Source organism: Lepus europaeus, chromosome 4, assembly GCF_033115175.1.
Source record: "Lepus europaeus isolate LE1 chromosome 4, mLepTim1.pri, whole genome shotgun sequence".
NCBI lineage: Eukaryota > Metazoa > Chordata > Mammalia > Lagomorpha > Leporidae > Lepus > Lepus europaeus.
Genome location: NC_084830.1, coordinates 48,237,277 through 48,467,783, shown reverse-complemented (window position 1 = coordinate 48,467,783; position 230,507 = coordinate 48,237,277). Strand labels below are relative to the sequence as shown.

General features: G+C 44.6%; 2 protein-coding genes and 1 non-coding gene across 6 annotated transcripts; 2 read left to right on the top strand and 1 right to left on the bottom strand.

Annotated features, from left to right (window-relative positions):
* Positions 1–23,502: 23,502 nt before the first annotated feature.
* On the bottom strand, positions 23,503–23,605 carry LOC133758939 (U6 spliceosomal RNA). The gene has a single exon (XR_009865843.1). It is a non-coding gene; the product is annotated as a U6 spliceosomal RNA (small nuclear RNA).
* Positions 23,606–77,263: 53,658 nt separating this feature from the next.
* On the top strand, positions 77,264–140,463 carry ESRP1 (epithelial splicing regulatory protein 1). Its single transcript, XM_062189500.1, has 16 exons — positions 77,264–77,395; positions 77,911–78,039; positions 79,085–79,198; positions 82,365–82,479; positions 99,167–99,265; positions 99,399–99,453; positions 100,632–100,742; positions 100,859–100,991; positions 101,093–101,135; positions 106,099–106,400; positions 109,921–110,139; positions 113,237–113,423; positions 116,525–116,693; positions 128,188–128,338; positions 132,508–132,617; positions 140,381–140,463. Exons 1-15 carry the CDS (start codon positions 77,264–77,266, stop codon positions 132,580–132,582), a joined length of 2,034 nt encoding a protein of 677 aa, XP_062045484.1. The 3' UTR covers positions 132,583–132,617; positions 140,381–140,463.
* A 12,843-nt stretch (positions 140,464–153,306) lies between these two features.
* DPY19L4 (dpy-19 like 4) lies at positions 153,307–214,056 on the top strand. 4 transcript variants are annotated; one of them, XM_062188231.1, is made up of 19 exons: positions 153,307–153,409; positions 160,880–160,990; positions 164,507–164,631; positions 172,044–172,134; positions 173,366–173,487; positions 173,596–173,741; positions 185,391–185,514; positions 188,293–188,427; positions 190,180–190,311; positions 190,409–190,507; positions 190,979–191,052; positions 193,877–194,035; positions 198,477–198,596; positions 201,998–202,118; positions 203,741–203,797; positions 204,431–204,513; positions 208,864–208,996; positions 211,293–211,451; positions 213,407–214,056. In XM_062188231.1, exons 1-19 carry the CDS (start codon positions 153,394–153,396, stop codon positions 213,569–213,571), a joined length of 2,172 nt encoding a protein of 723 aa, XP_062044215.1. In that variant the 5' UTR covers positions 153,307–153,393; the 3' UTR covers positions 213,572–214,056. The 4 variants fall into 4 exon arrangements, with proteins under 4 accessions (XP_062044215.1, XP_062044216.1, XP_062044218.1 ...); XM_062188232.1 differs by lacking the exon at positions 185,391–185,514 and having other exon boundaries at positions 188,295–188,427; XM_062188234.1 differs by lacking the exon at positions 188,293–188,427.
* Positions 214,057–230,507: the final 16,451 nt, after the last annotated feature.

Sequence of the window (230,507 nt, the reverse complement as noted above, 5' to 3'; positions counted from 1 at the left end):
GAGATAACCAATGAGTTCCCATCTACTGTTTCATTCCCCTAAATGTCCACAATGGCCAGACCAGGCTGGGACCAAAGCCAGTAGCCAGGATCTCACTCCAGATCTCCTACATACATTGCTGGAAATCAACTACTTGAACCATCACCTGCTACTTCCCAGGCTCTGTTCTGGTGAGAAGCTGGAACTGGGAGCTAAAGCAGAGAATCAAAGAGAAGCACTGAGATATGTGATGCAGGCATTGTAACTCACATCTTACCTGCTAGGCCAAGTGCCCACTTCTGGACATACGTTTTCATCTCACACAGATAAATATGTAGGAAGAGAATTGCTTGATCACATGATAAGATTGTGTTTACTTTGGTAAGGAAATTGCCTTCCAAAGTAGCATTCCTACCAGCAGTGAGTGAGCATTCTGTTCCTCTCCAGCTTCATCAGTATTTGATGTATCAATGTTTTGGATTTTGACCATTCTTTTTTTTTTTTTTTTTTTTTTTTTTTTTTTTTGACAGGCAGAGTGGACAGTGAGAGAGAGACAGAGAGAAAGGTCTTCCTTTTGCCGTTGGTTCACCCTCCAATGGCCGCCGCGGTAGCGTGCTGCGGCCGGCGCACCGCGCTGATCCGATGGCAGGAGCTAGGTGTTTATCCTGGTCTCCCATGGGGTGCAGGGCCCAAGGACTTGGGCCATCCTCCACTGCACTCCTGGGCCACAGCAGAGAGCTGGCCTGGAAGAGGGGCAACCGGGACAGGCTCGGTGCCCCGACCGGGACTAGAACCCGGTGTGCCGGCGCCGCAAGGTGGAGGATTAGCCTAGTGAGCCGCAGCGCCAGCTGACCATTCTTTTTTTAAAATAAAAAAGTTTTATTTATTTATTTGAGAAGTAGAGTTACAGACAGAGAGAAAGAGACAGAGAGAAAGGTCCCTCATCCACTGGTTCACTCCCCAAATGACCACAATTGCCAGAGCTGCACCAATCCAAAGGCAGGAGCCAGGACCTTCCTCCAGGTCTCCAATGCGGGTGCAGAGGTCCAAGCACTTGGGCCATCTTCCACTGCTTTCCCAGACCATGGCAGATAATTGGATCGAAAGATGAGCAGCTGGGACTTGAACTGGCGCCCACATAGGATGCTGTTGCCACAGATAGATGCTTAGCCTACTGCGCAACAGTGTCATCCTCAGATGTTGCGCTTCTAATAGGTGTGAAGTGGTATCTCATTATTGCCTAAATTTGTAATTCCATAATGACATGATGCTAAACAATTTTCATGTATTTATTTGCCATTTTCTTCATCTTTGATGATGGCCTTACTTTTTTTTTTTTTAATCAAACCTGTCAATCTGTGCCCTGATTGGAGTATGTAGGCCTCAGATATTCAATGATATAGTTGAGTGCTTGCTATTACATTCAATGGTATAGAAAACTAACTAGACTCCTAGGAGAGCCCAGAACCCCTGGTAGGCTATCCACCATCTCCTATAGTGTATAGAGCCCCAAATTCACTTCTCCTTGCTCCCTCCTCTTTCTTTACCTTCCTTGATGATTGAGCCATCTCCCAGCTAGTACATGGGTCTTTACCATCTCTGTGCTCTGAATTAAATGGTATCCTCTGCCTTGACTATGACGCCCTCGAAATGGCTTTCAAAAATTTATATAGAGTTAAATAAGCTTAATCAAGGAGTGGGAATTTGACACAGAAGTTATGATGATGCTTAGGATCCCATATGAGAATGGGATCCCATATGAGAATGCCTAATTCAACTCCCATCTCTACTTCTAAGGTCAGCTATCCAATAATGCACTCCCTTGGAGGCATCAAATGATGGCTCAAGTTCTTGGCTCACAAACACCCATATGGACGACCTAGATTGAGTTCTAGGCTCCTGGTTTCAACCAAGCCCAGTCCCAGCTGTTGAGGGTATTTGGGGAATGAACCAGGGAATAGAATCTCTCTCTCTCTCTCTCCCGTCTCTCTCTGCCTTTCAATTAAACAAAATTTAACTAAGGAGGTGAAAGACTAAACCATAAAATATTTCTGAAAAAGAAAACCTAAATAAATGGAAAGACATTACATGTTCATGAGGACATAATATTAAGATGCCAATACTACTCAAAGTGATTTACAGACTCCTTGCAATTCCTACCAAAATTGCATTGACAATTTTTTAAGAGATGGAAAAGCTAATCCTCAAATTAATATGGAATTTCTTTTTTTTTTTTTTTTTGACAGGCAGAGTGGACAGTGAGAGAGAGAGACAGAGAGAAAGGTCTTCCTTTGCCGTTGGTTCACCCTCCAATGGCCGCTGCGGCAGGCACGCTACGGCCAGCGCACCGCGCTGATCCAAAAGCAGGAGCCAGGTGCTTCTCCTGGTCTCCCATGGGGTGCAGGGCCCAAGCACTTGGGCCATCCTCCACTGCACTCCCGGGCCACAGCAGAGAGCTGGCCTGGAAGAGGGGCAACCAGGACAGAATCCAGCGCCCCGACAGGACTAGAACCCAGAGTGCCAGCGCCGCAAGGCGGAGGATTAGCCTATTGAGCCACGGTGCCGGCCAAATTAATATGGAATTTCAAGAGGTCCCTGATTTTTAAAAAAAAATCTTGAAAACAGAGTAATTTGGAGAATTTATACTTCCTGATTTCAAAACTTATTACAAAACTACAGTATTCAAAACAGTGTGTTAATGGCATAAAGGTAGACATACATTATTTACCCTTAACTGAAGACCTCCAGTGAAAACCTGAAACACAGACACTGACAAATCCTATATGTACTATGGATTGTTTTCTAAATAAACATACATACATTTGTGCCTTTCCCATCTTGACTAAGCACTTAGGCATTGTGGCTGGAACGTCTGCAGTTTGAACTGTGACAGCAAAGCCAGCACAAACCTTTTTCCTTCTTCACAATTTTGTGGAAAGATTTGTTCTTACCACAGGTGGTAGTAACCTCAGCATACAATTTTTTGTTCCCTTATTAAGTCAATAATTTCCTTTTCACTTAAAAGAAGCATTGTATGCGTTTTTTTTTTTTTAAGTTTATTTACTTTCACTAATTTGAAAGGCAGAGTGACAGATAGTTTGTCCATCCACTGATTAGTCTCCTAATGCCTGCAACAGCCAGGGCTGAACCAGGCCAAAGCCAGGAGCCAGGAACGCTATCTGGGTGTCCCTGATGGGTAGCAGGGACTCAACCATTTGAGCCATCACCTGCTGCCTCCCAGAATGCATTAGCAGGAAGCAGAGAAGCCAGGGCTGTACCCAAGCACTATAATATGGTATGCAGGTGTCCCAAGTCACAGCTTCAGCAGCCGCAGCACAACACCTGCTCCTGTATGTCTTCTCTTTGGCAGATCTGAATTATCAACATCACTACTCTTACACTTTGGGACCACCGTTAAGTGAAATAAGTGTTATTTGAACACAAGCACTGCAATATTAATATCACAACAGATGATCTGATAACCAAGATGGATGTTAATGGGTAGGTAGTATATACAGTGTTGATACACTGGACAAAAGGATACTTCAAGTCCATGGGCAGATGGAGCAGGATAGAGCAACATTTCATCACGCTATTCAGAATGGTTCAGAAGTTAAAACTTATAGATTGTTTATTTATGGAATTTTCCATTTAATTTTTTAGACAATGGTTAACTATTGGGGAAAAGCACAGAAAGTTAAAACATGGATTAAGACAGACTACTATAGACCAATAGAAAGAATTAAGAGTCTGGAACGAAACCTTCATACCTCTGACAAATTGATCTTCAACAAAGATGCCAGGAGCACTCAATAGGGAAAGAATAATCTCTTCAATAAATGGAATAAATGGTGCTGGAATAACTGTATAACTGCATGCAAAAGAATGAGAATTGGATAATCACAGGCAAACATGCGATCTCATGCCAGACAAAAGTTAACTTGTATCAAGGATGTAAATAAAAAGATAAAACCATAAAACTCTGAGAAGAAAATGTAGAGTTAAGTCTTCATGTCTTGGAATTTGGCAGTGTATTCTTAGAGATAACACTAAAAGCATTAGCAGCAAAAGAAAAAATAAACTGGAATTCATCAACATGAAAAACTTCTATGCAGGGGCGGGTGCTGTGGTGCAACAGATTAAAACTACGGCCTGGGCTGGCGCCGCCTTAGCTCACTAGGCTAATCCTCCGCCTGCGGCGCCAGCACACCGGGTTCTAGTCCCGGTCGGGGCACCAGATTCTGTCCCGGTTGCTCCTCTGCCAGTCCAGCTCTCTGCTATGGCCCGGAAAGGCAGTGGAGGATGGCCCAAGTCCTTGGGCCCTGCACCCGCATGGGAGACCTGGAGAAGCACCTGGCTCCTGCCTTCGGATCAGCGAGGTGCACCGGCCGCAGCAGCCATTGGAAGGTGAACCAACGGCAAAGGAAGACCTTTCTCTCTGTCTCTCTCTCTCACTGTCCACTCTGCCTGTTAAAAAGAAAAAAAAAAAAAAAAAAAAACTATGGCCTGATTCAAGTGCTGCTGCTCCACTTCTGATCCAGCTCCCTGCTGATGTGCCTAGGAAAGCAGCAGAGGATGGTCCAAATGGCTGGACCCTTCACCCATGTGGGACATCCAGAAGAAGCTCCTGGCTCCTGGCTCAGCTCTGGCCATTGCAGCCATTTGGGGAGTGAATAAATCAGTGGATCGCTCGCTCTCTCGCTCTCTCTCTCCTCTCTCTCTCCCTCCCTCTCTCCCTCCTTCCCTCCTTCCCTCTCTGTAACTCTGCTCTTCAAATAAAATAAATAAATCTTAAAAAAATTTAAAACCTTCTATGCATTGAGTAGCAGTGCCAAGAGAGAAAAAGACAACTGATAAGATTTGGATATTTGTCTCCTCCAAAACTCATGTTGAAATTTGGTTGCTACTGGGGCAATGTTAGAAGATAAGACTCATAGTGAAAGGATCAAGAGAGTTCGCTGGCTGGCGCCGCGGCTCAATAGGTTAATCCTCTGCCTTGCGGCGCCGGTACACCAGGTTCTAGTCCCGGTCGGGGTGCCAGATTCTGTCCCGGTTGCCCCTCTTCCAGGCCAGCTCTCTACTGTGGCCCGGGAGTGCAGTGGAGGATGGCCCAAGTCCTTGGGCCCTGCGCCCCATGGGAGACCAGGAGAAGCACCTGGCTCCTGCTTTGGGATCAGTGCGGTGCGCCGGCCACAGCACACCAGCTGCTGCGGCCATTGGAGGGTGAACCAACAGCAAAGGAAGACCTTTCTCTCTGTCTCTCTCTCTCACTGTCCACTCTGCCTGTCAAAGGAAAAAAAAAAAAAAAGAGAGTTCGCTGTCATGGGTGGGATTAATGACATTGTAGAAGGACAAGTTCAGAGCCAGCGCCGTGGCTCACTTGGCTAATCCTGGGCTTGTGGCGCCGGCATCCCGGGTTCCAGTCCCAGTTGGGGCACCGGGTACTAGCCCCGGTTGCTCCTCTTCCAGTCCAGCTCTCTGCTGTGGCCCGGAAGGGCAGTGGAGGATGGCCCAAGTGCTTGGGCCCCTGCACCCTCATGGGAGACCGGGAGGGAGCACCTGGCTCCTGGCTTCGATCGGCACAGCGCCGGCGTAGCGGCCATTTGGGGAGTGAACCAACAGAAGGAAGACCTTTGCTTTCTCTCTGTCTCTCTCACTGTCTATAACTCTCTCTCTCTCTCTCTCTCTCTCTCTCTCTCTCACTGCTCTCACTGTCTAACTCTGCCTGGCAAAATAAATAAATAAATAAATAAATAAATAAATAAATAAACAAGTTCAGCCTCCTTTTGCCTTTTTGCCATTCTGCCTTCTGCTATGATATGACACAGCAAGAAGGTTCTTAGTAGATGCTGACACCTTGATCTTGGACTTTTCATCCTCTAGAACTCTGATCCAATAATTACCCAGTCTCAGATATTCTGTTACAGCAGTACAAAAGGTGTAAGGCAACAACCTATGGTATGGAATGGGGGAAGGTGTTCATGAATTACATATCTAATTAGGGTCTACAAGTCAAAACAAAAAGATAAACTGCCCAATATAAAAACGAGCAAAGAACTTGAATGGGTGTTCTGCAAAGAAGCATAGATGATGCATAAGGGCAAGAAAGGACATTCAATTTCTCTAGATACAAGTGAAAGGCAAATCAAACTGCAGGCAGATACCACTTCATACTCAATAGTGTGCTATAATTTTTTAATTTTTCTTAGAGATTTATTTATTTTATTTGAAAGGCAGAGTTACAGAGAGGCAGAGAGAGAGAGACTGAGACCAAGAGAGGTCTTCCATCTGATGGTTTACTCCCCAGATGGCCGCAACAGCCAGAGCTGCTCCAATCTGAAGCCAAGAGCCAGGAGCTTCTTCTGAGTATTCCATGTGGGTGCAGGAACCCAAGGATTTGGGTCATCTTCTACTGCTTTCCCAGGCCATGGCAGAGAGCTGAATCAGAAGTGGAGCAGCTGGGACTTGAACCAGCATCCTTATGGGATGCAGGCATTGCAGGCAGCAGTTTTACCCACTATGCCACAGTGCCGGCCTCTATACTTTTTTTTTAGTACAACAACAACAACAAAGATATAGAGAAATTGGAGCTGTGGTATATTGCAGGTGGGAATCTAAAATGGTGCAACCACTGTAGAAAGCAGTTTAGTGATTCCTCAATAGTTATATATAGAATTATAATATTATCATATTGTGATCAGTAATTCTACTGATATTAAAAGAGTTGAAAATACATAGTCAAATACTTGTACATGTATGTTCATAGCAACACTGTTCATAATGACCAAAAAGCAAGAACACAAATATCCATCAACAGATAAATGGCTAAAACAAATTTGGTACATACGTACTTGTTTCCCTCCAATGGCTCCTTCTGTTCCTCAGTAGATTTGGCAGTCTCATTTACACTTCATTATACATTTCACAGATTAAATATTAGTGTCCAACTAGTTTGTTGCACTTAGTTCTTTACATGTCATTGTCTAGACTGTGAGCTTCACCCACCATAGTGATTACATCTTAATTGCTAATACATGCCCAACACCTGGCACATGTGAAACCCTCAAAAATGTTCATTAACAAATTGATTTTATGCTATTTTTAATTCCAATTAGAATTAAATATTATTTATATGTTATATATCTTTTTTCTTTTTTAAATATTTACTTATTTATTTGAAAGGCAAAGTTAGAGAGAGGCAGATGCAGAGAGAGAGAGAAGTCTTCCATCTGCTGGTTAACTCCCTAGATGGCTGTTAATGGCAGAGCTGCACCAATAGAAATCCAGGAGCCAGGAGCTTTTTCCTGGTCTCCCATTTGGATGCAGGGGCTCAAGGGCTTGGGCCATCTTCCACTGCTTTCCCAGGCCATAGCAGAGAGCTGGATCGGAAGTGGAGCAACTGGGACTCAAAGCAGCACATATATGGGACACCGGCACTGTAGCCCTGGGCTTTACCTGCTACGCCACAGCACCAGCCCCTATATTTTATATGTCAAATGTCGAATGTTTAATTATACCTTTTTTGTTCTTTCATTTTTATCTGTCTTGCTTATCAGATTATAAATTCTGCCAGAACCATGTTCTGTAACCAGCACGTAGTAGTTACTACTGCTTTTCCTTGTTTGATTCCCACCACTTTGTGAAAAGAGCCATAGGAAGAAAAACAAAAATTATCTCAAATGTAAAAAGCAACTTGGGCAAATCTGAATATTTACTAAATGCAGCCTGTCAAAAAATGCAAAGATAGTGAGAGGTCTAACTATGCCACAACAACTCAGTGTTGTGTTAATTTGCGGACACATGAGTCCCATGCAAGGTGACCAGCACTGACACAGGGACACAGAACAGGAGGAGGGCCTGAGAGAACTGCCAAGCATTTCAACCTCTCCTGAGACTGCGTACATCCGCAGCTCTCCTAGAGGAGAACAATTGATTTAGGAGTCTGGCAAACTGCCAAGTGCAAGGCATCCATCTACCAGAGGAACACAAAGGACCTTCATTTTCCTCCCTCCTTGGGCACACTGATTGAAAGGAACAGCTGTCATCTTTCTCTGTGACACTTGCTTATTATTCCCCACCGCCAAGGGTTTGCTGTGAAACTTCCACATCATTCTTCAGCGTGCAGACTGGAAATTAGCTAAAGACTGCACACACATAGACTGTACAGTATTATATATATAAACTATCTTGAAATAAACGTATCCATTAATGCCAGTTCTGAAAGTTAATGGCCCCAGCTATTTTCCAATTGCTTTTTCAGCCTCAGAAAGACATAAAATACCTCTCTGAGATCATATATTTTAAGGGCGTGGAGTTTATATATATATATATATATATATATATATATATACACACACACACACACACACACACACACACACACATATATATATATATATATATATATATATATATGGCAGAGAAAGAGAAGAGACAGAGAAAGAGAAGGAAAAGAAAGGAGACAGAGAGGGACGTCCCACTGGTTCACTCCCCCGTCATCTGCTGCTTCCAAGGGTGTGTATTAACAGAAAGCAGAGGAGCCAGAAAAGGAACCAGACACTCCCATATGGGATGTGGGTGTCCCAAGCAGCAACTTAACAGCTGCACCAAATGCCTGTCCTCTTGTGTGTTTAAAAGACAGGCAAGCAGCCAGAACTCAGTTCCACTTCAGATGTCAGACCTATACTAGGTAGACCATAGCCTTCCGTGTGACCTTTTCCTTTCTTGTAATTGTCCTACTGTGTGTAGCAGACCTAGACTCTCTCAGAGCATGCTCTTTCAACAGGCCCCAAGGAAAAATTTTCTGTGATCAACAGTCAGTAGTAGGGAAACTCTATAAACCCAGACTCCCTCTTAGAGTCACCATTCATGTTAGCTTGGAGCAGTACACATTAAAAAAAAATAAATAAACACTTCTCTACCTTTTTAGATCTTAATCACTTGCAATTGTGGCTTAATCTAGAATTCCCAACAGCCAGGTCTGAACCAGGCTGACCCTAGTATTCAGGAACTCCATCCAAGTGCCTCATGTAGGTGGCAGGCTGCCAAGTACTTGAGCCATTATCTGCTGCCTCTCTGGCACATTAACAGGAGCTGGAATCAGAAGCGGAGGCAAGACTTGATCCCAAGCACTCTGATATGGAGTGCAGGGGACCCAAGCAGAAGCTGTACTCCAGTGTTCACTCGGCCTACGATTTCTGACTTGTGTGGCCTGTTGAAAAAAACGAGAGACCCAAGTGAAATTACCAACTGGTTGTAGGACAGAGGGATAAGATGTGTGGACTGAAGAAAGTCAAACTAATGACAAAGGACTGAACTAGAATAAGTGTCTGTGATTATTTGTGTATACCTCAGAACTGCCAGAGTCAAGAAACATGTTCAAAGGCCGGCGTTGTGGCACTGTGAGTGAAGCCTCCACTGCGACACCAGTATCCCACGTGGGTCCCGGCTTCTCCACTTTGGATCCAACTTCCCTGCCTGGGAAGGCAGTGGAAGGTGGCCCAGGTCCTTGGGCCCCTGCACCCATGTAGGAGACCCAGAGGAAAAGTCTGTCTCCTGGCTTTGGTCTGGCTCAGCCCTGGCTGTTGCAAGCACTTGGGGAGTGAACCAGCAGGTGAAAGATCTCTCTCTCTCTCTCTCTCTCTCTCTCTCTCTAACTCTGCTTTTCAAATTAATAAAAAAAAAAATCTTAAAAAAAAAAAAGAAGCATGTTCACTGAGGTCAGTCATGTCACTGGGCATTTTTGAGATTAATGTGTCTTGCTGTAATCTCCCTGTACTTAAATAATTTCAATAGTCTCTGTTTCTTGTATTCAAGCAACTACAAATTAAAACAACTACTTAGGGGGCAGATGTTTAGCACAACAGTTAAGTTGCTGCCTGGAATCCCTACAGCCCATATTGGAGTGCCTGGGATTGAGTCCTGCCTCTTCTTCCTATCCAGCTTCCTGCTAATGTACAACATGGGAGGCAGCAGGTACAAAAGTCCCTGCCACCCACATGGGAGACCCAGATAGAATTCTGGACTCCCAGTTTTGACCTGCCCTACCTCAACTGTTGCAGGCATTTAGGGGAGTGAACCAGTGGATAGATCTCTCTCTTCTGTCTCTCTCTCTTCCTCTCTCTCTGCATTTCAAATAAAATGAAGATAAACAAATAAATAAAATTTAAAAATAAAACAGAGGGCCGGCACCATGGCTCAACAGGCTAATCCTCCGCCTTGTGGCGCCGGCACACGGGGTTCTAGTCCTAGTCGGGGCGCTGGATTCTGTCCCGGTTGCCCCTCTTCCAAGGCCAGCTCTCTGCTATGGCCCAGGAGTGCAGTGGAGGATGGCCCAAGTGCTTGGGCTCTGCACTCCATGGGAGACCAGGAGAAGCACCTGGCTCCTGCCTTCGGATCAGTGTGGTGCGCCGGCCACAGCACGCCAGCCGCAGCGGCCATTGGAGGGTGAACCAACGGCAAAGGAAGACCTTTCTGTCTGTCTCTCTCTCTCACTGTCCACTCTGCCTGTCAAAAATAAATAAATAAATAAATAAATAAATAAATAAATAAATAAAAATAAATAAATAAAACAGAGCTGGCGCTGTGGTGCAGCAAGTTAAAGCCCTGGCCTGCAGCACTGGCATCCCATATGGGCACCAGTTCAAGTCCCTGCTGCTCTACTTCCAATCCAGCTTCCTGCTAATGGCCTGAGAAAGCAGCAGAGGATGGCTCAAGTCCTTGAGCCCCTGTACCCACATGGGAGACCGGGAAGAAGCTCCTGGCTCCTGACTTCAGATTGGTTCAGCTCCAGGCTTTGTGGCCATTTGGGGAGGGAACCAGCAGATGGAAGACCTCTCTCTCTCTCTCTCTCTCTCTCTCTCTCTCTAATTCTGTCTTTCAAATAAATAAAATAAATATTAAAAAAATGAAAAAGGTGACTGGTGCTGTGGCATATTGGGCAAAGCTGCTGCCTACAGTGCCGGCATCCTGTATGGGTGCTTGTTCGAGTCCTGGCTGCTCTACTTTCAATCCAGCTCTCTGCTATGGCCTGGGAAAGCAGTAGAGGATGGCCCAGGTCCTTGGGCCCCTGCACCTACATGTGGGACCTGGAAGAGGCTCCTGGCTCCTGGCTCCTGGCTTCAGATCAGTGCAGCTCCAGCCGTTGTGGCCATCTGGGGAGTGTATCAGTAGATGAAAGGCCTCTGTCTCTCTCTCTTTCTCTCTCTCTCTCTCTCTCTCTCTCTGCCTCTGCCTCTCTGTAACTCTGCCTTCAAATAAATAAATAAATCTTTTAAAAGAGAAATAAAAAAATAAAACAACTAACTAGCAAGGTGTTTACTGATATTTGATACTAAAATTCGGCCGGCGCCGTGGCTCAACAGGCTAATCCTCCGCCTTGCGGCGCCGGAACATCAGGTTCTAGTCCCGGTTGGGGCACTGGATTCTGTCCCGGTTGCCCCTTTTCCAGGACAGCTCTCTGCTGTGGCCCAGGAGTGCAGTGGAGGATGGCCCAAGTCCTTGGGCCCTGCACCCCATGGGAGACCAGGAGAAACAACTGGCTCCTGCCTTCGGAACAGCGCAGTATGCTGGCCGCAGCGCACCAGCCACGGCGGCCATTGGAAGGTGAACCAACGGCAAAAGGAAGACCTTTCTCTCTCTCTCTCTCACTGTCCACTCTGCCTGTTAAAAAAAAAAAAAAAAAACAGAAGAAGATACTAAAATTCTGGTCCATACAAATGACAAAAAATAAAAGGGACACAATATAATGAGGTAATAAATCAGTTGTTTTAAATAATGTTTCTTCTTTTCTTCTTCCTCTGAATAAATTAAGTTATCAAAAACCATGCTGAGAATTTTGATTTCAGTCAAATGTTCTACCAGATGAGAAATAAAATCTCCCAGGCCCATTTGTAATATCTACTGCCACCTGCTGGGCAGTCCATTGGAGGACTGGAGAAGTGCACAAGTATAGTCTGAATTACCACACACTTAGTTACAATGTTGTACAGTCATCTGGCTGTCAAGCATTGCACAGTGATCTGAGTTTTTCTTACTCACTTTATACTCTAATTGCAATAGCATTACTAGACCAAAGGGGCCCTATGGACTTGCTACTTATCATTCTTGTCCCACCTTCATTCTACCACTTAATGAGTGGTTTTAGGATTTCCTTGTGCTAACAGTTTTCTCACTTCTAAGATTGAAACAGCTTTTGTATGCATATCATAGGAAAGAATAGAGAAAAAATGTTGAGCAGTGAGTCTATTTTTGTTTGTACCAGGCATCTGGTTTGTTCTACAAAATGATCTCTTAAATTTTGGCTTGGCTGCTAGGTTATAATATGTTTGAAATTCGGGTGATTCTAAGTGAGTATTGATAGTGTTTATATTGTTAATACTGGACCTTAATATTAACCTTAAAATGTCCTACCTTTTGACTTAAAACTTTCCACTTTGGAAATTTATCCTAAGGAAGAAATCAGAAAATAGCCAAACATATTTATTTATTAAACATTTACCACATCATTAGCAATAACAGGAGATTATAAATAATATAGCAAACTGATAAAATAGTAATTATTAAACAATGCTGTATTTAAAAGAAGTACTTTGCAAACATCAACATGATATTTGTGAATAATTTAGAATTACATTGGAAAGTACATTTTGTGTCCAGAAAAATATATATATGGCATGATTGCGAAGCTATAAAACTAAAGAATTTTCACAACCCATGAATATATAAAAATCCTAGAAAGAAATACATCAATTCTCAGGGTGCTTTATCACTTATCAGAGTGGATATTGTTTTATTTATTTTATGTTCTAGTCCACTTGTTCTCTATGGTGAATTACTAAAAGTCAGTATGGTGCCTAACAAATGTTATAATGTCAATGTTTTTATTCCTTCTATCTAACCAATTCTGAGGGCAGAGGGGGATTTTGTGTGTCGCTCTATTTTTTCTTACTGATTTATAGAATAGCTTCATCGTTTGCTTATGTGATGGTCCCAAGACCATGTATTTTGCTATCTCTGTCAGGGTAAGTACATAGGAGAGTCGATGGGGATGGGTGGCTGGCTGGCTGTTTCAGGCAGGGCTCCTGGTGGGAGGTTACATGCAACATCGCAGTCATGGAACAGATCCTGGGTCTAAAACTAGGAACTGGGCTTCAGAATCAGAAGCTGCAGAGAACTGATTTTCTCAGGCATTATCATTCCTGGGAAATCAAGCCATTTAAGTCACACTCACCAATGACTGCTCATGAACCAGATTTTGAAATCCATTTTTAATTAGGCCAGCATACGCATGTTAACTCAGCAGTTTCACACCCTAGGGGATGACAGGTTTGAGTGCAATGAGGGACTCACTTCATGCCCATTAGGGTGAGTACTAGCAAAGGAAAGAAAAGAGATAGTAAATGTTGGTCAGGATGTGGAAATTAGAACCCTTGTGCACTATTGGTAGAAATCTGAGCTGGCCTGGCTGTTATGGAAAAACAGTTCAGTGGATCCTCAAAAACTGGAAACAGAACAACCGTATCATCCAGCAATTTGACTTTGGAGCATAAGCCCAAAATAATTGAACGCAGATACTTGTGCCCCTATGGTCATAGCAACATTATTTACAGTAGCCCGAAGGTGGAAGCAACCTGTGTCCAGTGACAGAAGATGGGGTAAAGAACATGTGGCAGTGGATTATTATTTTTTTTTTTTAGACAGTGAGAGACAGAGAGAAAGGTCTTCCTTCTATTGGTTCACCCCCTAAATGGCCGCTACAGCTGGCACACTGCACCAGTCTGAAGCCAGGAGCCAGGTGCTTCCTCCTGGTTTCCCATGCGGGTGCAGGGCCCAAGCACTTGGACCATCCTCCACTGCCTTCCCAGGCCACAGCAGAGAGCTGGACTGGAAGAGGAGGAACCGGGACAGAATCCGGCGCCTCAACCGGGACCAGAACCCGGAGTGCCGGCACCGCAGGCGGAGGATTAGCCTAGTGAGTCACAGCGCCAGCCTGGCAGTGGCCTATTATACACCTTTTTAAAAGAAGAGAAATTCTGACACAGGCTAAGGAATGACTGAACCTTGAGGACATTATGCCAAGTGAAATAACCAATCACAAACGACAACTGCTTTATGATTTCACTTACCCCACATTTGAGGTACTTAGAATAGTCAGATTCTCAGAGCCAAGGTAGAATGGTGTTTGTCGGGGACCAGAGTCCAGGGAGTTATTATTTAATGGGTACAGTTTCAGTTTTGCAAGGTGAGAAGCATCCAGGGATGAATGGTGATAGTTGCACAAAATATGGATGCACTTGAAGTCACTAAACTACATGTTAAACAGGATTAAGATGGCAAATTTCCAGTTGCACGTATTTTAATACAGGTTTAAAAATAAAGAGAGGGGTAGGCATTTAGCCTAGCAGTTAAGACACTAGATAAATTGTCTGTGTTCCATATCAGAGTATCTGGATTCAATTCGCAGACCTAGTTTCTGACTCCGGCTTCCTGCTAATGAGCACCCAGGGAGACAGCAGGTGATGGCTCAAGTAGTGGGGTCCCTGCCACCCATGTGGGAGACCCAAACTGAGTTCTAAGCTCCTAGCTCCAGCCTGGCCCAGCCCTGATTGTTGCTGGCATTTGGGGAGCGAATAGAAAGCATCTCTCTCTCTCTCTCTCTCTCAAATTTTTTAGGTCTTCAAACTCTGTCTTTGGTGCCTGAAACTAGTTTGTAGTTACTTGCCAAGTCAACAACCACAGAGCTGGGAGTGATTTAGCAATCATAAGATTGAATGACATTTTACGACTTTTTAGAAATATGAGATGATGATTTCATAATTTCACTAGCATTTTGTCTGCCAAAGATTGCTACACCAAATCTTGTAGCTCCTTAATGATATTGGGACTAGGGAAAAACTGAATCAGCACCAAATAGTTACGTGTGGGAAAGGCAAGCTATGAAGAGTGCTGTCACAGTGCACATTTTAGGCTCTACAATCACAAGAATCTTACAGGAGAAGGAAATCCCTTTCTGACATTCCCAGAAAATGTTCTCTCTTAAATATTGTCCTTGCTCCACCTCCATCACTATTAAAAACAAAAAACAAAAAACAAAACAAAACAAAAAAACAAAAACCATGAGGAGGTCTCATGTTTGTTTTTGCAAACACCCCATATAAATTACCCTTCTTACACTGCTTAATGGGCCGTTGCCATTTGTAAACTTGCTCCAAAAATATCTAATTGATTTAGAGAGCACTGGAGGAAAAAAACTAGTCCAAGCGAATCACAGGTGTGAAACCTGTGATTCTCCATCCAAAAGCAGGGAAATGTAGGCACAGATGGAAGACCCTTTGAATCTGTGGTGAAGGGCTTGAATGATGTCAGAATCCCAGCAAGGTATGGCTAATAATCCACCCAGTCATTGGCCCTCATCTTTTTTCTTTATCATCTTCCTGCTTTCACCTCCGGTTTTCTCTCTTTTTTTAAAAAAAAAAAATTATTATTTGACAGGTAGAGTTATAGACAGTGAGAGAGAGAGAGAGACAGAGAGACAGAGAGAAAGGTCTTCCCTCTGTCAGTTCACTCCCCAAATGGCCGCTATGGCCGGCACGCTGCGCTGATCTGAAGCCAGGAGCCAGGTGCTTCCTCCTGGTCTCCCATGCGGGTGCAGGGCCCAAGCACTTGGGCCATCCTCCACTGCCTTCCCGGGCCACAGCAGAGAGCTGGACTGGAAGAGGAGCAACCGGGACTAGAACCCAGTGCCCATATGGGATGCCGGCGCCACAGGCAGAGGATTAACCAAGTGAGCCACGGTGCCGGCCCCCCCAGTTTTCTTTTCTTTTCTTTTTTTTTTTTTTTTTTTTTTTTTTTTTGACAGAGTGGACAGTGAGAGAGAGAGACAGAGAGAAAGGTCTTCCTTTGCCGTTGGTTCACCCTCCAATGGCCACCGCGGCTGGTATGCTGCAGCCGGCACACCGTGCTGATCCGAAGGCAGGAGCCAGGTGCTTCTCCTGGTCTCCCATGGGGTGCAGGGCCCAAGCACTTGGGCCATCCTCCACTGCACTCCCAGTCCATAGCAGAGAGCTGGCCTGGAAAAGGGGCAACCGGGACAGAATCCGGTGCCCCAACGGGGACTAGAACCCCGTGTGCCGGCGCCGCAAGGCGGAGGATTATTGAGCCTCGGTGCCGGCCCAGTCTTAGCTCTTATATTCTTAAAAAAAAAAAATGCTGCAATTTCACAGTCTACTCTGACTTCAGAGACCTTTCAGAACACAGGACAACGGGTTAACCGATAAATATTTGTTGTGGGCCACCGTGTGCCGAGTGAGGCAGGCAGTGTTTCGCAGGCAGTGGCGGCTTTAGTGCTCATTTCCTGTGCTGGGCATTGGGGAGCTGATAGGCCTTCTGGCTTTAGCATCTTTATCACAAGGATGCTTGAAACAACCCCTTAAAATCCGTATTCTGACCCATAGCTCTGTGGTCCAGAGGAAGCCACTGTGTGGACAGGATCAATAAAGGTTTTTGGAATAATTGTGATCATGTTTGGCAGACTTCCCAGGTTTTTGTTTTTTGTTTTTTGTTTTTTTTTTTTTTTTAATGCTTTTTGAGTACTTTTTCCCTTTTTTTCTGGTTTGGTTATTTAGTGGCACATACGCTGTCACTGCATTGTGTATGAGGTATTCTTGGAAATGCTGTCTAGAATTCCAGTATGTGTTACAATGGTCACTAACAATATAGTTCTTTTTTTTTTTTTTTTTTTTTTTTTTTTTTTGACAGGCAGAGTGGATAGTGAGAGAGAGAGACAGAGAGAAAGGTCTTCCTTTGCCGTTGGTTCACCCTCCAATGGCCACCGCGGCCAGCGCATCGCACTGATCCGAAGCCAGGAGCCAGGTGCTTCTCCTGGTCTCCAATGTGGGTGCAGGGCCCAAGGACTTGGGCCATCCTCCACTGCCTTCCCGGGCCATAGCAGAGAGCTGGCCTGGAAGAGGGGCAACCAGGATAGAATCCGGCACCCCAACCGGGACTAGAACCCGGTGTGCCAGCGCCGCAAGGCGGAGGATTAGCCTGTTAAGCCACGGCGCCGGCCCTTTTTTTTTTTTTTTTTTTTTTTTAGATTTATTTATTAGCCAGTGCCGTGGCTCAACAGGCTAATCCTCCGCCTTGTGGCGCCGGCACACCGGGTTCTAGTCCCAGTTGGGGCGCCGGATTCTGTCCTGGTTGCCCCTCTTCCAGGCCAGCTCTCTGCTGTGGCCCGGGAGTGCAGTGAAGGATGGCCCAAGTGCTTGGGCCCTGCACCCGCATGGGAGACCAGGAGAAGCACCTGGCTCCTGCCTTCGGATCAGCGTGGTGCGCCGGCCGCAGAGCGCCAGCCGCGGCAGCCATTGGAGGGTGAACCAACGGCAAAGGAAGACCTTTCTCTCTGTCTCTCTCTCACTGTCCACTCTGCCTGTCAGAAAAAAAAAAAAAAGATTTATTTATTTATTTTAAAGTCAGAGTTACACAGAGAGAAAGAGAAAGGTCTTCCATCTGATGATTCACTCCCCAACTGGCCACAAGGGCCGGAGCTGTGCCAATCTGAAGCCAGGAGCCAGGCGTTTCTTCCGGGTCTCTTGTGGGTGCAGGGGTCCGAGGACTTGGGCCATCTTCTACTGCTTTCCCAGGCTACAGCAGAGAGCTGGATTGGAAGTGGAGCAGCCGGGTCTCAAACCAGTGCCCATATGGGATGCTGGTGCTTTAGGCCAGGACGTTAACCCACTGCACCACAGCGCCGGCCCCACAATGTAGTTCTAAAGCCAAAAGATGGAGATTTAACTAGAGTATGGATGAGGAAAACAGCTGAGCTCAGTTGGCAAACATGATTTGAGTTCATTCCCTGTACTAGAGATTATATCAGGCACTAGAACGCAACAATCAATAGGAATTATCCCTTAGTTTCATCAAGTTCAATAGCTAGTTGCACTAGCTGTTACCGGAGAATGGCAGGGTTCTTGTCTTTGCTCAAGAAAGAATTCAGGCGTGAGACAGAGTAGTGGAAAGTAAAGTAACAAAGTTTATTAGGGAAGGGACATCCTAAGAACGGATGGACACCTCTCCAAACAGAACCTGAGAGAGAGTGCCCAGTCACTCAGACTTGGGGGAGGAGCGAGGTTACAAGGTTGAGTGGAGAGATTACACCTGGGCAGGCAGGCAGGCGACTCAGCATAGAGGCAGAGGGCTGAGCGCGCAGTCTGGTTGAGGCCGGGGTTTTTGAGGAGATGGGTCTTTGTCTTTACACATCTCCTCCTGAAACAAAGGATTTTACGGACGTAAATATTAAGAAGCTCCCATCTGAGTTTTCCCCTGAAGGTATCAGAAAGGAGGAAGCCTAGCTGGAGCCGTCCTGAGTTCAGAGGAAAGGTGAGCAAGACCCCCTGGAGCGTTAGGATCCAGAGAAGGGTATTTGAAATGCAGATACTGGGCTGCAGCTGGGAGATTGTGGAAGACTGTCAGGCAGAAGGGGTGGGGACCCCCACCTGGCAGGTTATTGGGTAGAAGGGGACAGGGCAGGATGCGAATACTGGGCTGTCCCTGAAACGTTATCGGGATGACTTTGAGATGCAGATGCATATGCTGGACATAGATGTCTTTTCTTTAGGCCTGTCACACACACATAAGCTCGTATCTGACTTCCTACCTAACATAGCCACTTAACTAGACTCCCTCTCCCCAATCTTGCTCCTCTCCCCCTCCCCCGCTTTTGATGGTCCCTCTTTGTTAAAAAGTTATTTTTTAACATTTATTTGAAAGGCAAAGAGACAGAGACAGAGAGCAATCATCCATTTGCTACTCCACTTACTCCCCAGTTGTCCACAACAGCCAGGGCTGGGCCAGGCCAACGTCAAGGCCGGAACTCAATCCAGGTCTCTCACATGTGGGACAGGGAACCACACAGTTTTGCAATCACTGCTGCTTCCTGGTGTGTGCATTAACAGGAAGCTGGAATTGAAAATGGAGTCAGTGGCCGGCCATTGCCATAACAGCCATCTGGGGAATGAACCAGCAGAGGGAAGATCTCTCTCTGTTGCTCTGACTTTCAAATACATAAATAAGTCCTTTTAAAAACCAAAAAAAGTTAGAGAACAAATCACAAGATACTTTCTTTTATTATCCAAATGTAAAGTTTAAGTATACTTTTTTGTTTGAGAAGCAGAAAACTCTTTATCAATGAAAAATAAATATGTACTAAAAATTAGCATAAAACTGAATTGTGGTAAATTTTAAAGCCTTATATTTAACACATTAATGCTTCAAAATAAAAATATAGAGTGCAATATAATTAATTATATAAATCACAGAAAACTAGAACTTTATTTTTCAAGATTCACTAATTTATTTGAAAGAGTTACAGAGAGAGAGAGAGAGATCTTCCATCCACTGGTTCACTCCCTAAATGGCCACAATGGCCAGAGCTGGACTGATTCGAACCCAGGAGCCAGGACTTCTTCCAGGTCTCTCATGTGGGTTCAGGGGCCCAGGGACTTGGACCACCTTCTGCCGCCTTCCCTGGCACATTAGCCGGGAGCTGGATCAGAAGTGCAGCAGCCCATATGGAATGCCGGCGCTGCAGGCAGAGGCTTTACCCACTGGGCCACATTTATTCTTTTCACACCTAGAACAATAGCGCCTTTTGTGGATCTGCAGAGCCGCCTGATCTCCCTGTGAAAGAACACCGGATACTTAAGCATTGAGCAACACTAGTGCACAGGAAGCCTCAGCAGCTTGACATTTGCTTAAGCTAAAAATGTGGGAGAGAGGAGCTGGAGAAAGTAAAAGGCACATCCCAGCCCTTCAGGTACAAGTGAGCTACTGGATCCTAAGGAAGCTCCCATCTCTCCTAAGAAGATCAAGCTTAGATTTGACAAAGGATGAAGCCTCCAAACAGGGGAAGAGCAGCTGGTTTTCACGGCCCCTCCCCTCACTCATCCAAGTCACTTGCCCCTTGGCCATCTCTGGTGCTGGCCTCTGGGCTAGCTCATTAAACAGTCTGACCCCCACACAGACACACACCCTACCTCCCTGTGTTCCTGGAGAAGCAAGGGTTCTTGTCTTCAAACAAGAAAGAATTCAGGCGTGAGACAGAGAGCAGTGGAAAGCAAAATAGCAAGGTTTATTAGGGAGGGACATCCGTAAGAACGGATCGACACCTCTCCAGACAGAACCTGAGAGAGAGTGCGCAGTTTACATTTAGGCTGGGGTTTTTAAGGGGATGAATCTTGCCTTCCCACCTCTTCTCCTTCTCCTCGTGGAAGAAAGGACTTTTTGGATGTAAATATGAAAAATTCCTTTCTGAGTTTCCCCCCTTGAAGTTATCAGACAGGGGGAAGCCTGGCTGGGTATCCCCGGTTAGAGGAAGGATGGTTAGGGGCAAGATGTTTGAAGTGCAGATGCTGGGCTGCACCTGGAAGGTTCTCAGGATGACTTTGATATGCGGATGCTGGACCTGGATGTCAATGCCTTAGGCCTTTGTCACACACACACAGGCTCATTTCTGACTTCCTACCTAACACTTATACCCTGTACAGACAGCTTGCTTCTGTCCACAGTGGCAGCTAAGTTGCAACCCTTAAGAAATGGCAGGGAGCAGCCTGGTGTTTGACCCAGGAGTTAATATTCAGCCTGGGACACCCACGTACCTATTGGAGTGCTTGAGTTCACTAGGATTCCAGTTTCCTGCTAAGGCACACCCTGGGAGATGGTAGGTGGATGACTCATGTACTTGGGTTCCTGCCACAATGTGGGAGACAGGGATTTAGTTCCTCTGGGCTGCTGGGGGCATTCAGGGAGTGAATCAGCAGAGGGGATTCTCTCTCTCTTTCTTTTTCTCTCTCTCTTTCTTTCTCTCATTCTATTTTAGGAGCTGGATCGGGGCATTAAACCAAGGTACTCCAACATGAGACATGAGATTTTTTAAAAAAAGATTTTTATTATTTGAGGAGCCAGCATCGTGGCATAGCAGGTAAAGCTGCTGCCTGGGACACCGGCATCCCATATGGGCTCTGGTTCAAGTCCCAGCTGCTCCACTTCAGATCCAGCTTCCTGCTAATGCACCTGGGAAAGCAGGGGAGGATGACCCAAGTCTTTAGGCCCTGTACCCATGTGGGAGACCCAGAAGAGGCTCCTTGCTTTGGCCTGGCCCCACCTTGGTTTCTCTCTCGCGCTCTGCCTCTCCCTCTCTGTAATTCTGCCTTTCAAATGAATAAAACAAAGATCTTTTTTAAAAGAGGATTTTAATTATTTGAAAGGCAGAGTGACAGGGACAGGTTGAGCCTATAGTGCAAATACAAACTATTTTAAAAATAGGTATTAAGCTATTTAGAATATATAATTAGTTTGACATGAGTGAAGCCATTTTGAATAAGCCATGTAATTTCAGTAAAGTGTTACATGAGGTGCAGTAAGTGCTTGGAAAGGCATTAACTTGTAACCACCGTGTGTCACAGCCAGACGGTGGGATTGACAAGGAAGAAAAACACAGGTTGTTTTGAACCAAAAGCCTGTTTTGATGAGAGTCTAAAAGGAGCAGGAGTTTTAAGCATCGGCAAGCAGGCTGGTTCCGCGGAGCCTCTCCGTGCGAGTCTCCAGCGGTAACACCGCGCTGCAGGCAGAGACCTTCCACAAGCCAGCCCGCAGGGGCTGCACCGGCACACACCTGCGAAATCAGCCAGGTTTTAGCCTTGCTAAGGCTTTGCGCATCTCTCTCTCTCTCTCTCTCCCCCTCTCCCTCCCTCCCTCTAAATAACTGCTTGAAAATATTATTAGACTGTGTGATGTAGTGTGTGATATCTCGGCGTGAATAAAAGCCTAACAGAAAATCATACTGTCCATTTTGCGTTTTGTGTCACGACCGGGCCCTCCTCTGGGAGGTCTCAGAATTGCGCTTCTATTAGGCAATATACGACTTTTAGGTGAGCCTCGAGAGCTCCCCCTCGTGGAGACTCCAGCCTGGACACCTCTGGAGCGCCTCGCAGGTGTTAGTCCCGCCCGCCAGCGTTTAGGGAGAGACTACACCCGCAGGTCAGTCCGGGGAAGCTAGGGAGAAGCAGAAAGAAAGCTTCCATCTGCTGGTTCACTCCCAAAATGGCTGCAACGGCCTGGGCTAGGCCAGGCTGAAGCCTGGAGCTGGGAACTCCATCTAGTCTCCCACGTGGGTGCGGGGGCTCAGGTACCTGGGCCATCCTCTGCTGCTTTCCCAGGCCCTTAGCAGCGGCCTGGAACCAGCGCCCACAGGGGATGCCAGCCTCATAGGCTCTTGAGTAAATAAAATAATTTAATGAAAGAAATAACGAGAATGTGGTGAACTAGGAGCAAATGACTCTGATGAAGGTGAGATCGTGAGAGATTTTTTTCTCTTTGAGAGGATTATTTTTTATTATCAAGAAATGAAAAGAATCATAATATGAGCAGAAAAGAAATAGACGATGGACAATTTCCTTTACTGAAATATATATATTATACATAATATATATATTATATACGTGCATGCCAGTTTAAAAAATAAATATTATAATACAAAAAGGAGGAAACACAACAGCTTATTCAAGGGCCTTGTATTTACCTTCTAGTTTGAACTTTGACCATTTGGTTACAGGCTGATACAATAATATTTTGTGCAAATAATTGCCTAGTAACTAATAACTGAATCCTAATAAAATCAAAGCACTTTCAGCAGTTAATATAGGTAACTACTAAATTGAACCATCGTGATTTTGTATTTTATTTATTCTTTTCCTAGATTTAAAATACACAATTTTAGCAGAATGGTATATTTCAATTATAACATTATTTATTCAGTTGCTCAAATATTAAATATAAGAACTAAAACTTTATTCACCAAACCAAAATATCACAACTTGCAGTTTATGTTGTATTTCACTATTCTAAACACCAATAGAGAGGGTTCTGGTGATCATGTAGAATGGCAGAAATGAGGTCAGCGCCGCGGCTCACTAGGCTAATCCTCTGCCTTGCGGCACCGGCATACCAGGTTCTAGTCCCTGTCAGGGCGCTGGATCCTGTCCCGGTTGCCCCTCTTCCAGGCCAGCTCTCTGCTATGGCCCGGGAAGGCAGTGGAGGATGGCCCAAGTCCTTGGGCCCTGCACCCGCATGGGAGACCAGGAGAAGCACCTGGCTCCTGCCATCGGATCAGCGAAATGCGCCGGCCGCAGCGGCCGTTGGAGGGTGAACCAACGGCAAAGGAAGACCTTTCTCTCTGTCTCTCTCTCTCTCACTGTCCACTCTGCCTGTCAAAAAAAAAAAAAATGGCAGAAATGAAGAACTTCGAATTCTTTCTCTCTGCCTATACCACTGCTATACTGTCATTATTTGCATCTGTTCAGATGCAAGGATATATAACAACACACTTAGAAATTCTCTTCAATTTAGACCAGCAAAAGATGTTCTTTTTAAAGATGAGAATAAGGTTATTGTTTACAATGGTTAGAATTTCTGGCACATAATGATAAATCAAACCAAATTGACTTATTCAGTTTCATTGCAAGCAGGAAATTTTTTGAATACTTCACAAATTTGCATGTCACCCTTGCAGAGGCCATGCTCATCTTCTGTTTCGTTCCAATTTTAGTATCTGTGCTGCCGAAGCCAGAGCTGCAAACAGAAATATTAATGATAAGATATTAACTTATTTGCTGTGTAGCCTACTGTTAAGCCTACTGCTCACTACAGTTTTCTCTCTCTCTCTTTTTTAAGATTTTATTTATTTATGTGAGAGGCAGAGTCACAGAGAGGGAGAGAGGGAGAGAGAGAGAGAGAGAGAGAGAGATCCTCCATCCACTGAGCTGGGCCAATCTGAACCCAGGAGCCAGGAGCCCCCTGTAGACCTCCCACATGGGCACAGGGGCCCAAGCACCTGGGCCATCCCCTACCACCCTCCCAGGCCATAAGCAGGGAGCTGGATTGGAAGAGGAGCTGGTGGGACACGAACTGGTGCTCCTATGGAATTCCAGTGCCGCAGATGAAGGCTTAGCCCACTACACCGCAGCACCGGCCCCCTCACTACATCTTTACCAAAGACTGAAGAGCAACGGTTAGGAGATGGAGCGTCCACGGCTGGAGAATGTGGTCTATAGACTCTGAGGCTCACAGCACACATTGTCCAGCTCACACTCTGCCCCTTAGGTGAATTCCACATTTACCCCTAATAGAAAAGGTGACTAGAAGCCAGGGGAACTATCCAGGCCCTGGCAAGTGAAGCAAGGGCTTCTGGGATTGGAGATGACCTGTGGCCTAGACGAGAGGAACTCCTTGGGGGAGAGGCAATGCTGAGACTTGAGTCCTGCCCTACGGAGCTAGCAGTGGAATGAGAAGTCCATGCCAAGATGGCCACTGGCAAGTGAGCGGCAGTTACTCAGGAATGGCTTTGAAACTGCCTGGCAACAGAGCCTGCCTGGCAACAGGCTGTGATTGGTTAGGGTACAAACCACTCCTTGACCGGATTGGCTAGTCTTGACTATATAAGCTGTTGTACCAACTGAAATAAACAAGTCTGCGGGCTGCTCGCCTCTGGCCTGCTTTCACCCGACTCCCGGGGTCTGTGTGATGACTCCGCGCCTCTTGCCCCCACCACACTCCTCCTCTCAGAATGCATCAACCAAAAAATAAAATTAATTAATTAATTAATTAATTTTTTAAAAATGCTTATTTTTTTAAAGATTTTATTTATTTATTTGAGAGGTAGCATTATAGACAGTGAGAGGGAGAGACAAAGAGAAAGGTCTTCCTTCCATTGATTCACTCCCCAGATGGCCACAACAGCTGGAGCTGTGCCAATCCAAAGCCAGGAGCCAGGTGCTTCTCCTGGTCCCCCATGCGGGTGCAGGGGCCCAAGCACCTGGGCCTTCCTCCACTGCTTTCCCAGGCCACAGCAGAGAGCTGGACCTTAAGAGGAGCAGCTGGGACTAGAACCAGCACCCATATGGGATGCCAGCACCACAGGTGGAGGATTAACTTACTGTGCCTTGGTGCCGGCCCCAAAAGAAATATTAAGAAATCCCATTCACATTAGCCACAAAAAAGTCAAAAATGTAACTAAAGAAGTGAAAGATCTTTATAATGAAAATTATAAAACAATGATGAATTAAATCAGCAAAGACAAAAAATGGAAAGATAGTCCTTGCTCATGGACTGGAAAAATCAATATCATTAAAATATTAATACTACCTAAAGCAATCTACACATTCAATGCAATCCCTATCAAAATACCAATGACATTATTTATATTTTTTTTAAATCCTAACATTCATACAGAATCACAAAAGACCCAGAATAACCAAAGTGATCCTGAGGAAGAGAGATCAAACAGGAGGCATCATAATACTTGACTTTAAAGCATACTACAAAGCTATAGTAATTAAAACAATGTGGTACAGGCATAAAAACCAACATTTAGATCATGCAACAGAATAGAGAGCTTAGAAACTAATCCATGTATATACAGTCAACTGATTTTTGACAAAAGTGCTCAGACCATACAGTGAAGTAAGGATAGTCTCTTCAACAAATGGTGCTAGGGAAACTGGATGTATATATGTAGAAGAATGAAATCAGATCCATACATCTCACTACATAGAAAAAACCAACTCAAAATGGATCAAAGACCTAAATTTAAGACCTGAAACTATGAAATTCCTGGAAGAAAATGTAGGTGAAACACTACAAGACATTGGCATAGCGGATGATTTCATGGATAAGCACCCAAAGCTCCGGCAACAAAAGCAAAACTAAACACATGGGATTATGTCAAACTCAGAAGCTTTTGCACAGCAGAAGAAATGACCAAGAGAGTGAAGAGACATCCAACAGAACAGGAATATTGGGAACTACCTATTAAACAAAGGACTAATATCCACAATATATCAGCAACTTTAAAAACTCAACAACAACAGCAACAACAACAACAAAAGCAACCAATCCAGTTAAGAAATGGCACAGGATCTAAACAGACAGTTCTTCAAGGAGGAAATATAAATGGCCAACAAATATGTAAAAAAATGTTCAAAATCACTAGCCATCATGGAAATACAAATCAAAACCACACTGAGATATTACCTCCCCCGTCAGAATGGCTAAAATCTGAACACAGAGAGTAACACGTGTTGACAATGTGGACAAAGGGAACACTTCACACTGTTGGTGGGAATGTAAGTTAGTGCATTCACTGGGGAAAACAGTATGGAAATTTCTTTTAAAAACTAGAAATAGACTTGCTATATGATCCAGAAATCTCAGTACTTATATATCCAAAAGCCTTGAACCCAATAAATCAAAGAGATACCTGCACCACCATTTTTATAGCAGCACTGTTCACAATAGCCAAAATATGGAGTTAGCCAAGGTGTCCATCATCAGATGAATGGATGAAAAATGTGGCAGATATACACGATGGAATATTATTCAGCTAGAAAAAGAATGACAGTCTACCTTCTGCAGCAAAATGGATGCAACTGGAGGACATCATGTTGAGAGAAATAAGCCAGACACAGAAAGACAAACACCACATGTGCTCCCTTATATGTGGAAGCTTAAACTAGAAGTGGGAAAAAAAATAAGGAAAGAAATGTCTGTGTGTACCCATATTACTGCAAATATAGTTTTGTCAAGGCAAGACAATGGGTAGGAATGTCATACTACTATAGTTAAAAAAAAAGATTGGGGGCAGAGGGATTGCCTAGGGACATGAGGAAACTGGCATGAGGGAATGGTCTCTATCTGGATTGGGGTGGTGCTTACATGAGTGTATACATTTGCCAAAGTCCATTGAACTGAACTGTTACAATGAGTGAATTTTACTGTGTTACATTATGCCTCAACAAAGTTGAATTTTAAGTTTGGGAAAGAAAAAATAGAGATGTTCTAGGGAAGACTATCCAACAAATTGCAAACACTGGCATCTTCTGAGGAGAGAAACTGGATGGGGAAGAGTTGTGATAGAATGACCAATGTATTCCCTTAGGTGCTTTTTTAGTGTTTAATGTATTTGCTATTAAAAATAAGTTTTGGGGCCGGTGCTGCGGCGTAGTGGGTAAAAGCTGTCACCTGCAGTGCCAGCATCCTATATGGGAGCCGGTTTGAGTTCTGCTCCATTTTTGACCCAGCTCGCTGTTATGGCCTGGGAAAGCAGTAGAAGATGGCCCAAGTCCTTGAGACTCTGCACCCACGTGGGAGACCCAGAAGGTGGGAGACCCAGAAGAAGCTCCTGGCTCCTGGCTTTGGATTGGCTCAGCTCTAGCAGTTTTAGCCATTTGAGGAGTGAATCGGCAGATGGAAGATCTCTCTCTCTCTCTCTCTCTGCCTCTGCCTCTGTCTCTGCCTCTCTCTAACTCTGCCTTTCAAGTAAATAAATAAATCTTGAAAAAAAAAAATTTTCTAGGGGGAAGCATTTGTGGCACTGGTTAAGACAGTTCTTGGGGGTTAGAGTATTGGTTCATGCCCTGGCTGTTCCACTTCCAATCCAGCTCCCTGCTAATGCACCTGGGAAAACAGACAAGGGTGGCCAGGGTGCTTGGGCCCCTGCCAGCCATGTGGGAGACATGGATGAAGCTCCTGGCTCTGGCTTGGCCCAGCCCCAACCATTGCAGCCATTTGGGAAGTGAATCAGAGGATGGAAGATCTGTCTCTCCCCTTCTGTCACATTCTCTTTAACTCTGTCTTCCAAATAAATAAATCTTGGGGGGAAAAAAAAAAGACAGTACTTGGGATGTCCACACCTGTATCAGAGTAGGTGAGACTCAAACCTGCACTCAGATTTGAGATGCAGGTGTGCCAAATGTCAGCTTAACCTGCTGTGCCATGACACCGGCCCCTATATTCCTCCCTCTAAACTAACCAGTGCTAAATGTATTCATTCAACACAAATTTATAAGGCATTTCTGATGAGCTGTGTGTTGTGCTGGACAGATGTTGACAGAAATGCACACAGTGCCCTACAGAGTTCAGAATCTGGTGGAAGAGGAGAGACCCGACCAGGTTAACCAAGGCGATGGGCTGAATGTTTATGTCCCCCCCAGATTCGTATGTATTGCCCTTGTGAAAGAGGCCTCAGAGACCTTGTTCACAGAAGCCGGTCCCCGGTGTCTTTGTGGAGGGAAAAGGCACCGCCGCCCTGCTCATCCCCGACAGTGTGGCTTAGCAGGACTAGGCAGCCCCTTCCGCCACGTGAGGACACAGCAAGAAGTCGCCATTGTGGGAGCCAGAAAGCAGGCCCTCCCACCAAAGAAGGAGGTACCTTGCTCTGAAGGGAGGAAAGAACTTCCACTTTGATTACAGTCTTGTCTAAATAAGGTCAGAGTTTGTGAACTCAGGAGGCTTCCATAGCCTTGGCGGCTCATGACAAGAGCCTCGGGGAATTACTGACACCATAAATAAGAGTGTCAATTGTTAAATCACTGTGCACTTACTCCTCATGTAGGACCTCTGTCCTTAATGTGTTGTACTATGTGAATTAATGGTAAAACTAGTCTTCAAACAGTACTTTATACTTTGTGTGTCTGTGTGGGTGCAAACTGTTGAAATCTTTACTTAGTATAGAGCTGATCTTCTGTATATAGATAATTAAAAATGAATCTTAATGAAAAATGGGATGGGAGAGGGAGTAGGAGGCGGGATAGTTTGCGGGTGGGAGGGTGGTTATGGGGGGAAGAACCACTATAACCCAAAAGTTGTACTTTCAAAATTTATATTTATTAAATAAAAGTTTTCTTAAAAAAGAAAATAAATAAATAAATAAAGCAAGCAAAGCCCTCATCAGACACTGAGTGAACCAGCACCTTGAACTTGGACTGCCAGTCCCCAGAATGGGGAGAAATAAACTCCTGTTACTGAAAAGCTATGCCGTTTATAGTATTTTGCATTCCAGCCCAAATAGACTAAGACACAAACAATAATACGGTAAACAATGAAGACCGGTACAAGGAAGGAAATGAACCCAGATGCAGAAAAGACCAACTGGTCAGGGAAGCCCAGAGGAAGGTGGAAATGCTTAGACTGAGACATGGAGCTAAGAAGCCGCTGTCAGGAAGGCTGGGCAGAGGGGGCCCACGTGGGAAAGCGTGGGGGCTACCCTGAAGGCAGAGGCTTTGGGGCAGAGGCTGCGTCCTACGTCTCTAAAGAAAACAGAACTGGTTTCCACACACAGGACTTGCCACGGGTGAGCCTGTGCTCCCCTCTGGCCGCCTCCTCCTTGTCCCAGCTGGCCACTGCCCAAGCCTCCTCCTCTGATGAGATCTTTCCAGCAGAGAACACTGTTGGGAAAACTACCCTGGCTCTGATTCTGTCCTCTGTAGGCAGAGCTTAGGGCCTCCCAGCATCCGCTTTTATTAGTTCAGAGGGATATAACACATAGATAATTAGGAATTCGTTTCATTTTTAAAAAGAAACTGGTATCTAAGGGTCAGCATCATGGTGTAGCGGGTAAAGCCACAGCTTGTGATGCCAGCATACCATATCAGCACCAGTTTATGTCCCCACTTCCGATCCAGTTTCCTGCTAATGGCCTGGGAAAGCAGTAGAAGATGACCCAAGTGCTTGGGCCCCTGCCACCCAAGTGGGAGACCTGGAAGAAGCTCCTGGCTCCTGGCTTTGGATTGGCTCAGCTCTGGCCATTGCAGCCATCTGGGGAGTGAACCAGCAGATGGGAGATCTCTCTTCTCTCTCTTTCTCTCTCTCCTTAACTCTGACTTCCAAATAAATTAATTACTCTCATTTTTAGGACAAGTTTCTTTCTTTCTTTCTTTCTTTTTTTCTTTTTCTTTTTTTACAGGCAGAGTGGATAGTGAGAGAGAGAGAGAGACAGAGAGAAAGGTCTTCCTTTTTGCCGTTGGTTCACCCTCTAATGGCCGCTGCGGCCAGCGCATCTTGCTGATCCGAAGCCAGGAGCCAGGTGCTTCTCCTGGTCTCCCATGCGGGTGTAGGGCCCAAGGACTTGGGCCATCCTCCACTGCCTTCCTGGGCCATAGCAGAGAGCTGGCCTGGAAGAGGGGCAACCGGGACAGAATCTGGCACCTGAACCGGGACTAGAACCCAGTGTGCCGGCGCCACAAGGTGGAGGATTAGCCTGTTAAGCCACGGCGCCTGCCTAGGACAGGTTTCTTAAACCAAAAACAAAAGTCTTGAAGCCCTATTCTCTGGACCGGCGCTGTGGCGTAGTAGGTAAAGCCACTGCCTGCAATGCCGGCATCCCATATGGGCACTGGTTCGAGTCTCAGCTACTCTACCTCCAATCCAGCTCTGCTATGGCCTGGGAGAGCAGTAGAAGATGCCCCAAATCCTTGGGCCCCTGCACTTGTGTGGGAGACCTGGGAGAAGCTCCTGACTCCTGGCTTCAGATCAGTGCAGCTCTTACCAATTGGGGAGTGAATCAGAGGATGGACGACCTCTCTCTCTGTCTCTCTGCATCTCCTTCTCTCTCTGTGTAACTCTGCCTTTCAAATAAATAAATAAATCTTTAAAAAAAGAGAGAGAGAAGCCGGCGCCATGGCTTAACAGGCTAATCCTCCACCTTGCGGCACCGGCACACCGGGTTCTAGTCCCGGTTGGGGCACTGGATTCTATCCCGGTTGCCCCTCTTCCAGGCCAGCTCTCTGCTATGGCCCGGGAAGGCAGTGGAGGATGGCCCAAGTCCTTGGGCCCTGCACCCGCATGGGAGACCAGGAGAAGCACCTGGCTCCTGGCTTCGGATCGGCGAGATGCGCCGGCCATGGTGGCCATTGGAGGGTGAACCAACGGCAAAAAGGAAGACCTTTCTCTCTGTCTCTCTCTCACTATCCACTCTGCCTGTCAAAAATAAAATTAAAAAAATTAAATTAAATTAAAAATTAAAAAAAGAGAGAGAGAAAAGCTCTGCTCTCTAATGGTATGAGGAACTTCTCAATAGGATGATTAGTTTATTGGGGACTTTAAAAGGCAGCAGTTTTAATATAAAGCAGTTGTGATCTGCATACTGACTCCACGTGGCCACCAGGGGGAGTCTAAACTGTGGGGCTCTCTGCAGAGCTGCTTCGGCAATTTTCTTAGGTGTCCTGTTTACCTTTGACCAGCTCCCAACTCAAATATATATCTAAATGAGGGGATCGAATTGCATAAAGCAGCCAAGCCCTGTTTTCTCATGCAGTGCAATGCCTGGGGCCTCTTCTATTTGCTTGCTGATTCACCAAAGTGGTTAAGAGGCCAGTGTGACAACGCAGCAAAAGCAGCAGTGGGATCCCAGTGAGCCCAGTTATGAGCACTGTGTGGGTAGGAGCCCCAGTGGGGTGTGCAGTGCAGACACGAAGTCCACTCAGGATTTTTACACAGATGGGTGCTTGTGTTGCCATTCAAATAGGTCATATGCAAAGGTGGCTGAAAAAAGAATTTAGGGACCCAGAATATCCAAAACATGACAGTGCCTCAGCTGAGAAACAAGCAACACTCAGGGGCAGGTATTTGACAGAGTGGGCTAGGATGTCACTTGGAAAACCTGTACCCCTTGTTGAGTGCCTGGGCTTGAGTCCCAGCTGTGCTTCTGACTCCAACTTCCTGCTAACATGCACCCTTGGAGGTAACAGGTGATGGCAAAAATATTTGGGTCTCTGCCACCCACGTGGGAGACGCCAATGGAGTTCTCGCCTTCTGGTTTCAGCCTGGCCCAGCCCTGGCTGCTACAGGGATTTGGGAAGTGAATCAGGAGCTGGAAGATCTCTATCATTCTCTGTCTGCCTTCGAAATACATAACAATTTAAAAATACTTATCTAATAAAGTAAAAATGTGAAATAGAAACTCCACTTCTCAAAGCTCCATCAAATATAAGACGTTTTTGCAAGCAGTGATGCCACCAATTTAGTCCATCCCTTGAAGAACTGAAGAACTTAATCGTGTCAACAGGAACTGAAGAAATCAGCGTCCCTTACATATTTTTAGGATCAGGAAGCAAGATGAAGTCAGAAGGAACCAAATCAGGACTGTATGTGGATACACAGTGATTTCTCCTCAAAACTCTTGCAACATTGCCTTTGTCTGGGCCTGACCTCACAGCACAGAGGGCTAAGTTGCTGCTTGGGATGCCTACATCCCACATCAGAGTGCTGGTTCAAGTCCTGGATCCTCCGCTTCCTATCCAGTTTCCTGCCTGTGTACCTGGGAGGCAGCAATTGATAGCCCAAGTACTAGTGTCACCACTACCTCTGTTGGAGATTTGGATGGAGTTCCTGGATCCTGGCTTCAAGCTGGCCCAACTCCAGCTGTTGTGGGTATTTGAGGTGTGAACCCACAGATGGAAGATTGTGTATGTGTCTGTGCGTGCACCTTTCAAATAAATAAATGAATACTTATTTATTTATTTGAAAGGCAGAGTTACAGAGAGGTAGAGACAGAGAGAGAGAGAGAAAGGACCTCTAACCACTGGTTCACTCCCCAAATGGCCACAATGGCCAGAGCTGGGTCAATCTGAAGCCAGGAGCCAGGTGCTTCTTCCAGGTCTCCCATGTAGGTGCAGGGACCCAAGGACTTGGGCCATCTTCTACTGCTTTCCCAGGCCATAGCAGAGAGCTGGGTCAGAAGTGGAGCAGCAGGGACTCGAACTGGTATTCATATGGGATGCTGGGATGCCGGCACTGCAGGCTTTACCCACTACACCACAGAGCCAGCCCCTTCCTTCCTTCCTTCCTTCCTTCTTTCCTTCCTTCCTTCCTTTCTTTCTTTCTTTTTCTTTCTTTCTCTTTCTTTCCCTTGTGTGCAGAGAGGAATGAGCAGGAGCATTGCCACGGTAAACGACTATTTGGTGGCGCTTTCCAGCTAAAGCTTTGGCTAATTTTCTGAAAACACTTTCATATTAAGTAGATGTGATTGTCCTTTAGTCTTCCAGAAGGTCAACAAGCAAAAGGCCTTGAGCATCCCAAAAGCCTATTGACGTGACCTCTGCTCTTGACTGGTCTATTTTGACTTTGACTCTGGGTAGCCAGTGCTTTGACTGTACTTTGTTTTTTTATTTTTTTTATTTTTGACAGGCAGAGTGGACAGTGAGAGAGAGACAGAGAGAAAGGTCTTCCCTTGCCGTTGGTTCACCCTCCAATGGCCGCCGCAGTAGCGCGCTGCGGCCGGCACACGGCGCTGATCCGATGGCAGGAGCCAGGTGCTTATCCTGGTCTCCCATGAGGGGCAGGGCCCAAGGACTTGGGCCATCCTCCACTGCACTCCTGGGCCACAGCAGAGAGCTGGCCTGGAAGAGGGGCAACCGGGACAGAATCTGGTGCCCCGACCGGGACTAGAACCTGGTGTGCCGGCGCCGCTAGGCGGAGGATTAGCCTATTGAGCTGCGGCACCGGCGCTGACTGTACTTTGATTTCAGGATTGTGCTAGTGAAGCCATGTTTCTTTTTTTCTTTTTTTTTTTTTTTTTTTTGACAGGCAGAGTGGACAGTAAGAGAGAGAGAGACAGAGAGAAAGGTCTTCCTTTGCCGTTGGTTCATTCTCCAATGCTGCGGCCAGCGCACTGCGCTGATCCGAAGGCAGGAGCCAGGTGCTCCTGTTCTCCCATGGGGTGCAGGGCCCAAGCACCTGGGCCATCCTCCACTGCACTCCCGGGCCACAGCAGAGAGCTGGCCTTGAAGAGGGGCAACCGGGACAGAATCCGATGCCCTGACCGCGACTAGAACCCGGTGTGCCGGCGCCGCAAGGCGGAGGATTAGCCTATTGAGCCGCGGCGCCGGCCGCATGTTTCTTGATTCATGAAAAAAATGCTTCATATTCTTGATTCCACTTGCTTAAAATTTCCATTGAAAGCCACACTGCTATCTTCTGTTGTCTTCGTCTTTAACATCATCTTGTCCTTTCTTAAAATGAGTTATCCATTAGTAAACTGCTGCTTTCACCATGGCACTGCCCCCAACAACTTTTCATTGGACATCAATAATTTCACCATTTTTCCACCCAAGCTTTGTCAACAATATGTTTGTTCTTTCTTCAATTTTAACAGAGTTCATGTTGCTCTGATAGGGACCTTTTTTTTTTTTTAAAGATTTATTTATTTACTTGAAAGGCAGAGTTACAGAGAGGCAGAGGCAGAGAGAGAAAGAGAGAGAGAAAGAAAGAGAGAGAAAGAGTGAGAGAGTCTTCCATCTGCTGGTTCACTCCCCAGATGGCCAAAAAGGCCGGAGCTGCTCCAATCTGAAGCCAGGAGCCAGGAGCTTCCTCCAGTCTCCCACGCAGGTGCAGGGGCTCAAAGACTTGAGCCTTCTTCAACTGCTTTTCCAGGCTACATCAGAAAGCTGAACCAGAAGTGGAGCAGCCGGGACTCAAACCAGCACCCATATGGGATGCAGGCACTGTAGGCGGTGGCTTTACCCACTATGCCACAGCACCGACCCCAATAGGGGCTCTTTTAAAACCAATGTCTTGGGGCCAGGGCTGTGGCACAGTGGGTTAATCCTCCACCTGCGGCGCCAGCATCCCCTATGGGCACCGGTTCTAGTCCCTGCTACTCCTCTTCCAATCCAGCTCTCTGCTATGGCCTGGGAAAGCAGTAGAAGATGTTCCAAGTCCTTGAGCCCCTGCACCCGCATGGGAGACCAGGAAGAGGCTCCTGGCTCCTGGCTTTGGATCAGCACAGTTCCGGCCGTTGTGGCCATCTGGGGAGTGAACCAACGAAAGGAAGACCTTTCTCTCTGTCTCGCCCTTTCACTGTCTATAACTCTACCTCTCAAATAAATAAATAAATAAAAATCTTTTTTTTTAAAAAAGTCCTATCCTTCCTAGTGCCTCAAACTAGATCCTATGCAGATATGTCATAGCAAGTCAATATGAGTATATTTTTGAAAGCCATGCATAGATTTTTTTATAATATGCATTTTCCGTTAACTTTTTTGAAGCTACTTCATGTAATTTTATGGAGTCAGCTAAAGCGTAGTTGTTTCCTGAGCAAGACTGTCCAAAGGCCCTCCCATTCCTCCCTCCAGTCCCCACCAGGATGAAACCGTGGTTTTCACCATTTCATTCCTGCTCCGCTCCCTCTGCGTGTTTACAGCATGTACCCAATGTGGCCTGATTTTCTTCAAACACTGGTCCGAACTTCATTCATTCACTTATTCACGCAGGAAACATTCCTGATAGCTGGCAACATGTCTGCCATTATTTCACACAAAAGTGACTTCCCGGGGCCTCTCCAGGGACGAAGGCGTGTGTGTGTGTGTCGTGGGCACTGACGTCTGGACCGTGCACTGCCTCCGGAGGGGCTGGGGGACCCCTTGTAACATTTCTGTGTGGATTTCCTGGAAGCCACTGCTCCGGGAGGGTGTTCGGAATGAATTTCAGCAGCTCAGGAGTTGGCGTGATGAATGAACCACCTCTGTTTCTGTGTGAGTTCTTGCTCTTTTTCCAGAATCCGAAGCCAGAATGTGTCACAAGAGCCCCTTTCCTGATGTCAGGGGGGTTGATGTGCATCGCGGGAGAGCGGCAGGTGTATTTTTATGAATGTGGGGGGAGGGGAGGGCTGAGCACTCCCTCTGTGACTTGTGATTCTCAGAACAAGCGCTACCTTACTCTGTAATCGCGATAACTTTGAAAACTGTACATGGCTGGAAATCTGCCAGCCATCGCCACCCCAATTCTGATTTGTACCTCTCTTCCCAGCCTTGAGTCTGTTCTGTGCTTGTCTGGGGGTTGGGGCAGCTGGCTCTGGCCTTCGCAGGGCACACCCTCCGCTTCTCTTCCCCCTGACAAACCACTGCATTCCTCTGTTTCAATTTCTTTTTTTTTTTAATTTTTAATTTAATTTTATTTATTTATTTTTTTGACAGGCAGAGTGGATAGTGAGAGAGAAAGACAGAGAGGAAGGTCTTCCTTTTTGCTTTTGGTTCACCCTCCAATGGCCGCTGCGGCCGGCACATCGCGCTGATCCGAAGCCAGGAGCCAGGTGCTTCTTCTGGTCTCCCATGCGGGTGCAGGGCCCAAGGACTTGGGCCATCCTCCACTGCCTTCCCGGGCCATAGCAGAGAGCTGGCCTGGAAGAGGGGCAACCGGGATAGAATCCGGCACCCCAACCGGGACTAGAACCTGGTGTGCCGGCACTGCAAGGTGGAGGATTAGCCTGTTGAGCCATGGCGCCGGCTTCGCTGTTTCAATTTCAAAATAAAAGGAAACTTATATTCAAAAAAAAAAAGACAAACATACAACAGGGGCCAGCACTGTGGTGCAGCGGTTAAGCCGCTGCCTGTGAGGCCAGCATCCCATATGGGTGCTGCTTTATGCCCTGGCTGCTCCACTTCCCATCCAGCTCCCTAATGGTCTAGGAAAGCAGGGAAAGATGATGCACGTGGTTGGGCCCCTGTCACCCACCTGGGAGACCCGAAAGAAGTACCTGGCTCCTGCCTTCCACCTGGTCCAACTCTGGCCATTGCAGCCATCTGGGGAGTGAATCAGCGGAAGGAAGATTTCTCTCTCTCTCTCTCTCTCTCTCTCTCTCTCTCTCTCTCTGTAAATCTGTTCTTAAAATAAATAAGAGGCTGGCGCTGTGATGTAGAGGGTAAAGCTGCTGCCTGCAGTGCCAACATCCCATATGGGCTCCAGTTCTAGTCCCGGCTGCTCCATTTTTTGACCCAGCTTGCTGCTATGGCCTGGGTAAGCAGTAGAAGATGGCCCAAGTCCTTGGGCCCCTGCACCTAAGTGGGAAGGCCCAGAGGAAGCTCCTGGCTCCTGGCTCCTGGCTTCGGATTGACTCAGCTCTGGCTGTTGCGGCTAACTGGGGAGTGAACCATCGGATGGAAGACCTCTCTCTCTCTCTCTTTCTCTGCCTCTCCTCTCTCTGTGTAACTCTTTCAAATAAATAGATTAATCTTCAAAAAAATAATAAAATAAGGGCCGGCGCCGCGGCTCACTAGGCTAATCCTCCGCCTTGCAGCGCCGGCACACCAGGTTCTAGTCCCGGTAGGGGTGCCGGATTCTGTCCCAGTTGCCCCTCTTCCAGGCCAGCTCTCTGCTGTGGCCAGGGAGTGCAGTGGAGGATGGCCTAAGTGCTTGGGCCCTGCACCCCATGGGAAACCAGGAGAAGCACCTGGCTCCTGCCATCGGATCAGCGCGGTGCGCCGGCTGCAGCGCGCCAACCGCGGCGGCCATTGGAGGGTGAACCAACAAAAAAAGGAAGACCTTTCTCTCTGTCTCTCTCTCTCTCTCACTGTCCACTCTGCCTGTCAAAAAAATAAATAAATAAATAAATAAAATAAACAAATATTTTATCTTAAAAAAAGATGAATATAAATGAGGCTCTTTTTGTGGGTAAACCTGCAAGAATATCAACAGAAACATTCTCAAAATTTAAAATCCAGTATAAAATGTGTCCATGTATATTTCTATGAATGCTTCTCCCAGCATCCTTGTGGTTCTCACTCTTGGCTGCACAGCGGACTCCTGAATAAAACAGTGGTTCAGTCCTGTCTTCTGAAATTCAGATTCAATAGGCAGGGGATTAGGGCTCAGGCATAAGGGATTTGTAAAAGCCATGGAGATGGCTGGTGCCACGGCTCACTAGGCTTAATCCTCCGCCTGCAGCGCTGGTACCCCGAGTTCTAGTCCAGGTTGGGGTGCCAGATTCTGTCCCAGTTGCTCCTCTTCCAGTCCAGCTCTCTGCTGTGGCCCAGGAGGGTAGTGGAGGATGGCCCAGGTCCTTGGGCCCTGCACCTGCATGGGAGAGCAGGAGGAAGCACCTGGCTCCTGGCTTCGGATCAGTGCAGTGCACCGGCAGTAGTAGCCATTTGGGGGGGTGAACCAATGGAAGGAAGACCTTTCTCTCTGTCTCTCTCTCTCTCACTGTCTAACTCTGCCTGTCCAAAAAAAAAAAAAAAATGCCATGGAGATGAGTTTGGTTCACAGGCAGACCTGTGTAGGAGGCACACTGCCTACCTGGAAACCCTGGAAGCCCTCAGCCTTCCTGGCTCCATGTGACCAAGTCCAACCCACCTCTAAGCATGCCCAGCCTCTTCTATCTACAGCCTTTGGCTCTTCTCTGAGTAATGGGCCTGCACTATTGGAGCTCATAGACCAATTGTCTCTCTCTCTCAGTAGACTGAGAACTCTGTGGGTAATGCTTCCACTTACTTATTCTTGCATCCTCTTGTGAAGTATTAGGTGCTCAAAAACAATGCTTGTCTCCTAGGGTGGATGTCGTGGTACAGCAGATTAAGCCGCACCTTGGGACACTCACATCCCATATCTTGTGCTTGTCAGAGTGCCAGGTGCTCTGCTCTAGCTCCCTGCTAGCACACCCTAGAAGGCAGAAGATAATGGATCAAGCACTTGGGCCCCTGCCACCCTTGTGGGAGACTGAGATGGAGTTCCAGGCGCCTGGTTTCAGCCTGGCCCATAACTGACTTGCAAGCTTTTGGGGGAGTGAACTAGCAGATGGAAGATCTCTCTCTCTCTCTCTGGGGCCAGCGCTGTGGCGTGACAGGTAAAGCCGCCGCCTGCAGTTCAGGCATCCCACATGGCTGCCGGTTCAAGACCCAGCTGCTCCACTTCTGATCCAGCTCTCTGCTATGGCCTGGGAAAGCAGTAGAAGATGGCTCAAGTCCTTGGGCCTCTGCACCCATGTAGGAGACCTGGAAGAAGCTCCTGGCTTTGGATTGGTGCAGCTCTGGCTGATGCGGCCATCTGGGAAGTGAACCAGCGGATGGAAGACCTCTCTCTCTCTCTCTCTCTCTCTCTCTCTCTCTTATCTCCTTCTCTTTCTGTGTAACTCTGACTTTCAAGTAAATAAAATAAATTTTTTAAAAAAAACTCTCTCTGTCCCTATCTGTCTTACTCTGTAGCTCTGTCTCTCAGGTAGAGGAAAATAAATAAATAAATAATTTTTAAAAATGATTTACCTTAAAGTAAAATGTGGTATCCTAGATTGGACCCTGAAACAAAAAAAAAAGTGGGGGGTTGTTAAAAAAAAACTAATAAAATTTGCAGATTGGAAATATACCAATGTCACTTTTGTATTTATTTCATTTATTCTTTTTATAAATGTGCCCAAAGTCACACAGCTAGAAAGTAGCAGGACCAGAATTTTTTTTTTTTTTAAACTTCTATGTATTTATTTGAAAGGCATAGTGACAGAGAGAAAAAGGTCTTCCATTCTCTGGTTCACTCCCCCAAATGCTTGCAACATTCAGGGCTAGGCCAGGCAAAAGTCAGGAGCCAGGAATTCTATCCAGGTCCTCATCTGCTGTCTCCCAGGCGCATTAGCAGGGAGCTGGATCAGCAGGAGAGGTGGGACATGGAGCACCATGGTGGAAGCAACTTATGGCTGAATGCATGGACAAAACGTGACGTATACATGACATGGGATATTATTCAACCAGAAAGGGGGACGGGAAGTCAGGGAGTCAGGATCCCATCCGCTTTTCTGGTTGAATAATATCCCATGTCATGTATACGTCACGTTTTGTTCATGCATTCAGCCATAAGTGGACACAAGATAGGCCGGCGCCGTGGCTTAACAGGCTAATCCTCCACCTTGCAGCGCCAGCACACCGGGTTCTAGTCCCGGTTGGGGCGCCGGATTCTATCCCAGTTGTCCCTCTTCCAGGCCAGCTCTCTGCTGTGGCCCGGGAAGGCAGTGGAGGATGGCCCAAGTGCTTGGGCCCTGCACCTGCATGGCAGACCAGGAGAAGCACCTGGCTCCTGGCTTCGGATCAACACGATGCGCCGGCCGCAGCGGCCATTGGAGGGTGAACCAACGGCAAAAAGGAAGACCTTTCTCTCTGTGTCTCTCTCTCACTATCCACTCTGCCTGTCAAAAAAAATAAATAAATAAATAAGTGGACACAAGTTGCTTCCATCATTTGGGTATTGTGAATAACGGTCTCGTGAACATGTTGAAGTATCCATTCTTGTCCTGGCTTTTAATTCTTGAGAGTACATAGCTAGGAGTGGAACTGGGTCATGGGGTAATTCTATATGTATGTATTTCTATACATATGTATTTCTATATATAGGGTAATTTTATATAGGGGTTTCACTTTCCGAGAAACCACCAAACTGTTTTTCATAGTGGCTGCACCATTTTACTTTGCCACCAGCAATGTAAGTGCATTCCCACGCATTCCCAGGCTCCACATCCCTGCCAACACTAGTTACTTTCTGGTTTGCTGTTGTTTTAAATACACTTGATTTTAGCCAAAAGGCCAAGATCTATTGCTGTTGTTTTAAATCACAGTCATCCTAATGGGCGAGAGAATCACGCACATCTTATGTATCCTAACGCCACCAACACACAATTACACTTGTTGGTTAAGATGTGTCACATGAATTAATATTTAACCCAGGGCAGTTAAAATGCAAAGTTTGCTCTGTTTACTGTCCCACCCCAGGACATCTCCTAAACACTTTGCATAGGAAAACAGGCTTAGAACCAGCTGGGCCTGTGATGGACCACAAGCGAGGGAGAGTCTGGGAGTGAGGAGCACAGAGCCCAGAGGAATCCAAGCAGAGCCCAAAAAGGACCAGGACAGAGAGAAAAGGAGAGGGCAAAGAAGGTGAAAGAGTTAAGGGGTGGGCGCAAAAAAGACCAAAGATTCAAAGGAGATTTTACCCAGAGGGACGTATCACCACCTGCCACTCATGCGAACAAAGCCTGCCTCCAGAAAAGCCAGTTTGGCAGCTTGGGAGGTGGAGAAGGGAGAAGTCAAAGCTTCGGATTTGAGCATTAAAAACGTATCTGGACAGGACCCTTTTACATTTGGACCTTGTTGGGTTCCTTTGCTAATCCCCACCCTGCTCTAAGTGATTTCTGGAGTTAGCCTGGGCATTACATAATCACAAAATCATTCAGGCATCTGCAACGCAACTCCTTTCTCTAGCTTTCGAAAAGAGCTGTCTGGGTGTGTGCACACAGGTAATTACCAGCCTTGCATGTTTCCACCTCACGAGGCACTTCATGACCAACAGCATTCTTTACATTTTAAAAGAAAAAGCAACAACGGCCATTTCTGATTTTTTTTTTTTGCTAGAATTATCAGAACTTTGTAGAAACCTTCTATTTTAGCTTGAAAGAATTCTCAGCTCCAAATTAAAACTTATACCTGTTCTATTGTTTTGCTGTTACAATTAACTCTATTTCTGATCATGGTGTCTCCCCTGCCAGGTAAGTATGATTAACTCTATTCTAATGATATATTTCCTCCATTTCACACCTGAGCTGGATGGTCTAAAAAAGAAAATAATTTTTTTTCAAAAAAAGCTTAAAATCAAACACAACACTTGTGAAAAATATCCTTCCTGAAAAATAGTTCTTGAAGAAAAATTTTCTTTTTTATTTAAGATTATTTATTTATCTTGTACATCAGAGTTACAGAAAGAGAGATCTTCCAATGCTGGCTCACTCCCCAGATTTAGCACTGGGCAAGGCCAAAGCCAGGACCTTCTTCTGGGTGACCCATGTGGGTAGCAGGGGCTCAAGCACTTGGGCCATCTTCTGCTGCTTTTCCCAGGTCATTAGTAGGGAGCTGGACCAGAAGTGGAGCAGCAGGGACGTGAACTGGCACCCGCTATGCCACAGCACTGGCCCTGGAAAAAAAAAAAAAAACATATTCCAAATGGAGCCCTGGAAAAAAAAACATATTCCAAATGGAGCCCTGGAAAAAAAAACATATTCCAAATGGAGCCCTGAATAACACTACCCTCTTCAGGTAATTTCATTTCTAGGCATGACTAACCAGGTGTCTAAGAGACCTTCAGGGAAAACTGTGGGCTCTGAGACATGATGCAGGGGATTTAAGAAGACAAAATGTCCTTCTGAGTCAGCACAGTGGCAATGCTGTTTATACTGAAGATGATACACAGAGCATGAGCAGGGATTTCAGGCTGAAGGTTTAAGGTGCCAGCCTGGCATTTTCTCAGCGATGACTGCACACACTTCAAGAACATCGTTTATTTACAACCTATCTTCTCTCTCTGAATCTCTGCTGATGCTCCGTGTTTATACCTGCCAACCACATTGGGTATAGACAAGAGGCAAGCCAACACGATTGATCAAGCCTCTTTGGTGAGCGCCACATTGGGAAGTCTCGGGAGGGATGGAAATGAGGCAAGGTGTAATTGCTTTGGTCTTTTAGAAAAGTGAGTTTTTATTTATTTTATTTATTTTTTAAAAATGTTTATCTTATTTATTTGAAAGTCAGAGTTACAGAGAGAGGTAGAGACAGAGAGAGAGACAGAGAGAGAGAGAAAGAGAGAGAGAGAGAGGTCTTCCATTTGCTGGTTCACTCCCCACATGGCCACAATGGCCAGAGCTGCACCGTTCTGAAGCCAGGAGCCTCCTCCGGGTCTACCACGTGGGTGCAGGGGTCCATGGTATTGGGCCATCTTCCACTGCTTTCCCAGGCCACAGCAGAGAGCTGGATCGAGAAGAGCAGCCGGGTCTAGAACCGGCGCCCATATGGGATGTCGGTGCTTCAGGCCAGGGAATTAACCTGCTGCACCACAGCGCTGGCCCCCAGAAAAGTGACTTTTAAAAAAGATTGATTTATTTGAAAGGCAGAAGGGGGGGGGGGGTGAGGAGAGATCTGCCATGCACTGGTTCACTCCACAAATGGCTTAAACAGCCAGGCCAAAACCAAGAGCCAAGAACTCCATCAGGTCTCCCACACGAGAGGAAGGGGCCCACTTGGACCATCTTCTGCTGCCTCCCCAAGTGTCTTAGCAGGAAACTGGATCAGAAGCAGAGCAGCTGGGCCTCTGATATGGAATACTGGTGTAGCAATGCATAGATGAACCTGCTGCCCCACAACACCGGCCCTGAATGATTTTTTTTTTTTTTTGAGAGTTCATAGTAAACAAGAGGTCTTTTAAAAGCTCATGGAAAATGCATATCATGAAAAAACTATACAGATTTCAAATTTTTTTGCACCAAAATAAGCTTATCTTTAATCCCATTTTCCATAAACATTTTGAAGTACACATGTACTCTTTTTTTTTTTTTGACAGGCAGAGTGGACAGAGAGAGAGAGAGATAGAAAGGTCTTCCTTTTTTGTCGTTGGTTCACCCTCCAATGGCCGCCGCGGTTGGCGCGCTGCGGCCGGCGCACCGCGCTGATCCGATGGCAGGAGCCAGGTGCTTATCCTGGTCTCCCATGCAGGTGCAGGGCCCAAGCACTTGGGCCATCCTCCACTGCCTTCCCTGGCCACAGCAGAGAGCTGGCCTGGAAGAGGGGCAACCGGGACAGGATCGGTGCCCCGACCGGGACTAGAACCCGGTGTGCCGGCGCCGCAAGGCGGAGGATTAGCCTATTGAGCCGCGGCGCAGGCTCTCTCTCTTTTTTTTTTTTTTTAAAGATTTATTTATTTATTTTAAAGTCAGAGTTAGAGAGAGAGAGAAACAGAGAGAGAAGTCTCTCATCTGCTGGTTCACTTGCTTTTATTTTTTATTTTTTATTTTTTATTTTTTGACAGGCAGAGTGGACAGTGAGAGAGAGAGAGAGACAGAGAGAAAGGTCTTCCTTTGCCGTTGGTTCACCCTCCAATGGCCGCCACGGCTGGTGTGCTGTGGCTGGCGCGCTGATCCGAAGCCAGGAGCCAGGTGCTTCTTCTGGTCTCCCATGGGGTGCAGGGCCCAAGCACTTGGGCCATCCTCCACTGCACTCCTGGGCCACAGCAGAGAGCTGGCCTGGAAGAGGGGCAACCGGGACAGATCCAGAGCCCCGACCGGGACTAGAACCTGGTGTGCCGGCGCCACAAGGCAGAGGATTAGCCTATTGAGCCGCGGTGCCGGCCAAGTTCACTTTCCATATGACCACAACAGCCAGGCCTGGGCCGGGCTGAAGCTAGGAGCCAGGAGCTTCTTCTGGGTCTCCCACATGGATACAGGGACCCAAACACTTGGGCCACCTTCTGCTGTTTGACCAGACACATGAGAGAGAGCTGGATCAGAAATGCAGCAGCCAGGACTCGAACTGGTGCCTATAAGGGATGCTGTCACTATGGATGGCAGCTTAACCCGCTGTGCCACAGCGCCAGCCCCAATCCACACTGATTTTTAAAAAAAGGGGTTAAGCTGCCAAACTCACAACACTGGAAGTTGGATCTTTTCTTTTTTTAAAATAGTTATCTTTACAGAGAAGTTATTAGTTGGAGTAGGGTAGGTGATTCCTAACGGGGCTTCTGTGTCTAAAGTGTTGCTCAAACCACTTTGCCGGCCCTTCCCATGTGAAATAATGCAAACACCTGGTGCTGTGCAGAGGCGCTAAATTCAGAGTGACGCATTCTACTGCCAGGAGGGAAAAAGATGTGACAATTGGAAAAGCCTTCAGAGGAAAAAGCGCCTTAGGGCTCCAATTGGAAGTCCAATGGTTTTTCTCCAGGAAACTTGATTTGCCTAAAGGAAAGTCTTTATGTCTCACACATCTCCATCGTAAGAAGTCCATCACCCGCATGGAATTCCCCACTGCCAGTCAATCAACAGCCAGCTGTATCTCTCCATCAAGGCCCTCCCTTTACACATCCAACTACTTCCTGCACATCAGCCGTCTATGTAGAAAGTGTGTTCACCTGGAAACTGCGTTATCATATCCCTGAGGGCTTCCACTGCACTCTGTAAACTTGGCCCCAAGCTCCTTGTTGGTGCACATGGGACTGTTGTTTCCCATACGCCACCTCACAGACTTTTGCTCTTATTCCTGCTGGCTTCCCAGCTGATACTCACCTCCTGAAGCTTGTCGTGGTGCAGGCTGCATCAGGCACCCTCGGCTGCAGCTCTGCCTTCTCCATGCACAAACCATAGTTCTTTTTTTAAAAAAAAAAAAGATTTATTTTTTTGAAGAGAGAGAGAGAGAGGAGAGAGATCTTGCATCCATCAGTTCACCCTCCAAATGGCCACATCAATCAGAACTGGTCCAGGTAGAAGCCAGGGGAAGGGAATTCTATGTGGGTCTCCCACATGGGTGGCAGGGGCCCAGGCAGAATGACTGTCTTCTGATATTTTCCATGGCACATTAGCAGGAAGCTGGATCAGAAGCAGAGACGTCAGGACTTGAACCGGCCCTCGAATGGGATGCCGGTGTCACAGATAGTGGCTTAACCCACTGCGCAACAATACCAGCCCCAAAATCATAGTTCTTAATGATGTCACATTCTAGCACCTTCCCCTACTGCTCTAAGAGTGAGCAGATCTCTGGCTCTTGGCCTCCGGGGGCAGGTTTCTATCGAACAACGTCATCATCTCAACACAGCTGCATGGAAATCAGCAAGGCCTCTTTCTCAGGTGCAGATGCTGACGTGGAATTTGAATCTTTGTCTCCCTTCTAGAATGTGAGGTCAAAGAGAGCAGGAGGCAGGTCTATCTTGCGAGATCAGTAGGAGTGACTTTAAAAGATAATAATTACCTTATTTGGAAGGCAGAGTGACAGAGAGAAGGCGGTGGGGAATCTCCCATCTGTTGGTTAAATCCTGGGGCTGGGCAGGTTGAAGCCAGAAGCCAGAAGCCATGAACTTTATCTTGGTCTCCCACGTGGGTGGTAAGAACCCAAGTACTTGGACTGCCATGTGCTGATTCCCAGGTGCCTTCACAGGAAGCCAAATTGGAAATTCAGAGTAACTGGGACTCAGCCCAAGCACTCCAATATGAGACACAGACATCCCACGTGGCAGCTTCATCCACTGAGCCACAACGGCCACCCAGTAAGGCTACTTTCGCTACAAATCAAAAGAATCAATCCGGGGGAGCCTGCTGTCTAAAGGGAAGTTATCAGTGTACTGCATTCCCTGCCGTATTAAACTGCACAGAGTGTACTACAAGAGCACAGGGTGGAACACGGACACGGATGCTTTCAAAGAGGTCGATCATTTTGGGTGAATCTCAGAGGACAAGCACATTTCCTGGCAGAAAAGACAGAGGACCACCCAATGGAAGTGGCTGCCCACCAAATGGAAGGCTGGTAAATGAGAGGTATCTCAGCCCCTCTGGCCTGCTGTCACAGTTTCTTAGACTGCCCGAGGGATCAACAACAGAAGTTAGAGCTCACAGCTCTGCAGGCTGAGTTCAAGAGCAAGTCTCCAGCGGAGGTGGTGAGGGCCTGTTCCTCCTAGACGGTGCCTCCTTGGCACGTCCACGCATGGCAGAAGGGGTCAACAAGCTCCCCGAGTCCTCTTCTATGAGGGCACCAATCCCATTCAGAAGGGTGGCGCCTTCGGCATCTGCTCATCCACCTGTTAACACTACGACATTAGGGGTTGGGTTTCAGCCTACAAATCCAGGGGGACACAAGCATTCAGACCACAGCAAAAGGCTATTGGAGGCAGCTAGTGAATGCTAAAGGTTAGTAGGGCAGGAAACAAAATTTCCAAGTACTCATTCTGTTCACATACCGAATAGTTGAGTGTTTGTTGTGTGCTGATAGAGTGGGTGTTTATTGTCTTCCTTGCTAGTAGGTTTTGACTTTCCCTTCCCAACAATGCTTAATTTTCCCTTCAAGAAACCTATCACCTCCTTGGCAAGTTATGCTCTCGTGGCTAAGGGTGGGGTTGGACAGCAGTTAGGTATTCCTCTCCTGAACGTTGCCAGCCAAGGAAATGAAAAATGGTAGAAGTTCGACCAGTTTGCTCCAGTTGCAAAATGGTTTTTCTCACTTCTACTTCCTGTCTTTCAAGGACATCCCTAGGGCCAGTGGTGTGGCACAGCAGGTGAAGCCACGGCCTCCAATGCCAGCACCCCATATGGGTGCCCGTGTGAGTCCCAGCTGCTCTACTTAATGCACCTGGGAGAGCAGTGGAAGACGGCCCAGGTACTTGGGCCCCTGCCACCCATGATAGAAGACTCAGATGAAGCGTCTGGCTCCTGGCTTCAATCTGACCCAGCACTGGCCATTACAAGGGTGAACCAGCAAATGGAAGATCTCTCTCTCTCTCTTTCAAATCAAAATAAATAAATAAAATATCTTAACAAAGAAGAAGAGCAGCCCTGGTCCTTTCTTACTCCCAAACCTCTCTCTCTACCCTTCCCATTGATGCTATGATCTCAGCCCCTCCGTTAATTCTGTTTTGTTTAGATTACTCAGAATCAGGCTTCTATTATTAGCAACAGGCTCTAACTGATATTGCCAGTCTCCATCTTAAGCAGTGAGAATATATAGTTTAAAAGATGTGGGGGCTAGTATTAGGGGCCAGCAATTAAGATGCTGGTAAGACCAGGACTGGGAGCCAGGGAGGGCCAGCATTGTCTCATAGCGGGTAAAGCCTCTTCCTGCAATACGTCCCATATGGGTGCTAGTTTGAGTCTCAGCTGCTCCATTTCCTATCTAGCTCTCTGCTATGGCCTGGGAAAGCACTGCCTTCCCGGGCCACAGTAGAGAACTAGACTGGAAGAGGAGCGGCTGGGACTAGAACCGGCGCCCATGTGGGATGCCGGCACCACAGGCAAAGGATTAGCCAAGTGAGCCACGGCGCCGGCCCACAGCTGGCAGTTTTCTGGCATCTGGTGATCACAAGCAATGAAGTTCCCATGGTGAATCGGGCATAGCGTCAGGCTGGTCACTGAGTGTGAGTGGTTTTGTTACTTGTGCTATGGACAGTTTCATAGGTCTCCCAAAATGTGAAATGACACCACCTCTTTGGAAACCTGGTAGTTTCTAATAAACTTGATTATATGCCCCATGACCCAGCAATTCTGCTCCTAAATAATTTCCCAAGACAAACTGAAATATACCTTCATGAAGAGTTGTACAGAAGACATCATAACAGCTTTATTCATAATAGCCTGAAAAAAACCTGAAATAGTTAAATGTCCATCAAAAAGAAATTGGACAAATACACTGTTGTATCTCCACACAGTGGAATATTCAGCAGTGAAAAGAACTGTTACATGAACCACATGAATAAATCTCAAAAATACACTGATCAAAGTAAGTCAGACACACCCACGCAAAAATACATACTGCCCAATTCCATTTCTATGAAGTTCAACAATAGGCAAATCTAATCTATGCTAATGGCTGTCAGATACTGGTTAACTTTAAAAGGAAAAAAAAATATTAAGCTTCCCAGGAAGTTTCCTAGCTGGGAAAATCCTATGTTCCTTAGTTTGGGGCCAGCATAATGGGTAAAGCCACCTCCTACAGTGCCAACATTCCATGTAGGCATCAGTTTGAGACCTGGCTGCTCCACTTCCAGTCCAGCTCTTTACTATGGCCTGGGAAAGCAGTAGAAGATGGCCCAAGTCCTTGGGTTCCTGCACCCATGTGGGAGACCCAGAAGAAGCTCCTGGCTCCTGACACAGGATCAGTGCAGCTCTGGCCATTGCAGACATCTGGGGAGTGAACCAGTGGCTGGAAGACCTTTCTCTCTCTCTCTCTCCCTCTCTCTCTCTCTCTTTCTCTTTCTGCCCCTGCCTCTCTGTAACTCTGTCTTTCAAATACATAAATCTTTAAAAACAATTCCTCGGTTTGAGAAAATTTTATTAATAGAAAGCTAGTTTCTCTCCACTCTCATCAAATAAATGGAGACCAAACATTGACAGAATATGTGTCAATCAGGAGAGTCCAAACTCTCAATCCACTCATGGGAGTAACTGCCATCCCTGTCACCAACACGGGCCTTGGAGAAAAGAAAGGGGAGAGTGTGACCTGAATATGGAAATTCTGTGGCCGTCACCATGCCACAGAACTAGCAGTTCTTCTGAACTCCCTTAAGCTGAGGGATTCTCTGCCACCCAAAGTCCTTCCACGAACAACGCAGGGCTGTCTGCCATCAGAGGTGTGTGTTTCCAGCTTCAGCCACTAGAGGGCAGAGTTGCGGCAGCATAAATGGTGAGATGTTTCCAGAAACGGAGCCGCTGGAGGCTGGCTTAGGCTTCTAGCCAGTTAAGGAAGCTAGACAAGGCACAGGTTGGAGAAGGTACAGGCAACCAGGGCTGGGCTGCTCAGGTAGGCGGAGTAAGAGTGTGGACAGACCAGGCTGAAGAGGCAGCCTGCTGCTGAGAAGTGCTGGGACGCCGGGGGTCCAAGGGCTCAGCAGACCCCGGCATTGCCTGTGAGGAGGCTCACAAGGTGTGGCTACGGCAAACAAGACTCTCCCAGCCTGGACGCTTCCCTGGCTGTCAGCGAGAAGCGAGTGCGTGCAGTTTGGGAAGGACAGGTTTGTGAGGGAACCTCCCAGGAAAGTTGGAGGGGCTCCAGAAGCAAGTACAGGCAGAAAAGCGGGGTGGCCTCTGCAGAGACAGCGATGACTTCTCCTGGGAGTGGTGAAGAATTGCTCCTCAGTAAACTGATGACTGAAGTCTTACCAGCCCGCTTTTCCCAGATCTTAAAGCTTTGCTTCCCACTTGAAGGGTGATGCCCCCAAAAAGAGGAATGCTTGGAGTACCTGTCAGTCATCGGTACACTGGTATGAATGAGCGATTGCTTCAATAAATGTTTACCTAGCAAGTGCTTCATGGAGACAGAGCCTGCCTTCTAGTGAGGTTGGACCAGCACTAAGCCAGTAAGCAAAGAGATGGATTAAAATTTCAGATCGTGCAAGGGCAATGGAGAAAATAAGCCAGGCAATGAGGAAGGCTGGGCAGGTTGGGGGAGTTAGGAACAGTCTCTCTTAGGGATGATGTTTGAGCTGAGACCTAAATGCTGAGACGTCTGTAATGCATAGATCTGTGGGCACAGCCTCACTGGCAGAGGGGACAGCATTGAGAGGGGCCAGGGCTGTATTCTTTAGACTTCATTCGCTCCAAAATAAGGAGTTTTCCTAATTTTTTTAAAGATTCATTTATTTGTTTGAAACTCAGAGTTAAAGGAAGAGAGGGAGACAGATAAAGAGAAGAGGGAGAGAGAGAAAGAGATTTTCCACCTGCTGGTTCATTCCCCAGATGGTAGCAATGCCCAGGGCTAGACCAGGCTGAAGCCAGGAGCCAAGAGCTTCATCCAGGTCGCCCATGTGGGTACAGAAGCCCAAACACCCGGGCCATTCTCCACTGGTTTTCCCAAGCAGGGAGCAGGATTGGAAGTGAAGCAGCCAGGACTCGAACTGGTGCCCGTATGTGATGCCAGCATTGCAGTTGGCAGCTTTACCTGATATGCCACAACATTGGCCTCAGGGGTTGGACTTTCTATACGAAATGGAAGTCATGAGAGGGTTTGCAACAGGACAGGGATCCAAAGCCACATTTTTAATAGTGCTCAATGGAGCATCGACTTGTAGGAGGCAAGAACGGAGGCAGAGACCAATTAAGGACCAATTGTCAGTGAAAAATGGTGGCATGGACAAGAGGAGTAGCAGAGAGGGAGTGAGGAGTGTGAGGATTTGGGCTCTGTTAGGCAGTGGACGAGGGAGGTAAGAGCAAGCACAGACAACTGCTGGATGTTTCCCTTGGATAATGGCACGGTGGTGGTGCTGTTAGTAGAGTGGGGAGGAACGCAGGGCCAGGCTAGTGGTATTTGCGTGGGAGAGCTCTATTGTGGACATGTTGAGTTTGAGATGCCCAGGAATTATCCGAGAGAGACACAAGTAGGCAGCTTGTAGGCACAAGTAGGCACAAGAAGGTAGAAGTAGAGGGGCCAGCATTGTGGTGCAGGGGGTTAAGCTGCCAATTGCAATACCAACATCCCATATGGGAGTGCTGGATTGAGTCCCAGATGCTCTGCTTCTAATTCAGCTCCCTGCTAATGCACCTGGGAAGGCAGCGGAAGTTGACCCAAGTATTTGAGTACCTGTCACCCACATGGGAGGTGGAGCTCCAGGCTCTTGGCTTTGGCCTGACCTAGCTCTGGCTGTTGCACATATCTGGGAAGTGAACCAGGCGATGAAAGATCTCATTCTCATTCTCTCTCTCTCTGCCTTTCAAATAAATAAATAAATCTTTAAAAAAAATAGAGGCAGGCTGTAAAAGGCTATTAGTATCTGGGTAGTGCTTAAAGCCTAGAACCTAAATGGGATCACCTAGAGACACAACACAGAAGACAGAAAAGAGAGCCCAGCCAGAGCTCCTGGGCACAGGACCTGGAGGAGGGAGGCAAGGGTGGAGTCAGCAAAAAAGCTGAGAAAAAAATTAGGAGATAGGAGAGTCTAACATGGGAAAAAAAAAAAGTTGAAAGTGTTGCAAGCCAACAGGGTGTGGTGCTTCACCTCAAATACAGCGGAGCTGCTGGGTAAGATGAGGAGAGAAGCTGATGACCGGGACAAGGCTGCTTCCAGGAGTGTAAGCACATTGAAAACCCTCTGCAGTTGGAAAATCAGGTTTTGAGAGAAAGGAAAACGTCTTTGAGAACAGATGTTACAGCAGAGAGGAACACCCACAAACCCCAAATAGGAGAGGGTCCCAACTTGGCTGTGTGTGTGTGTGTGTGGTCAAGCTTCCTGGTCCCATCCCAGACCTACTGAATTCATAGCTAAAGGAACTGGGCTCTCCACAGGAAGCTTCAGGTCATTGTGATTTGGCTGAGAGTGGAAAGGGAGGTAGACAGGAATATTTCCACCGAAACAGAATCAATACCTTCTCCTGGTTTGAGAGAGAAAAAAGGGGTAATAGATAGAATTCTCAGATTTTTAAGTTTATCTGTCTTAATTTTTTGCTCCGGTCTTTAGAGTTCACGCTAGCTCGTCTTCCAGGGAGCCCTCACGGGACACAGACAGGGGCCCTTGCTCTATTAGACGTGGCTACCAGTGCTAGTGACAGTGATGGTTTACTTCCTATGGAATGAGCTGTATTTTTTCTGCCACGGAAATTGGCCTTTGAGCTTAATAGTGGGGTTGTTTTGAGCAGTTTTGATGGCGCTCTGCAAATTGCATGGATGTGCAGGTACTCTCTCATCAGGTAAGCCATTTCCTCAGGGGAAGCCTGAGAGTCAGATTCCCGTCCCCCTTGAGTTCAGCTGGCTGGACCAGAGTCCCCAGACGGGAGCAACTGGTTGTGTCTGCAAGAAGGAGGAAAAACAGAATTGTAAATAGGAGCTTCCCTCCAAGAAGCCGTCGATAATAACATTCTACATGCGTGCATCTCATTCCAACTCACAACACATTATGTTGATGATCTCATCTGATCTTCAGACCAGTCTGGGGAGAAAGTATGCCTGGGTGGACCGAGAATGCCTAATGTTCCTCCAGCCGTTGCGGCCATTTGGGGAGTGAACCAGTGGTTGGAAGACACCTCTACCTCTCTCTCTCTCCCTCTCTCCCTCCTCTTTGTGACTCTGCCTTTCAAATAAATAATAAATAAATCTTTAAGAAAAAGAAAATAGATGGGTTCCATTCCCTACCTAAAGCCCCTTTGCAATTTGTCTAGGTCTAGGAAAATACACCTGTCTAACCAGCAGAGGTGGGATGCTGAAAAGAGTGTGGCAAATCTAGGTGGACAAGGAGAAGTTTGAGTCACTGCCTTTGGAGCCTTTCCTGGAGGCTGGGTGTCCTCCGTAAGGAGGAGATGCCATGTGAAAATAGTCCAGGAGGTTCGTATCAAAATATGTGTCATCCGCACAAGGCCACACGGGCCTACACTTTCTTACACTTGGGCCAGTGGTGGGCGAGACCTACAAGTGATGCACCAGGGAGGAGGCGGCTGATCAGGCGAGGAGGAGGGATCTGAGCTGACGGGAGAAGAGGAGGGGCTTGGCAGGAAGACTGTCAACCTGGAGAAGGGAGGTGATTCATGCATCTAGGCAGAGATCTGGGTGGAGGTGATCCAAACAGTGGCAGGCAGGAGGAAGAACTGGCTCACCTTAGGGACTGGTTAATAAAATTAACTAGTGGAAAACACTGAAGAACTGAGAAATGCCTGCCCCCAAAGCTGATTCTCACAGCAACAGCAACACCACCTCCTAGGCCCTAACCCGTTGGGGCTTAAGTGGGCGAGGAATCTGTTGTGAGGGAGGTATACAGACATATACCATGTTCTGAGTGTGTGTCACCAGCTTTCGTGGGTATTGTCTCATTTTGATCTGCACAGCAGTTCTATTAAGTAGGCATTGCCGCCTGCATGTTATACCCGAGTGAACTGGGAGCCTAAGTCAAGCTGGGCGTTGGGCAGAGGTGGCAGGAAAGCCAGCTGTGTCGCACTGCACGCCAGGGCTCCTCCACCAGGAGTGCTGAATGCTTTTCAGCAACTGCTTGAGCTGGCATCCACCCTGGGGCCTCACATTACCCCAGTTCTAGCTCATCCCCTAATGATGGCCGTAAGAAAGCTCTATTAATCAGGCAGTGGGCTGTGGCCCAGATTTTGAGTCATAAAATCCTGAATTTGCATCCTTTTTCTACTAACTTGGAGTCTGTGGGCAAGAAGCAAAACCTTGGTAAGCCTCAATATTAGCTTCTGTAAAGTGGGACTAATACCAACACCCTGCAGTTGTGGGAATTCTAAAGTTCACAGGGAAGCTGGGAGTTTGGCTCATTATAAGTGCTTAATAAGTGATAGCTATTAAATTATATTAGCGTGAGGCTGAACAGTGATTGATTCTCGGGCTTGGCTGCACACTAGCAATTCTGGGGAGCTTTAAAATCGTGGAGGCCTGGACTCCACCCCAGCATTTCTGGTCTGATGGGTCTGCAGTGCAGCCCAGGGAAAAGGTTGTGTTTTTTTTGTTTTTGTTTTTTTTTTTTTAAACTCTCCATGTAATTCTAATGTGACTCAAGACTCTCGGGGCTGGTATTGTGGCTAGCAGGTAAAGATGCTGCCTGAGAAGCCGGCATCCCATATGGACACCGGTTCAAGTCCTGGCTGTTCTGCTTCCAACCCAGCTCCCTGCTTATGGCCTGGGAAAAGCAGCAGAAGATGGCCCATGTGTGTGGACCCCTGCACCCACATGGGAGACCTGGATGAAGCTCCTGACTCCCGGTTCCTGGCCCAACCCTGGCTGTTGCAGCCATCTGGGATGTGAACCAATGGATGGCAGATCTCTCTCTCTCTCTCTTTCTCTGTCTGTCTGTCCTACTCTGCTACTTCAACTTTCAAATAAATAAATAAATCATTAAAAAGACTCTGCACCTGCTTCAGAACCAACGGGAGGCCTTCTGAAAAAACAGTTTGTTAGGCCCCAAATCCAGACTGTACATCTGAAATCTGAAATCTTTCAACCTCCAAGCTTTCTAGCTTCCTTCATGAACCTAATATCTTTGTTCAATACCTCTTATATAAGTGCTGGACGTTATGCTAACTGCTTCACAGACACTCTGTGCTGTTTACTTCTCACAACAATCCTAGCATCATTTCCACTTTGTAGCTGAGAAATCTGAAGTGCAGGGAGGCCCTGTGCCTTGTTGCAGCCCCACAGCTGGTTGGTGGACACAGCCACTGGGGCTCCCCAGAGCAGCCGTATCATTATCACTCTGCACAGTCTTGTTCCCTCCTAATTGCAATTGTTCCTCGCTCTTGCTGAGCCCTTCAGTTCTCTCAGCCATCACCTTTCCCTCCTTGCCACTCTGTCCTACAACCAAGCCAAGCATAGGGCCTGAGAATTTGCATTTCTAACAAATTCCCATGGTGATGCTGATGATGTTGATCTGAGGAGCACACCTTGAGAACCACTAGCTTAGAGGAACTGACCAGGGGATTGAAAGATAAAAAGAGCACTTGTTTTAAAATCTTCACGCTCGGGCTGGCACTGCGGTGTAGTGGGCTAAGCCTCTGCCTGCAGCACCCCCATCCCATTTTGGTACCAGTTCATGTCCCTGCTGCTCCTCTTCTTATCCAGCTCTCTGCTAACGGCCTGGAAAGCAGTGGAAGGTGGCCCAAGTGCTTGGACCCCTGCACCTGTGTGGGAGACCTCTCTCTCTGTCTTTCCCTCTCTCTGTCTGAAACTCTACCTCTCAAATAAATAAAGTCTTTTTTAAAAAGAAAAAGAAGGAGCCAACGCTGTGGTGCAGTGGGTTAACACCCTGGCCTGAAGCGTTGGCATCCCATATGGGTGCCGGTTTGAGACTCAGCTGCTTCCGATCCAGCTCTCTGCTGTGGCCTGGGAAAGCAGTAGAAGATGGCCCAAGGCCTTGGGCCCTTGCACCCACGCGGGAGACCCGGAAAAGCTCCTGGCTTCTGATCGGCGCCGTGGCCGTTGCGGCCAATTGGGGAGTGAACCAGCGGATGGAAGACCTCTCTCTCTCTCTCTCTGCCTCTCCTCTCTCTGTGTAACTCTGAATTTCAAATTAATTAATTAAGTAAGTAATTAAATCTTTTTTAAAAAAAAAGAAAAAGAAATTCCCCACACTCAGGGCTGGTGCTGTGGCAGAGTGGTTTAAAGCCATAGCGTTTGGCGTCATTATATGGGTGCTGGTTCTGGTCCCAGCTATTCCACTTCTGATCCAGCTCCCTGCTAATGTGCCTTTGTTTTTTGTTTCTAAATTTACTTAGTTATTTGAAAGGCAGAGTTACACAGAGAGGAGAGAGGGAGAGAGAAGAGAGGTCTTCTTCTTATGGCTCACTCCCCAAATGGCTCCAACAGCCAGGGCTGAGAAAGGCCAAAGTCAGGAGCCAGGAGCTTCATCTGAGACTCCCACATGGGTGCAGGGGCCCAAGGACTTGAGCCATCTTTCACTGTTTTCCCAGGCGCATTAGCAAGGAGTTGGATCAGAAGTGGAACAATCAGGACTCCAACCAGCACCCACATGGGATGCCAGCACTCAGATGGCAGCTTAACCCACTGTGCCATTGTGCTGTCCCCAATAAATAAATCTTTAAAAATAAATAAATAAAATAAATCCCACACTCAGGAATCACGGTTAGGTCTTGAGTTACTCAGAAACGATTTGCTTCTAAGCAATTAGTGATTCCTGTGGTCAGAGATGATGGAAGAATTAGAGACATGGATGAAGTGTTTAGGATAAGTGGCATTGGGTAGGCAGCCAATGCCTGGTTCGTGGCAGAAGGGCCACCTTTGCCTTAAGATCTATTTTGTTTAGAACAGTAGTCCAATCAAGAAATAAAGCAATCTTTCAGATTCTTCACATACTGCTAGGCAAATACCCTTGCCCCAATCAAAGCAATTCCTTGGTGTTCCCATTCTGGGAGTTCTCTACAATGGCATTTTTTTTTTAATTATTTGTTCATTTATTTGAAAGGCAGGGAAACAAAGAGAGAGATTTTCCATCAAGTGGTTCATCCCTAAATATTCATTACAGCCAGGTGTGAGCCAAGCTGAAGCCAGAAACCAGGAACTCCATTTAGATCTCCCACATGGGTGGCAGGAACCCAAGTACTTCGGCAATCACCCTCTGCCTTCCCAGGTGCAGTAGCAGGAAGCTGGATTAGAAGCAGAGTGGCTGGAACTCAAACCTGCAATTTCGTTGTGATGCCAGCTTCACAACAGTGTCTTAACCAGCTGTGCTGTTACATTCGCCCCCTCGATGGCTTTTCTTCATTCAGGGTTTACTCTATTGTGCCTCCTCAGAGTACTGTTGACCCTCTGTGGATTCCATATCTGCAGATTCAACTAACCACACAGCAAAAATATTCAGGAATAAATTTCCAGAAGTTTCTGGAAAGTAAAACTTGAATTTGCTGCACGCAAAAACTACGCTGAATCCACATGAATGGAGTGATGTGGAGGCTCGCGGGGCTGCAGCTTCCCACCACCCTCTTCAGCACTCGATGAGTGCATCTTGTTGGACTCATTTTTTTTTTTTTTTTAAGGATTTCTTTATCCATTTGAGAGAGTTACAAAGGGGCAAAGGCAGAGAGAGAGAGAGGTCTTCCATTCCATGGTTCACTCTCCAAATGGCCACAACAGCAGGACCTAAGTCAATCCGAAGTCAGGAGCCAGGAGCTTCCTCTGGGTCTTCCATGTGGGTGCAGGGGCCCAAGCAGTTGGGTCATCTTACACTACGTTCCCAGGCCATAGCGAAGAGCTGGATCAGAAGTGGAGCAGCCAGGAATCAAACCAGCGCCCAATGGGATGCTGGCACAGCAGGCGGGGGCTCTACTCACTACATCACAGCACTGGACCCAGACTTGCATCTTTTTTTTTTTTTTTTAAGATTTATTTATTTATTTGAAAGGTAAAGTTACAGAGAAGCAGAGGCACAGAGAGAGAAAGATTTTCTATCCACTGGTTCACTCCCCAAATGGCTGCAACGCCAGAGCTGAGCTGATCTGAAGCCAGGAGTCAGGGCCTTCTTCTGGGTCTCCCACATGGATGCAGGGGCCCAAGAACTTGGGCCATCTTGCACTGCTTTCCCAGGCCACAGCAGAGAGCTGGATCAGAAATGGAGAAGCCAGGTCTTCAACCAGCGCCCATATGGGATGCTTTACCCACTATGCCACAGTACCGGCCCCTAAATAAAAGCATCTTGTTTATGTACATTTTCTCTGTCATTTCCCCCTAAACAGTGCAGTATAACAACTATTTGCAAAGCATTTACATTGTATTAGATATTGTAAGTAATCTAGAGATGATTTAAAGTATATGGGAGACCATGTCATAGGTTATATGCAAATACTATGCCATTTTATATAAGGGATTTGAGCACACTCAAATTTTGGTATCTAAGGGAGATCCTTGTACCAATCTACTCTATCAAGGGACAACTGTATTTTAAATTGAAGGAGATTGATAAGAAATGTGAATTTAATTGCAAGGAATTAAATTGCTATTAGGTAGACTATGTCGAACAACTAAAAATGCCTTCAAGGTTCTGGGGATTTGGGGAAAGCAGTGCATTTTTCTATTCTCATTCAACATTCAGATACAGAAGACTTTGTGACTTTTGGTCCGCACAAAATGTGTGGGGATTTCTCCTTATGAGCTACCAATCAACAAATTAATTCCACAGCAGACACCACTTGGGAGTCCTGCAAATCAATTCTGACATCCTCTTTGTCAGGGGAAATATCTCAACACACTCTCCCCCCAGGGCTGCCTTTAAAACTCCTCTCAAGGCAGACAGCCCTCCTCATTCTACCAAAGCTGTTTCTCAGGGCCCTCCCCACCCCAGCTAACAATATCCAACATGGCTGCCGAGTCCCTGCAATGACCCAGTCTACTATCATTATAAAAAAATTAGTCATGACTGACACTCCCGCTCCCATGATGCACCTGACACTAGCACACTTTTGAGACTTCCTAAATAGGCCAGAAAATGGGAAGTCACCAAATTCCTGCAGAACTCCACCCAAAGCACCAACCCTATGCTTCCAGATTACATAAACGGGATGACCCTGAACTTCATGGGTTGCAGCTCACTGTAGAGCAGGTCTGCACTCTCTCTGAGTGTGTACTTGTGCTTCCCAATAAATCTTATGCTTCTGCCAACTTTCCTCTATGTCTCATCCTTGAATTCTTTTTTTTTTTTTTTTATTTTTTAAAATTTTTTATTTTTGACAGGCAGAGTGGATAGTGAGAGAGAGACAGAGAGAAAGGTCTTCCTTTTTGCTGTTGGTTCACTCTCCAATGGCCGCCGCGGCTGGTGCATCGTGCTGACCCGAAGCCAGGAGCCAGGCGCTTCTCCTGGTCTCCCATGCGGGTGCAGGGCCCAAGGACTTGGGCCATCCTCCACTGCACTCCCAGGCCATAGCAGAGAGCTGGCCTGGAAGAGGGGCAACCGGGATAGAATCCGGCGCCCCAACCGGGACTAGATCCCGGTGTGCCAGCGCCTCAAGGCGGAGGATTAGCCTGTTTAGCCAAGGCACCGGCCTCATCCTTGAATTCTTTCATGCATCAGAAACAGGAACCTGGGCCCTCTACACCCACCTCCCAGCAAGACCGCTCTTCACTTTCAATGCCAGTTTCAAGCCTCTGGTAATTTACCTATGCTTTTTTCTAGAATAGCTCAGAGACCATAGGAGATATTTTACTTACATTTACTATTTATTGTAAAGGGTGTTACAAAGGACATGGATGAAGGGATGCATAAGGCAAGGCAGGTGGGAAGGGGTGCAAGGCACACCACTCTCCAAGAAACTTTAGGTGTTCAGCTAAGCTCTCTGAACTGTGTCCTTTGGGTTTTTATGGAGGCTTCATCACATTGCATCAAGTTCTGGGGTGGGGTGGGCATTTGCTACAGCGTTGTTAAGACACTCGCATCCCATATGGGACTGCCTGGGTTCAAGTCCAGACTCTGCCCTTCATTCCAGTTTCCTGCCCGTGCTCATCCCGGGAGGCAGCAAGCAGGTGATGGCTCAAATACCCAAGTCCCTGCCACCCACATAGGAGACCTACGTTTCAGGCTAGAGTTTCAGGCTCTTGGCTTCTGGCTGACCCAGCACTGGCTGCTGCAGGAATTTGGAAAGTGAACCAGCAAATGAGAGATCTCCTCTTTTTTCTCTTTCTGTGCCTTTTAAATAAATCAAATCAAATTAATTTTTTTATTTTTTTATTTTATTTTATTTATTTTTTTGACAGGCAGAGTGGACAGAGAGAGAGAGAGACAGAGAGAAAGGTCTTCCTTTGCCGTTGGTTCACCCTCCAATGGCCGCTGCGGCCGGCGCATCGTGCTGATCCGAAGCCAGGAGCCAGGTGCTTCTCCTGGTCTCCCATGCGGGTGCAGGGCCCAAGACTTGGGCCATCCTCCACTGCACTCCCTGGCCACAGCAGAGAGCTGGCCTGGAAGGGGGGCAACCGGGACAGAATCCGGTGCCCCGACTGGGACTAGAACCCGGTGTGCCGGCGCCACAAGGCAGAGGATTAGCCTAGTGAGCTGCGACGCTGGCCCAAATTAATTTTTTTAATCATTGGCCATCAGTGATCACCTCAAGCTCAGCAACCCTCTAATCCCGCCTTGGTATTTCTTTGAGCAGCCCCCATCCTGAAGCCACCTACAGGCTGCAGTCAGCAGTCACTTCATTAACATACAAAAAGACATTTTTTACTTTGGAGATTCCCAGGATTTTAAAAGCCATTCATCATGAAATTAGGACAAAGACCAAACATATTTCACAATATTCCAAAGATAGAGAAAGAGGGCAGAGCAAGAAGCCACCAAGTTGTGCCACCAGACAGGATCCTTCTCTGGTTTCCTTGTTAACTCGGACACGGTAAGGTTTAGAGGCGTGGCTGACCCAGTCACAGCAGTGTTTTAGCCAGGTCACTGGAGGAGAGTGGAAGACGCAGTGAAGGCAGAGACTCTTGGAATAGTTGAAATGAGCCCTGTGATGGGCCTGCACCAGGCCAGAGGCGGTGCAGGAAGAGATGAAGCATCTCCAGGACCAAGAAGCTGCAGGACTTTGTAATACAGTGAAAGCAATGGGCAAGGGAAAAGGACTGGGCTCATGCAGCACTCTGCCCCATGGGGCTCAGAGGGAGTTTATGAAAATGGGTGGGGTTTTCAGGTGGAGAAAATAATGAGCTTAGGTTGACACATACAAACCCCTTCCACCCACCCACCCCCTCCCCACACACACACACTGGAACTGCAGAGTAGAGGGGTTAAGTAGCTAACACTTATGGGCTGAATATGACAGGAATTGTGATAATGTTCTATACACCTTAGTTCTCAAATCTTTTGTAAAAATTTTATGAGTTTGTATTTATTTATTTATACTTTATTTGAAAGAGAGAGATCTTCCATCTACTGTTTACTTCCCAAATGATCGCAACAGCTGTGGTTGGGCCAAGCCAAAACCAGGAGCCAGAAACACAATTTGGGTGTCTCACATGGATGGCAGGGACCCAAATACTTCAGCCATCACCTGCTGCATCCTATGGTTGAGACTAGACCCTTATAATGTGAAAGCAGGACCCAGCCTTAACCCAAGATGTCTTTACCTGTCCTTTATCAAAAAGAAGCCACTGATTCAAGGGACTGATCCAGCTGGCCTTACAGGGTTCCAATCACCAGACTCAAGGAGCCATTTGCTTCTCCAATAGATAAGAACGTTGATGGCCAGTGTTGTCCCATTGTGATTAGTGTAGGGCAACTCAAGGTCTGTGCAGAATGTAGCTGCCACCTTCACAGAACCCCCAGACCAGCTGGAGCCCACCTGGCCATCATAAACTCCCTAAAGAGCACACTGTCACAGACCCATCAAAGGAAGGTATGAGCTCCACTGACCAACCAGGAAGTTTGACAGGAGCTGATCATGCACCTCTCAGCCCCAACTTCCATCTATGAGAAACCTTTACTCCCTAACTCCTCTGGGAGCCTGGGAATTAAGCAATAGCTGCCAGGCTCCTTGCTCTGCAATAAACACCTACTTTATTCCACCACTCAGATGTCAGCGATTGGCCTTCTGCGCATGGGGTGAGCAGACTCAGTTTGGGGGTTCTACAGCAATGCCTCCAGCCAGTTTGTTGTGTTGTTCAGCAACGGTGTGTACATTAGCAGGAAGGGAGCTGGGATTTGAACCCAAGCACTCTAATGTAAGATATGAACTTCCCAATCAGTATTTATTTTAAATATGTGGCTGTGGTTTTCTGTTTTTTTGTTTTTTTTTTTTTTTTAAGATTTATTTGTTTATTGGTTCACTGCCCAAATGGCCACAATGGCAGGAGCTGAGCTGACCTGAAGCCAGAAGCTTCTTCTGGGTCTCCCCCATGAGTGCAGGGGCCCAAAGACTTGGGCCAACTTCTACTGCTTTCCTAGGCCATAGCAGAGAGTTGGATTGGAAGTGAAGCATCCAGGACTTCAGTGCCCATATGGGATGCCGGTGCTGCAGGTGGTGGCTTTACCCAGTAAGCCACAGCACCAGCACTACCTACCTTCAGTATTTTAACCACTGCACCAAAGGTCAGACCCTCAACTTTTTTTGGAGACGTACACTTACCTTCAGATGAGACAAAGAACATATAACCTAAATAAATTGTCCACAGCCACCTATCTATTTGGTGATTGGATAAGGACAGAAGGTATGCCTCGGAGCCATAGGACATAAGCTGGATGAGAGCTCTTCATTGAAGGCCAGAGACTGTCTCTCTAACTACACCTTTCAAATAAATGAAAGACATCTTAAAAAAAAAAAAATACATGTTTGAGTTATGTTGGGTTTTCTCTGTTCATAATTTTGTTACTTTGAATTTCTCTTTTTATTAACTAAAGCCAATTGTTTCACAATTTTTCCCCAAGCCAAACTATTGATTTTTATATATTTGAAAGGCAGAGCGACAGAAAGAGAGAGAGAGAAAGAGATCTTCCATCTGCTGGTTCACTCCCCAGATGGCCACAAGAGTCAAAGCAGGTCCAGGCTGAAGCCAGGAACTTGGAACTCCATCTGGGTCTCCCACATGGGTGGCAGGGGCTCAAACGCTTGGGTCATCATAGGCTGCCTTCTCAGGCATATTAGCAGGGAGCTGGATCAGAAGTCAAGCAGCCGGGATTTGAACTAGCACCTGCCTATGGGATGACAGCTTTGCAAGCAGTGACTTAACCAGCTGTGCCACAACGCTGGCCCCAATTGCTGATTTGGTATATAAAATGAAATTTAAAAATAGGGCTGGCATTGTGACACGGTGGATTAAGCTGCCGCTTGTGGTGCTGTAATCTCGTATCGGAGTGCCAAGTCCAGTCCCGACTATTGCAATTCTTTCTAATGCACCTGGGAAGGCAGTAGATGATGGTTCACACCTTGGGCCCCTGCCATTCATGTGGGAGACCAGGATGGAGTTCCTGACTTCTGCCTTTGATCTGGCCAGCCCTGGCTATGGTAGATATTTGGGGAGTGAACAAGTGGATGAAAGATCTATAATGCTGTCTTGTGCAGCATTTGTATTCAATAAAAATATTATTTTCACTAATGAAGCTGTAAATCTTGCAAGTTATCTAAAAGACTTAAGCTTTTAGAAGCCAGTGTTGTAGTGCAGCAGATTAAGCTGCTGCTTGGAATGCCTGAATCCCATTTTGGAGTGCCTGACTTGAGAAGGATTCCAATGCATCTTCTGGCTGATGCACCTGACTTTTGGCTTCCGCTTTGGCCAGATCCAGCTGTTGAGGGCATTTGGAGAGCAAACTAGAGGATGGAAGAGAATGTCTTTCCCTCTCTACCTTCCAAATAAATAAAGAAAACTTTAAAAAAAGAAAAAAAAAGAGCTGGTGTTTTGTGATGCAGTGGGTTAAGTTGCCACTTGAGAATGCTAGTATCCAAGTACCTGGGATTAATTCTTGCCTCTGCTTCGGATCCAGCTTCCTGCTAATGCACTTGGGAGGCAGCAATAAATGGCTCAATTTGGGTCCCTGCCACCCACACACGAGACCATTATGGAATTCCTGGCTCCTGATTTGGCCTGGTATAGCTCTGGCCATTGCGCATGCTTTGGAGGAAGATGAATCTCTCTCTCTGCCTTTCAAAAAATAAAATGAATAAACATTTTTAAAACTACAAAAAGACTTCAGATTTTAGATGTAGAACTATTCTTAAGGAGTGTTTACTACACATAATTCTGTCCTAACCTTCTTAGGAAAACTTCTGTGTCTTTATAGTACTTGCCCTTTGTATGATGTGTTCACCACTGTATTTTCATTGTTTACCTGGTATAGACTGAGCTCTGACAGCTGGGATGGGGCCTCATTCTTGTTTATATTCTCAGCGCACCAGGCACTTTGCAGGTCATCAAATTTACGCTCTGGAAGTCATTGGCCAGAAATAGCTAAGGTAAGTGAGAGGGATCTCCAGGAGACAACTCCATCAAGATTCACAAAGCATTCACTGCGACAGACCAGAGCCTAAATACTATTTCTGGGGCCGAGGTTGTAGTGTGATGATGAGTTAGGCTTCCACCTGTGGTGAGTTAAGCAACTCCAGGTGGAAGTGCCAGTTTGCCATATGGGTCTTGGCTGCTCCACTTCTGATCCAGCTCCCTGCTAAGGCACCTGGGAAAGCAGTGCAAGATGGCCCTAGTACTTGGGTTCCTGCCACCCATGTAGGAGACCTGGATAGAGTTCCTGGCTCCCGGCTTGGGCTTGGCCCTGGCCCAGCCGTGGCCATTGGGGAGTGAACCAGTGGATGTGAATGGAAGATCTCTCTCTTAACTACCTTTCAAATAAAGAAAAAAATCTTTAAAAAAAACAAACTTGATTTCTGCTGTCACTACATGTTCACTTCTAAGTCTCACAGAAATACATTTTCACAGCATCCCCATCTGCTATGTTCATTGCTTTGCTTCTGGATGGCTGCCTATTTATGAAATTTACAATAAACACATTGCTGGTTCATTAAAAATTTAGAAAAAGCAAACCTAAGTGTTTTCTGCTGCCATATTGTGTATTCACTGACAGAGGCAGCTGCCCCTAAGCAGCCAGACCTTCCTCTCTCTGCAAGGGGTAATGAAAAAGTAACAAATTAGGAGTCACAGCTATGCTCCCAAGCAGGCTTTGCTTCTTCCCAGCTGTGGGAACTTGCAGGAATCATTTAACCTCTCCAAACCCCATTGATCTCATCTGTAAATGATGAAAATACCTGCCCTCGCCTTCCTTTTTTTTATTTAAGATTTTATTTATTTATTTGAAAGAGTTATAGAGAGGCAGAGGCAGAGAGAGGGGGAGGTCTTCCATCCGCTAGTTCACTCCCCAGATGGCCTCACCTTCTTTTAATAGATTTGAGTAACAGATGGAATACTAAATATAAAATCCTTGAACAATTCTAATTCCACAAATGCAAGGAAGACTAAAAGGAAATTTACTAGAGTTTTTTTTTTTTTTTAAAAGCTTTATTTATTTGTTTGAAAGGCAGAGTTACAGAGAGGCAGAGGCAGTGAGAGAGAGAGAGAGAGGGAGGTAGGTCTTCCATTCACTGGTTCACTCACTAGATGGCCACAAACGGCAGGAGCTGCATGTCTTCAAAGCCAGAAGCCAGAGCCTCTTCCATGTCTCCCTGGCGGGCGCAGGGGCCCAAGGACTTGGGTCACCCACCATTTTCCCAGGCCATAGCAGAGAGCTGGACTAGAAGTGGAGCAGCTGGAATTCCAACCAGGCCCCCACGGGATGCTACCACTGCAAGGCGGCAGCTTTACCTGCTAAGCTACAGAACCAGCCCCCTAGATAGTTTTTTTTTTCCAAACTTTTATTAATAAATATAAATTTCAAAAGTACAGCTTTTGGATTATAGCAGTTCTTCCTCCCATAACCTCCCTCCCACTTGCAACCATCCCATCTCCTACTCCCTCTCCCAACCCATTTCATTTTCAATTATCTTTATATACAGAAGATCAACTTAGTATATACTAAGTAAAGATTTCAACAGTTTGCACCTACACGGATACACAAAGTATAAAGTACTGTTTGAGTACTAGTTTTACCGTTAATTCACATAGTACAACATATTAAGGACAGAGATCCCACACGGAGAATAAGTGCACAGTGACTCCCGTTATTGATTTAACAATTGACACTCTTATTTATGACATCAGTAATCACCCAAGACTCTTGTCATGAGCTGCCAAGGCTATGGAAGCCTCTAGAGTTCACAAACTCCGACCTTATTTAGACAAGGCCATAATCAAAGTGGAAGTTCTCTCCTCCCTTCAGAGAAAGGTACCTCCTTCTCTGATGACCTGTTCTTTCCGCTGGGATCTCACTCGCAGAGATATTTCATTTAGGTTATTATTATTATTTTTTGCTACAGTGTCTTGGCTTTCCATGCCTTGAGAAACTCTCATGGGCTTTTTAGCCAGATCTGAATGCCTTAAGGGCTGATTCTGAGGCCAGAGTGCTGTTTAGGACATCTGCCATTCTATGAGTCTGCTGTGTATCCCGCTTCCCATGTTGGATCATTCTCTCCTTTTTAATTCTATTAAAAAGTTATTATTAGCAGACACTAGTCTTGCTTATGTGATCCCTTTGACACTTAATCCTGTCATTATGATCAATTATGAACTTAAACTGATCATTTTGACTAGTAAGATGGCATTGGTACATGCCACCTTGACGGGATTGACTTGCAATTCCCTTGCATGTTTCTAGCTCTACCATTAGGGGTAAGTCCGAGTGAGCATGTGCCAAACTGTATATTATATAGATTTTTGAAGCTGCTTCTAAAACATTGTTGCTGGTAGTCCAATAGAAATGCTTCAACTCAACATTGGCAACTATGGCATACATTAATAGTGTAGTTTACTTGTTTGCTGCCATGTCCAGTACCTGGCACAATTCCTCCAAGTGCTTGATAAATACTTGTGGAAGGAAGGAAGGGGAGGGAGGGGGAGAGGGAGGAAGGAAGAAAGGGATTAAGGAAGGAATCTGGGTAGGTAGATGCAAACAGCAAGTTTTTGACTTTCAACTTTGTGTGCTTGTGTGAAAGTTGCAGATGGCTGTGTGTATGCAGAGTGAAGGTCACCTCTGGCTTTTCCAGCAGAGGTTCAGAGAGGGCAGAGCTGGCCAGGTCAAAGATGAAACAGTTTTATATTTCTGTTTTGTTCTAATTGGAGCAACCGCTCTGCTCTTTTGACTGAATTAAGGAAGAAGGAAAAGGTGTAGGGGAGACTCAATCAGCATTTTGTTTGAAATAATTTTAGTTAGCAAAACCATCAATTAGCAAACAATATTTAGCAATAATCAAATGTTGAACAAATTTAGTAGGTAGATTTTATTTATTTATTTGAAAGACAGAGTTACAGAGAGATCTTCCACCTACTGGTTCACTCCCTAGATGGCTGTACTCGGTCCATCTTTCCCGGATTTTCCCAGGCCAATTGCAGAGAGCTGGATCAGAAGTAAAGCAGCTGGAACTTCAACCCAGGTCCATACAGAATGCTGGGGCTGCAGATGGCAGCCTAACCTATTGTGCCACAGCACCAGCTCCTGGACTGCTTTCTTTCCTGTTTCTCCTGGCCAAAGGGGAATTACTGGCTGCTTCAGCCCTGTACTTTTCCATCTTGCCTTTGCTCAGCCACTGTCTTTGCATGGAATAATCCTTCCAACTGTCTGTCAACGTCCTAAACAAAGTCTTACAAAGATTAGATCAATGAATTAATCACTGGCTCATCAAGGATTTATTGTGTTCATTGAGTACATACAATATGTAAGGCTGAAGAGAGCTCTTAGTCTGATTCTACTAAGAGGAAGAAATGCATAGGGAGACAACTTAATGCTGTATATGTTCTCTTTTTTATAACAGCTTTATTGGCATATAATCCACACACCATAAAATCCCTCCTTTTATAGCATACAGTTCAGTGGCTTCCTGCATATCAATGGAGTTGTAAAAGCAACGTCACTTCCTAGTTTTAGAACATGTCATCGCCCCAGTAAGAAACCCCAGCCTCATCAGCAGAAGCTCCCTTTTTCCTCCCTCTCAGATCCTAACAACCACAAATCTGTTTGCTATTTCTATGAATTTGTCTATTCTGGACATTTTGTATAAATGGAACCATATAATATGAGGCCTTCGTGACTTTTTTCACTTACAGTTTTCCAGGTAAACCCAACTTGTAGCACATATCAGTACTTCATTACTGTTTTTGGCTGAATAATATTCCACTGTAAGGGTATACCACATTCTGTTTAGCATTCATCAGTTGATGGGCATTTGGGTTGACTGTACATTTCTGCTATTATAAATAATGCTGCTATGAACATTTAATGTGCAAGGTTTTAGACTGACATATGGTTTCATATTGTGTGGGCATGTATCTGGGAGTGGAACTGCTGAGTCATGTGGTAATTCAATGTTTAACCTTTAGAAGAATAGTGAAATTATTCCACAGTGGCTGTACCATTATATAATCCCTCCAACAATGTATGAATGCTTTAATTTCTCCATGTTTTGCCAACAAATGTTACTGTCTGCCTTTTTAAATTTTTGTCAACTTAGTGGTTATAAAACAGTACTTTCGGCCGGTGCCGCGGCTCAATAGGCTAATCCTCCACCTGCAGCACCGGCATACCGGGTTCTAGTCCTGGTCGGGACGCCGGATTCTGTCCCGGTTGCTCCTCTTCCAGGCCAGCTCTCTGCTGTGGACCGGGAGTGCAGTGGAGGATGACCCAAGGGCTTGGGCCCTGCACCCGCATGGGAGACCAGGAGAAGCACCTGGCTCCTGGCTTCAGATCAGCAAGGTGCGCCAGCAGCAGTGCGCTGGCAGCAGCACACCGGCCACAGCGGCCATTGTGGGGGTGAACCAACAGAAAAGGAAGACCTTTCTCTCTGTCTCTCTCTCTCACTGTCCACTCTGCCTGTCAAAAAATAAAAAATAAAATGGTACTTTCATGGGGTTTTAATTTCCCCAGTGACTAAAAACAGTGAGCATTTTCTTCTTAATGTGCTTAGTGACATTTCCTAAATGTTCATTCAAATATTTTGCCCATTTTAAAAATATTTTATTTATTTATTTGGAAGGCAGAGAGACAGAAAGCAAGACACAGAGATCGCCCATCTACTGTTTTACCACTCAAATGCCTCAATAGCCAGGAGCCAGGAACTAAATCTGGGTCTCCCATGTGGGTAGCAGAAATGCAAGTACTTGGGCTGTCATTCACTCTCTTCCCAGGTGCTTTAGCTAGAAGCTGGATCAGAATCAGAGAGTTCAGGATTCAAACCAGCACATCTCCTATGGGATGTGGGTGTCAAAGCAGTGGCTTAACCCACTGTGTCACATCTGTTCCTATTTATTCTTTTTGATGGTGTTATGAATGGGGCTGATTTTTCTTTTTTTAAAAATTTTATTTATTTATTTATTTGACAGATAGAGTTATAGACAGAGAGAGAGACAGAGAGAAAGGTCTTCCTTCCGTTGGTTCACCCCCCAAATGGCCGCGCCGATCCGAAGCCAGGAGCCAGGTGCCTCTCCTGGTCTCCCATGCGGGTGCAGGGCCCAAGCACTTGGGCCATCCTCCACTGCCCTCCCGGGCCACAGCAGAGAGCTGGACTGGAAGAGGAGCAACCAGGATTAGAACCCAGCGCCCATATGGGATGCTGGCGCTGCAAGGCGGAGGATTAAACAAGTGAGCCGCGGCGGTGGCCCGAGATTTATTTATTTATTTATTTATTTATTTATTGGAAAGGCAGAGGCAGAGAGGGGGCAGGGGAGACTTCAATCTGCTGGTTCACTCCCCAAATGTCCATGGCAGCCATCTGGGAGGTGAACCACAGGATGGAAGATGTCTTTGCTCTCTTTTCCCTGTCTTGCTTTAACTCTGACTTTCAAATAAATACATAAATCTTTAAAAAAAATAAAAAATAAAAGGTAGAATTAGAGAGAGAAGAGGGACAGAGAGATTGTTTCACTCCCCAAATGGCCACAGAGGCTAGGGCTATGCCAGACTGAAGCCAGGAGCTTCTTCTGGGTCTCCCACGTGGGGGCAGGGCCATGGACTTGGGTCTTAGGTAATCCCCTGATGCTTTCCCAGGTGCATTAGCAGGGAGTGGATCAGAAGTGGATTTCAACCGGCACCCAAATGGGATGCCAGCACTGCTGGCCAAGGCTTAACCTTCTGCACCATAATGCTGGCCACGGTTTACTCTTCAAATATCTGAAACAGCTAGGGCTGGACCAGGCCAAAGCCAGGAGCCCAGGACTCAGGCCAGCTATCCCTTGTTGGGGGCAGGGGCTCATTTACTGGAGTCATCACCTACTGCCTCGAGGGTGCACATCAGCAGGAAGCTGGAATTGAAAGCTGGGCCTAGGGGCCTAGCAGGTAAAGCCACCACTGCAAAGCCAGCATCCCACAGGGGCACTCTTTGTGGCTGCTCCACTTCCAATCCTGCTAATCCCTGCTAATTTACCTGGGAAAGCAGTGGGGAATGGTCCAAGTGTTCGGGCCCCTGCACCCACATGGGAGACCTGGAAGAAGCTCTTGGTTTCAATCTGACCTAGCCTCAGCCACTGTGGCCATCTGCGGAATGAACCAGTGCATGGAAGATCTCTCTCTCTCTCTCCATCTCCCCTACTTTCTCTGTAATTCTGACTTATAAATAAATAAGTCTTAAAAACAACAACAACAAGCAGCAGAGCAGCCAGGACTTGAAGCCATTGCACCACGACATGGGTTACATCCTACTCTATTCTAAGCATGAGCAATTTCTAGTAGTTGATGAAATACACATAAAGACAAGAATTTAACCGTGGAAATGGAAGTGGCCATAAGGAATGTGACCATCAATTATGTCTATAATTTTAGGAAAAGTATTCACTAATTACTTGACATAAGCAAGGCAGAACAACACTTTAAGGAATGATCCATAATGGTTAATGGCCAAGGACTTGATTCTGTGGGAGGCTTCACAGATGAACTGAGATTTCAGTTAAAGGGTATTTTTTTCTTTTTTAAAGATTTATTTATTTATTTGAATGTCAGAGTTACACACAGAGGGTTGAGAAAGAGAGAGGTCTTCATCTGCTAGTTGACTCCCCAAGTGGCTGCAATGGCTGGAGCTGTGCCGATCCGAAGCCAGGAGCTTCTTCCGGGTCTCCCATGCAGGTGCAGGGGCCCAAGGACTTGGGCCATCTTCCACTGCTTTCCCAGGCCACAGCAGAGAGTTGGATCGTAAGTGGAGCAGCCGGGTCTCAAACTGGCGCCCATATGGGATGCCAGCACTGTAGACTGCAGTTTTGCCTGCTATGCCGCGGCGCCAGCCCCAAGGGTACATATTCTATACCACAGCTGTAACACAAAGGTGTTAATCGTAACTGCAAGTTATTGACAAGTGATAAGGAAAATAGAAGAGGTAGGTTACAGCAGTTTTCTTCAAACCATCTAGAACTTCTGGACTTGTACAAACTTTTATTTAAATATTGAAAAAAAGCGAGTTTTAGGAAAATCAATTCATTGATAATTTTTAGGAAGGATTAAGGCATTGGCTCAAAACCCTGATTTTTTTTTTCCATTGTGAGATTGAATGAGGCAGTTAAGGATGTGATACATTTTTCATTATATTGTTTCCTATCATTAATATAAATATTATCCTGTATACTCAGATTAGTTTTTGATGTTAGAATAACCTGTCATGAAATCAAGAGTACAGTAAACAGTAATTGTTATTTTAAAAGTACATATCCTTCACACAATTCGAACTTGAAGTTCTTTGGGCTAGCACTGTGGCGCAGCAGGTTGTAGCCATGGCCTGTAGTGCTTGCATCCCATATGAGCACCAGTTCAAGTCCCAGCTGCTCCTTGGAGAAGAATTATTTATATGTACTGTGTAGTGCAATCGAGCTGTTCAGGAAAAAGATCCTGTGGTTCTGAGCCAGGAGGGGTTGTATAAAGAACAGAAAGATAGTGAGTGGAGCAAAATGTGGTAATCAACTGGACACAGGGCAAGTGAAGGGTCACTCCTGGGCAGGCATTTGGTGCAGCCGTTGAGACGTCGGTTGGGATATCTACATCCATATAAGAGTGCCTGTTTCAAATCCTGGCTGTGCTTCCAATTCCAGCTTCCTGCTAATGTGCACCCTGGCAGGTGACAGGTGACTTCCTAGGGACCTCCTACCCACGTAGGAGACCTGGATGGAGTTCTGGGCTCCTGGTTTCAGCCTGGCACAGCCCAGCCTCTTAGGGGCATCTGGGGAATGAACCAATAGACAGAAGATCTCTCTCTCTCTCTCTCTGCCTTTCCAACAAAAAGAAAATAAAAATAAGTAATAAACACACACGCCCTGCTGCCCAGAGGTTTTTCTTTTTCCTTAACTGTCCCTACCTTTGGTTATTTCATCTCCTCAAGGACTGCAACTCAAATGATGTCACTGCTCAGTGAACTCTAGTGGAGCTTATGTCCCTGTTCTGTTACGCAGTCTGCACACTGAACCTGCAGAACACTCGTCACTGTTGTAGTGATCCGTTTGTTCCTGTGATTTGTCTCCACACGCAGGGGTAAACTGTTTTATTCACTGTCGTGTTTTCAGTGCCTGGTGCATGCTATGGTGCCAGGGATTATTTGTTAAATAAATGATGGATGGGTCTGACACTTTGCATTGATTTTCAGTCATTTACAGGTGGGAATACACCGACATGCCAAAAGAACGGATATAGGCCTGTCATAAAAATTATCTTCACTTTCTCTAAATGGCAGTTTCTGCCAGGTGGACTATCTCAACCTAACAACACTTTACATTCTTCAAACAGACACAAAGCAGGGTGACAACTGTTTCCTGGTCTTTGAGTTACATTTTGCCAGAAAGACAAAACTGGCTTTTTATCAGCCAAACGGGTGGGTGAGTAAGCAGTCCCCAGGAAAGCCCAGGGACTTAGGAAGTAAGAGAAACAAACTCTCTCATTCTTCTTACACTCACTCCTGTCACCTCCAGCTTGACTTAAAGGATAAGGCTTGCTGCTATGCCTCCCACTCCTTGGAAGAGGCAAGGAGGCACTCCTGAAAAGGGGTGGAGGTGGGGGCAGGGAAGGGCCTAAGGCCAGGGGTATGTAGGGAAGAATTTCCTGGTTGGTGAGTTTTTCCCCTGGATGCCCTGTTCAAGCAGGATGGATGTGCCATCCTCTAGATTCCTGGCACATTTGTATTTGTCGTTTATTTCCCTATGACATGGCCATCGATGGAATCTTGTTTAAACACCTTAATAGTGTCTTTAATCTAAGCCTGAGAATCAATAGCCTTTGTGATTGTTGTTTTGAGACTCCTCCTCAATCGGAAATTCCTTCGGTTTGTTTTAAGGAAGACATTTCTCTACACATTCCTTCTCCCCTTAGACCTATGAAGTGTATATCATCACCGTCCCCATATGAGATGAAGGAAGGTGCACTAGCTTACAATGCCAACATCCCACATTGGAGTGTCGGTTCAAGACCTGGCTGCTCCACTTCTGATCCAGCTTTCTGCTAACGTGCCTGGGAAAGCAGAAGATGGCACAAGCAATGGGCTTTTGCCACCTAAATAGGAGACCCGGATGAAGTTCCAGGCTCCTGGCTTCAGAATTATCCAGCCTCAGCTGTTCAAGGCATTTGGGGAGTGAATCAGCAGATGGAAGGTTCTCCCAGCAAATGGCAGGGCCAACTACTAAACCCATACTTTTTCCACACAGATGGTCTACAATTAAAAGGTTCAGACCAGTAATTTATTAAACGTAATGCACAGAGTAATTAATAGAAAATTATAACTTATTTAGCTATCTTGACCATCGATTCCCCTTACCTCTCCACTTCAGAGGCTGAACTCATCCGAGGAGTAGCAACTGTAGTCTCTTACACTACATCCACTCAAGCACTAAGAAATATCAATGACTGGTGGTAACCTCAGAACACAGATTTTTAATTTGATTTGCTTTATGAAACTGAGATATAATTCACCTCTTTTAAAATGAATAATTCAATGGTTTCTAGTGTATTCACAAATTTGTGCAGCGATTACCACTACATAATTGGAGAACATTTTTTTTAAAGATTTATTTTTATTTATTTGAATGAGTTACAGAGAGGCAGAGATGGGGAGAGAGGTCCTCCACCCTCTGGTCCACTCCCCAGATGGCCGCAATGGCTAGAGCCGCACCAATCCAAAGCCAGGAGCCAGGAGCTTCTTATGGCTCTCCCAGGTGGGTGAAGGGGCCCAAGGACTTGGGCCATCCTCCACTGCCTTCCCAGGCCATAGCAGGGAACTGGATTGGAAGAGGAGCAGCCAGGACTAGAACCGGCGCCCATATGGCCAGGGCTTTAACCTGTCTTCCCCTGGAGAACATTTTCATAGTCTGATTGTTTTGAAGTCTTTTGTACAGATAAGAGAATGACTAGGTGTATGCAAATAGGAACTGCAAGAGAGACCTAGAGACGGTATGACTCGTGTGTGAGGAAGTAAGCTAAGCCTCTACCTGCAGCGCCGGCATCCCATATGGGTGCCAGTTTGTATCCCGGATGCTCCTCTTCCCATCCAGCTCCCTGCTAATGGTTTGGGACAGCAGTGGACATGGGCCCCTGCACCTGCATGGGAGACCCGTAAGAAGCTCCTGGCTCCTGACTTCGGATCAGCTTAGCTCTGGCAGTTGTGGCCATTTGGGGAGTGAACCGATGGTTGGAAGACCTTTCTCTCTGTCTCTTCCTCTCTCTATCTGTAACTCTACTTTTCAAATAAATAAATCTTAAAAAAAAATAATAAAAAGATCTAGAGAGGGCAACCAAGTGGAGCCAAAGTATAGTGCTGCTCCTGGAGTCTTAAGAAAAGGAACTGTGCTGAGTCAAAAGAAATGCCATCTGGTTAGCACTGTGTCCACGGTCAGTCCCACAGACACATTAGTTCCAGAGCAGGTCTCTAACAGCAATGAGGAGAAGGCCCAAACGAGGGCAATGAAGATAATTAGAGAGCAGGAAAATAAGAATCACAAGGAAAACGTTAGAGCTTGAAATTACCTATGAAAGGTATTTAAGCACAATCTTGACCATCATGAAAGGATGGTTAAACAGACAATGGTGACCCTTTCTTTCATCCTCAAAAGAAAACACAAATATTAAGCATTTTATCTATGGTATGAAGGTTTAGGTTAGCACAGAAGGAAGTCTTGTTAGACACCAGAACGGTGATGGTGGCAATAAGTCCCTTGATGCTTAAAATTTTTTAAAAAATGTGAGTTAATTGTAGATTAACAGAAAGGTACAAAGAATCCTATAAAGAATCTCCTCACTCAAAGTCCCCAATGTCAACACCTTACAGTACTTACACTGTGTATCATTCTCTCTCCATATAGTCATAAATTTTTTGGTCTGAAACTTTTGAGAGTCAACTACAGACAAGATTTCTACTCTACTCCTTAATATTTCAGTGGATACCTCCTACAAGCCTTCTCTTGCCAGGTCACAGAAATAAACAGAACCTCATTTGTTTGGGGAGTTTAGGTGTGTTCCTCAAGGAGGGCTTGAATGAATCTCTCGAGGTTCCTACCAGAAGCCTCATGCTGATTATTCTTATTAAAAGTTACGTACTTATAGATGGTGGCGATAGGGAAAACATCTTCGTGTTCAGGACCGGCTTGGATTATAAAGACATGTTTTCCCCTGTACATTCCTGTGTTTAACAAATTTAACCAAAGTGTGATGAGAAGTGACATATCCTCTTTCTAAACATTTGAGATATACTTACCCGTATATTCACGTTTTGAAACCCTCCCCTTCGCAATGATGCACTGTGCTCTAGGCTTGGACAAAGAGCTGCAAAAAAATGGGTGGGTGTTCCTTACTTCAATCACTCAACAAATATTTGGTGAGTGCCTAGTGCATGTCAGGCTCTGTTCCAAGCCCTGAGAATATATTCGAGCAAAAAAAAAATAAAAAATCCCTGCCCTTGTAAACGGAGTTGGACAAATTAAACGTTAAATTAAAAAACAAACAAGAACTCAACCTGCTTAAGCAGGGAGAACCCAAGTCACTGTGTAGTTGGGAGACTCATGATTACCTCGAAGTCCCTGGTAAACGCGCGGATTTAATAAAGTCTGCGTTTGTTTAAACGCACCCCGCAAATGATTAATCCAAACGGGCGGGGCCGGGCTAACCCCTGCCTCCGGACGCGACTGCGCCGCGGCTGCCAAGCACTGGCCCTCGCGCCCCCACGAGGCGCTACCTCCCGTGCCCGCCAGAGCAGAGCACCTGGGAACCACGCACCGAGAAAGCCTCGCGGGGAGGTGGCTCGGGGGAACCGGCTCCTCCGGGCGGCCTCGCCCCATTGCAATGCAATCTGGGTGGTTTCTCCGCGGCCCTCCCGGCCCGGTTCCGCGCCCAGTCTCTGCCCCCGCGAAGTCCCGAGGCCGGGGCGGAGAGAGGCTGCGGCTGCGGGCCAGCACCCACAAGTCCTGGAGACGGAGCACGCGCCCGGGACCCGCGAGGCGCCGACGAGGGTGGCGTCGTGTGCTCCTGCAGGGGCCCCCGGCGCGCCGCGAGTGTGGCCGCCCGGCCTCCGCCCGCTCTCGGGGGACGCGAGCTGCGAGGGCGGCCCCGCCTCCATCCGCACCGACGCCTGCAAGGACCCGCGGCGGCGCCGGGGGGACCGGACTGGCGTCCAGGAAAGTGGCTCGGCTGGTACTGGGATGGGTTGCCCGGGTTAACATCTCCAACACCAAGGGCTGGGCGCTCGGAGCCGAATAACACTTCAGACGGAAATCTGTTCTCTAGGGTAGACGGGTTTGAAACACAAAACTTCGCCACACTTCGCCTTGGGCGCTTCTCTCTGAACTGTCAATGCAACCCACCACACAGCCAACCAGCTGGGTGGCTGGGGCAGACCCAGACCGAAGCCGGGGTGGTGGCTTGGGGGCCTTCGTCAAATCACCCGCCTTCACGTACAAAGCCAAAAGGCAGGAGCAGAGGGCCTGGGGTCAGAGGGAGAACTTTAGGGGAAAACAAAAACAACAAACTTGCATGGCCTGACTCAGGGAAACCTTTATTAGGCACACGGGTAGATGCATTTTATTAAGGGCCCCAGGCAATTCAAAGGAAGTGGGCCCCAGCCCGGGAGGACCCTCAGGTCTCCAACGAGCAGCCACGACTAAACAGGACGTGGCGATTAAAGGCGCCGTGGCGAGAAAAGGGCGTGGGGTCCATCGTGTCTGAGTGTCCTCTCGGGGGTCCCCGCAGCTGCTTGGCGCGCGGTGAGCGCGGGCGTCCTGCTGCGCGGGACCTGGCGGCGGGCTCCTCGGCGACGGTGGGCGCGCGGCGCGGGAGTGCGCCCGGGCTCCGGCCCGGAGGAAGGCAGGGCCTGTTTGCTCGGAAAGGTGTGTTGGGCTCGGGAGCGGCTTTTCCGGGGTTCGGCAATTGCCCCCGCCACCTCCCGGCTGCCGTTGGCCGGTCCCTCCCTCCGCGGGCGCCGCGCCCTGGGCCTCACCTCTGGCCTCCTTTCGCCTCCCCGCGCCGGGCCGGCCCTCCGCGCTGGACCCTTCGGGACCTCGGGCTTCGTGCCCCCACAGCCGGCCTTTCTCCGAGCGGGGACCCTTCCCCGGGCGGCTCGGCGCCGCTCACCCCTCACGCTCTCCCGTCCGGCCTGGTTACCCTCTGGGTGGCAACCGCCTCGTCCCCGCCCTCCGGCCTCCCCCTCCTCCCCGCTCGCCCTCGCCGCTCCATTCATCCAGCCATTGTCTCCCGCCCCCTCCTCCCCTCCCCAGGAGGCCTCCTCCCCCACCGCTGCCACGTCGTGGTTTGAAGGAGCCAATGGGCCGGCGCCGCCAGGTGTCTCTTACCTGCACCACGTGGGGGAGGGGGAAGGGGCGGGCAGGTAGAGCCACATCCCAAAACAGAAAAGCTTTCAGCCATTGCGCGCGCCTCCCGGGGGTGCAGCCCTGCTCCGGGTTCTTTTCCTAGACGCACGGGCAATTGAATACGAAAAGGGCAGGCCTCCTGCGCCCTCCTTCCCACCCGCCTTCCTGGCCTGGGTGTGGAGCCGCGGCCAGGTGTGGGCTCGGGTGGTTGGTTGCCGCCTTTTGCACCGGCGGCCGCGAGGAGGGGGGGGTGGGCGGGCGCTCTTTCTTGTTCTCTCAGAAGCGGGTTTAGCACCGGCTTTCGCGTCCTCGCTTCCACCCCACTCGCCGCCTCCCGACCCCCCTCCTCCCCCTCCCCACCTATCGTCATGACGGCCTCTCCGGATTACTTGGTGGTGCTTTTTGGGATCACTGCTGGGGCCACCGGGGCCAAGCTGGGCTCGGATGAGAAGGAGCTGATCCTGCTGCTGTGGAAAGTCGTGGATCTGGCCAACAAGAAGGTATTTTCTCCACATTTCCCTCCACATGCACGCTGTGGGGGGCAAGAAGTGTGTCGGGGAAGTCGGGGGTGCGGGGTCGGTAAACAAGTGCTCTTCGCCCACTTGTGAGGCCGGACGGACCCAGGGCCTAGGGAATCCAGAGTAAAACCGAACTTGGTGGCCAGCCGCCTTGGAGCCATTTCAGCCTTTCCCGAAACCTGGCTCAGGTGGGGAGGCCCGCCGCTGCGGCGCCGGGTTCATTGCCCGTCGGAGGGCGCCGGGGAAAGACGGGGTGGGGTCCCTGAGGTCCGGGGTCCGCCTCCAGGGCCGTGCCGACCTGCTCCGGGTGGGGGTGGGGGTGGGGCGGGGGCCCGGCCGCCGCCGGCCGCTCGCGGGCTTTGATTTCGCCGCGGACCCCTGGAGAGGCGCGGGCGGGCGGGCGGGCCGGGGAGGAGGGCCCCGAGAGAGGCTGCTGGATTTGAGGGAGGGGGAAACTGAGCCCGGCTTCTCTGCCCCCACCCCCTCGCCCTCCGGAGGTGGGACAGCTGCATGAAGTACTCGTTAGACCAGATCAGTTGGAACTGACGGAAGATTGCAAAGAAGCAACGAAAATAGACGCCGAAAGCCTGGCCTCGGCGCCGCAGCTGGACCAAGCGCTTCGACAGGTGACAGCCCCGGGCTGCGCCGCCCCCGGCGGGGAGCAGCCTCCTCAGCCCTCGCACTCCCGGGGCGGTCCCCGCGTGTCCCCGGGGCGGGGTGGCGCTGCCCGGCTGCGTGGGTGGGCGGGCGCCGAGCCTGGGGGCCGGGGAGGGTCGTTTGGGAGGGGGTCGTTGGTCCTCTAAGCTTTTCGGTCCCAGAGATGCTGGGCCGCAATTCGTTCGTTTTCAGTTGCTTTTTCCGTAGTTCCTGAGGCGGGAGGGTCAGCCGCGTGGTACCTGGCGAGTGACTTGCGGAGTTGGAATCTTGGCGCCCCCACCTCCAGCCTGGGCCCGCGGCTCAGCCCGGGCCAGGGGGCGCTGTGGTGTAGGGCGTGTGGGCCGGGCCGGGCCGGGCGCCGGAGGCGGCCACAGTTCTGGTTGGAACCTGAAGGTTCCTGCCCGGTTTGAGTCTTCTCGACCCCAGAAGAAGGGCTCGGTCTCACTCTCACCTTCGTGGCCCTGGCCCCAGCTCCGGGGAGGATTTGCAGGTGCCAGCATGTAGGGCTGCACGTTGGGTCACCGTGAAACTGGTGTTCCCCCTGACGGGCGACCTAAAAACCCCGTTGCGGATGAGTGCAGGATCAGGGGGAGGGCGCGGCACGCAACACCTGAGCACGGGTGACTGCCCTGCGTTCTCACGGCACGGCCTCTGCCCTGGCGCTCGAGGTTCGAATCGTAGGAGAAAGTGACTTCTGCTGTGTATTCTGGGAAACGTGTTCGCCGACTTTGCAGAGTAACGAACAAGCATAACCCACGTTTGCTCTATCAGAAACTTGGGTTCTGTGTGCAACCTGGCCCAGCCAAGCAGTAGAACAAAGTCACACCAGGGAATGATGTAATCTGAAAGCAACCTCTGATTCAAGTCTGCAACGAATTTAGCGTAAAATCACACGAGGGGACAGGCGGGAGAAGGCACTGGCAAGCTACCCCCGAGCGAAAACTGCCCTCCCGGTTGGGCGGCTCCAGGGGGCCCCATGCTGCCTCCGTCCAGCCCTGTGTTTTGTTCTTTCAGTTCAACCAGTCGGTGAGCAACGAGCTGAACATTGGGGTAGGGACTTCCTTCTGTCTCTGTACCGATGGGCAGCTTCATGTCAGGCAGATCCTGCATCCCGAGGCTTCCAAGAAGGTAAGAGCGCCGCCGCTTCCGGGAAAATCGTTGAACCTTGAGGCAGACCAGAGAGAGGCTTTTCCCTTTAGATGGTTTCTCCTCTAAAAAGATGCGTAGAGGGACTTGATCAATGGCTATAGATGAAAAGGCTATGAAATCTGGAAATGGCTGGTGGTGGTCGTTGCAAAATATAGTAATGGACTTAACGCCAATGAAATGTATGCTTAGAGCTTGTTACAGTGGTAAATCGAATGTGACGTATTTTCCACAATAACAAAAATGCATGGCAGTTTCAAAGACGTTTGGGATTGCAGTAATTTTATAGACACCCTGTATGAGTTAAAAGTCTTCTTACAGCAAGTTCTCAAGATGATTGGCATTCTCTATTTTTCTAAGCCGACATAGTGTGAATTTTTGAAGTTAAAGATGAGTCCTGGTAGGGAGGAAAGGGCCGTCTTAACACTCGGGGATGATCCTGTTTGTGTGGAACATGAAAGGAAAGGAATCTTTTAAATTCTAGTCATTTCGTTTCAAATACTGCTGTAGTAAGACTCAATCCTGTAAGCAGTGAAATACACACTGCACTTGGATTTTAAGGACAGATTCAAAAGGAAATCTCGTATTGAAACGGTAGGTAGGGTCAGCCTGTCTTTTCCCTTTGCTTATTTTTTTTTTTTTTTTTTGTTTTTCCAATATGAAAAGAGAAATAATGCCTGCTAAGTGTAGATAAAATGATTTCTCTCCCTGGGAAAGAACAGACTACCAGCCCGGTGTAGCCAATTGCTGTTAATACAGTTGATGTTAATGACTTCAATTAGTGTGAGCTGTAACTTTTTATTGTGCTAGGCAGCTACTAAGCTCAAAAAATTGGAAGTAAGGGATATTAAGTAAGGTAACTGTGTGAGGCCAGTCTGGGAGTGAAAGATGTAGGTTGACAACTGGTGGCACAGGCAAGTGTAGTCAGTGCAGATTTCTTTTTATTCTCCCAGGTAGGGAAAGGTGGGAGATGAGTTAAAGGGATGATGACAATTTACAACATTTGAAGGGTAACTCAGGTTCCTATATCTTGAGGGTTAAGAAAATCCTTTTTATAGGAGCTTTAGTGATTATTGGATTAAAAAGGGAGAAAACATTTTTAAAAATCAAATGCTAGATCAGTTGCTATAAACTTAAGCCAGAAATAGATATATACTAATATGAGGATTATTTCCCGAGACTTAGCCCTTTTCTTTTAGGGCCAGAGTAAAATGACTGTTTTTGTTATTTTGGATGGACTGCTTTGGATATGGGGAAACCTCAGGAAAAAAACAGACATTTTCCTGAGCCACTTGTATTGGAGCTTTAAGTATAAGAAATTAAAACAATTTAGTATCATAATGAACATAATTTCATATGTTCATTAAAGAAAAATGATAAAGCATGCAATGATCTTACTACTCAGAAAACGATATATTATTTTTCTCTAATGTAAATACATTTGGATATATCCTTCCAAATTTAGATAGAAGACTTTTAATTTTAGAAGGAACATGCATCCTATACAAACCTTTCAGCCTACTTTATGATTTAATGTAACATCAACATTTCCTACAAGCAATGAATAAAATACTGCAATATGTCTTAAATGAATACAGTTATTTAAACCAGTCCTTCATTGATGGGCATATGAATTATTGTGTCATTGCAAACAATTTTAATTAATGTTTTTGTAAGGAATTGTGAGAATTCATGATTCTTTTGGTAATGAACCCTTTGGAAAGCTGTGACCATGATGCATTAATACTCATTTCAAATACAGTGTGAGCAGGTCACGTCTAATACTCATAAAACTCAATGGAAGAAGTTTGGATAGAAGACATTCTTCTATAAATATTTAGTAACCAACGTTGAAGATTTTTTTCCTTGATTTTTTTTTTCTAGTGTACAAATGAGTAGACATTCCCAGTAAATGAGTAATCTATTTTGAAATTTTTTTAAAGTTTTATTTAATGAATATAAATTTCCAAAGTACAGCTTATGGATTACAATGGCTTCCCCCTAATAACTTCCCTCCCACCCGCAACCCTCCCCTTTCCCACTCCTTTTTCCCTTCCATTCACATCAAGATTCATTTTCAATTCTCTTTATATACAGAAGATCAGTTTAGTATATATTAAGTAAAGATTTCAACAGTTTGCCCCCACATAGCAACACAAAGTGAAAAAATACTGTTGGAGTACTAGTTATAGCATTAAATAACAGTGTACAGCACATTAAAGACAGAGATCCTACATGATATTTTTTTAAAATTAATTAATTTTCTATGCAATTTCCAATTTAACACCAGGGTTTTTTTTTTTTTTCATTTTCAATTATCTTTATATACAGAAGATCAATTCAGAGTAATCTATTTTGAAATTTTAAGAAAGATATAAATTCAGGATTTAAAAAAGCCCCAACTTATATTTAAATTATTCAATGAGCAGCTAATTATTCAGGAAAAAGGAAACTGTTGTCTCATATTTGTCCAGACAGTTGAGCTTTGTTTACTAACTGCAAGACTAGTGCCTGTAACAAAAGAACAACAGGTAACCATTTCTTCTTTGCCTTTGGGATTTGGGATTTTTTTTTTTTTTTTTTAAAGTCTAATTTGAATTCGTGGATGTAGTTAGGGTACTCATAGTGGTCAAGAAAACTAATGCTGAAATATAACTTGGCACAAAAATAGTACTATTTAATTAGGAATTTACTGTTTAAATCTATTACTGAAAATATGCATTATAAGAACCCAATTGCAGTTTTCTACATGAAAACTGAGAGGGATGATATTGCTGCCTGAAAACACAGGTGCTTTACAGTGACTACCGTGGAAGAAGTGTAGTATTGTCACCCAGAAAATCTAAAGCACAATAGTCCAAATGTATTGTAGTTTCAGAAATGTTTTGAATGGAATTCTTAATGGAGCAAATGTGATTTGTTGCTTTAAAATAAGATAGTTTTGTTTTTTGCCCATGAGACTTGTATCCAGAATCTAATTCAGTAACAGCAGCTATTAAAAATCTAGTCTTCCATTAAGTTTTTTAAAAATTAAATCTTTTGTTTGAAAAACTTGTAAAATACGTTTGCGTTCAACCCTTAGGTTCCTAGTTATTAAGAAAATGTTGAAATTGATTGAAGTCATAGTATCTACCTTGTCCTTCCCCAGAATGTATTGCTTCCTGAATGCTTCTATTCATTTTTTGATCTTCGAAAAGAATTCAAGAAGTGTTGCCCTGGCTCACCTGATATTGACAAACTGGATGTTGCAGCAATGACAGAATGTATCCTTTAAATGACTATCCAAGAATGATTTGAAAAGCTAGCTTCTTAAAAAAAGGTAATTCAAGACATGTTAAAATGAAACTTAGCTGTCCAAAATTGGTCTACTATGTTAGGAGGAAATAATATGACAATTATCTAAGTTTTCTTTTTTTTTAATTTATTTTTTTTTAATTTTTTTATTTTTTGACAGGCAGAGTGGATAGTGAGACAGAGAGACAGAGAGGAAGGTCTTCCTTTTTGCCGTTGGTTCACCCTCCAGTGGCTGCCGCGGCCAGCGCATCGCGCTGATCCGAAGCCAGGAGCCAGGTGCTTCTCCTGGTCTCCCATGCGGGTGCAGGGCCCAAGCACTTGGGCCATCCTCCACTGCCTTCCTGGGCCATAGCAGAGAGGTGGCCTGGAAGAGGGGCAACCGGGATAGAATCCGGCGCCCCGACCGGGACTAGAACCCCGTGTGTCAGCGCCGCAAAAGGAGGATTAGCCTGTTAAGCCATGGCGCCGGCCCAATTATCTAAGTTTTCAAAGTAGTTAAAATGAACTGAATTTGAACATTGGATGGGTTTAGAGAGGGATTTTTGTGAGATGATCGCTCCTAAAATAGAATTTGGTTTCAGATGACAGGATTTGTTTTGGGTGATGAATTGGAGAAGAATGTAAACACTTTACTCTCTTGGTGTAAGTCCCAGACTCCCTTAGTCTTGATTATTAGTTTTAGAGGTTTTTTGGCTTCTTTAGAATGGGTGAAATTTTGGGGTGAATTTTTTGTTTGCCTTTTTTTTTTTTTTAAATAGTAGATGTATCTCTTCTACAAGGTGCTGTTCATCAGTCCCCTGAGTTTGAGTTTCTGCAACACATACAAGATCAAGGTGATTATAATCCATCTTTGGATGATAAATGGGGTTGGGATTGGTCCCTTAATTCTTAGCAAGATAGTGTTTTAGATATGTTATATATTACAAAAGCAAGTTTTATAATCACAAATCTTGTGATCATGAATGCCCCATCATCTTCCAGCCATTATGTCTTTAAGGTGCTAATAAGCAGTCATGTGTTCATACATCAGATGTGAAATTGACTAATAGACTAATGTTAGCTCTCCCAGGGCCCCTCTGAAAATCATCCTGACATCTGATCTAAGTTACTTTCCGGAATTTGTAGATGCTTATTCTTAATTTCTTTCTTTTTTTCTTTTTCTTTTTCTTTTTTTTTTTTTTTTTTTTTTTTTTTTGACACAGGCAGAGTGGATAGTGAGAGAGAGAGACAGAGAGAAAGGTCTTCCTTTTTGCTGTTGGTTCACCCTCCAATGGCCACTGCGGCCGGCGCATCTCGCTGATCTGAAGCCAGGAGCCAGGCAGTTCTCCTGTTCTCCCATGCGGGTGCAGGGCCCAAGGACTTGGGCCATCCTCCACTGCCTTCCCGGGCCATAGCAGAGAGCTGGCCTGGAAGAGGGGCAACCGGGATAGAATCTGGCGCCCCAACCGGGACTAGAACCCGGTGTGCCAGTGCCGCAAGGCAGAGGATTAGCCTGTTGAGCCACGGCGCCGGCCTATTCTTAATTTCTTACAGTATCAAGAACTAAAACCTTGAAATTTCAAAATGTATTTACCTGATTGAAAAAGGTGGTTTGCATATTTTTCCTAACTTCTTATAAGCAGGCCATTCAAAGCATTTTTATTTGCCTTATTCCTGGAATTCCAAAATTCCAATTGGCTGGAATTTGGATTAGCATCTCCAATAGTGCTGGGAGCAGAGTGGAAAAGCTCATTTTGACTTTGGAAGAATCTTAGATTTATAATTTTATTGCAAATTAAGAAGCGGATTTTCACTTAAGGTGTTTTTTGACGGTTAAACTTGCATCCTTCTTTGCCATTTAACAGGTTAGAAATGCTATTCAGCTTCCTTAGTGATGGCTTTTGTTTTGCATTTGTTTTATGAATCCTACTCAGAGAAATTTTCTTCCCTGAGTAGGCTACCAGACCAATTGCTAAGGTCAAAAGCTATCATACCAAAGCTAAATATCAGCTTGCTGCTTATCTGTGCAAACTATTTCTACAAAAGCCGGACTACAGTCTAGTTCTTCCAGATCACTAAGCATTTTCTTTGCTAATGTGGAAATGATGCTGAATTTGGAAATATAAGGATTGTCATTAAAGAGCCTTGATGGTTTTGCCAACTAGATGGAGAGTCATTGCTCCTAAGGATTACCTGTTCCACCAGGTATACCAGTGGGGGAGGGAAGGGGAAGATGCTCCTGCCTACACCTGCAAAGGAGTAAGTAGGGGAATGTGCAGGTTGGTGTGCTTGTCTGATTTTTCATGCTGTGAAAGAGTTGTAGTCTTGTGTTTTTATGTGAGGGTACAGAAATACTGGTTATTGGGAACCTCTGATTTCATAGTTTGCTAAGAGTATTTATTAATGTTAAGGAATCTTAATAGAAATAAAAGTAATAATGTTAATTAATCTAAGTACTTGTTTTCCAGACTGGTTTTGAGTTAATAAAATTTGTTTTGAAGAGCAGTTTTAGGTTCAGAGCAGAATTGAGCAGGAAATACAAAGAGTTCCCATGTAACTCCTCCCCACATATCCAGCCTACGCTATTGTCAGGATTTGATATAATTAATGAACCTATATGTAAGCAGCATTATCACCAAATGTCCAGAGTTTCCATTAATGTTCACTTTTTTTTTTTTTTAAGATTTATTTATTTGAAAGGCAGAATTAGGTAGGGAGGGAGGGAGAGAGAAAGAGAGAGAGAGGTCTTTCATCTCTGGTTCGCTCCCCCAGTGGCCACAATGGCCAGGGCTGGGCCAGGCTGAAGCCAGGAGGTTCTTCTGTGTCTGCCACATAGTTGCAGGGTCTCCCAAGTAGTTGGGCCATCTGCTGCTGCGTTCCCAGATGCAATAGCAGGGAGCTGGATCGGAAGTGGAGCAGCCAGGCACAGGAACCTCTAATGTTCACTTTTGATGTACACCCTAGGGTTTTGACAGTGTACTATGATGGGTAGGTAGCCAACATTGTAGTATCATTACAATAAGGGCAGTTTCATTGCTTCAAAGATCTTCTGTTTCTTGCTTATTCTTCCCCTCTTCTCCTGCTAATCTTCTCACTGTGTGTGTAGTTTTGCCTTTTCCTGGGTGTCATAAACTTGGAATCATGTAGGTTGACTCTTGAAGTTGACTGCTTTTACCTAACAGTACACATTTAAGGGTCTTGGTCTTCGAGAGGTGATAGTTCATTTCTTTGTAGCACTGAAAACACTCCACTTTCTGGATCTAATAAAGTTTATCCCCTCCCCTACTGAGAGATGACTTGATTGCTTCGAAGTTGTGGCCATTGTGAACACATCTTTACCTGGGTTTTTGTGAGTTTGTAATTCTCTAGTACATTTGGTCAAGTATCAAAGTGATTGCTGGATCGTATGGTAAGAATGTGGTTTTTCTATCTCTCACTACACAGTCTTGTGTTTAAGATACTTTTTTTTTCCTGTTGAGGGAAAGCAGTGAGGTCTTAAATATTTTTAAAAATATATAGAACTTGAGTAATATGCAGTATTTTTTAATGATTTATTTGTTTATTTGAAAGAGTTAGAGAAGGAGATTCAGAGAGAGAGAGAGAGAACGAACGAAAACGCACGCACATGTGAGCTGGTTCACTCCCCAATTGGCCACACCTGCTGGAGATGGGCCAATCCAAAGCCAGGAGCCAGGAGCTTCTTCCTGTTCTCCCATGTGGGTGTAGGGGCCCAAGGACTTGGGCCATCTTCTGCAGCTTTGCCAGGCCATAGCAGAGAGCTGGATTGGAAGTGGAGCAGCTGGGATTTGAACTGGTGCCATATGGGATGCCAGCACTGCAGGCAGCAGCTTTCTCCCTGGCCCCTGTTTTTATTTTCAAATGGAATCCTGAGTCACAGAGTGACAATGTGAGCCCCAGTGGGCTTTGCCTTCCTGGGAGTTACTTCTTTTTCTTTTTCTTTTCTTTTTAGATTTATTTCTTTGCTTGAGAGGCACAGTACAGAGAGAAATAGGGAGGGAGAGATGCAGAGAGTGAGGTCTTCTGCCTGCTGGTTCATTCCCCAAATGGTTGTGACAGCTGGAGCTGGGCTGGCGAGGAGCTTCATTTGGGTCTCCCTCTGCTGCTTTTCCAGACCATTAGCAGGGAGCTGGATCCGAGGAGGAGCAATCAGGACTTCAACCTATGTTCAAATGGTTTGTCTGCTTCACAGAGGGTAACTTTACCCGCTATGCCACAGCACTGGCCCCAAGTTAATTTTCTTTTTCTTTTTAATAGTTAAATATTTTAAAATTTATTTGAAAGGCAGAGTTGGTGGGGAAAAGAAAGGGAGAGAGACATCTAACATCTGCTGAGTCACTCCCCCAAATGGCTGCAACAGCCAAGGCTGTGTGCATGAGAAGAGCTTCTTTATGGTTTCCCACATGGGTACAGGAGTCCCAAGTCCTCAGGCCCTGCTCCGCTGCTTTCCCAGGCACATTTGCAGGGAACTGGATCAGAAGTGGAACAAATGGGACATGAGTTTATGCCCGGAGAGGATGCGGATGCTGCAGGGAGCGGCTTAGCCCACTACACCACAACACCGGCCCTAGGCCTCTTTTTTTTTTTTTTTTTAACATTTATGTATTTGAAAGGCAGAGAGAAAGAGGTCTTCCATCCACTAGTTCACCCCCACCAAGTGGCCACAAAAGCCAGAGCTGGGCCAATCCAAAGGCAGAAGCTTCTTCCTGGGCTCACAAGTGGGTTGCAGGGGCCCAAGGACTTGGGCCATCTTTCCACTGCTTTCCCAGGCCATAGCAGAGAGCTAGATCAGAAGTGGAACAGCCAGGACTCCAACTAGCAACCATATGGGATGCTGGCTCTGCAGGCAGTGGCTTTTCCTGCAGTGCCAGAGTGCCAGCCCCTCGAGGCCTCTCTTAACATCTTTCTTCTTCCCAAAGGAAAGCTTTGTAAACCATGAAATGCTATGAAAATGAATACATATGCCCATTTCGATAAAAGAAAAAGTTTAGTAATTTCTTGAATGCAGTTTTGGTTCTTGTTTTAGTATTTAAAGTATTTGTATTTGTTCCTAAAACCATTTCTGATGTGAATGTTAGGCCTATGTGAGTTCCACTGCAGTTTTTTGCTTGTTTTTGAATCATGCAGGCACAGCTGAGAAGACCTCAGCTGGCAGGTGAACTATAGGTTGCCTTTCATAAGCTTTATTCTTTAGTAAGGTGTGATGATGACAGAGGCTGGTGCTTTTGTGATTTTTTTTTCCTGAGGAAGAAATTATCTCTGATCCCTTAGAGAAATTAATACTAGTTGTCTCCTACTAAAAAGACATGTTCCTTAGAGAGCTATTTGCATAAATGGATTCTTGTATTCATTTTTTTAAAAAAGAACGGCCCTGTATTTTCCCCCTACTCATGTTGAATAGAATTTCTTCCTCCTTATTTGGTTAACTCATTTTTTTTGTTATCCACAAACTGATTTATCCTCTTTAATCAAAGCTTACATCCCATTTGCAGAGTTTTTTTTAATTACTTACTAAATACTAATTTTCTTTTTTTTTTTTTATTTTTTTATTTTTTGACAGGCAGAGTGGACAGTGAGAGAGAGACAGAGAGAAAGGTCTTCCTTTGCCGTTGGTTCACCCTCTAATGGCCGCCGCGGTAGCGCGCTGCGGCCGGCGCACCGCGCTGTTCCGATGGCAGGAGCCAGGTGCTTCTCCTGGTCTCCCATGGGGTGCAGAGCCCAAACACTTGGGCCATCCTCCACTGCACTCCCTGGCCACAGCAGAGAGCTGGCCTGGAAGAGGGGCAACCGGGACAGGATCGGTGCCCCGACCGGGACTAGAACCCGGTGTGCCGGCGCCGCAAGGCGGAGGATTAATTTTCATTTTTATTTGAGAGATCTTCATCTGCTGATTCATTCCTCAAATGCCTGCAACAGCTGCTGCTGTTCCAGGCTAAAGCCAGGAACAGGAAACCCCATCCAGTTTCCCAACACGGGTACCAGGGACCCCACTGCTGCCTCCCAGGAAGCACATTAGCAGGAAGCTAGATTGCAAGTAGAGCCAGAACTTGAACACTTGAACCCAGGCATTCCAAAGTAAGATGCTGGTGTCCCAAGCAGTGTCTTAACTGCTGCTCTTAGTTTTTAAAACATTATTTGAGAGGCTGAGAGTTAGAGAGCTCCCATCTAATTGTTCACTCCCGAAACAGTCAAGGACCAGGAACTCCATTTGGGTTTCCCACATGGGTGGCAGAAACCTAATTGCTTGTACCATCACCACTGTCTCCCAGGGTCTGCATTAGCAAGAAGCTGAATCAAGAGACAAAAACCATGTATTGGAATCCAGGTACTCTGATATGGAATGCAGGCATTTTAACCAGCATCTTTAAATCCTACCCTAGAAACTTGCTATTATTTTTAAAAGAATTAGAGAGAGGCAGAGACAGATCTTCCATCCATTGGTTTACTCCCCAAATGGCTGCAATGGCTGGAACTGGGCTGATCTAAAGCCAGGATCTGGGAGCTTCTTCCTGGTCTCCCAAGCACGTGCAGGGTCCCACTGACTTGGACTAGGATCATCTTCCACTGCTTTCCCAGGCATATTAGCAGGGAGCTGGATCGGTAGTGGAGCCGCTGGGACTCGAATCAGTGCCCTTATGGGATTCTGGCACTGCAGGCAGTGGCTTTACCGACTTCACCACAGTGCCAGTCCTGAAACTGATTTTTAAAACATATCAAAAGGAGTCCTCATGAAAGAAAGGTGATATCAACTTAGTGCTTGCTGTACGTATCTCAGCAATAGCCTTACAACGGCTCCTGTTGGTGTGGTAGCCAACTCCATTTTACAGCCAGGGAAATAGACGTGGGAGGTTTTGCGAAATTCTCCAGCACCTTTCTGATGCAAAAATGCTGCCCATCAGTTAAGGTACAGTACTTTAAAATGTATGAAAATCATTTGAGGGTTGCTTGATTACTTGAATTATCTCCCCGTTAAAGATGATCTCCTTTTGAAATTTATATTGTCCTGTATTTTCTTGGCACTTTTCTATTAAGAAATTGAACAGTAAAGTAAATTTTGTAACATTTCTATTCCACTATAGGATATTACATCCCTATAAGTGCACTTAATGAATTCACAAGTTTATTTTCGTGCAAACTTTGAAATCTAATAATAGTCTTTTCATAATACACCTTTCCCATAAACTTTTTTCCTGTGTGGTGTTTGGCATGATTAGCAACTTTCATTTCACTAGTACAATTTTCCATGATCAGGATAAAAAAAAACAACAGTAAATTGCTTGTCGGACCATCCAGAGGCTCATAGAATGTGTGCAAATGTGTATATGTTTATGTGTGCTTCACCATTTCTCTGTTGGGTATGAAGAATTTGGATGTGTGTGTTCCAGTAGCACGATGGTATTGTCCTGTTCTTCTCACAGATTAAATACGGAGGTGATATAGCCTCAGGAGGACATGAAGTCTGGAGTCACCTTTATTGCATTTCCCAGACTCACTTTTCCTATCATAGTGTGGGAAAGCCTAATGTAAGGAATAATGAAACAGTGTTTTTGACCACTTAGCCAGTGCCTGGCTGTCTTCACTGACTGACTCAGGAATCTCAACAGTTTGTGAGTGTCTTAGAGGAGAAAACAGCTGCCATGATCTTTGAGAAGGACTTACTGATAGAACTTCTTATTTTAATGATTTTACATATAAGATTTTTTAAGATTTATTTATTTGAAAGGCAGAGTTACAGAGAGGCAGAGAGAGTATCTGTCCGCTGGTTCACTCCCCAGATGGCCACAGTGGCCGGAGCAGAGCCAGTCCTAAGCCATGAGCCAGGAGCTTCTTCCAAATCTCCCATGCGGGCACAGGGGTCCAAGGACTTGAGCCATCTTCTACTGCTTTCCCAGGACATTAACAGAGAGCTGGATTGGAAGTAGAGCAGCCAGGGCTTGAACTGGCACCCATATGGGATGCTGGCACAGCAGGCAGTGACTTCACCTGCTATGCCACAGCACCAGCCCCCTCACTTGAGACTAGATAAAACTTTTTTTTAAAAGATTGATCGATTGATTTGAGAAGCAGAATTACAGAGAGAAGGAGAGGAGAGACAGAGTGAGCACGTGCGATAGAGATCCAAATCTCCTATCTGCTAGTTCACTCCCCAAAAAGCTGTAACAGTCAGCTGAGCTGATCCTGAGCCAGGAGCCAGGAGCCTGGAGCCTGGAGCCTCCTCTGGGTCTTCATGTATGTGCGGGGGCCCAAGAACTTGGCCATCTTCTACTGCTTTCCTAGGCTATTAGCAGAGAGCTGCATCCAAAGAGGAGCAGCTGGGGCATGAACCAGCGCCCATATGGGATACCAGTGCCACAGGTGGAGGTTTAACCTGCTATGCCACAGTGCCCTTTTTTATTTTTAACATTTATTTATTTATTTTTGACAGGCAGAGTGGATAGTGAGAGAGAGAGACAGAGAGAAAGGTCTTCCTTTTTGCCACTGGTTCACCCTCCAATGGCCTCTGCGGCTGGCGCATCGCACTGATCCGAAGCCAGGAACCAGGTGCTTCTTCTGGTCTCCCATGCAGGTGCAGGGCCCAAGGACTTGGGCCATCCTCCACTGCCTTCCCGGGCCATAGCAGAGAGGTGGCCTGGAAGAGGGGCAACCGGGATAGAATCGGCACCCCAACCGGTACTAGAACCTGGTGTGCCGGCGCCGCAAGGCGGAGGATTAGCCTGTTAAGCCATGGCGCCGGCCAACATTTATTTATTTATTTGAAGGGCAGAGTTAGGGAGAGACAGAGATCTTCCATCTACTGATTCACTCCCCAAATAGCCAGAATGATTAGGCCTGGGCCAAGCCAAAGCCAGGAGCTTCATTGAGGTCTCACATGTGGGTGGTAGGGGCCCAAGGACATGGGCGATCCTCTGCTGCCTTCTTGGGTGCACCAGGAAGCTGGATATGAAGTAAACCACCTGGCCTTGAGTCGGCGCTTGCTTGGGCTGATGTTGTCGCAGGCGGCAGCTCAACCCACCACGCCACAATTGCAACTCCTGGATAAAGCTTTTCAAGGCATCACCTACATGTTAGTACAGGTACATGTCAGGTTAACTTGGCTTCTGCAGTTATAAAATAGTGCATGAATAATTTGCTGTGATTAATTGACCTGGGCTGTTGTAATTGCACAGACCTTCCTTGCCCTGCTTTAAAGGTGGAGGGAAGCCCAGACTCTCACTTCCTACGTCTCATATAAAAGGGATTTTAGAAATGACCAAGTGCAGTTAAGCTGTGCTAGTAGTTGACCTTGTTAGCAGCAGGGGGAAGGAATTATCTTTGGCATGGCGTCAGCATGATGTGAGCCGAATCAGCAGATATGCTGGCTTGTGGTCTGTAGTAAGTTAAGTGACGAGAAATACTGTCTGTTCTGGCCAGCACTCAGTGTTGTTGTTTTTACGTAGTTTAGTTTAATAATAAAATAACATCTAACTTTTAAAATGTACATTTGGGGATTCCAGGATTATTATTACTAGTTTTTTTTTTTGCTTATTTCAAACAGCTTTAGAAAGTTTGTTTTATCTTGGAGTCTCCGTTTCCTATTTGTGCCTTACAATGTCTTTTTCTACCATGAAACTCTTTCTTATTGTGCAGTAGCTCCTGCCTCCATCTTATTTCTTCTGGGGGTGTAATTGACTTCTTGCTAGGTTTGTTTGAAGTTCTCTCACATGACTTTATGACGATACCTTCTGCAAGTGGTATTTATTAGGTAGGGAGCTAATTTCCCACCCCAACACCCCCCCCCCAACTTCTGAGAAGTGAAGTTAAAGCTAAGGTGTTAGTTTGTTTTCCCAGCGTTTTATTGCTGGTATGAGAAAGTTTTGTTGTCTTGGTTGCTAGTTAAATTCTTTTACAGGGACGTTCTTGTATAGAACTGTATTTTATTTTTATTTTTCAAGATTTGTTTGTTTGAAAGGCAGAGTTACAGAAAGACAGCTCTTCCATTCTCTGTTTCACTCCCGAATAGCTGCAATGGCCAGGGCTGGGCCAGGCTGAAGCTGAGGCCTGGAACTTTAGCTGGGTCTCCCACTTGAATGGCAGGGGCCCAAATACTTGGGCTGTCCTCTGCCTTAGCGGAGAGCTGGATTGGAAGTGGTACAGCCAGGACTTGAACTGCACCCATATGGGATGCAGGCAGTGGCTTAACCACTATACCACAATGCCAGCTCAGAGCAGTGTTTTGATTTGTACACTCGTTTATTTAATATTTTAAAATTTTGTTTTTATTTTAAAGATTTTATTCATTTTAGAGGCAGAGTTACAGAGAGAAAGAGAGAGATCCTCCATCCTCTGGTTCACTCCCCAAATGCCTGCAATGCCCGGAGTTGAGCTGATCCAAAGCCAGGAGTCAGGAGCTTCCTCCTGGTGTCTCCATCCAGTTGGGGGGACCCAAGAACTTGGGCCATCCTGTGCTGCTTTCCTAGGGGCATCAGCAGGGAGCCGGATCAAAAGTGGAGCAGATGGGACTCAAATTGCCACCCATGTGGTATGTGGGTACCACAGGCCAGGGGTTTAACTTGCTGCACAATGCGCCAGCCCCTGTACAATTCATATAAGAGTAATTTTTCACTGGCTTTTCTCCCTTCTTTGTATAATTGTAGGAAGCTCACTTCCTAGCTGGAGTGCTAACCAGCTTTCCTTTTGCTATGGTTTTTGTTTGCTTTTCCTTTACTCAGTATTGTGCATTCCTTATTGTAATATGAGTTTTTGTTATTCTATAAATAAAAGAGTAAGTAGGAAGAAAAGTTACAAACTAGCCTTCTGAAGGGTCAATGGCAGAGAAAAATGACTTTGAGCTGGAATTTTGAATTAGAATGTAATTTTAACAGTCTTAAATGAATTCATTTCTGTTATTTAATACATGTGATTTGCTTAGATAGAAATGAAAACAGTCTGAAAAGCACATTTGTAGGTGAAAATTGGGTATCCTCTTACAGGCAGTTGAGAAAGATAACTTTTTTCAGTGGATAGGCTAATGGAATAAACATCGTCAAATTTCTGTCTGAATTTTACCTTCAGCTATTGTGAGCATGAGTTCAATCTAGAAGTCTGTTTGGCCAAAGGTTTCACCAAGGCAAGCGTACCTCCTGTTCTTGACTGGTCTAACCTCCAACTCTTTGTAGCACTTTGCTCCCTTGTAGCTGGAAATGTGGGTTTTGTTCCCACCAAGTCTGGCTGCACCCTTCCTTGCTTGCAGAGCTGGCCAAGCCTGTTGGTGCTGTTGTGGCTGCCCCAAGGGCAGAATGAGTAAGCTGCGTGACGAACCATAAATCAGGTGGCGAGCACTCATCTTTCCTGCCCTCAAGATCAGACGTGCAGCTAGTAATTCAACTCGCAATCATCGATCGATAGGCGAAAGGATTGGCACTGAAACTTTTTAAAATTGATCTCCTTCGTGTATCATCCCTGTTCAGTTCTTCTGTGGATTATAGGTTGCAGGAAGCTTCCTAAGAGGGCAGATGTGTATGTGTTTGGGGGAGGTGGAGACAAAAAAGAGGAGGTGGCTTGGACTCACAGGAAGTGGGGTGACTTGTGGAATTGTTCGCAGCTCGAGCTGCTGATCTCAGTGTGTGATGGCTTGAAGGGAAACATGTTGGTACGTGTGATGCGAAACCAAGTTAGCCAGTGTCAACAACAGATTCTTAATTTAAAAGGAGAATTCTGTAAAATGACTATTAAGCTGCAAATCCATTTTCAAGCCGATGGAATGCTTAGCATTTTTCTTTTGATCTCTGTCTCCTTTAAGGGGCTTTTACCTGTAAATTTTTAGGTTTCTCACAGAGTATTACTCAAAACAAATTAAGCAAAGCTTATCTTGGTGTAAGGATTGTGTACACATAGTCAAATTAGAGCAATATTATGATTCTGATGCCAAAACCTGCCATCCAGGTGACTGGGTGAGTTATGGAACACCTCTAAATCCTATTTCTTCATCTGCTTTGTCTTACTGTTACCTACCTGGCAAAGTTATTGTGAAAATTTGAAGACATAGATGGTGGTGCATGCATTTAATAATTGCTGTAATTCATGTCAATAGAATCCTAGAAGCTATAGGGGTTATGGTTGGTGCAAAGAGCTCAGGGGAAGGTGGAGGTCTACACTCAGGAAATGTATAATACAGTGGAGAATAATACTGGAATGTTGTGTAATGGACTCTTAAATTGATGGTTGTGAACTAGAGCAGTTAGGGAAGGCTTTGGTGCTAGGAGAGAATTACTCATGATGTAATTTAATTTAGTTGGAGGATTAAGAAGATAAGAATGCTTTGCAGTGAGTTATCGGAGTAAAGGTGAGGAGGCCAAGTATCTCTTGTCGTTAGAAGAGTACTTTGATGCAACATGCTATCATACTCTTACTCCTCCAGACTTTGATTTTCTTCTAATACTCTGTTTTCTGTTTTTTTTTTGTTTGTTTGTTTTGTTTTGTTTTTTTAAAGATTTATTTAGTTGAAAGGCAGAGATGGAGAGAGACAAATCTATTTTCTATCTGCTGATTTACTTCCCAAATGCCCCAATGGTCAGAGCTGGGCCAGGCTGAAGCCAGAAGCTTCTTCCAGGTCTCCCAGCTGGGCACAGGGACCCAAGCACTTGAGTCATCCTCTGCTGCTTTCCCAGGCATGTTAGCAGGACAGGGGATTGGAAGTGGAATAGCTGGGACTCAGACTCAAGCCTGTGCCCTTGTGGGATGCTGGTATTGCCAGCGGAGGCTTAACCTTGTATGCACATCTTGGCCTCTCATACTGTGTGTTGGGATGGAAGGTTCGAATGTAAACATTCTACTGACATTCTCTACTCCTGTACTAGCAACATCATTCTGAAAAAGTTGCTAGTCAATATATCAGATTCTGGGGCCAAGTATGGTTTCTGCTCATATTCTTTTTACAGTCCTTTAAAAATATAAAATCCCATTTTTTGCTCTGAGTGGCACCAAAACAGGTTGAGGGTTGAACACCTTTCTTCCAGGTTCCTTGGGGGAGAGTGTTTGTGAATATCTTAGATAGGGCTTTTATGTATCTCACCATTTTGACCCAGCATTCATCTGGTCCTTATGCATTTGTTTACTTGGACAGCTTTTGGTAAAGCTCTATCCAGTAGAGAGGTTTACTAAATGTAGGAACTTTGAAATCAAGCAAAGTTAAGGGATGAAGTTTGAGTTGTTGGAACTATGTTTAAGCTGGTGTGACTTTTGCCCACTTGAAAAAATTTGGCCATGTCTGGATACATTTTAGTTGTTACAACTGGGCGTAGGGTAGAGACCAACTAAAATTCTTGTAATACACAAGAACTTGTCCCCACCAGCAATAATTGTCTGGCTTGTATTCCAATAATTGCCAAGCTTGAGAAACATGGCTGGAATCAGAGTACTTCAAAATGTTCATAGAAAATGGAGATAAAAGATAACTTTAAATGCTAAAATTTTTTGAAATTCATGTCTACGAGGGGTCTTCAAAAAGTTCATGAAAGATGCATTTATGATAATGATATGAAACTCTGTATACACAGATTTCAAAAAATTGTTTGCAGTATAGTAAATCTTTCAAATTTTCCATGAACTTTTGGTCTCTAGTTCTTTCTTTTCTTTCTTTCTTTCTTTTTTTTTTTTTTTTTTTAAGATTTATTTATTTGAAAGGCAGAGTTATAGAGAGGCAGAGAAAGACGTCTTCCATCCTCTGGTTCACTCCCCAGATGGCCACAACGGCTGGAGCTGCGCTCATCAGAAGCCAGGAGCCAGGGTCTCCCATGTGGGTGCAGGGACCCAAGCACTTGGGCCATGTTCTACTGCTTTCCTAGGCCATAGCAGAGAGCTGGATTGGAAGTGGAGCAGCTGGGATTGAAACCAGTGCTCATACGGGATGCTGGCACTGCAGATGGCAGCCTTACCTGCTATGCCACAGCGCCAGCCCCGGTCTCTATTTCTTGGATACCTTTCTCTTTACTCCACGGTGGACTACAACAAAGCTAAACGTGTTATTGGAATGTCAAGATTTCCAGCCAATTGTTTGTTAGCAGACATTACAAATATACTATAGCTAGTTTTTCTTAGCCTTCTAAGAGTTCTTAAAGTTCCCCCTACCTTCCCAGAAAATTTAGGGCATTTTCCTCTCCAGAGCGTCTTCATCCTTTGGCTATGACTTTTCGAAACTTTTACCATAACTGTTGAAAATGGCACTGGATTGATAAATATTTTATAGTACTGCTTTCTGCAGATAATAATCATTTTAATAACCCCAATTGGTGGTCCCTAGTCTGTTGCTTGAACAAATCCTGGAGTTGATTTTTCTAATCCTTCAATGGGCAGCGCCTTCACTTCATCAGTACATGATGTAAGGGGCTGCGGGAGGCTGCCAAAATCAGTCACCACTTTTGTTTGATGATTAATCCTACGAGAGGATACAAAGAGGCACAGGGAATGTCCCAGCTTTCTGTTGCAAGTATGGCCCTCAGAAATGTCGGATCATCACAGGTTATCAAGGTGGTTACCTAAGGGTTTTGTGAAGGAGGAGGGAGAGGAGGACACCTCTTATTAGAAGCCTGCTTTGTGCTCCAGGCTTGCGTTATCTCAATCTTCACAAAAAGCCCAGGGAAGTGAGGGTTAGCACAGCTGTGGCTTTATAGGTGTGCTGAAGTTGAGTGGGGTAAGTAAGTTTCCAAGGAACATATTGCTGCATTTCTACAGGTTGTGTATTCAACTGCAGAGAAATGGGAATGGTTGAGGGACAACACAAAAGTGAGTTTGCCCACTACTGTGGGAAATGAACAGAGAAACAGCAGGATGAAATGGAAAGAGATTTTAAATTGAAAATGGAACAGGAAATTACTCCTTGAATGAACTTTTCAGATGTTTGATTTAATTCTTGGAAGGAATTCTTGGTGAGTGATCGCTGATTTTTTTTTTTAATGTATCCTCTTAGCTTGCAATAAAATAGTATATTAGGACCTTTTTTTTATCTGCCTTTATTTTTTTAACCATAATTATAAAATGCAGTTTGAAAACCATATAACCACTATCTCTATATAACCAGTCTATAACTATATTACCACTATCTGTTTGTTTTCATTTTATCTGTTTTTTTTTTTTTTTTCTTAAAGAGATATCTTACTTTTTCTTTTCCATATTTGAAAGTGGGACAAAGACAGGAAGGATGTCATCCGCTGGTTTACTCCCCAAGTATCTGCAATAGGCAGGGCTGGGCAAGGCTCAAGCAGCTCAGTGAAGGTCTCCCATGCATTAGCAAGGACTCTCCTCCCAACTATTTGAGCCATCATCTGCTGCTTCCCAGGATGTACATCAGCTGCAAACTGGAAAACAGAGCCAGGCACTCAATCCAGGCACTCCAATGTAGGATGCAGGCTTCATAAGCCATGTCTTAACTCTTCCCCACTCCCAAACACCCACCATGCTTCCATTTTAAATCTGAGAGAAAAGGTACAGCCATAGTATGAACTTTAATATACCACATGACAAAACATAGGCAAATTCATATATAATACAAGTGTACCTATAGTGTTGGAACTTAAAAAAAATGACACGCTCCAATGACTTAGCTTCTTAAGGTAACTATTTTGATGAAGATTCATGTTTATTATGGATTTCTACTTTATATAACTTCATGGAAATCTCTTATGGTTTAATCCTCACACTGAATTTGAATCATGTTTCTTAAAAGCCACATTCCCTGCTTGACTCATACAGTGTGTGTCCTGGCTTGATCAAGAACTACATTGGCAGGGCCAGTGCTGTGGCATAGCTGGAACACTGCCGCCTGCGGTGCCTGCATCCCATATGGGCGCTGGTTCAAGTCCCGGCTGCTTTACTTCCTCCAATCCAGCTCTCCTGTGGCCTGGGAAAGCAGTAGAAGGTGGCCCAAGTCCTTGGGCCCCTGCACCCACATAGGAGAAGCTCCTGCTTCAAATTGACACAGCTCTGGCCGTTGTGGCCATCTAGGGTGCTGAACCAGCAGATGGAAGATTTCTCTCTCTCTCTTTCTCTCTGCGCCTCTGCCTCTCTGTAACTCTGCCTTTCAAACAAATAAAACCTAAAAAAAGAAAAGAACTTCACTGGCCAATGTCAGTTCTGAGAGCTTGAACTGTGTCTAAAATTTACTCTTAGTTAGTGTTCACTGACACTGAAAATGGGATATGTGGTATGGCCCTAAAAGTATTCTAGAAGAAAGTTCTGGGTAAGACTGACCTTGTGGAAATAGTGTCCCTTTCAAACATTAGACAAAGTCATTAATGCCTCACTGTCTAGACATGTAGCATGGTCACTGCCGTGTGTGGGTGTAAGGATAATAGGTTAAGAATTCTCTTTAACATCGTATACTTGACAATTTGAATCAACATGAATGTGCTCAGTATTTGTGTTTGCTGTTGCTTAATAAACAGAAATGTTATTACCGGAAGTGTTGCAGCGTAGGATTGATTTGGCTGTTTTACCCAAGAGGGCATTTGGATACCTGCAGAAACATGGGTGGAATCTTGAGTGATGGCGAGCAATCCTTCTGAGGTTCCTAGAGAATTTTCTAGATGTACTGCCCCTGGTTTCTTGGCTCAGTTTGAATTAAATTTGAGGTTAGAAATAACTTCATTTTACCTCTCCAGACTTTTCCTTGACTTAATGTCTCAGGTCTAAACTTTGAGAAGAACAGCTCAGTCCCCCGATACGGAGCCTCTCAAGTGGAAGATATGGGGAACATAATCTTAGCCATGATTTCAGAGCCTTATAGTAAGTATTGCTGTTGTAACAGCGTGGCCTAGAACTGATCCCGCCATCTTTCCCTCAACTACACCTGGCATTTCCTCCCATTGTTTTGTCTTCCTAGTAGCTAACATGATGACTTGCATGTTCTTACTTTTAGATCACAGATTTTCAGATCCAGAAAGAGTAAATTACAAATTTGAAAGTGGCACTTGGTGAGCACTTTGAGTTTTTTTATTTGTTTTTACTCAAAATGTGACATTTAACTTGCCTTACGTTTTAGTAACTTTACTTAAACCTTTTGTCAATCTTCTATAAAAGATTTTTGTTACTTAATGTAAACTTGGATATTGAAATTAAAATTTAATGAAGTATTAGCATTTTATTCTCCTTTGACCTTAGGTACATCATATGTTCATATATGTGATGCTTATTTGAATCTTTTCAAATCTGTCCATTCTTTTGCATGGAAAACTTCCAAAAGAAAAACCATGGGCTTTAAAGGAGTTCATGATTTTTCCCAAGATAAAATTACATTTTATCAGTTTCTATTTTAAAGCAAAGAACATGAAGTGATGGGATCTCTGTAATCACAGGTAGACCTAGTTGAGTTTGTAAATCACTAGTGATTTGTGAGATCACCTGGTGCATAAACTGAATAAAAACCTTAGGACAGATTTGCCCGTGGAGAGACTTTGAGTCCTGTTTAGTTGTAGAGAAAGTGACTCATTAGGAAAATGTCCTAGGAGTACTGAAAATGAATACAGGAGGGATAGAACATCAAAAGATGTCAAAATGTATGCTAGGTAATTTGCAAATGACTCACTGAGGCGTGGGGACTCCCAAGCATTTCCATAAACGCCCTCTGATGGCTCCCTGGTTTGATAGGGGAGATATTTTATAGTAGACTGTGTGTGTACACATTCCTGAGGTGAGTTAATTGCCAGCCCTAAACTTTGCAGGCAAACTAGATTTCAACTCCCTCCTATACTGGTGAGATCTGAAAATGAGTGTAAACCTATCCTCCTTGGTTGTAGGAATTTTCAAGCTATAAGGATGTTGGGAAAACTTTGCTTCCTATAAATTGATCCTGGGTGCTTCTGAGTTTATGATAAGGAAGCAGCTCTTCAGCTGATGGCTGGTTTGCTGGACAAGCTAGCTGGGTTGCACCTGTTTAGGCAGCCATCTGTGTAGAGAAACACCTAAAGAATACGTTGACCTGAACCCAGATAATTTTGAGGTTATAAAGAAAATCAGGCAATATTGAAAACCTATCCAGATGAATAAGGTTTCTTCGTGTATAAGTAGGCAGATTGCCTCACAGAGGGAAATAGGTGTCGGATTTGCTTTTGCTATGATCAGTGTGCGACCTCGAGTTTTGCTTCATCCACAGCAGCAAGATGGAACTTATTGATGATAACACTGTAGTCAGGGCACGAGGTTTACCATGGCAGTCTTCGGATCAAGATATTGCAAGATTCTTCAAAGGACTCAATATTGCCAAGTTGGTTTCCTTTACTGTCTATTTTACTTAATAATCCCAAAGGGGTCAAGGGTTTCCTGTCATCTTCTCCCTACTATATGTTTTCCCACCTGCCATCTGTTTTGTTATTTTCAAAGGGGAGGTGCCGCACTTTGTCTGAATGCTCAGGGTCGAAGGAATGGAGAAGCTCTGGTTAGGTTTGTAAGTGAGGAGCACAGAGACCTAGCGCTGCAGAGGCACAAACATCACATGGGGACGCGGTACATTGAGGTATGTCCTCCCACAGCCAGAGACCATTGACAGCCTCAGTGAGTGTCAAAACATATGGAAGGCTCGGAAACTCTGTGCTTAATTTTGTTTTCTTTTCTTAGGTTTACAAAGCAACAGGTGAAGATTTTCTTAAAATTGCTGGTGGTAAGTACATTTTCTATAATGTGGCTTTAGCTAATTAGCTTCTCAGCACTGTAATGAAATGCCGGGGCAGGCTAACCTTGTAAAAGAAGGTTACTTTCAACTCAGTTCTGGAGGCTCATACTCCAAGATAGGGTGGTCCTGATTGGTTCTGCCTGGTAATGCTGTTCTTGCTGGCACGGAGTCCACAGGCAGTGCAGAATGCCTTATGGCGAGAGCAGAGCTCTTGGTCTCTGTCTATGCAGCCTTTCTCCCTTTCGTTATAAAGCCACCAAGAGTGAATCATGGGGGCTTCTTAAAGTCTTAATCCAAGCTAATCACTTCCCAAAGTCCTACCCTCAACACCATAATTAGATTTTATATCCGCTTAGTATCATTAACGTGAGACTTTGAAGACTAAATTCCTGAATTAGAGGTCATAAATGATGAAACCATAGCAATTAATAAAAATAAAAATTTTACATAAATACCAAGAATAGATAAATAAAATCATGGTTTTTATTTTCCAGTGAAACATGGAGATTGATTTTTTTTTTTTGGAAAAAAAAAAAAAAAACTTCTAATTTCAGTAAGCTTAATGTAAAAACACTTGGCTTAAGTCTTGAACCAACCTGCTGTATAGGGAAAGCATCCCACACTGGAGTGTGTGGGATCAGGACCTGCCTCTGTTCCAGTCCAGCTTGCTGCTAGCACCTGGGAGGCAGCAGGTGATGCTTCAAGTACTTGGGTCCCTGCCACCCACATGGAAGGTCAGGCCTGGCAAACCAGCAGATGGAAGATAGCTCTTTGTGTTTCTCTCTTGTACTATCTATTGCTCTGCCTTTGAAATAAGTAAATGTTTTTTTAAAAAAGAAAGTAGATACTTGGTGTAGCAGCTAAGTCACTGCTTGGCTGCTTGCACCTCATATCAGAGGGCCTGGATTTGTGTCCCCACTCGGATTCCAAGTTAGCTTCCCTCAAAGATTATCTGGGTTCAGGCCAAAGTGTTTTCTTTTTAAGATTTATTTATTTTTTTGAAAGGTAGTTACAGGGAGGCAGATGCAGAGAGAGAGTCTTCCATCTACTTGTTTACTTTCCAAATGGCCAGAATGGCCAGAGCTGTGCCAATCTTAAGCCAGGAGCCAGGAGCATCTTCCAGGTCTCCCACAAGGGTGCAGGAGTCCAAGCCTTGGGCCATGTTCTACTGCTTTCCCAGGCCATAGCAGAGAGCTGAATCAGAAGTGGAGCACCCAGGACCTGAAGGGCACTTATATGGGATGCCAGTACTGTAGAACGGGGCTTTAACCTGCTGCAACACAGCGCTGGCCCCAAAGCTGTTTTTTTTATGATTTATTTTTTTATTTGAGAAGCAGAATTACAGACAGAGGGAGAGAAAGACAGGTCGCACTGGTTTATTCCCCAGATGGCTGCAGTAGCTGGTGCTGGGCCAATCTGAAGCCAGAATCCAGGAGCTTCTTCAGGTCTCCCACATGGATGCAGGGTCCCAAGTACTTGGGCCACATTCCACTCTTTTCCCAGGCAATTAGCAGGGAGATGGATCAGAAGTAGAGCAATCAGGACTTGAACAGGTGACCATATGGGATGCCGGCGTCACAGGTGGAGGCTTAACCTACTATGCGACAGTGCTAGCTCCAGTCAGAGTATTCTTTAGGTATTTCACTGCATGCTGATGGCAGCAGGTAATGGCTCAAGTAGTTGCGTCCCTGCCACCCATGTGGAAAACCCAAATGCGTTTCTGAGATCCTGTCTTTGGCCTGGCCCAGCCTGAGCATTGTGGTCATGTGGGGACTGATCCAGTAGATGGAAGACTTTGTGTTTGTCTTTGTGTTGTTCTGCCTTTCAAATAAATCAATAAACTTTATTAAAGAAATTGTACTATACAGGGGCAGCAGGTGTTTGTCCTAGTAGTTACAACATGTGCGTCCCTCCTCAGCTCGTTTCCAGTTCTAGTCTGCTGATGATGGACCCTAGGAGGCAGCCATGATGGCTCCGGTAGTTGGTTTCCTGCCACACAGGTGGAAGACTTGGTCTGAGTTCCTGGCCTTTGCAGGCATTGTGAGTTGGAGAGTGTTCCAGTGGATGAGAGCTCTCTTTTTTTCTCTGCCTCTCAAATAACTTTTTTTTTTAAAAAAAGATTTATTTTATTTATTTGAAATACAGAGTTAGAGGGAGGAACGGAGAAATCTTCCATCTGCTGATTCCCTCCCCAAATGGCTGCAATTGCCAGGACTGGTCCTAAGACCAAAGCCAGGAGCTTCTTCCATGTCTCCCATATGAGTGCAGGTGCCCAAGGACTTCAGCCATACTCCTCCTTCTTGATCCAATTCTTAAGTGATTTGCCACTTCAAAACCTAAAAGTAACAAATGCATAAAACATTAACTGGATAAATCGGAAAAGTAGGATATCTGGATTCTATTCCTACCTCCAACTTCATACTCAAGATTTCTGCTAATGTTACCCATGGGAGGCAGTGGTTATGGCTTAAATTTGACTTACTACCGTCCCTGTGGGAGACCCTGATTGAGTTTTCTGTTTCTGGCTGTGGTCTCCAATCAGCCCCAATTATTGTAGGCAAATGGGACAGTGAACCATTGGTTAGGAGCTCTCCTGTACTCTCACTTGCTCTCTCATCTCTGCCTCTCAAAGAAATAAAGCCTCTTTAAAAAAAAAAAAAAAAATGATTAAATCGAAGAATTCTAGATCTTTTAAAAAGAAAATTACACCTATTGCCAAATTATATTAAGGTGACTTTTACTTAAATATGGAGAACTTTGCATCCCCACATTAGGTAGCCCTGGTTAAATTTTTGCAGTAATGGAGTCCTGTTGGCACAATTTGATATATTTCTGTTCTGCCACTTATTTCTTTAGATTGGTGTGGGGAACCTTGGGAAACATTTTTCTGCCAAGGAGCACTAGGATATTTCTAACATTCACAGGCCATAAAAAATTATCAGCTTAAAAATTAGCATTCTATAAATGTGTTGAATTTTGAGTCCTGCCTGTCGTTGCCTTGGAAGGCTAAACCAAAGGATTTCCAGGGTTTTATGTAGCCTTCAGGCTAGACATTCTCCACTTCAGCCTTTAAAACTTAGGACTTTGAGTTTAGAAGAGTTTCCAAAGCTCAAAAGCAATGTCTGATGTTAGCTGAAGATAAAAGTATTTGGAGTTGTTGTGCTCTTACCTGGGTCCATGTTCAGTGCACTGCAAACTGGGATGGCAGAGTGAACTCATCTTCACATTGTTGCCTAGGATTTCATTGTATGTTGGTGGCATGCTAGGAACTTGATATTAAGGGAAAATGTTCATAGTGCATGAGTTTGAAGGATGTGCTTTTGAGTATTTGCTACGTGACCACACTGTATGTAAAGCTTTATATCGGTGATGTTGATAAACACTGAGACTGTGTGCCAAATATTTTCCTTATCCTAATCTCTCTGCTTCAGTGATGGGAACATTTGGCCTGCAGGTCTTTTAAGCCCTTTGAAATCATTTGGTCTGGCCCTGCTAAGGCAACTATAGATGGGACTCAGAATCAGTAAATCTATGGCAGGCTCATTTTTAAGTTGGTAATTTTGTATAGCCTACCAATGTTATAAATGTCCAAATAGTGGCTGGCGCTGTGGTGTAGCAGATAAAGCCACTGCCTACAGTTCCAGCATCTCATATGGGTGATGGTTCTAGTCCTGGCTGCTCCACTTCTGATCCAGCTCTCTGCTTTGGCCTGGGAAAGCAGTAGAAGATGGCCCAAGTCCTTGGGCCCCTGTACCCACATGGGATACCTGGAAGATGCTCCAGGCTCCTGGCTTCAGATTGGCCCAGCTCCAGCCATCATAGCCATCTAGGATGTGAACCTCTCTCTCTCTCTGCCTCTCAAATAATAAATTAATTTTTTTAAAATAAAATAAATGTCCAAATGATCCTTGGAAGAAAAAAAGTTCCCCTCCCATGCTGCTTGAATATATTTAAATATGTTTGAGCTTTTCTTAAAAGTAATCAGAATGGGACCAGCATTATGACGTCAGTGGTCAAGCCGCTACTTGCAACACCAGCATCCCATATGGACTCCCATTTTGGGAGTGAACCAGTGGATGGAAGAGCTGTCTCTTCCTCATGTCTGTAACTCTTTCAAATAAATAAAAGAAATATTAAAAAAAAAAAACACCATAATGAGGGTATAACAACAAAAAGGCATAGAAACGTAGTGATATATATATGTTAAGCTACTTAATTCTCACAACATGTGATGTAGACAATTTTGCAGGTAAGAAAACTAAAGTATGGAGGTTAAGCTTGACTAAGGTCAGACCTCAGCAAACACCAAAACCAAGATTGGACCCAGGCATTCTTGTTCCTGGACCTGGATGACTTAACCACCTCTCCATGAGAAAGTTAGATGGTTGGGCCGGCTCACTTGGTTAATCCTCTGCTTGAGGCGCTGGCATCCCATATGGGTACCAGGTTCTAGTCCTGGTTGCTCCTCTTCCAATCCAGCTCTCTGTGACCCAGGAAGGCAGTGGAGGATGGCCCAAGTGCTTGGGCCCCTGCACCCATGTGGGAGACCAGGAAAAGCACTTAGCTCCTGGCTTCTGTTCGGCACAGCGTGCCCGGCGTAGCAACCATTTGGGAGTGAACCAACAGAAGGAACTTTCTGCCTGTCTCTCTCTTTCACTTTCTAATTCTGCCTGTCTTTAAAAAAAAAAAAAAAGATAGATGGTTGTTCCATGATTTGATTATCTGAGCAGCTTCCTCAATTAAGAGGGGGTGTTTTATGAAAATGATAGGGAAAGAGTTTGATGTTCAGGGAAAAGAGATTCCTAATTCCTAGGCTCTTAATCATTATGAATTCAGTATGAGTGTGGGTCTGAATTATATATTCAAGATAATGCCAGGAATTTTAGAGTTTGAATGAATAAAGATGATGTCTTAACTCTTTGTTCCCCATGCTTCCTTATGTTTTCCCTAGGTACATCCAATGAGGTAGCACAGTTTCTCTCCAAGGAAAATCAAGTCATTGTACGCATGCGAGGGCTGCCTTTCACAGCCACTGCTGAAGAAGTGGTGGCCTTCTTTGGACAGCATTGCCCTATCACAGGGGGGAAGGAAGGCATTCTGTTTGTCACCTACCCAGATGGTAGGCCTACAGGGGATGCTTTTGTCCTCTTTGCTTGTGAAGAATATGCACAGAACGCATTGAGGAAGCATAAGGACTTGTTGGGTAAAAGATACATTGAACTCTTCAGGAGCACTGCAGCGGAAGTTCAGCAGGTGGGTTTTGAAGATGATGTGGCAACAGTATATTTCTTTTCTCCTTTGAAAACAGCCTTATGCTAGTCGTTATGTTAAAATACAATTTGAAGAGTATAGAGAGTCCAAGGACATGAAAATTGTCTGACTCCATCAAAAGAAGCCATACTGTGTCTTGATATAACTAGAGCAGTGCTGTAGAGACATTTATGCATTCTGTTTCAAAACTACTACATGTCTTGAAAGCTTAACCATGTCTAAAATGTATATCATGAAAGTAAATACTTCTTAAAGTTTCTCTATTGTACATTTGAATGCAGACTTTATTTAGAAATTCCTTTATTGTATACTTGGGTTGCTTTTTTCCTGACCATAAGAAATTTCCACATACACATAAGTTTCCTAAGAATTCTCATAATTAGTCAAGTTTTCAGGTTTTTAACATCTTGCCAATTGTATTTTCTTAAAAGGCTTCATCACTTTCTTGCCTACTGGTTACTTTCTATCCTAGCTTTAGCATTCAGAGTTGTTGGATTTGTTTTTAAAGATTGGCATGACAGTGTAGGTGACACACACACATACACAGGGAGTGAGAGCGATATCTTCTACCAACTGGTGTACTTCCCCAGATGCCCACAGCAGCAAGGGTTGGATCAAGCCAAAGCCATGAACGAGGAACTCTGGGTCTCCCACATGGATGACAAGAACCAAGGTACCTCAGCCATCATCTGCTGCCTCCCGGGTAGGGTAGCAGTATGCTGGATTGGAAGCAAGGGAGTACTTGATCCCAGGCACTTTGATATAGGATGTGAGCTTCCCAAGTGTTAGCTTAACCCACTGTCCCACAATGCTTCACCTGACATTGTTGGTTTTGAAAGGTAGAGTTACAGAAGGAAAGATATTCCATCTACTGGTTCACTGCCCAAATGGCTACAATGGCCATGGCTGGGCCAGGCATCAGCCAGGAACCTGGGACTCCAACCAGGTCTCCCACCTGGGTGGCAGGGGCCCAAGTACTGGACCATCTTCTGCTGCGTTTCTGGGTACAATAGCAGGGGGCTGGATTGGAACTGCAGTAACTAGTACCTGAGCCAGAACCCATATGGGATGCCAGCGTTGTAGCCATTTGGCTGCTTAACCTGCTGTGCCACAATGCTGGCTGCACAGAGTTATTTTTAAGGCACAACATGGGGCAGTCACTTCTCCAAAATGTACTAAGATCCAGGCCATGAAGCCATTTGTAGGATCTCATGCCTTTTGACTCTTCATGGCTTATCATCTGCACACGTCTTCAGAGGTCAGTTTGTATTTCCTTTGTGATGACGTCATATATGCTGCTTTACACAGCTCTTCAAACTTATTCTGCTTGTTTCCCACAGTGAAAGAATCCTTTTAATGATTCTTTTGGTCTCTTTTGCAAGCATTTAGGATACTTAACTCTATTATTATTTCTGTGAGTTCATCAAATTATTTTGTCTAGCTTATGCAACCTACTGTATATTATAATCTTAAAATAATGGCTCAAGAATGCTCTTACCTACTAGGATCTCATACAGTGGCTTTGGATATGGGTAAGCTGCTTCTCCATTTCTCCATCCCAGTTGACTTGCCTACCAAGTGTCAATGTGGCTTTGCCACTATCTTCTCTTCATCACTAATAATCATTTCATTCAATAAATACTTGCTTAACTATTGTTTGGCAGGTGTTGTGTTTGGCCATTTCCTGTCCTGAATTTGTCAATTACTACATTGGTTTTTCTGTTCTTGTTCATCACCTTATGCTTTTGTTGCATCTAGATTGCATAGTTTGGTACTTTTTTGTCAAGTTTTTGTGTCTCTGTTATAGCATTTCTTTGGTTGTGCTTTGTTCTTTGTTTTTAATCACCTCTTATTCTGACAGCAACTACACAGGGAATGAGTGAGGAAATTAGTCCACATTTTTGAGAAAGACTCACTGATTATTTTCTTTTCAGTTTATTTAATGTTAAAGGCTGTGGTGGTTAAGTCGCTCAAAATCTGTGGATACCATAAACCAGGACCTAGCTCTTAGTATTGTGAAGTAGCTGACATGCTCTAAGACAAAGATGGATGAAAACCCTGCAGGAAGGGTTTTGCCCAGGACAATTTTTCTCGAAAATGCACCTGACCAACCATAATCCAATCTCAAGATGGTTGAATTCCATGAATCTAAAATAACGCTCAACATCTTGTCTTTGCACCGTCTCAGATTCACATGGAAACTAAATTAATATGGATCTTTCTGGTCACCAAATTTTTTTTTCTGTTTTAAATTATCCAGCCATTATGTCATGTACTATTTTATATATATATATGCACATATATATATAATATTTTAGGTTTATTTATTTGAAAGGCTATGTTACAGTGACTGAGGGGGAAAGGTTGATCTTCTATCCACTGATTGACTCCCCAAATGGCTGCAATGGCCAGGCTGGGCCAGGATGGAGCCTGGAACCAGGAGCTTCCTCTGTATTTCCCATGTGAATACAGAGGCCCAAGCACTTGAACCATCCTCCTTTGCTTTCCCTGGCACATCAGCAAGGAGCTGGATCAGAAGTGGAGCAGCCAGGATTTGTACCAGTGTCCATATGAGATGCCAGCATCACAGGTGGCAGCTTTACACACCATGCCGCAATGCCGCCCCCAGAATTTTAGTATCTAAAGTCATTATTGGGGGACTGGCGCTGTGGCTTAGCAGGTAAAGCCGCCACCTGCAGTGCCAGCATCCATATGAGTGCTGGTTCACTTCTGATCCAGCTCTCTGCTACGGCCTGGGAAAGCAGTAGAAGATAGCCCAAGTGCTTGGGCCCCTGCACCCACGTGGGAAGACCTGGAGGAAGCTCCTGCCTCCTGTCTTCAGATCAGCCCATTTCCAGCCATTGCGGCCAACTGGGGAGCGAACCAGTGGATAGAAGACTCCCCCACACACCCCCCGCCTCTCTTCTCTCTGTTGTAACTCTTGACTTTCAAGTAAAAAATAAATCTTTAAAAAAATAAAAGTAAAGTCAATGTTAGGCCTGTGTTTTCTGTATAGAGTCTTTCTCTTTATTTCTTGGGTTTAGAAGTGGACTATGAAGATAATATTAATGGGACTATTGTGTAATCAGTGAAATGAAATCTAATAAATTGCAACTGCAGGCCACATTTAGCAACATGTCCAGATTTTTATAAAAGTGGCAAACTTTAAGATACTTACCCTAAGGGAAATAGTGATAGGTTTGTCCAGGTAGACACATCCTCAATCTGAGGGCATTGCATTGTGTGTGGTGTATGTCTCGTTGTGTATTTGAAGAAAGAGTGGGTATCATGCTTTGCAAGTTAAAATGCGTGAATGGCTTCCTTCCTTAGTGCTTCTCAAACTTGAATGTACTTATGAATCACCTGGAAGTAAACAGTCTTGTATTTACAAGGTTGGAGTGGAGAGTTTGCATTTCTAGCAGGCTTCTCACTGCTTCCCGTGTAGGTCTGCAGGCTGGCAGTAGAAAGGCTCTAACTCGCTTCTGCTTTGTTTTGAGAACAGGTGCTGAATCGATTCTCCTCGGCCCCTCTCATTCCACTTCCAACCCCTCCCATTATTCCAGTACTACCTCAACAGTTTGTGCCTCCTACAAATGTTAGAGACTGTGTACGCCTTCGAGGTCTTCCCTACGCCGCCACGATAGAGGATATCCTGGACTTCCTGGGGGAGTTCTCTACAGATATTCGTACACACGGGGTTCACATGGTATTGAATCACCAGGTAAGAAAGGTGCTGCCTAGAAAATTTAACTGGCCTCTGCTTTCTGATTTTCAAAGACTCTTCTAATAAAAAGATTGCAGGGTACGGTGCTGTGGCGTAGTAGGCTAAGCCTCCACCTGCATCACCAGCATCCATCCCATATGGGTGCTGATTCATGTCCTGAATGCTCCTCTTGTGACACGGCTCTCTGCTTATGGCCTAGGGAAGCAGCAGAAGATGGCCCAAGTGCTTGGGCCCCTGCACCCACATGGAGACCCAGAAGAAGCTCCTGGCTTTGGCCCAGCCCTGGACCTTGTGGCCATTTGGGATTGAACCAGCAAATGGGAGACCTCTCCCTCTCTGTTTTTTCCCTGTCTGTAACTCTGCCTCTCAAATACATTAAAAAAAATCATAAAAAAGTGCAAATATTCCTCAGGTTTATGCTAAGTATTTAAGGAAAAAGATGACAAATGAAAGTGGGCTTTAGGGTGACTCTGGAAAGAATGCTACCAGTAGTGTGATAATTCAAATTCAGGTCTGATTCCTTCATCAAACTTAACCTTTGTATTATCAGTAGGAGCCATATATAAAATCAACGTAAATGGCTTTTTCCTATTACACCTAAAAATAAACTCCTGTTCTATTAGAATAACCATGGATGACACATAGATACGCATGCCTGTAGTTCAGAGCATTTTGCCTCTGAACTATTCAGTAATGGCTTGATGTAATTCATTTGTATGTAAGGCATCGTATTAGATTCAGGAGAATGCACACTCAGTATTTGTAGCCACACCAGCTAGAAGGATGTGGGTCATAATTGGCATTTGAGTGTGTTAATGAATTAGAAACCTCCATCAAAATCTAACTGAATTCTTTGAGTATGGAAGTGTGAAGTATTATCCAGATTGGTGTTACTTGATTTGCAGTTTAACATAATTAATCATATTAGTTGGACAATTTATAAGTATTTTATGCTGTTGTAAGTCGGAAGAAATTTGAAAATTTATAAGCTAAGTAAGTAGTTGTAATTAAAACTTTAGAACATTTTATTAAAAGCAAAGTTTTATTTTTAATAATGCTTTCTGAGCACTATGGGTTGAATATGGACTTTTATTAAAAATACTATATTTTAAGATTTATTTATGTGTTTATTTGAAAGGCAGAGTTACAGAAAGAGGGGGAGAGTTCAATCTTCAGTCTGCTGGTTCACTCCCCAAATGGACACAACTGCCAGCGCACGGGACTGCTGCTTTCCAAGGCACAATAGTAGGGAGCTAGATTGGAAATGGAGCCGAGGAAATCGAACCAGTATCCTTATGGAATGCTTGAGGTGTAGGTGGCAGATTAACCTTCTATACCACAATGTTGGCCCCTACCGTAATTTTTGTGATACTGCTGATTTCCTACCTTTTCCCTTGGAGATTTGGTCATTTTCCTAATTGTTATTTTATATCACTGGGAAGCACATGCCTCTGGATACACAGAATCAGCAAACATCTAAAGCCCTTGCTTAGTTTCTTTTTCTTTTTTTAAAAGATATTTATTTATTTGAAAAGCAGAAAGAGAGAGAGAGAGAGAGAGAGAGAGCTTCCATCCACTGATGCACTCCCCAAATGGCTACAGCCGCCAGATATGGGATAGGCCAAACCCAGGAGCCTGAAACTCTATGTAGGTCTCCCTGGTGGGAGTCAGGGGCCTCAGTGATTAAGCCATCATCTGCTGTCTTCTCAAGAGCATTAATAGGAATCTGCATTGGAAGTGGGGGAGCCAAGACTCAAACTAGCGCTGCAGCTTGGGGATGCCAGTGTCACAAGTGGTGGCTTCACGTGCTGCGCCCGATGCTGGCCCCCCTGGCTTAGCTTTCTTCACCAACACCTGCCCATTCTAACTCCTAAGTCAGTATTAAGCTATCCAACTTTGGACGTGATAGTCCGCTCTCAGCATACTTCTACGGTAGGAGTCCTTATCAGTAAAATTCCTCACAGTTTAGCATCACCAGGATATAACTTGATTTCTTTTTTGAGTCACCATTTCTAACAACCTAGGGCCATTACTCTTTGACCAATAACAGTAGTCAGACTTGCCTCTTATTAACCCATGTGACTTACTGTGATTGCACTTGGGAAAAATGTTCTTTGTTGATGGACAACTCTTAGCTGTCTTAAAGATGTTAAATTTCCATCTTGGAGTGGGGTTTGTGCTCATTTCCCTGGTGTGGTAACTCTTATGGTAACTTGCATGGTAATGATTTGGACCAAGTAGTTCCTAAGCAACTTTCTGAGAGGACCATAAAAATAAGAAACCACTTGCATAAACTGATTGTATTTTTTCCTCCGCTATGAAATGTTAACACTAAGTAAAACCAAGGTGTTCTAGGTCTGTGGAGCAGAAAGCTACAGGCTTGGTTTTAAATACAAGCTTCTAGTAAGCCATCATGAATGGAAAATGACTATGAATGGTTGGACAAAGTTGAAGGTGGTGGTGCGAAGGAGGAGGTAAGATAAGGGCTCCCAGGCGAGGCTAATGATCCACTTCTCACCAGCCATCAGTTTGCCTTGCCAGTCTCAGTTCGTACCCTCAAGCCCATTTAAACATAGGCTGCAGGGACAAGGGAAGTGTGAAAGGGATGTGGCAAGTCAGAGATGACCTACAACTGAGATCCACAAGAATACTGGTTTGTTCAGTTGGCTGGAGAAAGATATGGAAAGCCCTGATAGTGGCCCTGTTACTGGCTTTTCTCAGTCCAGTGAGATTTAATCAGATTTTTCAGAAGAGGAGGGAAAAATCCAACATACGATCTTATACTCAAACCACAGTCACAAGGAGACCCTTTCAAAACTCTATAAATCTGATAGTAATTAACAGAAACCAAAAAAGGGATCGCTTTCAGCTATGAGCTCTCAAAACTGCTTCTTCAAGGTTTTGTGGGCCATTCTGGTGATTAGGTGATGAAATGCAAATCAGATTTCAGTAGATCAAACTTGTCACCCGGATTTTGCAGCTACAATGTCGGTAGTGTGGGTGATTGCCACTCGCATGTTTTGTAAGCAAGCATTTATTTCCTTGTTGAAGGAGACAGTCTCCTTTTGTTTCTATTCTTCCCCCACACACTCAGGGCCGCCCGTCAGGAGATGCCTTTATCCAGATGAAGTCTGCGGACAGAGCATTTATGGCTGCACAGAAGTGTCATAAAAAAACCATGAAGGACAGATATGTTGAAGTCTTTCAGTGTTCAGCTGAGGAGATGAACTTTGTGTTAATGGGGGGCACTTTAAATCGAAATGGCTTATCCCCACCGCCATGTAAGTTACCATGTAAGTTTTTCTTGGGTCTTGGCGCTATTCTACGCTGTATGCTGGTAGGTGCTTAAGCTGCTTTCATACTTTTCTGTGGCCCTGGTTCTTTCTGAGGCAGGTGAGGTGGTCATGTCAGGCTTTCCCATCTACAATCAGTAGTATCTGGTAATCATTGAAGACCTTGGTTGTGGACACCCATACTTAGAGATGCTATAAAACCTCCTTTCAAATTATATTCCTGCTTTTCCAGTGATAAGCGCTTGACTTCTGAAGCTTAGTGTGCTCCAGATAAGCACTGACTCTGGGAGGCAACCTGGCTATGTAAATATTTCAATGCGCATATAAAGGTAAAATACCCTATGGTAGGATCCCCCCCCCTTTTTTTTTTAACATATTAAGCTTTTAAAAGGGTGTTTTTGATGCCCATTTTGCATTTACCTTTTTGACCATCAAGTATTTTTTGGAAACGATGATCTGAAGAGTTTTCCTATTGCTCCCCCCAGGATCCCTGGAATGAGCGAGTTGGTGAAAAGTATAAATGCGTATGTGAACAAGCCAAAGTTTCCGTTGGATCACAGGATCAGTGCTTAATTTCAAGCCATTCTCTTGCTCCTTGGCAACTGGGTACAAGCCATCTGGAATCCTATTTGAGAGGAATAAGCCCTGTAGTCTAGAGACCAATTCTAGTTAGTGACTAAGAACCATTTGGGGATCGAAGGTTAAATCCTGAATCTTTTTAAATGTGCTTTATACTTATAACTAAGACATACCTTGTTAAGCATGTTGGGTATGTTTAAAGAATACAGTACTTGAAATACGGTGAAAAGATAACTGAGAAAGTAAACTGGATTTATGTACATGATTCCAATAAAGTGGCAAGTTCCAGGCTTCACTCTCTAGGAAAGAGGAAACTGTACCTCTAAACCTGTTTGAGCATTATATGTAGAACATCTGGTGGGGCTTAATCCTTATTACCCCTTGGAATTCCTAAACGCTAATAATCCATGTACCTGCTGCTTGCTGTTGGTGAATATCTGATTGTTGGTCATTAATGAGTATCAACTGTTAAAAATTTATGATTGAGTTTAAGAAGGTATCTTAAAGCAGTCATAGTTGTATGTTTTCTGTCCATAAGCCATGATAATGTCACTAATCTCTATAATGTCCTTTAGAGATAATCTATTAAGCATTGTGAGATAAAGGAATTTCTCCATTCTTTGTAACCCAAATGCCTTTGCTTTGATACCCTTTTGTTTCAGTCTCTTCCTGGTGAAAAATGGACTTTATTTCTTTCCTTTCCCCCCTCACACGCCCTAAAATAGAAAAAATTTAAAACATATTTCACTTAAGAATATATTTTCCTATGTTTTGTTGCATTTAATACTTACCAAAAATGAGGTTAAAGTTTTTAACCCAAATCTGACCATTTGCCTTTATAGTGGAATAGTTTATATTTTTTTAAGAAACCTGAATTTCAGTTTATACATACTAATATTAGATCTGTCCTAATGTATTTTTTCTCCTGGCAACACAGTTTAAGTAATTGCCTAATGACACTCACAGGAATTGCATTTTTAATATCAAGGACTGAAGCAATTAAAATAATAATTTATTTTCTTTCCCCACAAAAGAGTTTCTGAATTTGGCAAGGAAAGGCTGCTTGAGTCTCATTAATGTTTGTTGCTTGACTTCATAGGGAATGAACACTGTAAGTCGAGCTTCATTTTTATAGCTGTATACACATCAAATTCTGTTAGGAAATAAGAATGGTTAACCTTTCATTTGAATAATTCCCAAATCTTAGCAGCCTGATCTCTTTGGTTATCAAAAATGTCTGTCATTGTGCCAAAGCAGAAGAGACAGATACCTAGTATGTGTGTGTCTTACAGGTTTGAGGTACTCTCCCAGACAGAATTGCTTGATAATTTTGAACGCAGAATGGGAACACAAACTGTAAAATTTTTTGTAAAATTTATGTGCCTTAATTTGTGCTGTTGGCCTTTTCTGTGAGCTCTTTAAGGCCAGGGATTATAATTTTGAGGTTTATAGGCACCTAACATGTAGCATGATTTCTGGTGAATGTGAAAGAAGCACCACAATTTGAATGTTGGCCTTCAGTCTACATATCCATATTCAGATGACTATCTTGTTCATCTTCGTGAAAATGTAGAAACTCCTAAGAACCAAAGTCAGTTTGAAGTCATCTTGGGGTTTTTCATGTGAAAAGTTATCCATTGGGCCCCTGTTCTTTGCAAAATAGGGTAGGTTTAGACGAACTTTAAGTCAGGAACCCAAATTACTCAGCTTTTCCTCTACTAGGTGCAGATAACATGGGAAGCTGTGTTCCTCCCGTAGGTTAAAGCTAGTGAGCGGGGAGTGGTCTTGAAGGAAGGGTGTTTCGGAGCCCAAGAGATGTTGAATTACCAGAAGGCAAAGAGTTTGAGCCCGTTTTCTATTTTATCTGAGCCAGCTTTTATCAGCAGACTCTCAGGAGGAATTGCACCTCCACGACTTCAGGGCTGTTTCCCGGATTGGAGTTTTCTGTTGACAGCTCTGTAGATACAGATTAGCTGCAGAGCCCATCTTCTGAGTTGCCTTTGGTGGGAATAGCAGAGACGATCTCCTTGTAGCTCCGTTCTCTCCGCACAATCTGCCCTGGCAGAGTGGTACTGATACAGAGAGTTTCATCATAACCATTCCTGGTGTTCTGAAAGGTAGCTAACAAGATGGAGTGTGACTCAGGAAAAAAACAATCCAGCATTTTAGGTTGAAACACCAAATGCTAGTCCTGTGTCTCCTTCCATTGAGGGTTGGTTGGTGGTAACAGGTTCTTAGTGTAAACAACAAAGATCACATATTGTGGGATTGTTGAAAAGATTGAGACTCCCCGATGCTTTTTTCTAAATTTTAGCCTGAGAATGGTTCTTTGGGTTGACAATGTGGCATTCATGTTTACTTCTGTGTGTTACCTACATAATCAAAAGGATGTTGCCTGGTCTCTTTGTTCTAAATGCACCCAGGGAACAGTGGCTTTATGGCTTTAGTGCTAGGACGTTCATGTCAGCTGTTACAAACGTGTCTCAAAGACTCTCTCTTTGCTTATTTAGGCCTGTCTCCTCCTTCCTACACATTTCCAGCCCCTGCAGCGGTGATTCCTACTGAAGCTGCCATTTATCAGCCCTCTGTGCTTTTGAATCCACGTGCGCTGCAGCCCTCCACGGCCTACTACCCAGCGGGCACTCAGCTCTTCATGAACTACACTGCGTACTATCCCAGGTGAGGCTCGAGGAAAGTGGAGATGCGGAACAGAAACAAAGGACTCCTTTGACAGCCAGTGCCTGAGCTCACAAAAGAGCATTGTCTGCCGCGAGGAAGGTTAGCACGGCAGGCTACAGCTTCCGGTCACATCTCTGAGCAGGAGGAAGGTTAGCACGGCAGGCTACAGCTTCCGGTCACATCTCTGAGCAGGAGGAAGGTTAGCACGGCAGGCTACAGCTTCCGGTCACATCTCTGAGCAGGAGGAAGGTTAGCACGGCAGGCTACAGCTTCCGGTCATATCTCTGAGCAGGAGGGTGGCTTCAAGAAGAACCGAGAGACATTGACTTTTAGCCACATATTGATAGCATGGTATTTTAGGTTACCTGGGTATACAGCTTGACTTTTTCATTCCTCCTATCATGGGGCCATGAGTAGCATTGTAATCCCTGTAATAGGGTGAATATCACACAGAAGAATCACAAAACAGGAAAATCTATAGCAGGAACACTTGCTTTTTTTCCCCAATTTTTAAAACATTTTTTAAGGATTGATTTATTTATTTGAAAGTTAGAGTTACACAGAGAGAGGAGAGACATAGATAGATAGAGGTATTCCATCCGATGGTTCACTCCCCAAATGGCCACAATGGCTGGAGCTGTGCCGATCGGAAGCCAGGAGCCAGGATCTTCTTCCAGGTCTCCCACACAGGTACAGGGGCCCAAGGACTTGGGCCATCTTCTGCTATCCCAGGCCATAGCAGAGAGCTGGATCAGAAGTGGAGCAGCCAGGATTCAAACCGGTGCCCATATGGAATGCTGGCACTGCAGGTGGTGGCTTTACCTGCTACACCACAGTGCCAACCCCAAACACTTATATTTTTAAATAGCATGTATTCATAGGCCAGCCCACAATAAACAAAAACTGTAGCATTAAGTTTTCTTTTCCCCAAACCTTTCCAATAAATAGATTCAGATTTGTTTGTAGACTATTGGTTTATTTTCTTAGTTTCAATATATTTTAAGTCTTGGATTCTTTTTAGTTGTGTTCAATTCCCTGGGTAGTAGCAAAGTATAATGGAGAGAATCTTGTCAGTCCAAGAGCTGAGAGGTCTGAGTTTCAGTTTCATCTCTGAAATGGGGCAACTCACTTAACATTTCTGGACCTTACAAAATGATGGAATTGGCCAAGATTTTGGAGTCTCTTTCAGGTCTATTGCTTGTGGTTTTAATTTGGCTATCTAATGAATGACTTCTTATTCTCAAATTATTTTTCAAAAAAAATCTGAAGAATCATTAGTAACCAGTTCACTCTATTAAAATAAAATTTTATTTGACCAAAGCAGTATTGATCAGAATTTTCAAAACAAAATGATTTATACCAGACAGTCTGTTTTCCTCCCAAACTATATAGTGTAAATGATTTGAGAACATCCGTGGGTATGTAAGCGTGACTTTTAAGTTGCCTGGAACTAGCCTGAGTCCTACACTTGCTGTGTTTCTCACTGTGTTTCCACCCCTCCAATAGATAGTTTTGCAGTAGTTGGCAAGAACTTCAAGGCCTTATAGTAGTTGTGAAGTTTGTGGGTGCTATCAATTAACATTCATTTGTTTTTATTTTTGTTTATTTGAAAAAGAGAGCAAGAAACAGAGATCTCCCATTTAATGGTTCATGCCCCAAATGCTCCCCGTAGCCAGGGCTGGCTAGACTGAAGCAAAGAGCCTGGAATTCATTGTGGGTCTCCCACATGGATGGCAGGAACTGAAGTCCTTGGGCCATCACCTACTGCCCCTCAGGGTGTGCATGAGGAGGAAGCTGAAATCAGAATCAGAGCTGGACGTGAATTCGGGGCACTCTGTTATGGGATGCTGTACCAGATGCCCATCCCTGCATTCGTTTATTTTGTTAGAGGAGTTTTGAAAACATTTATGCTACTGAAAATGTTCTTTATTCTGCTGGGGAAGAAGAATAGAGATAAAGCCACAATAGCTGTCAACTAGCCATCTTCTGTGTTGTTGAAAAGGTTCAGGAGCATGAGTAACCAAGGATTTGTGGTTGAGGATCGTGCCAGGCTCCTAGCCCAAGCCCAATCTGTCACCTTCTCTGGACTCTGTGACAATCTCTTGCTGCTGTTGAGCTCTAGTTATAAGGAAAGCCTTTGTCTGCCTTTCTTATGTCACCAGAATGTCAGGTGTGGAATGCATTGTGCCTCTGAATGAATGCCTAGTGTAGTTCTTGTGCCTACAATACCCTTACAGAGTATCCACTCCTACCTCTGTCTTGCTCTCTGGCACTGTTACAAGAAGAAATCTTAAAGGTTAGACAATGAGACTAGAATTGAAGCCCCAAAAGGTGAGGAAGAACTGACATTTATGGTTTAATAGCTCCTGTAATTTTTGTCTCCTGCCAAATCTACTTGTTTTTTGTTTTGTTTTTGGGATTTTTATTTTGCTTACATTTATTCATTTGTTTTCATCTACTTGAAAGGGAGAGCGATGGGGGCATGGAGAGATTGAATTTCCATCTGCTAGTTAGTTCTCTCCCCAAATGCCCTCAAGGGATCGGGCTGGGCCAGGCTGAAACCAGGAGCCAGCAACTCCATCCAGGTCTCCCATGTGGGTTGCAAAAGTCCAAGCCCTTGAACCATCATCTGCTTTCCCAGTGCATTAACAGGAAGCTGAATCTGAAGCTGAGCTGGAACTGGAACCAGACAGGTACCCCAAAATAGGATGTGCAATCCCCAAGGGGTATCTTAAGCCCCTTTGCCATAAGGCACCCTCCCTTTAACTTCTTAGTAGTTTTAAACTTTTAATGTGCTCATTAGTAAATGTAAGAATACAGAAGTACAGAGTGTAAAAGTAAAAACAACCATTTTTTGTGCTCCCAAGCCCAGAAGTAATCATTTTTATTGGTTTTTACATGTATGTGTGTCCTGCTAAATAAGGGAGCATAGTCAGTACTTGGCATGTCCTCAACATGTACTGTTCACCTGTTCTGTTTTTTAACTTGCCAGTACATCATTGACTTCTTTGTTTATTTGCATCATTTTTGTAACTTTGTTACAATGCTACAAGAGTAAAAATCCATCATAATGTAGCAGTTCCTTTGTGTTTAGACATCACAACTTAGAGTTTTTCTCCATTAAACAATTATTGATCTTTAATCACTTCTTATATTTTTGTAAGTTGATTTTACAGAAATGGAAATTTTAAAAAAGATTTTTTTCTTTGAAAGGCAGAGTGACAGGGAGAGACAGGTCTTGAATCTGCTGATTCACTCTCCAAATGCCCACAACAGCTGGGCCTGGGCCAGGTCAAAGCCAGGAGCCCGGAACTCCATTCAGATCTCCTACATGGGTGGCAGGCACCCTCATACTCAGGCTGAACTGGAACTGGAGCAGCCAGGACCTGCTCTGGAACTCAGAAATGGGAGGCAGACATCACAAGTGGTAGCTTAACATGCTGTGCCCCAATTCCTGCCCCAAAAATAGAAGTTTTAATTGCAGGTCATGAGCATTGTGTTCAGACTAATACTTCTAAATTAACCCCTCATGTGTTAAATTGTTTCAACTTTTTTTTTAATATTTATTGATTTATTTGAAAGGCAGAGTTTACAGAGATCTTCCATCTACTGGTTCACTTCTCAAATGTCTAACTGCTAGGGTTGGGCCAGGCTGAAGCCAGGAACATCATCTTGGTCTCCCACGTGGGTACAGGGTTCCAAGCAATTGGGCCATCTTCCACTGCTTTGCCAAGTGCCTTAGCAGGGAACTGGATCAGAAGTGGAGCAGCTGGGACTAGAACTGGTGCCCAGTCAGTCCCTCCAAGTATCTTTTGACTTAACGTTCTTTTAATTAGGAACATCTAAAATAGCATACTGTAAGTTAAAGAGCAATATTGATGATGGCAAGCATTTGGTGTAGTAGTTAAAATGCTGCTTGGGACCCCTATACACCATATCCATACACTATACAGTGCCGGGTTGGAGTTCCTCTTCTGCTCCTGATTCCATCTTCCTGCTAATGCAGATTCTGGGAGGCAGCAGGTGATAGCTGTTGCTGGTATTTGCAAAGGAAACCAGTGTCTCTTTTTTCTCTTCCTTTCAAATATTTTTTTAAGTATTTATTTATTTGAAAGTCAGAGTTACACAGAGAGAGGAGAAGCAGAGACAGAGAGAGGTCTTCCATCCAATGGTTCATTCCCCAATTGGCCATAACAGCCGGAGTTGTGCCGATTTGAAGCCAGGAGCCAGGAGCTTCTTCCTGGTCTCCCATACGCGTGCAGGGGCCCATGGACTTGGGCCATCTTCTACTGCTTTCCCAGGCCATACCAGAGAGTGGGGTCAGAAGTGGAGCAGCAGGGTCTCGAACCAGCGCCCATATGGCATGCTGGCGCTTCAGGCCAAGGCATTAACCCACTGCGCCACAGCGCCGGCCCCTCAAATAAATTTTTTAAAAAACTTAATTAAAGGGATATTTTTTAAAAGCTGTGCCAGTTTTTTAAAGATATTATTTATTTGAGAGGTAGAGTTATAAATAAAGAGGGGGAGAGACAGAAAAAAAGGTTCACTCCCTAAATGGCCGCAGTGGCTAGAACTAAGCCAATCCAGAGATAGGAGCTTCTTTCAGGTCTCTCATGTGAGTGCAGGAGCCCAATCACTTGGCCTGTCTTCCACTGCTTTTTCATGCCATAAGCGGAGAGCTGGATCTGAAGAGGAGCATCCAGGACACAAACTGGCACCCATATCAGATGCTGGCACTGCAGATGGAGGCTTAGCATACTACGCCACAGTGCTGGCCCCAGTTTTTGTTTATGTTTTTGTGGTTTTTTAAGACTTATTTTTTTATTTGAAAGGCAGAGGCGGGGGGGGGGGGAGTCTTTCATCCCCTGGTTCACTCCCCAAATGGCCACAACAGCTGGAACTGGGAGGATCCAAAGCTAGGAGCTTCTTCCCAGTCTCCCACATGGGTGCAGGGGCCCAAGCACTTGAGCCATCTTCCACTGCTTTCTTTGGCCACCAGCAAAGCTAGATCAGGAGTGGAGCAGTTAAGACTTGAACTGGTGCCCATAAGGGATGCTGGTGTCACAGGGGGAGGCTTAACCTACTCTGCCACAGTGCTAGCCCCGTGAAAAAATTGAGTTCACTCCATTTTTAAAAAAATGAAATATGTCAATTTGGCTTCAATGTGTTCATGTTAATAATATATTCTCTTTTTTAAAAAAAATTATTTGAAGGACAGATTTGGAGAGAAAGAGATCTTCCATGTGCTGGTTCACTCCCCAAATGGCCGCAACATCCAGAGATAGGCCAAATTCAGGAGCCAGGAGCTTCCTCCAGGTCTCCCACATGGGTGCAGGGACCCAAGCATTGGTCCATCCTCTGCTGCTTTCCCAGGCGCATTCGCAGAGAACTGGATCAGAAGTGGAGTGTGCTGGACCTGAACTTGCTCCCATATGCAAAGCTGATTCTGCAGGCAGTGGTTTTACCAAAATGTGCCATATCACTGGCCCCAGTATGTTCAATGTAAAAGTGTTAACTACTTTAAAACATTAAGATGCTAATGAATCTTAAAGATTTCTGAAAGCTTGCCCCTAAAAAAAAGAAGTGCTTATTTTAAATTGCCTTTAGTCAGGGTGAGCACTGTGGCACAGTGGGTTAACACCTTGGCCTGAAGCACCAGCATTCCATATGAGCGATGGTTCTCAACCCGGCTGCTCCACTTCTGGTCCAGCTCTCTGCTATGGCCTGGGAATGCAGTATAAGATGGCCCAAGTTCTTGGGCCCCTGCACCCACGTGGGAGACCCGGAAGAAGCTCCTGGCTTCTGGCTTCAGATCGGTGCAACTCCGGCTGCTGTGGCCAATTAGGGAGTGAACCATCGGATGGAAGACTTCTCTCTGTCTCTGCTTCTCCTCTCTCTGTGTAACTCTGACTTTCAAATAAATAAATCTTTTTTTTTTTTTTTTAAAGCCTTTAGTCATTTCAGCTTTCAGTTTAACTGAGAACAGTATGGTTGAGCACCTTCTCTGGAATATGTGCTGGAAATGTGATTAATAAAATGAGGGCTCTTGGTAGTTCAGGGCAGCTGACAGAATTTGTGCCTGGCAAAGTCAGTGACTTTGAAGACTCCTTCAGCTCGACAGCCTTTGTCTGTTTCCTCTCTAACTTGGTATTACTCTGAGAATATATAGTATCTTTCATCATAAAGATTTGGGTTACTTAAGGAACATTTAAGAAGAAAATGTGAACCAAAGGATTGCTTTTTCACCTGTTGTGAATGAGTTCTTAGTGTGTGTGGCTGTCATTGCAGCCTCTTGGCCGTCAGGTGAAAGCAGGCCTGTGTGCTCAGGTGCTTTTGTTTTCTCCGTTCCCTCACCGCCATCCGAAGGGAGTTTGTTAGCTCCTGACCCAAAGCTTAGCCCAGGATGCAAGATTATGAGGGACTAGTTGTTGGTGTCGCTCTATTACTCTAACCTCAATTAAAATGCGTCTTTTCTCCTGTTAACATCAAGTCCTACCTGTTACTGTGACTTGCATGCTCCTTTGCATCAGAGATGTAGCACATGTGAGAAATTACACTGGTTCTTCAAAGATGGGTTAGTGTACATGTCTGGTGTGCATTGTCTGGCCTCTTGTAGGACCCTGTGAGTAATGAGCTACATCATCCCCGTAGAGGGAAGTTTCCAGTACAAGGGAAGTTTGGCTTTTCCTCATTAATGATGCTTTATTGCAGGCTTATATGATAATGGGAAAGGGAAGGTTTTCTTTCTAGGGATAATCATTTTTTAAAAATCAGATTATTTTTTCTTAAGCAGCAGACATGTATACATAGTAATATGGACAGATTTTGTATTCTTTGGTTTTTTGTATAGTTTTTCTGTGTTCTATTATGAATTCATTGTAATTGAACCAAAGGACTATGAAGCCCCCAGTGAAGACCGCATTTACCTTTTGTGTTTATTTCAATTGGAATGTTTAAATCTTTAATTTATTTACTTCAGAGGCAGAGTTACAGAGAAGTCTTCCATCTGTTGATTCACTCCCCAAATGGTCACAACGGCCAGAGCTGGGCCAAAGTCGGGAGCTAGGAGCTTCTTCCAGGTCTCCCACACAGGTGCAGGAGCCCAAGCACTTGGGCCATCTTCTGCTGTCCTTCCAAGCCATAGCGGAGGGCTGGATTGGAAGAGGAGCAGCCAGGATTTGAACCGGCGCCCATATGGGATGCCAGCACTGCAGGCAGCGTCCTATACCCCATGCCACAATGCAGACCCCTTTATGACACTTTTAGTGATAGAAGCAAAACTGCTGTGGGGAATTCATTCTATCAATACAAATTCATGTTAACTATCATGGAGGAAATAATTTGCCAGTCTAGAAACCTCGGTCATAATGTACAATTTGGTACTAAGAATGCAAATATGCTTAAGCACATGCTGAAAAGAACTTTATTAAAGTAAATGGAAGATTTCTAACATGAAGATTGACTCCAGCTTACACTGGCAAGAATTTGAAGCAGTGTTTCTCCACTCTATATAAACACGGGGTCTTTGTGACCCTACGTATGCTAGTGAATGTTATAAAAAGATTCTGTACATTGATTTTACAGAGCAGTAGAAACCAGATTCCATTCTGCAGGATTTCTCAGAGTGTTGACTCATCTGGAGGGATAATACAATTCTTTTTCTTTTTCTTTTTTTTTTTTTTTAAGATTTATTTATTTATTTGAAAGAGTTTCACAGAGATAGGAGAGGCAGAGAGAGACACACACAGAGGTCTTCCATCCGCTAGTTCACTCCCCAAGTGGCCACAATGGCAGGAGCTGACCCAATCCAAAGCCACTAGCTCTTCCCTGTCGCCCATGCAGGTGCAGGGACCTGAGCAGTAGGGCCATCTTATGCTTTCCCAGGTCATTGCAGAGAGCTGTATTGGAAGTGGAGCAGCCGGGTCTCGAACCGGTACCCATATGGGATGCCGCACTGCAAGTAATGGCTTAACCCACTATGCCACTGTGCCGGCCCCAATAATACAATTCTCTAATCTTCATTTGTCTTAACCCATTTCTGTAACTGAATTGGTCACTCCTTAGTCTTCTTCTCTAGAGAAGTGGGGCAAGTCCTGAAATTATGAATATTGTCATGTATGCTACCTCTAATATGGTAGGTCACTTGGTGACATTAATTAGTGCTACCAGGATTTGTAAGTGAAGGAAGGATGTCATGGGGCTTGTTTTTGATAGAGTATGTAGTATTAATGTGCTAGTGTCGTGGGCATCCTGGCCCCCAGCATGTTCATAAATCTACGAAGAAATTTGTATGACTCATTAGGGTATTATGAAGTTAGACAGTATAAATTGGGTTCTGGAGAAAATACAGATTAGAGATTGTTGGACAGGGGCTAGCACCGTGGTATAGTAGGCTAAACTTCCGCTGCTAGCATCCCGTATGGGTGTTGATTTATGACCCGCCTCCTCCATTTCCAATCCAGCTCCCTGCTATGGCCTGGGAAAGCAATAGAAGATAGCACATGTTCTTGGGTCCCTGCACCCATGTGGGAAAACCAGAAGACGCTCCAGGCTCCTGGCTTCAGATCGGCCCAGCTCTGGCCATTGCAGCCATTTGGGGAGTGAACAGTGAATGGAAGACCTCTCTGTCGGTCTCTCCCTCTCCTGTCTGTAACTTTACATCTCAAATCTTTAAAAAAAAAAAAAAAAAAAAAAAAAACAAGAAAGAAATAGTTGGACAGTCAGGCAACAGAATTTTGGGCAATTACAATGATATTGGCATGATAATAATGGGCTGTGAGAAGGTAGGTTAGCAAAAGGAAGGATGAATTGCAAAACCTAACTTTTTTTGAGAACTGACTTATTTGAAAGGCAGAGCAACAGAGGAAGAAAGATCTTCTAGCCACTGATTCACCCCCCAAATGACCACAACAGCAAGTGTTTCTAAGTGGTCAATGCCATGGCAGTTTTCTGAATGTAAACTTTTGGGAAAACTCTTCTTTTTTTTTTTTAAGATTTCATGTATTTATCTGAGAGGTAGAGTTGCATATAGTGAGAGGGATAGACAGAGAAAGGTCTTCCTTCCGCTGGTTCACTGCCCAAGTGGCCTCAAGGGCTGGAGCTGCACCAATCTGAAGCCAGGAGCCAGGAGCTTCTTCCAGGTCTCCCACACCGGTGCAAGGGCCCAAGGGCTTGGGCCATCTTCCTCTGCTTTCCCAGGCCACAGCAGAGAGCTGGATTGGAAGAAGAGCTGCCTGGACTAGAAGTGGTACCCATATTGGATGCCTACACCGTAGGCAGAGGGTTAACGTATTGCATCACAGCACCGGGCCCCCAGCACCATTTCTTGAAAAAATAATTCTTTCCAAATTGAATTGTGTTGGAACCTTTATCAAAAAATCAACCATGTAAGAATTGATTTCTATTCTCTCTATTCCACTATATGCCTTTCCTTATGCTAGTATGAGAGTATCATGATTACTATAGCTGTGTAATAAGGTTTGTGTTTAGAGGTTTTCCATTTGCTGATTCATTCCCCACATGGCCACAACAGCCAGAGTTGGGCCAGTCTGAACCCAGAAGCTTCACAATGGGTGGCCGAGTCCTACACACTTGAGCCTTTTGCTGCTGCCTTTCCCAGGAGCGTTAGCAGGGAACTAGATCAGAAGGCCCCAAGCATTTGGGTGATCTTCTGTTGCTTTCCCAGGCCATCAGCAGGGAACTGGATTGGAAGTAGAGCCGCTGGGACCTGAACTGGCACCCATATGGGATGCTGGTACTGCAGGTGGAGGCTTAACCTACTACGCCATGGCACTGGCCTCTCTTTTGTTTTTATTCCACAATTTTTTTTTTTTTTTTTTTTTGACAGGCAGAGTGGACAGTGAGAGAGAGAGAGAAAGGTCTTCCTTTTGCCGTTGGTTCACCCTCCAATGGCCGCCACGGTAGCGCGCTGCAGCCAGCGCACCGCGCTGATCCGAAGCCAGGAGCCAAGTGCTTCTCCTGGTCTCTCATGGGGTGCAGGGCCCAAGGACTTGGGCCATCCTCCACTGCACTCACTGGCCACAGCAGAGAGCTGGCCTGGAAGAGGGGCAACCGGGACAGAATCCGGCGCCCCAACCGGGACTAGAACCCTGTGTGCCGGCGCCGCAAGGCGGAGGATTAGCCTAGTGAGCCGCGGCGCCGGCCCACAAATTATTTTTGCTTGTTCTTATTTAATTCACAAAAAGACTGGAGTTTAGAATTAATGTAAAATTCTTCTTACATTACATTCTTCTGTCAGAATTATAGGATAGAATTATCCTTACAAATGCTGTATACAATAGGTAGTCATGGTTCTAAAAAAGGTGCCAATCATTTCCATTTAGCTATTGAAGAAAAATCAAGTGTAGAGAAATGACCTGCTCAAGGCTACAGTGCTAATAAGAGGCACATCTGGTACCATGCCTTCTGTCAACTTTTATTGGAATTATGTAGAATAGTACCAAAGATTTTTAGTGCCCTCCATTATGTTTTGTTTGTCTTTGAAGTGGGACAATTACCTACCTATGAACATGAGTACAAGTCAATCTGGTAATGATTGTTAACTCTTTAATGACTTTTGAAAGAATTTCCATGTATTCAGTTATGTGTATCCAGCTACCAAATGTGATAGGAAACAGACTAGGGGGAGGAAAAGATAAAGCGAACTGGCAATCTAACTGTTGAACTACTTGGAAACTCATGTAGTAATCCCTCAGGTTGTCACATAGTTATTGTTTGATTTGTACTCTTTGGAGATGATTGCTGTAAATATACTAGGAAAGTCCATTCACCGATCTTCCTCTCGTGTTCATGGTGACGGATTTAATTTGTTATGTGTTCTAGCTCTTCGCGTTTCCCGTTTTTTAGAATCGGGTTGGAAGGAATAATTCATGCTATTGTACTTTGCTGCACAGGGTAACTTCAAAAAGTTCCTGGAAAATGGGACTAAAAGCTAGGTTTATTTTTGTGCAAAAAACTCGAGATCCATACATAGCATTTACGTAATACACATTTTCCATGAACTTTCTGAAGGCCCATTGTATTGTGCTGTACGTTTGTTATGTGGGTTGAACAGCTCGTTCCAAAATCTTTGATGCTTTCGGTTACTATGGCAGTGGTTCCTGTTAGTCCTTTGTGTTCGTGCCTTTGCATGTTTTAGTATTCCTGGTAACCAGCAAGTTAATCATCAATGAGATGGGCTTTGGAAGTGGTGCTTTGTGGTTGAGTGACTGAAGGCTTGATTCATTCCTTCTTCTCTAAGAATCTCAGAGGTTTGGGTGAAGCCATGCACTTAACTCTGCATTAGCCTGATGGCCTCTCTTGGCTTTTACAGAAGTGTGAGAATGCTATAGTGTTCTTACATGTCTTAGGAAAGACAACTCTGAAAAGTTTTAAGATTGCCATGAGAAAGTCTGTTTTCTTAAGTAACTAATGTTTTAGTAAATATTCAATATTGCCTGTGCCTGTTGGTTCACTGTGCTTTCTCTCCCTTTAGCCCCCCAGGTTCGCCTAATAGTCTTGGCTACTTCCCTACAGCTGCTAATCTTAGCGGTGTCCCTCCACAGCCTGGCACGGTGGTCAGAATGCAGGGCCTGGCCTACAATACTGGAGTTAAGGAAATTCTTAACTTCTTCCAAGGTTACCAGGTCAGTAGCTTAAAAAAGAAGCATCCTTAGTGCCCTTATTACTTAAGTTGATTTGCATGAAGAATACAGCCAGGGAAGACACAGATTCTCTAAAACTCAGGAGTGTATATGTGCTAATGGATTTGCTTGTGGAAGCAGTTAGGTCCAGAGTCAGTGTAAGGAGACCTGGCTTCAGACTCATCCCCTTGACAGCATTTGCTTTTCCATGCAATCTTTATGTATTTTAAAATACATATTTTAATAGGCAAAGTTACAGAGAGAGAGAAGGAGAGTCAGACCTTCCATCTGCTGGTTCACTCCCCAGCTGGCCACAACAGCCATCGCTGGGCCAGGTCAAAGCCAAAAGCCAAGAGTTCTGTCTGGATCTCCTGAATGAGTGGCAGGGGCCCAAGCACTTGGACCATCCTCTGCTACTTTTTTCCCATGCCGTTAGCAGAGAGCTGGATCAGAAGTGGAGCAGCCAGGACACAAACTGGCACCCATATGGGATGCCAACATCATAAGCAGCAACTTTACCCACTACGCCACAGCACTGGCCCCACGATCTTTAGTCTTTCATTATAATCTTTTGGTGCTTTTTGGAAACCTGCCCTACTTTTGGAGAGCTCCTTTGGGCATGTCATCCAGGCTGGAGTAGGCTGAGGAGTTTTCCCCCAAGTCAGGTTCATATCTGACTTAAAAATACTCAAACACTGAGTTTACATTTGAGTATTTAAAAAAATGATCGGAGGCCTCTGCCGGTCTGGTGGGGGAGCACAGGGACCCAGGTTTGGACTTCCAGCCTGCTGGCCAACAAGGTCCGTGAAATCATGTGATCTGGCCCTGCCGAGGCAACTGCAGGTGGGACTAGAAATTCAGTAAATCTATAGCAGGCTAATTTTTAACTTGACAATTTTGTGTCCCACAAATGATGTTATAAATATCCAAATGGCACTTGGCAGAAGAAAGGTTCCCCACCTCTGGAATACAAGGAGACTTAGTTGTGAGAAGGTAACACCCTAAGATGAGCTCTAGGGTATTTGCTGAGCCTTTCACGAAATTATCTGTTAATTCTGATGATGGTCTTTGCTCGTGTCAGTTTTTTCTACAACTGCCTTTGTCCGTCACCTGCTTTCTGGGTTAAGCTACAGGAAGCCTGTTTCAGTGTGAACTCTTCTCCAGTGGACAAAATCTCTTTTCCCTCTCATCTGAGTAGATGCTTTTTCTTCCTCAAGTCAGATAATTGTCTAAAACCTGAATTCCCTCTTTTCTGCCATATTTAAAACCAACTAACTTTTCTGTTTATTGCACTAATAGGAAAAATTATTCTTCTTCCTCTTTAACCTAAACTTTGCTTGAGTTTTCAGAATAGAGAAGCTGTTCAAGGCATAATAGGCAGATCCTAAAATAGCCCTGGAGCATCAGCAGTACCATCTTACACAGGATGTGTTGGCAGAGCCTATTTCACTACTTGCTTGTATTACAATCTTGATATCCATGACCCATGGAGGAGAGTGGTCCTAGCTAAGATGACTTCATCATTGGTGCTACCTGCCCCAAACCTACGGAGTACCACAGTTGTCTTAAGGGCCTTTACCATGCAAAGGATATTTTATTATGCAAATGAAAATCTGTGACTGGTAGTGAAAAGCCAAATGAGAATGGGCAAAAGTTACTATTTATTACTGCCTGGTTTAGCACATTCTTACCAGAAGCAATTTTTTTTGCTTAGGTCAGTAGATTACTCTTTCCTAAACAGCTGTGCTGCTTTTAGAAGACTTTAAAGTGTGATTTTTAAAATTGCTTTCTAAACATCATGTCTGATTTATTATGTTATAAAAGGAATAGAAAATTTTACTGAAAACTTAATGAAAAGGTTGCCTAATCTCATGGATAAAGCATTTTGACTTTTGCAATATGTTTTCCTTGTTTCTAACTGTAGAACATTGAAGGAAAGTTTTAAGCTTTAGCCATCAGCTGGATTTATTCCTTTTTGGCTCGTTTTCTCTAGTTTACATTTACACCTGTAGAAGTAAGAATCAACACTTAAATTAGTGATCAGAATAAACAAATTGCTCTTACTATTAAGACTCATGGTTGACCCTTGTGGGTATTTTACCACAAACTGTAAGAGGGATCATTTCCAGACTCATGATTCAAAGATTGATGTACTTCTAAACGGAGATGAAATAACTTAGTAACAGTTTTTCTTTTAGGCAGCTTCTAAAGTCATTCATTAGTGGAGTCAGAGCTACCTGGTATAATCAGAAGCACAAAGATTGTGCTAAATTACTGTTTTGATGCATTTGGCCTTAATTTCTAAAGTGTTTAGAACTAATTAGGATTCATAAAAACCTCAATTTTCCAGATCATTCATCAAATGATGTGCATATCTTCCTTTAACATTTTGAGCTTTGAGGCAGTGACAATGCTTATATTCTAAATCCTGAAACCTGGTACAGTGATTTAATGACACCTGCTTCCCATATCAGAGTGCCTGGGTTTAAGTCCCAGTTCTGCTTCTGATTCTTGCTGTTGCACCTCCGGGGAGGCAGTATAAATGGCTCTAGTGCTTGGGCCCCTGGTACCCATGTGGGAGATCCGGGTTGAGTTCTAGGCACCGACTTTGACCCAGCTCAGCCCTGGCTGTTGCAGGCATTTCGGGAATGAACTAGCAGCTGGGAGAGCTCTCTTTACTCTTCAAAACCCTTATAACTAACCCAAATTCATATTAATCTTACATAAAAACTTTTAAAAACTTACTGTCATTAGAATTCTGTGGGTGCTATTTCAGATAACAGCCATTCATTAAGGGTTCCAGATTAAGTTTGGCTTTGCCACAAGATAATAAAATCAATGGATGGCTTTAAGCAGAATGAAACTTCACTAAGTGTTTACCTGCAGTGTATTTATCAATTTTGATTTAGTGGAAAGTTTTATTTATGGCTAAATCTATGTAATTATATAATAATTGTTATATTTAATTAAGCAAATCCCTGTTGAGTAAATGAAGCTTTTGATGATCTCTTACCCGGACATAATGATAGCTTGTCTTCCCTCCCCCCCCACAAAGTGTGATATTGTTTAAATTAAGATGAGGAACACACACACACACACATACACACACAGTCATTGTTCAGGAATGCAGTGGACTGAGAAGGGGAAAGGGTTAAGGAAGAGAGGGTGATTCAGTACCCTCACTCCTCTGAGTCTGCAGAAAGAGCTGGCATGTCATTTTTTATATACAGTTTTTAAATACAGTTTTTCCTCTGCTTTCAGCAAAATTCCTTCCTTAAAACTACTCCTTTGTATTTTCCATACTTCATTTGGGATGGCTTATAAATTCAGAGAGAGCAAGGATTTACAAAAGGGAAGGAATTCTGATGGCTAAAGCAGAATGTAGGGCTTAGATTTTGCTGTCAAACCTATAGTCTTATAGGGTTAAGTTACTTGGGTTAGGTCTGTTTTGATAAATTAGATGAATGGAGTGGAAACTTAATTTATGAAAATATTTGGTAACAAGGATGTCTTTCTGGTTGATAAAATAGAAATGTGTATATTTTAGCTGATCGACCTCTTATTCTGAAATGGATTCCCAGGTACCCTCATACAATTCCTTTAACTTTTTTATCCATTCTTTGTGTTACGTTTTACTATCAGCAGCTTTGCATTTTTAGTAAATGGTGGTTTTGCTTCTCCTCGAAGTACAGACTATAGTCATTGTCTCTTCAGACCTCTTACTCTAAGATTTTCACTTGCTTGCCCTACTGAGTGAATTAGATTGATATTCCCAACACAGCTAATGTTACTGAAAATTCACTGGGTGATTTGGAAATATTGAGCTTCTTGTACATTGGTGTTCATGTATAACTCACATGAGATCTAGTCATATCTATGGTGTTCTGGAAATTGTACTCTTAGCAAGATGTTAAGTGTTGGGTCCCCTGTGGTATGGTGGTCTTTTAATCTACTGTTCAGTCTAACTTCTCTCCTAGAAGAGATTTTTCTGGTGTTTGATTAAGAAAGAAGAATTGATGTTAGCAGTTACATATAAGGTTTGCACCAATGTTGTTCCTTAGAGTTTAAGTGTCCTATTCTATTGTTGGTAGATCTGTTTAGTTAAGATATTAACCATCCATAGTGGCAGTTTGTCCATCTTTTGATCCTGTTTGTTTTAACTTGCATTTTAGTATGCAACCGAGGATGGACTTGTACACACAAATGACCAGGCCAGAGCTCTGCCCAAAGAATGGGTTTGTATTTAAGGGTCCCAGCAGTTAGACCATCCTCAGAAAAGAAGGTAAGGCTCTATGATGTGCAAGCTAAATTAGGGCCAAACAGAAGTGCCTTAAGTTATTCTAGGAGTCAGATGGAGAAGTTCCCTTTATTCTTTAGTGTGGTGCGAGAGTATTAGAAGTCCTGTAAGGATGGGAGTGGGTAATATGGTTTAGCAAGTTAAGCCACTGCTTGGGATGTCCACATTCCATAAGGGAATACTTAGGACTTCCTGCTAATGTGCTTGAGAAACAGATGATGATAGCCCATCTTTTTGCTACCCTTGTGGGAGACCTGGATAGATTTCCAGGCTCCTGGCTTTGGCTTGTCCAATCTGGTTTTTGCTGGCATTTGGGGAGTGAACCAGCAGATGGAGGATGTCTCTCTTCCTCTCTGTCCCCTCTTCTCTCTCTCTCACTTTACCTTTCAAATAAACAAAACAAAATCCTAGGGACTGGCATTGTAACATACCAGCTTAAGCCTCTGCCTGCAAAACCAGCATCCCATATGTGGGCTGATTTGAGCCCCAGCTGCTCCACTTCTGACCCAACTCCCAACTCTGGGAAAGCGGAAGAGTGTGGCACAAATGCTTCAGCCCCTGCCAACCACATGGGCTACATTGAAGCAGCTCTGGGCTCCTGGCTTCAGCCTGGCCCAGCCGTGGCCGTTGTGGCCATTTGGGGAGTGAACCAGCAGAAGGAAGATCTCTCTTTGTTCCTCTCCTAGTAATTCTGCCTTTCAAAAAAACAATACATTGTAAAGAAAATTCTGGAAGGCGTGGAAATTGGGATTAATTTTGTCATCTACATAAATAGTATCTAAGCATTATCTATCTCATTATGAATGAGAATTGTATGTTGCTTTAGAATAAGGGAAAACTTTTCAATTTGGAAATTCTTAACTATATCATATAAAATATAGGCTGTTTGCTTTTTAAAAATTGATATAAAATTTCTGACACGAAATTAAAAATTTTAAACTATATGACTCTGGTATATTCACAACATTGTACAACTACCACCTCTACCTAGTTCTGAAACATTTCTTTTTTTGTTTTTTTTTTCCCCCCACAGCACCTGGAGACTAATATTTTTTCTGTCTCTATAGATTGGCTTATTACAGATACTTGACACAAATGGAATTTTACTATATGTGACCTTTTTGTGTTTGACTTCTTTCTCCTTATGTGGTTGGTTTGTATTTTTGAGAGACAGAGAGAGAGAGAGGATTGCCATTCGCAGCTTCACGCCCCACATGCCTCTGACTAGGCAGGCGCCAGAGCCAAGAGCCAGGAATTTGGTCTCAGTCTCCCTCATGAGTACCAGGAACTCGGTTGCTTGAACCTCCCTGGGTCTATGTTAACAGGAAGCTAGATTAAGGAGTCAGAGCTGGGTGTCAAGCCCAGGTACTCCAATGTGGGATGCTAGTGTCTTAGAGTACTAACCAGTAGGCTAAATATCCATGCCCATGCATGTAGCAGCATGTATCAGTACATCATCCCTTTTTATGGCTGGATAATACTCAATTGTATGGATAGATCACATTTTTTTTTACCCATCGATGGACACTTGTGGTTATTTCCAACTTCAGGCTATTGTGCATAGAGCTGATTTGAATATTCAATTATTTGAGTACCCCTCATTTTCAGTTCTCTTGGATATGTAGGAGTGGAGTCACTGGATGATACATTAATTCTCTTGGGTTCGATACCCTTTTTCTGGTTTCCTTTTAAAGAAATCTTGTGGTAAAGTGATACATAACATAATTGACAGTCCTAACAAATGTTAAGTGTCATTTGCCTTTGGCCTCTTAAAAGCAGTAGACAGCCAGCTTCCTTAACCACCCCACCCCCAAAAAAGTGTATAGGTCAATTGGCATTAAGTGTACCTCCCTGGTTTTGTTCAACCATCACTACCATCCAACTCCAGCACGTTTTCATCTTTCAAACTAAACTCCATGCACATCGAACACTAACTCTGTAGACCCTCTTCTCTCAGCCCCTGGCAACCATCATTCTACTCTGTCTCTATGAATTTGACCTTTCCAGATTGTACCGCAAAAGTGGAATGATTTATCTTTTTGTGACTGACATTTCTCTTAGTGTAATGTTTTTATTTTATTTTACTCTGGATCAGTAATTTACAGTTTTATATGTATGGGATTGAATATTCTTGTCATTGTGTTTTATTCCAAAATGATTGCATGGTTTCCATTGCATGTCTTTTTATCCTCTTCTAAGACTAAATCCATAGAGAAAGAACCCTGAGAAGATTTTGCAAAAATCATATTTTCATAATATCCTTTGGCCCCCATTAATACACAGACTTTTTAAAAGGATCCTGGCATTCTGTGTTAGGTTTCCCTGGAGATGGAGATGCCCCTGCATGTTTGGGAATTGTTGTGGTTTATTTTTTCTTTTTGATGGTTGGATCTCCTGAAATTGGTTTGCTGGTAGTGAGGCTTCAATATGTCTTGGTCCAGTGAGAGAATACAATGGACAGAGAGTAAGTGGTGGAAATGGAGATTGTCTAGGTATAGAGCACACAGTTGTAACTTGTTGATGCCCTCCTTTTTGATCCATATTTGTCTTTCAAAATGTTCACTATTCAACACCTTAATGCTTGATAAATGAATTATCTGTATTTTTAAATAAATAAGAAATGGTTAGGAATAAGATGTTTTGACATGCTAGAATTGTTCTAAATTGACTATAAACCATTACTCAGTATCTCTGATTCTACCATATATTTATATATTTCGGTTCATGATAGAATGATAAGGAGCTTTGTTCAAATCCAAATGTCTAAATTTTCTTATTCTAATAAAGTTAGATTCCTTTCTATTAAAAAGTTATAAAAATTTACACAGAGCATTGTGTATAACACTTGGCATAAGTTATCTCTCAAAGATTTATTTATTGGGGCTGGCGCTGTGGCGTAGCGTGTAAAGCTGCCGTCTGAAGTACCAGCATCCCATATGGCTGCCAGTTTGAGTCCTAGTTGCTCCACTTCCCATCCAGCTGTCTGGTATGGCCTGGGAAAGCAGTGGAAGATGGCCAAGTCCTTGGGCCCCTGTACCCACATTGGAAGACCTGGAGGAAGCTCCTGGCTCTTGGCTTCGGATCAGCACAGCTCCAGCCAATGCGGCCAACTGGGGAGTGAACCAGTGGATAGAAGAACTCTCTCTTTCTGCCTCTCCTTCTCTCTGTGTGTAATTTTGACTTTCAATCTTTTTTTTTTTTTTTTTAAGATTTATTTATCTATTTGAAAAGCAGAGTGACAGAAATCTTCCATCCACAGATTCAAATACCCTCCATACCTGGGGCTGAGCCAGGTCAAATCCATGAGCCAGAAACTCCATCCTGGACTCTCATGGGTAGTGGGGACCCAAGTACTTTAGCTACCACCTGCTACCTTCTTAGAGTGTGAATTAGCAAGAAACTGGATTGGAAGTGGAACTGGAGTTGGGACTCTGGCCAGCACTTTGATACAGGATGTGGGCATCCCAAACAGCAGCTTAACCTGGTGCACTCAACTGCCCGCCCCATTTATATATTTGAATTGTTTCAGCAACACTGAGTAATAGGCTCATAAAAGAGTTCTGTGGTCTTTGTAAAGAACGTGGAGCATACAGACAGGTACACACACCCTCCACCCAAAGTCAGTTAATCTCACCTCCCAGAAATAACCACAATACATCGTTCCTCTCAGCTTCTTGTTTACCCCTGTGCAACTTTGAACCTTTTTTCTTTCTTCTCAAGTTTATATTGTGAGTATACCTATATTTTCTCCTCTTCACCATTGCTAAATTGATCATCACAAATCATCTTGGGTAGGAGGGTGGCGTAAGCACTTGATCTCCCTCGGGCTCACGTAAGTCTCAGCACAGCCCTGTGAAACATCAGGCCATGTGCTTGTGGTGCTGTGTGCAGATGAGCAGGTGAAGTCCAGAGGGGTCAGGGCACTTGCACAGAGGCATGCCGCTAATGACCAAGCTAGATCCCATATGTCTGGTTTTAGGGTGGGAATCTCTTTTCTGTTGACCATAGAATCATGACAGGGTAAGTGCTTATTGTGGGCTGAATGGTAGCCCCAAAGATAGGAGGGTACTTCACATTTCATGAACAATAGAATTAAAAGACAAATTTATCCTGGTTTAAAAATTTAGAATTGATATGTAGCTTTTTGTTAGTACGCATATTCTGCAGGCTTTTGAAGACCCCTTTTATATCCATACCCCATTCCTAGAGCATTGACCTTGTATGGCAAAAGCTATAAGCTAAGGTTCTTGAGCAGAAGAGTATCATGAATTATCTGGGTAGGCCTTAGATGCAATCAAGGGTATCTGTGTTAGAGAAGGCAGAGGAGAATCAGACACTTGGAAGGGGAGCAGCCGCGTGACCAGGGCAGCAGAGATGGGAGTGATGCAGACAGCCATGGAGTGGCAGCAGCTGCCCGGATGCACTATCCGCTAATGCTTTGATTTCTGACTTCTGGCTCCAAGCTTTTGAGAGAATAAATTTCTTTCAGGCCACCAAATCTGGGTAACTTAATATAGCAGCCACAGGGAATGAACATAATTTCCTAAAAAATAAGTTGAGAGAATGAACTCCCTACTGGTTGTGGGGCCAGGTAGAGATAGGTATTTTATCTGCAAATTAACAGCTGCCTTTACTTTCCAAAAGAGCTGGTGATAGTTGGTTTGTGAGGCTGGCTACCAAAAGTGGTCACTGCCAATCTTTTCATTCTTTTCCCCTATTACTTTCTGTATTTCAGTGGATTATTGTGGTCCCGAAGTGACATATATTTTCTGTATTGCGAATGGAAGCAAAGGATTTTGTATATTCTCCAGTCACACTGTTCAATCTTTTTTTTTTTTTTTTTTTTTTTTTTTTTTGATAGGCAGAGTGCACAGTGAGAGAGACAGAGAGAAAGGTCTTCCTTTACCGTTGGTTCGCCCTCCAATGGCCGCCGCGGCCGGCGCACCGCGCTGATCCGAAGCCAGGAGCCAGGTGCTTCTCCTGGTCTCCCATGCGGGTGCAGGGCCCAAGCACTTGGGCCATCCTCCACTGCACTCCCAGGCCACAGCAGAGAGCTGGCCTGGAAGAGGGGCAACCGGGACAGAATCCGGCACCCCGACCAGGACTAGAACCTGGTGTGCCAGTGCCGCAGGCAGAGGATTAGCCTATTGAGCCACAGCGCCGGCCACACTGTTCAATCTTCTTGTACCCTTGCCCATCAACCCAGCCAACATTGTTGTCTTTCACTCACTGTTGAGTTCCAAGTTTCATGTTCTTTAAGTCTCAAAGACGGTATCGGGCCCTAAATTTGAATGTGCTTGGCTTTTGACATACTATGACAACAGTCCTTGACTATTGCATATAAAGATGACAGTCCTTGAGGTGACATTTCCCTAACCGGTAAATGGACATAAAATCACTTTTACATCTGTACCATTTTTTCCTATGAGAACCAGGTAGATGAATGAATATAAACAAGTTTTATGTGAAGTTCTATATTGATACAAATAAGTTTGTTCCTATGCTTACAACATCCATGGGGCAAAAGGATTTTTTTTCCCCCATTATCAAAATTGCAGATGATAATTAGATTTTGTCAGCTTTCCTATTAATACTTTTTTTCTGTTCCAGGACCCAACCCAGCGTTCTATGCATTTAGTTCTATCTTCTTAGTGTCCTTTGGTCTGTGAGTTTGTCTTGTCATGAGCTCGCCTTTTTTTTTTTTTTTTTTTTTTTTTTTTGGACAGGTAGAGTTGCAGACAGAGAGAAAGGTCTTCCTTCCGTTGGTTCACTCCCCAAGTGGCTGCTACAGCCGACACTGCGCTGATCCGAATCCAGGAACCAGGTGCTTCTTCCTGGTTTCCCATGGGGGTACAGGGGCCCAAGCACCTGGGCCATCCTCCACTGCACTCCCAGGCCACAGCAGAGAGCTGGACTGGAAGAGGAGCAACCGGGATTAGAACCGGCACCCATGTGGGATGCCAGGGCCGCAGGTGGAGGATTAACCAAGTGAGCCATGGCCCCATCCTAATAAGTAGGATGTTAATGGTACTTAGTTCAGAGAGCTATTCTGAAAAATAAAATAATCTGCAGTGTGCCAGTATGGTACAATCATGTTATCTGCTTAGTAAGAAAGTGTTTAAAGGGACAGCTTTGTGCAGTGGATAAAGCCATTGCCTCGATGGCAGCATACCATATGAGTGCCAGTTGGTGCCCTGGCTGCTCCATTTCCGATCTAGCTCCCTGCTAATAGCCTGGGAGAATCAGCAGAAGGTGGCCCAAGTGTTTGGAGTCCCGTACCCATGCGGTTGACTTGGATGAAAGTGCTGGCTTTGGCCTGGCCCAGCCCAGGACATTGTGGCCATCTGGGGAGTAAATCAACAGATGGCAGATCTCTGTCTCTCCCTCTCTCCTCTGTAACTCTGACTTTCAAATGAATCTTAAAAACAGATATCTTAAAATGTCTGTCTTAATTTGAGAGGCAGAGAGAAATTGAGCTAACAAGCTCCCATCTGCTGGTGCATTTCCCAAATGCTCTTGAAGACCAGGACTGGCCTGAGGCCTGAGCCAGGAACCTTCAACTCAATCCAGGACTCCCTTGTGGATGGGAAGAACCCACCTACCCGAGCCATTGCTGCTGCCTCCTTGGGTCTGCATGGCAGAAGTCTAAGTCAGGAGCCAGAGACTGAAATTGCATCTAGGCACTCCAGTAGGGGACCCTGGCAGCTCAATTGCTTGGCCAGATGCCTACTTTGAGAGTTTCTTATAGTAGGGGCAGACATTGTGGGGCAGTGGGTTGGGCTGCCATCTGGGGCATTTGCATCTCATATCAGAGTGCTTGTGCTAGTCTTGGCTCCTCTGCTTCCAATCCAGCTTCCTGCTGGTGCATTTTGGGAGACAGCAGATGATGGTTCAAGTGTTTGGATCCCTTCTACCCACATGGGAGCCCAGATGGAGTTCTTGGCACCTGGCTTCAGCCTGGCCCAGCAGCCCCAGCATTGTAGGTTATTTGGGGAAGTGAACCAGTTGATGTATGATCTCTCTGCCTTTCAAATAAATAAAAGCAAACACTTAAATTTCTTATACTAGACACCAGAATCTACTTTTAAAAATTCCATCTTGCTGGTTTTACTTTGATAATGGTGTTGAACTGGCAATATCAGAAGAGTGCTATGATAGACTGGGGTCCCAGGCTCAGGAATGAACGTAATAGTGTCTGCACTAAAGAACTGAGTTGAGGGGCCAGCCCTGTGGCGCAGTAGGTTAATCCTCCACCTGCGGCGCCGGCATACCATATGGGTGCTGGTTCTAGTCCCAGCTGCCCCTCTTCCAATCTAGCTCTCTGCTATGGCCTGGGAAAGCATTAGAAGATGGCCCAAGTGCTTGGGCGCCTGCACCTGCATGGGAGACGGGGAAGAAGCTCCTGGTTTTGGATCAGCGCAGCTCCAGCCGTTGCAGCCATCTGGGGAGTGAACCACCAAAAGGGAGACCTTTCTCTGTCTCTACCTCTCACTGTAACTCTGCCTCTCAAATAAATAAATGAAAAAAAAAAAAAAGAAAAAAAGAACTGGGTTAAGTGAGGGTGTGAAAACACACGTGTCAAACACAAAGGGTATCAAGTTATGGGAAATGCCATCGATGTCTATGTATAATAAAAATGTGGACTATCTTGCAGCTGTGTTGGTTCTTTTGGAACTTGAATTCTGTTTTGTGGCTGTTAAGAATTAAGTTTACAGACTACAATGTTTTCTTTTTATTTTTCCCCTCAGTGTTTGAAAGATATATGGTGATCCTGAAGCCATCAGACACAAGAGAACTTCTGCAACTTCAGGAGAAGTTTGTCTACCCTCAGGCTGCAGTATTTTCAGCAAACATGATTGGACAGTGGGCCTGTACCTTATCTTTTGGTGGAGTGAAAAATTTGAGCCAGTGAAGCCAAATCCTTGTAGCAAGCGGCTTTCAGCCCATCTGGACCCTTGCTGATTGCAAACAGGCATTTAAAATGTGAATCTGAAATCAAACGTCTCCATTACTTCCAGCTAAGATGGAACCATAGGTGTTTCCTAAGTTTTAATTCTTGGATACAAAAATACTCCACTAGTGCCTGCCACCTGCACCATGAACTCTTGTTATAGAAGCTTCCTTTCTGTGCATTCCCACTCTTTGCTCTCCATCTCCTTTTGTCTTGCACAGTGATGCTGTCTTGCTAAGTATTTCAAGCATATGGTCTTGGAATACTTAAATTGCCAACTCAAGAAAGGGAATAAAACTAATATTTGCCCAGTCTCTTGGCCATGATGATATCTTACAGTAAAAAACAAAATGATTTTTTTAAAACCTGTGGACAAATCAGAATAGTGTACCCTTCACGAACGAAACACACGTAGTTAAGTTTGGGTCTTTCTCTCAGCAGGTACCAGTTGTAAATAAGAAAGAAGTAGGGGCCAAAACGAAAACCAAAAGTGAAGCAGCTACATGTCATTAGTAATTTCTAGTTTGAACTGTAACTGAATATTGTGGCTTTGTATGTATTATTTTATATTGTACTTTTTTCATTATTGATCGTTTGGACTTTAATAACAAATTCCATAGATTTTAATGTCACAAGAAATAAGACTATTTGAACAGTGTATTCTAGAAAGCAATATACTAACTGAAGTGAATGCTTGTATATATTAAGATAGCCTTAAACCTCTTTCTCTAATGCCTTAACTGTCAAACAATTACAACTTTTAAAAGTGTAGAGCGATAGGTAGCCTGCCAGACTGAGAGGTAAACACTATGCCGTTAGCGCAGCTGCTGATGTTGTCAGTGTTTAGCACTGTGAGTTTAGCTGTGTTTATGCTACAAAAGTGCAATATTAGACACTAGCTAGCTAGGACTGCTGCCTCATGTACTCCAAAGAGGAAGACAGGATTTGATTAAGTGCACATATTTCTTTAAGTTACTCATATTGTCCTTTGCTTGGATGCAATGCCATGCTATTTTTATTTGCTTAACATTAATTTGATGAACACCTTGAACAGACAGCCAAACATTACCCCTCTACCTGGCCAGCAGTGGACCTTGCTTGCAGTGAGGGTTAAAGAAGATAACCATTTTTTGTATGTGTGAAAATTGGTGATAACTGGCACTTAAGATCAGAAATAAAGTTCTTTATACTTAATGCCTTAAGATGCTCTTTGCCCAAACTCTGACTTTAAGATAGGCAGTAAAAGCACAATACTACTGAGTTTTTGTAGAATTGTTACATTTGATAATAAAACTCACCTGTTTAATCTCAGTGCTTGCGTTACTTTTTTTTTTTTTTTTTAAGATGTATTGACTTATATGAAAGGTGGAACCACAGAGATCTTTCATTCACAGGTTCACTCTCCAAATGGCCACCTCACCAAGGCTGGGCCAGGCAGAAACCTGCAGCCTGGAGTTCCATCCAAGTCTCACACATGTGTGGCAGGAACTCAAGCATTCGGTCCATCATCTGCCTTCCCCGGTGCATTAGCAGAAAGTTAGATCAGAAGTGAAGTAGGCAGGACTGCAGCCTGCACTCCAGTGTGGGATGCAAGTGTCCCAAGGAGTGGCTTAATCACTGCCTCCGGCCCACCTTTGCATTCCTCTTTTGTTATTAGAAGATTTATGGTAATGGGTGAAAAGTTGTGGATTAGCCATCTCTTCCTGGGGTGGTTAGGTTTTCCCTATGCTTACAATAAAAGTGATAAATTACTGGTAATTTACAAAAGGTGTCATTGATGTTTGAACTCAAGTTCTAGTCAAGCATCCTTTGTAAATCATTGAAATTTTGAAATTCTTAGCAGTTATAATAGTTACAGATACTTGTTCTTGCATCTTGTTGCTGAATCTCCATTTACACAAGAATTTTAAAACTTTTTCACATAAAACTAGTAAAATGTAGCACTTTCATGTTTCTAAGCCCCACAGGGTCCTTGTGTGTTCCAGTTACTCTGCTGATGAGAAGTTCTCTAACGGTATCTCCAAATGGACCCATATTTTAGGGCTGGGGTCAAGTCTCACCTAACTTCTAACATTTCATAGCAACACACATGAGTGTTGTTAGAGTTACATACTGATAAGCTCTTGTTAGCTCAAATGTATTAGTTGTGAAGTTACAACCTCAAGGGCAAGAAGTATATATCCCCACTTTAACCTCAATGTCTAATTCATTTGTGTTCACTGTGTTCTTGTTAAATATTCAAGGAAGTTTGGTTCCCCTGGGAGAGTTCTTCAGTCCTAGCCCTTGCCAACCTCATCAGCGAAAATGGAGCATACAGCTGTGTTCCTCAGCTGTCGTCCTTGCTGCTATCACTGCAGGGAAGGGGCAGAGTTCTCCTCGGCAAGATGAGATTCTCAACCGCCGTCCTCCTTGCTTTGGGACCTCGAGCAGATATTTAAAGTTGCACCAGGCTCTTTGCTGCCTTCAATCCAGTGAAAGTTGCCTGGGCTGAGATAATATGCCTGATACCTCCCTGGAATAGCACCTGGTACACCTACTCTGTAGTCCACTCCCCAGTCCATGTGCTAATACGAGGAGACACGGGCCAGGCAAGAGCTGCTCAGCTTTGAGGACCTGATGACCACGGGGAAGAAACTCAAGCATTAGAGATCATTGCATGGGTCTCTTAGAAAACTTGTTTTTCTACAATTCTGCCTCTGTGTTAAGTGAGATCTTGACAAGAATTCAGAGTGTAAACCTGGGAGGAATGGTTTTAGAAGCAAGCTACTTGCCTCTCCTAATGCCCTTTATCATTCCGTTTAATACCTTTATGTAGAAGGTGAAGGGATTTTTGGGCCAAAACCCAAGCTGCTAATCATTTCCCTAAGAGTATAGTATAAGATACAGTCAACCAACCACTGAGAACGTATGTGCCCAATAACAAGTATTCAATTGATTAAATGAATCTTCACAACAAGCCCTTAGGTACATAGGTGGTTGTGGTGGGAGTGGGAGTAGGAGTAGATAGGAAATTAAAGCTTAAGTAAAACCTGCTCAAGGTTGTACGGAGTATAAAAACTTGACTGGTGGGTGTACTCAGTATTCTTGGTTACTACTTTGCTAATATTTTACAAGTATGACTCATGTCTGCCTTTTATAACCTACGTGTCCTTAATTCAGCTGCCTTATATTGTTGCTGTTCTAAAAGTGAGTGTTGACAAATGGGTAAGAAACTACTACTTTTACATCTGTGTTTGAGCTAGTTTAAAAAAAAATAAATAAACTTTTATTTTCATGTATTTGAGAGGCTCTGAGAGAGTGCATGCAGTGGTTCACTCCCCAAATGTGTACAATGGCCAGGGCTGGGCCAGGCCAAAACCAGGATCCTGGAACTCAGGCTGGATCTCCCATGTGAGTGGCAGAGACCTAAGTACCCCTCAGGCATGCATGACCAGCAAGCTGAAATCAAAAGTGGAGCTAGAGGCCGGCGCCGTGGCTCAACAGGCTAATCCTCCGCCTTGCGGCGCCGGCACACCGGGTTCTAGTCCCGGTCGGGGCACCGATCCTGTCCTGGTTGCCCCTCTTCCAGGCCAGCTCTCTGCTGTGGCTAGGGAGTGCAGTGGAGGATGGCCCAAGTCCTTGGGTCCTGCACCCCGTGGGAGACCAGGAGAAGCACCTGGCTCCTGCCATCGGAACAGCGCGGTGCGCCGGCCGCAGCGCGCTACCGCGGCGGCCATTAGAGGGTGAACCAACGGCAAAAGGAAGACCTTTCTCTCTGTCTCTCTCTCTCACTGTCCACTCTGCCTGTCAAAAAAAAAAAAGTGGAGCTAGGGGTCACCGCTGTGGCATAGCAGGTATAGCCTCCACCTGCAGTCCGGCATCCCACATGGGTGCCGGTTCATGTCCTGGCTGTTCCACTTCCGATCCAGCTCCCTGCTACGGCCTGGGAAAGCAATGGAAGATGGCCCAAGTCCTTGAGCCCCTGCACCCATGTGGGAGACCTGGAAGAAGCTCCTGGCTCCTGGTTTCGAATCAGCACAGCTCCAGCCGTTGCCACCATTTGGGGAGTGAACCAGCAATGCAAGACTTTCTCTCTCTCTCTGCCTCTGCTCTCATAACTCTTTCAAGTAAATAAGTAAATCTTTATTAAAAAAAAAAAAAAAAAAGCAGAGCTAGGACTCAAACCCAGGCACTCTGATATAGGATGTGGGTGTCTTAAGTGCTGTGTCAAATGCTCACCCCTGAGCTGGTACTGAATCCCATTTGATAGTAGTAGGGTCAAGTGCTAAAAACCTCTTTAAGGGTTGATGTAAAATACTCACCTTGTTCTAGTACTCAGCCTTCCCTACCTGATTGTGCTCCTCATGGTTCTATCCTCAGCCATCTTCTCTTTCCTTCTCACCGAGTGAATAAATTCCTCTATTTTCACACTCCTTTGTGGAGCTGTAGACTCCTCCACCCAACATCCAGTGAACGTTTCCTCACGGATGTCTCCCAGGCATTTCAAACTCCACATGCTTAAGATGGAACCCTCCCATGTCCAAAACCTGCTGCCCCTTGGGGGCGTTGTACTCCCGAAATTAGCACCATTCACAGCCGGGTGTTGAAGTTAAGGAAGTCATTTTTAATTAGTTCACCATTCTAGTCACCACTGTGTCACCCATTTTTGTCTCGATATTGAGACTCTGCACCAAATTTTGCCACCTTCTATTTCCAGAATGAGTTTTAAATTTCTTATTTTTTAAGAACATTTATTGGGGCCGATGCTGTGGCACAGCGGGTTAGTGCCCTGGCCTAGAGCACTGGCATCTCATGTGGGCGCCGGTTCGAGTCCCAGCTGCTCCACTTCTGGTCCAGCTCTCTGCTATGGCCTGGGAAAGCAGTGGAAGATGGCCCAAGTCCTTGGGCCCCTGCACCCACGTCGGAGACCTGGAGGAAGCTCCTGGCTTCTGGCTTCAGATTGGCGCACAGCTCTGGCTGTTGCAGTCATCTAGGGAGTGAACCATCTGATGGAAGACCTCTCTCTCTCTCAGCCTCTCCTCTCTCTGTGTAACTCCGACTTTCAAATAAATAAATTTTTAATAAAATTAATAAATAATAAAAATTTATTTATTTGAAAGTCAGAGTTACAGAAAGAAAGAGATGGAGTTCTTCTGTCTGCTGGCTCACTCCCCAAATCGCCTCAATGGCCCTGACTGGGCCAGGCTGACGCCAGGAGCCAGGAACTTCTTTTGGAACTCACACATGTATGTTAGGGGCCCAAGCACTTGGACTATCCTCCTCTGGCTTCCCAGGAACATCTGCAGGAAATGGAACAGCTGGGATTTGAACTAGCGCCCTATGGGATGCTGGTATTGCAGGCAGCGGCTATTCCTGCTGTGCCACAATACTGGTCCTTCATATTTAGTTTTGAGACCGAGATCTCCCATCCACTGGTTCACTTCCCATGGAGGCAACAGAAGTGGCACAGTTAATTGAGCTCTTCCTGTCACCAACATGACAGACCTGGATTGAGCTCCTGGCTCACAGCCAGTCTTTGTGAGCCTTTGGGGAGTGAACCAGCAGATAGAAACTCTCTGTTCCTCTAATTAAATAAAAATTTGTAAAAAAAAAAAAATTTTTTTTTGACAGGCAGAGTGGACAGTAGAGAGAGAGAGACAGAGAGAAAGGTCTTCCTTTTTGCCATTGGTTCACCCTCCAATGGCTGCCGTGGCCGGCACACCGCGCTGATCCCAAGCCAGAAGCCAGGTGCTTCTCCTGGTCTCCCATGGGGTGCAGGGCCCAAACACTTGGGCCATCCTCCACTGCACTCCCTGGCCACAGCAGAGAGCTGGCCTGGAAGAGGGGCAACCGGGACAGGATCAGTGCCCCGACCAGGACTAGAACCCGGTGTGCCGGCACCGCAAGGCGGAGGATTAGCCTGTTAAGCCACGGCGCCGGCCAAAATTTGTAAAAATTTATCTTCATTCCTGCAGGTGAAAATGAATATTTCTCTCCCCTTTTTTTAAAGAAAGATTTATTTATTTATTTGAAAGTCAGAGTTACACAGAGAGAGGAGAGGCAGAGAGTGAGAGAGGTGTTCCTATCCAATGGTTTACTCCCCAATTGGCCGCAAATGGCCAGAGCTGCGCTGATCCAAAGCCAAGGGCCAGGAGCTTCTTCCAGGTCTCCCACGTGGGTACAGGGGCCCAAGGACTTGGGCCATCCTCTACTGCTTTCCCAGGCCATAGCAGAGAGCTGGATTGGAAGTGGAGCAGCCGGGTCTCAAACCAGTGCCCATAATGGAAGCTGGCGCTTCAGGCCAGGGCGTTAACCCACTGTGCCACAGTGCCAGCCCCGAATATTTCTCTTTTTTTTAAAAAAAATTTGCTCTTTTACTTGAGAGGCAGAGAGAGAAAGATCTTCCATCTGCTGGTTCACCCCCCAAATGGCCACAACGGCTGGACCTGGGCTGATCCAAAACAAGCAGTCAGGAACTTCTTCCGGATCTTCCACATGGGTGCAGGGGCCCATGCACGTGAGCCATCCTCTACTGCTTTTCCAGGCCATCATCAGGGAGCTGGATCGGAAGTAGAGCAGCCAGGACTTGAACCAATGCCCATAAGGGAATGCCAGTGCCACAGGCAGATGCTTAACTTACTAGCCACAGCGCCTGCTCCATGAATGTTTCGCCTAAGAGTTTTTATAAATTTAAGTGTTGTTTAAAAAGCAACGCTTATTTTTTTAGCACAATTTTGTCAATTTTAAATGTTACTATTATTCTTATTAATGATATGCTTTTCACATTGAAATACAAATTCAAAGGGTCACTTTTTATAAGGCAGTACACATCCAAAGAGAGTCAGATATGCTAGTTACCAAAACATGATTATTTGGCCTGCTCCTGCCATCTACTGGACATGTAGTGCTACTTGTTATTCTCCACTACAGGGTTTACACCTAGGATTCCTTTTTTTTTTTTTTTTTTTTTTTTTTAAGCTGTGTTTATTTGAAAGACAGAGTTACAGAAAGGCAGAGGCAGAGAAAGGGAGAGAGGTCTTCCATCCGCTGGTTCACTCTCCAACTGACCACAATGGCCAGAGCTGTGCTTATCCAAAGCCAGGAGCCAGGAGCTTCTTCTGGGTCTCTCGCACAGGTTCAGGGACCTGAGGACTTAGACCATCTTCCACTGCTTTCCCAGGCCATAGCTGAGGGCTGGATCAGAAGTGGAGCAACCAGGACTTGAACTGGTGCCCTTATGGGATGCCAGCACTGCAGATGGTAGCTTTACCCGCTACACTACAGTGCCAGCTCCTACACCTAGGATTCTTCTAGGATTTAAATTTTTTCTATTCTTAAATCCTACCATAATTCCCCAAACTGATGAGTCATGGCAGTTTTCCTGTTGTACAATAGCTATAATAGTAATAAGTCATTATTGTGGTAGAAAACATTTTCTCTGCAAATCATTGCACTCTATCAGATATCTACACTTTGGAGTGGGAGCACCGTCCGATGTGGCAGGTGTAGACGGAGCCACTATGTGATCCTCAGAGGCCAGTTGGCTGAAGGGTATGTCACTGGCCACCCCAGGCAGCAGACGGCCCACCTGGGTCTGGCCTGAGCCCTTTGTAGGCTGGGAAAACAGCCGAAGTAACTTCCTCTGTCAGGACTTTAGGAATGGAAGATGTTTTTCTGAATTAATGGAATTGAGGTACTCAGAGTCTGCCTTTATCTAAATATCATGTCTAGCAAAAGAAGAAAATGTTTAACCTGTCATTTCCATGTGCTGAGAAGGCCTGTGGGTATTCAGCCTCAGTCTCTACATGTGGTTGTCTGAGTTAGCAAAAACAAAAACATAAATAAAGTGTATGTTGGGCCAGGGGTTTGGCCTAGTGGATAAGATGCTCATGTCCCATACCACAGCAGGTCTCAGCTCTGGGTCAGCTGGGCTTTAACATCAGGTGAGTTCAGCGCTCAGAGCCTTGGCATCAAGTGAGCGCAGGGAGGGCTGGCTGGGAGAACTCTCCTGGGAAGGTCTCAGTGCAGTGGGTCAACCCAGAGCATCCACTCTGCCGCCCTCAGGGGAGTCTTTTCAGAGTCTCACTGGGTCTCTCAGTGTGCAGTTTATATATACAGTTTCTATACAGTCAGCGTACAGTGGATAAGGTCCCGAGGATGACGTGTGCAGGCCATGGGCAGTTCTTATCACGTCCCAGAGCAGTTTAGCTCTTGCTCATTTCTTAATATTATGGTGAAGCTGGCTGATGCCATGGCTCACTTGGCTAATCCTCCGCCTGTGGCACCAGCACCCCGGGTTCTAGACCTGGTTGCTCCTCTTCCAGTCCAGCTCTCTGCTGTGGCCCAGGAAGGCAGTGGAGGATGGCCCAAGTGCTTGGGTCCCTGCACCCGCATGGGAGACCAGGAGGAAGTACCCGGCTCCTGGCTTTGGATCGGCGCAGCGCCAGCCACAGCGGCCATTAGGGGAGTGAACCAACGGAAGGAAGACCTTTCTCTCTGTCTCTCTCTCACTGTCTATAACTCTCTCTTGTGTGTCTCTCTCACTGTCTAACTCTGCCTGGCAATAAAAAACAACAACAAAAAATTATGGTGAAACTGCTTAATTTTTGCTCCCTACACGGCCTCATAAATAAATCTTTAAAAAAATTTAACTCATTTTTAAATTTGAGAGAGAAGATAAGAAAGAGTGAGAAACAGAGTATTCCCATCTGCTAATTCACTCTCCAAATGTCCAGAGTGATCTGGGCTGGACCAGGTCAAAGCCAGGAGCCAGGAACACATCCCATGGGGGTGGTAGGGACCCAAGTACTTGAGCTATCGTTTGCTACCTCCCAGGGTCTGCAAGAGCAGGAAATTGGAGTCAGCAGTAGAGCGGGACTCTGATATGGAAAGAGGGTGTCTTAACTGGTGTCTTAACCACTAGGTTGATTACCCCTCCCAAGACTTCACTTTCCAAAAAAAAAAGTTTATTTGTTCTTAGATATTTGAAAGAATGACAGAGAGAAACCGAGGTGGGGCGGGAGGGGGAGGGGAGAAATCTTTCATCCACTGGTTTATTCCCCCAAATGCTTCCAATAGCCAGGCTGGGCCCCGGCTAAAGGCAGAGCCAGGAACTCCATCAAGGTCTCCCATGTGGGTTTCAGGGACTCAAGGACTTCTGTCATTATCTGTTGCCTCTCAAGGTGTGCATTAGTAGGACGCTGAATGAGAAGCAGAGGCAGAAGTCAATCCCAGGCACTCTGATATGTTGTCCCTATGTCCCTAGGAGCAGCTTACCCCTCCGTGCCACAACGTCTGCCCCAAGACTTCTTAAAATCTAGTCTCAAAGAGCAATATGATTTTCTGGCATGTCTAGAAGTTTGATGACCCCTTCTGTGTACAATGGATATTTTTAGAGAGTAATATGAAATGATCTTTAAGTAAAACACCATTTGAGAAAATGTGGAAAGTTTACAGTTGGTCAAGGGGAGGCAAACAGAATGAAATGACCCCTCAAAATCTGGACCGGAAACTAGCAGGACTAAGTTTGCCAGTCAAGTTGATATGAGGGGAAACAAGTAGGAAGACTAGGTAGCAACAGGTGAGCTGGAAGATTTTGCTCACAATTTCCGCCTCTAGTCCTGCACTGTAACTCTACCCCATCACGTGTCAATCCTGTAAGTCCACTCTTCCATGAGGTGCCTGCTTCCCCTGTGCAGGAAGAAGGAGACACTATGAGGGCCAAGCAGAAGCTGAGCTGCAGGTGCAGGCACCATGAAATGCCCAGAAAGCCTCACGCACACCAAACCCCACCCAGACTTCACTCCACGAGTATATTCAATTAGTGTACCACCCTGAAGAGGACTGTTACACATGGGAAAAGCCCTTTTTGCTTTGTGGCTTCTGGTCCTCTCACATTCTCTCCTTGTAGGCAACTCTCTGATCCACTTATGATGGATCCCTCTCCAGGTGGGGTCCCCACACTCAAGTGTGAATGTATATTCACTCTGTCACTTTTAAATAAATCCTTTTCTCATTTCTGCACTTTTTTAAAAATCATAGCTTGCTTACTTTTTAAAAAAAAATATTAGGGGCTGGCGCCATGGCACACTAGGTTAATCTTCTGCCTACAGCGCCAGCATCCCATATGGGCGCCTGTTCTAGTCCTGGTTGCTCCTCTTCCAGTCCAGCTCTCTGCTGTGGCCTGGGAAAGCAGTGGAGGATGGCCCAAGTGCTAGGCCCCTGCACCCACGTGGGAGACCTGGCTCCTGGCTTCAGATCAGCGTGGCTTTGGCCGTTGCGGCCACTTGGGGAGTGAACGAGCAGAAGGAAGACCTTTCTATCTGTCTCTCTCTCATTGTCTGTAACTCTGCCTGTCAAATAAATAAATAAATAAAATATTTATTTGGAAGTCAGAATTACACAGAGAGGAGAGGCAGGGAGAGAGAGAGGTCTTCCATTGCTGGTTCACTCCTCAGTTGGCCACAGGAGCCAGGAACTTCCTCTGGGTCTTCGCATGTGGGTGCAGGGGCCCAAGGACTTTGGCCATCTTCCACTGCTTTCCCAGGCCACAGCAGAGAGCTGGATCGGAAGTGGAGCAGCCAGGAATCGAACCGGCACCCATATTGGATGCCAGCACTGCAGGTGGAAGTCTCACCTGCTATGCCACAGCGCTGGCTCCTGCATTGTTTTTGTGGCTCTGTTTTGAGTTCTTATTTCTGTAGGGGCAAGAACTTGGAATACAAACTGAGATAGATATTCCTGTAACAAAGTTCTAACTTTTGGAGCATGTGTCCACTAGCCTTGTGCATTACCACCTGGAAGCAGTGGTCTTATGGAACTGACCTACTGGAAACTCAGCTGTAAAGCCTGCTGCAAGGCTACATCTTGAGTAGTTAAGAGTTTTACTTTTTTGGGGGTGCAGCACAAATAGAAGGAATCTTTAAAAAAAGCACATATTTTGCATTACATGTCTTATTTCTTTCACAGCAAGTTAAATTGGGTCTGGGCTCAGACATTCCACTTTTTTTTTTTTTTTTTTTCACTTTCATCTTCTTTAGAAGTGTTAGGATTCCCCCTAGGCAACACAATCAGTGGTCTACTAATTTCTGTGAAATCATTGAATAATTATCTCTAACTTCTTTCATAGTTCCTTTTTTTAAAATTACTTATTTGAAAGGTAGAGTTACAGAGAGAGAGAGAGAGAGATAGTTCTTCCTTGCACTGATTCACTCCCTGAATGGCCACAGATAATCTGGGAGCCAGAAGCTTCTTCTGGGTCTCCCACATGGCTGCAGGCAGCCAAGCACTTGGGCCATATTCGCTGCTTTCCCAGGCCATTATAATGCAGGAAGCTGGACCAGAAGTGGTGCAGCTCAGAATTGAGTGGACACCCATAAGGGATGCCAGCAGGCGGCCTAACCTACTAAGCCACAACCCTGGGTCCTCCAATTCAGATTTGGAAAAGCTTTTTTTTCTTTATTTCACCCACTACTATATAGAGCAGGCAAGTTTACTATTAAATCAATTCACCACCTTCAGGCAATCTGAATGATCTGTATAGGCTATCACGTTAATAAACTTGGGTAACAGTCGCCCTCAAGGGCCACCTTATTGGCCTCCCAAGAGGTACAGCTTGCAGCTAATCTGATAAGCAAGACCCAAGTATCCGCTGCCCACGTTCAGGGGCCCTGCCATATCCTGTGGTTTTCAAGGTCTGCTGATTCTGTTTCCTCTCGGCTTTGCTCTTTTCTGCTCCAGTTTCTACCTCATGGTGTGCTGCTTTTTGAAGGCAAAAGATGCAATCAAATACATAAAATAGAGCTCCTGGAACTGTTTCTGCATAACACTGCAAAAAAAGAAAAAAACCAGGATAGCTTCTCCTCAAATTTGCTAACTTAATAAACGTACTATTTGGAGAAATTTGCTACCTGCTAAGGGACATCCCTAAATACCCCATGACTTCACTGAGTTCTTGGGCTTGTTTCTTACTTTTTAAAACGGGTATTTTATGGGTTCCTAAATTTACCTTATGTATTGTTGGGAAAATTCCAGATAGAATCAAAGTGAAGCCGTAAACAGTGTAACAAGTTGAAAACTACGTTCTATTGCTATGGGATGTGTACGTGCACCCCCTGAGCCACAGACCACAGTGCTATGGTGTCCCCCTCCCCTTCTCCAAGATCATAAAATGCAAATATGCCTATGGAACCAATTCCAAGCGCAAACTTCTTTCTGGTAATGGTCAAGCGGTGTACTAAGCCAAAGCGCCACTGAGCCCTGAAACCCCTGCGAGAACGCAGGCGCCGGCTGCAGGTCGCAGCCCGGGACCCACTTCTGGCCGGGACGAGCCTGGCGACCTGCACTGCGCTGGACCAGTTTCCTCTCGGTCAAACGGGGCGGGGATGGCGGCTGGATGTGGGAGATGTAGCTGAGGATGGCCGGTCTCCGACTCCTAGAGAGTTCGCGGAAAGCACGCTCGGGCCTCGCCTTTCGGCGAAGGGATGGGCGACGGGAGGCGCCGCAGGGAGAACCAGCAGCCTAGCTCTCCCAGGAAGCAGCCGGCGAGGACTAGCAGCCGTGGGCGGCGCCCCCACCGCCGAGCCTCCTTCCTGCCCGCGCAGGCCCAGGCGCCGCAGCGAAACGCTCCGGCCGCCCTCCGCTCCCAGCACTGTGGTTCCCGGGCAGCCCGGGGGACGCGGTTGGCGGCGACACCGGAGGGGGGCGGGTCAGGAAGTGGGGGCGCGGCGGCCGGGAGCGGGCCCGGGGCGGCCGAGGGCTTCGGCGACGCGGAGGGAGGGAGCCGCCGGGCCGCGCGGGAGCCGCAGGAGTCCCTCGGCGTCCGCAGAGACGATGGCGGAGGAAGAAGGTGACGGCCCTGGGGTCCGGCGCGCCAACTGCCGCCGGTGGTCTCGGGGAAGCGGGGCGGGGGCGCGAGGGGCCCGGAGGCCTGGACGGCTGGCGGCCGCGGCGCGCGGAGGGCGGGAAGGCGCCCGGGCTTCGGGTGAATGTGCAGAGACATTGGGAAGGAGCGGGGCGAGTGGCCCGAAGTTTTGTCTGCCGGAGTGGGAAGCAAAGGTGGAGCTTAAAGTTGGGAATCGGTTGGGAGCGAGAAAGCCGTTGGGGGAGTGGTTGAGGGAGAGGGCTGCGAGCAGACCCCTCTGCGGGGCGGCGGGCGCTGTTTGGGTTAGGAGATGGAGGTTTCGGGAGTGTGTAGCCGCTTTGAATGGGACAGCTGTTTAGCCGGCGATTCCCCCCACCCCGTCCTGAGCGCGATCTGTAGAGGTGCGTGGACGCGGACGAAGGCTCAAGTGTGCGAGGGCACGCGCGCCCCGAGTGTACATCGAGACAGGTATTTGGGGTCAACGCCGTAAGTGAATTGGAAGGGCATGGACACGCAGACGGTGAGGAAGGCCACGCTCACTTAGGACGAGTGGGAAATGGCAAACGGCAGAGACGTGCAGGTAGTCTCGGCTGGGGAATGGCGAGGCCCGGAGCGGGGTCCAGTGGATGGGACTGGGCAAGGGTCTGCACGCCGCCTCAGAGCCGGCGCAGGATGTCTGTGCAGAGTGAGAGGTGTGGGAGCAGAATGGGAAGTTGGAAGAAACTTACCAGCTAAGGCTAGATCGAACAAGGAAATATTCATGGCATTACCGACTTCGTGGTCCCTCCCCTTGGTTTCAAGAATAGGAATGTATGCGTCCCTTGACTGAGCAGTTAGGGATTGCATTTCTGGTGGAAGACGTGGCTTTTTACTTCCTTGAATTTTGAGTTATGATAGGAGAGTTGATTTAGGTGTAAACCTTTTCAAACCAAAAATGCAAAGAATTCAATGGAAAGAAAGCTTTTAAAAAAAAATTAAGTATAAGAAGTGTTTACTGCTCTGTGACTTGCTACCCTGCCCCTAGGCTCATGTTTCCTTTTCATTTCCTTCCTCTTCCTGGAGTTTTCAGAGATTTAGCACTGCTCTAAATTTATGACACTCTGCCTAAAAACAGCTTCAAAACCAATGCTATTTGTAGGTGGTAATGAAGAATGTAATTCCATTTGTTTCCCTGGTTCTGTCTGTGGTGGCAGTATATTTCATTTGGAACATTACGTGGTATGGTTTCCTTCTCTGACTGATTGCAAATCAATTGGGGTAGGTTGGTAAACTAGATAGTATGTTCCCATGAGTACATTTGTGCTTAAGTTAAAACATGAAAAAAATTGGCCGGCGTCGCGGCTCAATAGGCTAATCCTCCGCCTAGCGGCGCCGGCACACCGGGTTCTAGTCCCGGTCGGGGCACCGATTCTGTCCCGGTTGCCCCCCTTCCAGGCCAGCTCTCTGCTGTGCCCAGGGAGTGCAGTGGAGGATGGCCCAAGTACTTGGGTCCTGCACCCCATGGGAGACCAGGATAAGCACCTGGCTCCTGCCTACGGATCAGCGCGGTGAACCGGCCGCAGCGCGCCTACCGCGGCGGCCATTGGAGGGTGAACCAACGGCAAAAGGAAGACCTTTCTCTCTGTCTCTCTCTCTCTCTCTCACTGTCCACTCTGCCTGTCAAAAAAAATAAAATAAATAAATTTAAAAAATAGATATGAAACCAATGAAAAACTGTCATTTTATAAAATCTAGTTGTAGTATAGAATGATAAATGATTTTTGGTTATAGAATTATCAGTAATCCAAAAGCAATAAATACATTTTATATAGAATAATTAATGGATTACAGTATTATTGAAACATAGTTTTGGGGGGCCAGCACTGTGATGTACCGAGTAAGGCAGCCGCCTGCAGTGCGGGCATCCCATGTGAGCGCTGGTTCAAGTCCTGGCTGCTCCACTTCCCATCCAGCTCTCTGCTATAGCCTGGGAAAGCAGTAGAAGATGGCTCAAGTCCTTGGGCCCCTGCACCCACGTGGGAGACCCGGGAGAAGTTCCTGGCTCCTGGTTTCAGATCAGCACAGCTCCAGCCATTGGGACCATCTGGGGAATGAACCAGCAGATGGAAGACTCTGTTTCTTTGCCTCTGCCTCTCTGTAACTCTGCCTTTCAAATAAAATGAAAAAAGGAAACATAGTTTCATTCAGCAAATTTTTCTTTAGAGATTTATTTATTTGAAAGAATTACACAGAGACAGGGCTAGACAGAGAGAGAGAGAGGAGTGAGCTTCCATCCCCTGGTATGCTGGCTGTAATGGCTGGGGTTGGGCCAGGCTGAAGCCAGAAGCTTCGTCTGAGTTACACATGTGGGTACAGGGGCTGAAGCACTTGGGCTGTCCTCTGCTGCTTTCCCAGGCACATTAGCAGGGAGCTGGATTGGAAGTGGAACATCCACAGCTCAAACTGGCACACCAATACGGGCTGATGCTGGTGGTGGCACTGCCACAATGTCAGCTCCTCATTCAACAAATTTTTAACTACATAAATATTTGGGTCCCTGCACTGATAGGTGCTGGGATATAAATAGTCAACAATGAGTAATTAAATTCTCATTTTAAAAAAAGATATTATTTGAAAGCGTAGTGATAGAATGAGGAAGAGAGAGAGAGAGAGAGAGATCTTTCACCTGCAGGTTCACTCTCTAAATGGCTGCAACAGCCAGGGCTGGGCTAGATTGAACCCAGACACCAGGAACTTGATCCAAATCTTCCACGATGGTTGCAGAAACCCAAGTACTTGGGCCATCCTCTGCTGCCTCCCAGACCCATTAGTAGCAGGAAGCTGGGTCGTAAGTGCAGGTTACTTGGGATCCAAACCCACACTCTGGTATAAGTTGTGGGCATATAAAGCAGCAGCTTAACCCACTGTGCAATGACACCTGCCCCTAAATTTTATTTATTTATTTATTTTCATCTACTTGAAAGGTGGACTTAGAAGGATAGATAAATAGGCATCTTCCATCTTCTTGTTCACTCCCCAAATGCCTACACTAGCCAAGGCTGGGCTAAGCTGAAGCCAGGAACCTAGAACTCCATTCAGCTTTTCCACATGAAACTATCATCTGCTGCCTCCCAGGATGCATTAGCAAGAAGCTGAATTGGAAGTGGAGGAGCCAGGACATGAACTGGTTACTCCATTGTAGGATGCAGGTATTGCAGGCTGTAGTTTGACTTGCTATACAGTAGTGCCCATCCCTATAATAATGCTATTGATGATAATATTTATAACAAACCTGTCTATGTGTCAGGCATTATTCTAGGTAGTTTCTATTTATTTGGCATCCTGTACATTTTTTAATATAGCTCATGTAGGGGCTGGTGCTGTGGCATAGTGGATATAATTGTTGCCTACAGTGCCAGCATCCCCTGTGGTCGCTGGTTCGAGTCCTTGCTGCTCCACTCCTGATCCAGCTCTCTGCTATGGCCTAAAAAAGCAGTAGAATATGGCCTAAGTCCTTGGGCTTCTGCACTTACATGGGAGACCCCAAGGAAGCTCCTGGCTTCAGATCAGCTCAGCTCTGGCCATTGCGGCCATTTGGGAAGTGGATGGAAGACCTCTCTGTCTCTGCCTCTCTGTAATGCTCTCTTTCAGATAAATAAATAAACAAATCTTTTAAAAAAGAAAAAAAAAGACAGCTCACGTAGGGGCTGGCACTGTGGTGTGTCTGGTAAAGCCTCCACCTGCCGTGCCAGAATCTCATATGGCTGCTGCCTACTCCAGTTTTGATCCAGCTCCCTGCCAATGTGCCTACGAAAGCAGTGAAAGATGGCCCAAGTACTTAGGTCCCTGCCTTCCTTGTGGGAGACCTGGATGAAACTTCTCTGATTCCTGGCTTCAGGCCATTGTGGCCATCTGGGGAGTGGCTAGAAGATCTCTCTCTCACACTCTTTCTTTCTCTCTCTCTCTCTCTCTCTCTCTCTCTCTGTGTGTGTGTGTGTGTCTCTTTGACCCTGGAACTCTGACTTTGAAATAAATCTTCAAAAAATAGCTCATGTTATCTTGTATTTACTATGTCGAAGTTAGACAAAACAGTCCATAGTTTACGTGTAACCACCTATTCTCTATATCCCTTTTTGTTTGTTCACATTCACTTGAATCCAGCTCTTTCTTTGGGTAAATACTCTATGGGAATCTGATCTTTCAAAAAACGTGACTTCCTTGATGTAGTAGTGTTTATACTTATGGTCCTGAAAGGTACATTAGAGCAAAGAAGTGACAACTTGAACAGTGTTAATATTTCACTTGGAAATTGCTGTCTGCATGTATGTTTGTAAGTCCATTGGTAACTCACCTATTTTATATGAAGATCACCATACCAGAGACTGAATTTGCAGGTTTTTCTTTACAGTACTAAGAATAGAAGATGATGCCGGCACCGAGGCTCACTAGGCTAATCCTCCGCCTGCGGCACTGGCACACTGGGTTCTAGTCCCGGTCGGGGCGCTGGACTCTGTCCTGGTCACTCTGCTTCCAGTCCAGCTCTCTGCTGTGGCCCAGGAGTGCAGCAGAGGATGGCCCAAGTACTTGGGCCCTGCACCCGCATGGGAGACCAGGAGAAGCACCTGGCTCCTGGCTTCGGATCGGCGCAACTCAGCCGTTGCAGCCATTTGGGGAGTGAACCAGTGGATGGAAGAACTCTCTCTGCTTCTGCTTCTCTGTGTAACTCTTTCAAGTAAAATAAATAAATGTTAAAAAAAAAAAAAAGTCCAATACTATTGATGTGTTTAGTTATGCGAGTATAACTCTTCTGTAAATTTCTTGTGGTTATGTTTTCCTCTTGTATTTTTTAAGATAAAATTTATTGGGCCGGTGCCGTGCCTCAATAGGCTAATCCTCCGCCTTGCGGCCCCGGCACACCGGGTTCTAGTCCTGGTCGGGGCCCCGGATTCTGTCCCGGTTGCCCCTCTTCCAGGCCAGCTCTCTGCTGTGGCCCGGGAGTGCAGTGGAGGATGGCCCAAGTGCTTGGGCCCTGCACCCGCGTGGGAGACCAGGAGAAGCACCTGGCTCCTGGTTTCGGATCAGCGCGGTGTGCTGGCCACAGCGGCCATTGGAGGGTGAACCAACGGTAAAGAAAGACCTTTCTCTCTGTCTCTCTCTCTCTCTCACTGTCCACTCTGCCTGTCAAAAAACAAAAACAAAACAAAAAGATAAAATTTATTTATTTTTAAAAAGATATATTTATTTATTTGAAAAGCAGTGTTACAGAGAGAGAGAGAGAAGGAGAGACAGAGAGATCTCCCATCCGCTGGTTCACTCCCCAAATGGCTGCAATGGCCAGGACTGGGTGAGCTGAACCCAGGAGCCAGGAGCTTCTTCCAGGTCTCCCACATGGATGCAGGGACCCAAAGACTTGGGCCATCTTCTACTGCTTTCCTAGGCGTGTTATCATGGAGCTGGAACAGAAATGGAGCACTCAGGACTTGAACCTGTGCTTGGTGCTGCAGGAAGCAACTTAACCTGCTGCACCACAGCACCAGCCCCTTAAGATAACATTTAAAATAATGACTTCTGAAGAATTTATTTGACTTTATGTCAATGTTCATTCTTTGTTAACCACATCTCATTTTTGCCTTAACTCAAAGTAGAGGAAGATTAAAAGGGCATGATGGAAAAGGAATATAGTGATATTCGTTGATTCAGAGTTGTATGCAAAAATACTCAAAATCCATGGTGTAGCTTTTCTGATAATGTCATTTTCTAGTTATTCACAGCTTTTACTACTTAACACAAATGCAAAATAAATGGTGATATCGAAATGGGTAAAGCTTAGATTGGATCTGTTAAATGTATTTTTTTTTTTTTACTATGCTTGTGTTTAAAGCTATCTTGGCAAACATTGAAAATTACCATGAAGCTGCTGAAAAAGACACTTTTTACATTTCCACATGGAGCTAGAGAAGCATCCCTCTGATCATCAGCAGCAGCTGATTCTTTTTCCTTTTTTGACTCCTTTATTTAGACTTACTTCACAGCCTAATGTTATTTCTAAGAGAAAAGAAAAAGCTTTCTCTCATTCCTATAAGGAAGTTATATTCATTTTTTTTCCCAAAGATTTATTTCAAAGAGTTAACAGAGAGAGGTAGAGACAGAGAGAGGTCTTCCATCCGCTGTTCACTCCCTAAATGGCCACAACAGCCAGAACTGAGCCGATCTGAAGCCAGGAGCCAGGAGCTTCTTCCAGGTCTCCCATGTGGGTGCAGGGGCCCAAGGACTTGGGTCATCCTTTGCTGCTTTCCCAGGTGCATTAGCAGGGAGTTGGATCAGAAGTCGAGCAGCTAGAACTCAAACTGATGCCCATATGGGATGCCAGAACTGTGGGTCGGGGTTTTAACCCACTGCACCAACCCCAAGAGTTAAATTCTTATACCACCTTATAAACTTGACAGGGACACTCTGTGCTCACATCACAGTCTTCTACCTCACAGGAGGATTCTAAGGAAGAAAAACTGAGCTATATATAGCAGATTCTTGTTTAATTTGGAGTTTATCTTACTGGTTTGGTGTTAACTTATACAATTCATTTTTAGTAGAGATAAAATAGTCTAATATTAGGAAAATTTTCTGAGCCCTTCCCACATATATGAAAGGGATGTTTGTAAGTTAAGCCTCCTACTCTAATGCCTAAATTTGTAATATTGTACAAGTACAATGCTAATGATGCCACAGTAGTATGAGACTGCAGAACTTAGAGAGTTATAAAAAAAGAAAACAATGTGGGGACCATCTTATGGAGCAACAGGTTGAGGTTATGCAACGCCAGCATCCCATATTGGAGTACCAGTTTGAGTCCCCTGATTCAGTTCCCTGCCTATGTGCCTGGGAAAGTAGCAGAAGATGACCCAAGTGCTTGGGCCCCTGCACTTGTGGGGATCTGGAAGAAAATCCTGGCTCCTGGCTTTAGCCTGGCCCAGCCCCAGTCATTGCAGCCATTTGGGAAGTGAACCAGTGGGTGGAAGACCTGTCTGTCTGTCTGTCTCTCTGTCTCTCTCTCTCTCTCTGTCTGTAACTCTGCCTTTCAAATAAATAATTAAATTTTGAAAAATTTTGTTAATCCATGAGTGATGCATTTGATACTATCAGGTAACTGGAGTAGCGAGCTAAATAATATCTGGTTGCTCAGCCATTCTTGAAGAGTTTGCTTATTTTGGGATACTTTGAAAAGAGCCTCATATCAGAAGAGGTTGCTGGTTTATCAGTAGGACTCTCAAAACACAGGTGGTGGGGTAGAGTCTACACTGTCTTTTTTTGTATGCAAGGCAATCATAAGGGATATTAAAATAATTGAAGAAGTCATCTTTGTTACTAGTAAAGTTTTACTGTGACTTTTGTTTTGGTATAATAGAAGTTAATCAGCTCAGAGTATTAGATTAGAACACTTTGCTGCACACATTGCAATAATGTCTCAAATATTTTAAGGACCAACTGTAGAACTGCGCCACAGAAAAAAGCCAAAGTCTTCAGAAAATAAGGATCCTGCCAAAGAAGAGAAAGTCAGTGACACCCCAATTCCTGAAAGAACTCCAAAACGTAAGTTAGATGCGGAATCTTTATGCTACTCTAAAATTGTATTATTTTAATATTTTAAATATATCAGTGTGCTTTAAGATTAAGTACCTGGTCAGCTTCTGTTAGGTTGTGCTATGGATCAGTCCATAAATCTCCTGGATAAACCTCATGGCTGTTGTAACATACTTTTATTTCTGATCAGTATTATATGTTGTGGCCACAGATTGGCTGGGATAGCTTCATGTGTCATGAAAAGATAACTCCTATTTAGGACATGTTTTTCTTGGAACAGAGGAGAAGAACAGGAAAGCAGGCAGACTCATACAATGCCTCTTAAAGTTTCTTCTGAACTGGGACATTGTCACTTATACTTACATGCTGATGGCCCAAGCAGGTGATAATGTATCCAGTGAGATAACAGATATCTACCCTGATTACAGGGAAGTATTGAACATCACATAGGAGTGGAGAGAAATGTATATCTTTTTGTAAGCAAGGAGAAATATTTGGGACTAATAATACATTCTACCACATTCTGCCCTTTTGGCCATCAATATTTACTCCTTCTCTTCAAACAGAATACACTCATTACAGGCATATACCTACATGCCCCAAGGAAGACACTCTATCTTTTTTCTGCTTGACATCAATCCTTTTTTTTTTTTTTTTAAAGATTTATCTATGTATTTGAAAGTCAGAGTTATTGAGAGATCTTCCAACAAGTGTTTCATTCCTCAAATGGCCACAGTGGCTGAGACTGGGCCAAGCCAAAGCTAGGAGCCTGGAACTCCATCTCCATCCAGTTCTTGGGTGCTGGGGCCCAAGTACGTGGGCCATGCTTTGCTGCTTTCCCAGGCACATTAGCAAGGAGCTGGATTGGAAGTGCAGCAGCCATGACTCAAACCAGCACTCACAGGGGATACCGACCGGTCTTGCAGGTGGCAGCTTAACCTACGGTGCTGCAAAACGAATCCCTAACATCAGTCTTGAAACCTGATGTCTTCTCATCTACATCGGGATCCTCCATGACTCATTCTGATCCAGACACCCATGATCAAAAGTTGTCTGCTGTGTGTCAGGGTCCCCAAGACCAACCCCCATGCTTGATAATTAGCTACAACTCACAGTTCTCAGAATGTAGTTGTACTTACAGCCATGATTTATTACAGTGAACAATAAAAAACAAAATTAGTAAAGGAAAAAGGCCTGTGGGGCAAAGTCCACAGCTCCTCTCTCAGTGGAGTCACACAGGATGTGTGTGACTTCAGTTTCAAATTGTAACACTGTAAAATGTTTTCTGCCAGAGAAGCTCATTAATGATCAGTGTTCGGAGTTTCTGTTGGGTGCTGATCCTGTAGCTACTGTCTGCCTAGAATTAAAGAATTCTAGACTCCCAGGAGGAAAGTATAAACCAGGTAGGCACAGTAAACCACCCTTACCAGTGAGATAATGGTGGGAATCTCCCTGAAATCCAAGTGTCCAGGTGCCAACCAAGAGCCTACCTTGCACGTGGGCCTCTCTTAGGAAACACTTGCAGGCCTGAAACTCTCAATACACATTGTTGGACAGGAAAAGGGTAACACACACAAAAAAGCTTCCATTTAGAAAAGGAAGAGTGGGAGACACACACCAGTCCCTGTTCAATAGCAGTTCTCAAGTCCTGTTAGGCAGTTGAGATCTCCTTACCTTTGGATAGGGAATATTTTGTAGTTGTTCTCCACTTTTTTTTTTTTAATTTTTATTTATTTATTTATTTATTTTTTTGACAGGCAGAGTTATACAGTGAGAGAGACAGAGAGAAAAGTCTTCCTTCCGTTGGTTCACCCCCCATATGGCCGTTACTGCTGGCACGCTGTGCCGATCCGAAGCCAGGAGCCAGGTGCTTCCTCCTGGTCTCCCATGCAGGTGCAGGGCCCAAGGACTTGGGCCATCCTCCACTGCCTTCCCGGGCCATAGCAGAGAGCTGGCCTGGAAGAGGGGCAACTGGGATAGAATCCGGCGCCCCAACTGGAACTAGAACCCGGTGTGCCGGCGCCGCAAGGCGGAGGATTAGCCTGTTGAGCCACGGTGCCGGCCGTTCTCCACTTTTGATTATTGGGAGTTGCTTCCCACCTGGTTCGTTGTTCTGCATGGTTTTTGTAAAGGTCCTTCCATTTCTGTTATACTCAGTAACTATATCTGAAGAGGACTTTGGAGAATATAACTCTGCCTTTCAAATAAATCTTTTTTTAAAAAATCAAACAGTTCTGTGGGATCTTTTAAGACATAATCATCAAAATTCATTGAATTGCAGACTTTAAATGGCTGCCACCCAAGTGGGAGACTATGATAGTTTCTGGCACAAGGTTTCAGCCTGATCTAGGCTGAAATGGCTGTTGTGACTATTCAGGAAGTGAACCAGTGGATGGAAGATCTCTCTTTCTTTCTCTCCCTATCTCTGTCACTCTTTCAAATAAAAAAAAATTTACAAATATTATTTAAAGAAGAAATAGTTCTGGGGGTGGCATTGTGGCATAGTGGGGTAAGCTGCCACCTGCTATGCAGGCATCCCATATGAGCACAAGGTATTCAAGTCCCAACTTCTTCACTTCTGATTCAGCTCTCTGCTATTGTGCCTGGAAAAGCAGCAGAAGATGGCACAAGAGCTTGTGTCCCTGAACCTGTGTAGGAGACCTGGAAGAAACCCCTAGCTCCTGGCTTCAACCTGGCCCAGCCCTGGCTGTTGTGGTCATTTGAAGAGTGAACCATCTAGCGGATGGGAGCTTTCTCTCTATCCCTCTCTCTCTCTAACTCTGCCTTCCAAATAAATAAATCTTAAAGAAATAGAAAAAAGTTTCTTGACAAGAAAAATAATTATCAATAGTAATTCTGAATGAACTTACATATATTTTCTTTAGTTTTTTTAAAAGATTTATTTATTTTCTTAAAAGAGTTACAGAGAGGCAGAGGCAGATAGAGAGAGAAAGAGAGAGGTCTTCCATCCGCTGGTTCACTCCCCAGATGGCCACGATGGCTGGAGCTGAGCTGATCTGAAGTCAGGATACAGGACTTCCAGGTCTCCCATGTGGGTGCAGGGGCCCAAGGACTTGGGCCATCTTCTGCTTTTTCATGTCATAGCAGAGAGCTGGATCGAAAGAGGAGCAGCCGGGATTAGAACCAGCGCCTTTATGGGATACCAGTGCTTCAGGCCAGGGCTTCAACCCGCTGTGCCACAGCACCGTGCCCTGACCTATAATATTCTTTTTCTGTTCCAGAATCCCATCTTGGATGCCATATTGCTTTTAGTTGTCATGTCTCCTTGGGCTCCTCTTGGCTATGCTCATTTTTGAGGCCTTCCTTGTTTTAAGTAATCTTGATTAATTTGAAATACTTGTTTTGTAGGATGCTCTCTATTGGAATTTGTCTGATGTTTTTCCTCATGATTTAGACTGAGGTTTAGGTTTTTGGGAGGAAGACCAGAGAATTAGTATGCCATTTTTATAGCATCTTTTTAAGAGTACATATTACCTTTTGATAATCTTTAATATGCTTTTTCAGATGTGTTATTTCAACGCTTTGCAAAGATTTTCATTGGCTGTCTTGCAGCAATTACTAGTGGCATGATGTATGCTCTCTACTTATCAGCATACCATGAAAGGAAATTCTGGTTTTCCAACAGGCAGGTAAGAAAACATTTTTGAGCATATGAAAATTGTTTTAGTATTTAATAATTTGAGTAGTATTTTTCAGGGAAGTCAAAATATATATATGATAAGTATATAACAAGTACTTTCTTATTTATACCTATTAAAAACAATACTGTTTTCTCTTTTGAGAATATAGTGGCATTATTAACTTTGAAATATATAATAGGCTAATTAAAAATTTAAAAAGTAAAATAAGCAGTACATAAAAAATATTTAATACAACATTTCCTAGACTAGAAGCCATGAGGGTACTTTGTTCACATATCAGTCATAGTCTTTTGATGACAGTGAAATGTTATATATAATTTAGTCAGCCTTTTAATAGTCTTGGTAGCTCACATTTCAGAAAATTTTTAAAGTTTCAGCATTGCCGGCGCCGCGGCTCAACAGGATAATCCTTCGCCTTGCGGCGCCGGCACACCGGGTTCTAGTCCCGGTCGGGGCACCGATCCTGTCCCGGTTGCCCCTCTTCCAGGCCAGCTCTCTGCTGTGGCCAGGGAGTGCAGTGGAGGATAGCCCAAGTGCTTGGGCCCTGCACCCCATGGGAGACCAGGAGAAGCACCTGGCTCCTGCCATCGGATCAGCGCGGTGCGCCGGCCGCAGTGTGCCAGCCGCGGCGGCCATTGAAGGGTGAACCAACGGCAAAAAGAAAGACCTTTCTCTCTGTCTCTCTCTCTCTCTCTCACTGTCCCTCTGCCTGTCAAAAAAAAAAAAAAATAAAAAAGTTTCAGCATTAAAATATTTTAGTTTCTTAAAAAAATTTTTTTTTAAATATTTATTTATTTGGGGCCAGTGCTGTGGCACAGTGGGTTAACGCCCTGGCCTGAAGCTCCAGCATCCCGTATGGGCTCCAGTTCTAGTCCCGGCTGCTCCTCTTCTGATCCAGCTCTCTGCTATGGCTGGGAAAGCAGTGGAGGATGGTCCAAAGTGCGTGGGCCCCTGCACCCACTTGGGAGACCCGGAAGAAGCTCCTGGCTCCTGGCTTCGGATCGGTGCAACTCTGGCTGTTGCAGCCAATTGGGGAGCGAATTATATTGGATGGAAGACCTCTTTCTCTCTCTCTGCCTCTCCTCTCTCTGTGTAACTCTGACTTTCAAATAAATAAATAAAGTCTTTTTTTTAAAAAAGATTTATTTATTTTGAAAGAATTACAGAGAGAGAGACTGAGAGATCTTCCAGGCACAGATTCATGCCCCAGATGGCTGTAACAGCCAACACTGAGTCAGTCCAAAGCCAGGAGACTGGAGCTTCATTGGGGGTTTCCCACGGGGGTGGCAGGGGCCCAGTGCCTTGGGCCATCTTCCCCTCTTTTTCCCAGGCCAATGTCAGCTGGATTGGAATAGCCACTTCCAGTGTCCATATGGGATGCTTGCATCACAGGTGGTAGCTTTACTCACTGTGCCACAATACCGGCCCTAATATTGTAGTTTTTTAGATTGTATGACTAGAATAATTTTTTTGGAGCAGCATTTGAAATGATTAACAGATGTAGTAAGTATTTCTTAAAATATCACATTTTTAAAATAACTTTTAAAAAAACTTGCCTATTGGAGAGGCAGAGAGTCAGAGAGAGTTCTCATCCTGCCTGTAACCACGAGCTGGGTCAGAACTAAAGCCAGGAGCTGGGAATTCATTCCATGTCTCCCACAAAGGTAGCAGGAACTCAATAGCTTGAAGAAACACCACTGCCTCCCATGTTCTGCAGTAGTAGCAAGCTGGAGTCAGAGCCAGAGCTAAGAATTTAATGCAGGCGCTCTGATGAGGAGCATAGCTAAGCTGTTCTCTCTTGCTGCCTTTTTTTTTTTTTTTTTTGACAGAGTGGACAGTGAGAGAGAGACAGAGAGAAAGGTCTTCCTTTACCGTTGGTTTAAATGGCTGCCGTGGCCGGCATGCTGCGGCCAGCGCACTGCGCTGATCTGAAGCCGGGAGCCAGGTGCTTATCCTGGTCTCCCATGGGGTGCAGGACCCAAGCACTTGGGCCATCCTCCACTGCACTCCTGGGCCACAGCAGAGAGATGGCCTGGAAGAGGAGCAACCGTGACAGAATCCGGCACCCCAACTGGGACTAGAACCCGGTGTGCCCGTGCTGCAGGCGGAGAATTAGCCTAGTGAGCCACGGCACCGGCCAACTGCCTTTTTTTTTGTTAAGACTTATTTTTTATTTATTTGAAAGGCAGAGTTACAGAGAGGGAGAGGTCTTCTGTCTACTGGTTCACTCTTCAAATGGCCACCATAGCCATCACTGGGCCAGACCAAAGCCAGGAGCTTCTTTCAGATCTCCTGGCTGGGCACAGGAACCCAAGCATTTGGACCATTCTCCACTGCTTTCCCAAGTGCATTATCAGGGAGTTAGATTGGAAGTGAAGCAACCAGGACATGAACCAGCATCCTTATGGAATGCCAGCATTGCAGTCAATGGTTTATCGCTTCTCGGCCTTTTGGCTAAGATTAAGTGCAGGCAATGGTTTTACCCACTAAGCCACAATGCCAGCTCCTCTTTCTGCCTTTCAAATAGATTAATTAAATAAATAAATAAATATTTTTTTTGAAAAAAATATACAGCAACAGATGATGCCTCACGTAACTGAGTACTTGCCACCCACATGGGAAACCTAGAATGAGTCCCAGGCTCCTGGCTTTGGCTTGGCAAGAGCCCCAGCTGTTGTGTGCATTTTGGGAGTGAACCAATAGATGGAAGATTGGTCTCTCTCTCTCTCTCTGCCTGCTTTTGAAATGAATAAATGAATAAGTTAAACTACTGGACTAAATGCCCACTCTTCATATGACTATGTCTCCCCACCCCCAGAAACCTCCATGCATTTCATAAATACAACTTTAGAAACATAGTGATAGTGATTCTTCCCACCATACCCTCCCATTCCTGCTCCCACCCTTCTTCCTCCTCTCTCTCCTATTCCCATTCTTATTTTCTACTAAGATCTATTTTTAATTAACTTCATACACAGAAGTTTAACTCTATGCTAAGTAAAGAGTTCAACAAATAGTATGAAAAAAAAAAAAAAACTGCTCCTCAACAGTGTGTTGATTTCTCTTTTGATTTCTTCTGTGACCCACTGTTCATTTAGGAGCATGCTGTTCAGTCTCTATTGTTTGCATATGTTCTAGAGAGTCTTTTTTTTTTTTTTTAAAGATTTATTTATTTATTCGAAAGGCAGAGGCAGAGAGAGATCTTTGTTTCACTGGTTCACTCCCCAGATGGCCACAATGGCCAGAGCTATACTAATCAAAGCGCCAGGATCCAGGAGCTTCTTCTGGGTCTCCTGTGTGAGTGCAGAGACCAAACACTTGGGCCATTTTCCACTGCTTTCTCAGGCCATAGCAGAGAGCTGGATCAGAAGTGTAGCAGTGGGACTCAAACTGGGGCCCATATGGGATGCTGGTACTGCAGGCGGTGGCTTTACCTGCTACGCCACAGCACCAGCCCTGTCCCAGAGATTCTTGAGTTGTTGATTTCCAGCTTTGTTTCATTGTGGTGAGAGATGATGCATGGTATGATTTTTTTTTTCTTTTTTTAATTTACTGAGACTTGCTTTATGGCTGGCCTGTGGTCTATCCTAGAGAAAGTTCCATGTACTGGTGAGAAGAATGTGTATTCTGCAACGTAGCATGAAAAGTTGTAGCTATCTATTAAGTCTGTTTGTTCTACAGTGTTGATTAGCTGTTGTTTCCTTGCTGATTTTCTGTGTAATTGATCTCTATTGCTGAAAGTAAGATATTAAAGTCCCCTGTTACTATTGTATAGTTACTAGAGGCTGCAAGTCCTAGGTAAGGCACTGGCAATTCAGTGTCTGGTGAGGACTCCTTCTGTCCTCACACAGTGGAAAGAGAGAGAGAGGGATCTATCTGGGTTTTCTCTCTCTTTTAAGATTTATTTATTTGAAAGGCAGAGTGACAGAGAGAGAGAGAGAGAGAGAGAGAGAGAGAGAGACAGATAGACAAAGAGTGCTTCCAGCCCCTGGCTAACTCCCCTAATGGCCACAACAGCCAGGTCTGGGCCAGGCCAAAATCACAAGCCAGAAACTACATCTGGGTCTCCCGTGTGGGTGCAGGGGTCTAAGTAGTTGGGCTACCCTCTGCTGCTTTCCCAGGCACATTAGCGGGGAGCTGCATCAGAAATGGAACATTTGGGACTCCATCCAGCGCCCATATGGGATTCTGGCACTGCAAGCGGCAGCTTAATGCACTACACCACAGTGCCAACCCTGGAAAGTAGGTTTTAACCTGAATTTTGGGAGGACACCAACATTCAGATCATAGCAAGATGTACGTGGGGATAAAGAGTTCATTGGCAGTGCCGGTATTGTGATATAGTGGGTAGATCCACCACCTGCAATGCCGGCATCCCATATGGGTGCTGATTCCTGTCCCAGCCAGTCCACTTCCATTTCAGCTCCTTACTAATAATACTCCTAGGGAAGCAGCAAAAGGTGGCACAAGAGCTTGGGCCCTTACACCCACGTAGGAGACTTGGGTGAAGGTCCTGCCTCCTGGCTTTGGCCTGGCCCAGTGCTGGCTGTTGCAGCCATCTGGGGAGTAAACAAATGGATGGAAGACTCCTCTCTGTCTCTCCCTCTCTCCAACTCTTTCACAATAAATAAGTAGGGGCTGGTGCTGTGGCATAGGGGAGTAGCATCTCACAGGGGTGCCGGTTCGTGTCCTGGCTGCTCCACTTCTGATCCAGCTCCCTGCTAATGCTCCTGGGAAAGCAGCACCCAACCATCTGAGTACTTGGGCCCTAGCACCCATGTGGGAGACCCAGGTGGAGCTCCAGTCTCCTGGCTTCAGCCTTGCACAGCCCTGGCTGTTGTGGCCATTTGAAGGGTGAACCAGTGGATGGAAGATCTCTGTCTGTCTCTTTCTCCCTATCTGTGATTCTGACTTGCAAATAAATAAATAAAAATCTTAAATAAATAAATAGGTAAATCTTAAAAGAGTTCCTTGGCTAAATAGATCTGGGAATAACTTCCTCTTGGAGATTCCCAGTATATAATATGTATTAAAACTCTGTAAAGTGTTAGAATAAAAAAACTCCTTTAACTTTGTTTAATCCAGCCTTTCTCAGAGTTTATTTAGCTACAGAACTCTTTTTTGGTAACTCATTAATACCTTAGGAGTTTAAACTTTGTGTAGGAGTGATGAACCTTTTTCTTGCCAAGGACCATTTGGATATTTGAACTTAATTCATGGGGCCTTACAAAGTTACCAACAATAGGGGCCAGCGCTGTGGCACAGTGGGTTAACGCACTGGCCTGAAGTGCCAGCATCCCATCTGGGTGTCAGTTCGAAACCTGGCTGCTCCACTTCCAATCCAGCTCTCTGCTGTGGCCTGGGAAAGCAGTAGAAGATGGCCCAGGTCTTTGGGCTCCTGCACCCATGTGGGAGACCCAGAAGAGGCTCCTGGCTCCTGGCTTCGGATCAGTGCAACTCCAGCTGTTGTGGCCAATTGGGGAGTGAACCAGTGGATGGAAGACCTCTCTCTCTCTCTGACTCTCTCTGCCTCTCTTCTCCCTGTGTAACTCTGACTTTCAAGTAAATAAATAAATATTTTTTTTAAAAAAAGTTACCAACTATAAAAATGGGTCTGCTAGGCTGGCGCCGTGGCTCCCTAGGCTAATCCTTCACCTGCGGTGCCAGTACTCCGGGTTCTAGTCCCAGTTGGGGCGCCGGTCCTGTCCCGGTTGCTCCTCTTCCAGTCCAGCTCTCTGCTGTGGCCCAGGAGTGCAGTGGAGGATGGCCCAAGTGCTTGGGCCCTGCACCCGCATGGGAGACCAGGAGGAAGCACCTGGCTCCTGGCTTCAGATCCGCACAGCGCACCAGCCATAGCATCCATTTGGGGGGTGAACCAACGGAAGGAAGACCCTTCTCTCTGTCTGTCTCTCACACTGTCTAACTCTGCCTGTCCAAAAAAAAAAAAAAAAAAGTCTATAGCAGAAAGGTCTTCCTTTTTGCCGTTGGTTCACCCTCCAGTGGCCACTGCGGCCAGCGCATCTCGATGATCCGAAGCCAGGAGCCAGGTGCTTCTCCTGGTCTCCCACGCGGGTGCAGGGCCCAAGGACTTGGGCCATCCTCCACTGCCTTCCCGGGCCATAGCAGAGAGTTGGCCTGGAAGAGGGGCAACCGGGATAGAATCCGGCGCCCCGACCGGGACTAGAACCTGGTGTGCCAGCGCCTCAAGGCGGAGGATTAGCCTGTTAAGCCACAGCGCCGGCCTCTGCTATAGACTTACTGAATTTCAAATCCCTCCTGCCTTGGCAGAGCCAAACCAAATGATTTCACAGGCCTTATACAGCCCATGGGCCGGATGTTACCCACTCCTGCACAGAAACTGCTCTGATGTGTTTTATTTTTGTATTAATTAATAAATATGCATAAAAGTAAGCTGTTTGATTTTAAAAGATTATAGATTCATGAGTGTTTTGTTCAGCATAAAAATCACAAGTTTCCTAATGTTTTTCACTACTACATTCCTGGTTTTGTATAGCCTAATTTTAGGAATGTTGAGACTTGTCTGTATTTCTGGAGGTTCATTTGAAGAGCACTAAGCAATTGTCTCTTGCTTTTGAAAAGTAGAGCTTGGAGTTCTGAGCACAGAGAAATAGGATAGTAATAGAAAATACTACTCTCCTTAAATTTACCTTTTTAATGTGGACTTGTGAAACTTCAAAGTACATTTGTTATTACCTACCTTGCCATTCTTGTTATCTTTAGGGCTCTTTTTTTTGTTTTGTTTTCCATCTAGATTTTCCTAGTATGTAAAAAAAAAGTAGTAATTTCTCATTTACTATCTATTTGAAATCATAAGCATTTCATTAAAATGGTTGCCAGATTCTTAAAAAGTTTAACCTCCTGGGGCTGGTACTGTGGTATGGCAGATAAAGCCATGCCTGCAGCACCAGCGTCCCATATGGGAGCCAGTTGGAGTCCCAACTGCTCCACTTCTGATCCAACTCCTTGCCAGTGTGCCTGGGAAAGCAGCAAAGGATGGCCCAAATCCTTAGGCCCCAGCCACACATGGGGGAGACCTGGATGAGGGTCCTGGCTCCTGGCTTTGGCCTGGCTCAGGCCTGATCCAGCCCTGGCTGATGCAGCTATTTGGGGAGTGAACCCTCAGGTGTAAGACTTTCTCTCTCTTTCTCTCTCTCTCTCTGCCTCTCCTCTATAACTCTGACTTTCAAATAAATAAATAAATCTTTTAAAAAAAAAGTTGACTTTGTCATTAATGTGACCACTAGTCATTACAGGAAATTAATACATGTCTTTGAGTGCAAGGATAAATAAATATTAATTTAGAATATGTGGAGGGAAAAGGAACATTGCAGCTGAAATTGAAGATACTGATACTTAAATAATCATTTCATTTCCTTTAGGAACTTGAACGGGAAATCACTTTTCAAGGTGACAGTGCCATTTATTACTCTTACTATAAAGATATGTTAAAGGCGCCTTCATTTGAAAGAGGTATGATATTTGCAGTTTCCTTGTTGTTGTTTTAAATTTTTTTCCTTAATTTGAGAGTCAGAGACAGGTATTTAGAGAGAGCTCCAGTCCTCTGGTTTCCTCCACAAATGCCCACAATATCCTGGACTGGGATGGAACTGAAACCATGAGCTGGGGACACATGTGGGTGTCCTACGTGGGTGGCAGGAACCCAGTTGCTTGAGCCATCAACATTGCCTTGCAGGAAGGTAGGAACCAGAGTCAGGCCTTGAACCCAGGTATTCTGATATGGGACTTGGCCATGTTAGCTGCTAGGCTAAATACTTGTCCTTAAGTTATATTTTTAATAACAATATTTTTCTTTTTTAAAAGATTTATTTATGATTTGAGAGGCAGAGTTACAAACAGAGAGAAGGAGAGACAGAGAGGTCTTCCATCCACTGGTTCACTCCCCAAATGGCCGCAATGGCTGGAGCTGGGCCGATCTGAAGCCAGGAACCAAGAGCTTCTTCCCTGTCTCCCACATGGGTGCAGGGGCTGAAGTATTTTGGCCATCTTCCAGTGCTTTCCCAGGCTAGTAGCAGGGAGCTGGATCAGAAGAGGTGCAGCAGGGATGTGAACCAGTGCCCATATGGGATGTCAGCGCTGCAGGCAGAGGCTAACCTACTACACCACAACACTAGCCCCAACAATATTTTTCTAAAGTAAGACACTGGGGGCTGGCGCCGTGGCACAGTAGGTTAATCTTCCACTTGCGGCGCCGCATCCCATATGGGCGCCGGGATTCTAGTCCCAGTTGCTCCTCTTCCAGTCCAGCTCTCTGCTGTGGCCTGGGATAGCAGTGGAGGATGGCCCACTGCACCCACATGGGAGACCAGGAGGAAACGCCTGGCTTCTGGCTTCGGATTGGTGCAGCTCCAGCCTTTGTGGCCATTTGTAGAGAGAACCAACAGAAGGAAGACCTTTCTTTCCGTCTCTCTCACTGTCTTTAACTCTATCTGTCTAATAAGTAAATAAAAAATCTAAAATAAGACGTTGTTCATCTATACTAGAGCCTTTAAGTATAGAGATCTGTCTCAGAATTAGATATTTCTCTTTATTGTACTTAATAGAAAAGTTGGAAAAATGAGGCACAGAATGTTTAATTTTGAAATTGTTCTTGATAATAATGCTAACTATTTAATAACTAATGAATGACATCTTTACTAATATGGCAATAGAATAATCTGGAGAAAAATCTTTCTATCTTCAGGTGTTTATGAATTGACACACAATAACAAAACTGTGTCTCTGAAAACTATAAATGCAGTGCAACAAATGTCGCTGTATCCAGAACTTATTGCCAGTGTTTTATATCAAGCAACTGGCAGCAATGTATGTATTTTTCTTATGACCTTAAACCTTAATATTTACCTTTTCGCATATTTGTGAATTCTCAAGTTGTTTAATGTCATCCTGTTGTCTCTCTTTTTTTCCATTTAGGAGATTATTGAACCAGTGTATTTCTATATTGGCATTGTCTTTGGATTGCAGGGAATTTATGTTACTGCTTTATTTGTTACAAGTTGGCTTATGAGTGGAACATGGCTGGCAGGAATGCTTACTGTTGCCTGGTTCATTATTAACAGGTAAGAAAGGTATCTTGGGTTTTTTGAATTTTTTATGGCTGTGGCAGTTCTGAAAATGCCCCCTAACCCCATGAATCCCCACCGTAATCCCCACACCGAAGAATATGGTAAGCTGTTATACCTGTGATTATAGCACGTTATATGGCACAGGTGACCTGAAGGTAAGAAAATTATCCTGTGGGTCTGATCTAATCACACGACCCTTAAAAGCACAGAGCCTTCTGCAGCTGCTATAGTCTGAGAGATTCAAAGCCTGAGAAGGATTTGCTGCAATGTTGCTGGCAGCAAGCAGATAGGAAATAATTTTTTTTAAAGATTTTTTTTTCTTTTTTTTTTTTTTTTTGAGAGGTAGAGCCACAGACAGAGAGAGGGAGAGACAGAGAGAAAGGTCTTCCATCCCCTGGTTCACTCTCCAAATGGCCACAATGGCTGAAGCTGAGCTGACTCAAAGCCAGGAGTCAGGAGCTTCTTCTAGGTCTCCCATGTTGGTATAGGGGCCCAAGCACTTGTGCCATCTTCCACTCCTTTTCCACAACTTTCCTAGTGAGCTGGATCAGAAGAGCACCACCCAGGACATGAACTGGCACTGATACAGGATGCTGGTTCTACAGGCAGAGGCTTAGCCCACTAACGCCACAGTGCTAGCCCTGGAAATGAATTCTGTCAACAACTAGTGAGCCTGTAAGAGGATCACAGGGCTGGCACTGTGCCATAGCTGGTAAAGCTGATGCGTGCATTGCTGGCATCCTATGTGGACACCGATTCAAGTCCCTGCTGCTCCACTTCCGATCCAGTTCTCTGCTGTGGCCTGGGAAAGCAGTAGAAGATGACCCAAGTGTTTGGACCCCTGCATCTGTGTGGGAGACCCAGAAGAAGCTCCTGGCTCCTGGCTTCAGATTGGTGCAGCTCCAGCCCTTGAGGCCACTTGGGCAGTGAACCAGCAGATGGAAAACCTGTCTCTCTCTCTCTCTCTCTCTCTGCTTCTCAGTGTATGTAACTATCTCTCAGATAAATATTTATTCAAAAACAAAACAAAACAAAACAAAAAAAAAAAACCATGGCCCAAGTCTTCAGGCCACTGCACCCGCTTGGGAGACCTGAAGGAAGTTCCTGGCTCCTGGCTTCAGATCGGCTCTCTTCTGGCCTTTGAGGCCATTTCAGGAGTGAACCAGCAGATGGAAAACCTCTCTGTCTCTCTGTAACTCTGTTTTTCAGATAATAAATAAATCTTAAAAATAGAGGATCACAAGCCCCCAGTGAGAGCTCTAGTCCTTCCTGACACCTTGATTTTAGCTTAGGGAAACTCCCAGCAGACAAACCAGCCCCACTCACTTTTGTGAAGTAAATACCATATGTTGTTTTAAACCACTCCATTTGTTTTCATTTGTCCTGCAATAGCTGAAAAATAACATCCCAGGCTTGCATCTCTTTTTAAGGTATAGTGACCATTAGTATACATGGATGTTCTGCTTCTTGAATCTTTAATTTAAAACTGATGGTATAAGGACAAGCATTTAGCCTAGTGATTAAGACGCTAGTTGGATGGCTGCATCCTACAGTGGAGTACCTGACATTGATCCCTGGCTCTGGCTCCTGACTACAGCTTCCTGCTAAAGAAGACCTAGGGAGACACTGGTAATGGTTCCAGTGACTAGGTTCCTGCCACCCATCTGGGAGACTGGACTGAGTTCTCAGGTTCCAGTTTTGACGCCACTCAGTTCCAGCCAATGCTGGCTAAAGTTTATGATGTAGTTTTGAAGAGGAGAAATGAGATATGTTACTGCTAACTACCATAGATAAGTACTGTATATCAACTTATAACAATGTGGTTTGACTAAACCTATCCCCCTTAGTGATCAGAGCAGCCTCAAGTTTTTTTTTTAAGATTTATTTATTTATTTATTTGAAAGAGTTACACAGAGAGGAGGAGAGACAGAGAGAGAGGTCTTCCAGGTTCACTCCCCAGGTGACCGCAATGGCCTGAACTGCGCCGATCTGAAGTCAGGAGCCAGGAACTTCTTCCTGGTCTCCCATGTGGGCGCAGGGACTTGCACCGGCACCCATTTGGGATGCCAGAACTGCAGGCTGGGGCTTTACCTGCTACGCCATAGTGCCGGCCCCAAAATAAATAAATATTTTTAAAAAGAAATTGATGTACCCCTAATGAAGCTGAGATTGACTTCTGATCTCTCTGTTGAAGTTTGTTCTTTGTCTAATGACTAGAAAATCACTTTTGTGCTGTTCTTTGGCACCAACTGAATGCTCTTTTTAACCATTAACCAATTACCTAAAGGTTGAAACAATAGGTAATGATCTTTTCCTGGAGTATTAATTTCCTTAGGATTTGTAACATTGTATTTTCTGTTTTTATTATCTGTATTCTTCATTCTTCAAAAGTAAAATTTTTCTTCATTAACTGGAGCACCTTGGATACATTAAATTTAGTTACTATTAGAAAGTCAGGACAGATACTTAATTTCGTGTTAATTACCAATCTCTGAATAAATTATTGTTTTTTAACTATCTCAGATAGTGAAAACACCTTGTTTTCTGGTTTTCTCTCTCTTTTTTAAAAAAGATACATTCGGGCTGGCGCCGTGGCTCAACAGGCTAATCCTCCGCCTAGCGGCGCCGGCACACTAGGTTCTAGTCCCGGTCGGGGCGCCGGATTCTGTCCCAGTTGCCCCTCTTCCAGGCCAGCTCTCTGCTATGGCCTGGGAGTGCAGTGGAGGATGGCCCAAGTGCTTGGGTCCTGCACCCAATGGGAGACCCGGAGAAGCACCTGGCTCCCGCCTTTGGATCAGCCGCAGCGCTCCAGCCGCGGTGGCCACTGGAGGGTGAACCAACGGCAAAAGGAAGACCTTTCTCTCTGTCTCTCTCTCTCACTGTCCACTCTGCCTGTCCAAAAAAAAAAAAAAAAAAGATATATTCGGAGCCTGCAGCACCAGCATCCCATATGGGCACTGGTTCGAGTCTCGGCTGTTCCTCTTGTGATCAAGCTCTCTGCTAATGGCCTGAGAAAGCAGTAGAAGATGGGCCAACACCTTGGGCCCCTGCACCCACGTGGGAGACCTGGAAGAAGCTCCTGGCTCTTGGCTTTGGATCAGCTCAGCTCTGGCTGTTGTCATTTGGGAAGTGAACCAGTGGAATGGAAGACCTCTCTATCTGGTTCTTCCTCTTTCTGTAACTCTGTCTTTCAAATAAAATAATTCTTTTTTTTTTAAAAAAAAGATATTTATTTGAAAAGCAGCATGATAGAGAGGGAGAAACAGAGATCTTTCATCCAATGGTTCACTCCACAAATGGTCACAATGGCCAGGGCTGGGTCAGGTGGAAACCAGCAGCTTTGGTCTCCCACATGGATACAGGGGCCCAAGGAATTGGGCCAGCTTCTGCTTTCCAGGTGCGTTAGCAGGGAGCTAGATTGGAAGCAGAACAGCCAAGACTCAACTGGCATTCTGATATGGGATACAGGCATTCCAGGAAGTGGCTTGACCTGCTGCACCACAACATGGACCCTTGGTTTTCTCTTTTTTTTTTTTTGACAGATAGAGATAGTGAGAGAGATAGACAGAAAGGTCTTCCTTCTGTTGGTTCACCCCCCAAATGGCGGTTACAGCTGGTGCTGCGCCAATCCAAAGCCAGGAGCCAGGTGCTTCTTCCTGGTCTCCCATGTGGGTGCAGGCACCCAAGCACTTGGGCCATCCTCCACTGCCTTCCCGGGCCACAGCAGAGAGCTGGACTGGAAGAGGAGCAACCAGGACTAGAACCCGGCACCCAGATGGGATGCCAGCGCTGCAGGTGGAGGATTAGTCAAGTGATCCATGGCGCTGGCCCCTGGTTTTCGCTTTTTTAAGCATCTTTCTCTACTTACAGATTTTCATTAACTGAATGGGGCTCAATCCATTATCATCATTATTTTGGTTGCTCAGATTGTCACAACGTTGGTTAATGGGAATATTTTCAGGCTGATTCCTGAGTTTTTGACACAGCTTTATTGATGTTGGAAAGCTTTCTTATTTATGGCTCACAAGAGGTGCTGGCTTGCACATTTCCTGCAGAAGATTTGGTGCCGACTATTTCTCTGTGGAGCTTTGGTTCCTTTTAGAAAAGAGTGGTCCTAGAGAACCCAGTCTGAGTGCTAGGGGGATAAGATGGTTTGTTATGTCAGAAAGTGGCTGTTAGGAAATATTTTCAGTTACTGTGTACTTTTCTAAAATTGTGTAAGAATTCATTTTTAGAAATGTAATGGCACCACAGGAGGTTATGATGGTACTCTAAGACTGGGTCTAGAAATTTCTACCTTCTAACATGAAGTGGTATTTAATACTAAACAATATCGTGTGTGTGTTTAAAATATAATTCTTAAAGGGTTTTTTTTCCTTGACTGCTTAAAAGAACAAACATTATATGACATATTTCTGAGGGACAGGAGTCTAGATAGGCTTAGCTTGGTATCTCAGGGTCTCTCTTGAGGTTTTAGTCAAGATGTTAGCTTGGGGGCCAATGCTGGGGCACAGCAGGTTAAGGCTTCTTCCTGCAGTGCTGGTGTCTCATATAGGCTCCAGTTTGACTCCCGGCTGCTCCAACTCCGGTCCAGCTCTCCGCTACTACCTGGGAAAGCAGCAGAGGATGGCCTATGTCCTTGGGCCCCTGCCCCCATGTGGAACACCCAGAAGAGGCTCCTGGCTCCTGGCTTCAGCCTGGCTAGGCCCCAGTTGTTGCGGCCATTTGGGGAGTGAACCAGCAGATGTAACATCTTTGTCTTTCCTCTCTCTCTCTGTACTCTGCCTCTCATATAAATAAATAAATCATTAAAAAAGAAACGTTAGGGTGTACTACAGTTCTCTCAAGGCTTGAGTGGACTGAAGTGTTTGCTTCTGAGCTCCCTTACAAGGCTGTTTATAGGAGACCTCAGTGCCTTGTGGGCTACTGGCCAGGGAGACCTTAGTTTCCTATCACATGGACCTCTCCCTGAATAGCTGACCTCCCTTACAGTGAACACTCTAGAAGAGTGTGAGAGAAGGTGTGCTGTGATGGATGCCAGATGTCTTATATAGCTTTCTCTTGGAAGTAATAAAATGCTCCTTTTCCATGTTCTGTCAGTCACACAAGCTAACTGGGAAAATGTGGGCAGTGACAACACAGGTGTTAATATCAGGAGGCAGGAACCTTTGGGGCTGTCTTGGCTGATTACAGCATTTGATCAACTTTAGTATTCATTTTATCACTAGATATTTATGTGTATATATAAAAGATTTATTTATTCATTTGAAAGTCAGAGTTACACAGAGAGAAGGAGAGGCAGAGAGACAGAGTCTTCCATCTGCTGGTTCACTCCCAATTGGCTGCAACGGCCAAAGCTGCACCGATCTGAAGCCAGGAGCCAGGAGCTTCTTCTGGGTCTCCCACATGGGTGCAGGGTCCCAAGGTGTTGGGCCATCTTCTACTGCTTTCCCAGGCCACAGCAGAGAGCTGAATTTGAAGTGGAGCAGCCGGGACTCAAACTGGCACCCATATGGAATGCTAACACTGCAGGCGCCAGCTTTACCTGCTATGCCACAGCACCGGCCAATAGATATTTATATTTGAAGAAGAAGCCTGGCAACTTTTCTCATGTAAAGTTAATGGCCTTAAAAAATAATAATCCCAGTCAAATAGAATATTCATTTTAATCTACTTCAAGGATAGAACAACAAAGAGAGAGCTGTCATCCATTGATTTACTCTTCAAATGACTGCAACAGCCAGAATGGGCCAGGCTGAAGCCAGGAGCCTGAAACTCCAGGTCTCCCACATGGGTGGCAGGGACTCAAGTACCTGGCCCACCATCTGCTGCCTCCCAGTATGCATTAGCAGGAAACTGGATTGGAAGTGGAGTAGCCAGGATTCCCAGCACTCTGATATGGGATATGGACATTTAAAGTAGCAACCTAACCTGTTGAACTACAATGACTGCCAGTGTATGTTTTTATTTTTTATTATTTTTTAAGAATTATTTTTAATTATTTGAAAGAGTTACAGAGAAAGGTAGAGCCAGAGAGAGAGAGGGAGAGAGAGAGAAATCCTCCATTCCTCTTGTTCACTCCCCAAATGACCACAATGGCCAGAGCTGACTTGATCCAGAGCCAGGAGCTTCTTCTGGGTCTCCCACTTGGGGGTACGGGGGCCTAAGGAGGTGGGTCATCTTTCACTGCTGGATATGAAGAGGAGCAGCTGGGACTCGAACTGGCGCCCATATGGGTTGCAGGCGCTGCAGGCTGAGGCTTTAACCTGCTGTGCCACAGCACTGACCTGTATGCTTTTTTTGTTTTTTATTTTTTGCCAGGCAGAGTTAGACAGAGAGAGAGAGAGTTATAGACAGTGAAAGAGAGACAGAGAGAAAGGTCTTCCCTCCATTGGTTCACTCCCCCAATGGCCGCTACGGCCGGCACTGCGCTGATCCGAAGCCAGGAACCGGGTGCTTCCTCCCGGTCTCCCATGCAGGTGCAGGGACCCAAACACTTGGGCCATTCTCCTCTGCCCTCCTGGGCCACAGCAGAGAGCTGGACTGGAAGAGGAGCAACCGGGACAGAATCCAGCACCCCAACCGGGACTAGAACCTGGGGTGCCGGCACTGCAGGCGGAGGATTAGCCAAGTGAGCCACGGTGCTGGCCTGACCCGTATGTTTTTAAATATTATTAAAATGAAAATGCAAGGGGCCGGCGCTGTGGTGCAGTGAGTTAAAGCCCCGAGCCTCAGTGCTGGCAATTCTGTATGGGTGCCAGTCCAAGTTCTGGCTTCTTTACTTCCAATCCAGGTCTCTGCTGTGGCCTGGGAAAGCAATAGAAGATGGCTCAAGTCCTTGGACCTCTGCACCCACGTGGGAGACTCAGAGGAAGCTCCTGGCTCCTGGCTTTGGATCAGCTCAGCTCAGCTCTGGCCGTTGCAGTCATTTGGGGAGTGAACCAGTGGATGGAAGACCTTTCTCTCTTTCTGGCTCTACCTCTCTCTGTTACTCTGTCTTTCAAATAAGTAAAAATAAATCTTTTTTTAAAAATTAAAATACAAAATTAAACTCAGAACTTGCTGATCTCATGGATGTATCTGCAGGTCTGTGGAGGCTCATCTAGGTTGTCTCCGAGGGTGTAAGGAATGGCTGGCAGAGATCCTACTCAGTGTGTTTTGGAATGATTAGAGGAGGATTCTTTGACAAGTTTTCCAGATCCCCACCTTGTGTTTTTGATTAGAGCTAATCTCTAAGTGTATCGAGTGAACCTTGGGGATGGGAATTACTGGGTTTAGCTTCCCAGGTCTAGGCTGATTGAGTAGCTGATTGAGTCCTTCCTCCCCGCCATCTTCCTTATGCGAATCTCCTTTGTCTTTTAGAAAGTTAACTTTTAAAACAGTATTTCAGTAGTATGTGGTTTTCAGAATATGTGAAATTCATAAATGATGCAGGAGCAACTGAATTGGAAAAAGGAATCCATGTTGCACACATACTAAGATAAATTCCAGATGAAGAGTTTAAAGTAAATAAGGAAGCTAGTCATTAGTATATAAAAATAATGTTTTATTTTTATTTTATTTATTTATTTATTTTTTGACAGGCAGAGTGGACAGTAAGAGAGAGAGAGAGAGAAAGGTCTTCCTTTTGCCGTTGGTTCACCCCTCAATGGCCGCTGTGGTTGGCGCACTGCACTGATCCAATGGCAGGAGCCAGGTGCTTCTCCTGGTCTCCCATGGGGTGCAGGGCCCAAGCACTTGGGCCATCCTCCACTGCACTCCCTGGCCACAGCAGAGAGCTGGCCTGGAAGAGGGGCAACCGGGACAGGATCGGTGCCCCGACCGGGACTAGAACCTGGTGTGCCGGCACCGCAAGGCGGAGGATTAGCCTAGTGAGCCGCGGTGCCGGCTTAAAAATAATGTTTTAAAAAGTTATTATATTCTCTCTCTCTCTCTCACTATCTAACTCTGCCTGTCAAAAAAAAAAAAGTTATTATAGATAAAGTTGGAGACAATGTAAGTATATAACAGTAAGGTATTGGTTAGATTATGGTAGATCCATATGGTGGTTTGCCATGCTCAGTAAATGTTCTTTTCTAAAAATTTTTAAAATTTATTTATTTGTTTGTAAAGAGTTACGGAGAGAGAGAGAGAAAGATCTTCCATCCACTTGTTCACTCCCCAGGTGGCTACAATAGCCAGTGCTGAGCCAGGCTGAAGCCAGAACCTGGGAACTTCCTCTGGGTCTCCCACGTGAGAGGCAGGGGCCCAAGCACTTGGGTCGTCTTCCGCTGCTTTCCCAAGCTCGTTAGGGAGTTGCATCAGAAGTGGAGCAGCCAGAACATGAACCTGCACCCATCTGGGAAACCAGTTTTGCAGGCCGTGGCTTTACCTACTACACCGAAACACTAGCCACCGTTAAGTGTTCTTTAAGGTATTTTTACTGATACATATATTTTGCAAAGATGTTTCTATATTTTAAATCAAAAATAATTCATTGGGCCTGGTGCTGTGGCATGGTAAGTGAGGCCGCCACCTGCAGAGCCAGCATCCCATATGGGTACCAATTCGAGTCCCGGCTGCCTCACTTATCATCCAGCTCCCTGCTAATGTGCCTGGTAAAGCAACAAAAATGGCCCGAGTGCTTGAGGCCTGCACCTACATGGGAGACCCGGAAGAAGCTCCTGGCTCATGACTTCAGCCTGGCCCAGCCCTGACCATTGAGGCAATTTGGGGAGTGAACCAGCAGATGGAAGATCCATCTCTCTGTCTCTCCCTTTCTTTCTCTGTAATTGTGCTTTTCAAATAAATAACTAAATCTTTTAAAAATACATTGAGTTAAAACTTTTTTTAAATTTTTTTAAATTTTTATTTTTTTGACAGGCAGAGTGGACAGTGAGAGAGAGAGAGACAGAGAGAAAGGTCTTCCTTTGCCGTTGGTTCACCCTCCAATGGCCGCTGTGGCCAGCGTGCTGCGGCTGGCGCACAGGCAGGAGCCAGGTGCTTCTCCTGGTCTCCCATGGGGTGCAGGGCCCAAGGACTTGGGCCATCCTCCACTGCACTCCTGGGCCATAGCAGAGAGCTGGCCTTGGAAGAGGGGCAACTGGGACAGAATCCGGTGCCCCGACCGGGACTAGAACCTGGTGTGCCGGCGCCGCAGGTGGAGGATTAGCTATTGAGCCCCGGTGCCGGCCGAGTTAAAACTTTTTTAAAAATATTCATTACAGAGGCCAGCACTGTGTTGCAGCGGGTTAACGCCCTGGCCTGAAGCGCTGGCATCTCATATGGGCACCGGTTCTAGTCCCAGCTGCTCCACTTCCCATCCAGCTCTCTGCTATGGCCTGGGAAAGTAGTAGAAGATGGCCCAAGTCCTTGGACCCCTGCACCCGCATGGGAGACCTTGAAGAAGCTCCTGGCTCCTGGCTCCTGGCTTTGGATCAGCGCAGCTCTGGCCGTTGCAGCCAATTCGGGAGTGAACCAGCGGATGGAAGACCTCTCTTTCTCTCTCTCTTTCTGCCTCTCCTCTCTCCAATTCTGACTTTCAAATAAATAAATAAATATTTTTAAAAAATATTCATTACAGAATAGCAAGAGTTAAGATCTAATACTGAGGGCCGGCGCCGTGGCTCAACAGGCTAATCCTTCGCCTAGCAGCGCCAGCACACCAGGTTCTAGTCCCAGTCGGGGCGCCGGATTCTGTCCCGGTTGCCCCTCTTCCAGGCCAGCTCTCTGCTATGGCCCGGGAGTGCAGTGGAGGATGGCCCAAGTGCTTGGGCCCTGCACCCCATGGGAGACCAGGAGAAGCACCTGGCTCCCGCCTTTGGATCGGCCGCAGCGCTCCAGCCACGGCGGCCATTGGAGGGTGAACCAACGGCAAAAGGAAGACCTTTCTCTCTGTCTCTCTTTCTCACTGTCCACTCTGCCTGTCAAAAATTTAAAAAAAAAAGATCTAATACTGAGTGTTTACTTGGTTTTAGACACTACTAAGTTGTTTACAGGTTTTCTTTCTTTTAAAGATTTATTTGAAAGTCATAGTTACAGAGAGAGAGAGAGCGCGCACTTCCATCTGCTTGAACCACTTGGTTCACTCCCCAGGTCATTACAACAGCCAGGGCTGGGTCAGGCTGAAGCCAGGAACCAGGACCTTCTTCCGGGTCTCCCATGTGGGTGCAGAGGTCCAAGCCCTTGGGCCATCTTCCCCTGCTTTCAGAGGCACATTAGCAGGGAACTGGATCGGAAGTAGAGCAGCCAGAACTGGAACCAGTGCCCATGTTGGATGCCGACATCATAGGCAGTGGCTTTACCTGCTATGCTACAACACTAGTGTCACAGCTTTTATTTCATTTGGTTTTCACATGTGAAACCATTTTTGTATATTTATAAATATAAAAAACACTCCACCTATCGTCTATGAATATATATATGATTGAAAATTCTTATGCTTTTTAACAGCTTTATTGAGGTATAATTGACATAAAATGAACTTCACATATTTGTGTACTATTTGGTTAATTTAGACGTTTGGACACACCCATGAAATCTTAACACGATTGATGTAATAAATATATCCATCACCCCCCCCAAAGTTTCCCCGTGCCCTTTTCTAATTCCTCTTTCCTTCCTCCTCTTACCCATCTCCCTTTTATGCTATTGTCCTCAGAGAACCAATCAATGATCTTCGTTCTGTCACTATAATTTCATTTGCATTTTCTAGAATTTTCTGTAATTGGAGTCATGCAGCATGGTTTTCTGTGGTTCATGATAAGTGTAATTGGAAATAAAATTCACTAACTGATAACAGTATATAGCAGTGTGTCACATAGCTATTGACAACATAGTCATTCACAAGCATGTCCATCTCTATTACAGTTACAGAACAATTTTCAAAGAAATAACATTGTTTTTGTATGGAAAATAGTCATCTGGTGTAAGAGAGCCAAATTAATGAGTTTGGGGGAAGTTAGTCCTCTTGTGGTTTCAGGATTTGCGTGGGAGACAACAAGCTCCCCATGAGAAGTAACTAAGCAGAGACTTAGAGCCTACCAGAGATATTTCTGCATTTGTGATTCTAGGAATATTCAAGTTCTCTCAATATATCACATGAAAGTCTACTGTCAAGTTAATTCTGGGTAACCTACTCACTGACAAGATTAGTAAACTCTAGATATTAGAAGAAATACATCATAATCCCAGTTATACTACCTACTAGCCATATGACCTTGATTAGGTTACAGCATATCTCTGAGCTTTGTATTCCTTTTGTAAAGGGGAATAAGAACTTGGATCCTTAGTGCAGATGGTGCTCCAGAGAGGGATACCCTCTGTTTAAGAAAAGAGAGGGTGGGGCCTGATATCCAGACTACTTTACGTAACAAACTGTAGCACAGGGCTGTCAGCAGACATGACTTTTTCAAGTTGTCACTGAGGTACAGCTGTTCACCAGGTATCGCACAGCAACACTGTATCTTCTTGTGTGGAGAGTAGGGGTGGGACATTATTAATTTGCTTTATGATGCTTGCTGATAGATAGTAGTAGTTCTGCCTGTGCCTACTTCACAGGATTGTTATGGAGAACAATGGACTGTGTATGAAAGTGCTTTGGTAGGTATAGTGTTACACAAATATAACGCCTTGCTTTTGCTGTTCATCTGTGGTTTATTTTAGGGTAGATACAACAAGAATTGAATACTCCATTCCTTTAAGAGAAAACTGGGCACTACCATATTTTGCATGCCAAGTTGCTGCACTTACAGGCTATTTAAAAAGCAACTTAAATACTTATGCAGAGGTAAGATACCAATTTGTTTATCTATCTCAGTTAATTCTGAGTTCCTACAAAAATGGTGCGTAATTTTAAAGCTAAGCATATTAAAAGTTAAGTTCCATTCATTGGATCCTGGTTATTACATAGTAATAGAGAATACAGTTAGATAGTGTTCTTATCAAATGATTATACTATAATCTGATAGACATTAAGTTATTTTTAGGAGAAAAAAGATATCTTTTTGATGCAGTTACTTGACAAACATATGAAGAATATCTTATTTTAAAAATTAATCTGTCCTACCATTACTTTATCAGATCTGGAACATTGAGGGCCTTTAGTCATCATAATGTAAAGAAACATTAATGAAAGTATGAAGACTGACCACAAATAACCACAATGGCAACTTTGATGGTGACACAGTATGTTCTTTGCTTACACCTGTGCTTTCCTGATGTAGCTTAGTGAGAACCTTAGGAGACTTGCCCAGCCCAGATAATTCATGTTCCTACTTTATTGTTCGCACAAACCCCTTTGGCAATTAAATGAAGCCTATTGACTGTCTTAGAATAATCTTCTTAAATGCATAAAATAAAATGAGTGTGATTAAAAGGTAAATTTTATTGAAATTTGCTGAAATGAACAGTTCTTTGACAGTCTACTTATCTTCAATTTGGAATTACTGGCTTGTATGAGACCAGTGAGACCAAGGAAGGAAAAGCTTCTATGAAACCTGGTTGTCTGGGAAACAGGATACATTTACAGTTCCTCTTTGAAATCTGAAAAAGCATACTATTCTCTCCTCCTTTCGGTAGTGACAAATGTCCTGAGAATAGCAAAATTCATTCCATTTTTATAACCCGAGATACTTCCTTTTTATGTAAAGTAACAAACATTTCAGATTTGTAATTTTCCTTTTTTAAAATTTAAATTTACTCACATCTTTTGGAGGTTTTTCTGTGCCAGTCAGTGTGTTCGGTTTTTTTTTCGACAAACAGAGCTTCCTATCCATTGGTTTCACTCATCAAATATCTGTGGCAGCTGGGGACTCAGTTGAGGTCTTCCTTGTGTGCGGGAGGGAACCCAGTCACTTGGACTATCACCACTCCCAGAGCCTGCAGTAGCTGGAAGCTGGAGTCAGGAGCCAGAGCTGGAACTCAGAGCCAGCTAATCTCTAAGAGGCAGTGGTGTCCTTAGAGTAGTGTGAAAATAAATCCTTGGAATTAGCAGGTTGTTCTTTTATGTTTTAGCTTTTCCCCAGGATCTATAAAACCAAGTATGCAAATTAGGCTGGATCTAGATTTGACCATTAATTTCTGAAACTGCTTTCTCTGGGGTGATGGTTTCAAGCCTAGTTAATATAGTTCTGGTTGCTCCACATTAGAAGGTTTCCAGGACACTTTTTCTTTTATGATTTATCTTATTTATTTGAAAGGAAAGTTACAGAAAGAGGGAGGAAAGAACAGAGAGAGAGAGATCAAGAGAAAGATCTTCCATTTGCTGGTTCACTCCCCAAATGGCCACAACAGCCAGGGCTGGGCCAGGCTGAAACCAGGAGCTAGGAGCTTCTTCCTGGTTTCGTTTGTGAGACCCAAGCTCTTGGGCCATCTTCCGCTGCTTTCCTAGGCGCATTTGCAGGGAGTTGGATCTGAGAGTAGAGCAGCTGAAACTCAGACTGGCGCCCATATGGGATGCTGACATCGCAGGCAGTGGCTTTACCCACTACATGCTGGCCCCTACTTTTATAATATGTAGTTAATGGCAGCAGGGAGGGCAGAAGGTTGTGTTCTATTGACAAGGAGTTTTTAAGCTTTGCAGTTGGTGTTATTGGCCAGCTGGTGGAATTTCACCATCTCTCACATTATTTTCTCTGGTCTTAATCTGATTCAGAATCCTGAAAAATTATTTTATCTCTTTTTGGCTGAAGTATTTCTGACTCTGGAATTTGTCATTGAGTGTAGTCAGCTGAGTGTGACTACATAGTTCTTATCTTGGGTTTCTTGACCTGACCTTTACCGTCCTTCTCTGTCATTCTTAACAGAGTGAGATCTTTTTGATATTATAGTCAGTGGGGGAATTGGGCATAAAAAAGTAGATCCATAGAGGAAGGAGAAACTGTTGTTGAAAATATGCTGTATGGGACAGTGGATTTATCACAGACTTGGGTACTCACTAAGGGAACACCTGGGAGATGACATTTGGAAGGACAAAATGGATTTCATGCATGGCCAATGAAATCCTTGTGCTTAGTACTGAATAGAGGAAAACAACTAGGCATTTTCTATGGTTGACTGTACAAGCGCTCAGGAAAAATAAGGGCATATTTGTGCTGAAAGGAAATGAAAACAGCAGCGGCCTGGACTGGGGAGAGGCTGAGACATTAGCACCCTGTTTAAATGGAAGATCCTAGGAAAATGGGGAACATCATGGGAGTAAAAATATTATTTTCAGTACAAAAGGAGTTATGTCCACGATAGTAGAAGTTCACCAACCAAATCCTCACAAAAACACCTTTTTTTTTTTTTTGTATTTATTGCTTTGCCTCTTGGGAGATAAAACAAAATTGTACTAACATTTTTTCCCCTTTATTTTCCTAAAGTTCTCAATGTGGTATCGAACACTGAAGCACAGTGGTTGCTTTCTCTCTAAAGTGCCTATTTAAGTTCTTACTGTTTTAAATAAGGATTATTAAAAACAGCATAAACTTGAACCATTAACAGACCTGCAACTCTGAGGTAACAGCAACCTTCCAGATTTTTCTGGTGCAAACTCTACTGATACTTAGTGTCTTGTTTTCCCTAGAGGTTTTGCTATTTGTTGATGAGTGCCTCAACTTACACATTTGTGATGATGTGGGAATACAGCCACTATCTCCTGTTTCTTCAAGCAGTGTCTCTTTTCCTGCTTGATGTCTTTTCACTGGAACAGAGTGACAAGGTATTATGAAATGACAAGTTGAAATCCAGAGAGTGCATGTTTTTATAGTGTTGTATCCTAAAATCTCCCTTCCTTTTCTTTTTTAAAGTTTTAAAAATCTTTTAAAATATTTTTTCATTTGTTTTTATTTTATTTGAAGGGCAGAGAGTCAGAGAGAGATCTTCAGTAGACTGGCTTAATTTCCCAAATGCCTGCAACATTCAGGACTGGACCAAACAAAGCCAGGAGACAAGAACTAAATCCCAGTCTACCATATGGGTGGCAGGGACCCAAGTGCAATAGCCATCACCTGATGATTTCTAGGATGCTCATTAAGAGGAAGCTATAATTGGGAGCAGAGCTGGATCTCAAACTTCACTATGGGATGTCAGCAGCCCAAGTGGTGTTTTAACCACTGCATCCAATGCCCACCCCTTTACTGTTAAATTTTTAATATTTAAAACTTTTATTTATTAGAGAGAGAGACAACAAGATAAAGCAAGCTTCCAAGGGGGCCCGGTGTTGTGGCATACATTGCAGGTTAAACTGCCACCTGTGGTGCTGACATCCCATGCAGATGCTGGTTCAAGTCCCAGCTACTCTACTTCTGATACAGCTCCCTGCTAATGTGCCTGGGAAAGCAGCAGAGGATGGCCCAAATGCTTGGGCCTCTATACCCCTGTGGGAGACTCAGAAGAAGCTCCTGGCTCTTTGCTTCAGCCTGGCCCAGCCCTGGCCATTTGGCTATTTGGGAAGTGAACCAGCAGATAAAAGACATCTCCCCCAACACACACACACACACACACACATCTCTCCCTCTCTCTGTAACTCTGCCTTTCAAATAAATGAAATAAGTTAAAAAAAAAAAAAAAAAAAAAAAAGCAAGCAAGTTTCCATCTACTGGTTCAATCTCCAGTATGCTTACAATGGCCAGGGAGGCTGAAGCTCTACACCAGGAACTCAATCCAGGTCTCCCATAGAGATGGCAGGAACTCAACTACTTGAGCAATTACCACTGTTTTCTAGGGTTTGTATTAGCAGGAAGCTAGAGTTTAGAGCCAGAGGTGTATATGGAGCTCAGATACTTTGATATGAGATGCAGGCATCCTAACTGGCATCTTAACCACCTGGCTAAATATCTGCCTAAGATTATGATTTTTGATTTATGTAACCTGATATTATGTAGATGAATTTTAGTAACATGTCAAACCAAGTGAAATTAAGTCAGAGCCTGGGGCTAAAGAAGTTTCTTAAAGTCTGATTTAGACACCCATGGTTTAAAAGCCTTTACCTAGTTTTCAGAGATTTCTAAGTAGAAGTGATAACATTCATTACATACCATAACATTAAAAATATGGATTGGGTTGGGCGTTTGACACTGGTTAAGATGCTGTTTGGGATACCTACATCCCATATCAGTGTGCCTAGCTCCAATTCTGACTCTTTGACTTCTAGTCTACTTTTTTGCTAGAGCACATTGTGGGAGGCAGCAGATGATGGTTCAGTACTTTGGTCCCTGGCACCCACATGGGAGATTAAATTCTGGGCTCCTGGTTGCAGCCTGGCCAAGCCCTGGCTCTATCTCTCACTGTCTCTCTAGCTTGCAAATAAAATTAAAATAAAAATATGAATTGAACATTTTTACAATATTGTCCTAATTATAATAGTGCATTTACTGTGTAATTAATGATCAAATCAATTCTAAAGAAAACTAATGAAAAGATATACAACAAAATTGATTTTGTTCCTATTGATTGTATTTTGTCCCAACAGGTTCATGAAGTTTATAAAATCTACATATTTTCTCTCTTTCTGGGATATTTACTACAATTTGAGAATCCAGCTTTATTGGTGTCTCCTTTATTAAGTTTAGTAACAGCCTTAATGCTCACTAAGTGCCTTCAGGTAATTAGAATTGTCTTTTTATCGCTTTTGTGGTTAATTTAAAATTGTTAAATTTTTTAGGTTTCACTTTTTTGTTCATGTGATTTTTCCCCTACAGTTGAATATGAAGAAAGGAACTTTCATAGCCAAAATAATGAAAGTGATTAATTTTTACTTGGTGTGTGCTCTGACTGTGACATTGAATGTTTTAATGAAGGTAAGTAACTTTGCCTGATCTTCAAGTAGTAAAGCAAATAGAATAATGAGATAGTAAGATAACTATATGGTATAACTTTGAGTTGAACAATTATCATAACCAACATACTGAGTGAGAAAATAGGATTTTGATTCTTTGTCTATATACTTAAAAAGAGAAAAGAAACACTTTACATTTAATTTAAAACATTATTATCCAGTTAACATAAAGCTATATATGGAATAAACTGAGACAAATACAAGGTATTCAGAAAAGTGTAGAGTGGGTAAGAATTTGAGGTGAGATGAGGTTAATACCTTCCTGCTAACCATTGTAGTTTTATGCTTAAGCATAAAGTGATGTGATTGACTTATGATAAGTTTCTATGCTTTATGGTCCTACCATATATTATTTAATTCATGTTTTTGTAGTCTTGGAAAAAGCATGTTACTGTATACATAGTTAATATTTCTTTCTTTATTTTTGTTTTAGATGTTTGTCCCACACAAAGAAAATGGGCATATGCTGAAATTCCTTGAAGTAAAATTTGGACTAAATATGACTAAGTAAGTTTCAGGTTGTAGACTTGCTAAATTTATACCAATTAGAAAGTAAGAGGAAAAATTTGAGTTATTAAAAAATCAGATATATTGAAACCTCAATAACATTACAGTATTAGGCTGTTTTCTTCCTTGGGGAGAAACAGTGATACAACCTAAGGTCAGAGCCAAATTAATTTTAACCAGTACATCAACACTGTGCTCACATTACATAAGGGCATAAGATATTTATTTCATATCAGAGAATCTCATCTTGAGATCATAATAATTAGACCATAAGCTGACTTTTAAAATTCAGAATAATGTGCCTTTATTTTTTGTTTTGATTATTATTTTATTACTATTATTATTTTACTTTGATTTGCTTATTTATTTATTTAAAAGATTTATTTATGGGGTCAGCACTGTGGTGTAGCAGGTTAAGCTGCTGCCTATGGTGCTAGCGAACCATTTGGACGCCGAGTCAAGTCTCAACTGCTCTACTTCCCAACCAGCTCTCCACTAATGCTCCTGGGAAAGCAGCAGAGGGTACCCCAAGAGCTTGGGGCCCTTCACCTGCGTGAGAGATCTGGTAGAAGCTTCTGGCTCCTGGCTTTGGACCAGCCCAGCTCCGGCCATTGTGTCCATTGGAGTGAAGAATCAGAGGATGGAAATCTCTTTGTTTCTCCCTCTCACTCTCTCTGTAACTCTGCCTTTCAAATAAATAAATAAATAAATCTTTTTAAAAAGTTAGTTATTTATTTGAAAGTCAGTTACACAGAGAAAGGTAGAGACAGAGAGCGATATATTCCATCCATGGTATATTCCCCAGGAGGCTGCAATGGCCAAGGCTGAGCCAGGCCAAAGCCAGGAGTCAGGAGCTTCTTCTAGGTCTCCTATGTGGGTAGCAGGGATCCAGTTAACTTTGCTTTATTTAAAGTTAGAGTTACAGGGAGAGAGAGAGAGAGAGAGAGAGAGAGATATTGATTGATCGATCGATCAATCTTAAATCTGCTAGTTCACTCCCTAAATGGCTGCAGAGGCCAGGCTGGACTGGGCTGAATCCAGCAGCCTGGAACTCCATCTAGTCTCCCATATGGATACAGGAGTCTGTGTGTCTGAGTCATCCTCTGCTGCTTTCTCAGGTGCAGTGGCAGGGAGCTGAATCAGAAGTGGAACAGCTGGGACTCGAACCAGTGCTTACATGGTGTCCCAGGTGGTGACTTAGCCCACTGTGCCACAATGCTAGTCCTTTTATTGTTTTTAAATGTTTTATTTATGTATTAATCTAAAATGAAAAATGGTTTTATGTAATAATAGATTCTACTTGCATAACATAAGAAATATATTTATCCACACACTTCTCTAGTTCTAACATGCATTAGTAGCTTACCAGAGATTATATGAGAACATAGACAATATACAACGAATTTCATGTTGTGATATATCACAGTTAATGAAGTGTTTGACATGGTTTAAACAGTGGAGAATTCCTCTGATGTGTAAACCATGTATGTATGGCCATCAAGATAAAAGAATTCTTTAAGAAGCCATGTGCTCCATAAAGGTAGGGACCATGTCTTTTCCAGGCTTATATATGGGCCTGACAGTAGGAGGCAGTCAATATAAATTGGCTGGGGCAGGTGTTTGGCCTAGTGGTTAAGATGTGTGTGTCTTACATCAAAGTACCTGTGTTTGAGTCCTGGCTCCACTCCTGATTCCAGCTTCCTGCAGACACTGGGAGCAGTGGTGATGACTCAACTAATTGGGTCCCTACCACCCACATGGGAGACCTAAATTGAATTGAGTTCCTAGCAGCTCCTGTGATCGGAGCAAACCAGTGGATGGAAGATCTCTGCTGTGTGTGTGAATCTCTCTTGCTCTGCCTTTCAAGCAGATAAAAATAAATAAAAATTTTTAAAAGTAAAAAATAAAATTAGTTTTAATCATTAGTCATTATCTTTAATCAAATATATCAAAAATTTTTTGGAAGATTTATTTATATGCTTGAAATACAGAATGAGAGTGAGTGGGGGGGCGGGGTGGGTGTGGGTTTGTGTAGAGAGAGAGAGCGAGAGAAAGAAAAGAGAGATCTTCCAGCTGCTGGCATCCATTCCCCAAAATGGCCATCACAGCTGGGTCTAGGTTAGACCAGAGACAGGAGGCAGGAACTTCACCCTGGTCTCCTGCGTGGGTGGCTGGAGCCCAGGCACATTTTCTGCTGCCTTTCCAGGTGCATTTCAGGGAGCTGAATGAGAAGCAGGGCAGTCACTCCAGTAATGGATGCTAGCCTTGCAAGTGGTGATTTAACCCATGGTGTCACAAATGCCCACTCCTCAATATATTATTGTAAACAATGCAGGAATTGTTAATGAGATATTCTTTCTTTCCATTCTTTTATTCTTTGAAATCCCAGCTCTATTTTACAATTAAAGTATCTCTTCATTTGAATTAACCAATTTGAAGTGTTCAGTATCTACATGTGGCTAGTAGCTACCATATTGGACAGTACAGATATAGAGGTTGGCTAGTTGAATTTTTTGTTGTCTTCTAGATAAAAATAGAAATCAAAACTCCTTAAAGCCTATATTGGGCTTTAGAAACAGTCAAATTAGTTGAGATCAAAAAACATTTTTACATTTATCTTAATTGTTTAACATCACTTTTGATGACAGTATATATGCTTTATTCATGAAGGTTACTGATACTATTATCTTCATTTATAGAGGATAGGACCTTGCTGTTATAAGGAAATGGATTTGTCTTAGGTTTCACTGAGATTAAAGAACATATTTTCATGTTCGGTAGTCGAAAACACTATAACTTTAATATGCTTTTTTGTCTTCTATAGGAATTTTACAATGAATTGGCTTCTCTGTCAAGAATCCCTGCAGACACCATCTCAAGATTTTTTTTTGCGACTAACACAGTCTTCTTTATTACCTTTCTATATTTTAGTGTTAACTATTTGTCTTCTTTCTATGATGCAAGTTATTTTTAGGAGAATTAAGTAAGTTATTACAACAGTCAATCACACTACTTCCAATATGTTTTTCTAAAGCTAAAATGTAATTATAAATTGATCAGAAAAATTCAAATTTAGCTTTATACATGTAAATATGTACTGTCCAAACGTAACAAAAGAGTATCATTTAAATAATCAGCTAAACTTTTATGGGCTCATTCACAATTTATTCAAATGTTTCCTTATTATAAGAATAATTTCTTCTGTTTAATTGTTTTTTTTTGTTTTGTTTTGTTTTGTTTTTTTTTTTTTTGACAGGCAGAGTGGACAGTGAGAGAGAGACACAGAGAGAAAGGTCTTCCTTTGCCGTTGGTTCACCCTCCAATGGCCGCCGCGACTAGTGCGCTGCGGCCGCCGCACCACGCTGATCCTATGGTAGGAGCCAGGTGCTTCTCCTAGTCTCCCATGGGGTGCAGGGCCCAAGCACCTGGGCCATCCTCCACTGCACTCCTGGGCCACAGCAGAGAGCTGGCCTGGAAGAGGGGCAACCGGGATAGAATCCGGCGCCCCGACCAGGACTAGAACCCGGTGTGCCGGCGCTGCAAGGCGGAGGATTAGCCTGTTGAGCCATGGCGCCGGCCTGTTTAATTGTTTTTTAAAGATTTAATTATATGGGCCGGCGCCGCGGCTCACTAAGCTAATCCTCCGCCTTGCGGCGCCGGCACACCGGGTTCTAGTCCTGGTCGGGGCACCGATCCTGTCCCGGTTGCCCCTCTTCCAGGCCAGCTCTCTGCTGTGGCCAGGGAGTGCGGTGGAGGATGGCCCAAGTGCTTGGGCCCTGCACCCACATGGGAGACCAGGATAAGCACCTGGCTCCTGCCATCGGATCAGCGCAGTGCGCTGGCCGCAGCGCGCCTACCGCGGCGGCCATTGGAGGGTGAACCAACGGCAAAAAGGAAGACCTTTCTCTCTGTCTCTCTCTCTCACTGTCCACTCTGCCTGTCAAAAATAAAAAAAAAAAAAAAAAAGATTTAATTATATGAAAGGTAGGATGACAGAGAAAGGGAAACACAGAGATCTTCTATTCCCTGGTTCATTCCCCAAATGGCCATAATAGCCAGGTCTGGACCAGACTGGAGCCGGGAACACTGTCCTGGACTCTCAATGGGTGCTAGGGGTCCAGATACTTAGGCCATCTTCTGCTTTCCCAGATGTATTAGCAGCAAGTTGGATCTGAAGCAGAGCAGCTGGGATTTGAATTGGCACTCTGATGTGGGATGTGGGGGTCGAAAGAGACAGTTGAACCCACTGTGCCTTGATACCAATCTCTCTTTGTTTAATTTAAATGAAGGTAGTATTATCAGTGATTTTATTTTATTTTGTTTTATATTTTTAAGAAGATTTATTTATTTATTTGAAAGGCAGAGTTACAGAGAGAGAGAGATCTTCCATCCTTTGGTCCACTCCCCAAATGGCCCCAATGACTGGGGTTAGGCCTGGCTAAAGCCAGGAGTCAGGAGCTTCCTCTAGTTCTCCTATGTGGGTGCAGGGGCCCAAGCAGTTTGGCCGACCTCCGCTGCTTTCCCAGGTGCATTAGCAGGGAGCTGTAATTGGAAGCTGAGCAGCCAGGGCTAGAACTGGTGCCTGTGTAGGATACCAACGTTGCAGGAGGCAGCTTAACCCACTGCGCCACAGTGCTGGCCCCTATCAGTGATTTTAGATTTCTCTAAAGTTTGTTCTTTAATATGTTTTTTAAAATATTTATTAAGGGGCTGGCACTGTGGCACGGCAGGTTAAAACCCCAGCCTGCAGTGGAGGCATCCTGTATGGGCACTGATTCGAGTCCTGGCTGTCCCCACTTCCAATCCAGCTCTCAGAAAGCAGTAGAAGGTGGCCCAAATGCTTGGGCCCCTGTACTTGCATGGGAGACCCAGAAGAAGCTCCTGGCTCCTGTCTTTGGTTCCACCCAGTTCTAGCCGTTGTGGCCATTTGGGGAGTGAACCAGTGGATGGAAGGCTTCTCTCTTTCTCTTTCTCTCTCTGTAACTCTCTCAAATAAAATAAAATATTCTTAAAAGAGGCTGGCGCCGTGGCTCAGTAGGCTAATCCTCCGCCTTGCGGCGCCGGCACACCGGGTTCTAGTCCCGGTCAGGGCACGATCCTGTCCCGGTTGCCCCTCTTCCAGGCCAGCTCTCTGCTGTGGCCAGGGAGTGCAGTGGAGGATGGCCCAAGTGCTTGGGCCCTGCACCCCATGGGAGACCAGGAGAAGCACCTGGCTCCTGCCATCGGAACAGCGCGGTGCACCGGCCGCAGCACGCCTACCGCGGCAGCCATTGGAGGGTGAACCAACAGCAAAAAGGAAGACCTTTCTCTCTGTCTGTCTCTCTCTCTCACTGTCCACTCTGCCTGTCAAAAATTAAAAAAAAAAAAAATTCTTAAAAGAGTTTATTTATTTTCATCTGTTTGAAAGAACAATAGAGGGAGAGAGGGAGCAATCTTCCATCTACTATTTCACTCCCCAAATGCTTGCAACAGCCTAGACTAGGCCATGTTGAAGCCAGCGGCCTGGAATTCCATCCAAGTAGCCCTCATACATGGCAGGAACCGAAGCACTTGATCCATTATCGGCTGCTTCCCAGGATGCATTAGCAGGAAGCTAGATGGAAGCAGAGGAGCCATGCTTGGAGCCAGTATAGATGTGCTGTGAATGACCTAAGCAGCAGCTTAACCCACTGCAGCCCAATGCCAACCCCATTCTTTAAGATTTCAATCATGTTTGAAAGGAAATCATGTAATTATTTATTTACTTACTTTATTTTGAAAGGCAGAGAACAGTCTATCTGCTAATACACTTCCTCCGTATTCTCAACAGCTTGGGACATGCGGCAGCTAGGAACTAGAAATTTATCTGGGTCTCTTACATGGCTGTCAGGGATCCAAGAACTTAAGCCATCATAACCTACCATTTCCCAGGATGTACTTAGCAGGAAATGGGAATCAGGAGTGGAGCTGGGATTTGAACCCAGCACTCTGGTATGGGATATGAGTGTCCCAAAGTGGTTGTTTTTAACCACTGTACCAAATGCCTGCCTCTCATTAATTTATTAATTTTGAGATGTTAGTTACTCATTTTGTGATTTAACAATATTGATTTAGTATTTATTAGGTGAATCATAATTGATCTTTTAAAAGAATCTAAAAATCTTTTATATTACCCTGAAAATTCATATTTAATCTTCACAGTCAGTTGTCTTAAGGTTTTCAAATTCATATGTAAAGACTTAGAAGTATATGCTAGGGCCGGCGCCGTGGTTTAACAGGCTAATCCTCTGCCTTGCGGCGCCGGCACACCAGGTTCTAGTCCCGGTCGGGGTACCGGATTCTGTCCCGATTGCCCCTCTTCCAGGCCAGCTCTCTGCTATGGCCCGGGAGTGCAGTAGAGGATGGCCCAAGTGCTTAGGCCCTGCACCCGCATGGGAGACCAGGAGAAGCACCTGGCTCCTGCCTTTGGATCAGTGCGGTTCGCCGGCTGCAGCACGCCGGCCACAGCAGCCATTGGAGGGTGAACCAACGGCAAAGGAAGACCTTTCTCTCTCACTGTCCACTCTGCCTGTCAAAAAAAAAAAAAAAAAAAGTATATGCTAGGTATTTGATTAACAGAATATACTTTAAAACCCACCTATATTTTTCATTATGAAGAAATTTAAAATTTCAGGTATAGTAGATGGACGTTTGGTGCATCAGGGTAAGCTGTTGTTTGACGTGTGTAGGTTTGAGTCCTGGCTCCACTTGCTAGTCCAGCTTCCTGCTAATGCATACCCTGGGAGGCACCAGGTCATGCCTCAAGTAGTAGGTCCTTGTCACCCACTTGGGGGACCTGAATTGAATTCCCAGCTGCTGGCTTGGTCTGGCCTATCTGTGACTATTGCAGGCATTTGGGGGAGTGAATCAGTAGATGGGAGATCTCTCTCAATCTCTCTGCCTTTCTTTCTTGCTTGCTTGCTTTCTATCTTTCTTTCTTTCTTTTTTTTTCTTTTTTTTTTTTTTTTTTAAGATTTACTCTATTTATTTGAAAGAGTTACAGAAAGAGGTAGAGACAGAGAGAGTTCTTTCATCCACTGGTTCACTTCCCAAATGGCTGCAATGCCCGGAACTGAGCCGATCCAAAGCCAGGAACCAGGAGCTTCTTCTGGGTTTCCCACATGGGTGTAGGGTGAGCCATCCTTCGCTGCTTTCCCAGGTGCACCATCAGGGAGCTGGATCAGAAGTGGAGCAGCTGGGGCTCCAACTGGTGCCCATGAGGGAGGCTGGCACTGCAGGCTGGGGTTTTAAACTGTTGCACCAAAACGCCAGCCCCTCTCTGCCTTCAAATAAATATATATGTAAAAGGCTTTCCAAGTATGGCTTTCAGTGTTTATAAACAATATGTCTTTGATTTTTTTAAATACATGTTTTCCGGATCTTAACAATAAATTTGTTTTTTGTAGTGGTAAGTCTGTGAAAGAAAGTATTGCTCTTGAAGATGGACGAATTGGAGAAAGGCCAGAAGTAATTTATCACATAATTCATACTGTTTTATTGGGTTCTCTTGCAATGGTTATAGAAGGGTAAGTATACTTTATTTGCTCTGTTTTTATAGAGATTGTGGTTGTTAATGATATGTGGATACATTCAAGGATATATTTATAGGCCGGCGCTGCGCCTCACTAGGCTAATCCTCCGCCTTGCAGCGCCGGCACACCGGGTTCTAGTCCCAGTCAGGGCCCCGGATTCTGTCCCGGTTGCCCCTCTTCCAGGCCAGCTCTCTGCTGTGGCCAGGGAGTGCAGTGGAGGATGGCCCAAGTGCTTAATCCCTTTTTTAAAAATCAGTGTGGATTGGGGCTGGCGCTGTGGCACAGCGGGTTAAGCGGCCATCCATAGTGACAGCATCCGTTATAGGCACCAGTTCGAGTCCTGGCTGCTGCATTTCTGATCCAGCTTTCTCTCATGTGTCTGGTCAAACAGCAGAAGATGGCCCAAGTGTTTGGGTCCCTGTATCCATGTGGGAGACCCAGAAGAAGCTCCTGGCTCCTAGCTTCAGCCCGGCCCAGGCCTGGCTGTTGTGGTCATATGGAAAGTGAACTTGGCCGGCACTGCGGCTCAATAGGCTAATCCTCTGCCTTGCGGCGCCGGCACACCAGGTTCTAGTCCCGGTTGGGGCTCTGGATTCTGTCCCGGTTGCCCCTCTTCCAGGCCAGCTCTCTGCTGTGGCCAGGGAGTGCAGTGGAGGATGGCCCAAGTGCTTGGGCCCTGCACCCCATGGGAGACCAGGATAAGCACCTGGCTCCTGCCATCGGGTCAGCACAGTGTGCCGGACACAGCGCGCCAGCCGCGGCGGCCATTGGAGGATGAACCAACAGCAAAAAGAAGACCTTTCTCTCTGTCTCTCTCTCTCTCACTGTCAAACTCTGCCTGTAAAAAAAAAAAAAAAAAAAAAAAAAAGAATATATTTATAAAACTCTAAACCTATAAACTTTCTTAATACAGCAGGACTTTACAGAGATGTTTGTAGTACAAAGAGCCAATATTTGCCTGCTTATTCATTTGTTCAAGAACTTTTTGAATGTCTTCCAAGATCTAAGCATTATGTTAGGTGCTGGGTATACAGTGTAAGCAAAAGTGGATGTAGGGTCTCACCCTGTGTAACTCGTGACCTATTGGAAATGGCAAATGTTAATCATACAAAAATAAAATTAGAACTTTAATGAGTGAGGTAGACGTGAATGTTGCTGAGAGTTGTTGTAGGTTTTTGTTTGTTTGTTTGTTTGTTTTAGATTTATGCATTTATTTGAAAGGCAGAATTACAGAGAGAGATCTTCCATTTGCTGGTTCACTCCCTAAATGGCTGTAATGCTGGAATAGACCAGGCTAGAGCCAGGAGCTTCATCTGGGTCTCCCACATAGTTGGCAGGGGCCCAAGTACTTGGACAGTCTTCTGTTGCTTTCCCAGGTGCATTAGCAGGGAGCTGGATCAAAAGTGTAACAGCCAGGACTCAAACTGGTGCCCATATGAGATGCCAGCGTTGCCTTAACCTGCTGCTGCACAGTGCCGGCCCTGTAGAAGTTCTTCATATATTTTGGAAATTAAGTCTTGTCAGATATGAGGGTACTTCAACAAGTTCATAGAGGGTCCAGCACTGTGGTATGGTGGGTAAAGCCACCACCTACGGTGCTGGCATCCCATATGGGCACCAGTTCAAGTTCTGGCTCCAATTCCGATCCAGCTCCCTGCTAATGCACTTGGGAAAGTAACAGAAGATGGTCTAAGTCCTTGGGCCTGTCTCTGCACTAACATGGGAGAACCAGAAGAAGCTCGTGGCTCCTGGCTTTGGCCTGGTCTAGCCGTGGCCATTGTGGCCATTTGGGGAGTGAACCAGTGGATGGAAGATTTCTGTCTCTCTGCCTGTTTGTAACTCTGCCTTTCAAATAAATATTTTTTAAAAATTCATAGAAAATAGCATTTAAAGATAAGTGCAAAATTTTGAAATTTATGTATACAGGAATTTCCAAAAAGTTTGTGGAAAATAAATATGTATTATATAAAACTATCTATGGGGGCTGGTGTTGTGGTACAGCTGTTTAAACTGCCACCACTTTTGATCTAGCTTCCTGCTAATGCACCTGGAAAGCAGCAGAAGATGCCAAGTACTTGGACCCCTGCAACCCACATGGAAAACCCTGATAGAGTTCCAGGCTCCTGGCTTTGGCCTAGCGGAGCCCCAGCCATTGTAGTCATTTTGGGAGTAAACAAGCAGATAGGAGATCTCTCTTTCTCTCTTTCTCCCTCACTCTTCTTTATCTGTAACTCAGCCTTTCAAATAAAGAAATAAATATTCAAAAATAATCTTTAAAAATGTAGGTACAGGGCCTGCGCCGTGGCTTAACAGGCTAATCCTCCGCCTAGCGGCACTGGCACACCAGGTTCTAGTCCCGGTCGGGGTGCCGGATTCTGTCCCAGTTGCCCCTCTTCTGTAAGCTAGGTTATTAGAACTAACATTGCCTATCTTAGGGTATTTCAAATTTTTTTTTAAAGATTTATTTATTTATTTGAAAGGCAGAGTTACACAGACAGAGAAGGAGAGGCAGAGAGAGAGAGAGGTCTTCCATCTGCTGTTTCATTCCCCAATTGGCCACAATGACCGGAGCTGCACCCATCTGAAGCCAGGAGCCTCCTCCAGGTCTCCCAAGTGGGTTCAGGGGCCCAAGCACTTGGGCCATCCTCTACTGCTTTCTCAGGCCACAGGAGAGAGCTGGATCAGAAGTGGAGCAGTCAGGACTCGAACCAGTGTCCATATGGGATGCCAGCCCTGCAGGCAGTGGTTTTACCCACTATACCACAGCGCCAGCCTCAGGTATTTTAAATTTGTGTAAATTCTGCCAAATTGCCTTCTGAAAGAGTTATCAGTTTATTTTCTCTTAAACAGTACAAGTTTGCTACACACTCATCAATATTTTTTTTAAGATTTATTCATTTATTGGAAAGCCAGAGTTACACAGGGAGAGGAGAGGCAGAGAGAGAGAGAGGTCTTCCATCCGATGGTTCACCCCCCAGATGGCCACAATAGCCAAAGCTGTGCCGATCCGAAGCCAGGAGCCAACAGCTTCTTCCAAGTCTCCCATGTGGGTGCAGGGGCCCAAGGACTTGGGCCGTCTTCTACTGTTTCCCGGGCCGCAGCCGAGAGCTGGATTGGAAGTGGAGCAGCCGGATCTTAAACCAGTGCCCATATGGGATGCTGGCGCCACAGCGCCAGCCCCCACATTCATCAGTATTAATGCTTTCATTTTATCCTGCTTTGCTAACCCATGTGTTTTCCTTAGAACTGGATAACAGTCTCACTGAAACTAGAGAAATTTTTCATTCTCCCTTAAATATTGATATTTTAGTTGGTAGTTGGAAAGAACTCAGAAAAGAAAAGGGAAATAATGATGTTTTCAGGATATTCCTTATGTGACTGTCTCTGTTTTCCAGTCTGAAGTACATCTGGACACCTTATATGTGCATGTTGGCAGCATTTGGCGTGTGTTCTCCTGAACTTTGGATGACACTTTTCAAGTGGCTGCGATTAAGAACTGTGCACCCGATATTGTTGGTGAGTTGCTGTTATTTTGTGTTAAGTGCTTCTTTCTCTTCCAGTTATATAAAATTGAATGCTAATGAAAGACACACTGGATATAATTGAAGAAGCATGAGTGAATCACATAATGACTGATGGGTAGGAAAATCTAGCTTGTAAAAAATGCATGAAAGTAATACATTTCAATCTATACAACTCTTTACAAAAAGGTGAATGTTCAAATAAATCAATAATAGGGGTTGTCATTAGGAATTGATTTTACAATAGTTTCTTGGTTTGATTTAGAATTATGTTTTCCATGTGAATGGAAAATTTATACTGTGCATGCTATATGTTATATGTTTGGAATACAAAGATAAATGTTAATTTTATCAAGTAGATTATAGTCTCCTGGACATAAAAATAGATAATAAGAAGTACTCATAGGGTGCTTCTAGGACTCAAAGCAGAAAGAAGACTTTCCAATCTGAGACCTGAAAATAATGAGTTATTAGGCAAATGAAGCAAAAAGAAGGGTATTAATGGTAGAAGGAATAAACAGAGATAGGCAAAGAACAGTATGTAATTAAAGGGAATAGAAAAAGGGACAGAAAAAGCACGATGCAGTAGGATTGGTTAGGAAACAGGACTAGAGAAGTGGAGGAGACTGGGTCATGGTGGCTCTCAGAGTCGGGAAGGAAGGCATGGAGATTTGTGTGCCTCATGGAGAGTCAGGAATCAGACTTGATTTTCCGTTAGTTCAGTCTCATGACAAGTCAGGAAGGAAGCCCTGGTGGAGAAAATCATAGAATTTCCAGTTTATTGCATTTTCACTATACGTCAGGTTCTGTTCTGATCATTTCACCTGCTGCTTAATGCTGGATTTTGTTATCTCTGTATTATAAACAAGGAAACTAAGATTAAATCAGTTGTTTGAAATGCGAGTTTATAGATGTGGAAGCGGGTTTTTCTGTCTTCAAAACCAGTCCTACTAAATACTATGCTATATTGCAATGAAAAAAACAAAGTTACAAAAGAAGACCAATAAGACCTAGTGATTGATTAAGTAAGTATAGGAAGGAGAAAGCATGGAGGTTCCAGTTCATAGTAGTGACTGTGAATCACTGGGTCACCAAAAGACATGGAACAATTGGGAGAATTGGTTTTGGCAGGAAGATGGTGAATTTTGTTTAATAATAGTCATATTGTATTTTGTCAGTCTTAGTCTCAGAATTCCCAAGTTTTTATTTTAATATAATAGTATATTGACATAAATCAGCTATTTTTTCCCATTAACTCATTATCTTTATTATTATTATCTTTTCATACAGTAGTGTAGTATCCTTTATAGGTTCTTCATAACATGAGTTCCTGGAAAATTTTTCAAATATTGATTTGCAATTCTAAATATTACTCTGAGCATTTCTTATTTAATGTTCTGCCTTAAATTTATATAGTGAATGTATATGTCTCATTTTACTTCCAGTTTAATTATATGAAACTCGTTAGTCTTAAGCTAGCTCATTTTGTTATCTAGGTTCCCCTCTGACTTCATTTTCTTAAAGGATATGCATTTGGTCAGGGCTTCAGTGTCTAGTATCCCTAAAGTAGCCTCTGAAATTGTATTTGCCCATAACCATTTTACTTTAATATTTTAGGCTCTTATTCTGAGCATGGCTGTGCCCACTATAATAGGTCTCAGTTTATGGAAAGAGGTAAGGAAATTAGATTTTTATATTATTAAACTGTACTTTAGCTAGAAAGTGGTGATAAATTTCTATGTATAATTAGAAAACTGTGTTGACACTGTTCTAACAAAGAGTAACATTCTCAGTTCTTAATTTTCTTATCATTAGGAATATAATAGAAGAGTTAAAATTTTTGGAATACCATCTGTATTCTAGTGCTATTGTTATTTCAGCTTATAATTAGCAGAGGAAATTGCTAAATAAATAGATATTAAACATTTGGCAACTCTAAAATTTTAGTATCTGAAATGATAAAAATTATTTGGCAAATTATATATAGCATGAAACCAGTTGGCAATAAGCCTGCAAATTTTTTTTACCTGAAATTTATTTGCTTTTTTGTATCTATGTGCATGAAAATGCTAACAGTTGTTTTTTAATGATGAAATTATTTCGTCTAGACAGTGAATAAATCGTAAAATAGATCATTTGTATTGAGAAGAATGAGCAAGTCACTCAAAGACTTTTTTATTTCTATGAAAATAATGTTATAACGTTGTTGACTTTAAATTACTCTCAGTATTTTGAAGTAATCTGAAGCATTTTTAAATTTTCTAGTTATTTACATATACCTTTTGGGGGTTTTGCTTTGCATTTTAGTTCTTCCCAAGATTAATGACAGAATTAACAGAACTACAGGAATTCTATGATCCAGATACAGTGGAACTTATGACCTGGATAAAGTAAGGATTCAATTGCCAAGACTGTTGCTAAGCTATTAATCAATCATTACATGCTGTCTAATGGATTTAGGAAAAATAATACTTTTCCCAGTTCTCATAAAACTGAAGAATTTTATCCTGTGTTTGGAGGGATATTTAGCTTTTGATTGAACTCTAAATTACAATTTTCTAATTAAACTCATCTCCATAGGTTTGAAAATATTACATTAGTAAGTACAAGATTTTAAAGTCTCACTGTTTAACACCTGTAAATGTGGAATCAAAAGAAACAGATACCCTTTTCTTTGGATAGTCAGGAGGATGCTTCTTTAGTCCAGAGTAGGAGGTAAATTGCTCATCTTGGTAACTAGGGGTTAGACTTCGTGCCCACACAGGGTGGAGGATGTGGTCTTGAGACTGTGAAGACAGGAAATTGAAATGGAGATCCTCTCCCACAGCACACACATATGTGACTCAGGAACCCTCAAAATGCTACACAGGGAAAGGAGGGAGAGGGAACAGCAAAGTATCTGCCAAGTGGCAGAGGACATTGATAATAAAGCAGGTACTTTTGCTTCAGCTCTTGTTCTTAAAGGTTCCCCTCTGGATTTGTGCCTCTGAATCCACATAGGTTTGTAGTTTGAAATTTAATTTATGTAATCCAGAGAACTCCAAATCAAGAAATCAGTATAAAATGTGGTGCTGAGCTGGTCTGGATCTCTGATACATTCTCAACCCAGGCTACACAGGAATCCACACAAAAAGTGCCTTGAGGATGAGCTCAACATTACCAGGCACACAGGACACAATTCAGCACAGCAAGTATCAGCTGTTGTTTGTAATAAACCATGGAATTATACTTCTGGCAGTTTCTAAAAACACCATTTCTTTGTGTCATTTAGTTCTTGCTGCATAACAGACTGCCTGTAAACTTAGTGGCTTACAAATACTAAACATTTATTATTCCACATCATTTTAGGATCAGTGGGGAGGATTTTTCTGGTCTGGGCTAGCTCAGCTGGGATTGGGTTGTCTGGCATGGGCTCTCTCTAATATCTGGGGTTGGCTTGGTGTCAGCTGAAGAGATCAAATGGACTTGACCATGTGTCTAGCATGTTAGCCAGGGCTTGTTCACAAGGTGTGGTTGTAGAGTTCCCAAAGCAACAAGAGAGGGCCAGTCTCACAGTGGAGCGTGTTTTAAGTCTGTGCCTACATTATGTTTGTAACTGCCCTTTGGCCAAAACAAGTCACAAGGTCAAGATTACAGGTCCCTCAAAATCCATGACCGTGGAGAGGAATTATTGCAGTCATTTTTGTAACCAGTCATAGACTGAAACAGCTACATTGGAAATTATTAAAGATATAAAAGAAAGAAAACCATGAGGGACCAGCATTTTGGCATGGTGGGTAAAGCTGCCACCTGTGGTGCCAGCATCTCATATGGCTGCCAATTCGAGTCCTCGCTGCTCCTCTTCTGACAAAGCTCCCTGCTAATGCACCTGGGAAAGCAGCAGAAGATGGCACAAGTGCTTGGGCCCTTGCACCCACGTGGGAGACTTGGAAGAAGCTGTTGGCTCCTGGCTTTGGATTGGCCCAGATCCAGCCACTGTGGCCATTTGGGGAGTGAACCAGCTTCTGCCTCGACCTCTCTGTAACTCTGCCTTTTAAATAAATAAATAAATCTTTAAAAATAAAAATATTAGGCCGGCGCCGTGGCTCAACAGGCTAATCCTCCATCTTGCGGCGCTGGCAAACCAGGTTCCAGTCCCGGTTGGGGCACTGGATTCTGTCCCGGTTGCCCCTCTTCCGGGCCAGCTCTCTGCTGTGGCCAGGGAGTGCAGTGGAGGATGGCCCAAGTCCTTGGGCCCTGCACCCCATGGGAGACCAGGATAAACACCTGGCTCCTGCCATCGGATCAGCACGGTGCGCCGGCCACAGCGCGCTGGCCGCGGCGGCCATTGGAGGGTGAACCAATGGCAAAGAGGAAGACCTTTCTCTCTCTGTCTCTCTCTCTCACTGTCCACTCTTCCTGTAAAAAAATAAAATAAAAACATTAAAAGGAATGGAGCATCATCCAAAAAATCCAGGGAAAAGTGGGGGGAAAGACAGAAGTGTCTCTAGAAAGGAGGACTAGGTTTATAGGATAGCAATATGGAAATGAGAATAAGTGGGGACCAAGAGAATCAGTACCTGTTACAGACTGTTTGAAAATCCCATTCCTGGCCAGACCATTACTGTAGAGGACTTGGAAAGCCCTAGAAAAGGGACTCATAGTGATTATGTTTCACTATTAGCACTCCAGATCCATGGATTGATTACTAGGGGCTAAGAATATTGATGTCATTGCAGGTGCACAGGCAAGATATCTCCACCATGCAAACCTAGAGATCAGATGCTGTAGGACTTAAGTTGTGTTTCATTATTTATTAAAAAAAGAAAGAAAGAAAGAAAGAAAGAAACAGTGTCTCCTGTTTGTACTTAAGCACTAGCTCCTCTTTTTTTTTTTTACTAGCTCCTCTTTTAAAAAAATTGCTTTTTAGTTTATGATTTATTTGAAAGGTAGACAGATCTCCTATCTACTGATGTATTTTCCAAGTGCTCACAACAGGTAAGGTTGGACCACGTTGAAGTTGGGAGCAGGGAATTAAATCCAGTTTTCCACATGGGTGGCAGAGACTCACATACTTGAGCCATCACCTGCTCCTCCGTCATAACAGGAAGCTAGAATCAAAAATGGAGCTGAGGCTTGAACCCAGATACTTCAATATGGAATGTGGATGTCCCAAGTGGTATCTTAATTGCTCTGCCAAATGCCTCCCCAGGCTCCTCTTTGGCATAGCCGAGTATTTGTAATTATGCTTTATGTTGAGCATTCTGCTGCAGAACAGTAAAACAGGGCACAAAGGGGAGAAGAAATAAATGAGAAATAGGCCTTGTTTTTCTTTTTTAAGGATTTGAAAGGCAGAGTGACAGAGAAGGAGGGAAGCAGGAAGAAGGGAGGGGAGAGAGAGAGAGAGGGAGGGAGGGAGGGAAGGATAGGTCAATCTTCTATCTACTGGTTCATTCCTGAAATGCCTACAACATCCATAGCTAGACTAGGCCAATAAAGCCAGGAGCCAAGAACTGTAGCTGGGTCTCCCACATGGGTGGCTGGAACTCAAGTATTTGGGCCATTCTCTGCTGCCTCCTAAGATGCAGTAGTAAGCTGGATCAGAAGCTGAGAAGCCAGGACTCAGCTGGCATTCTGATAAGGGATGTGGGTGTCCCAAGCAGCAGCTCAACCGACTGTTCCTCAACACCTGCCCGGGACCACAGTGTTCTACAAAAACAGCAAACGCCTGAATGGTTGGCACTGAACTATTGGACATTTATGTTACTGTGGTGTAGTATTCTGCTTTTCTTTTCTTTTCTTTTTTTTTTTTTCAAGATCTATTGGTTTTATTTGAAAGGCAGTTACAGAGAGAGAATCTTCCATCCATTGGATCACTCTCCAAATGGCTGAAACTGCTGGGGTTAGATCAGGCCAGAGCAAAGATCTCCATCTGGGTCTTTCATGTAGGTTGTAGGGGCCCAAATACTTGGGCCTTCTTCAGCTACTTTTCCAGGCACATTAACAGAGCTGAATTGGAAGTGGAGCAGCCAGGATTCGAGCTGGTGCCCATATGAGATGCTGGCATTGCAAATGGCGACTTAACCTGCTACACCACAGTGTCATCCCCATTATTCTGCTTTATATCTGTTACCTCACTGTTGGACATTCCCTTAAGACAGCCATCATGTGCCATCTCTCTATTTCCAAAGCCTGGCACTAACCCTGGAACATAGTATATGAGTGTTGAATATAAGGAGTGAATAAAACCATAAAAGCATTAGATCAGTTGTTGGAGACCTCCTTATAGGTAGTAAGTGGCATCTACCAGAGTGGAGAAGTCCTACATATGTTTTTTGGAGACAGACACATGGATAGATAGGGAAGGAGTGGGAGGATAGTTGGATCTGGAAGGAGTTGGGTTGTGGTGGTTAATATTTGCAGAAGTTGAATATGAGAATTCACAGTGTCACCTCTGAGCTAGCCATCCTATTTAAAATAACATATTCTTGACTGTCTGCTTACTCTATTTTTTCCCTTCACATTATTTTTGAATAGCATTATTACCAGCTAACACTCCACTCCATGTTCTAAAAAAAACAATGCCTAACACAGGGTAGGTACTTAATTTTTTTACTGAATCTATAAGTTAAAAGTGAAAACTGACATTGAAATTTAAGTGTAGAATATATTGTAAATTTCCTGGTATTTTAGCGTTGCTAGAAATCACTGATCTAATATATACCTGCTTCTTCATTGTTAAATCTTCTGGTTCTTTGCAGAAGGCAAGCTCCACTTGCTGCTGTGTTTGCAGGGAGTCCACAGTTAATGGGTGCCATTAAATTATGCACTGGGTGGATGGTGACAAGCTTGCCTGTTTACAATGATGACGATCTTCTTAAGAGAAATGAAAATGTAAGGCATTTAAAATTCTATATTTGGGTGTTTTTTTCCTGCACTCTTAGAATAGTTCTGTGGTGGTATGTATGTTCCTAATTGAGCTAGGAAAATTGAAACAATTTTAGAAGAGATTTTTAGCTTTCGTTCTTAAAAAGTTGTCTAATGCATTTACAAGAGGAGAGCCAAAATTAAGTTCATTTTTTTATGAGAAGCATTTGTGTATTTCTAGGGGAAACATTTAATTTTCCACAATGTATCAAAGGGACTGATGTGCAGTATTTCACAAAGGGAAATGTTGTTTAAAAAAATATCATTGTTGGGGTGGGCATTTAGCTTAGTGGTTAAGACATTGGTTAAGATACCCATGTCCTAGGCTGGCGCCGTGGCTCAACAGGCTAATCCTTCGCCTGCGGCGCTGGCACACTGGGTTCTAGTCCCGGTTGGGGCACCGGATTCTGTCCCGGTTGCCCCTCTTCCAGGCCAGCTCTCTGCTGTGGCCAGGGAGTGCAGTGGAGGATGGCCCAAGTGCTTGGGCCTTGCACCCGCATGGGAGACCAGGAGAAGCACCTGGCTCCTGCCTTTGGATCAGCACAATGTGCCGGCTGCAGCATGCCGCGGCCAGCCGTTGGAGGGTGAACCAACGGCAAAGGAAGACCTTTCTCTCTCTGTCTCTCTCTCTCACTGTCCACTCTGCCTGTCAAAAAAAAAAAAAAAAAAAAAAAAAGATACCCATGTCCCATATTGGAGTACCTGGGTTTGATTCCAGCTTCTTAGTAAAGCATTTCTTGGGGAAATTCTGGGAAGCAGTGATAATTGCTCAAGTAGTTGGGTCCCCGCCACCTACATAGGAGACCTAGACTGAATTTTTGTCTCTGGACCAACTTGGCCCATTGTAGGTATTTGTGGAATGAACCAGTTTTTGAGAGCTTTCTGGTTTTTTTTTTTTTTTTTTTTAATTAAATTTATTTGTTTGAAAGGCAGAGTTAAAGAGAGAATAAGAGATCAATCTTCCACCCACTGGTTCATTCCCCAAATAGCCAGGGCTGGGCCAGGCTAAAGCCAGGAGTCTGGAACTCCATCCAGGTTTCCACTTGGGTGGCAGAAGTCCAAGTACCTGGGCCATTTTCCACTGCTTTCCCAAGCACATTAGTAAGGAGCTGGATTGGAAGTGGAGCATCCAGGAATTGAAATGGTGCCTGTATTGGATGCTGGCCTCGCAGATAACAGCTTAACCTTCTATACCACAATGGCAGCCTAGGGGCTCTTTATGTGTGTATCTCTTGATCTCTCAAATAAATTGATTAATTTTTTAAAAAGAGAAAATGTCATCATTTTCAATCAAATTATTGAAGGAAGGCTATCAACTAATATGTTAGTACATTTTGTCTTTCTAAGCTGAAATTTTTTTGTTGATTGGTATGGGCCTTTATTAATAACTTAGTATAAAATTAGAATGGTATCTAATTAATTATAGACACAGGAGTGGAGAATCTTTTTTCTACTAAGGACCACTGAATATTTATAACATCATTAGCAGGCCATACAAAAGTATCAACTTAAAAATTAGCCTGCTGTAGATGTATTGAATTTCAAGTTCTGCCTGTGGTTGCTTTGGCAGGGCCAGACTGAATGATTTTACAGGCTTTATAGGGTCTGTGGGCTGGGCATTTCCCACCACTGGTTTAGAGAGTATATTATTTTGAATGTTTGATATTGATTTAAATGGTAACTTCGTATCTGAAGGTAAAAAAACAACTGCATCTGAGCTCCCAATATTTTTTAATTTGTATTAAAAGATTGACAGAGCTCTTCATCATCCAGTCCATTTCTGCATTTTTTTTTAAAGATTTATTTATTTTTATGAGGGACAGAGTTACAGAGAGGGAGGGGGATACACAGAGAATCTTCCATCTGCCGGTTCACTCCCAAATGGCCACAGTAGCCAAGGGGTAGGCCAGGACAAAGCCAGGAGCCAGGAGCCAGGTTCTTCTTCGGGTCTCCCACGTGGGTGCAGGGGCCCAAACACTTGAACCATCTCTTCTGCTTTCCCAGGCACATTAGCAGGGATCTGGATCAGAAGTGGAGCAGCTGGGTTTTGAACTGGCACTCACATGAGATGCCAGCACTGCAAGTGGAGGCTTAACCCGCTACTCCACAGCACCAGCCCCTGTTCTTTTTGAAATATATAAAATTTTTAAAAAGTGAATATCTATTTTCTAAAGATAGTACTAAGAACATAGAAGATGATTAAGTTTGCATGAACATGAATTATAAATGTTTTTTAAAATTGGTTTTCGTTATACTCTTTCAGATCTATCAAATCTATTCAAAACGGTCTGCTGAGGATATTTATAAAATACTGACATCCTACAAGGCTAATTACCTAATTGTAGAGGATGCCATCTGCAATGAGGTGGGAACAATGAGAGGCTGTAGGGTTAAAGACTTACTGGATGTTGCAAATGGCCATGTAAGTAACTATTTAGAAAGTTGGATTTTTTTTTCTTAAGAAAAATTACTTAATCTTAAAATCTTGAAACTTTATTTTTAAAGCTTAAGAATATAGGAGTATGTAATAATGAAAAATGCTTATTAAAAGTAGTAGTAAGTATTTTCCAGTGTACGAGCATGTTGACAGTTTTGCAAGAGAAAATTAATTTTGCCAAAACCTGAATTCCTTACATTGCCTATGCTTATGCATATGAGTGTTTCAACATTTGATAGGAGAATGGCATAATTTGTATTATAATTTTATTTTAATGTACTATAGTAATCTACAAAGTGACTAGATGAGTTGTTATATTATTATGTTGGTAAATTTCATGTATTTTTATTCATATTTAAAAAGAATACCTAACCTAAATTTACATAGCGCCTGTACACTGAGTTCCTGTTCCACACAAATAAGTGTATTCAGAGCCCCATTACTTTAGATTTTAATTTCTTCATTGATTTCAGCTATTTTCCCAAGCTGTCTTTCAGCCTGCAGTGCATGTACTGTGTATCTGGTAACTGAGAAGGCCGACAGAGAGTTTGTATATTTTATAGTGTTGGCTGGAGTGGAAGCCTTGACTACTTGGAAAATCAGGGGTGAATGACTTAGGAAAAGCTTATGAGTACTTCCTTGTGAGTCATAGTTCATATCCTGTTCAGGTTGCAGCCGATATTTTTCCTATCTCTTCTTAAATAATCAAAGCTCTTGTCTGATTAGGAGGTGAGAAGCTCGTTTTTATGATTTCTACCTTCCTTTTCTTCGTGACCATTTAATTTTACACTCTGTTTTATGCTGCATGTGTTTTAAATTTTTCTTTTGGTACTTGATGGCTCTGATCTTTGATTTATTAGTGATGAGATAGAATTTTATAAAGCAGGGTATTCAGAATTACTGCTGTACTGTGTCTGCTCTCTGGAGCCTTTTCTGTTCCTGGCTGTCCACGTTTCTGTACAGTTTTAAAGGTAACGTTGCTTCTCCTTTCACTTAATGTCAGGTGTACATTTAAGCTGATACATCCTTTTGCTCCTTTTTTTTTTTTTTTAAGATTTATTTGTTTGAGAGGTAGAGTTACAGAGAGGCAGATGGAGAGGGAGGGGGAGGGGGAGAGAGAGAGAGAGAGTGTGTGAGTGAGTCTTCCATCCACTGGTTCACTTCCCAGATGGCCTCAATGGCTGGAGCTGAGCCCGTCTGAAGTTAGGAGCTGGGAGCCTCTTCCAGGTCACCCATGTGGGTGCAGGGGCCCAAGGACTTGGGCCATCTTCTACTGCTTTCCTAGGCCATAGCAAAGAGCTGGATTGGAAGTGGAGCAGCCAGGACACGAACCGGTGCCCATGTGGGATGCTGGCTCCACAGGCAGAGGGTTAGCCCACTACACCACAGCACCGGCCCCCTCCTTTTGCTCTTAAAGTAGACACTCTGAAATCTTCGATAGACATTAGAATAATATTTAGTATTTTATTATTAAAAAAACCCCTCATGCCAGCTAAGCTGTCCCAGTGAACATCATTAAACGAGAATATAAAAATTTGCAGAAGTCACAAGGTAATTGGTTACTAGGTAACTGTGAGTCAATTCTCTATGAGAAATTGAATAGACATTAGAAATAGAATATGTACATTTCTCCACTTTGTTTCTTTGAAGCAATGATAATGACTATGGAAACACTGCCTTCTAGATTTTAGGATTAAATCTTTTAAAAATTGGAAACACTTTATACTGATTTCTTAATCTCAGTGGGAAGTTTAGGAGTTTAATGGATGTGGTTTCTTACCTGTGAAGAGGCTTCTATTTGCTAAACAACTTAAGATGTTCTGTAGTCCACCTTTAGCAAAACTAGTTTTTTTATATAAACATAGTTAATTTTACATTGATGGCATTTTTCCTATAATCTTAACAGGCTTTTTAATATTATATTTCATATCTTTTAATAGGTGGTTTGTGAAGAAGGTGACAAGTTAACCCACTCGAAATATGGGCGATTTTGTCATGAGGTCAAAATTAACTATTCTCCATATGTGAATTATTTCACTAGAGTATACTGGAACAGATCCTACTTTGTATATAAAATCAACACTGTGATATCCTTCCAGTCTTGAAAAATAACAGAGCCTTCATTTCAAAGACTTGCGCTACCTGAAGTAAAATACGATTTTCTTCTTACCTACAGTGGTGTCTGTTGCAGATCAGAGTATGGACATTTGAAATACTGCTGCTTTTTCCCCTGCCTGCTGTTACCTGGATCCAGAGTTCTGTGGGAAACAGCTCAAGCGTTACTGTCCTTTGGTAAAATGTCAGATCTACTACTCTGCAATTTCCAGACAGGCGTCTTTCTTTCTATTACATGGTGTTTCAAGATTTTATGTATTACAGCATCTTCCACATAAATCTTCATCTTACCATGATGTTGATCTTGATTTTGAATATGTTCAAGATCAGAGTGTTATCTCTCAAATTAATAGATACTTAATGTGCTATAGTTATATAATAGAAGGAAAGAATTATTCTCACCCTCAAAATTTCTGAAGGTATGTCATGGTTTATAACAACTGAAAATTCACAATAAAAACTAATTTAAATGTTACCTGAAACTCTGTGGCATTTAAATCAAAATGGAAATTATATTAAAGAAAATGATATTGAAGGATATATGTAAAGATATATCCAGAATTTTCTGTTTGTACTGCACTCGTCATCTGCTGCCTATACATGAGCACTTTCTTAGTAATATATAGTGCATGATATTGCGTTTTTTATTTTATGACTATCTGTTAAGTGATTAGCTTTTTTCACTTATGTCCATTAATTTGATAGCAATATAATCATGATAAAACAATAATGCTTGTTATCTATATATATTTTTAAAACAGACATTTAAAAAATGTTCAGGCTTTTAAAAATATGTGGGTGTGGGATAATTTATTCATATTTTACATTGAAGCATTAAATAAAAATTAAAAAGTCTTTAACAGAATAAGCATATGCACACCAAAATGAGCAACCATTTTGGGAGATTTATGCAGACAATATAAACATACTTCTGCATACAGATATTTATTATAAAATACAAGTGATATTTATGAAACTGTGATGGAAGTTTTCAAAGTGACAGAATGACAAAAGTTACAACACAGTTTCACAGTCTAAATGTTACATTGCTTTAATTTTTTTTGTATTTTTATCATTTGTTAAAATAAACTTTAAGTAATTTGGTCTTTTCAGAATAGATGTAACCTATACATGTATCATTTTAATAAGATGAAATGCATGTTAGTTTTTTCTTTAACACCTTTTCAGTGAACAGGTTTTCAATATTTTCACTTGTTAGAGTGAGTACTGTAGCAGTTGCATTATCAGAACTCTAAATTCCTGCTAGTTAGAAGGGAGTATCTCTCTGTTGTTTTTATTTTTGTAATATGTGTATTTTTAAAGTGCATGCATTCTTAGACTTACTTTAGGATGCTTTGCTCTTTGGAAGCTGAAGAACCCTTTGATATTGTTAATGTATTTGATGCGTTAGTCTCATTGGTTCTAGTTTCACTCTTCTATATGGTTTTTTTTTTTTTAAACTATGATAAGATAGCTGCAGGCAATGTGCTTCAAACTGACTCTGCATCTTAGTTGTGAGCAGCTAATGTTTGCTTCAAGCCTTATGAAGATACTACCATAATTATGTAAGTACATAGTGAACTGTCATGTGGTAGTACTTGTGATTAGAGCATGTGAAACAATGTAACTTAAAAGTCAGCTTGCATATTTTGAAGGGAAAATAGAATACCTTCCTTTCTAAGTAGTATGAAATATTTGAGTTTTTATTCATTTATATTATGACCAGATTGCTGTATTAGTTTTGGTTGTGTTTTATTAGTAAGTTGCTTTTGCTTCTGTCACCTCATTTCTTAAATAAAATAGATTTGTGACATTTTAATTGAATTTGTTAAATAATGAATTTTTCATGCAGCATCAGTTGGAAAGAAAAAATAAGCTTTTAAATAGGTATGATAATATTGTTTATGAGAGATAAGCTTGTTTTCTTCCATTTTAATTGCAGTTAAAGCAGTAGTACTGGGAATCTTTAAGTAGGAAGCCTTTGGTTCAGTTCCTTATTTATCTGTAGAGTAACAGATTGTTAGTGCAAGCAACTGGTAACTTAACAGTAGTTAGGTTTGACAGTAAAGCTCTACTGTGAAAGGACAAAGTCTGTGGGTTTTGGGTGGAAGGAATTTCTCAAAGAAATGCAAAACACATTTCACCCGTGATGTTGCAGACTCATTGAAATAAGTGCCTTAACTTCTTTATTTCTAAGTTTACTTTCTTGTTTTGTGTTTTTAGACACCAGGATATTCTGAGATCAGTTTATGGTTTATTTTCCCAAAAATGTTATCTATTCCCTATGAAAATTTTGCTAATTTTTTTCCTCATTAATAAAATCCCTTACTGTGCTATTGTTACTATTATTGTTAACCCAGTAATAAGCAAAACTTTGTTAAGTATAGGGATGGGACTTCTAGCCTCCTAAATTTATTTAGCTTCTGAAATGTCAAGTAATCGAATAAGTAAAACTTATTTAAATGATCAGGTCTGTGATGTTGACTCTGCAGATGTCTTAACTTGGCATCTGTATCTTGGTGCTTTTTGTTAGACCGGTAGAGTTTTGCAACCATATGAACAGTCATGTGCTACATAATGGCATTTTGTTCAGTGACAGATTGTATATACAACATTGGTCCAATAAAATTACATCGCTGAGTGATACCATAGCTGGGTGAGTTTGTGTAAGTACACCGTATGGTTTTCACACACAGTGAAATTGCCTGACAATGCATTTCTTAGAACGTGTCCCGAATGATAAGTGACACATGACTGCGTTGTACCTGAGTGCTTTTCTCTTCACTGTTTTCTGTGTGTTATAGATAGCCATTTATTCCCCCAGGATGTTAACCCAAGTCACCAGTAGCCTCAATGTTGTGATATTTTTCCAGATTGTCCAGACTAAAAGAAAAGCAGAAATGGAACTTGAAGTGTGCTTTAAACTGAAATTGAAAAATATGCTTTAAAAGAATAGATTATTACATTTCTTGAAGGGTACATTTCTTGAAGAGTAGCCATCTTAATGGGTTGTTTTATTTCTGAGAAATCAGTTGTTTTGGACCTTTTCTATTTTTGAACTGTTCAAATATTTGATGCCTTTTGTAGTGCCTCTCTTTATACAGTTGATGGGGATTTTAAAAGTTGTAAGTTCATTTTTTGATAAATTTATTTTTAATGCATGAATATTTAAAAGGCATACATTTCTAATTGTTCTGTATATTTAAGACCCTTTTGTAAAGTAAATAATGACTTCCTGATTAACATCTCAATATATTCTCTCTTCATTTGTCCAAGTTTTTAAATAGTTAATGTTGTTGCTATTTACTAGTAATTTTCATTTCTAATTGGTATTAAAATTTCACCTCTGAAAAAGTTGCAAGTAAAATTCAATTTCTTATTGAAATAATATCTCATTATTAAGGTTTTAAATGTGTAGGGTTAACACTTTATATAAAAATTGATGAGAAAATTGTAAAAAAAAAATTAGTATAGAGGCATTTTTTAGTAATTTCTGCTTATAAGTCGTAAAATGTGCGAAATTTTGATATTGGGATACATAATCCCTTGTGCAGTTCTATAAAAGATGCAGCAAATTTGTGTCCACTGTATATATTTAGTAGAATGATGTTATCACAGAGAAGCATGCATTCCAAACTGAGAGTTTGAAATATCTTATAAACAACCCTTTCGTGTCTTAAGTTAATAGCTTTGTACAGCTGTTTAACAAAAATGAATACAGCTCTCTTTGTTTTCATTGACCTCAGAGCCATACCTATGACAATGTTCATTTATTTAGATTAAATATGTTCCTGCTGCAACTGCATCTTTGCAAGATACTAAAAGTTACTTTCAGTAACTATAGGTCTTTTAAAAGAGTTGGATTATAAACTCATTTACTTCAGATTCTGTAGCACTTTTATCAAGAATAAACTTTCATGTTATCCTCCTTGTTCTGTTTTCATAATAAAACTTTTCAGGATTTAATTTGTCTTTGTAATATATAAATGTTTAAATTACAACTTTACTGAGATATACATCAAGTACCATACAGTGTCACCCATTTCAAGTGTATGATTCAACAGTTTCTAGTGTATTCACACAATTATGTGATTATCATGATTGATTTTAATTGAGACATTTTCATCACTCCAGAAACAAACCTCAGTGTTTTAGCTGTCAGCTCCAGCCACTTCCAGCTTTGGACAACCACTGCTAATCTCTTTCTTTGTATTGGCCTATTCTGGACTTGTCATCAAAATGGGTTCATATAATTTATGATCTTTTGTGACTGGTTTCTTTCATTCTCACATTTTCAAGAGTCATCGATGTTGTAACATGTACCATTCCTTTCAAGGTTAAATACTGTTCCATTCTGTGGATGCGACACATTTTGTTTAACCATGTCATCAGTTGATGGACATTTGGGTTGCTTCCATTTTGGCTATTGTGAATAGTGCATCTATGATTTTTTTTTTTTTCTTAAAAAGACCACATTTTTTCTTATCTTTTTTTTTTTTTTTTTTTTTTATTTATTTTTGACAGGCAGAGTGGACAGTGAGAGAGAGAGAGACAGAGAGAAAGGTCTTCCTTTGCCATTGGTTCATCCTCTAATGGCCGCCGCGGTAGCGCGCTGCGGCCGGCGCACCACGCTGTTCCGATGGCAGGAGCCAAGTGCTTATCCTGGTCTCCCATGGGGTGCAGAGCCCAAACACTTGGGCCATCCTCCACTGCACTCCCTGGCCACAGCAGAGAGCTGGCCTGGAAGAGGGGCAACCGGGACAGGATCGGTGCCCCGACCGGGACTAGAACCCGGTAAGCATTGGCCCCCTATGATTATTTTTATTTAAGTTTTGTTTTGTTTTAGAAAGGGTTGGGGCTGGTGCTGCGGTATAGTGGTTAAAGCCACAGCCTGCAGCGCCAGCATCCCACATGGGCACCAGTTCTAGTTCCGGCTGCTCTACTTCAAGTCCTTGGGTCCATGTATCCACGTGGGAAACCCAGTGAATGGCCTAGTTCCAGCCATTGAGGCCATTTTAGGGGACTAACTAATGGATGGAAATTTCTCTTTCTAAAAAAAAAAAAAGGAGGTGGGGGGGACGGTATTTATTTATTTGAAAGGCAGAGTAACAGAGGAGAAGTGGAGACAGAGATCTTCATCTGTTCATTCACTCCCCAAATGACTGTAAAGGCAGAAGTCAGGAGCAATTTGCAGGTCTTCCCTATAGCTGGTGTGGAGCCCAAGCACTTGGACCATCTTCCGCTGCATTCTCAGGTCCTTTAGCAGGGAGTTGGATTGGAAGTGGAACAGCGAGGACATGAGCTGCCACCCATATGGGATGCCAGCACTACAGGCAGTGGCTTAACCTGCTGTGCCACGACCCTTGCCCCTGTGTCTAAGTTTTCATGTAGACAGATATTTTCATTTCTTTTACATATATGTTTAGGAGTAGAATTTCCGAGTTACATTTTGTACTTTGTAAGTTAACATTTTGAGAAACTACCAGTTAAGGCTTCCAGAGTAGCTGCACTGCTTTACAATTCCTGCAATAATATGAGATTTTCACACTCTATATTCTTGCCAAACCTACTCTTTTTCTTCTGTTTTAAGTTGGATTTATTTTCATTTTATTTGGAAGACAAAAAGAGAAATAGATCTTCTGTCTCCTGGTTTACTCCCTTAATGCCCACAACAGCCAAGCTTGGCCAGACTGAAACCAGGAGCCCAGAACTTAATCTGGATCTCCCATGTGGGTGGCAGGAACCTAAGTCCCTGAGCATCATTTGCTGCCTCCCAGCAGGAAGCTGGTTCAAAAGCAGAGCTTAGACTCGAACTTGTAGGATGTGGGTGAACCAAGCAATGTCTTAATCACTGAGCCAGACACCTACCCTTTCTCTTTTTGGTTATAGCCATCCCAGTTGATATCAAGTGATCTCACTGTAGTTTTAATTTACATTTTTTTAAAGATTTATTTTATTTATTTGAAAGACAGAGTTAGAGGTAGAGACAGAGAGAGGGGTCTTCCACCCGCTGGTTCACTCCCCAGATGGCCGCAATGGCTGGAACTGGGCCGATCCGAAGCCAGGAGCCAAGAGCTTCTTCTGGGTCTCCCACATGGGTGCAGAGGCCCAAGGACTTGGGCTACCTTCCACTGCTATCCCAGGCCATAGCAGAGAGCAGGATCAGAAGAGGAGCAACCAGGACTAGAACTGGCGCCCGTATGGGATGCCAACACCTCAGGCCAGGGCTTTAACCCGCTGCTCTACAGCGCTGGCCCCCTTAATTTACATTTTCATCATGGCTAATGATGAGAATGTATTCTCTTGAGAAACAGAGACAATAGAGGAAAAGAGTTCCCATCTGCTGGTTCATTTCCCCCAAATGGCCACAATGTCCAAGGATGAGCAGAGGCTGAAACCGTGAGCAGGGAACACGATCCAGGTCTCCCACGTGGGTAGCAGGAACCCAGTCACTCACTGAGCTGTCAGTGCTGCCCCCCAGGCTCTGCATTGTCAGGAAGCTGGAGTCAGGAGCTGGAGCCAGGAATTGAGCACAGATTCTCTGTTGTAAGAGGTGGGCATCTTAATCTCTAGGCTATATGCTTGTTCCCAGACACTTTTCATTGTTATTGGTTGTTTAATCCATTTTCACATAGTGTTTTTATTGTAGCTGGATTTACATATGCTATTTTATTTTCTGCTTTTTAAAAGTTTGGTTTCATTTTTCTATGTCCCCTATCATACTTTCTTTTTGCATTACTATTTTCTATGGAAGATTTTAATTCCTTTAATTATTTTTTTCATGATACATATATATGTATATATTTTAAAGATCTATCTTATTTCTTTGAAAGACAGAGTCACAGAGAGGCAGAGAGAGAAGTCTTCCATGCGCTGGTTCACTCCCCAGCTGGTTTCAACGGCCAGAGCTGCGCCGATCTGAAGCCAGGAGCCAGGTACCTCCTCCTGGTCTCCTATGTGGTTGCAGGGGCCCAAGGACTTGGGTCATCTTCTACTGCTTTCCTAGACCATTAGCAGAGAGCTGGATTGGAAGTGGAGCACCCGGGACATGACCAGCGCCCATATTGGATGCCAGTGTTGCAGTCTATGGTTTTACCTGTTATGCCACAATGCCAGCCCCTTTCATATACAGCTTAACTAATCAAAATCTACTTCACAGTTAATACTAACTTAATTCCAATGGTACATAGATATGCTAGTCCTAAAGGCCCCATTCTGGTTTTGGTATTATTATTATTATTATTATTATACATGCTGAATTTATGTATATTGCAAACCCAACAATATACTGTTAACAGTTACAGTTTTGTCTTAAAAGAACTGAGAGGAGGGGCCAGTGCTGTGGCGTAGTGGGAGCTGGCATTCCAAATGGGCTCTGGCGAGACCCAGTTCCACTTCTGATCCAGCTCCCTGCTAATAGCCTGAGAAAGCATGGAAGATGGCCCACTGCAGTGCTGGCATCCCATATGAGTGCTGATTGAGTCCCTGCTGCTGCTCCACTTCCAACCCAGCTCCCTGTTGATGCCCCTGGGGACGCAATGAAAGTGGCCCAAGTGCACCTTTACTGTCCAGCATCAACAGCATATCCACTCTCAGCCCAAGTCACAATTTACACCCCAGGGATCCCGGTCACCTTTGTCTTCCACAAGATGTCAGGCCGGTCATTGCCAAATGCTTTCAGCGAACATGAAGTAGCAACTACTCTGGACTTATTGGTAGGACATTTGCACATGAGAGTGGCAGGTAAACCAGAATAAAACTCAGGGGCCTTCTTCCTCAGTGAAATTTCTAGAGGTCCCGTGGAGAGATGCATGTCAAAATATCCCATCTAAGGTGAACAAGCTGGTACATCTGGCTCCTCCTGCAACCCAGAAAGAGGCACAATATCTGGTGGGCTTGTTTGAATTTTGAAGGCAACACATTGCTTGCTTAGGGGTGTTGCTACCTGAAAAGACATATTGAGGGGGGCCCAGGACAGAAGGCTCCGCCCCAGGCCCAGGCTGTTGTGCAAGTGGCCCTGTGATTTCCAGAACCAGTGTGATGTGGGTGCCAGTGGCAGATAGAGCTGCTGTTGGTAGCCTTTGGCAAGTCCCTATAACCAAGTCACAATGGAGACCCACAGAATTGTGGAGCAGGGCTCTGCTACCATCCACAGATAATTACTGTATTTTATAGAGAGCTCTTCCTATTACAGGGCCTGGGTACAAACTGAATGCTTGGCCATGCACAACCAAGTTACCACATGACCAGAAGTGGCCAACGTGAGCTGAACAACCCACCAAGCCAACATTGGGCACACACAGCACCAGTGTATCATCAGATGTGACAGATACATGAGCAGGACTGGAGGCACGAGGGAGTTACATGAAGAAGGGGCCCAGGTGCCCATCACCCATCACACCTACTCTTGCTACCCTGCCTTCTCTCCCAGCCTGCACCTGTGGCCACATGGGGAGTGCCTGACAATCAGCCGACAGGGAGAGAAGACCTGAAACTGCTTTACAGATTACAGTTCTCTCTTTTATACAGGTGCTACCCAGAAGTAGAAAACAACAACACGAGAGACCCTTTCTGGGACATCCCTGGGGGACATCTCGATAGCTAAAACTTTGGACCGTGAACTTGGTAGTTCACTGCTTGGAAGGAGGAAGGACAAGATGTGCAGTTTTACACTGATTCATGGGCCGCAGCCAGTAGTTTGGCCACATGATCAGGACTTGGAAGGAACATAGTTAGAAGCTGGGTGAAATATGTGGATAGGCCTCTCTGAGTGGGCAAATGATGTGAAGATATTTGTGTCCCATGTGAATGCTCAAGAAAGCATGACCTCAGCAGAGGAGGACATTAATAATCTGATGGATAAGGTGAGCCATTCGGTGGGTACCAGTCCAGCCTCTTTCCCTAGCCACCTCTGTCATCGCACAGTGGACCCATGATCAGAGTCCCACGGTGGCAGGAATGGAGGTTGGGTGTGGGCTCATCAACACAGATACCCACTCACTAAGGCTGGTGAGGCTATGGCTGCTACAGAATGCCAAAATCTGCCGGTAGCGAGGCCCACTCCGAGTCCCCAGGAGAGTGCCATTCCTTGGAGTGACCAGCCAGCTGACCTTGTGGCTTGGTTGCTTTGAACCACTTCCACCACAGAAGGAGCCACATTTTGTCCTTAGTGGAATAAACACTTTCTCTGGGTATGACTTTGCCTTCCCTGCACATAACGCTGCTAGGACCTCCTTCTGGGGACTCACGGAATGCTCTGTCATGTGCTCCACACAGCCTTGTGTCTGACCACAGAACTCCCGTCACAACCAAGAAGTGTGGCCACACAACTGTGCTCATGGAACTCACTGGTCTTTCCATGCTCCCCATCATTCTGAAGCAGCTGCCTTGGTAGAGCAGCGGATGTAAAACAAGCATTGTAGGGGCTGGCGCTGTGGTGCAGCAGGTAAAACCACTGCCTGCAGTGCTGGCATCCCATATAGGCGCTGGTTTGAGTCCTGGCTGCCCTACTTCTGATGCAGCTCTCTGCTATGGCCTGGGAAAGCAGTAGAAGATGGCCCAAGTCCTTGGGCCCCTGCACCCGTGTGGGAGACCCAGAGGAAGCTCCTGGCTTAGGATTGGGCCAGCTCTAGCCGTTGCAGCCAATTAGGGAGTGAACCAGTGGATGGCAGGCCTCTCTCTCACTGCCTCTCCTTCTCCCTGTGTGTAACTCTGACTTTAAAATAAATAAATAAATAAATCTTTAAAATTTAATCAATTAAGTAGTAGAGCCCACAAAGTGCCATTTTGAAGCTGCAGTTACAGGACCTACTAGGGACCAGTCCTTTGGAGTCAGGGTAAAGTTCTCCAGAATGAGTGTGTCCGAATGAGTGTGGTGTATGTTGCTGTTTCTCCCATAGCCAGGGTTCATAACCTCCAGAGTCAAAGGATAGAAATGGGAGTGGCACCACTCACTGTTATCCCTAGTGAAAAATTTTTGCATTCTGTTCCTTTGACTTTTCCCTCTGTTGGCCTCTAGACCTCAATTCCAGAGGGAGGAAAGCTTCTATCAGGAGGCACAACAGTGATTCCATTGCACTGGAAACTAAGACCATTGTCTAGACACTTTGGACCCCTCACTCCTCTGAGTCAACAGGCCAAGGAGGGGGTTGTAGTGTTGGCTGGGTGAGTGATACAGACAACCGAGGGAAAACTGCACTGGTCCACAAGGGAGAGGAGGAGGAGTGTGTGGAATGCAGGCGATTCCTTAGAGCATGACTCAGTATCATTGTGCCCAGTGGTTAAAGTTGATTGGAAATTACAAAAACCCCAATCAGGAAAGACCATGAATGCCCCAGACTTTAGGAATGAAGATTTGAGTCACCCCAAGAGTGGTGACCCCAAATGTGGGTATAGCCTTATAAGAGCTTCAAGTTCATTGCTGGTTGTAAAAGCTAGAACATAGCCGTGAACCATGACGGCCTTCAGGAGCAGTTTAACAGTGCTGTAGGTTAGGGAGGGTTCAGTAAATGTTTGTGGACATGTGGTGTCTCGGAAATGTTTGCATGCATGCAAAAGGCAGGTGCTACATGTTTGTCTCAGTCCATTCTGCTGCCGCAGCTGGATTCCTCAAGCTGGGTCACTAAGAAGAAAAAGGGATTTCTTTCTTACATTTTTGGCAGCTTGAAGTCGGCTGAAGGGTGAGAGCCTTCTTGTGGTAGAGAGACTGCGGAGTCCCAGGGCAGCACATGGCAAGGCAGCATGCGTGCCGGAGAGCGCTCACTTTTATGCAAAGCCACTCTGACAATAACACGAGAGTCCATGAAACCAAGAATGAGTCCTCGTGACCTTCACTTTTTTTTTTTTCATCTCCCAAATACCCTTATTTATTTATTTATTTATTTTGACAGGCAGAGTGGACAGTGAGAGAGAGAGACAGAGAGAAAGGTCTTCCTTTGCCGTTGGTTCACCCTCCAATGCCTGCCGCGGTAGGCGCGCTGCGGCCAGCGCACTGCACTGTTCCGATGGCAGGAGCCAGGTGCTTCTCCTGGTCTCCCATGCGGGTGCAGGGCCCAAGCACTTAGGCCATCCTCCACTGCACTCCCGGGCCATAGCAGAGAGCTGGCCTGGAAGAGGGGCAACCGGGATAGAATCCGGCACCCCGACCGGGACTAGAACCTGGTGTGCCGGCGCCGCAAGGTGGAGGATTAGCCTATTGAGCCATGGCGCCAGCCCCATAAATCTTTTTTAAAAAAAGGAAACATTTACATGGGGTGAGATCAGTGCCATGCAGGAGGCACAGTGCTGTGGAAGCATAGAAAGGGAGCCCGCCTGGCCAAGGGGGCAGGTTAATAAAAATGTAAGAAAGTAACGTTTGAGAGGCAGGCACTGCCCGGGACACTACATGGGACACTACATCCCGTATCAGCAGAGTGTCTGGGGATGAGGCCCACCTCTGCTTTCAACCCAGCTTTCTGCTAATGTCCCTGGGAGGCGACAGATAGTGGCTCAAGTACCTGGGTACTGCCACTCATGTGGGAGGCCTGGATGGAGTTCCTGGCTCCTGACTTCAGCCTGACCCATCCTGGGTTGTTGTGAGAGTTTGAGGAGTAAACCAACAGACATAAGATTAATTAATTCATTCTCTCTCTCTGTCACTCTGCCTTTCAAATAAATAAAAATAAATAAACTTTAAAAATATCCTGTGTTTGCAAAACAATATTTAAAAAAGGAATATTTGATAGTTACAGGACTCATTTGTTACCTCTTGAAAAATATGTTCTAGGCCGGTGCCGTGGCTTAACAGGCTAATCCTCCGCCTAGCGGCGCCGGCACACCGGGTTCTAGTCCCAGTTGGGGTGCCGGATTCTATCCCGGTTGCCCCTCTTCCAGGCCAGCTCTCTGCTGTGGCCCAGGAGTGCAGTGGAGGATGGCCCAAGTCCTTGGGCACTGCACCCGCATGGGAGACCAGGAGAAGCACCTGGCTCCTGGCTTCGGATCAGCGAGATGCGCCGGCCGCAGCGGCCACTGGAGGGTGAACCAATGGCAAAAAGGAAGACCTTTCTCTCTGTCTCTCTCTCTCACTATCCACTCTGCCTGTCAATATATATATATATATATACATATATATATATATATATATATTCTGAGAAGTCCCTAAGTATATGTGATTTACTTACATGTTGCAAAACAACTTGCATAAGGAATGGATGACCTTCAACTACAAGCTTCTCCCATCCTGGGAAGTAGGAGGAGGCGATTGCTAGCTTGTACCGCTGGAAGATGCCAACACTACTCCAAAAGACCACAAGATGGCAGTGTAATCCACCAGCATAGTTCCCCCACCTCCAAAATATCGAATATAGTTATCTGTTCATAATTGAAATGTATTGTGTTAGTATTGCCTCTCTGTAACTCTGTCCTTCATATTACTCAGTTTTTTTATTTTTATTTTTTGCCAGGCAGAGTTAGACAGTGAGAGGGAGAGACAGAGAGAGAGAAAGGTCTTCCTTTTGTTGGTTCACTCCTCTAATGGCCGCTATGGTCGGCGCTGCACCGAACCGAAGCCAGGATCCGGGTACTTCCTCCCGATCTCCCATGCGGGTGCAGGGACCCAAACACTTGGGCCATCCTCCACTGCACTCCCAGGCCACAGCAGAGAGCTGGACTGGAAGAGGAGCAACAGGGACTACTACCCAGCGCCCCCACTGGGACTAGAACCTGGGGTACCAGCACTGCAGGCGGAGCATTAGCCTATTGAGCCACGGCGCCAGCCCAAAAATATTTTTAAAATACATTGCATCTGGGGTCAGCACTGTGTCATAGCAGGTAAAGCTGCCACCTGCACTGCCAACATCTCATATGGGCACCAGTTCGAATCCCAGCTACTGCACTTCCAATCCTTCTGATCTGGCTCCCTGCTAACGTGCCTGGGAAAGCAGCAGAAGGTTACCCAAGTCCTTGGGCCTCTGCACTCATGGGGGAGGCCCGGAATAAGTTCCAGGCTCCTGGCTTCGGATTGATCTGATACTGACTGATACAGGCATTTGAGAAGTGAACCAGCAGATAGATTCCTATTCTCTCTCTCTCCCCCCCCCTCCCTTTCAAATAAAATGAAAATAAATAAAAATTTTAAAAATCAATGGTCATGGGGGCCGGCGCCATGGCTCACTTGGTTAATCCTCCACCTGCGGCGCTGGCATCCCATATTGGCACTAGGTTCTAGTCCTGATTCCTCCTCTTCCAGGCCAGCTCTCTGCTGTGGCCCAGGAGTGCAGTGGAGGATGGCCCAAGTGCTTGGGTCCTTGCACCCGCATGGGAGACCAGGAAGAAGCACCTGGCTCCTGGCTTTGGATCGGCGTAGTTCTGACTGCAGCGGCCATTTGGGGAGTGAACCAACAGAAGGAAGACCTTTCCTCTCTGTCTCTCTCTCTCATTGTCTAACTCTGTAAAAAAAAAAAAAAAACAATGGTCATAAAGAAACTTTTGTTTAAATAATCAGTAACTACAGGCAGTTCATGAACCTTGCTTGGTGCTCTGCGTGTACATGATCATCATAGAAAAACATTTGCTAGGGCCGGTGCTGTGGCTCAGCAGGTTAACGCCCTGGCCTGAAGCGCCAGCATCCTATATGTGCTCCGGTTCTAGTCCCGGCTGCTCCTCTTCCAGTCCAGCTCTCTGCTATGGCCTGGGAAAGCAGTAGAAGTTGGCTCAAGTCCTTGGGCCCCTGCACCCGCGTGGGAGACCTGGAGGAAGCTCCTGGCTCCTGGCTTCGGATCGGTGCAGCTCCAGCCTTTACAGCTATCTGGGGAGTGAACTGGTGGATGGAAGATCTCTCTCTCTGTCTCTCTCTCTCTCTCTGTCTCTACCGCTCTCTGTAACTCTGTCTTTCAAATAAATAAAATAAATCTTTAAAAAAAAAATGTTTGCTGAGGTTTCACTTATTTTTGTGATCCTGCTAATCTGGTACTCACCTGTGGATTTCTTCTGGATGTAAAGTTCAGTGCTCTGGTACCCTTGGTGCTGTGACATCTTTCGGGTCATTGGCCTAATTCGTAATTAACTACGAGCTGCCCTCCCCGTCCCCCCTTCCCTCCAACCTTGTCCTGCGGAGATGCTGGCACCCAGCTTCCCAGCAGTGAGGGGGTGTGACTGCACAGCTGGCAGGCCAGCCCTGAACTCTGGGACTCTGGTTTTTGATAGGCAGAGTGGACAGTGAGAGAGAGAGAGAGACAGAGAGAAAGGTCTTCCTTTGCCATTGGTTCACCCTCCAATGGCCGCCGCAGCCAGCGCACTGCAGCTGGTGCACCGCGCTAATCCAAAGGCAGGAGCCAGGTGCTTCTCCTGGTCTCCCATGGGGTGCAGGGCCCAAGCACTTGGGCCATCCTCCACCGCACTCCCTGGCCACAGCAGAGAGCTGGCCTGGAATCTGGTGCCCTGACTTGGACTAGAACCCGGAATGCTGGCGCCGCAAGGCGGAGGATTAGCCTATTGAGCCGCGGCGCCGGCCTGGACTCTGGGTTTTAAAACTGGGACAGTCTTGGCTGGCCAAGCCAGGATGAGTTGGTACCAGGGTCTGAAAGTTTTTGTCTCCTACCAAATGCATGTGTTAGAAACTTAATCCACGATGCAACAATGCCGAGAGATATTTCATCACAACACCACGAGACGCAGGGCAGGCCTTGCAGCATGGCAGGCTGCGCCAGCGCTTGGAATGCCTGCATCAGTGTCAGGGTGCCTGGGGTTGAGTCCTGCCTCTGCTGCCAGTCCACCTTCCTATCAATGGGCCTGGGAGGCCCAAGTCCTTGGGCCCCTGCCATCCAATGTGGGAGCCCCAGATGGAGCTCCTGGCTGCTGGCTGCAGCCTGGCTCAGCAACGGCTGTTGCAGGCATTTGGGGAATGAAGCAGCTGATGGATGTTCTCTCCGGGCCTAAGTGTGTCTTTCTCCCTCCCTCCCTCTCTCCCTCTGGCCTCCCAATAAATAAATGGTAAACACTCACTCACACACACAATGGACTAATGCAGAGGCACGCCAGAGTGGGGCAGCTCTGTCCTGCTCACCTGCCCTCCTGCTGTGTTTCCTTCTCTCTGGAGGACCTGGCAGTGAGGCACCACCTTGGAACCAGAGGCTGAACCTGGCCAGCACCTTGATCTTGGGCTTCCCAGCCTGCAGAACTCAGAGCAATAAGTTCCTGTCTTTTATAAATTCCCCGGGCTCAGGTGTTCTTGTATAGCAGCACAAAATGGGTTAGGCCGGTGGGTCACCCTGTCCGTTGTCCAAGGAAGCACGGTGGTGCAGCCAGGAGCCAGGGATGGAGAGAGGGAGTGAAAGAGGGAGAGGGAGTGTGGTAACATATTAGCAGTGGGACACCTGGATGAAGGGGATCTGAGAGTTCTGTTCTCACAGGTTTTCTGTAGGGTTACAGCAATTCCAAACCAAACAAGCCAAAAACCAACAGAAAGATATCTCCTAGATCAAGTAGAATGGCCACAGTTTAGGCTCGGGGACCAGAAGCAGCTGGCCTCAAATCCTTGCTTTACATACTACAAAAGTTACTCAAGTCCTCTGAGTCTCTTTCCTCATTTATAAAATGTGCATAGTGCTGCTGATGGTACTTGCTACCTGTAGTTGTTTCGAGACTTAAAAGAGATGGAATGTGGGGCTGGTGCTGTGGCAGAGTGGGTTAAGCTGTCACCTACAGTGCCGGCATCGCATAGGGGCACTGGTTCGAGTCCTGGCGGTTCCACTTTGATCCAGCTCTCTGCTAATGTACTGGGAAAGCAGTAGAATATGGCCCAAGTCGTTGGGCCCCTACACCCATGTGGGAGACCTGGAAGAAGCTGCTGGCTTCAGCCTGGCCCAGTCCTGGCTGTTTTGGTCATTTAGATAATGAACCAGTAGATGGCAGTTTTTTCTGCCTCCCTCCCTCTCTGTAACTCCACCTTTCAAATAAATCAATCTTTAGGGCCAGCACTGTGGCACAGTGGGTTAAAGTACAAGCCTGCAGCTCCAGCATCCCATATTGGCGTCAGTTCAAGTCCCAACTGCTCCACTTCTGATCCAACTCTCTGCTGTGGCCTGGGAAAGCAGTGGAGCATGGCCCAAGTGCTTGGGCCCCTATACCCACATGGGAGACCTGGAAGAAGCTCCTGGCTCCTGGCTTCGGATTGGCTGAGCTCTGGCCATTGCTGCAGCCATCTGGGGAGTGAACCAGTGGATGGAAGACCTCTCTCTCTGGCTCTACCTCTTTCTGTAACTCTGTCTTTCAAACAAATAAAATAAATCTTTTGTAAAGAATAAAAAATAAATCTGTAAAAAAAGAAAAAAAATGAAATGTGAAGTGACTTGGCACAGTGCCTGGTCCATAAATGCTAAATGAATATCTATCAACTACTTTTTTAAAGATTTATTTATTTATTTATTTGAAAGAGAGAGTTACAGAGAGCGAGGAGAGACAGAGCAGATGCAAGGTATTTGCTCACTGTCTACATGCCCACGGCAGCTGGAATCGGGCCAGGCCAAATCCAAGAGCCTGAGACTCCACATGCAGGTGGCAGGGATTCAGGTCCTGGAGCCATCACCTGCTGCAGCTGCAGGAAGCGGGAATCAGAAGCAGAGGGGCAGCCAGCCCGGGGCGCAGGCGTCCCGTGTGGCATCTTAGAGAATGTGCCAAACTGTTTGCAAAAGAGATTGATCTGTTACATGTGCACATGTTCTTTGTTTGTTTGTTTGTTTTTGTTTTTGTTTTTTTTTTGACAGGCAGAGTGGACAGTGAGAGAGAGACAGAGAGAAAGGTCTTCCTTTTGCCATTGGTTCACCCTCCAATGGCCGCTGCGGCTGGTGCACCGCGCTGATCCGAAGGCAGGAGCCAGGTGCTTCTCCTGGTCTCCCATGTGGGTGCAGGGCCCAAGCACCTGGGCCATCCTCCACTGCACTCCCAGGCCAT

Bases quoted from the DNA above. Each gene is read 5' to 3' on its own strand.
- ESRP1 (XM_062189500.1), top strand. From the start codon at position 77,264: ATGACGGCCTCTCCGGATTACTTGGTGGTGCTTTTTGGGATCACTGCT. The intron at 82,480-99,166 runs GTATCCTTTAAA...TTAATGTCTCAG, and splicing joins TGTTGCAGCAATGACAGAAT to GTCTAAACTTTGAGAAGAAC. The intron at 101,136-106,098 runs GTAAGTACATTT...TGTTTTCCCTAG, and splicing joins TTTTCTTAAAATTGCTGGTG to GTACATCCAATGAGGTAGCA.
- DPY19L4 (XM_062188231.1), top strand. The intron at 173,488-173,595 runs GTATGTATTTTT...TTTTCCATTTAG, and splicing joins ATCAAGCAACTGGCAGCAAT to GAGATTATTGAACCAGTGTA. The intron at 203,798-204,430 runs GTAAGGAAATTA...TTTGCATTTTAG, and splicing joins GTCTCAGTTTATGGAAAGAG to TTCTTCCCAAGATTAATGAC.